Raw genomic sequence first — 202,879 nt, 5'->3', positions numbered from 1 at the left:
CCTCTTTGCTCATCTCCCATGGCTGTTTGATTATCCAATCCTTATAAATCCATTCTTTCCTCTCCATCTCTTCCTACTCTTTCTTCAGGAGGCTGCTATTTCTTGTCTCTCCAAGCATCTCTCCTTCTAAGTGAAATATATCAGATCATATATATCTTCAAGTTGATGGAGGGCAAACTGATGCTCACCCACACCCTGTGTTCAGGTGGGACAAGAGGGCAAGAATGTGGAGACCTAGGCAGAGGGGATCCAGAAGAATGGATGTAGACAGAAAGACCAGGAACAGTTGGCTATTTATTTTTCAGAGATGTGGATGGAGGCATCTTATATGACTGATCTCTCAGAGGAAGAATTTCAGCCAATGGGCTTTTTTGAAAACATCTATTTTCAGATGTTTCAAGATTGCTTTAATCTGGTTACTACTGAAAATGTAATTGTGATCCTGCTGTGATTCCTCAGGGTAGAGAGAGCTGTCATGCAGATGTGGCCAAGTAAAGATTACGTTTACACAGCACTCCCCCTGCACCCCCCACCACCAAGTCCATTGTGGACATGTGGAGAAGCTGCTGAACTAATTTAAGCCCTGAGATTGCTGGCCTGGTTGTGAGCTGGACCCACCCAGTTACTTGCTTGATGACTCTGGGTGGTTTCTAAGACTTCCACCTACACTTACACTTGCAGTCTTCATCGTTCTAGGCTGTTCTTGGGGATGGGAGGATGCCCAGGGCTTCTCCCAAGGAAGCTCACATGTCTATTCACTTAGGAAGTGATGAAATAGATGACATATGATGAAATAAGGCACACACACCAAGAAACTCAGTGAACTCCAAGGAAACACAGATAAACTATTAAATTCAAGAAGACAATATATGAACAAAATAAGATTAAAAAATATTTCTCATCATCATTATTGTTTTTAACTATTGTTGCACTGGGTCTTTGTTGCTGCACATGGGCTTTGTCTAGTTTCAGCAAGCAGGCCCTACTCTTCTCTGTGGACAGCAGGTTTGTCTATGCGCGGGTTTGTCTTATTGTGGAGAACAGGCTCTTGGCACCCAGGCTTCAGGGGTTGCAGCACGCCACCTCCTATTTGTGCTTTGCGGTTCCTAGAGCTCAGGCTCAGTAATTGTCGAGCTAGGGTGAGTTACTCCACAGAGTAAATTTTTTACAGGGATAGAAGGAATAAAAAAGGAAGTAAACAGGGAATTTATTGATGTTTTAGTGGTTAGGATTCGATGTATTTACTGCTGCGGTCTGGATTCAATCCCCGTCAGGGAACAGATCTCCTTCAAGCTTTGCAGTGAGGCAAAGAGAATAAGAGAAGGAACGAAACAGAAAAATGAACCAAACAGAAATTCAGCTGCTTAAGATTCAGTTCAGTTCAGTTCAGTGGCTCAGTTGGGTCCTACTCTTTGCGACCCCATGGACTGTTGCAGTCGGGCTTCCCTGTCCATCACCATCTCCCAGAGCTTGCTCCAACTGATGTCCATTGAATCATCCAACCATTTCATCGCCCGACGTCCCCTTCTCCTCCTGCCTTCAATCTGTCCCAGCATCAGGGTCTTTTCAAATGTGTCAGTTCTTGGCATCAGGTGGCCAAAGTACTGGAGTTTCAGCTTCAGCATCAGTCCTTCCAATGAATATTCGGGACTGATTTCCTTTAGGATTGACTGGTTGGATCAGTTGTTTAAGATTACAATGAATGAAATGCAACACAATTGAAAATGCTACAGAGAGCATCAACAACAGCAGAAGACTCTGTAACTTAGAAGGCAGGACCATTGAGGTTATCCCGCCAGGGGACAAAGAAAAAGAGGAATGAAAAAGTGTGAAAGATATTGTTTCCTTAATTTCTTTTTCTGTTTTTTCATTGTTAATATATAGGAATGCAAGGGATTTCTGTGTGTTAATTTTATATCCTGCAACTTTACTATATTCATTTATTAGCTCTAGTAATTTTCTGGTGGAGTCTTTAGGGTTTTCTATGTAGAGGATCATGTCATCTGCAAACAGTGAGAGTTTCACTTCTTCTTTTCCTATCTGGATTCCTTTTACTTCTTTTTCTGCTCTGATTGCTGTGGCCAAATAAACTCAAAATGGATTAAAGATCTAAATGTAAGACCAGAAACTATAAAACTCCTAGAGGAGAACATAGGCAAAACACTCTCCGACATAAATCACAGCAAGATCCTCTATGACCCACCTCCCAGAATATTGGAAATAAAAGCAAAACTAAACAAATGGGACCTAATGAAACTTAAAAGCTTTTGCACTACAAAGGAAACTATACATAAGGTGAAAAGACAGCCCTCAGATTGGGAGAAAATAATAGCAAATGAAGAAGCAGACAAAGGATTAATCTCAAAAATATACAAGCAACTCCTGCAGCTCAATTCCAGAAAAATAAACGATCCAGCCAAAAAATGGCCCAAAGAACTAAACAGACATTTCTCCAAAGAAGACATACAGATGGCTAACAAACACATGAAAAGATGCTCAACATCACTCATTATTAGAGAAATGCAAATCAACACCAAAATGAGGTACCATTACATGCCAGTCAGGATGGCTGCTATCCAAAAGTCTACAAGCAATAAATGCTGGAGAGGGTGTGGAGAAAAGGGAACCCTCTTACACTGTTGGTGGGAATGCAAACTAGTACAGCCACTATCGAGAACAGTGTGGAGATTTCTTAAAAACCTGGAAATAGAACTGCCATATGACCCAGCAATCCCACTTCTGGGCATACACACTGAGGAAACCAGATCTGAAAGAGACACTTGCACCCCAATGTTCATCGCAGCACTGTTTATAATAGACAGGACATGGAAGCAACCTAGATGCCCATCAGCAGATGAATGGATAAGGAAGCTGTGGTACATATACACCATGGAATATTACTCAGCCATTGAAAAGAATTCATTTGAATCAGTTCTAATGAGATGGATGAAACTGGAGCCCCTTATACAGAGTGAAGTAAGCCAGAAAGATAAAGAACATTACAGCATACTAACACATATATATGGAATTTAGAAAGATGGTAACGATAACCCTATATGCAAAACAGAAAAAGAGACACAGAAATACAGAACAGACTTTTGAACTCTGTGGGAGAATGTGAGGGTGGGATATTTCAAAAGAAGAGCATGTATACTATCTATGGTGAAACAGATCACCAGCCCCGGTGGGATGCATGAGACAAGTGCTCAGGCCTGGTGCACTGGGAAGACCCAGAGGAATCGGGTGGAGAGGGAGGTGGGAGGGGGGATCGGGATGGGGAATATGTGTAAATCTATGGCTGATTCATATCAATGTATGACAAAACCCACTGAAATGTTGTGAAGTAATTAGCCTCCAACTAATAAAAAAAAATAAGATAATAATAAAAAAATATAAAATAAAAAAAAAACACAAAACCTTAAACCTAAAAAAAAAAAAGAAGAAAGAAAAGATGCTCAACATCACTCATTATTAGAGAAATGCAAATCAACACCACAATGAGGTACCATTACATGCCAGTCAGGATGGCTGCTATCCAAAAGTCTACAAGCAATAAATGCTGGAGAGGGTGTGGTGGAAAGGGAACCCTCTTACCTTGTTGGTGGGAATGTAAACTAGTACAGCCACTATGGAAAACAGTGTGGAGATTTCTTAAAAAACTGAAAATAGAACTGCCATATGACCCAGCAATCCCACTTCTGGGCATACATACTGAGGAAACCAGATCTGAAAGAGACACTTGCACCCCAATGTTCATCGCAGCACTGTTTATAATAGCCAGGACATGGAAGCAACCTAGATGCCCATCAGCAGATGAATGGATAAGGAAGCTGTGGTACATATACACCATGGAATATTACTCAGCCATTGAAAAGAATTCATTTGAATCAGTTCTAATGAGATGGATGAAACTGGAGCCCCTTATACAGAGTGAAGTAAGCCAGAAAGATAAAGAACATTACAGCATACTAACACATATATATGGAATTTAGAAAGATGGTAACGATAACCCTATATGCAAAACAGAAAAAGAGACACAGAAATACAGAACAGACTTATGAACTCTGTGGGAGAATGTGAGGGTGGGATATTTCAAAAGAAGAGCATGTATACTATCTATGGTGAAACAGATCACCAGCCCAGGTGGGATGCATGAGACAAGTGCTCGGGCCTGGTGCACTGGGAAGACCCAGAGGAATCGGGTGGAGAGGGAGGTGGGAGGGGGGATTGGGATGGGGAATACGTGTAAATCTATGGCTGATTCATATCAATGTATGACAAAACCCACTGAAATGTTGTGAAGTAATTAGCCTCCAACTAATAAAAAAACTTAAAAAAAAAAAGTGTGAAAGAACCTGTGTGAAATATAGGATAACATTCATATAAACAACCTGTACATTATTGGAGTCCTGGAAGGAGAAGAGAAAGAGAAAGTGACGGAGATTGTACTTAAGGAAATAATACCAGATAAGTCCCAAATCTGATGAGATTTAGACTTCCAAGTCCATGTAGCTAATAGGTCGCTCTTCAGAGTTCATTCAAAATGATCATCCCCAAGACACATTGCTTGTAATCAAGAAAAAGAGAGAGTTTTATAAACAAGAGAAAAGTAAATGCTCACAAAAAAGAAATTCCCTTAAAAATATCAGTGGACTTCTCAGTAGAAACCTGAGAGTTCAGGAGAGAAAGGGTGATATATTCAAACTTATGAAAAGAAAAAAACTCTACCAACCAATAATAATTTTCTCAGGAAGGTTGTTTTTCATAAATGAAGACAATATAAAGACTTTCCCAAACAAACAAGAGTTGACGGAATTCACCAACATTAGGCTTGGCTTAGAAGATTGCTGAGGGGAGTTCTTCAAACTAAATGAAGGATACTAATTTTTATAGGAAAGAAGTGAAAACATGCAACAGACTTGTAAATGTAAATACTGAATCCAACTCAGCATACTCTAACACTGTAATATGGCAGTGTGCTAACCAGTTAGCTTTAGGCCAAAGAAAGTATTAAAACAGCTATAGAGAAAAATATTTTGTTAGTGGATATACAATATAGAGAGAGGTAAATTGTGACATCAAAAACAAAAAGTGTAGAAGGGGATAAAAAGGTAGAGCTTTTGTGTGTCATTGGAATTAATTTGTGATCAGTGTAGTATATACTGTTGTCCCTCTAAGATGTTTTACGTGAGCGATGTGGCAACAAAAACATAAAAACCTACAGTAGATTCACAAAAAGTAACAAGAAGGGACTCAAAGAGCAACATTATCCAAAATTATCTGTTCACAGTTATAACTATTTTGCAGAACAGTTGAACTGTCCTGGATTCCACATCATCTTTCACAATCAGCCCAAGAGGACTTTCCTTCGAAAAGTGAAAGACTAATTAAGCTGTCTGTTATTTTAAGCCAAAGAAATCGTTTGGCACCTCATCCCCTTCCTTATGTCATATCAATGGTACAGCTGTACCTTTTTAATTGCAGATTTTCTTCCTGTGATATTGCTCTGTGATTTTAATGAAAAAACTGCCAATGATATGAATCATATGAATACCCTGTCTCCTCAGTTGGGTTTGATTAAGACTTGTTAAGAAGCCACAAGTAGGTACTTTGTGGTTTGTCTTGTGTATCCTTAGAGATTTGCAGTGTTCACTGTGACATATTTGTTGGTGATAAACTGCTTGTTTTTGAAAATCAAATTTTGCCTTGCTAATTGCCAGAAACATTTGCCTTTAAATCAAAAATATTAGCTAAATGATGTTCTCAGAAACATTTCTTTATATTTAAGACAATTTCTCTTCAACATTTAGTACAATGCCATTCAGCCATTCAATAAACATTAGCTGAGAATCTGTTAAGTTATAGAGAGGGGAAATATAGAGCTTATACACAGGCACAGGCCTCACCCCAATCCGGGGCCCTGGCAAGGCCTCAGAAGATGCCTGCCGACTGCAGGACCTTGGTTAGCATGCCCAGATTGGGAAGCATTCGATGCCAAGGAAAAGAGATCTGTTCACAGAGTCTTTGATGTGAAAGGAGGAACACATTTTGCTGCATTTCCAGTGTTCTTAGGCTGGTCTGCAGGCAGGACTCAGCTGCACCAAAGCTCCGCATGCAATAGAGCCTCAGTTCATAGAGTTTGAGTCTGAGCTGAATCACTCAGGCTTTGAACTCTGAGTGCCACTCCAGAGGCACTAACGTTAGGTTGAAGTGGTTTAAGAATCACCACCCACAAGAACTCAATAGCTCTGCAGTTGGTAATTGCATCAGCTCTGAGCAGAGGTGGATTAATCATGAAGTTAATGAAGCTTGGTCTTCAGAGCCTCTCCTTGCACCAGCCCCTTCTAAGCCCCGAGGGGGTCCCTAGGGCTGTGGTTGAAACAGAGCAGGACTCTATGATCCTTGCCCGCTCACCGTGTCTTCTGCCTGCCTTTTGCCTGTGGAACCCTTAAGTCAAAGAATAAGTTTAATTGGAGAACTGAGAAACGTGGGAACAAAGGGAAACAGTCAGAGGAGACTAAATAATAATAACGTAGTCACTAAACACAGTCAAGGACCTTTAGTTCTTTCTCAAGATAATATTCTGAGCCATATCCTATGAGCTGTCTTATAGATACAAAACACCAGGTGGAGTAGTGAACTGCATGATGTCCATATTGTACCCAGGACTTGAGCATCCACATTCTGAGAACTGACCACAAAGAAATGGGAACAAGTACACCCAAGAACTAAAGATTAACTGTACCTAAAACAACCAATGGATGTTTTGGATGGCATCACCGACTCAATGGACATGAGTTTGAGCAAGTTCCAGGAGTTGGTGATGGACAGGGAAGGCTGGCGTGCTGTAGTCCATGGGGTAGCAAAGAGTCGGACACAACTCAGCAACTGAACTGAATTGAAAACAACCAAGATGATGCTAATCAAACCACCGATGACCAATGTGAAGATGACTGTACTATTTCTGCATGTAACCCCCATACCACTTTGTCTTAAACCTCTCACCCCCTGCTTGTCATGGGGGGTGAAAGTTGGCCTTTGGACATATCTGGCACTGTCCCTGCCAGTTGCCAGTGTATGAAATGAAGCAAACTTTCTTTTCCACCAACCTGACCTGTTTACTGGCTTTTAAGCAGTGAGCAGCCAGACCCCACACACATATGTTTTAGTAAGATGGTCACAAGGAGATAGGCGTTGAATGTGCCATTGTCTTCAGTTGAGGGAAAAAAGATTCAGCAAAATTATTTCTTATCCAAAGGTGAAGAAATTAATTAACTACATAGAACACTACATCCAGGAATCAGAATTGTTCAGGAAATCCAGAAGAAACTGAAGAGGTTTAGAAAGTACATGCTTCCTTTTCATTAGTACAGAACTGGTATAATGTAAAAATAAGTTCAAAGATGATGAACTGACTAACTCAGAGCAAAGGAGAGCTGTTTAAGGATGAAAGTCAAGATGCTCAGAGACGAAACTGGGGAAATGGAAGCACAGCTGTCAGCACAGACTGAAGGAGAGGGCAGAGGAGTTGCACCAGGGGCGGGTGCTCCCCAACAGAAGCTTAGATCGAGTTGTCGGTCAGTCAGAGATGGTGACTGGGAACCAGCCAAGCCCCAGAGAGGAAGCAAGGTGAGACCTGAGGGAGCAGCTTGGCATGAAGACACAGAAGGAAGAGGAGATCCAGGAAGGTGCCTGCTTCATGTGACAGAGTTTGTCTTCCTTTCAAGACTTCAGTATAGGCTCTGTTCTGATGCTGGAACAACTGACTCCCAAATCTCAGAAGGAACACACACATGCAGACACACATTCATTACCAACCTGCAAACCTACTGTGGTCAGTGAGGCTCCACTAGCTTACACGTGTACCACGTGGAACACGCAGCTTCTGGGGCAGCAAAGAGAGAAACTAGAGAGTCACAGGGGTTTTCATGCCTCTACTCAGAAGTGACACAGGTGACAACACCCACGTTTCATTGGCCAGAATGAGTCACTGGGAGATAGAAAAACAGCTATCTGATGAATATTACTATTGATGCCACATCCTTGGTAGCAATGCTGTCAGTATTTTTCTTGCTTTGGTGAAGTTTTTGAGGTACAACTTTGTGCAGAAATTAACTGTGATCAGACCCTCCCCAGAGTGAGATTTGAAGAAGGCCTTTTGTATCTGGTTCCTTCCTCTGGTGTGTCTCTGACTCCTTACTCCACTTCTGTCTGTGCCGAGTGGGAGTAGTCAGAGTCGTGTCTCCCCTCCCCCCACCTCCCTCCCCACTCGGTATCACTAACTGCAGGGTGATTTTCAGCATTTGTTCCTGCATTCATTTCCTTATTTATCCACTATTTGTTAAGCTCTCTATATGTGTCTTGACTTTAAAGAGATATTGAAGAGTAAGACACAATACTTGCTCTCAAGAATCCCCCACTTTAGAGACAGTGAGCAAGGTTTTACAGATTAAATAAACACACCAGTAATTTTGAGCTGGAGGAATTAGAATTCACAGAGGTGACAACTCTGTGCATTTAAAAACAAGAGAAGATTTATGAATTTTCTTTCTCAAATGGGCTTAAAACTGTGTCCTCTAGAATTCAAATATACATAAATGTAATATTGTCTGTTTTTATCACTGATTTCATCTTGTGTACTAGCAAGGGATGTTTGTGTGGATTGATAGTTCCATAATGTTAACACAGACTCTCCCATTTAAAATTTATCCCTCAACTTAGCTCAGGTTCAATGTAATAACTGTCTTGTCATTTCTAGTTCAAGCTCCCTGCTGAGTCTGATTTTCCTCTATTTAAGGAGGCATCTTCTTGTCTCTCCTCCCACAGATGGTGTCTGGGGTGGGAGGGCTTCTTCCTTTCCAACAGCAGCAGGGAAGGGCCCTTGGTCTGCATGCTCTCCACTTAGAATCTGCTTGTCTTTGATTTAACAGCTTTGATCTGCTCTGGTCTCTGGATATCTGATGTTGCACTATGGAGGAATGAATGAGGCCAATTCAGTGCCACACTCTTTGTTAGATGATTCTGGTTATAGACTGTGAAGGGCTGAACAGAGATGATGGGCTGGACCTCAGCCACCTCATGACTTTGCTCTTTCATTTATGCCCTTGTGATGAAGTGGTCTTTGGTAAAGGAGCCTTCACAAACCCCAGTCCCATCCGTGCAAGGAACACAGATGGTGAAGGGGGTCTCCAATGCTTTGGTGTAACAACTCAGTTAATAATTTTCCTATAGAGTGGTATACCTCTTTTTTAATTTAATAATATTTTCTATTTTAGTCACTCTGATTGGTCCTGAGGAAATTTTCCTCAAGCAAGCAGGTTTAGTTATTAACTTTTCTAGCAAAGAGATTACTGAACCTCTGACCACAATATTCTTATGGTGATTTGGGAACAATAATGCTACACATTTTATTGCTTTAGAATCCATAAGGACAAATAGTTAGCCTAAGTAAAAGAACAAGATTCTTTCTGCTCTTTACTTCTGCACTTCTAATTCAACATGGAAGATGTTTAAATTTTTTTATAACAAAATTTCTTCCTGTTACAGTTGTGTGTGGTTTGAATTGAAAATGTGCCAAATGATAAATACATAAACATCCTGACGACTTGGCCATATCTGATTAAGACCAGAACAGGAGGCTCCAGGGTCTTCACCTGTCAGTGTTCTGTGGTTTGTCTTTTTTATGTTCAGATATAGAAAGAAACTTGCAGCGTTTATACATGTTTAGAGCTGGCTCTCGCAGCACTGCTCTTGTACTGGGGCTAGGTTGTTTCTAGATATTGAAATTTACTGCATTCATTGCAGACAGGTGTTGAAGTGAACCATGTATAGCTCAGACCATTTAATGGTATTGAAATATCATTAAAACAAATGATGCAGCTTTCAATGTGCTGTTACATCCTCACAACAAGTTAAATAATTTCTCAAAAGATTTCTTTTTGATTGAAATGATTTGTGTAAACTCCCAGGCTGACATTCATTCATCCAGGTATACAAGAGACATCATTTATGATTTTTAGTTAGCCAAGCATCGGGGATATGGAGGTGAATTAGACACAAAATGTTTTACCAAGTACATCCATGTTTATAAAGTAAAATGAGCAAGTAAACAACTTAATTCACAAAAGCTCACCAATGGTAAGGCCGAGGTTCTTGAGCAGTTACATGGGGCACAGAGAGAAGGAGTGATGTGTGGGAGACTCAAAACTCTGGTTGGCACCAAGGACCATCACAGCATGTGGTTCCTGGGAGAGTTCTGACAGCCGCAGTCAAAGCTCCAGGTAACAGAACTGAATTCCTGTTCTTGAGTCCTGGGATTCCTGGGCTGAGACGGTGGGAGATGCCCTAATTCTGCTTCTCTAACACTGTGTGTGTGTGTGTGTGTGTGTGTGTGTGTGTGTGTGTTGCTCAGCTGTGACCAATTCATTGTGACTCCATAGACTGTAGCCCCTCCAGGCTCCTCTGTCCATGGGATTTCCCAGGCAAGAATACCGAAGTGGGTTGTCATTTCCTTCTCCAGAGGATCTTCCTGACCCAGGGATCGAACTCAGATCTCCTGCATTGCAGGCAGATTCTTTACCATCTGAGCCATCAGAAAAGCAAGTTAACAGTGGTAGATAATACTACTACTATGTGCTACTGTTCTTGCCTGGAAAATTCCATGGACAGCAGAACCTGGCATGGGCTCACAAGGTGTTGGCCACGGCTGATCACATCAGCATCAGGACATGTACTACTGTTAACTAGTGTTATAATATCACATACTAATGCCCAGTCACTTAATCTTCAGCAAAATCAGTCATCTTGGTAGGATCATAACCCTCCTTTTAGTAAGCAGAGAGTGTAAGAACCCTGTTCAGAGCCCACACTGGCATGGAGCTAAACTGTGAGTCAAGACCAGGCAGTCTGGCTCTCCAGTCTGTTCTCCTGACCCCTCTACTTCACTGTCTCATGTTCATTGTGGACACAGCTGGGTTAGTGTCCTCCCTAAAACTTTCCTCCTTCAAATCTTTGATAAGATTAGACACTAAGATTTCCTTATGTGTCAGAGAAGATGTAGCTTCATCCGAGGGTGAGTTGGTCCATGTAACCCTGCACCCCCAGCTCTGGGATAGAGGGTGCTGTGGGGACAGTCTGCCAGCCATGAGTTTGCCACTCCTTATAGCCCATCCCTTTCTAAAAAGGGTCTGGAGCCACTAACAGCATCTTACCTGTGAGATCTCCATCCCAAGGTGAGACCATGTGTACCTGGTTCACTAAACGCATCTGTGTGTCATCCTGTGGAAGGGATGCATGAACCCCAGGAAGCACGTCCTATGTTCTAGGTGTCTGTCCAGTGGTTTCTGGTGACGGTGTGGAGTCCATAACTGGGTAAGAAATGATGTCTCTGGGCCCAGAGGGAGTAGAGCATCAATTCTAAGTGGCTGAGCAGATCCTGGCCTTACTTCATCAAATGAGTTTAAAGTTTGGTTTTGATATTTATAACAAGTTTTTATCATTAATGTGTTAAAGGTCCAGATATAGAAGGAGACAGGGTCAGGTACAGTCATGGGGCTTGAGAGTGAGAGGACCTGATGACAAGGAAGTGATTCTTGCATAAGTAGTTGGTAAATATTAGCGTATTTAGAGGAAGAAAAGCATATGTTTAACTGTCTTTTCTCCCAAGTCAAGTAGGAAGGACGGGCATGGCGGGACAGAGAAGTTGTGTCTGCTGACTGGGATGAGGGGTCCCTCTGGTGGGGGATATGACAGGGCTGTGGACTAACCTGCAGCTGCCCTGGGTGTTGGCCAGGCTGAGACCTTAAGGTGGGCCATGGGTGGCTCAAGAAGCTGTCTCTGAACTCCGGTGGGGACTCCGGGGCCTGTGTGTCGCAGATGCTTCCTTCCACTTCTGTGCTGAAAAGAGGGAGTCAGGGTGAGGGGGCCTCAGGTTGGCTTGTTTGGACCACAGGGCTGCATCATGGGAATCTTGAGCCTGAGGGGGCATGAGGAAAGGGGGCAGCACATTAGTGACATTAGCGTATTTAGAGGAAGAAAAGCATATGTTTAACTGTCTTTTCTCCCAAGTCAAGTAGGAAGGACGGGCATGGCGGGACAGAGAAGTTGTGTCTGCTGACTGGGATGAGGGGTCCCTCTGGTGGGGGATATGACAGGGCTGTGGACTAACCTGCAGCTGCCCTGGGTGTTGGCCAGGCTGAGACCTTAAGGTGGGCCATGGGTGGCTCAAGAAGCTGTCTCTGAACTCCGGTGGGGACTCCGGGGCCTGTGTGTCGCAGATGCTTCCTTCCACTTCTGTGCTGAAAAGAGGGAGTCAGGGTGAGGGGGCCTCAGGTTGGCTTGTTTGGACCACAGGGCTGCATCATGGGAATCTTGAGCCTGAGGGGGCATGAGGAAAGGGGGCAGCACATTAGTGACATTGAATTTCAATTAGGGAGCTCTATCTTGCATCTCTTATGGCCCTTCTCAGTCTCTCTATTCATCCCAGGGGTACCTTCTGGGGGAGCATCTGGGAACTTCTCTGTTGAGTAGAAACAGAACAATTCAGCAATGGCTACACTGGACACCATCCCTTCTGCTTGGATCTGTCCCATCAACCCACCTAGGATTCCATTCTTGCCGCCACGTTTCCTCTTAAATGCAGAGCAGAGGAGGTGGGTTCATTGGTGGTTTCAGGCAGCATGAACCCCCTTCTCCTCTGCTTCCCTTAACCCTCTTTACCCCTGGCCTGCAGAGATCATGTAGCAGAAGAGTTTCTATTTCTTCATCTCTCTGGAGCTGTTCCCTTAAATTATTTTGCCTCTTTAGTTATAATTTATAATACAAATGTATTCTGAATCTTATCAAACCACACTCAGCATATAAAAGGGTGCATGAGAAGTTTAGAAAAGTTTAGTCTTTCTAAACTATAATTTTCTTTTTGTTTTCATTGTTTAGTCACTTAGTCGTGTCCAACTTATTTTGACACGATGAACTGTATCCAGCCAGGCCCTTCTGTCCACGGATTTTCTCCAGGCAAGAATACTGGAGTGGGTCGCCATTTCCTTCTCCAGGGGACCTTCCCAACCCAGGGATCGAATCCAAATCTCTTGTTTGGTGGGCAGACTTTTACTGCTGAGTTAGCAGTGAAGCCCCATGTTTTCTTCTAGAGATCCCTGCTCCTATTTTGGTGGGCTAGAGTTGAATGACGACTCCTCCTTTCTCTTTGTTTGCTTCAATAGCAATCTCTTTCTCTCTGTCAGCATCATTTAGGGACTAGCTGAAAGAGATACTTCACATAAAATGAAATACAATAAAGGGAAAGAGATTTAACATGTCTGAATGTCCCTATAGGGAACCCGCCTGCCAATGCAGGAGACGTGGGTTTGATCCTCGAGTCAGAAAGATCCCTTTAGAAGGAAATGACAACCCCCTCCAGTATTCTTGCCTGGGAAATCTATTGCACAGAGGAGGCTGGTAAGGTACAGTCCATGGGTTGCAAACAGTCAGACACGACTGAGCTTGTCGGCATGAGCTCCAGGACTCAGTCTCCAGATCATTCTGAGAGGCGGGAAAAGACATGCAATCTGATCCCCCCAACTTGATGGGTCTCACTTCTTGCCTTCACAGTCACCTGTGAATTCCTATACTCCTGGTCCTCATTTTCTGCTGACCTGATAAATACTCTTGTATTTCAAGACTTCTTGTAGTTCTCTGCTTCCACCCGGAGCTCAGTGCCAGGGAAGATCAATACTTGATTCTACAAAAGTTATTCTCCATGGATCAACAGATTCCACACCCAGACCCTGTGAGATCTCACAGTCTGCAGATATCGACCAGGGTGATCAGGGGAGAGAAAGGCACTCATGCTTTTTGATGAACTTTTCCTTCCCCAGTCCCAGTGGTGGGACCCAGCTCTCAGGACCACCGAAGCGGGAGGTGAAAGGACCGTGTTGCTCATATAAGGAGATGTTGAAGGTTCAGAAGCTCATTGGTGTCTGAGCTTCAGAAAGTGGCAGATGCAGCCTCCGATAGTGCCTAAAATGGTGAAAGGTGTTGCTATTGGCTTTCAGGAGGGAGGATGTAGGGGACGGTCTATATAGACCCTGGTCGGCACCCTGACGCCTCCTCATAGCCTGATCCTGCAGCTGGGACTGTGACCTTGAGGACTTGGGGTCAGGATGGCTCTGGGCAGACACCTCGCCCTCCAGGGACTCTGTGTCCTCCTCCTTGGCACTGTGGTGGGTGGTCAAGGTAAGTGCTGCCCCTCTGTCCTGGGTCCATAGCAGGGAGTGGAAGCCTTGGTGAAGGGAAAGATGTTTGGGGTTCTGGAGCCGAGCCTCAGTGTTTTTGACCAAAGAGGAACCTCACTGACTGTGAATACTGGTCCCTCTCCTGTGGGGGGTCCACTGGTCTTAGAGGCAGATTTTACAGAGCAGTGAGGTTTGGTCTGGACTGAGGTGGATCACCCTGAGTCCCTCCACTGTCTCCCTTTTCTCAGGGAGCTTCCAGGAGTCCCTGTGGCTCCCAGTGTGTGGAAATTCCAGTGACTGAGCTCAGCTGTGCTCTGGGCTGTTCCCACATGCTGCACATGCCTGGTGTGTGAGCACTGCCTGTGGGTCCCCGTGTTTCCTGTGTCTTCACTTCTGTAGGCTCTGTGCTTGTGTGTGTGTATGTGTGCAGGTGAGGAGTGTGTGAGGGTGTGTGTGTGTGAGGGTATGAAGAGTGTGTGTGTGTGTGAGGGTGTGTGTGTGTGTGTGAAGAAATTGTGTGTGTGAGGGTGGAAGAGTGTATGTGTTTGTGGAGTGTGTGAGGAGTGTGCAAGTGATGTATGAAGGTGTGTGAGGAGTATGTGTGGGTGAGTGAGGGTGTGTGAGGAGTGTGTGAGTAGTGTGTGAGGTTGTGTGAGGCTGTGTTTGTGAGAGAGAATATGTGTGTATGGGGGAGTGTGTGAACCTCTGTGTGTGTGTGTGTGTGTGTGTGTGAGGGGAGGTGGAGCCTGTCTGTGTGAGAGGAATGGAGCTGCTGAGCAGGTACTGAGTCTGTTGGTCTGTGAAGCACACAGGGTGTCCACAGGGCTGGTTGTCATGGCTGCTGCATGTAACTGGATCAGAGATAATCTTACACCTGCCTGCCTCTCTCTGGCTCCTCTCCCCCATCCCTGGCTCCCATCTGCTTGTTGCCGTGTCTGCCCAGCACTGGGCTCTGTGAGAGGCTCTGCCTGCTGCCCTCACCTGTTCCTACCAGGTGTCCATTAGGGAGCAAAGAAGCCCGAAGCCAGGAGAGGGGTCCTCTTGTCTGTTCAGTTCAGTTCAGTTCAGTTCAGTCTCTCAGTCGTGACTGACTCCTTGCAACCCGATTGACCGCAGCATGCCAGGCAGGCCTGCCTGTCCATCACCAACTCCCAGAGTTTACTCTAACTCATGTCCATTCAGTCGGTGATGTCATCCAACCAGCTCATCCTCTGTTGTCCCCTTCTCTTCCCGCCTTCACTCTTTCCCAGCATCAGGGTCTTTTCAAATGAGTCAGCTCTTCACATCAGGTGGCCAAAGTATTGGAGTTTCAGCTTCAGCATCGGTCCTTCCAATGAATGACTTGTCCCTCTTGTCTGTAAAGATCAGTTGATGTGCAGCCCCATGTGTGTAAGTTCCCAAGTCCCTGCCCCAGTCCCTGTGACCCGTTTCCTGTCATGCTGGGGGCCTGGGACAGTCCTTTCCCCTCCCAGGAGGTGCTGTGACTCTGTAGGGAGCTCTTTCTCTCATGCCCTCTCCTGTCCCTCCCCGGGAGCTGCTTCCCCCTGAGTGAGAGTGGAGTATGTCATCAATCCTTCTGTCGTGGTCTGCAAGATTTCTTTGGACAAATTCGCTGATCTCCTTAGGGGAGTTCTTTTGCGTGACAGAATTTTTTTCTTCTCTTTAGACCTTAGAATTCTCTCTCTGTCTTTGCATTTGGACAGTTTATTCTGTGAGTCTTGGAGAAGGTTGTTTTGGATTGAAGTTTTGGGGTGACTTATTAGCTTCTTGAACTTAGATCTCCAGATCTTTACCCAGGTTTGGAAATTCACTGGATTTCTTTCTTTCTTTTTCAATTATTTGTTTTTTGCTGTGCTAGCTCTCCCTGTTGCATGCAGGCTTTCTCGAGTGGCAGTAAGCAGGGGCTACTCTTCGCTGCAGTGCACAGGCTTCTCACTGCAGTGGCTTCTCTTGCTGCAGACCACAGGCTCCAGGTGCACAGGTTTCAGTAGCTGTGGCTCACTAGCTTAGTTGCTCTGCGGCATGTGGAATCTTCCTGGACCAGGGATTGAACTCATGTCCGCTGCATTGGCAGGTGGATTCTTAACCACTACACCATCAGGGAAATCCTCAGCCCTTAATTCTTTTCTCCTTCACTTCTTCAGCTATGATTCCAGTCCATACATTGTTTCTCTTTATGGTGTCCTTAGTTCTCACTGGCTTTCTATATTCCTTTCATTCTCTTTTGGTTCCTCTGTTCGGATTCAACTAATCTTTCTTCTAACACATTGGTTCTTTCTTCTTTTTCTTTCCGTTCATCAAGTCTGTTGTTGAATCTCTTTGTTGAATTCTTCAGTTTACTCATTGTATTGTCCATATTAAGTTGCCTCAGTCATGTCTAACTCTTTGTGATGCTATGGACTGTAACCCAGCAGGCTCCTCTGTCCATGGGATTCTCCAGGCAAGAATACTGAAGTGGGTTGCCATGCACTCCTCCAGGGGATCTTCCAGACCCAGGGGTCGAACCCGAGTCTCTTACATTTCCTGCACTTGCAGACAGGTTCTTTACCACTAGTGCCACCTGGGAAGCCCATCCATTTATTATTCAGCTTCAGAATATCTGGTTGAAGAATTGAAGAAGTGAAAGTCACTCAGTCATGTCTGACTCTTTGTGACCCCATGGATACACAGTCCATGGAATTCTCCAGGCCTGCCTTACTGGAGTGGGTAGTCTTTCCCTTCTCCAGGGGATCTTCCAAACTCAAGGATGGAACCCAGGTCTCCTGCATTGTAGACTGATTCTTTACCAGCTGAGCCACAAGAGGAGACCAAGATACTGGAGTGGGTAGCCTATTTCTTCTCCAGCAGATATTCCTGACCCAGGAATTGAAGCAGGGTATCCTGCCTTGCAGGTGGATTCTTTACCAACTGAGCTATCAGGAAATCACAAAATATCTGGTTAGTCTTTTTTACAAAAAAAAAAAATATTTTATATGTCTTTTTGCTCTTCTTATTTAATTTATATCTTTTTCCTGGTATCATTAAATATTTGAGGTCTCTTGTAACTCTCTGAGCATCATTTGAAGCATTATTTTGAATTCTTTGTCAGGCAATTCTTGGATCTCCATTACTTTGAGCATGTTACAGGAGGTTTACTGTATTCTTTTGGTGGGAATTTATTTCCCTGATTCTTCTTGATGTCTTATTCTCTTGTAGATGTCTGCACATTTAGAAAAGCAGTCACCTCTACCAGAATCTATGTCCTGATTTCAGTAGAGAAAGCCTTTCACTTCTGGGTAGCAGCACATTGGAATGTAACGCAGGGTGCCAAATGCAGAGGCATAAGGTGGCACTGAGTCTGGAAGGGCATGAGATCCGTTTGGCTCAGGCTGCTGACATTCACAGGATCGATAACTGTGTGGTGTTTGGCAAGTGTTGCAGGGTGTCTGCCATCACTGGAATGGTTGTTGGTGTCCTCAGCAGCACATCTGGTTCCAGAGCCTAGGAATCATGACCAGCAGTGGTGGTGGCCAGAGCTAATGGTGTGCACACATTTGGATTTGGGGGCCTGTTGTAGGTGCCTCTGTGGGGGAGATGATGGTTGCAGGTGCTCATGTTGTGGGAAGGCCTAGGAAGGCAGCAAAGGCCAAGACCAACAACGGCTCATTGCTCAAACTCATGTCCATTGAATTGGTGATGCTATCTAACCATCTCATCCTGTGCTTCCTTTTTCCTTTTCCTTCAGTCTTTCCTAGCATCAGGGTCTTTTCCAATGAGTCAGCACTTTGCACCAGGTGGTCAAAGTATTGCAGCTTCAGCTTCAGCATCAGTCATTTCAATCAATATTCAGGGTTGATTCCTTTTAGGATTGACTGGTTTGATTTCCTTGCTGTCGAAAGAACTCTCAAGAGTCTTCTCTAGCACCATAGTTCGAAAGTACCCTTTCTTCAGTGTTCAGCCTTCTTTGTGGTCCAACTCTCACTCCCATATATGACTACTGGAAAATCATCATCTGTGCTGGTTATTAATTCTTTCAGGGGTAAAATCTGCTGCATCTGTCTGCAGAGCAGGTCACTGTGAACTGTGATTTCTCCTGCCATGTGGTTGCTATTGGTCCTTTGCTCTTCTTTCTTATGCCTAGCCATCTCTATAAGACTGGGCCAGCTTTGCAGGTCTGCGTGAAGTGAACCTGAAGCAGGACTTTCATATGGTGCCCCCAAAGGCTAGGGACACTAGATACTCAGCCTCCTCTTACCCTCCTGGTGAGAGGAACTCTCCTGGTACCCTTGACACTGAGTGATGCTGGTTTGAAGGATGTAATGATGCCACCAAAATAACAGTGTCTTGGCATGGTCAAACTTCTTAGAGTACTCCAGATCTTTCTGGAGCTGTTTTTATTACTGATCACTGTCTAACTTTTGGTCTTTTTTTTTTTTAAGAGGATTGAGGCTGCTGTCTCATACATCAGCATTTTGATAATGACACATTTGAGATCTTTATTCTTTGAGAGAATATTTTTGAATGTAGAATTTTAGATTGGCATTTTTTCTCTCTCAGTAATCTAAGGCTTCAGTTTATTCTACCCTGGCATCTCTTTTTGGTCTTGGGGATTTAGATGTTAGTATAGATGTTTCTCAGTTTTATATACATTGTGTGTATCTTAGTATTTTTCTCTTTGTCAATTTTCTTCTGTTATTTTCCAGTTTAGTAAAAGTAACCTAGGTATGTTATAGTAACAAAAACCCAAAGTTTATCCTTATATGACATGCTTTGTTTACTTTGGCAGGACTTCTGATATCATAATTCTTCAACACTCAGGTTGTTGAATGCTCCACCATTTTATTATGCTCCCAGTGCAACAAAGGCTTCAGTATTTGCTGTGGTAAAAACATATTGGCTCTTAAATGTTTCTACATGGAAGTGACATCATTTGTTCTCCCACTTCGATGAATGAGCCAGATAACATGGTTATGCTTAACTTCAAACAGGCAAGGAAGTAGTACTATTTCCATGTGCTCATAAAAAGAGAATTTTAAATGTTGCTGAACCAATCCATCCTAAAGGAAATCAGTCCTGAATATTTATTGGAAGGACTGATGCTGAAGTGGAAACTCCAATACTTTTACCACCTGATGCAAAGAACTGACTCATTTGAAAAGACCCTGATGGTGGGAAAGTTTAAAGGTGGGAGGACAAGGGGATGACAGAGGATGAGATGCTTGGATGGCATTACTGACTGAATGGATATGAGTTTGAGTAAACTCCAGGAGTTGGTGATGGACAGGGAGGCCTGGCGTACTGCAGTCCATGGGGTCTCAACGAATCTGAAATGACTGAGTGATTGAACTGAACTGAACTAAACACTAGTAATGTCTCCATCTATGATGTTATTACAGGAACTCATTTTTATATGCAGAAACCAGAGTCGTTTTATAATTTAATCGCTAAAGTGACATGTGATCACTTTTGTCAAATTCCATTTGTTAGATGCATGTTGTTAGGTACATTCGAGTGTGGAATTACACAAGGACATGAACACTAGATGGCAGGAATAACCAGGACACTTTAGAGCCTGTTACCCCAGCCCTCTGTTCCTAAGCTGGATGAGGTGCTCCTTATGGAAAGGGAAGGATAAGGAGGATTCCTCCCTGGATCCCGGGACATGAGCTGTAACTGAGATGGGAAAGCTGGGCCTAGTAGCCTTGGGCACATCTACAGGGAGGGCAGCATCCAGAGTCTCTGATGGCCTGTCCTTGGTGGTGTCCCTGGAGCTGGTTCTACAGGCTCCTGAGAAATACCTGGTACCTCCCTTCCTGCTCCGTGTTCAGTGATAGCACATTGGGAGTTTAAAGTTGACCTTGGTGGGACTGTTTATACCACAGAGGTCAGGAAATACTATATCCCATGCACTTTTTTGCTCCTCAGAGAGCTAATATTTTAAATACTTATACCACTGCAAGTCTCCTAAAGTCTTTCCTGTGTCCTGTGTCTGTGTCTCTCTTGCAGATCTGGAGGTGAGGCTGAAGGATGGAGCCCACCGCTGTGAGGGGAGAGTGGAAGTAAAGCATCAAGGAGAATGGGGCACAATGGATGATTTCGACTGGAGCTTGAAGGATGCATCTGTAGTGTGCAGACAGCTGGGGTGTGGAGCTGCTGTTGGTATTCCTAAAGAGGCTTATTTTGGACCAGGACTTGGTCCCATTTGGCTTTCATATACTTCATGTGAAGGGGTAGAGTCAGCTGTCAGTGAGTGTAAGCATTCTAATATTAAAGACTATCGTAGTGATAGCTATTCCCACAACTGGGATGCTGGAGTAGTCTGCTCAGGTAAGTCCTGTCTGGTCTGTGTGGGGATCTCTAGCAGGAAGAGCCTCCATCTTATTACTAGAATGACTCGAGATTATGGATACAGCCTTTAGAACATACTTGGGTGAAGGGTCTTTGTGATGTGTCACAGGAGGCATAGGTACGGTAAAAAGTTTCATATAGATACAGCTTCTTGGTTCGACTTCTGTGACGTGGTCTCATCATGGTAATTGTTCTGTTTCCTTAGACTGGTCAGTAGGGTGTGGCTACACTGTTGCGGGCGGTTCATAGGAGACTTGTAGGCAACAAGGTTTATCATCCTCATAGGTCCTAAAAGTCAGAGTCACCATACTCCATCAAGTTGGTATGTGGGGGATGTGCCAATAGAACAGGCTCAACCAAGCAATGGTGACCCCAGAAGGTCCTGTGAAGACCCATGGACAAATGACAATACTGGATGTCATGGTGCACTTGCACAAGGAAAAGGTGTGAGAGAAATTCGATGGTTCATTTAAATGTCCTTAGGTAACAGTCAGAGGAGGCCAGAAGTGGGACTTGTGGCAGGGAAAATTCTCATCCCACTGGTGCACTTGATCAACCGAGTGGGGCGCTAACATCACATTTGCAGGGATGTTGAGGGAGCAGGAAAATGAAGTCTTGAAGTCTACAACACGGTAGCTGATGCACATCACGTATAAGAGGCAGTGAAGCTAAGAGTTCATGGGGTTCTCAAGGCAAGAATACTGAAGTGGTTTGCCTTTCCTTCTCCAGTGGACCACATCTTGTCAGAATTCTCCACTAAGACCCGTCTGTCTTGGGTGGCCTTACATGGCATGGCTCATAGTTTCATTGAGTTAGACAAGGCTGTGGTCCATGAACTATGAACTTCCAGATGTTTAAGCTGGATGTAGAAAAGGCAGAAGAACCAGAGATCAAATTGCCAACATTCGTTGGTTCATTGAAAAGGCAGGAGAGTTTGAGAAAAACATCTACTTCTACTTTATTGACTATGCCAAAGCCTTTAACTGTGTGGATCACAACAAACTGGAAAATTCTTCAAGCAATGGGAATGCCAAACCATCTGACCTTCCTCCTGAGAAATCTGTATTCAAGTCAAGAAGCAACAGTTAGAATCGGACATAGAACAGAAGACTGGTTCCAAATCGGGGAAGGAGTATGTCAAGGCTGTATACTGTCATCCTGTTTATTTAACTTATATGCAGAGTACATCATGAGAAATGTTGAACTGAATGAAGCACACATTGGAATCAAGATTGCCGGGAGAAATATCAATAACCTCAGATATGCAGATGACATCACACTTATGGCAGAAAGTGAAGAACTAAAGAGCCTCTTGACGATAGTGAGAGAGGAAAGTGAAAAAGTTAGCTTAAATCTCAACATTCAGAAACTAAGATCATAGCATCCGGCCCCATCTCTTCCTAGCAAATAGATTGGGTAACAGTGGAAATAGTGACAGACTTCTTTTTTAAACTGCAAAATCGCTGCAGATGGTGACTGCAGCCATGAAATTAAAAGACACTTGCTCCTTGGAAGAAAAGCTATGACCAACCTAGACAGCATATTAAAAAGCAGAGACATTTCTTTGTCAACAAAGACCCGTCTCGTCAAAGCTATGGTTTTTCCTGTAGTCCTGCATGGATGTGAGAGTTGGACTATAAAGAAAGCTGAACACCAAAGAACTGATGCTTTTGAACTGTGGTGTTGGAGAAGACTCTTGAGAGTCCCTTGGACAGCAAGGAGATCCAACCTGTCCATCCTAAAGGAAATCCATCCTGAACATTCATTGGAAGGACTGATGCTGAAGCTGAAACTCCAATCCTTTGGCCATCTTATGCGAAGAACTGACTCATTTGAAAAGACCCTGATGCTGGAAAGATTGAAGGCAGGAGAAGGGGAAACAGAGAATGAGATGGTGGATGGCATCACCAACTGAATGGACATGAGTTAAAGTAAACTCTGGGAGTTGCTGATGGACAGGGAGGCCTGGCATGCTGCAATCCATGGGGTTGCAAAGAGTCAGACATAACTGAGCGACTGAACTGAACTGAACTGAATTGAACCTAAGAGGACCTGAAGTGACTCCTAAGATGTGCTCAGTGCTATCTAAGTATATTTGACCTATGCCAAGGTGGATGCAGTAAAGACAGCAGTGAAACTAGTATGTGAATGGGTGCTCACAGTATTTGACAGTGATGCTTCTAGTTGTTATCACAATGGTGGATTTGATGTCCAGGTTATTAATCACATCAGAACACCTGGACTGGAGGAAGATATTGCTAGATATCACAGTGAATTCCCTAAGGTAGAAGGCTGCTCTTAAGATAGTATCATCCCATCTAATGAAATGGTGGGACAGGGGAGCCCTGAGGACACCTGCAGTAGGTCCTTAGCAGCCACAGCCAGTCAGCTCTTGGATGTTTATGTTGAGGAAGATCATTGGAAAAGTGATCTTTTCTAATTTCACCTTCAGCAGATCTTTGATGATTCTAGTTGAGGCCCTTAAGAAGACAATTCTTTTCCTTTTTAAAAAGTACTTTATTGAGGTATGACTGACATACAAGACTGCCTGATAAGTATGCTTTGTGAAACCATTACAGCACTTATGTCATAAATCTATCCATCTCTTCAGAACGTTTTCTTCCACTGTCTTTATTATTCTTATTAAAAATAATTATTTTCATTACCATCTTTCTAAATTCCATATATTTGTGTAACCCTATATGCAAAACAGAAAAAGAGACACAGATGTACAGAACAGACTTTTGGACTCTGTGGGAGAAGGCGAGGGTAGGATGTTTCAAGAGAACAGCACGTATATTATCTATAGTGAAACAGATCACCAGCCCAGGCTGGATGCATGAGACAAGTGCTTGGGGCTGGTACACTGGGAAGACCCAGAGGAATCGGGTGGAGAGGGAGGTGGGAGGGGGGTCGGGATGGGGAATACATGTAACTCCATGGCTGATTCATGTCAATGTATGACAAAACCCACTACAATATTGTAAAATAATTAGCCTCCAACTAATAAAAAAAGAATTATTTTCAAGGTGCATTTGAATTTTAGTTAGAAACTTTTATTTTAAGCAAACCTGTTTTCTGGCATCTCAAGTAACCTTCCTCATGGTCACAATGTCCTCATCATGGTTCCAACTGCAGATAAATTTGTGGAGACACTACAGGTGTCTCTACTTTATTTTGATAAATCAGCATCTGGATGAAAATGGAGTGCGTGATGTTTGAACTTTGGGTGAAATTAGAACTCCCAATGTTACCATCCTAAGAATACTGATGTCTTGATATTAATTCCAGTTAAGATACATTTAAAAGTAGAGAACTGGAGAGTGCTCTGATATTTAAACCTTGATTGTGGTTTGTACTCCCTGACTACCATTGCTCTAACTTCAGTCAGTTCAGTTCAATTCAGTCACTCAGTCGTGTCTGACTCTTTGCGACCCCATGAATCACAGCATTCCAGGCCTCCCTGTCAATCACAAACTCCCGGAATTTACTCAAACACATGTCCACCAAGTTGGTGATGCCATCCAGCCATCTCACCCTCTGTCATCCCCTTCTCCTCCTGCCCCCAATCCCTCGCATCATCAGGGTCTTTTCCAATGAGTCAACTCTTCGCATGAGGTGGCTCTTATTTAGGCTCTCACATTTTTATGACTGGTTCCAGTTTCCTTCTATTTCTCTTTTTGTCACTAGTTTCCTCCCCTTGGTCTGTCTTTTCCGTATTTTCAGACATGTTTTAATGATGCGAAGATAAGTCAAAGTGGTAGTGATGTAGCAGAGATAAGATTGGAATAGCATGTCTTTTCATTATCTTAATCAAAATTGAACTCTTGGAGTTTCTTCTGCTCAACCTTAGGAGTCAGGTATGGAAGAGAAATTTCAGCCTCAGTAGTGGATTGCTGGAAGTGAAGTACCATGTTTAGGAGAAATGTAGAATGGAAACAATGACTAGAGAAGAACGTAGAGAGGCTTGTTTGAAATAATGAGGAGATGTCATGGGGTTCAGGAGGAAGATTTGGAAGAGAACACACAAATTGTGAAGGACTGTGGTGCAAGTGTTCCACGTTGCTTCAGTCCTGTCCTACTCTTTGCGACCCCATGGACCATAGGATTCTCCAGGCAAGAATACTGGAGTGGGTTGCCATTTCTTTCTCTAGGGGATCTTCCTCATCCAGGGATCAAACCTGGGTCTCCTACATTGCAGGCAGAGTCTTGATTATCTTCTGAGCCACCAGGAACTACAGTATTGAAGTACAAAATGGTGAGGGGATGAAGATGCAAGGATTGCAGGAGGGGAGGGTTGGAAAGATGCAGGTCAATTTGTACTGTCACCACAGCCTCTGTGTGACACTTCCTTCCTGCCCTCATTCCTTCCCTCCCTCTCTTCCTTTATCTTGTTGTGGGAGTCATTTCTGAGCTCTGTGGAAGTGCTAGCATTTGTAGCTGGCAGTTTTCTTAGTGGAAAATTTTTATAATATGGATTCTGTTTATTTATCAAATATGTTTACTCATATTTTCTCCTTTTTTTTTTGGTATCAGATTTTGGTGAGTTGTGTTTCACATGTAATGTGTTTTCAAGGACTTGACTCATTTTACAAAAAAATTTCCAATTAGTAACACTGGTTCATATATCATATCCTTAGATGTTGGGAAGATCTACAATAATACTCCTCCTTTTGTTACTGGTGCCGTTAATGTGTTCCCTCTTTTTTCTTAATTGGTTTTGCTAGAAGATTATCAGTGTTAATGTTCTTTTTAAGAGAATCATTCATGGACTCTATTGATTTTCTTGATTGCATATTTGCTTTCTTCTTAATTGATTTCTATACTCAGTTTTCATTCCTCTTTTTCAGTTATGATTGCTGTTGCTTTTGTAGATTCTTGAGGTGGAGTCTTGGATGGTTTCCTTCTGTTTCTATTTTTATTCTAATATAATCATCAAGGAAACGTCAAGGTTCTAAATTTTCTTCTAAGCATCACTTTATTTTCAACCCACCAGTTTTGATACTATGTAATTTCTTTTGTATTTTATTATCATAAAATGTTTCTTTTTCTCTGAATGCATTCTTTGTCTTATAGTCTGACTTTGTATGATATTAATTTAGATATTATATACAGTTTTCTCTGATTTGTGTTTGCATTGTATGTAATTTTTACCTCTTTAATATGTTTCTGTGTTTATATTAAACATATCTATGTTTGTAGACAGTATGTTATTTTGTCTTACTTTATCTAGTCTGATTATTTTGTTTTTTATTTGGAGTACTTAAATGATTTAAATTTAATATAATTATTGATATAATTGAGTTTAAATGTACTTGCCTGCTACTTGTTATATCTTTGTTCTTATTTTAATCTTCGAGTATATTTTGTCATTTTAGTTTAAATACTCTATTGGTTTATTAATTGTATCAGATTTTTAGGTGATTATAATGTTTAACTGTTTTTAATTTTTAAAATAATTCTCATTTTTTGCTGTGCTGGGTCTTCATTGCTGCATGGGCTTTTCTCTAGCTGCGGAGATCAGAGGCTACTCTCTAGTTGCAGCGAGGAGCTTCTCACTGCGGTGGCCTCTCCTGTTTTGGAGCACAGGCTCTATGCCGCACAAGCTGCAGTAGTCGTGGCCCCTGGGCTCTAGAGCACAGGCTCACTAGTTATGGTGCACGGGCTTAGTTGCTCCGTGGTATGTGGGACCTTCCTAGACCACAGATCGATCCCACATCTTCTGCATTGGCAGGTGGAGTCTTCAGCACTGAACCACCTGGGAAGCCCAGTGTTGAATTATTAATCTTTAATTACATTTTACCTTGAAGTGATATTATATCACAACATGCAATGTCAGTCACTATGCTTTTCTTCCACTTTCCTGTTCTTGTCATTAGTGCTATCATTGTCATACATTCTACTTATAAATTTATTATGAATCTTATAGTTTGTTGCTAATACTTTTGGGTTAAATCTTCTAATAGAGAATCAGCATTTGGCACAGTCTCTATAGCTTTGAGAGGTCCCTGTTTTCATCTGCTGTCATCTCCCTTGAGCTTGAAGAACTTTCTGAGGCAGTTTTGTGTAGTGTGTGTCTGGTGGCCTCTAAGTCTATCATCTTTCGTTGACCTGAAATCATTTTAATTTTCACTCAGTTTTGAAAAGTATTTTCACAGGTATTAAATTCTAGGTTAACAAGTGCCCAACCCCAATACTTTACATATGTTTTTACATTGTTATCTGACTTTGATTGCCTCCAACAAAGTCAGTAAATAATACTTATCCTTTTGTTTCCTGTATATAATGTGTCAAACTTTCCTGGCTGTTCTTAAGATATTTTTGTTTAGTTTGTTGAATTTCAGTAATTACATTGTCAAGTTTTCTGAGAATGGTTTCATTATCTTGTTTGGGTTTTGTTTAGCTTTTTGGGTGAGTGGGTTTACAGTTTTCAATAACTTTAGGAAAATTTCATTCATTTTTTCTTAACATTTTCCTGCACATCCCTTATTCTGAATCTCCAAATACACATATTTTATATATTTTGATATTATCCCACATGCCATTGAGTTTCCATTCATATTTTTCTGCCTTTTTACTCTCTTTGGTTCAGTTTAGATAGTCTCTACTGCTGTGTTTCACTTCCCAATTCTTTTATTCTGCAATGTCTAGTCTCTTGTGTAATTAATCCAAATAATTGTTCATCCCAATACTATATTATTCAGTTTCAGAAATCTCATTTGTTTATTTTTCCTAGTTTTTTTCCATGTTTATTTTTATGCTTCATTAAGCAAATTGATATTAGGAGTTTAAGGAGCTCTTCAGCCGATTCAATCATTTCTGTAATTTCTGAACCTACTTCAAATGATTGCTTGTTAAAAATGTGTTATGGGTTAAATTTCTCTCTTTTGGAAATTCTAATAATTTTTTGGTTGGATGTTGGGCATCACTAAACAGTCCTTTACCAGGAAGAACTTTAGAAATAAACAATCAGAACACACCCAGAAATCAGGGAATTATCCTTGATGAATTAAATAAAGTTTTTTCATTGGGTTATCTTCATTCAGTTCAAAATGTGTTCCTTTGATGACCAAAAGATGAACTTTTCTTTTGGTTTTCCTCCTTTAATTTCAAAACTTCCTTGATCCCACCTTGCCTGCCATATGCCCCACCTACATCCTCCTCCTTCAGCAGTAGCTACCCTTTCTGATTTTCTTTTCCATCCATCTGTATCTTTTAAAATGGTGTTTGCTTGTCTAAAGTGGGAGAAATGAGAAAGGATAGCAGCTTAGCTAGTAGATGAGAGGAGCAGAGGGTGATGTAATATGCTAACAACCTATTCAACAAGTGTTTCCCACAAATATTTACACGTCTTATCCATATTGAGACTTTTTCAAATTGAGGCTCCAAATTATGGCTTGTTTGGTCACTTCTTCCTCCTCCTCCTTCTTCTTCCTCCTTTTTGGCAACATGCCATCTTCTTTGAGAATTGTAAAACATTCATGAAAGAAATTAAAGACAGTATGATCAATGGAAAGTCATTCTGTGTTTCTGGCCTGAAATAATCAATATTGTAAAAATGCCTGTACTTCTCAAAGTGATCTACAGATTTAATGCAATTCCTATCTAAATCCCAATAGCATTCTTTATAGAAATAGGAAAACAATCTTAAAATATGAGTGTGTGGTTTAATTTTTATATATTCATGAATTCCTGTTTTCTGATCATTATTGAATTTTAGTTCCATTCCATTATGGTCATGAAAGATGCTTGAAATTATTTTTAATATTTTTGAATTTGTTAAGACTTACTTGTAAGCTAGCCTGGAGAATATTCTATGTGTGCTTGAAAAGAATGCACATTTTTCTGTGGTTAGAATTAGTACAATGATAGTATTAAAATCATTTATTATCAGCCCTTAGCATTTTCTACGAGTCCTGTTTGAGAAGAAAAACCATTAATAGGAGACGATCTGGAAACTCAGCTGTCCGGTACACATCCACTGAGAGCACACCCTCCCCCAGCTTCTTTGACAAATCCTAGTATTTCAAGAGAGATGGCTGGGACTCTCTCTCTATGACTCTCTGGGTTTTCTTAACACATTTTCTTTCTGCTGAGGTCGCTGAAGGAATTTGTGGAATTTTTTGGCATGAAAAAGTATCAGAAAGACAAGATGTGATGACATAAACGTGAATTAGTGATAGTGTTCATATTTCTTCTCTGGAGCCGTCACCCGCCTACAAGTTGGCACGCCCTCATGGATCCAGCCTCAGGACTTTCCCTAACCTAAGTTACTTGAGGACTAGCTCCTGGGAGAGAAAACTGGTCAGAATATTAGCCCCACAAGTCCCACGAAAGCTTTCTAAGCTTGTCTGGATGCCAGGTCTCTAATCTCATAACCCATGTCCCTCTGGGTGGGTTCTGTTCTGCATATCTCTATGTTCAAGTTTAAGTGCCTGAATATTATACAGTGTCCTTGGATCTGTATATAGGCCCTAGGCTGCTAAATGAGAAATTCATTTCTCCAACCAATGCCAAAACATGGTTCCAGTATTCAGCCATTCCAGTGATCTGAATTGGGCTCTGTAGTTTCCAGGCTCCTAGACCAAAGAATTCACATTTCTAACCAGTCTCAAAGTGTATGTTCTTGGGATTCAACCATTCCAAACTGACCCTGTAATCCTTCTGGATTTCTCTTCAGAAACCTGCTCATGAAAATTCAATTATGACAATAACTGTCAAAGACTCTCTTCATGCTCCAATCCTAAAAAGAAAAACTTTCACACCACTGCCTGTGAGGTGCGGTTTCCAGTTGCCAAGTCAGTACCACGAACACTCACTGGTTTTGTTGTTGTTTCCTCTTAGGATTTGTGCGTCTGTCTGGAGGGGATGGACCCTGCTCAGGGCGAGTAGAAGTGCACTCTGGAGAAGCCTGGATTCCAGTGTCTGATGGGAACTTCACACTCCCCACTGCCCAGGTCATCTGTGCAGAGCTGGGGTGCGGCAAGGCTGTGTCTGTGCTGGGACACGTGCCCCTCAGAGAGTCCGATGGCCGGGTCTGGGCTGAAGAGTTCAGGTGTGAGGGGCAGGAGCCTGAGCTCCGGGTCTGCCCCAGAGTGCCCTGTCCAGGGGCCAGGTGTCACCACAGTGGAGCTGCTCAGGTTGTCTGTTCAGGTGAGATGCATGTCAGGCCTTTCATCTCTGTGACCACCCTGTTTATGTGATTTTGCTGAAACTCTGTCTTCTTCTACCAGCATACTCGGAAGTCCGGCTCATGATAAACGGCTCCTCTCAGTGTGAGGGGCAGGTGGAGATGAACATTTCTGGACGATGGAGAGCGCTCTGTGCCTCCCACTGGAGCCTGGCCAATGCCAATGTTGTCTGTCGTCAGCTCGGCTGTGGAGTCGCCATCTCCACTCCCAGAGGACCACACTTGGTGGAAGGAGGAGATCACATCTTAACATCCCGATTTCACTGCTTGGGGGCGGAGTCCTTCCTGTGGAGTTGTCCTGTGACTGTCCTGGGTGGGCCTGACTGTTCCCATGGCAACACGGCCTCTGTGATCTGCTCAGGTAAGAGAGAGGGAAGGGCTACTGGTACTCAGGATGCCCCTGGAGTGAAATGTCTCCAAGAACAGAGAGTGAGGTTAAACGGGCTTCAAAGTCAGATATTTTGTGGTGAAATATGGATCTTCTCATTGTTCATTCCTTTTTCAGCCCAGGGCAAGAAGTGTGAAGTTGAATAATATATTTTTAAGCAACATCCTGCTTACATAAAATCATAGAAAACAATGTAGGAGCAGTAAGTATAGACCTCAGTATGAACCCCAGTCCAGATCGACAAAGACATTGTCCCCAGCACCACAGTCACTATTGTCCCTAGTAACTGTGTCTTCCCTCCTCTAAAGGGAAAATCACCTAGCTAATTTCTGCTAACATAGAGAGTTTTATCAATGTTTGAACTTTATTAAAATGATGCAGTATATTTCATCTTTTGTATCTAATTTTGTAGACTCAAAATTATGTTTGGGATTCACACATCATGTTGTTTATTGTAGCACTTTATTTTTTTTTACTGTAGAGTATGCTTTGAATGATCACATTGCCATGTACTGATCCATTCTACTGACAGTATAAATCTGGGTTATTTATATGATACTACAACTTATCATGACAATGTCTTTGCATGCAAATATGTATTACTTATTTTCCATGTTTAACCCTTGGCCTTTTATTTTCATTTTCTTAATCAAATGGTGTCCTTTGATGAACTCATTTCTTACTCTTATACAAATACATTTACTAACTTTTTTCTGTACATTTAATGCTTCAAGAATTTTGCCTACTCCAAGATCATAAAAACATTCTCCATTCTCTAAGAGTATCTTACAAAAACATTATTATTTTTCTCTTGCATATTATTGTGCATTCCTTCTGGGATTGATGTCTGTGTAACATAAGGGTCAGGTTTCATATGGACATCCAATTGACTCAGAATCTTTTTCTGAAGACTCTTTTCCCCACTGCAGTGCTGCCTTCATCATAAGCAGAAGGGCAAGCATGTCTGTCTTTTTTGAGACTCTCTATTCTGTTCCATGTTATCATTTGTTTATCCTGGCATTAATACTGCATTTTCTTAACTATTATACCTTTGTAGTTGTTGTTGTTCAATGGCTAAGTCAAGTCTGACTCTTTGCGACCCCGTGGACTATAGCACACCAGGCTTCCCTGTCCTTCACCATCTCCCTGAGTTTCAAACTTTGTAGTAAGTCAGAATAATTTTAACTTCCAAGAGTTACTTTACATTCACTCTCCTAACATCCTTGCTTTTCTTACCAACTGTGTTGGTCATTCTTGGTTGCTTGTATTTTGTATGAATTTAGAAATCAGCTTGTCATTTTCATCAAAAGAAAAGCTTAAGGGTATTTTCATTGAGATTAGATTTAAAAATTTGAGAGTAGACATAGAAATTTGAGAATGATTGACACTGACAATGTTCAGTTTTCCAAATCATTGACATAATACATCCCTCCATTCGGTTAGATCCTGAATTTTTCTCAGAGATTTTGCCCATCTTTTACTAGGATTTCTCCTAGGTATTTTATTTTTGATGTCATGAGTATTTTTGTGAGTGTCCTGGCAATGAATTCTCTTTGACTTGTTTTCATCTTTTAACTCTTCAAAGTTTGATCTATGCTGAGACATAAAAATGTTTGGAATACAAGATAAAAATGCCTGTATAACATTTATTTGGGTTTCTAAATGTTAGTATCAATATTTTCCTTTAATCTCTGTGTGTGTGTGTGTGAGTGTCTTTCCTTCTCGATTCCCCTTCTGCCCCATTTATTCTTAAATATGTAAATTTTTTTTTAATTAAGTTGAAGACATGATGTTCCTTTACCCTTAGGACACTTCTGGGAATTTCCTTACAGAACCAGAGTTCAGTCAAGTCTTTAAATGACTTCAGCTCCAAGTGACATCTAATTGCAGCATTGAAAGACCCGACTGAAAGACTGCCTAATTGAGTTTCTTCCTGATTAATGACCCAAAGTCATAAGCAAAATGAAGTACATATTTTTTTCTTCAACTACTAAGTTTTGCCTTTTCATACCGATGAAATTGCCAACATCTGTTGGATCACAGAAAAAGCAAAAGAGTTCCAGAAAAACATCTACTTCTGCATTATTGACTACGCCAAACTTTGACTATGTGGGTCACAACAAACTGTGGAAAATTCTTCAAGAAATGGGAATACCAGATCACCTTACCTACCTCCTGATAAATCTGTATGTAGGTCAAGAAGCAATAGTTAGAATTGGACATGGAACAACAGACTGTTTCCAAATTGGGAAAGGAGTACATCAAGGATGTATATTGTCACTCTGCTTATTTAACTTATATGCAGAGTACATCATGCAAAATGCTGGGCTGGATGAAGCACAAGCTGGAATCAAGTTTGTCAGGAGAAATATCAATAACCTCAAACATGCGGATGATACCACCCTGATGGCAGAAAGCTAACAGGAAGTGAAGAGCCTCTTGATGAAAGTGAAAGAGGAGAGTGAAAACGCTGGCTTAAAACCCAACATTCAGAAAACTAAGATTGTGGCATCTGGCCCCATCACTCCATGGCAAATAGATGGGGAAACAATGGAAAGAGTGAGAGACTTTATTTTCTTGGGCTCCAAAATCACTGCAGATGGTGAGTGCAGCCATGAAATTAAATGATGCTTGCTCCTTGGAACAAAAGCTATGACCAATGTAGACAACATATTAAAAAAGAGAGAGATTACTTTGCTGACAAAGGTCCATCTGGTCAAAGCTGTGATTTTTCCAGTAGTTATGTATGGATGTAAGAGTTGGACCAAAAAGAAAGCTGAGCTCTGAAGATTTAATGCTTTTGAACTGTCATGGTGGAGAAGACTCTTGAGAGTCTCCTGGAATGCAAGGAGATCAAACCAGTGGATTCTAATGGAAATCAGTCCTGAATATTCATTGGAAGGACTGGTACTGAAGCTGAAGCTCCAGTACTCTGGCCGCCTGATGCCAAGAGCTGACTCATTGGAAAAGACTAGGAAAGACTGAGGGTGAGAGAAGAAGGGGATCACAGAGGATGAGATGGTCCAGCTCATCCATCACCGGCTTGTTGGACATGAGTTTGAGCAAACTCCAGGGGTTGGTGATGAACAGGGAAGCCTGGCAAGCTTCAGTTAATTGGGTCACAAAGAGTTGGACATGACTGAGCAACTGAACTGAACTGAACCAAGGATTTTTGGAAAAACTGCTATACAACAATATAACCAGACCTCTTGCTATGTGGCCTGAATTTCTAAGTTGAAGAATAGCCTCTCATTTTGCATTTTGATGTTTCTACTTTATGCTGAGCTAATGTGTGGCCACACTTATTGTTTAGTTCTTAATTGCAGCTAACAAGTTTTTCAGCTCTAGAAGTATTTGGTTTTTGTTATCATTTCTCTGCAAAGATACACATTTTGTCAATTAATTCCATAAGCACTTTAACTGTGGCTATTTATATTCTCTGTCAGGTAATTCTAGCAGCTGAAAACCCTGGGAATTCTTTCTAATGTCTCCTTTTTCCTTTCCGTTTTTAATGAGATCTATTTTACTCAAGTGTTTGTTTTAAAGATAGACATTGAAGAAGTCGTAGAACTCCTTCAGAAAGAATGTTATTTTGCTTTTACTGAGGGATAGATTTCAGCTTCCCTGTGGCTCAGATGGTAAAGAATCTGCCTGCAGTGTGGAAGACCTGGGTTTGACCCGTGGTTTGGGAAGATCCCCTGGAGGAGGGCATGGAAACGCACTCCAGTATTCTTGCCTGAAAAATCCTATGGTTAGAGGAGACTGGTGGGCTATAATCCAAGGTGTTGCAGAGAGCCGGACATGCCTGAGCAGCTAATCACAGCACAGGGATAAATTTAGGAATACAACAACTTAATTAAGTCATTCTTACAAGAACACTGGTGGTAAAACAGAAATTGTGGTACTCTCCAGGGAGAAGGTGAACACTAAGAGCATGATAACTTTACTGCTGGGTCACTGCTTTCATCTTAGGCTCCATCACGAGGTCATTATTTCCCTTAATTCAGTTTCCTGTTCTTCAACTCTTCCAGACTTCTGATCATTGTTGTTTCTTTAGGAAACCAGACTCAGGTGCTGCCTCAGTGCAACTACTCTATGTCAGAACCAGCCGGCTCTGCGGCCTCAGTGGAGAGCGGCCCTTATTGCTCAGGTGAGGGTCCCACAAGACAAAAGACCCTTCTCAACCCCTGGGATCACCGCGCCATTGTCCCATATCTCTCTCCTCAGACAGCAGACAGCTCCGCCTGGTGGACGGGGGCGGTCCCTGCGCCGGGAGAGTGGAGATCCTTGACCAGGGCTCCTGGGGCACCATCTGTGATGACGGCTGGGACCTGGACGATGCCCGCGTGGTGTGCAGGCAGCTGGGCTGTGGAGAAGCTTTCAATGCCACGGGGTCTGCTCACTTCGGGGCGGGATCAGGGCCCATCTGGCTGGACGACCTGAATTGCACAGGAAAGGAGTCCCAGGTGTGGAAGTGCCCTTCCCGAGGCTGGGGGCGGCATGACTGCAGACACAAGCAGGACGCGGGGGTCATCTGCTCAGGTCAGCACTCCACACTGCCCACAGGCTGGGGGAGGGGTGGGGCCCTGGAGGACAGGGGTCTGAGCCCCGATGGAGAGATGCCGAAAGGACCAGAGAAGGAGGCTTCCTCCCATGGAGCCTGTCTTTCCAGCAGACATGAAGACGAGGTGCTTTGACTTCCTCCTGCAACAGCTGACGATCTGGTCCTTTCTTCTCCCCTGTGTTTCCTGGCAGAGCCGTTTCTTACAGTTTTTCTTGAAAGCAGGGCTCTCTCTCCAGTTACATACAAAAATTTTAAACCCACGGTACTAGTTTCCATTTGCTTCCCTAACAATTTACCAATTAGTGGTTTAAATAACATATATTCATTTCCTTCCTCTTCTCAAGCTTAGATGTCCAGCAGGGATCTCACTGGGCTGGGATCAAGGCTTCAGCAGGGCAGCATCACTTTTGTGACTCTAGGGGAGAATCTGTTTCTTGCCTTTTCAAACTTCTTGAAACCACCTACATCCTTTCCTTCACAGGACCCTTCATCCATTGTCAGACCAGCAATGCTGCAGGCCTCCAACCATTATCCTAAGTCACATCTCTCTCTCTCTAACCAGAGCTAAGAAAAGTATTGCACGTTTAAGATAGTGGGTCTAAGGATGTGGTAGGAATCAGCTCACATTGTTAATACAATATTCTAGCTTAAACTCACCATCCCGAGGTCCTTACCTTATTCACATCTGTAAATCCCTCTTGTCAGGTACAGCAACATAGTCACAGGTTACAGAGATTGGGATATGGACATTTTTAGATTAATTATTATCCCTATCTCCCTAATATCCACATCACATCCCTTTAACATACTCTTCAAAGATATTGTCAGGAAGCAGCATTCAGCTGCCCCTCCTTGACTAGCGCCCACACAGTTTGGTCTTACTCTCAATTCATATCCACTACACCATTGTGGTAGAAATAGAAAGATAGACACAAATGGACAAAGTCAGTTAAAAGGGAGGTGATGTCAGTCTTGTCATCTAGTGGGTATCTCTTGAACAAGGTCAGAGATGAATGTTCACCATTTCTAGAAGAAAGGAAAACCTAGAACATCCTGCAAAGTTTTCACTGTGTCCTGTCTCCTCCCCTTTCAACCTTAGAGTTCCTGGCCCTCAGGATGGTGAGCGAGGTTCAGCAGTGTGCTGGGTGGCTGGAAGTTTTCTACAACGGGTCCTGGGGCAGTGTCTGCCGCAATCCCATGGAAGATATCACTGTGTCCATGATCTGCAGACAGCTTGGCTGTGGGGACAGTGGAACCCTCAACTCTTCTCTTGCTCTTAGAGAAGGTTCTAGACCCCGGTGGGTGGATGGAATCCACTGTCGGAAAACTGACACCTCTCTCTGGCAGTGTCCTTCTGACCCTTGGAATTACACTTCATGCTCTCCAAAGGAGGAAGCCTATATCTCGTGTGAAGGTGACTTACTGTCTGTTTCTGTGTGTCTGTCCCAACCCTGTAGGATGCAGTGAGATTTGGTATTTTAAAATCTAAGTGATGAGTTTAATTTGGGTCCACAAAATGACATTAAATGAAAATGTTAGTTGCTAAGTCGTTTCTGACTCTTTGAGACCACATGGACTGTAGCCTGCCAGGCTCCTCTGTCCTTGGAATTCTCCAGGCAAGAATACTGGAATGGGTTGCCATTCCCTTCTCCAGGGTATCATCCTGACCCAGGTATGAAAATTGGGTCTCCCACACTGCAGTCAGATTCTTTACTGTCTGAGCCACCAGAGAAGCCTAAATGAGGTAAGAATGAAACTAATTTAATCCACATATTCCAACCTTGTTTGTTAACATTTTTAATTAAGATGTAATTCTCGTAGCATTATATTAGTTCTAAGTGTACAACATAGTGTTTATGTATTTGTACATATTGGTAAATCATCACCACACATACAGTAATATCCATTACCACATGCAGTTACAATTTTTTTCTTATGATCCCACAAGTAAGAATTTGCATGCTGCAACTAAGACCCAGGCCAACCAAATAAATACTTACTTTTAAAAGAGAGTGTTATTTTCTTCATAGTCTTGATGTAAAAGAATGCATCATATTTTTTTGTCCACATGGGTGAACTCTGGAAGTTGGTGATGGACAGGGAGGCCTGGCATGCTGTGATTCATGGGGTCGCAAAGAGTCGGACACGACTGAGTGACTGAACTAACCTGAACTGAACAGCTTCCCTGGTAGGCCAACTGGTAAAGAATCCGCCTGCCATGCAGGAGACCCTGGTTTGATTCCTGAGTCTGGAAAATCCGCTGGAGAAGGATAGACTACTCACAACAGTGTTCTTGGGCTTCCCTTGTGACTCAGCTGGTAAAGAACCTGCCTGCAATGCGGGAGACCTCGGTTTGATCCCTGGGTTGGGAAGATCCCCTGGAGAAGGGAATGGCTACCCACTCCAGTATTTTCACCTGGAAAATTCCATGGGGTCACAAAGAGCTGGACGTGACTGAGCGACTATCACAAACACTGTATACAAAAATACTATCTTCTTTCCTATATTACTGTCTTAAGATATCTTTCATGACAATATTTTTCACTAGAATGTTTCAAAATTCCTTATTTATTCATAGGAACACTTTATAAACAAACATCACTTACTGTGTTTCTTAAATATTTTTGTAACATTTTCCCCATATTTTCCATATATGTTTAAGGTTGTATATGTGTATGGGGGGGTTATGTGATCAAATCTGTAATGTTTTACTTTTTTGACTTGTGCCTTTAATGCAATGTTTCAAACTCCATTCTTTATCTCTAAATAACATTGAATCAAGTTTTATTTTCTGCAAACAATTTTATAGTTCCACTAAAGTATATTCAAAACCTAATTAAAAATTTATTTATTTATCTGAATTTATTTTACTATGTGTGATTGTGTAACATGATCACCAGATAGGAATACTTTTTAGATATGTGATATCTTAGCTCCATAACAAAATAAAAGCACATTGTTTCATGAGTTCGTGGATATGACATCAAAAGTACAGGCAACAAAGCAAAAATAGACAAGTGGGAAGATATCAAACTTAAAAGCTTCCACAAACCAAATGAAAGATCAACAGAGTGAAAAAGAAAGCTAGCACAAATTATATAAGGTATTAATTTCCAAAAATAATAAGGAACTCCCACAACTTAAGAGAAAAAAAACCCAACAAACTTAAAACCTAATAACTCAATTAAAAAATTGATCAAGGGCTTGAATAGACATTTCTCTAACAAAGACATACAAATGGCAATAGGTATATGAAAAAACGCTTGACATTGTCAATCATCAAGGAAATGTAAATTAAAACCACAAAGAGATATCATTTTACACATGTCAGAATGACTGTTTTTGCTTTTTTTTTTTTTTAAAGACACGTAAGTGTTGGCAAGGCTGTGGAGCAATTGACACTTTATGTGTACTTATCCACATGAAATGTATAAATTGTATTAATAAAACTATGTAATCCAGGGGTTAAATCTCCGGGCTTTCACTGTCATGGGTCCAGGTTCAATCCCTGACCTGGGAACTCTGATCCCATGAGCAACAGCACAGCCAAAAAACAAACAATAGCACAGAACTATTACCAAAAATCTGTTTGATTTATAGTGATGTCCCTTTTCATTCTTGGTATTGTTAACTTCATTTTCTCTCTGCTCTTCTTAAGTATTGCTCAGTGTTAGTCAAGCTTCAATGAGCCACATTTAAAGGGTTTTCTTCTATATTTTCTACCTTATGCTTACCTTCTTTTCCATTAATTTTTGTTCCTTTTTAAATTAACCCCAACATTCGACATCCTTTAGACTCTCTTATCTAGTTTCTTAATTGGAAGTTTACTTTTTTTCACTTTCAGTCTTTCCTCTTCTCTAAATCTAGGGTATAAATTTCCCTTAGGCACTACTTGAGTTTCATTAGAAGAATTTATTAGCATATCATTATTTTGTGTTTATTATCATTATTATCATAATTTCACAATATTTAGTAAGTTTTAAGTTTATTCCCAGACTCAGGTGGTTTTTGGAAGGATCTTGCTGAATTTCCCCAAATAGAGGTGGCTAACAATATTTCTATTTAATTCTTAATTTTCTTCCACTGTGGTCAGAGTAAATACTCTGTATGAATTCAAAGAGTGAAAGATTTTGTCCTATTCTGTGGTCATTTTGATAAATGTTCCTAGTGCATTTATAATAATGTAAACTCTTGCATTGTCGGGTGCACTGCTCTATATGTCACTTAGTTAAACGCGCTGATTATGTTGTTGTACATCTGATGTATTCTTCTCTGTTTTTTGTATGTTTGGTCTGCATGCTATTGAAAAAGATATGGTAATAATCCCCCATTTTGATTGTGATTTTGTCTATTTCTTCTTTTCACTCTGTCAAGTATATTTCAAAGTTATGTTCTGTTACCTTTCTTGAATTTTGTTGTCTAAAATATCTTTATTAAGGGCGCATCTCATTATAATCTTGAAAATTCCCTCTTTAATTCAATTAGTGTATCTTGGCTTAAAGTCTGCTTTCTGGGACATTGATATAGCTACTCCAGTTTTGTTACAGTTGGTACATTTTCCCCATCATTTTGCTTTCAACTATTCTTTGCTTTCATAATATAAGGTGGGCATTTTGCAAGTAACATTTGTGTCAATTTTGTTTTATCTTAATCCATTTACTGTAAATGCAATTCCTGATATTGATGTGTTGGTATCTGCCGTTTGTTTTCAATTAATCCACCTGCTTTATGTTCCTTTTTGTCTCCTTTTTTTTCCTCCTTTAGTATTAAATAAATCTGTTATTATTCCAGATTTTCCTTTTCCCTTTGGATTTTCAGCAGCTTTACTAGGAGTGGGGGTTTTCATACTCCTCCGTTTATTTTTTTTAATTCTCTATTGTTATATCTTCAGATATTACTTCTGCAGTTCTGTCTCTCTGTCTCTGTATCTCTTCTCCCTCACCTCCTCCTCTTTCTTCTCTTTCTCATCTCTCATCTTTAGGACTCCTCTAAATCACTATCTTCTGAGTTCTATCTAAAATTCTTTTCACTTAATTATTCACTTTCTAAACCTAGATATTTTATTTTAGATTGGCAATGGTTCCTTAGATATTTTTATTTATTTATGATTATTTGTTATTTTTCATCTTTCTACCTGTTTATTCTCTTCTTCTCTCTTTTCCCCTAAATACATTGATTGTAGTTAAAATCCTTATCTGCTAAGTCCAGCATTTCTATCACAGGTGTCTCTTCATTCTCTTATCTTTTTTCACACTTTGGTCATTTGTCATGTTATCCTAACTTGTCAAATGTCATGTCATTTTTTATTGAATGCTATAAATTGTATATGAAAAAGTAAGATACTCCTGATACATTTTCTAACACCTGAAAGGATTTACCATTTGTTTTCCCAGGCAAGTAGGGGGGAGGGGTGTGTATCACTCAAACATCTAAATATAACCTAAAACTGAGCTGTAACAAGTGTGGGTTGAAGTTTCAGTAGCACTCAGTCCACCTTTGATTTCTCTGTCCCTATGACAGGGACTTTCAGATATTTCAGTTCAGGGCCTAGATTCCTTTGTAGCTACGTACCCAAATAATGAAAAGACTCTGATTCCCAAATCTTTTTATATAGTTCCAACTCTTTCTTTATATAGTCTTTTTATATAGTTCCTGCCCGTCACAGCTTATATACTGGGCGGATATTTGAGGAGAAAACCTGCTGTCTGAGAGAGGCTCTCAAGACTCTAATTTTGTCACTTCAGCACCAGGTAACTCCCAAGTTATGCTGACTTCCTGTCACAAGAGTAGTTCTCTGCTTGCCCAAGCCCAGACTCTGAATCATTAAATTATGCAATGAATCGACAAACTCCCACAGAGAGAAAGAAGCTATGGATCCTTGACTAACATTGAAATAATCTCCACTCTAGAATTTTAGCATATTTAGTCCATGTTGTGTTAACAAATGTTGAATACATTTACTGTTGCTTAAAAAACATTTTCCAGTTTTCTAAGTTGTATTCAGCAAGACCCAGCAAGACACATTGGCGTGCTGTGAACTCCTCCATTCTTCACAGAAGTGGAAAATTTTAGGTTTACTTCTCTACTTCACTATTTACTTAAAGGGCAGCACTGATAGACATCATTTAACCTTCCTTTACATCACTTTTATGTATTAAAGGAAAGAAGAATCCCGTGACTCTCTTAATGTTATTTGTTCAAGGGCTTTCAGAGCAGGAATATAACCCATTTCTGCTTTGTGATACAACTAGAAGGGCTTCGATGATGGCTTAGCGATAAAGAATCCACTTGCAATGCAGGAGATACAGGAGACACTGGTTAGATCACTGGGTCAGGATGATCCCCTGGAGAAGGGCATGGCAACCACTCCACTATTCTTGCCTGGAGAACTCCATGGACAGAGAAGCCTGGTGAGGTACAGTTCATAGGGTCTTAAAGAGTTGGACATGACTGAAGTGACTAAGCACACATATACAATATTTCCCCCTCAAGATCACACAACTCCAAAATTTGAAGAACAGAGATTCTTGACACAAAGTCCAAGGAAGGATTGTGTTTTTTTGGGAGAGGAAGCAACATTCTCTGATTCCCAGTGGAATCCGGCCAGTGTCACTGTTACCTGACATCATCTCTAATGCAAAGTTGTTCAATCTACTCAAAGAGATCACATTTTTTTGCAACTAAGTATCCAGATCTGAAGTCTGAAGCTTAGAACTATAAATGAAATATTCTGGGGTAAACCAAAACATCACAGAATCCATTTGTTTTTCAGTTCTGAATGACTGTACCAAGGAGAAGGATTCTAATGATAGAGGATTCATGACTGCTACCTGAAGCTTCTGATGAAGCCACTTCCTTTAATTAACCCCTTTAACTCTCAGGTCAAGGGCATCAAAATGTGTGTGATTTGTAAGGAATCCATCCAGCTGCCGGTTCATTCATGTGACCCTGAACTCACTTAAGTGATGCGGGAATAGAGACCAACGTTTCCTGTCAATCCTTCTCAGATGCTCTGCAGAACTTTACAGATGAGAATGTTACCTCTGATATGCCCTTGTAACACCTTCTGTCTCAGAGTACTCCCTACTGTGTTTTCAGCTTACTATTTCCTGTTTGGTTTTTCCCTCGTACTTTTCAACCTTATTAATTCTCCTGCTGCTGATGTAAGAAACCAGACCCAGCTGCTGCCCCAGTGCAATGCTGCTGCTGCTGTTAAGTCGCTTCCGTCGTGTCCGACTCTTAGCGACCCCATGGACTGCAGCCTACCAGGCCCCTCCGTCCATGGGATTGTCCAGGCAGGAGTACTGGAGTGGGTTGCCATTGCCTTCTGCACCAGTGCAAAGACTCCATATCAGAACCAGCAGGGTCTGCAGCCTCAGAGGAGAGCGCCTCCTACTGCTCAGGTGAGGGTCCCACAGGACAGAAGAACCTTCTCATTCTCCAAGTTAACGCCCTGTGTGTCCCATTTCTCTCTCCTCAGGTAGCAGACAGCTCCGCCTGGTGGACGGGGGCGGTCCTTGTGCCGGGAGAGTGGAGATCCTTGACCAGGGCTCCTGGGGCACCATCTGTGATGGTGGCTGGGACCTGGAAGATGCCCGCGTGGTGTGCAGACAGCTGGGCTGTGGAGAAGCCCTCGATGCCCCTGTCTCTTCTTACTTTGGGGCGGGATCAGGACCCATTTGGCTGGACAACGTGAAGTGCACAGGAAAGGAGTCCCATGTATGGAGGTGCCCTTCCAAAGGCTGGGGGAAGCACTACTGCGATCATAGCAAGGATGCAGGAGTCATCTGTTCAGGTATGGTCAGTTCATTGCCCATCAGCTGGGAGAATGGAAAGTTCCAAGAAAGCTGGTGTCTGATCAGAGGGACAATAGGGGACGTGTGGGCTAGAGTGGACTGAGACAACTACCCATCCTCCCTGAGTGCACTGTAGCTATGAGCTAGGAGCTTCATATGCTTTCCTCTTACAAGTCTCTGCTATTCTTTACTTCTCCAGTGGTCTTACCTGACACTAAAATAGCTTTATTTATTCTCCCAGTTAAAATAAATCCTCATGATTTTTTTTTTCATAATTCATGTTTTTTAAGAGTGAAACATTTGCTAACAGCCACATACACACTCCCTTTGCACAGGAAGGCTATGAGAGGGAGGGACAAAAATGAGGATGTACTTTCCTGGGTGGAGTTGTTTCTATACAAAAAGTGTGAGACATTATTTTGCACTAGGTTAGTATGAGTGGAGGCTACTCCAACTATAGGAGGACATCATTTACATATATAGAGGGTACCCCTACAGGGGTTATCATTTAACAGATCAGAGATTCTTATGGATTTTTGCCAGATTTCAAATTTCCTTTGCAAATTTAGACATAAATGTTCATAGTTCTTTGATGGTAGAGAATTGTTGATGAAATGCTCTGAGTCACATATTCTTCCATTGTTACTAGAAAAGTCTCTCCAATTTTTCCTTTAAAATATCTGTATAAATGCAAAGTTTGGAGGAACACTTAGCCATGCACTGACAAGTCAAAGGTGGAGGTAATAAAACTTGAATTTCTGTGTTTTATGTTAAGAGATTATATAGTTCATATTTGATGACTTCAATGATATAAGAGACTTGTGTTTGGGGGCTTATTTGGAGTTAGTGGACACATATAATTTTTGAAGAAGTTGGAAAATTTTTTATAGTAGCTGGGAGGAAAGAGAATGGCAATGGGAGCTGATGAAGGTAACTGTGAGGTTCTCTGAGCAGCACTGAGGGGCCAGGTGTGGTATGGAGGATGCTATGTGTGCCTAAGGACACAGGATGTGTCCTACACAGCAAGAGACCAGACAAGGATATGTCTTTACTATATTTAATATATTTACTCACATTGGCCTTCTATTTAATAATTTTCTTGGAATTTTCATGCACATATTCTTCCATATAAATTTTAAAATCAAGTAGAAAATAAAAAAGATATACTATATCTCAGAAGTCTCTATCTTGATATGTATAAGACTTTATTGATTATTCAGCATATATTTGAATATTTCACATGTGTCAGAGTATATAAAACAGATTACAAGAAATACTTTTTTCTTGTTCTTTCTAAATTTTTAATCTCATAGAATTAAAATAAGAATATCAATAACTTCAGATATGCAGGTGACACCACCCTAAAGGCAGAAAGTAAAGAGGAACAGAGGAGAGCCTCTTGATGAAAGTGAAAGAGAAGAGTGAAAAAGCTGGCTTGAAAGTCCACATTCAAAAATCTAACATCACTGCATCCAGTCCCATCACTTCATGGCAAAGAGATGGGGAAACTTTGGAAACAGCAACAGACTTTATTTCCTTGGGCTCCAAAAACACTGCAGACTGTGACTGCAGTCATGAAATTAAAAGACGCTTGCTCCTTGGAAGAAAAGCTATGACAAACCTAGACAGCATATTAAAAAGCAGAGACATTACTTTGTGCCAAATGTCCATATAGTCAAAGCTATGTTTTTTCCCAGTAGTTATGTATAGAAGTGAGAGCTGGATCATAAAGAAGGCTGAGCACTGAAGAATTGATGCTTTTGAACTGTGGTACTGGAGAAGACTCTGGAGAGTCCCTTGGACAGCAAGGAGATCAAATCAGTCAATCCTAAAGCAAATCTCAACCCTGAATAACTCATTGGAAGGATGTATGCTGAAGCTGAAGCTCCAATACTTTGGCCACATGATAAGAAGAAATGACTCATTGGAAAAGACCCTGAGGCTGGGAAAGATTGAAGACCTGAGGAGAAGGGGACGACAGAGGATGAGATGGTTGGATGGCATCACTGACTCAATGGACATGAGTTTGAGTAAACTCAGGGAGATAGTGAAGGACAGGCAAGCCTGGTGTGCTGCAGGCCGTAGGGTCACAAAGAGTTGAACACAACTGAGTGACTGAGCAACAAAAACAACCAGTTAAATAAAAATGCTTTAATTAGAATGTGTAGCCTGTGACCAAATTCCCAGCCAGAGGAAACTAGGGGTCCTAATCTGGACCTCTCTGGGAAGATGGAAATGGATAAATAATAAAAAGTAAGCAGATCATCCTCACTCTCATCATTCATTCCTATATCAGTGGTCAAGCTAATCCTTCAATTCTTTAATTTCTGTGGTGTCTTTTCTGTTCTCTCTTGCTCTCTGTAGTAGATTTTTATTCTTTTACATCATTCTTTCTGAGGCTTCAAAGTTCACATACTTATGCAATCAGAGTCCTTTACCAGGACAAATTCCACCATGTACGTAAATAATTGTGAGCACACTCAGAAACTAGGCAAATTATTTTTTTATTTTTTTAATTTAATTTTTTAATTTTTTAAATTTTTATTAGTTGGAGGCTAATTACTTTACAATATTTTTTAAAAATTGTTCTTTATGATTGCAGGGATTTTTTTTCCCATTGGATTACTTTTTTTCTGTCCAAATATGGTCCATGAAGGATGAAATCATGATCATGAGTCTTTTCTTTGGTCTCTCTCTCATACTCCATCCACTCCTTGTTTAACATACCACTCACCCCACCTCACTCCCTACAGAAGTTCTTCCCTTTTGGAGTGTCCTTTCCATCTATTTGTAGCTCTTAAGATCATTTCTTCTTTTCTGCACTGGGGGAATTGGGAAAGTGTAGCAGTGTTAGGTGGTAAATGGGAGAAGCACAGGGGATAAAAGGTGCTAAAATCTCGTTGAACAAGTGTTTGGTTTCCAAATCTATGTTACGTCCCTATTGAGTCTTTTGCAATTTAGAGTTCTCTAAAATATATATGGCTTGCTTGCTCTCTGCTCTCTTCCTCTCACTCTCCTTTTTCGTAGCTTGCTGGCTTCTTATCTCAGAAATCCAAATAGGAAAGGAATATGCACTCAGTATATAGATAGGGTTAGAATACATTAAATTATCATCACTCCTTCACATTTGCTAAGAATCTCATGTCTAGGATGAAGTAATCAACTAACTCAGTTGTCTTGCATAATCCCACTGCGACTTCACTTTCTCTCAGGTGTGTTCATAAACCTTAGGTTTTAAGAAAGATGGCTAGGATCATTCCCTGCCTCTCCTATGACTCTCTGAGCTTTTGTCATTTCCAAAGTTACCTGTGAACAACTTCTTTCTCAATTAGGTTACCTAATTGTGACCTAATGCCTGCACTCAGATCCAGCCCACATGATGTTCCCATCCTCAGTGACTTGAATATTGGCTCAGAGAAAACTGGCCAGAATTCTAGCCCAGAAATCTCAGGATGACCTTCTAAACCTCTCTGGCTCTTAGGCCTCTAACCTCTTGAATCCCATGGACCTTTTTCACTTTCAGTTCAGCTCTGTACCCACGTTTGAATGTCTATCACTGTGCAGTGTCTTTGGGTCTTGTAGTTTCCAGACCCCCAGATAAGAATTAACATTCCTAACCAAAATATATATTCTCAGGATTCAGCCATTCCAAACTGACCCTGCAGTCCTTCTGGATACCTCTTCAGAAACTTGCTCATGAAAATGCAATCTGACAATGACAGTCAAATTCTTCTTATCCCCTCTTATTTCACTGTTGGAAAGTAAAGCTTTCCCACCATTGCCTGTGAGATGTTGTTTCCAATTGTCAAGCCAGGTTCATGAACACTCACTGGGTTTGTTGTTCTTTGTTTGTCTTAGGATTTGTGCATCTGGCTGGAGGGGATGGACCCTGCTCAGGGCGAGTAGAAGTGCATTCTGGAGAAGCCTGGACCCCAGTGTCTGATGGGAACTTCACACTCCCCACTGCCCAGGTCATCTGTGCAGAGCTGGGGTGTGGCAAGGCTGTGTCTGTGCTGGGACATGTGCCCTTCAGAGAGTCAGAAGGCTGGGTCTGGGCTGAAGAGTTCAGGTGTGAGGGGGAGGAGCCTAAGCTCTGGTTCTGCCCCAGAGTGCCCTGTCCAGGGGGAACGTGTCACCACAGTGGAGCTGCTCAGGTTGTCTGTTCAGGTGAGATGCACGTCAGGACTTATCCTCTATGTACACTCAGTGCAAGCTAAACAAGAAATCAGATTTTGCTGAAATCCTCTTTTTCTGTCAGTGTACACAGAAGTCCGTCTCATGAAAAATGGCACCTCTCAGTGTGAGGGGCAGGTGGAGATGAATATTTCTGGACAATGGAGAGCTCTCTGTGCCTCCCACTGGAGTCTGGCCAATGCCAATGTTGTCTGTCGTCACCTCGGCTGTGGCGTTGCCATCTCCACCCCAAACGGAGCAGAAGGAAGTGATCGGCTCTGGAAAGCCCGATTTCACTGCTCAGGGGCTGAGTCCTTCCTGTGGCAATGCCCTGTGACTGCCCTGGGTGTTCCTGGCTGTTCCCATGGCAACACGGCCTCTGTGATCTGCTCAGGTAAGAAAGCGAAGGGCTACTGTACTTAGGATGCTCCTGGGGTGAAATGTCCCCAAAGCAGAGAGTAAGGGAAAACAGGCTTAAAAAGAAAGATATTCCGTAGTGAAAAATTTAGTCTTGTTACTGAACTCAGGTTTCAGCTGCTCATTACTCAAGAATCCAACACTGAGAGACGAGTGTGTGGTAAAATTAAGACAGCTTTATTGAGGAAACCAGCAGTTCTGGGGAGACAGAGGACTAATGTAACAGAGAACCAGCTCCTCCTTGCTGATCAGGCACGAGAGTTTTTAAATGGGAATTTCTGGAGTGCACAGGTGGAGGCAGGGGACAGGTTACCTGCAGAATAGCACAGCTTGCTTCGAGAATCATCTTGAAATAGGTCTGATCAGTGTCACCTTTATTGTTTGAATTACAATTAATCATCAGTTCTAGTGTCCTTGTGTTCCCATTTCCTTGAGGCCGATTCTTGGAATTGTGTAAGATGAAGATTATGGGTTTCCCTGTTGGCTCAGATGGTGAACAATCGGCCTGCAATGCAAGAGTCTTGGGTTTGATCCTTGGGTTGGGAAGATCCCCTGGAGAAGGAAATGGCAACCCACTAGTCTGGTCATCATGTAATTTTTTTTGCTGCCACCTGTTTGGGATTTCAGTATCTTCAAAATAGCTCAAAAGATATGGCTCAGAGTGTTATCTATAGCCCATGAGAAGGAACTAAAGGTCCTTGAGTTTGTTTAGGGCTAAACTATTATTATTTTGTCCTATTTGACTGTTTTCTTTTGTTTCTGAATTTTTTTCATTTCTGTGATTAAATTTATTCTTTAGCTAGGTTTTTCTACAAACAGGCAGGTGGAGGACATGAGGGTGGGCTGTCCTGAGAAGGCTCCGTTAGGTCCTGCTCCATAACATTCTCATTGTTCACTCATTTTTTCAGGGGAAAGAAGTGCTAAGAAATGCTAAGGAGTGCTATGTCAGGGAAAGAAACGCCTAGATGAATAATATTTTTTATGAAAGATTATTATTTAAGGATAATAATAGAGAACAAATACAAACAATAAGTGTATACCTAGGTCATGTTCCCCAACCTAGATCTACAAAGAGAACATTCATAGCACCATAGAATCACTATTGCCTCCCAATAGCTGTGTCCTCCTCCTCTCCAGGGAGGACTGCTTACCTAAGACTTGTACTTCCATAGAGTATTTTCTCAGGTTTTGAACTTTATGTAGAACCATACATCTGTTTTCTTTTGTGTCTAATTTCTTTGACTCCAAACTGTGTTTGAGATTCACTCATGATGTTGTTTATGGCAACATTGTATTCATTTTTATTATGATAGAGTATTCCTTTGAATGATCACATGACCATGCATTGAACCATTCAACTAATGGCAGAGGTTTGAGTTTATTTCCAGTTCTTGACCTTACAAATACAATGGTGCAAATTACCATGATGATGACTTTTGGAAGAAATATTTATTATGATTTTTGTGTGTTTAATTCTGTCTTATATTTTTATTTTCTTAATGGCATGCTGTACTTCAATGAGCCAAGTTACGCATCATAGGTTTGACTTATCGACTTTTTCTCTGTACATGTAGTGCTCCTTCAGTCAGTCAGTTCAGTGCAGTCGCTCAGTCATGTCCGACTCTTTGCAACCCCATGGACTGCAGCACGCCAAGCTTCCCTGTCCTTCACCATCTCCTGGAGCTTGCTCAAGCTCATATCTGTTGAGTTGGGGAAACCATCCAGTCATCTGATTCTCTGTCGTCTCCTTCTCCTCCTTCCTTCAGTGTTTCTCAGCTTCAGGGTCTTTTCCAATGAGTCAGTCCTTCCCACCATGTGGCCAAAGTATTGGAGCTTCAGCTTCAACATCAGTCCTTCCAATGAATATTCAGGACTGATTTCCTTTAGGATTGACTGGTTGGTCCTCCTTGCCATCCAAGGGACTGTCAAGAGTCTTCTCCAACACCACAGTTCAAAAGCATCAGTTCTTCAGCATTCAGCTTTCCTTCTGGTCCAACTCTCACATCCATATGTGATTACTGGAAAAATCATAGGTTTGACTAGATGGGCTTGGTCAGTAATGTCTCTGTTTTCAATATATTGTCTAGGTTGGTCACAGCTTTTCTTCCAAGCAGCAAGCATCTTTTAATTTCATGGCTGCAGTCATAATCTGCAGTGATTTTGGAGCCCAGGAAAATAAAGTCTGTCCCTGTTTCCCCATCTTTTTGCCATGAAGTGATGGGACCAGATGCCATGATATTAGTTTTTTGAATGTTGAGTTTTAAGTCAACATTTTCACTCTCCTCTTTCACTTTCATCAAGAGGCTCTTTAATTTCTCTTCACTTTCTGCCATAAAGGTGGTGTCATCTGCATATCTGAGGTTATTGATATTTCTCCCAGCAATCTTGACTCCAGTTTATGCTTCATCCAGCCCAGCATTTTGCATGAGGTACTCTGCATATAAGTTAAATAAGCAAAGTGACAATATACAGCTTTGATGTACTTCTGTCTCAGTTTTGAACCAGTCCATTATTCTAATCCACAGAGTTCCTTATATCCTTTGTCTAGTCCAAAATCACAAAAATGTTCTCTGAGAGTATCTCACAGAAGTGTAATTGTATTTTTTTTTTTTTTTGCATATAATTGTATTTTGCTTCTAGGATTGACATCTCTGTAGGATAAGGGGCAAGTGTCATGTTTTCATATGGGTATCCAGTTCACTCAAAATCTTTTTCTGAGAAGACTATTCCCCATTGCAGTGTCACCTTTGTGATAAGAAAAAGGGCACATATGTCTGAATACATTTTTTAGACTCTCTATTCTGTTCCACTGTATTCTTTGTCTCTCCTTGCACCTGCACCGCATTTTCTTAATTATTGTAACTTTACAGTAAGTCTTAAACCTTCCCTGGTGGCTCAGACAGTAAAGAATCTGCCTGCAAGGTGGGAGACCTGGGTTTGATCCCTAGGTTGGGAAGATCCCCTGGAGAAGGGCCTGGCAACCCACTCCAGTATTCTTTTTTTTTCCCACTTATTTTTATTAGTTGGAGGCTAATTACAATATTGTAGTGGTGTTTGCCATACATTGACATGAATCAGCCATGGATTTACATGTATTCCCCATCCCAATCCCCCCTCCCACCTCCCACTCCACCCGATCCCTCTGGGTCTTCCCAGTGCACCAGCTCTGAGCACTTGTCTCATACATCCAACCTGGGCTGGTGATCTGTCTCACCCTTGATAATATACATGTTTCAATGCTGTTCTCTCGAAACATCCCACCCTCGCCTTCTCCCACAGAGTCCAAAAGTCTGTTCTGTACATATGTGTCTCTTTTTCTGTTTTGCATATAGGGTTATCATTACCATCTTTCTAAATTCCATATATATGGATTAGTATACTGTATTGGTCTTTATCTTTCTGGCTTACTTCACTCTGTATAATGGGCTCCAGTTTCATCCATCTCATTAGAACTGATTCAAATGAATTCTTTTTAATGGCTGTGTAATATTCAATGGTGTATATGTACCACAGCTTCCTTATCCATTCTTCTGCTGATGGGCATCTAGGTTGCTTCCATGTCCTGGCAATTATAAACAGTGCTGCAATGAACATAGGAGTTCTCCTGTCTCTTTCAGATCTGGTTTCCTCAGTGTGTATGCCCAGAAGTGGGATTGCTGGGTCATATGGCAGTTCTATTTCCAGTTTTTTAAGAAATCTCCACACTGTTCTCCATAGTGGCAGTACTAGTTTGCATTCCCACCAACAGTGTAAGAGGGTTCCCTTTTCTCCACACCCTCTCCAGCATTTATTGCTTGTAGACATTTGGATGGCAGCCATCCAGACTGGCGTGTAATGGTACCTCATTGTGGTTTTGATTTGCATTTCTCTGATAATGCCCACTCCAGTATTCTTGCCTGGAGAATCCCCATGGACAGAGGAGCCTGGCAGGCTATACTCTATTGGGTCACAAAGAGTTGGACACGACTGACTGACTAAGCACACATAGTAAGTCTGGGTAACTTTAATTTAAAGAAGTTATGTTGTTGCTTTTCTTGCCTACTGCTTTGGTCATTCTTGGTTTTTGTATTTTGTATACATTTTTGAAGCTCCAGTACTTTGGCCACCTGATGCAAAGAGTTGACTCACTAGAAAAGACCCTGATGCTAGGAAAGACTAAAGGCAGGAGGAGAAGGGGATGACAGAGGATGAGACAGTTGGATGGCATCACTGACTCAAAGGACATGAGTTTGAGCAAGCTCTGGGAGTTGATGATGGACAGGGAAGCCTGGTGTGCTGCAGTCCTTGGGGTCACAAAGAGTCAGACACGATTGAGTGACTGAACAATAGCAACATAAAGTTTGAATCAGCTTGTCATGTTTCAGACACACACACACACAAGGGAATTTGATTGAGGTTAGATTTAATCTGTATAGAAATTTGAGAATGACTGACTTTGACAACATTGAGTTTCCCAATTCACTGACAAAATATATCCCTTCATTCAGTTAGGTCTTGAATTTCTCTCAGATGTTTTGCACATGTTTAACTAGGTTTTCTCCTAGGCATTTTATGGGTTTGATGTTATTAGTATTTCCTTCAGTGAAGGTTTTCTAGGAATGAATTCTCTCTGAACTTGACCTGGATTCCCCAAATGTTAGATTAGTATTTTGCTTTCATCCCTCTTTCTTTTCTCTCTCTCTCTTGTTCTAGCTTTCCCTTTCTCTCCTTATTTGTCCCTCTCCTGCCCTGTTTCTCCCTGAGTGTGTAAAATCTGTCTGGATTAGGTTGCAGACATGATGCTCCTTTATCCCTCCCTCCCAACAACAACAAAAATACTTCTGGGAATTTCCTTACAAAACCACAGTTCACTCAAAGCTTTAGAGATGTCAGCCCCAGATGACATCTAAGTGCAACCACATGAGAAACCCCAAAGATAGAACTGCCAAGTTGAGTCTTTCCCAAGTTACTGACCCAGGAAATCATGAGCAAAATTAAAAAATAAATTCCTTCAACTGCTAAGTTTGGGGGGAGATTTTGCTATATAGCATTATTAACTAGGCACTTACCATATGACAAGCATTTCTAAAGAGAGGAATATTTATCCTCTGATCTTCCATTTTACTATTTCTACTTTATGCTGATCAAATGTGCTGATACACTCATTCTCTTGTTCTTAATTTCAGCTGTTAACTTTTTCAGCTGTAGATTTTCATTTTTTTTTTTGTTATCATTTCTCTGCCAAGATACACATCGTGTTAATTAATTCTTTGTGCAGTTTAATCATGGCTATTTAAATTCTCTGTCGGACTATAAAACTCTTAGAGGAAAACATAGGCAGAACATTCTTTGACATAAATTGCAACAAGATCTTTTTTGATCAACCTCCTAAGGAAAATAAAAACAAAAAAAATTATTTTTAAAAAGGACCTAATTAAACTTAAAACCTTTTACATATCAAAGGAAACCATAAACAGAACAAAAAGACAACTCTCAAAATGGGAGAAAACATTTGCCAATGAAGCAACTAACAAGGGGTTAATCTTCAAAGACACAAACAGCTCAATATCAACAAACCAAACAGTCCAATGAAAAAATGGGAAAAAGACCTAAATAGACATTTTTCCAGACATACAGATGGCTAACAAATGCAACATCTCTAATTATTAGAGAGATGCAAGTTAAAACTACAGTCAGGTAATACTTCACACCAGTTAGAATGTCTATCATTTAAAAATCCACAAAGAATAAATGCTGGAGAGGATGTGCAGGAAAGGGAATCCTCCTACATATGAGCATGTAAATTGTTACAACTACTGTGGGTTGCCATGCCCTTTTTCAGGGGACATTCCAACCCAAGGATTAAAGCCAGGTCTCCCGCAATGCAGGCGGATTCTTTACTGTCTGAGCCACCAGACTCAGAAGCTCTACACAATTGATACTAAGTGTAAAATATATATTGCCTGGAGAATCCCATAGACATGGGCCTGACGGGCCACAATCCGTAGTGTCACAGAGTCAGACACGACTGAAGTGACTTAACATGCACGCACACATAAATAGATAAATAATAACCTATTTTATAGCACAGGGAACTCTACTCAGTGATCCATGGTGACCTAAATAGGAAGTGAATCCAAGAAAGAGGGGCTATATATATATATATAAATACACACACACACACATATATATGTGTATATATATATATATATATATATATATATAGTTGTTGTTGTTTAGTCACTGAGTTGTGCCTGACTCTTTTGTGACCTCATGGACTGCCATGCTCCTTTGTCCATAGGATTTCTCAGGCAAGAATACTGGAGTGGATTGCCATTTTTTTCTCCAAAGGCTCTTCCCAACCTAGTGATGCAACCGCAGTCTCCTGTTTGGCAGGCAGATTCTTTACCACTGGGTCACCTAGGAAGCCCATATGTATATATATATATATAACTTACTAAATTTGCTGTACTGCAGAAGCTACCACAACATTGTAAAGTGATTATACTCAAATAAAAATTAATAAAATTAAATAAAATAAATTCTCTGTCAGGTAACTTTAGGAGCCAAGTACCCTGGGAAATTTTTTAATGTTTCTTTTTCCTCCTGGTTTTCCATGAGATGTCTTTTATTTAAGTATTTTTAAAATCACAAACATTGTAGATAAAAAATTGTACAACTCCTTCAGAAAGGATTTTATTTTGCTTCTTCTATTTAAGGGATAGACTTAAGGATAGAACAAATTATTTAACTCATTCTTAGGGCAAAGTTTGACTTAAAAGAGGACTTGTGCCATTGTCAGGACCAGGGCTCTTCAGAGAGAAAGAGAACACTAAGATTATAACTTCACTGGTATCTTACAGCTTTCATCTCAGCTCCATCACTAGGTCACTATTAAAAAAATTTTTTTTTCTTTTGAACTTTTTACTTTCTATGGGGTATAGCCGATTAACAATGTTGTTATAATTTCAGGTAAACAGCCAGGGACTCGGCCATACATATACATGCATCCATTTTCCCCCAAACTCTCCTCCCCTCCTAAAAATTATTTAGTTTAACTGACTTTCCTGTTCTTTAACCCTCCCAACCCTCTAATCATCGCTGTTTCTTCAGGAAACCAGACCCAGGTGCTGCCCCGGTGCAACCGCTTTGTGTCTGAACCAACAGGCTCTGCATCCTCAGAGGAGAGCGCCCCCTACTGCTCAGGTGAGGGTCCCACAGGACAGAAGACCCTTCTCATTCCCCAGGTCACCGCCCCATTGTCCCATTTCTCTCTCCTCAGACAGCAGACAGCTCCGCCTGGTGGACGGGGGCGGTCCCTGCGCCGGGAGAGTGGAGATCCTTGAGCAGGGCTCCTGGGGCACCATCTGTGATGACGGCTGGGACCTGGATGATGCCCGCGTGGTGTGCAGGCAGCTGGGCTGTGGAGACGCCCTCAATGCCACGGGGTCTGCTCACTTCAGGGCAGGATCAGGGCCCATCTGGCTGGACGACCTGAACTGCACAGGAAAGGAGTCCCACGTGTGGAGGTGCCCTTCCCGAGGCTGGGGGCGGCACCACTGCAGACACAAGGAGGACGCGGGGGTCATCTGCTCAGGTCTGCGCCGCACACTGCCCACAGGCTGGGGGAGGGGTGGGGCTCTGAAGAACGGGGGTCTGAGCCCTGAGGGAGAGATGCTGAAAGGACCTGAGAAGGTGGCTTCCCCCCATGGAGCGCGTCTTTCCAGCAGACGTGAAGACAAGGTCCTTTCACTGCCTCCTGCAGCAACTGAGATTCTGGTCCTTTCTTCTCAGTAGTGTTTCCTGGCAGAGCCTTTTCTCACAGTTTTTCTTGAAATCAGGGCTCACCCTTCTGGCACATATGGTAGAGAAGTCTTAAAGCCACTGTGCTAGTTTTTGTTTGTTCTATGACAAATTGCCACATTGTTAATGGTTTAAAACAACATATTTATTTCCTTACACTTCTGTGCCTTAGATGTCCAGCAGGGATCCCACTGGACTGTGATAAATGTTTCAGCAGGGCCACATCACTTCTGAGCCTCTGGGAATGAATCTGTTTCCTGTCTTTTCAAGCTTCTGGAAACTGCCTGCCTTCCTTCACTCATAACCCCCTTCTGTTCATCATCAGAACAGCAATGCTCCACCTCTCTAACCATTATCCATATTCACATGTCCCTCTAGCCAGAACGAGGAAAAGGATTCCACTTTAAAGGATAGTGAGTCTAAGAATGTGATTAGACTGTGCTCAGGTGGTTAATCCACCATATTTCAGGTTAGTCTTACCATCCCAAGGTCCATACCTTAATCACATCTGTAACGTCCCCTTTGCCAGTAAGGAAATAGTCACAGGTCCATTATTCTATCTGCCTCCACACTTTCCACATCACATCCCTTTCATACACTCTTTAGATGTTTTGTCAGGAAGCAGGAGCCAGCTCCCTCTCCCTGCAGGTGTCCAGGTTGGTCTTCCTCACAGTTCTTATCCACCACATCAGGTTGGTAGAAATATTTAGAAAGACAGACACAAATGGACAAAGTCAAGTAAAAAGGAAACAAGTTTCACTCTGGTCATCTAGTGGATTTACTTCCTCAGCTGGGTCACAGATGAGTGTTCACAGTTTTGGGGAGACAGGAAAACCCGGAGCACTGAGTGCAGGGCTCACTGTGTCCTGTCTTCTCCATTTCGATCTTAGAGTTCCTGGCCCTCCGGATGGTGAGCGAGGACCAGCAGTGTCCTGGGTGGCTGGAAGTTTTCTACAACGGGACCTGGGGCAGTGTCTGCCACAGCCCCATGAATGGTGTCACTGTGTCCATGATCTGCAGACAGCTTGGCTGTGGGGACAGTGGAAGTGTCAACACCTCTGTTGGTCTCAGGGAAGGTTCTAGACCCCGGTGGGTAGATTTAATTCAGTGTCGGAAAACTGATACCTCTCTCTGGCAGTGTCCTTCCAGCCCATGGAAATTCAGTTCATGCTCTCCAAAGGAGGAAGCCTACATCTCATGTGCAGGTGACTTATGTCTCTTTCTGTTTCTGTCCCAACCCTGTAGGATGTTATTAGTGAGATTTAATATTTTAAAATCTAAGTGATGGGTTTAAGTTGAGATTATAAAATGAAGTTTGGATGGAGCAAATTTAATCAACATGTTCCAAACTTGCTTTATTAAAAATTTTTAATTGATATTATTGATACAACATTATATTTTTTGCTGTGTACAACATAATGCTTATATGTTTGTGTGTATTGATAAATGATCACTTCAGTAAGTCTAGTTATATCTATATATATATCCATATATATATATCCATATATATAGTTACATATTTTTCTTACCTGATGAGAATGTTTAAGATGTATTTTCTCGCCATTTTTCAAATAGACAATACAGTATTCACTATAGTCACCATGCTGTATGTTATATCTCTTCACCTATTAATTTTATAATTCAAATTTATACCTTTTGATTACCTTTGCCCACACCAAATCCCCCACCTCTGCAGTCACCATCTACTTAGCATCTCTGAACTTGCTTTTTGTTTTAAGTTTACACATATAAATGAGATTATATGGAATTTTTCTTTCTCTGTCTGATTTGTTTCACTTAGCATAATGCCCTCAAGGTCCATCCATGTTGCTGAAACTGGCAAGATTTTCTTCTTTTTTATGGGCAGATATATGTCTATATTACATTTTCTTTATTCATTTATTAGTGAAGAGTTACATTGTTTGACTCATATATATTGCTATAAAATACTAAAAGGTAATACTGTTAAAGTGCTTCAGTCAGTAGGTCAGCAAATTTGGAAGATTCATTAGTGGCCACAGGACTGGAGAAGGTCAGTTTTCATTTCAATCTCAAAGAAGGGCAATGGTCAAACTACCGCAAGTTTGGGCTCATTTCACATGCTAACAAGGTTATGCTTAGTCTTTGAAGCTAGGCTTCAGCAGTAAGTGAACTGAGAACTTCCAAGATGTACAAGCTGGGTTTAGAAAGGCAGAGAAACCAGAGATCAAATTGCCAACATTTGTTGGATCATAGAGTAAGCCAGAGAATTCCAGAAAAACATCTGCTTCATTGACTACATAAAGCCTTTGACCATGTTTATCACAATGAACTGTGGAAAATTTTTAAAGAGATGAGAATACCAGAGCACCTTACCTGCCTCCTGGGAAACCTGTATGCAGGTCAAAAAGCAGCAGTTGGAACTGGACATGAAACAACTGACCGGTTCCAAATTGGGAAAAGAGTTCATCAAGGCTGTATATTGCCACCCTGTTTATTTAACTTATATGCAGAGAACATCATAGGAAATGCCTGGCTGGAAGAATCACAAGCTGGAATCAAGATTGCTGTGAGAAATATCAACAACCTCAGATCCGCAGATGATACCACTCTAATGGCAGAAAACGAAGAGGAACTAAAGAGCCTTTTGTTGAGGGTGGAAGAGGAGAGTGAAAAAGCTGGCTTACAGCTCAACATTCAACATTCTGAAAACTAAGATCATCAGCCCTTCATGGCAAATAAAGGGGAGAAAATAGAAACAGTGACAGATTTTCTTCTCTTGGACTCCCAGATCACTGCCGACGGTGACTGCAGCCATGAGATTAAAAGAGGCTTGCTCCTCTGTGACAAATCTAGGCAGAGTGTTAAAAAGCAGAGACATCACTTTGCTGACAAAGGTCCATATAGTCAAAGCTATATTTTTTTCCAGTAGTCATCTCTGACCATGAGAGCTGGGTTGTAGAAGAAGCTAAATGCCAAAGAGTTGATTCTTTTGAATTGTGGTGCTTGGATGCCACAATTGAATTGAGAGTCATTTGGGCAGCAAGTAGATCAAAGCAATCAATCTTAAAGGAAATCAACCCTGACTGTTCACTGGAAGGACTGATGCTGAAGCTGAAGCTCCAATACTTTGGCCACCTGATGAGAAGCGCTGACTCATTGGAAAAGATCCTGATGCTGGGAAATACTGAAGGCAAAAGAAGAAGGGGGCCACAGAGGATGAGATAGTTAGATAGCATCACCAGTTCAGTGGACATGAATTTGAGCAAACTTTGGGAGATAGTGAAGGACAGAGGAGCTTGGCATGCTGCAGTCCGTGGGGTTGCAAAGAGTCAGACACAACCTAGCAACTGAACATATGTTGCTGCAGTGAACACTGGGATTTCAAGTTAGCGTGTTTGTTTCCTTCAGAGAAATACTACAAAGTGAAAATCCCAAATCATATGGCAGTTCTATTTTTAATTTTTGATGCACCTCAATACTGTTTCCATAGGGGCTGCGCCAACTTACATCCCCTCTAACTGTGCAAAAGCTTTCCTGTCACTTCATATTCTCCTCGACGCCTGTTATTTCTTCTTTTTGATAAAAGCCTTTCCAGAGGATATGAGGTGATATCTCATTATGCTTTTGATTTTTATTTTCTGATGATGAATATTGTTGAGCACGTTCTCATGTACCTATTGGCAAGTTGTATGTATTCTTTAAAAAAATGTCTATTCAGGTTCTCAGCCCATTTTTTAAAAATCAGATTTTTTTTTTTTTTTTTTTTGCAACTGAGTTGTATGACTTCCTTGTGTATTTTGGATAAGAATCCTTACCAGAAATATAATATGCAAATATTTTCTCCAATTCCATAGGTTGCTTTTTCATTTTGGTGACGGTTTCCTTAATTGGGCAGAAGATTTTTAGCCTTATGTCATCACAACTGCTTGTTTTTACTCTTGTTCCCTTTGCTTTTGGTGTCAAATCCAAAAAAATCATCACAAAGACTGGTGTCAAGGATTTTGCTTTCTGTTTTTTTCCTGTAGAAATTTTATGGCTTCATGACTTGTGATCAAGTCTTTAATCTGTTTTGAGTTAATATTTGTGACTAGTGTAAGATAGTGGTCCAGTTTCATTTTTTGCATGTGGCTGTCCAGTTTTCCCCATGCCATTTACTGAAAAAACTGTCCTTTTGCCACTGTATATTCTTGGCTTCTTTGTCAAAAATTAATTGACCATTGAAATGTGGGTTTATTTATGGGCTCTCTATTCTGTTCCATTGATCTCTGTGTCCATTTTTATACCAAGAACATACTGTTTTGATTAATATAGCTTTGTAATATAGTTTAAAATCAGGAAGCATGACACCTCTAGCTTTGTTATTCTTTCTCAAGATTGCTTTGTTCTATACAACTGTGTCTCTTTTTCTGTTTTGTATATAGGATTATCATTACCATCTTTCTAAATTCCATATATATGCGTTAGTATACTGTATTGGTGTTTTTTTTCTGGCTTACTTCACTCTGTATAATGGGCTCCAGTATCATCCACCTCAGGTAGGATGATCTGAGAGAACAGCATTGAAACATGCATATTATCAAGTGTGAAACAGATAGCCAGTCCAGGTTGGATGCATGAGACAAGTGCTCGGGGTTGGTGCACTGGGATGACCCAGAGGGATGGGATGGGGAGGGAGGTGGGCGGGGGGTTCAGGATGGGGAACACATGTAAATCCATGGCTGATTCATGTCAATGTATGGCAAAACCACTACAATATTGTAAAGTAATTATTTTCCAGCTAATAAAAATAATTGGGAAAAAAAGAAAAAAAAAAGATTGCTTTGGTATTTAGTATCTTTTGTGGTTCCATGCAAATTTTAGGATTGTTTCTTCTGTATCTGTGATAATTTCCAGTGGAATTTTGATAAGGATTGCAGTGAATCTATAGATTGCTTTGGGTAGATTGGGCATATTAATAATATTAGATCTTCCAATCCATGAGCACAGAATATCTTTCCATTTATTTGAGTCATCTTCAGTAGCTTTCATCAATGTCTTATAGTTTCAGTGTACAGTTCTTTCACCTGCTTGGTTAAATTTATTCTTAGATATTTTATTCATTTTCATGCAAATGTAAATAGAATTGTTTTCTCAGTTTCACTTATAACAGTTTGCTGTTAGTGTAAAGAAATGCATATTATTTTTGTATACAGATTTTTCTTTCTACAACTTTGCTGAGTGTATTAGTTCTCATACTTTTGGTGAAGTCTTTAGTGTTTTCTACATACAATATCATGTAAGGGGGTTTCTTTCCTCACTACTCTGATGGTAAAGAATCTGTCTGCAATGCAAGAGACCTGGGTTCAGTTCCTGGGTCAGGAAGATCCCTTGGAGGAGGGAATGGCAACCCACTCCAGATTTCTTGCCCGGAGAATTCCAATGGACAGAGAAGCCTGGCAGGCTGCAGGCCTTGGGGTCACAAAGAGTCAGACATGACTGAGTGACTAACACTTTCACTTTTCAATGTGCTAGAGTGTCAATTTTGCCTCTTCCTTTCAGATTTGGATGTCTTGATTTTCTTTTTATTGCCTGATGGATCTGGATAGGCCTACCAAAACTAAGTTGAATAAAAGTGGTGAGAGTAGACATTTTTGTCTTGTGTCTGATTTCAGAGGAAGAGCGTTTGGTTTTTTACAGTCAAGTATGATGTTAGCTATGTACTTTTCACATGGCCTTAATTATGTTGAGATGCAATCCTTCTATACCTACTTTGTAAAGGAATTTTTACCATAAGTGGATGTCGAATTTGTCAAACACTTTTTCTGCATCCTTTGAGGATATGATTTTTACCTTCATTTTGTTTATTTGGTGTGTCACATTGATTAATTTGTGAATGTTGAACTATCCTTGCATCCTTGGAAAAAATATCACTTGATCATGGTGTATGATTATTTTTTTTGTATGATTCTTTTAATGTATTGTCAAATTCAGTTTTCTGATATTTTGTTGATTATTTCTGCACCTATATTTATCAGAGTATTAGCCTGTAATTTTCTTTTCTCATGGTGTCCTTATCTGGCTTTGGTGTGAGATTAATGTTGGCCTCATAAAATGAATTTGGAAGTGTTCCTTTCTTCTGTTTTTGGAATAGTTTGAAAAGTCTCCACCACTAAATACTGTTACATTGGGAATTAAGATTTCAGCAATAAATTTTGAATGAAATAAATAAATGTTGGTGAGGGCGACAAATAGTTAAACCATAGCACCTTATTCCATCAACATTTCTCTCTCTGTTTCTCTCTCTCCTTCCCTCCCCCTCCACATACACAAACACACACACCCCATTCAGGTACACCTTGAATGGTATGCTGGATGTTGCCTGAAACCCATAGCTAAGAGAATGTGGGAACAGATATTTCAAAAGCAGAGGCTCACTCCCTTCCTTGTCTCTCTCTGCTCATCTCTTTGTCTTTTTCATTTGAAGGCCAAAGAGGCATTAAACTATGAGACCTTTTATTGATGATATTTTTCCTACAATGAAACCCCGTGAATTGAGAGGTGGTAAAATCTTTGACCATGAGAATGAGCAACCCGCTCATAGAGCTCCTGCCATCGTTTTCTCAGAGGTTCTCTGCATAGAGTGGGTAGGAGTTTTGATAGGATGATCTGGAAAGAATATATAAATATTGATACTTTATGACAGGTACTATTTACCCTTCTGATTTTTTGAATTTATATTTATTTCTCTCAGCTTCAATTCTTTTATATATATTTTCAGTCTTTTGTTTATTATTTCTGCATCTTCTCAATACAAATTTTTCTTGATAGGCTTTTTTTGACTATTGCAAAAATTTCTGGCTTACTCAGTGTGTACATTTATGTGTACATATATCTTCTCAGAATTCTACTAAGTCTTTCCTGTAATTACACAGGAAAGGAAATCTCTTTTTAAGAGATTCCTAACCATGGATTTACATGTATTCCCCATCCCAATCCCCCCTCCCACCTCCCTCTCTACCCGATCCCTCTGGGTCTTCCCAGTGCACCAGGCCCGAGCATTGTCTCATGCATCCCACCTGGGCTAGTGATCTGTTTCACCCTAGATAATATACATGTTTCGATGCTGTTCTCTCGAAATATCTTACCCTCGCCTTCTCCCACAGAGTCCAAAAGTCTGTTCTGTATCTCTGTGTCTCTTTTTTCTGTTTTGCATATAGGGTTATCGTTACCATCTTTCTAAATTCCATGTTAGTAATTAGCCTCCAACTAATAAAAATAAATGGAAAAAAAAATAAAAATAAATAAATAAAATAAAATCACATTACTCATTTAAAAAAAAAAAAAAAAAAAGATTCCTAACCAACACTACGGGCTTTTCTGGTGGCTCAGTGAGCAAGAAATTGCCTGTAGTGTGAGAGACCTGGGTTTGATCCCTGGGTAGGGAAGATCTAGTGGAGAAGGGAATAGCAATCCACTCCAGTATTCTTGTCTGGAAAATCCTATGGACAGAGGAGCCTGGTGGGCTGCAGTCCATGGGGTCACAAAGAGTTGGACATGACTGAGTAACTAACACACACACGCACATAAACAACACTACATTGTGGAGCAATTATCTTCCAATTAAAAGTAAATTTTAAAAAGAGAGTTTCCTTTTACAACAGTAGTCTTCACTTGCCCACTTGTCACATTGAATAATAGGTAAGAGTAGTTTATAATCTATCTAATAATTTTCCATTAAAATTATGTACATGAGATTTTAAATATAAATTGACTCTGTACTTCTGGACTGATTATTTTTAATATGAACTATTATCATAGACTGTTACCATGAATGTATATTTGGTTTACTATTTCACTGATTAGTATGAATTTAAGAAAAACAAATTTTATTTCACTGAATTTTATTTGTCTATTCATTCATTTAATAAATATTTATCCAGCCCCTATCTGGTATTTAGAAATGGTTTTCCATAGATATTTGGTGAATGAGTGCCTACAATGTGCAGGCACTGTCCTGACAGCAGAAACATGGCATATATAAGATATACAAGGTCCTTTCTCTAATGGAACTTTCATTCAGAACGGTGTGTGTACATTCGTAGATGTCTGTGTTTATATTTGCTGTGGGAATGTGAAGACTGATTAACAAGTAAATATTTAAAGTAATATCAGCTGGTGATCAGATGCAGTGAATGTTTCATTTCAGGAGATAATGAACCTGTGTTTTCATGTGTCCTTTGCACTGAGTCAGACCTTAGATAATCTTATTTGGGGCAAGACTACTTGCCCCCAACTGTCCCTGATCCACTGTTTCCCTGTTGTTTGCAGGAAGAAGACCCAAGAGCTGTCCAGCTGCTGCCCCCTGCACAGGTACGTCAGCCCCGCCCCTCCCCAGGGCTCCCAGGGGCTCCTTCCTCCCACCAGGGGAGTCACAGGAGGGGCTGCTGCCTTTTCAGACAGAGAGAAGCTCCGGCTCAGGGGAGGAGACAGCGAGTGCTCAGGGCGGGTGGAGGTCTGGCACAGCGGCTCCTGGGGCACCGTGTGCGATGACTCCTGGAGCCTGGCAGAGGCCGAGGTGGTGTGTCAGCAGCTGGGCTGTGGCCCGGCCCTGGAAGCCGTGCGGGCCGCGGCGTTTGGCCCTGGAAGCGGGAGCATCTGGCTGGACGAGGTGCGGTGCGGGGGCCGGGAGTCCTCCCTGTGGGACTGTGCTGCGGAGCCCTGGGGGCAGAGCGACTGCAAGCACGAGGAGGATGCTGGTGTGAGGTGCTCTGGTGAGTGAGGGGCAGGGGGTCCGTCCCTGGTGAGCTGGGGCAGCACAGGGGCAGAGGGCTGGACCGGGCGTGGTGGGGAGTTTGTGTTCAGAGAGTGTCCGGGTGCTGGGGCTCTGATCTAGGACGGGGGAGCTGGGAGGACTGGAGACTGGTGTTGTGGAAACTGAGGGGTGATTTCAGGCTCAGGAGGGAAAAATGGTTTGCCTTGCGTTCTGGCCAATTCCTCTTCCCCACGCTGCTGTTTTTCTCTTTAGGTGTAAGGGCAACATTGCCCGCGACTACAGCAGGTACGGGCAGGAGCGAATATTCAAAATACTGGCGACCTGTTCTGTGGGCTCCCTGACAACTCAAAAGAGGAAAGAGTTTGAGGAGCTGTGCCTGCTGGGGAGGAGCCAGGGCATTACACTGGGGAAATCCCCTGCCTTGATGCCCAGAGTCAAAGTTCTCATGCCCGGGGTCCAAAGAAGTCTGGTTCCCATGTTGTAAAATCTAAGGAACTCCCACCTGCCCTTGAGTGTTGCTCTTCATCAGTGAGGTGTGGGTCCCCGGACAGTTTGACGCTTTGTCTCCTGAAGCCCAAGGAGAAGGGATGAGCTGGGTCCTCAGAGGCTGTCTCGGCAGGGCAGCTCCCTGACAATCCCCAGCTCTGCCTCGGGGCCACACTGGCCAGAGTGGATTCGACTTGTCTCAGGACGAGACCCGGGGGAGCCCTGACACTGTCTGAGGCTGGGACCTGTTGTCTGGAGCTCCTGAAAATGCTGACACAGGGGATTTCTCTGTGCCCAAGACTATCTCCAGCCCTTTTTCCTATTCTCCTTAGGGACCAGAACAACCTCAAATCCTCTGCCTGGCATCTTCTCCCTGCCTGGGGTCCTCTGCCTCATCCTGGGAGCCCTTCTCTTCCTGGTCCTCGTCATCCTGGTGACTCAGCTGCTCAGATGGAGAGCAGAGCGCAGAGGTGGGCTGCAGGGGGAGCTGGGGACCAGGGAGCATGTGTGCAGGCAGGAGATGGGGCAGGTGTGAGGAGGGGAGCCTGGGCCAGGTCTCTGCTCTGAGTTGCAGACTCCATGTGCTCCGTGCTGAGCTCTCAGGGCTGAGTAGACAGAGGGCTGGGGCGTGAACTCTCATAAGTCATGGCCTCTCCTGTGAGACCAGACAGAGTTGGCGCTGAGCTGTATTCAGGGTCAGACGAGGGGAGAAGGTGCTGACATGGTGCACGTGGTGGGAGACGATGCTGAGGTCCTGGCAGCCCCCGTGTGAGCACCAGGGAGAGGAAGGGTGGGTCTGCTGGACCAGGGTGTCTGGGGCGGCTTCTCTTACCTGCTGGGGAATCTCTCAGCCTTATCCAGCTATGAAGATGCTCTTGCTGAAGCTGTGTATGAGGAGCTCAATTACCTTGTGACACCGAAGGAAGGTCTGGGCAGCCCAGGTGAGTGTCTCTGTCTGCCCTCCTGGGGCCTCTGGTTGTCACCACCCACTGGCTGTGCGCATCTTCTCAGCATGTGCAGACCTCATGTGTGCCCCAGTCTCACAGAGACTCCAAAGTGGCAGGATGGCCTCTCAGAGCCCCGTGATCTCCCAGCCTCTGTCTAAACTGCAGAAGCCAGGCCTGTCCCTTCTCATCCTTAACACAGGTCCCGTGGGTGTGGGGAGGGTCATTCTGTATGTTGTGTGATGTTTGTCTCCACATGAGGTTTCCTGTCAGATGACTCACTGACTAAACGGCCATATTACACCAGAGATGGTGAGGAAAACAGTGACTACAGACCCGCTCCAGGAAATAGAGGTGGACCTGCCTCGGCTGGGCTTTGGGGAGGAGAGTTTCCCTCATGGAGAGGAGATTTAAAGGGAATGGCTTTCCTCTGATGGACCAGAGGCATCCCTTGTGTCCAGATGGTGTTCTTCCTTCTCCTTCTCTGGCTGTTCTGTGATGTCTCACGTCGGGGCTGGTCTCTCTGTGTCTGGAATCACAATAGGCTCACAATGTGTAAAAGAAATAACATCTGTAAAGTGCAATTTGTCAAAGTACTTTAGCAATGCTCAGTGGTGGGAGAGTTGCTTTGAGATATATAGTTTCCACCAGAAAATATGAAGGTATGTAAAATCATGTTTTGGCTTATGGACACATCAAAATGAAACATGGTCTTAGAGAAAAAAGTCTTTTGAAACAAGGAGTGACTGGTGCCTCTATTCAGAATCTCAGAAACTCTGGGTCAGAAGGGATCTTAGGTATTCCCCAGACCAACCCACTTACTGTGGTTTCATACACTCCCTTGTCTGCTCTTGGAACCCCCAGATCAGAGGACTGATGTCCCTGCTGAAAATTACAATGATGTTGAAGAGGTACCAGTGCCTGGAAGTCCTCCTGCCTCTCAGGGGAGTGAGGAGGAAGTGCCCCCAGGGAAGGAGGATGGGGTGAGGTCCTCGCAGACAGGTGAGTGGGGTCAGGTGATCTCCTGCAATCTTTCTATCTGGAAAGAGTGAATGTGTGCTGCTCAATGCCCAGCCTCCCTGGAGATTCAAAATATAGGTAATCTCATACATTTGGTAGCATCATCTTGACCATATGCCATATTTAATGCTGTCACACTCCTTGCAGGGAATGAGGAATCACTCTGCTTTTGGCATTTATGTCTCCATAATGTGACATAAACTTCACTTTATATGTGATATACTTGCATTAAGATTTATAGATTATGGAATTTCCTTTCAGTCCAGAGGTTAGGATTCTGCACTTTCACTGCTAGGGCCCAGGTCCAACCCTGCTCAAGGAACTAAGATCCCTCATACATTGTGTCATTGCCAAGGAGAAACTTATTGATCAATTGAGCATATTTATAAAGAAAGCTAAGTGCCAAAGAATTGATGCTTGAACTGTAGTGTTGGAGAAGACTCTTCAAAGTCCCTTGGATTAGAAGGAGGTCAAACCAGTCAATTGAAAGGAAATCAATCCTGAATATTCATGGGAAGGCCTGAGCTGAAGTAGAAGCTCCAATACTTTGGCCACCTGATGTGAAGAACTGACCCCTTAGAAAAGACTCTGATCCTGGGAAAGATTGAAGGCAGGAAGAGAAGGGGATGACAGAGGATGAGATGGCTGGATGACATCACTGACTTGATGGATATGAGTTTGAGCAAGCTCTGGGAGTCGGTAATGGACAGAGAAGCCTGGTGTGCTGTGCTACATGGGGTCACAAAGAGTTAGACATGACTGAGTGACTGAACTGAAGTGAACCAAATTCAAAGGTGGAACAGTGTTTTAATAATATCTTTGCACTGTCTCACACATGAAGGCAAATCATTCAATATCACAGTAATCCAGGTCTATGCCAAATCAGTAATGCTGAAACAGCTGAAGCTGTGGTTCTATGAAGACCCATAAGAACTTTTAGAACTAACACCCAAAAAAAGATATCCTTTTCATTATAAGTGTCTGGAATGCAAAAGTGGGCACTCAAGAGATACCTGGAGTACTAGGCAAATTTGACTTTGAAGTCCACAATGAGGCAGGGCAAAAGCTAACAGAGTTTTGCCGAGAGAACGCACTGGTCATAGCAAACACCCTCTTCCAAAAACACAAGACAGGACTCTGCACATGGACATCACCAGATGGTCAACACGAAAATCAGATTGATTATATTCTTTTCAGCCAAAGATGGAAATGCTCTATACAGTCAGCAAAAACAAGACTGGGAGCTGACTGTGGCTCAGATCTTGAACTCCGTATTGCCAAATTCAGACTTAAATTGAAGAAAGTAGGGCAAACCACTAGACCATTCAGGTATGACCTAAATCAAATCCCTTACGATTATACAGTGGAAGTGACAAATAGATTCAAGGGATTCCGTCTGATAGGCAGAGTGCCTGATGAACTATGGACGGAGGTTCGTGACATTGTACAGGAGGCAGGGATCGAGACCATCCCCATGGAAAAGAAATGCAAAAAGGCAAAATGGTTGTCTGAAGAGGCCTTACAAATAGCTGAGAAAAGAAGAGAAGCAAAGGACAAAGGAGAAAAGGAAAGATAGATCCATTTTAATGCAGAGTTCCAACGAATAGCAAGGAGAGATATGGAAGCCTTCCTCAGTGATCAATGCAAAGAAACAGAAGAAAACAATGGAATGGGAAAGACTAGAGATCTCTTCAAGAAAATTAGTGATACCAAGGGAACATTTCATGCAAAGATGGGCTCAACAAAGGATAGAAATGTTACGGACCTAAAGGAAGCAGAAGATATTAAGAAGAGATGACAAGAATACACAGAAGAACTATAGAAAAAAGACCCTCATTACCCATATAACCACGATGCTGTGATCACTCACCTAGAGCCAGACACCCTGGAATGCAAAGTCAAGTGGGCCTTAGGAAGCATCACCATGAATAAAGCTAGTGGAGGTGATGGAATTCAGTTGAGCTATTTCAAATACTAAAAGATGATGCTGTGAAAGTGCTGCACTCAATATGCCAGCAAATTTGGCAATCCCAGCAGTGGCCACAGGACTGGAAAAGGTCAGTTCTCATTCCAATCCCAAAGAAAGGCAATGCCAAAGAACGTTCAAACTACCGCACAATTGCACTCATCTCAAACACTAGCACACTAATGCTCAAAATTCTCCAAGCCAGGCTTCAACAGTAATAAACCATGAACTTCTAGATGTTCAAACTGGACTTAGAAAAGAGAGAGGAACAAAAGATCAAATTGCCAAAATTTGCTGGATCATCAAAAAAGGAAGAGAGTTCCGGAAAAACATCTATTTCTGCTTTATTAACAATGCCAAAGCCCTTGACAATGTGGATCACAATGAACTGTGGAAAATTCTGAAAGAGATGGGAATACCTGGCCACCTTAACTGCCTCCTGAGAAATCTGAATGCAGGTCAAGAAACAACAGTCAAAACAGAATATGGAATAGCAGACTGGTTCCAAATTGGGAAAGGAGTATGTCAAGGCTGAATATAGTCACCCTGCTTATTTAACTTATATGCAGTGTACATCATGGAAAATGCTAGGCTGGATGAAGCACACGTGGGAATCAAGATTGCGGGAGAAATATCATAACCTCCAATATGCAGATGGTACAACCCTTATTTCAGAAAGTGAAGAAGAACTAAAGAGCCTCATGAAAGTGAAAGAGGATAGTGAAAAACTTTGCTTAAAGCTCAACATTCAGAAAACTAAGATCATGGCATCTTATCCCACCACTTCTCGGCTAATAGTCAGGGAAACAGTGGCAACAGTGAGAGACTTTATTTTTGGGGGCTCCAAAATCACTGCATATGATGACTGCAGCCATGAAATTAGAAGACACTTGCTCCTTGGAAGAAAAGCTATGATCAACCTAGAAAGCATATTCAAAAGCAGAGACATTACTTTGCTGACAAAGTTCTGTCTAGTCAAAGCTCTGTTTTTTTTCCAGTAGTCATGTATGGATCTGAGAGTTGGACCATAAAGAAGGCTGAGCACTGAATATTTGATGCTTTTGAACTGTGGTGTGGGAGAAGACTCTTGAGAGTCCCTTGGACAGCAAGGAGATCCAACCAGTCAGTGCTAAAGAAAATCAGTCCTGAATATTCATTGGAAGGACTGATGTTGAAGCTGAAATTCCAGTACTTTGTCCCCCTGATGCGAAGAACTGGCTCACTAGAAAACACCCTGATGCTGGGAAAGCTTGAAAGCAGGAGATGGGGATGACAGAGGATGAGATGTTTGAATGGCATCACCAATGCAATGGACATGAGTTTGAGCAAGCTCCAGGAGTTGGTGATGGACAGGGAAGCCTGACGTGCTGCAGTCCATGGTGTCACTAAGAGTCAGACACGACTGAGCAACTGAAGTGAACTGAATTTATACATAAAGGTAGAGATTTAAACAAACGTATTGAATTGTGTAAAGTATGTTTATATTTTAAGATGAACTCTGCTTATATGTTAACATTGATAAGTGCAAAGTCTATGATATACAGTGATCTTAACATTAAGCCATGGTGGTGGATCATAGACTCAGAATTTGTGATCAGCTAAGATCTAATTTGCTCCAGATGTTTCAGTAGCTGCGAGAAGACACTCATTCTCTAGAAAAGAGTATTCTCCATCTGAGGGGCCTGTGTGGTCTCTGGGGAGGGGCCATCTGTGGCTGCACCTGTGATATTATTTGTGGACATTTGGAGCAGGAGTCAAGTCAGCCAAGATCAGACTTAGCTTGTGAGTGAGGAATTCAGATTTTTCCTGTCTCCAGTCTCCCTCTTACTGAGAATTCACATCTATCACCTGTGAAAGGAGAACATTTAAATTCTTTTTTATGATTCTTACCATTGTGGGTTATCTCCTTGCTATTGTGTGGCCTGGAAGGAGGTCTTCCTGGAACTCCTGTGTGAGCACAGATCTCCTGTGATGCAGGGTTTCCACATGAGCTGAGGCCCCAGAGACCACATGGACTGGATCTGAGAGGACAGCTGGGATCCATCCTCACTGTAACTCAAGTGAAATACCCTGAACCTCCCTGCCCACACCTGGGTCCCAGGGATGCTTTGTCATCACCACTTGCTTGACTCCTTCCACCATAGGGCTCTCTCCCATCCCTGTGTCTCAGTTCTAATCAAACTTCTCTTTACCATTTCAGGCTCTTCTCTGAACTTCTCCAGAGAGGTGGCTGGTCCTGGGGAAGGAGGAGCGAGCCCTTGGCTGCTCCAGGGGCAGAAAGAGGACCCTGGGTATGATGATGTTGAATTCAGTGCCCTGGGAACATCCGCAGTGATTTTCCCATGATGCTTTATTAAATATGAGATGAAGCCTCAGATATTCTAATTGCCTGTATTTCAATAGAGTAGAGCTGACCTGTAATTGTGTTATGTGGAAATTTCTCAAAATTAGATATTCTGAATAAATTAACTTTTTGCTCTGATGCTACTTTAACAAACTTCATGTCAAATGATTTTAGAAGGTTGGTCCTCAAACACCATTTTCCTCAAAGGAAATACAAGAGGAGTGAGCTGCCCTGCTCTCTCACCTGTCTTAGAGGCTAATGAGGGCATGATTTTGCCCCAGCTCACAAATGCTCCAGGTCACTCTTATTAAGGAAAGGATATAAACTTGGTCCACATTCATACCCTCCTTCCTAACAAAATGAACTCATGGAAAAAAAAAACCAAAAACAATTCTGAACGTTCCTGGATGCTCTCCCTGAGATGTCACATCAACTGTTTGTAACTTGTTCCTTGACACCAGACTGAATGTGAGTTTCAAAGTGGAAGGTTGACTTGTGGGAGAGAATGGATACAGCTTTCCTTATCCTGCCTAAATGTTCATAGGCCAATTAAAAATCTAACTGTACATAACTACCTGTTCCTTTTTCATCTCTCATTTATTCCTTTAGTGGATACAGACACCTCTTTGCTCATCTCTCATGGCTGTTTGATTATCCAATCCTTATAAATCCATTCTTTCCTCTCCATTTCTTCCTACTATTTCTTCAGGAGGCTGCTATTTCTTGTCTCTCCAAGGATCTCTCCTTCTAACTAAATTATATCAGTTCATATATATCTTCAAGTTGATGGAGGGCAAACTGATGCTCACCCACACCCTGTGTTCAGGTGGGACAAGAGGGCAAAAATGTGGAGACCTAGGCAGAGGGGTCCAGAAGAATGGATGTAGACAGAAAGATCAGGAATAGTGGCTACTTATTTTTCAGAGATGTGGATGGAAGCATCTTATATGACTGATCTCTCAGAGGAAGAATTTCAGCCAATGGGCTTTTTTGAAAACATCTATTTTCAGATGTTTCAAGATTGCTTTCATCTGGTTACTACTGAAAATGTAATCGTGATCCTGCTGTGATTCCTCAGGGTAGAGAGAGCTGTCATGCAGAAGTGGCCAAGTAAAGATTACGTTTACACAGCACTCCCCCTGCACCCCCCACCACCAAGTCCATTGTGGACATGTGGAGAAGCTGCTGAACTAATTTAAGCCCTGAGATTGCTGGCCTGGTTGTGAGCTGGACCTACCCAGTTACTTGCTTGATGACTCTGGATGGTTTCTAAGGCTTCAACCTACACTCACACTTGCAGTCTTCATAGTTCTAGGCTGTGCTTGGGGATGGGAAGATGCCCAGGGCTTCTCCCAGGGAAGCTCACATGTCTATTCACTTGGGAAGTGATGAAATAGATGACATATGATGAAATAATGCACACATACCAAGAAACTCAGTGAACTCCAAGAAAACACAGATAAACTATTAAATTCAAGAAGACAATATATGAACAAAATAAGCTTAAAAATATTTCTCATTATCATTATTATTGTTTTTAACTATTGTTGCACTGGGTCTTTGTTGCTGCACATGGGCTTTGTCTAGTTTCAGCAAGCAGGCCCTACTCTTCTTTGTGGACAGCAGGTTTCTCTACGCATGGGTTTGTCTTATTGTGGAGAACAGGCTCTAGGCACCCAGGCTTCAGGGGTTGCAGCATGCCACCTCCTATTTGTGCTTTGCGGTTCCTAGAGCTCAGGCTCAGTAATTGTCGAGCTAGGGTGAGTTACTCCACAGAGTAAATTTTTTACAGGGATAGAAGGAATAAAAAAGGAAGTAAACAGGGAATTTATTGATGTTTTAGTGGTTAGGATTCGATGTATTTACTGCTGTGGTCTGGATTCAATCCCTGTCAGGGAACAGATATCCTGCAAGCTTTACAGTGAGGCAAAGAGAATAAGAGAAGGAACGAAACAGAAAAATGAACCAAACAGAAATTCAGCTGCTTAAGATTCAGTTCAGTTCAGTTGTGTCCTACTCTTTGCGACCCCATGGACTGTTGCAGTCGGGCTTCCCTGTCCATCACCATCTCCCAGAGCTTGCTCCAACTGATGTCCATTGAATCATCCAACCATTTCATCGCCCGACGTCCCCTTCTCCTCCTGCCTTCAATCTGTCCCAGCATCAGGGTCTTTTCAAATGTGTCAGTTCTTGGCATCAGGTGGCCAAAGTACTGGAGTTTCAGCTTCAGCATCAGTCCTTCCAATGAATATTTGGGACTGATTTCCTTTAGGATTGACTGGTTGGATCAGTTGCTTAAGATTACAATGAATGAAATGCAACACAGTGAAAAATGCTACAGAGAGCATCAACACCAGCAGAAGACTCTGTAACTTAGAAGGCAGGACCATTGAAGTTAACCCGCCAGGGGACAAAGAAAAAGAGGAATGAAAAAGTGTGAAAGAACCTGTGTGAAATATAGGGTAATATTCATATAAACAACCTGTACATTATTGGAGTCCTGGAAGGAGAAGAGAAAGAAACGGACGGAGAGTGTACTTAAAGAAATAATACCAGTTAAGTCCCAAATCTGATGAGATTTAGACATCCAAGTCCATGTAGCTAATAGGTCGCTCCTCAGAGTTCATTCAAAATGATCATCCCCAAGACACATTGCTTGTAATCAAGAAAAAGAGAGAGTTTTATAAACAACAAGAGAAAAGTAAATGCTCACAAAAAAGAAATTCCCTTAAAAATATCAGTGGACTTCTCAGTAGAAACCTAAGTGTCCAGGAGAGAAAGGGTGATATATTCAAACTTATGAAAAGAAAAGAACTCTACCAACCAATAATAATTTTCTCAGGAAGGTTGTTTTTCATAAATGAAGACGATATAAAGACTTTCCCAAACAAACAAGAGTTAACGGAATTCACCAACATTAGGCTTGTCTTACAAGATTGCTGAGGGGAGTTCTTCAAACTAAATGAAGGATACTAATTTTTATATAAAAGAAGTGAAAATATGCAAAAGACTTGTAAATGTAAATACTGAATCCAACTCAGCATACTCTAACACTGTAATATGGCAGTGTGCTAACCAGTTAGCTTTAGTCTAAAGAAAGAATTAAAACATTTATTGCTTGTAGACTTTTGGATAGCAGCCAGCTATAGAGAAAAATATTTTGTTAGTGGATATACAATATAGAGAGAGGTAAATTGTGAGTGACATCAAAAACAAAAAGTGTAGAAGGGGATAAAAAGGTAGAGCTTTTATATGTCATTGGAATTAATTTGTGATCAGTGTAGTATATAGTGTTGTCCCTCTAAGATGTTTTACGTGAGTGATGTGGCAAAAAAAAACATAAAAACTTAGAGTAGATTCACAAAAATAACAAGAAGGGACTCAAAGAGCAACATTATCCAAAATTATCTGTTCACAGTTACAACTATTTTGCAGAACAGTTGACCTGTCCTGGCCTCCACATCATCTTTCACGATCAGCCCAAGAGGACTCTCCTTCGAAAAGTGAAAGACTAATTAAGCTGTCTGTTATTTTAAGCCAAAGAAATCTTTTGGTACCTCATCTCCTTCCTTATGTCATATCAATGGTACAGCTGTACTTTTTTAGTTGCAGATTATCTTCCTGTGATATTGCTTTGTGCTTTTAATGAAAAAATTGCCAATGATATGAATCATATGAGTCTAAATCTAAATCATATGAATATCCTGTCTCCTCAGTTGGGTTTGATTAAGACTTGTTAAGAAGCCACATGTAGGTACTTTGTGGTTTGTCTTGTGTATCCTTAGAGATTTGCAGTGTTCATTGTGACATATTTGTTGGTGATAAGCTGCTTGTTTTTGAAAATCAAATTTTGCCTTGCTAATTGCCAGAAACATTTGCCTTTAAAACAAAAATATTAGCTAAATAATGTTCTGAGAAGCATCTCTTTATATTTAAGACATTTCTCTTCAACATTTAGTACAATGCCATTCAGCCATTCAATAAATGTTAGCTGAGAATCTAGTTATAGAGAGGGAAAATATAGAGCTAATACACAGTCACAGGCCTCACTCCAATCCTGGGCCCTGACAAGGCCTCAGACAATGCCTGCAGACTGCAGGAACCTTGGTTAGCATGCCCAGATTGGGAAGCATTCGATGCCAAGGAAAAGAGATCTGTGCACAGAGTCTTTGATGTTAAAGGAGGAACACATTTTGCTGTATTTCCAGTGCTCTGAGGATGATCCGCGGGCAGGACTCAGCTGCACCAAAGCTCCGCATGCAATAGAGCCTCACTTCATAGAGTTTGAGTCTGAACAATCACTCAGGCTTTGAACTCTGAGTGCCACTCCAGAGGCACTAACGTTAGGTTGAAGTGGTTTAAGAATCATCATCCACAAGAACTCAATAACCTGCAATTGGCAATTATATCAGCTCTGAGCAGAGGTGGATTAATCATGAAGTTAATGAAGCTTGTTCTTCAGAGCCTCTCCTTGCACCAGCCCCTTCTAAGCCCCGAGGGGGTCCCTAGGGCTGTGGTTGAAACAGAGCAGGACTCTATGATCCTTGCCCGCTCACCGTGTCTTCTGCCTGCCTTTTGCCTGTGGAACCCTTAAGTCAAAGAATAAGTTTAATTGGAGACGTGAGAAATGTGGAAACAAAGGAAAACAGTCAGAGGAGACTAAATAATAATAATGTAGTCATTAAACACAGTCAAGGACCTTTAGTTCTTTCTCAAGGGTTATAGATAATATTCTGAGCCATATCCTATGAGCTGTCTTATAGATACAAAACACCAGGTGGAGTAGTGAACTGCATGATGACCATACTGTACCCAGGACTTGAGCATCCACATTCTGAGAACTGACCACAAAGAAATGGGAACAAATACACCCAAGAACTAAAGATTAACTGTACCTAAAACAACCAATGGATGTTTTGGATGGCATCACCGACTCAATGGACATGAGTTTGAGCAAGTTCCAGGAGTTGGTGATGGACAGGGAAGGCTGGCATGCTGTAGTCCATGGGGTAGTAGAGTCGGACACAACTCAGCAACTGAACTGAATTGAAAACAACCAAGATGATGCTAATCAAACCACTGATGACCAATGTGAAGATGACTGTACTATTTCTGCATGTAACCCCCATACCACTTTGTCTTAAAACTCTCACCCCCTGCTTGTCATGGGGGGTGAAAGTTGGCCTTTGGACAGATATGTGGCACTGTCCATGCCAGTTACCAGCATATGAAATAAAGCAAACTTCCTTTTCCACCAACCTGACCTGTTTACTGGCTTTTAAGCAGTGAGCAGCCAGACCCCACACACATAACTTTCAGTAACATGGTCACAAGGAGTTAGGCTTTGAACGTGCCATTGTCTTCAGTTGAGGGAAAAAAAAAATTCAGCAAAATTATTTCTTACCCAAAGGTGAAGAAATTAATTAACTACATAGAACACTACATCCAGGAATCAGATTTGTTCAGGAAATCCAGAAGAAACTGAAGAGGTTTAGAAAGTACATGCTTCCTTTTCATTAGTACAGGATTGGTGTAATGTAAAAATAAGATCAAAGATGATGAACTGACTAATTCAGAGCCAAGGAGAGTTGTTTAAGGATGAAAGTCAAGATGCTCAGAGACGAAACTGGGGAAATGGAAGCACGACTGTCAGCACAGAGTGACGTAAAGGGAAGAGGAGCTGCACCAGGGGCGGGTGCTCTCCAACAGACGCTTAGATCGAGCTGTCGGTCAGTCAGAGATGGTGACTGGGAACCAGCCAAGCCCCAGAGAGGAAGCAAGGTGAGACCTGAGGGAGCAGCTTGGCATGAAGACACAGAAGGAAGAGGAGATCCAGGAAAGTACCTGCTCCACGTGACAGATTTTGTCTTACTTTCAAGACTTCAGAATAGGCTCTGTTCTGATGCTGGAACAACTGACTCCCAAATCTCAGAAGGAACACACACATGCATACACACATTCATTACCAACCTGCAAACCTACTGTGGTCAGTGAGGCTCCACTAGCTTACACGTGTACCACGTGGAACACGCAGCTTCTGGGGCAGGAAAGAGAGAAACTAGAGAGTCACAGGGGTTTTCATGCCTCTACTCGGAACTGACACAGGTGACAACACCCACGTTTCATTGGCCAGAATGAGTCACTGGGAGATAGAAAAACAGCTATCTGATGAATATTACTACTGACGCCACATCCTTGGTAGCAATGCTGTCAGTATTTTTCTTGCCTTGGTGAAGTTTCTGAGGTACAACTTTGTGCAGAAATTAACTGTGATCAGACCCTCCCCAGAGTGAGATTTGAAGAAGGCCTTTTGTATCTGGTTCCTTCCTCTGGTGTGTCTCTGACTCCTTACTCCACTTCTGTCTGTGCCGAGTGGGAGTAGTCAGAGTCGTGTCTCCCCTCCCCCCACCTCCCTCCCCACTCGGTATCACTAACTGCAGGGTGATTTTCAGCATTTGTTCCTGCATTCATTTCCTTATTTATCCACTATTTGTTAAGCTCTCTATATGTGTCTTTACTTAACTTTAAAGAGATATTGAAGAGTAAGACACAATACTCGTTCTCAAGAAGCCCCCACTTTAGAGACAGTGAGCAAGGTTTTACAGATTAAATAAACACACCAGTAATTTTGAGCTGGGGTAATTAGAATTCACAGAGGTGACAACTCTGTGCATTTAAAAACAGGAGAAGATTTATGAATTTTCTTTCTCAAATGGGCTTAAAAATGTGTCCTCTAGAATTCAAATATACATAAATGTAATACTGTCTGTTTTTATCACTATTTCATCTTGTGCACTAGCAAGGGATGTTTGTGTGGATTGATAGCTCCATAATGTTAACACAGACTCTCCCAGTTAAAATTTATCCCTCAACTTAGCTCAGGTTCAATGTAATAATTGTCTTCTCATTTCTAGTTCAAGCTCCCTGCTGAGTCTGATTTTCCTCTATTTAAGGAGGCATCTTCTTGTCTCTCCTCCCACAGATGGTGTCTGGGGTGGGAGGGCTTCTTCCTTTCCAACAGCAGCAGGGAAGGGCCCTTGGTCTGCATGCTCTCCACTTAGAATCTGCTTGTCTTTGATTTAGCAGCTTTGATCTGCTCTGGTCTCTGGATATCTGATGTTGCACTATGGAGGAATGAATGAGGCCATTTCAATGTCACACTCTTTGTTCGATGATTCTGGTTATAGACTGTGAAGGGCTGAACAGAGATGATGGGCTGGACCTCAGCCAGCTCATGACTTTGCTCTTTCCTTCATGCCCTTGTGATGAAGTGGTATTTGGTAAAGGAGCCTTCACGAACCCTGGTCCCATCCCGCAAGGAACACAGATGGTGAAGGGGGTCTCCAATGCTTTGGTGTAACAACTCAGTTAATAATTTTCCTATAGAGTGGTATACCTCTTTTTTAATTTAATAATGTTTTCTATTTTACTCACTCTGATTGGTCCTGAGGAAATTTTCCTCAAGCAAGCAGGTTTAGTTATTAACTTTTCTAGCAAAGAGATTACTGAACCTCTGACGACAATATTCTTATGGTGATTTGGGAACAATAATGCTACATGTTTTATTACTTTAGAATCCATAAGGACAAATATTTAGCCTAGTAAAAGAACAAGATCTTTCTGCTCTTTACTTCTGCACTTCTAATTCAACATGGAAGATGTTTAAATTTTTTTATAGCAAAATTTCTTCCTGTTACAGCTGTGTGTGGTTTGAATTGAAAATGTGCCAAAAGATAAATACATAAACATCCTGACCACTTGGCCATATCTGATTAAGACCAGAACAGGAGGCTCCAGGGTCTTCACCTGTCAGTGTTCTGTGGTTTGTCTTCTTTGTCTTCAGATATACAAAGAAACTTGCAGCGTGTATACATGTTTAGAGCTGTTTCTCTCAGCACTGCTCTTGTACTGGGGCTAGGTTGTTTCTAGATATTGAAATTTACTGCATTCATTGCAGACAGGTTTTGAAGTGAACCATGTATAGCTCAGACCATTTAACAGTATTGAAATATCATTAAAACAAATGATACAGCTTTCAATGTGCTGTTACATCCTCACGATAAGTTAAATTATTTCTCAAAAGATTTCTTTTTGATTGAAATGATTTGTGTAAACTACCAGGCTGACATTCATTCATTCAGGTATACAAGAGACATCATTTACGATTTTTAGTTAGCCAAGCATCGGGGATATGGAGGTGAATTAGACACAAAATGTTTTACCAAGTACATCCATGTTTATAAAGTAAAATAAGCAAGTAAACAACTTAATTCACAAAAGCTCACCAATGGTAAGGCCGAGGTTCTTGAGCAGTTACATGGGGCACAGAGAGAAGGAGTGATGTGTGGGAGACTCACAACTCTGGTTGGCACCAAGGACCATCACAGCACGTGGTTCCTGGGAGAGTTCTGACAGCCACAGTCAAAGCTCCAGGTAACAGAACTGAATTCCTGTTCTAGAGTCCTGGGATTCCTGGGCTGAGATGGTGGGAGATGCCCTAACTCTGCTTCTCTAACACTGTGTGTGTGTGTGTGTGTGTGTGTGTGTGTGTTAGTTGCTCAGCTGTGACCAACTCATTGTGACTCCATGGACTGTAGCCCCTCCAGGCTCCTCTGTCCATGGGATTTCCCAGGCAAGAATACCGAAGTGGGTTGTCATTTCCTTCTCCAGAGGATCTTCCTGACCCAGGGATTGAACTCAGATCTCCTGCATTGCAGGCAGATTCTTTACCATCTGAGCCATCAGGAAAGCAAGTTAACAGTAGCACATAATACTACTACTATGTGCTACTGTTCTTGCCTGGAAACTTCCATTGACAGCGGAACCTGGCATGGGCTCGCAAGGTGTTGGCCACGGCTGATCACATCAGCATCAGGACATGTACTACTGTTAACTAGTGTTATAATATCACATACTAATGCCCAGTCACTTAATCCTCAGCAAAATCAGTCATCTTGGTAGGATCATAACCCTCCTTTTACTAAGCAGAGAGTGTAAGAACCCTGTTCAAGGCCCACACTGGCATGGAGCTAAACTGTGAGTCAAGACCAGGCAGTCTGGCTCCCGAGTCTGTTCTCCTGACCCCTCTACTTCACTGTCTCATGTTCGTTGTGGACACAGCTGGGTTAGTGTCCTCCCTAAAACTTTCCTCCTTCAAATCTTTGATAAGATGAGACACTAAGATTTCCTTATGTCTCAGAGAAGATATAGCTTCATCAGAGGATGAGTTGGTCCATGTAACCCTGCACCCCCAGCTCTGGGATAGAGGGTGCTGTGGGGACAGTCTGCCAGCCCTGAATTTGCCACTCCTTATAGCTCATCCCTTTCTAAAAAGGGTCTGGAGCCGCTAACAGCATCTTACCTGTGAGATCTCCATCCCAAGGTGAGACCATGTGTACCTGGTTCACTAAACGAATACGTGTGTCATCCTGTGGGAGGGATGACTGAACCCCAGGAAGCAGGTACTGTGTTCCAGGTGTCTCTCTGGTGGTTTCTGGTGACGGTGTGGAGTCCATAACTGGGTAAGGAATGATGACTCTGGGTCCAGAGGGAGTAGAGCATCAATTCTAAGTGGCTGAGCAGGTCCTGGCCTTACTTCATCAACTGAGTTTAAAGTTTGGTTTTGATATTTATAATAATTTTTATCATTAATGTGTTAAAGTTCCAGATATAGAAGGAGACAGGGTCAGGTACAGTCATGGGGCTTGAGAGTGAGAGGACCAGATGACAAGGAGGTGATTCTTGCATAAATAATTGGTAAACATTAGCATGTTTAGAGGAAGAAAATCATGTGTCAACTGTCTTTTCTCCCAAGTCAAGGAGGAAGGACGGGCATGGCGGGACAGAGAAGTTGTGTCTGCTGACTGGGATGAGGGGTCCCTCTGGTGGGGGATATGACAGGGCTGTGGACTAACCTGCAGGTGCCCTGGGTGCTGGCCAGGCTGAGACCTTAAGGTGGGCCATGGGTGGCTCACGAAGCTGTCTCTGAACTCCGGTGGGGACTCTGGGGCCTGTGTGTCACAGATGCTTCCCTCCATTTCTGTGCTGAAAAGAGGGAGTCAGGGTGAGAGGGCCTCAGGTTGGCTTGTTTGGACCACAGGGCTGCATCATGGGAATCTTGAGCCTGAGGGGGCATGAGGAAAGGGGGCAGCACATTAGAGACATTGAATTTCAATGAGGGAGCTCTATCTTGCATCCCTTATGGCCCTACTCAGTCTCTCTATTCATCCCAGGGGTACCTTCTGGGGGAGCATCTGGGAACTTCTATGTTGAGTGGAACCAGAACAAGGCAGCAATGGCTACACTGGACACCATCTCTTCTGCTTGGATCTGTCCCATCATCCCAGCTGGGATTCCATTCTTGCCACCACCTTTCCTCTTAAATGCAGAGCAGAGGAAGTGGGTTCATTGGTGGTTTCAGGCAGCATGAACCCCCTTCTCTTCTCTGCTTCCCTTAACCCTTCTTTGCCCCTGGCCTGCAGAGATCATGTAACAGAAGACTTTCTATTTCTTCATCTCTCTGGAGCTGTTCCCTTAAATTATATTTTGCGTCTTCTTTAGTTATGGTTTATAATACAAATGTATTGTGAATCTTACCAAACCATACTCAGCATATAAAGGGGGTACATGAGAAGTTTAGAAAACTTTAGTCTTTCTAAGCTATAATTTTCTTTTTGTTTTCATTGTTTAGTCATTTAGTCATGTCCAACTTATTTCGACACGATGAACTGTACCCAGCCAGGCCCTTCTGTCCACGGATTTTCTCCAGGCAAGAATACTGGAGTGGGTCACCATTTCCTTCTCCAGGGGACCTTCCCGACCCAGGGATCGAATCCAAGTCTCTTGTTTGGTGGGCAGACTTTTACTGCTGAGTTAGTAGTGAAGCCCCATGTTTTCTTCTAGAGATCCCTGCTCCTATTTTGGTGGGCTAGAGTTGAATGACGACTCCTCCTTTCTCTTTGTTTCCTTTAATAGCAATCTCTTTCTCTCTGTCAGCATCATTTAGGGACTAGCTGAAAGAGATACTTCACATAAAATGAAATGCAATAAAGGGAAAGAGATTTAACATGTCTGAATGTCCCTATAGGGAACCCGCCTGCCAATGCAGGAGACGTGGGTTTGATCCTCGAGTCAGAAAGATCCCTTTAGAAGGAAATGACAACCCCCTCCAGTATTCTTGCCTGGGAAATCTATTGCACAGAGGAGGCTGGTAAGGTACAGTCCATGGGTTGCAAACAGTCAGACACGACTGAGCTTGTCGGCATGAGCTCCAGGACTCAGTCTCCAGATCATTCTGAGAGGCGGGAAAAGACATGCAATCTGATCCCCCCAACTTGATGGGTCTCACTTCTTGCCTTCACAGTCACCTGTGAATTCCTATACTCCTGGTCCTCATTTTCTGCTGACCTGATAAATACTCTTGTATTTCAAGACTTCTTGTAGTTCTCTGCTTCCAGCCTGAGCTCAGTGCCAGGGAAGATCAATACTTGATTCTACAAAAGTTATTCTCCATGGATCAACAGATTCCACACCCAGACCCTGTGAGATCTCACAGTCTGCAGATATTGACCAGGGTGATCAGGGGAGAGAAAGGCACTCATGCTTTTTGATGATCTTTTTCTCCCCCAGTCCCAGTGGTGGGACCCAGCTCTCAGGACCACCGAAGCGGGAGGTCAAAGGACCGTGTTGCTCATATAAGGAGATGTTGAAGATTCAGAAGCTCATTGGTGTCTGAGCTTCAGAAAGTGGCAGATGCAGCCTCCGATAGTGCCTAAAATGGTGAAAGGTGTTGCTATTGGCTCTCAGGAGGGAGGATGTAGGGGACGGTCTATATAGACCCCAGTCGGCACCCTGACGCCTCCTCATAGCCTGATCCTGCAGCTGGGACTGTGACCTTGAGGACGTGGGGTCAGGATGGCTCTAAGCCAACACCTCTCCCTCCAGGGACTCTGTGTCCTCCTCCTCGGCACTGTGGTGGGTGGTCAAGGTAAGAGCTGCCCCTCTGTCCTGGGTCCACAGCAGGGAGTGGAAGCCTTGGTGAAGGGAAAAGTGTCTGGGGTTCTGGAGCTGAGCCTCAGTGTTTTTGACCAAAAAGGAACCTCACTGACTGTGAATACTGGTCCCTCTCCTGCGGGGGGTCCACTGGTCATAGAGGCAGATTTTACAGAGCAGTGAAGTTTGGTCTGGACCGAGGTGGATCACCCTGAGTCCCTCCACTGTGTCCCTTTTCTCAGGGAGCTTCCAGGAGTCCCTGTGGCTCCCATTGTGTGGATGGTCCAGTGACTGAGCTCAGCTGGGCTCTGGGCTGTTCCCACATGCCGCCCATGCCTGGTGTGTGAGCACTGCCCCTGGGTCCTCGTGTTTCCTGTGTCTTCACTCCTGTAGGCTCTGTGCTTGTGTGTGTGTATGTGTGCAGGTGAGGAGTGTGTGAGGGTGTGTGTGTGTGTGTGTGAGGGTATGAAGAGTGTGTGTGTGTGTGTGTGAGGGTGTGTGAAGAAATTGTGTCTGTGAGGGTGTGAAGACTGTATGTGTTTGTGGAGTGTGTGAGGAGTGTGCAAGTGATGTATGAAGGTGTGTGATGAGTATGTGTGGGTGAGTGAGGGTGTGTGAGGAGTGTGTGAGTAGTGTGTGAGGGTGTGTGAGGTTGTGTGAGGCTCTGTGTATGTGAGAGAATATGTGTGTATGGGGGACTGTGTGAACCTATGTGTGTGTGTATGTGTGAGGGGAGGTGGAGCCTGTCTGTGTGAGAGGAATGGAGTTGCTGAGCAGGTACTGAGTCCGTTGGCCTGTGAAGCACACAGGGTGTCCACAGGGCTGGGTGTCATTGCCGCTCCATGTAACTGGATCAGAGATTATCGTGCACCTGCCTGCCTCTCTCTGCCTCCTCTCCCCCATCCCCGGCTCCCATCTGCTTGTTGCAGTGTCTGCCCAGCACTGGGCTCTGTGAGAGGCTCTGCCTGCTGGCCTCACCTGTTCCCACCAGGTGTCCATTAGGGAGCAAAGAAGCCCAAAGCCAGGAGAGGGGTCCTCTTGTCTGTCCAGTTCAGTTCAGTTCAGTCGCTCAGTCGTGACTGACTCCTTGCAACCCGATTGACCGCAGCACGCCAGGCAGGCCTGCCTGTCCATCACCAACTCCCAGAGTTTACTCTAACTCATGTCCATTCAGTCGGTGATGTCATCCAACCAGCTCATCCTCTGTTGTCCCCTTCTCTTCCCGCCTTCACTCTTTCCCAGCATCAGGGTCTTTTCAAATGAGTCAGCTCTTCGCATCAGGTGGCCAAAGTATTGGAGTTTCAGCTTCAGCATCGGTCCTTCCAATGAATGACTTGTCCCTCTTGTCTGTAAAGATCAGTTGATGTGCAGCCCCATGTGTGTAAGTTCCCAAGTCCCTGCCCCAGTCCCTGTGACCCGTTTCCTGTCGTGCTGGGGGCCTGGGACAGTCCTTTCCCCTCCCACGAGCTGCTGTGACTCTGTGGGGAGCTCTTTCTCTCATGCCCTCTCCTGTCCCTCCCCAGGAGCTGCTTCCCCCTGAGTGAGAGTGGAGTATGTCATCAATCCTACTGTCGTGGTCTGCAAGGTTTCTTTGGACGAATCCGCTGATCTCCTTAGGGGAGTTCTCTTGCATGATAGAATTTTTTTTCTCTTTAGACCTTAGTGAATTCTCTCTGTGTCTTTATATTTGGACAGTTTATTCTGTGAGTCTTGGAGAAGGTTGTTTTGGATTGAAGTTTTGGGGTGACTTATTAGCTTCTTGAACTTAGATGTTCAGATCTTTCCCCAGGTTTGGAAATTCACTGGCTTTCTTTCTTTCTTTTTTAATTATTTGTTTTTCACTGTGCTAGGTCTCCCTGTTGCATGCAGGCTTTCTCGAGTTGCAGTAAGCAGGGGCTACTCTTTGCTGCAGTGCGCAGGCTTCTCACTGCAGTGGCTTCTCCTGCTGCAGACCAGCAGGAGAGGACCCTTCTCCTGGCTTCGGGCTTCTTTGCTCCCTAATGGACACCTGGTGGGAACAGGTGAGGCCAGCAGGCAGAGCCTCTCACAGAGCCCAGTGCTGGACAGATAGGTGCACAGATTTCAGTAGCTGTGGCACACTAGCTTAGTTGCTCTGCGGCATGTGGAATCTTCCTGGACCAGGGTTTGAACTCATGTCCCCTGCATTGGCAGGTGGATTTTTAACCACTATATCACCAGGGAAATCCTCAGCCCTTAATTCTTTTCTCCTTCACTTCTTCAGCTGTGACTCCAGTCCATACGTTGTTTCTCTTTATGGTGTCCTTAGTTCTCACTGGCTTTCTATATTCCTTTCATTCTCTTTTGGTTCCTCTGTTCGGATTCAACTAATCTTTCTTCTAACACATTGGTTCTTTCTTCTTTTTCTTTCCCTTCATCAAGTCTGTTGTTGAATCTCTTTGTTGAATTCTTCAGTTTACTCATTGTATTGTCCATGTTAAGTCGCCTCAGTCATGGCTGACTCTTTGTGATGCTATGGACTGTAGCCCAGCAGGCTCCTCTGTCCATGGTATTCTCCAGGCAAGAATACTGAAGTGGGTTGTCATGCACTCCTCCAGGTGATCTTCTGGACCCAGGGATCGAACCCGAGTCTCTTACATTTCCTGCACTTGCAGACAGGTTCTTTACCACTAGTGCCACCTGGGAAGCCCATCCATTTATTATTCAGCTTCAGAATATCTGGTTGAAGAATTGAAGAAGTGAAAGTCACTCGGTCATGTCTGACTCTTTGTGACCCCATGGATACACAGTCTATGGAATTCTCCAGGCCTTACTGGAGTGGGTAGTCTTTCCCTTCTCCAGGGGATCTTCCAAACTCAAGGATGGAACCCAGGTCTCTCGCATTGCATACTGATTCTTTACCAGCCACAAGAGGAGACCAAGATACTGGAGTGGGTAGCCTATTCCTTCTCCAGCAGATATTCCTGACCCAGGAACTGAAGCAGGGTCTGTCTCCTGCATTGCAGGTGGATTCTTTACCAACTCAGCTATCAGGAAATCACAAAATATCTGGTTAGTCCTTTTTTAAAAAATATATTTTGTATATCTTTTGCTCTTCTTATTTAATTTGTATCCTTTTCCTGGTATTATTAAATATTTGAGTTCTCTTGGAACTCTCTGAGCATCATTTGAAGCATTATTTTGAATTCTTTGTCAGGCAATTCTTGGATCTCCATTACTTTGAACATGTTACAGGAGGTTTACTGTATTCTTTTGGTGGGAATTTGTTTCCCTGATTCTTCTTGATGTCTTATTCTCTTGTAGATGTCTGCACATTTAGAAAAGCAGTCACCTCTACCAGAATCTATGTCCTGATTTCAGTAGAGAAAACCTTTCACTTCTGGGTAGCAGTACATTGGAATGTAATGCAGGGTGCCAAATGCAGAGGCATAAGGTGGCACTGAGTCTGGGAGGGCATGAGATCCGTTTGGCTCAGGCTGCTGACATTCACAGGATTGATAACTGTGTGGTGTTTGGCAAGTGTTGCAGGGTGTCTGCCATCACTGGAATGGTTGTTGGTGTCCTCAGCAGCACATCTGGTTCCTGAGCCTCGGAATCATGACCAGCAGTGGTGGTGGCCAGAGCCAATGGTGTGCACACATTTGGATTTGGGGGCCTGTTGTAGGTGCCTCTGTGGGGGAGATGATGGTTGCAGGTGCTCATGTTGTGGGAAGGCCTAGGAAGGCAGCAAAGGCCAAGACCAACAATGGCTCATGGCTCAAACTCATGTCCATTGAGCTGGTGATGCTATCTAACCATCTCATCCTGTGCTGCCCTTCTCCTTTTCCTTCAGTCTTTCCCAGCATCAGGGTCTTTTCCAATGAGTCAGCACTTTGCATCAGGTGGTCAAAGTATTGCAGCTTCAGCTTCAGCATCAGTCATTTCAATCAATATTCAGGGTTGATTCCTATTAGGATTGACTGGTTTGATCTCCTTGCTGTCCAAAGAACTCTCAAGAGTCTTCTCTAGCACCACAGTTTGAAAGCATCCTTTCTTCAGTGCTCAGCCTTCTTTGTGGTCCAACTCTCACTCCCATATATGACTACTGGAAAACCATCATCTGTGCTGGTTATTAATTCTTTCAGGGGTAAAATCTGCTGCATCTGTCTGCAGAGCAGGTCACTGTGAACTGCAATTTCTCCTGCCATGTGGTTGCTATTGGTCCTTTGCTCTTCTTTCTTATGCCTAGCCATCTCTATAAGACTGGGTCAGCTTTGCAGGTCTGCGTGAAGTGAACCTGAAGCAGGACTTTCATATGGTGTCCCCAAAGGCTAGGGACACTGGTTATTCAGCCTGCTCTTACTCTCCTGGTAAGAGGAACTCTCCTGGTACCCTTGACACTGAGTGATGCTGGTTTGAAGGATGTAATGATGCCACCAAAATAACAGTGTCTTGGCGTGGTCAAACTTCTTAGAGTACTCCAGATCTTTCTGGAGCTGTTTTTATTACTGATCACTGTCTAACTTTTGGTCTTTTGTTAAGAGGATTGAGGCTGCTGTCTCATACATCAGCATTTTGATAATGACACGTTTGAGGTGTTTATTCTTTGAGAGAATATTTTTGAGTGTAGAATTTTAGATTGGCATTTTATCTCTCTCAGTAATTCTATGGCTTCAGTTTACTCTACCCTGACATCTCTTTTTTATCTTGGGGATTTAGATGTTAATATAGATGTTTCTCAATTTTATATACGTTGTGTGTATCTTAGTATTTTTCTCTTTGTCAATTTTCTTCTGTTATTTTCCATTTTAGTAAAAGTGAACTAGGTATGTTATAGTAACAAAAACCCAAAATTTATCCTTATATAACATGTTCTGTTTACTTTGGCAGGACTCTGCTATTATAATTCTTCAAGCACTCAGGTTGTTGAATGCTCCACCATTTTATTATGCTCCCACTGCAACACAAGGCTTCAGTATTTGCTGTGGTAAAAATATATTGGCTCTTAAATGTTTCTATGTGGAAGTGACATCATTTGTTCTCCCACTTCATTGAATGAGCCAGATAACATGGTTACGCTTAACTTCAAATAGGCAAGGAAGTAGTACTATTTCCATGTGCTCATAAAAAGAGAATTTTAAATGTTGCTGAACCAATCCATCCTAAAGGAAATTAGTCCTGAATATTCATTGGTAGGACTGATGCTGAAGTTGAAACTCCAATACTTTTACCACCTGATGCAAAGAACTGACTCATTTGAAAAGACCCTGATGGTGGGAAAGATTAAAGGTGGGAGGACAAGGGGATGACAGAGGATGAGATGCTTGGATGGCATCACTGACTGAATGGATATGAGTCTGAATAAACTCCAGGAGTTGGGGATGGACAGGGAGGCCTGGCATACTGCTGTCCATGGGGTCTCAAAGAATCTGAAATGACTGAGCGACTGAACTGAACTGAACTAAACACTAGTAATGTCTCCATCTATGATGTTCTTACAGGAACTCATTTTTATATGCAGAAACCAGAGTCATTTTATAATTTAATCGCTAAAGTGACATCTGATCACTTTTGTCAAATTCCATTTGTTAGATGCATGTTTTTAGGTACATTTGAGTGTGGAATTACACAAGGACATGAACACTAGATGGCAGGAATAACCAGGACATTTTAGAGCCTGTTACCCCAGCCCTCTGTTCCTAAGCTGGATGAGGTGCTCCTTATGTAAAGGGAAGGATAAGGAGGATTCCTCCCTGGATCCTGGGACATGAGCTGTAACTGAGATGGGAAAGCTGGGCCTAGTAGCCTTGGGCACTTCTACGAGAAGGGCAGCATCCAGAGTCTCTGACGGCCTGTCCTTGGTGGTGTCCCTGGAGCTGGTTCTACAGGCTCCTGAGAAATACCTGGTACCTCCCTTCCTGCTCCGTGTTCAGTGATAGCACATTGGGAGCTTAAAGTTGGCCTTGGAGGACTGTTTATACCACAGAGGTCAGGAAATACTATATCCCATGCACTTTTTTGCTCCTCAGAGAGCTAATATTTTAAATACTTATACCACTGCAAGTCTCCTAAAGTCTTTCCTGTGTCCTGTGTCTGTCTCTCTTGCAGATCTGGAGGTGAGGCTGAAGGATGGAGCCCACCGCTGTGAGGGGAGAGTGGAAGTAAAGCATCAAGGAGAATGGGGCACAGTGGTTGATTTCGACTGGAGCTTGAAGGATGCATCTGTAGTGTGCAGACAGCTGGGGTGTGGAGCTGCTGTTGGTATTCCTAAAGAAGCTTATTTTGGACCAGGGCTTGGCCCCATTTGGCTTTTGTATACTTCATGTAAAGGGGTAGAGTCAGCTGTCAGTGACTGTAAGCATTCTAATATTAAAGACTATCATAATGATAGCTATACCCATAAATGGGATGCTGGAGTAGTCTGCTCAGGTAAGTCCTGTCTGGTCTGTGCAGGGATCTCTAGCAGGAAAAGCCTCCGTCTTACCACCAGAATGACTCGAGATTATGGATACAGCCTTTTGAACATACTTGGGTGAAGGGTCGTTGTGATGTGTCACAGGAGGCAGCGGTGAGGTCAAAAGTTTCATATAGATACAGCTTCTGGGTTCGACTTCTGTGACGTGGTCTCATCATGGTAATTGTTCTGTTTTCTTTGACTCGTCAGTAGCGTGTGGCTACATTATTGGGGACGGTTCATAGGAGACTTGTAGGCAACAAGGTTTATCATCCTCATAGGTCCTAAAAGTCAGAGTCACCATACTCCATCAGGTTGGTATGTGGGGGATGTGCCAATAGAACAGGCTCAACCAAGCAATGGTGACCCCCGACGGGCCTGTGAATACCCATGGACAAATGATAATACCGGAAGTCATGGTGCACTTGCACAAGGAAAAGGTGTGAGAGAAATTCAATGGTGCATTTAAATGTCCTTAGGTCACAGTCAGAGGAGGCCAGAAGTGGGACTTGTGGCAGGGAAAATTCTCATCCCACTGGTGCACTTGACCAACCGAGTGGGGCACTAACATCACATTTGCAGGGATGTTGAGGGAGCAGGAAAATGAAGTCTTGAAATTTACAACACAGTAGCTGATGCACATCACGTATAAGAGGCAGCGAATCTAAGAGTTCATGGGGTTCTCAAGGCAAGAATACTGAAGTGGTTTGCCTTTCCTTCTCCAGTGGACCACATCTTGTCAGAACTCTCCACTAAGACCCGTCTATCTTGGGTGGCCCTACATGGCATGGCTCATAGTTTAATTGAATTAGACAAGGCTGTGGTCCATGAACTATGAACTTCCAGATGTTTAAGCTGGATTTAAAAAGGCAGAAGAACCAGAGATCAAATTGCCAACATCCATTAGTTCATTGAAAAGGCAGGAGAGTTTGAGAAAAACATCTACTTCTACTTTATTGACTATGCCAAAGCCTTTAACTGTGTGGATCACAACAAACTGGAAAATTCTTCAAGAGATGGGAATACCAAACCATCTGACCTGCCTCCTGAGAAATCTGTATGCAAGTCAAGAAGCAACAGTTAGAACTGGACATGGAACAGAAGACTGGTTCCAAATCGGGGAAGGAGTAAGTCAAGGCTGGATATTGTCATCCTGCTTATTTAACTTATATGCAGAGTACATCATGATAAATGTTGGACTGAATGAAGCACACATTGGAATCAAGATTGCCGGGAGAAATATCAATAACCTCAGATATGCAGATGACATCACACTTATGGCAGAAAGTGAAGAACTAAAGAGCCTCTTGAAAATAGTGAAAGAGGAAAGTGAAAAAGTTAGCTTAAAACTCAACATTCAGAAACTAAGATCATAGCATCTGGCCCCATCTCTTCCTAGCAAATAGATTGGGTAACAGTGGAAATAGTGACAGACTTTTTTTTTAAACTGCAAAATTGCTGCAGATGGTGACTGCAACCATGAAATTAAAAGACAGTTGCTCCTTGGAAGAAAAGCTATGACCAACCTAGACAGAATATTAAAAAGCAGAGACATTTCTTTGTCAATAAAGACCCATCTAGTCAAAGCTATGGATTTTCCAGTAATCCTGTATGGATGTGAGAGTTGGACTATAAAGAAAGCTGAACACCGAAGAATTGATGCTTTTGAACTGTAGTGTTGGAGAAGACTCTTGAGAGATTTTTGGATAGCAAGGAGCTCCAACCTGTCCATCCTAAAGGAAATCAGTCCTGAACATTCATTGGAAGGACTGATGCTGAAGCTGAAACTCCAGTCCTTTGGCCCTCCTATGCGAAGAACTGATTCATTTGAAAAGACCCTGATGTTGGAAAGATTGAAGGCAGGAGAAGGGGAAACAGAGGATGAGATGGTTGGATGGCATCACCAACTGAATGGACATGAGTTAAAGTAAACTCTGGGAGTTGGTGATGGACAGGGAGGCCCGGTGTGCTGCAATTCATGGGGTCAGACATAACTGAGCGACTGAACTGAACTGAACTGAATTGAAGCTAAGAGGACCTGAAGTGACTCCTAAGATGTGCTCAGTGCTATCTACATATATTTGACCTATACCGAGGTGGATGCAGTAAAGACAGCAGTGAAACTAGGGTGTGAGTGGGTGCTCACAGTATTTGACAGTGATGCTTCTAGTTGTGATCACAATGGTGGATTTGATGTCCAGGTTATTAATCACAGCAGAACACCTGGACTGGAGGAAGATATTGGTAGATATCACAGTGAATTCCCTAAGGTAGAAGGCTGCTCTTAGGATAATATCATCCCATCTAATGAGATGGTGGGACAGGGGAGCCCTGAGGACACCTGCAGTAGGTCCTTTGCAGCCACAACCAAATAGCTCTTGGGTGTTTATGTCGAGGAAGATCATTGGAAAAGTGATCTTTTCTAATCTCACCTTCAGCAGATCTTTGATGATTCTAGTTGAGGCCCTTAAGACAATTCTTTTACTTTTAAAAAAGTGCTTTATTGAGGTATGACTGACATACAAGACTGCCTGATAAGTAGGCATTTGTGAAACCGTTACAGCACTTATGTCATAAACCTATCCATCTCTTCAGAATGTTTTCTTCCATTGTCTTTATTATTCTTATTGAAAATAATTATTTTCAAGGTGCATTTGAATTTTAGTTAGAAACTTTTTTTTTTAAACAAACCTGTTTTCTGGCATCTCAAGTAACCTTCCTCATTGTCACAATGTCCTAATCATGGTTCCAATTGCAGATACATTTGTGGAGACACTACAGGTGTCTCTACCTTATTTTGATAAATCAGCATCTGGATGAAAATGGAGTGTGTGATGTTGGAACTTTGTGTGGAATTAGAACTCCCAATGTTACCTCCTAAGAATACTGATGTCTTGATATTAATTCCAGTTAGGATACACTTAAAAGTAGAGAATTGGAAAGTGCTCTGATATTTAAACACTGATTGTGGTTTGTACTCCCTGACTACCATTGCTCTAATTTCAGTCAGTTCAGTTCAGTTCAGCCACTCAGTCGTGTCTGACTCTTTGTGACCCCATGAATCGCAGCATGCCAGGCCTCCCTGTCAATCACAAACTCCCGGAGTTTACTCAAACACATGTCCAGTGAGTCAGTGATGCCATCCAGCCATCTCACCCTCTGTCGTCCCCTTCTCCTCCTGCCCCCAATCCCTCCCAGCATCAGGGTCTTTTCCAATGAGTCAACTCTTCGCATGAAGTGGCTCTTATTTAGGCTCTCACATTTTTATGACTGGTTCCAGGTTCCTTCTATTTCTCTTTTTGTCACTAGTTTCCTCCCCTTGGTCTGTCTTTTCTGTATTTTCAGGCATGTTTTAATGATGCGAAGATAAGTCAAAGTGGTAGTGATGTAGCAGAGATAAGGTTAGAATAGCATGTCTTTTCATTATCTTAATCAAAATTGAACTCTTGGAGTTTCTTCTGCTCAACCTTAGGAGTCAGATATGGAAGAGAAATTTCAGCCTCAGTAGTGGATTGTTGGAAGTGAAGTACCATGTTTAGGAGAAATCTAGAGTAGAAACAATGACCCAAGAAGAATGTAGAGAAGCTTGTTTCAAATAAGGAGGAGATTTCATGGGCTTCAGGAGGAAGATTGTGAAGGACCGTGGTGCAAGTGTTCCAAGTTGCTTCAGTCCTGTCCTACTCTTTGCAACCCCATGGGTCATAGGATTCTCCAGGCAAAAATACTGGAGTGGGTTGCCATTTCTTTCTCTAGGGGATCTTCCTCACCCAGGGATAAAACTTGGGTCTCCTGCATTGCAATCAGAGTCTTGATTATCTTCTGAGCCACCAAGGACTACAGTACTGAAGTGCAAAATGGTGAAAGGATGAAGACGCAAGGATTGCAGGAGGGGAGGGTTGGAAAGATGCAGGTTAATTCGTAGGTTCACCACAGCCTCTGTGTGACACTTCCTTCCTGCCCTCATTCCTTCCCTCCCTCTTTTCCTTTATCTTGTTGTGGGAGTCATTTCTAAGCTCTGTGGAAGAGCTAGCATTTGTAGCTGGCAGTTTTCTTAGTGGAAAATTTTTATAATATGGATTCTATTTAACAAATATGTTTACTCATATTTTTCTCTTTTTTTTGTATCAGATTTTGGTGAGTTGTGTTTCACATGTAATGTGTTTTCAAGGACTTGGCCCATTTTACAAAAATTTTGAAATTAGTAACACTGGTTCATATCTCGTATCTTTAGATGTTGGGAAAATCTACAATAATATTCCTCCTTTTGTTACTGGTGCCGTTAATGTGTTCCCTCTTTTTTCTTAATTGGTTTTGCTAGAAGATTATCAGTGTTAATGTTCTTTTTAAGAGAATCATTCATGGACTCTATTGATTTTCTTGATTACATATTTGCTTTCTTCTTAATTGATTTCTATACTCAGTTTTCATTCCTCTTTTTCAGTTATGATTGCTGTTGCTTTTGTAGATTCTTGAGGTGGAGTCTTGGATCATTTCCTTCTGTTTCTATTTTTATTCTAATATAATCATCAAGGAAATGTCAAGGTTCTAAATTTTCTTCTAAGCATCACTTTATTTTTAACCCACCAGTTTTGATACTATATAATTTATTTTGTATTTTATTATCATAAATGTTTCTTTCTCTGAATGCACTCTTTGTCTTATAGTCTGACTTTGTATGATATTAATTTAGATATTATATACAGTTTTCTCTGATTTGTGTTTTCATGGTATGTAATTTTTACCTCTTTAGTATGTTTCTGTGTTTATATTTAAACATATATATGTTTGTAGACAGTATGCTATGTTTTCTTATTTTATCTGGTCTGATTATTTTGTTTATTATTTGGAGTATTTAAATGATTTACATTTAATATAATTATTGATATAATTGAGTTTAAATGTACTTGCCTGCTATTTGTTATATCTTTGTTCTTATTTTAATCTTCTAGTATATTTTATCATTTTAGTTTAAATACTCGATTGGTTTATTAATCATATCAGATTTTTAGGTGATTATAATGTTTAACTGTTTTTAATTCTTAAAATAATTTTTATTTTTTGCTGTGCTGGGTCTTCATTGCTGCATGGGCTTTTCTCTAGCTGCGGAGATCAGAGGCTACTCTCTAGTTGAGCGAGGAGCTTCTCATTGTGGTGGCCTCTCTTGTTGTGGAAGACAGGCTCTAGGGCACACAAGCTTCAGTAGTCGTGGCCCCTGGGCTCTAGAGCACAGGCTCACTAATTGTGGTGCACGGGCTTAGTTGCTCCGTGGTATGTGGGACCTTCCTAGACCACAGATCGATCCCACGTCTTCTGCATTGGCAGGTGGAGTCTTCAGCACTGAACCACCTGAGAAGCCCAATGTTGAATTATTAATCTTTAGTTACATTTTACCTTGAAATGATATTATATCACAACATGCAATGTCAGTCACTATACTTTTCTTCCACTTTCCTGTTCTTGTCATTAGTGCTATCATTGTCATACATTCTACTTATAAATTTATTATGAATCTTATACTTTTTTGCTAATACTTTTGCCTTAAATCTTCTAATAGAGAATCAGCACTTAGGACAATCTCTACAGCTTTGAGAGGATCCCTGTTTTCTTCTGCTGTCATCTCCCTTTCGCTTGAAGAACTTTCTGAGATAGTTTTGTGTAGTGTGTGTCTGGTGGCCTCCAAATCTATCATCTTTCATTGACCTGAAATCATTTTTAATTTTCACTCAGTTTTGAAAAATATTTTCACAGGTTATTAAATTCTAGGTTAACAAATGCTCAGCCTCAATACTTTACATACATTTTTACATTGTTATCTGACTTTTATTGCCTCCAACAAAGTCAGTAAATAATACTTATCCTTTTGTTTCCTGTATATAATGTGTCAAACTTTCCTGGCTGTTCTTAAGATATTTTTGTTTAGTTTGTTGAATTTCAGTAATTACATTGTCAAGTTTTCTGAGAATGGTTTCATTATCTTGTTTGGGTTTTGTTTAGCTTTTTGGGTGAGTGGGTTTACAGCCTTCAATAACTTTAGGAAAATTTCATTCATCTTTTCTTAACATTTTCCTGCACATCCCTTATTCTGAATCTCCAAATACACATATTTTATATATTTTGATATTATCCCACATGCCATTGAGTTTCCATTCATATTTTTCTGCCTTTTTACTCTCTTTGGTTCAGTTTAGATAGTCGCTACTGCTGTGTTTCACTTCCCAATTCTTTTATTCTGCAATGTCTAGACTCTTGTGTAATTAATCCAAATAATTGTTCATCCCAATACTGTATTATTCAGTTTCAGAAATCTCATTTGTCTATTTTTCCTAGTTTTTCTCCCTGTTTATTTTTATTCTTCATTAAGCATATTGATATTAGGAGTTTAAGGAGCTCTTCAGCCAATTCAATCATTTCTGTAATTTCTGAACCTACTTTAAATGATTGCTTGTTAAAAATGTGTTATGGGTTAAATTTCTCTCTTTTGCAAATTCTAATAATTTTTTGGTTGGATGTTGGGCATCACTAAACAGTCCTTTATCAGGAAGAACTTTAGAAATAAACAATCAGAACACACCCAGAAATCAGGGAATTATCCATGATGAATCAAATAATGTCTTTTCATTGGGTTATCTTCATTCAGTTCAAAATGTGTTCCTTTGATGACCAAATGATGAACTTTTCTTTTGGTTTTCCTCCTTTAATGTCAAAACTTCCTTGATCCCACCTTGCCTGCCATATGCCCCACCTACATCCTCCTCCTTCAGCAGTAGCTACCCTTTCTGATTTTTTTTCCCATCCATCTGTATCTTTTAAAATGGTGTTTGCTTGTCTAAAGTGGGAGAAATGAGAAAGGATAGCATCTTAGGTAGTAAATGAGAGGAGCAGAGGGTGATGTAATATGCTAACAACCTATTCAACAAGTGTTTCCCACAAATATTTACATGTCTTATCCATATTGAGACTTTTTCAAATTGAGGCTCCAAATTATGGCTTGCTTGGTCACTTCTTCCTCCTCCTCCTTCTTCCTCCTTCTTTTTGGCAACATGCCATCTTCTTTGAGAATTATAAAACATTCATGAAAGAAATTAGACAGTATGATCAATGGAAAGTCATTCTGTGTTTCTGGCCTGAAATAATCAATGTTGTAAAAATGCCTGTACTTCTCAAAGTGATCTACAGATTTAATGCAATTCCTATCTAAATCCCAATAGCATTCTTTATAGAAATAGGAAAACAATCTTAAAATATGAGTGTGTGGTTTAATTTTTATATATTCATGAATTCCTGTTTTCTGATCATTATTGAATTTTAGTTCCATTCCATTATGGTCATGAAAGATGCTTGAAATTATTTTTAATATTTTTGAATTTGTTAAGACTTATTTGTAAGCTAGCCTGGAGAATATTCTACGTGTGCTTGAAAAGAATTTTTCTGTGGTTAGAATTAGTACAATGATAGTATTAACATCATTTATTATCAGCCCTTAGCATTTTCTACGATTCCTGTTTGAGAAGAAAAACCATTAATAGGAGACGATCTGGAAACTCAGCTGTCCGGTACACACCCACTGAGAGCACACTCTCCCCCAGATTCTTTGACAAATCCTAGTATTTCAAGAGAGATGGCTGAGACTCTCTCTCTATGACACTCTGGGTTTTCTTAACTCATTTTCTTTCCCGCTGAGGTCGCTGAAGGAATTCATGGAATATTTTGGCATGAAAAAGCATCAGAAAGACAAGATGTGATGACATATATGTGAATTAGTGATAGTGTCCATATTTCTTCTCTGGAGCCGTCACTTGCCTACAGGTTGGCATGCCCTCATGGATCCAGCCTCAGGACTTTCCCTAACCTAAGTCACATGAGGACTAGCTCCTGGGAGAGAAAACTGGTCAGAATATTAGCCCCACAAGTCCCATGAAAGCTTTCTAAGCTTGTCTGGATGCTAGGTCTCTAACCTCATAACCCATGTCCCTTTGGGTGGGTCTGTTCTGCATATCTCTACGTTCAAGTTTAAGTGCCTGAATATTATACAGTGTCCTTGGATCTGTATATAGGCCCTAGGCTGCTAAATGAGAAATTCATTTCTCCAACCAATGCCAAAACATGTTTCCAGTATTCAGCCATTCCAATGATATAAATTGGGCTCTGTAGTTTCCAGGCTCCTAGACCAAAGAATTCACATTTCTAACCAGTCTCAAAGTGTATGTTCTTGGGATTCAACCATTCCAAACTGACCTTGTAATCCTTCTGGATTTCTCTTCAGAAAGCTGCTCAGGAAAATTCAATTATGACAATAACTGTCAAAGACTCTCTTCATGCTCCAATCCTAAAAAGAAAAACTTTCACACCACTGCCTGTGAGGTGCGGTTTCCAGTTGCCAAGTCAGTACCACGAACACTCACTGGTTTTGTTGTTGTTTCCTCTTAGGATTTGTGCGTCTGGCTGGAGGGGATGGACCCTGCTCAGGGCGAGTAGAAGTGCATTCTGGAGAAGCCTGGACCCCAGTGTCTGATGGGAACTTCACACTCCCCACTGCCCAGGTCATCTGTGCAGAGCTGGGGTGCGGCAAGGCTGTGTCTGTCCTGGGACACGTGTCCTTCAGAGAGTCTGATGGCTGGGTATGGGCTGAAGAGTTCAGGTGTGAGGGGCAGGAGCCTGAGCTCCGGGTCTGCCCCAGAGTGCCCTGTCCAGGGGGCACGTGTCACCACCGTGGAGCTGCTCAGGTTGTCTGTTCAGGTGAGATGCAGGTCAGGACTAACCTCCCTGCACTCTCTGTTGGGGTAAGAAAAGTATGTGATTTTGCTGAAATCCTGTCTTCTTCTACCAGCATACTCAGAAGTCCGGCTCATGACAAACGGCTCCTCTCAGTGTGAGGGGCAAGTGGAGATAAACATTTCTGGACGATGGAGAGCGCCCTGTGCCTCCCACTGGAGTCTGGCCAATGCCAATGTTGTCTGTCGTCAGCTCGGCTGTGGAGTCGCCATCTCCACCACCAGAGGACCACACTTGGTGGAAGGAGGAGATCAGATCTTAACATCCGTATTTCACTGCTCAGGGGCAGAATTCTTCCTGTGGAGTTGCCCTGTGACTGCCCTGGGTGGACCTGACTGTTCCCATGGCAACACGGCCTCTGTGATCTGCTCAGGTAAGAGAGAGGGAAAGGCTACTGGTACTCACGATGCCCTTGGATTGAAATGTCTCCAAGAATATAGAGTGAGGTTAAACTGGCTTCAAAGTCACATATTTTGTGGTGAAATATGGATCTTCTCATTGTTCATTCCATTTTCAGCCCAGGGCAAGAAGTGTGAAGTTGAATAATATATTTTTAAGCAACATCCTGCTTACATAAAATCATAGAAAACAATGTAGGAGCAGTAAGTATAGACCTCAGTATGAACCCCAATCCAGAGCGACAAAGACATTGTCCCCAGCACCACAGTCACTATTGTCCCTAGTAACTGTGTCTTCCCTCCTCTAAAGGGAAAATCACCTAGCTAATTTCTGCTAACATAGAAAGTTTTATCAATGTTTGAACTTTATTTAAAATGATGCAGTATATTTCATCTTTTGTATCTAATTTCGTAGACTCAAAATTATGTTTGGGATTCACACATGATGCTGTTTATTGTAGCACTTTTTTTTTTTTTTTTTTACTGTAGAGTATGCTTTGAATGATCACATGGCCATGTACTGACCCATTCTACTGACAGTATAAATCTGGGTTATTTATATGATACTACAACTTATCATGACAATGTCTTTGTATGCATATATGTATTACTTATTTTCCATGTTTAACCCTTGGTCTTTTATTTTCATTTTCTTAATCAAATGGTGTCCTTTGATGAACTCATTTCTTAATCTTATATAAATACATTTACTGACTTTTTTCTGTACATTTAATGCTTCTTATATCCTTTAAAAAAGAATTTTGCCTACTCCAAGTTCATAAAAACACTCTCTAAGAGTATCTTACAAAAACATTATTATTTTTCTCTTGCATATTATTGTGCATTCCTTCTGGGATTGATATCTGTGTAAGATAAGGGTCAGATTTCATATGGACATCCAACTGACTCAGAATGTTTTTCTGAAGACTGTTTTACCCACTGCAGTACTGCCTTTATCATAAGCAGAAGGGCAAGCATGTCTGTCTTTTTTGAGACTCTCTATTCTGTTCCATGTTATCATTTGTTTATCCTGGCATCAATACTGCATTTTCTTAACTATTATAACTTTGTAGTTGTTGTTGTTCAATGGCTAAGTCAAGTCTGACTCTTTGCGACCCGGTGGACTATAGCACACCAGGCTTCCCTGTCCTTCACTATCTCCCTGAGTTTCAAACTTTGTAGTAAGTCTGAATAATTTTAACTTATAAGAGTTACTTTACATTCACTCTTCTAACATCATTACTTTTCTTACCAACTGTGTTGGTCATTCTTGGTTGCTTGTATTTTGTATGAATTTAGAAATCAGCTTGTCATTTTCATCAAAAGAAAAGCTTAAGGGTATTTTCATTGAGATTAGATTTAAAAATTTGAGAGTAGACATAGAAATTTGAGAATGATTGACACTGACAATGTTCAGTTTTCCAAATCATTGACATAATACATCCCTCCATTTGGTTAGATCCTGAATTTTTCTCAGAGATTTTGCCCATCTTTTACTAGGATTTCTCCTAGGTATTTTATTTTTGATGTTATGAGTATTTTTTTGAGTGTCTTGGCAATGAATTGTCTTTGACTTGTTTTCATCTTTTAACTCTTCAAATTGTGATGTATGCTGAGACATAAAAATGTTTGGAATACAAGATAAAAATGCCCTTATGACATTTATGTGGGTTTCTAAATGTTAGTATCAATATTTTCCTTTAATCTCTCTGTGTGTGTGTGTGTGTGTGAGTGCCTTTCCTTCTCAATTCCCCTTCTGCCCCATTTATTCTTAAATATGTAAATTCTTTTTGAATTAAGTTGAAGATATGATGTTCCTTTACCCTTAAAACAGTTCTGGGAATTTCCTTACAGAACCACAGTTCAGTCAAGTCTTTAAATGACTTCAGCTCCAAGTGACATCTAATTGCAGCACTGAAAGACCCCACTGAAAGACTACCAAACTGAGTTTCTTCCTGATTAATGACCCAAAGTCATAAGCAAAATGAAGTACATATGTTTTTCTTCAACTACTAAGTTTTGCCTTTTAGTACTGACGAAATTGCCAACATCTGTTGGATCACAGAAAAAGCAAAAGAGTTCCAGAAAAACATCTACTTCTGCATTATTGACTACACCAAACTTTGACTATGTGGGTCACAACAAACTGTGGAAAATTCTTCAAGAAATGGGAATACCAGACCACCTTACCTTCCTCCTGATAAATCTGTATGCAGGTCAAGAAGCAATAGTTAGAATTGGACATGGAACAACAGACTGTTTCCAAATTGGGAAAGGAGTACATCAAGGCTGTATATTGTCACTCTGCTTATTTAACTTATATGCAGAGTACATCATGCAAAATGCTGGGCTGGATGAAGCACAAGCTGGAATCAAGATTGTCAGGAGAAATATCAATAACCTCAAATATGCGGATGATACCACCCTGATGGCAGAAAGCTAACAGGAAGTGAAGAGCCTCTTGATGAAAGTGAAAGAGGAGAGTGAAAACGCTGGCTTAAAACCCAACATTCAGAAAACTAAGATCATGGCATCTGGTCCCATCACTTCATGGCAAATAGATGGGGAAACAATGGAAAGAGTGAGAGACTTTATTTTCTTGGGCTCCAAAATCACTGCAGATGGTGACTGCAGCCATGAAATTAAATGATGCTTGCTCCTTGGAGGAAAAGCTATGACCAATCTAGACAACATATTAAAAGAGAGAGAGATTACTTTGCTGACAAAGGTCCATCTGGTCAAAGCTGTGATTTTTCCAGTAGTTACATATGGATGTAAGAGTTGGACCATAAAGAAAGTTGAGCTCTGAAGACTTAATGCTTTTGAACTGTCATGGTGGAGAAGACTCTTGAGAGTCTCCTGGAATGCAAGGAGATCAAACCAGTGGATTCTAATGGAAATCAGTCCTGAATATTCATTGGAAGGACTGGTACTGAAGCTGAAGCTCCAGCACTCTGGCCGCCTGATGCCAAGAACTGACTCATTGGAGAAGACACTAGGAAAGACTGAGGGTGAGAGAAGAAGGGGATCACAGAGGATGAGATGGTCCAGCTCATCCATCACCGACTTGTTGGACATGAGTTTGCGCAAACTCCAGGGGTTGGTGATGAACAGGGAAGCCTGGCAAGCTTCAGTTAATTGGGTCACAAAGAGTTGGACATGACTGAGCAACTGAACTGAATTGAACCAAGGATTTTTGGAAAAACTGCTATACAACAATATAACCAGAACTCTTGCTATGTGGCCTGAATTTCTAAATTGAAGAATATCCTCTGATTTTGCATTTTGATGTTTCTACTTTATGCTGAGCTAATGTGTAGCTACACTTATTCTTTAGTTCTTAATTTCAGCTAACAAGTTTTTCAGCTCTAGAAGTATTTGGTTTTTGTTATCATTTCTCTGCAAAGGTACACATTTTGTCAAAGTGTAAAGTGTCACAGCACTTTAACTGTGGCTATTTATATTCTCTGTCAGGTAATTCTAGCAGCTGAAAACCCTGGGAATTCTTTCTAATGTCTCCTTTTTCCTTTCCGTTTTTAATGAGATCTATTTTACTCAAGTGTTTGTTTTAAAGATAGACATTGAAGAAGTTGTAGAACTCCTTCAGAAAGAATGTTATTTTGCTTTTATTTAGAAATAGATTTCAGCTTCTCTGTGGCTCAGATGGTAAAGAATCTGCCTGCAGTGTGGAAGACCTGGGTTTGATCCCTGGGTTGGGAAGATCCCCTGGAGGAGGGCATGGCAACGCACTCCAGTATTCTTGCCTGAAAAATCATATGGTTAGAGGAGACTGGTGGGCTATATAGTCCAAGGGGTTGCAGAGAGCCAGACATGCCTGAGCAGCTAATCCCAGCATAGGGATAAATTTAGGAATACAACAACTTACTTAACTCATTCTTACAAGAACAGTGGCGCTAAAGCAGAAATTGTGGTACTGTCAGAAGCAGAACTCTCCAGGAAGAAGGTGAACACTAAGAGCATGATAACTTTACTGCTGTGTCAGTGCTTTCAGCTTAGGCTCCATCACTAGGTCATTATTTCCCTTAATTCAGTTTCCTGTTCTTCAACCCTTCCAGACTTCTGATCATTGTTGTTTCTTTAGGAAACCAGACTCAGGTGCTGCCTCAGTGCAACCACTCTATGTCAGAACCAGCCGGCTCTGCGGCCTCAGTGGAGAGCGCCCCTTATTGCTCAGGTGAGGGTCCCACAAGACAAAAGACCCTTCTCAACCCCTGGGATCACCGCCCCATTGTCCCATATCTCTCTCCTCAGACAGCAGACAGCTCCGCCTGGTGGACGGGGGCGGTCCCTGCGCCGGGAGAGTGGAGATCCTTGACCAGGGCTCCTGGGGCACCATCTGTGATGACGGCTGGGACCTGGACGATGCCCGCGTGGTGTGCAGGCAGCTGGGCTGTGGAGACGCCCTCAATGCCACGAGGTCTGCTCACTTCGGGGCAGGGTCAGGGCCCATCTGGCTGGACGACCTGAACTGCACTGGAAAGGAGTCCCACGTGTGGAGGTGCCCTTCCCAGGGCTGGGGGCGGCATGACTGCAGACACAAGCAGGACGCGGGGGTCATCTGCTCAGGTCTGCGCTGCACACTGTCCACAGGCTGGGGGAGGCGGTGGGACTCTGGAGGACAGGGTCTGAGCTCTGAGGGAGAGATGCTGAAAGGACCAGAGAAGGAGGCTTCCTCCCATGGAGCCTGTCTTTCCAGCAGACGTGAAGACGAGGTCCTTTCACTTCCTCCTGCAGCAGCTGACGATCTGGTCCTTCTTTTCAGCAGTATTACTGGCAGAACCGTTTCTTACAGTTGTTCTTGAAAGCAAGGTTCTCTCTCCAGTTACATACAGAAATTTTAAACCCACAGTACTAGTTGCCATTTGCTTCTGTAACAATTTACCAATTAGTGGTTTAAAATAACATATATTTATTTCCTTACTCTTCTCAAGCTTAGATCCACAACTGGGATCTGACTGGGCTGTGATCAAGGCTTCAGCAGGGCAGCATCACTTTGTGGCTCTAGGGGAGAATCTGTTTCTTGCCTTTTCAAACTTCTTGAAACCACCTTCATTGCTTCCTTCACAGCACCCTTCATCCATTATCAGACCAGCAATGCTGCAGGCCTCCAACCATCATCCTGAGTCACATCTCTCTCTCTCTCTCTAACCAGAGCTAATAAAAGTATTGCACGTTTAAGGATAGTGGGTCTAAGGATGTGGTAGGAATCAGCTCACATTGTTAATACAATATTCTAGCTTAAACTCACCATCCCGAGGTCCTTACCTTATTCACATCTGTAAATCCCTCTTGTCAGGTACAGCAACATAGTCACAGGTTACAGAGATTGGGATATGGACATTTTTGGATTAATTATTATCCCTGTCTCCCTAATATCCACATCACATCCCTTTGACGTACTCTTCAGAGATATTGTCAGGAAGCAGAATTCAGCTGCCCCTGCCTGAATAGCGCCCACACAGTTTGGTCTTCCTCTCAATTCATATCCACTACACCATTGTGATAGAAATAGATGGACAGACACAAATGGACAAAGTCAGTTAAAAGGGAGGTGATGTCAGTCTTGTGATCTAGTGGGTATCTCTTGAACAAGGTCAGAGATGAATGTTCACCATTTCTAGAAGAAAGGAAAACCTAGAACATCCTGCAAAGTTTTCACTGTGTCCTGTCTCCTCCCCTTTCAACCTTAGAGTTCCTGGCCCTCAGGATGGTGAGCGAGGACCAGCAGTGTGCTGGGTGGCTGGAAGTTTTCTACAACGGGACCTGGGGCAGTGTCTGCCGCAACCCCATGGAAGATATCACTGTGTCCGTGATCTGCAGACAGCTTGGCTGTGGGGACAGTGGAACCCTCAACTCTTCTCTTGCTCTTAGAGAAGGTTCTAGACCCCAGTGGGTGGATGGAATCCACTGTCAGAAAACTGACACCTCTCTCTGGCAGTGTCCTTCTGACCCTTGGAATTACACTTCATGCTCTCCAGAGGAGGAAGCCTACATCTCGTGTGAAGGTGACTTACTGTCTATTTCTGTGTGTCTGTCCCAACCCTGTAGGATACAGTGAGATTTTTTTTTTCCATTTATTTTTATTAGTTGGAGGCTAACTACTTTAAAATATTGTAGTGGTTTTTGTCATATATTGACATGAATCAGCCATGGATTTACATGTATTCCCCATCCTGATCCCCCTCCAACATTTCTCTCCACCCGATCCCTCTGGGTCTTCCCAGTGCACCAGGCCCAAGCACTTGTCTCATGCACCCAACCTGGGCTGGTGATCTGTTTCACCCTAGATAATACACATGTTTCGATGCTGTTCTCTCGAAACATCCCACCCTTGCCTTCTCCCACACAGTCCAAAATTCTGTTCTGTACATCTGTGTCTCTTTTTCTGTTTTGCATATAGGGTTATCATTACCATCTTTCTAAATTCCATATATATGCATTAGTATACTGTATTGGTCTTTATCTTCCTGGCTTACTTCACTCTGTATAATGGGCTCCAGTTTCATCCATCTCATTAGAACTGGTTCAAATGAATTCTTTTTAACGGCTGAGTAATATTCCATGGTGTATATGTACCACAGCTTCCACACACAGTGCAAAGACTCCATATCAGAACCAGCAGGGTCTGCAGCCTCAGAGGAGAGCGCCTCCTACTGCTCAGGTGAGGGTCCCACAGGACAGAGGAGCCTTCTCATTTTCCAAGTCAACGCCTCGTGTGTCACATTTCTCTCTCCTCAGGTAGCAGACAGCTCCGCCTGGTGGACGGGGGCGGTCCTTGTGCCGGGAGAGTGGAGATCCTCGACCAGGGCTCCTGGGGCACCATCTGTGGTTACAGCTGGGACCTGGATGATGCCCGCGTGGTGTGCAGACAGCAGGGCTGTGGAGAAGCCCTCGATGCCCCTGTCTCTTCCTCCTTTGGGGCGGGATCAGGACCCATTTGGCTGGACAACGTGAAGTGCACAGGAAAGGAGTCCCACGTGTGGAGGTGCCCTTCCCAAGGCTGGGGGAAGCACTACTGCGATCATAGCGAGGATGCAGGAGTCATCTGCTCAGGTATGGTCAGTTCATTGCCCATCACCTGGGAGAATGGAAAGTTCCACGAAAGCTGGTGTCTGATCAGAGGGACAACAGGGAACGCATGGGCTAGAGAGGACTGAGACAACTACCCATCCTCCCTGAGTGCACTGTAACTGTGAGCAATGCGCTTCATATACTTTCCTCTTACAAGTCTCTGCTATTCTTTTCTTCTCCAGTGGTCTTACCTGACACTAAAATAGCTTCATTTATTCTCCCAGTTAAAGCCTCATGATTTTTTTTTTCATAATTCATGTTTTGTAAGAGTGAAACATTTGCTAACAGCCACATACACACTCTTCTTTGCACAGGAAGGCTATGAGAGTGAGGGACAAAAATGAGGATGTACTTTCCTGGGTGGAGTTGTTTCTATACAAAGAGTGTGAGACATTGTTTTGCACTAGGTTAGTATGAGTGAAAGCTACTCCTACTGTAGGAGGATATAATTTACATATATAGAGGGTACCCCTACAGGGGTTATCATTTAACAGATCACAGATTCTTATGGATTTTTTTTGCCAGATTTCAAATTTCCTTTGCAAATTTAGACATAAATGTTCATAGTTCTTTGATGGTAGAGAATTGTTGATGAAATGCTCTGAGTCACATATTCTTCCATTGTTACTAGAAAAGTCTCTCTCTCCAATTTTTCCTTTAGAATATCTGTATAAATGCAAACTTTGGAGGAACACTTAGCCATGCACTGACAAGTCAAAGGTGGAGGTAATAAAACTTGAATTTCTGTGTTTTATGTTAAGAATTATATAGTTTATATTTGATGACTTCAATGATATAAGAGACTTGAGTTTGGGGGCTTATTTGGAGTAAGGCGGACACATAATTTTTGAAGAAGGTGGAAAATGTTTTATAGTAGCTGGGAGGAAGGAGAATGGCAATGGGAGCTGATGAAGATAACTGTGAGGTTCTCTGAGCAGCACTGAGTGGCCAGGTGTGGTATGGAGGGTGCTATGTGTGCCTAAGGATACAGGATGTGTCCTACACAGCAAGAGACCAAACAAAGATATATCTTTACTATATTTAATATCTTTACTCACATCGGCCTTCTATTTAATAATTTTCTTGGAATTTTCACACACATATTCTTCCATATAAATTTTAAAATCAAGTAGAAAATAAAAAAGATATACTATATCTCAGCAGTCTCTATCCTGATATATATAAGACTTTGTTGATTATTCAGCACATATTTGAATATTTCACATGTATCAGGGTATATAAAACAGAATACAAGAAATACTTTTTTCTTGTTCTTTCTAAATTTTTAATCTCATAGAATTAAAATAACAATATCAATAACCTCAGATATGAGGATGACACCATCCTAATGGCAGAAAGTAAAGAGGAACAGAGGACAGCCTCTAGATGACTGTGATAGAGAAGACTGAGAAAGCTGGCTTGAAACTCCACAATCAAAAAACTAATATCATTCCAACCAGTCCCATCACTTCATGGCAAAGAGATGGGGAAACATTGGAAACAGCAACAGACTTTATTTTCTTGGGATCCAAAATCACTGCAGACTGTGACTGCAGTCATGAAATTAAAAGACACTTGCTCCTTGGAAGAAAAGCTATGACAAACCTAGACAGCATATTAAAAAGCAGAGACCTTACTTTGTGACAAAGGTCCATATAGTCAAAGCTATGTTTTTTTTCAGTAGTTATGTATGGAAGTGAGAGTTGGATCATAAAGAAGGCTGAGCACTGAAGAATTGATGCTTTTGAACTGTGGTGCTGGAGAAGACTCTGGAGAGTCCCTTGGACAGCAAGGAGATCAAATCAGTCAATCCTAGAGGAAATCAATCCTAAATAACTCATTGGAAGGATGTATGCTGAAGCTGAAGCTCCAATACTTTGGCCACATGATAAGAAGAAATGACTCATTGGAAAAGACCCTGAGGCTGGGAAAGATTGAAGACTGGAGAAGAAGGGGACGACAGAGGATGAGACGGTTGGATGGCATCACTGACTCAATGGACATGAGTTTGAGTAAACTCAGGGAGATAGTGAAGGACAGGGAAGCCTGGAGTGCTGCAGGCCATAGGGTCACAAAGAGTTGGACACGACTGAGTGACTGAGCAACAAAAACAACCAGTTAAATAAAAATACTTTAATTAGAATATGTAGCCTGTGACCAAATTCCCAGCCAGAGGAAACTAGGGGTCCTAATCTGGGCCTCTCTGGGAAGATGGAAATGGATAAATAATAAAAAGTAAGCAGATCATCCTCTCTCTCATCATTCATTCCTATATCAGAGGTGAAGCTAATCCTTCAATTCTTTAATTTCTGTGGTGTCTTCTCTGTTCTCTCTTGCTCTCTGTAGTAGATTTTTATTCTTTTACATCATTCTTTCTGAGGCTTCAAAGTTCACATACTTATGCAATCAGAGTCCTTTACCAGGACAAATTCCACCATGTACGTAAATAATCGTGAGCACACTCAGAAACTAGGCAAATTATTATTATTTTTATTTTTTTATTTAATTTTTTAATTTTTTAAATTTTTATTAGTTGGAGTCTAACTACTTTACAATATTTTTAAAAAATTGTTCTTTATGATTTGCAGGGTTTTTTTCCCATTGGATTACCTTTTCTCTGTCCAAATATGGTCAATGAAGGATGAAATCATGATCATGAGTCTTTTCTTTGGTCTCTCTCTCACACTCCATCCACTCCTTGGTTAACATACCACTCACCCCACCTCACTCCCTACAGAAGTTCTTCCCTTTTGGAGTGTCCTTTCCATCTATTTGTAGCTCTTAAGATCATTTCTTCTTTTCTGCACTGGGGGAATTGGGAAAGTGTAGCAGTGTTAGGTGGTAAATGGGAGAAGCACAGGGGATAAAAGGTGCTAAAATCTCGTTGAACAAGTGTTTGGTTTCCAAATCTATGTTACGTCCCTATTGAGTCTTTTGCAATTTAGAGTTCTCTAAAATATATATGGCTTGCTTGCTCTCTGCTCTCTTCCTCTCACTCTCCTTTTTCGTAGCTTGCTGGCTTCTTATCTCAGAAATCCAAATAGGAAAGGAATATGCACTCAGTATATAGATAGGGTTAGAATACATTAAATTATCATCACTCCTTCACATTTGCTAAGAATCTCATGTCTAGGATGAAGTAATCAACTAACTCAGTTGTCTTGCATAATCCTTCTGAGACTTCACTTTCTCTCAGGTGTGTTCATAAATCTTAGGTTTTTAAGAAAGGTGGCTAGGATCATTCCCTGCCTCTCCTATGACTCTCTGAGCTTTCGTCATTTCCAAACTTACCTGTGAACAACTTCTTTCTCAATTAGGTTACCTAATTGTGACCTAATGCCTGCACTCAGATCCAGCCCACATGATGTTCCCATCCTCAGTGACTTGAATACTGGCTCAGAGAAAACTGGCCAGAATTCTAGCCCCAGAAATCTCAGGATGACCTTCTAAACTTCTCTGGCTCTTAGGCCTCTAACCTATTGAATCCCATGGACATTTTTCACTTTCAGTTCAACTCTGTACCCATGTTTGAATGTCTATCACTGTGCAGTTTCTTTGGGTCTTGTAGTTTCCAGGCCCCCAGATAAGAATTAACATTCCTAACCAAAATATATATTCTCAGGATTCAGCCATTCCAAACTGACCCTGCAGTCCTTCTGGATACCTCTTCAGAAACTTGCTCATGAAAATGCAATCTGACAATGACAGTCAGATTCTCTCTTCTTATCCCCTCTTATTTCACTGTTAGAAAGTAAAGCTTTCCCACCATTGCCTGTGAGATGTTGTTTCCAATTGTCAAGCCAGGTTCATGAACACTCACTGGGTTTGTTGTTCTTTGTTTGTCTTAGGATTTGTGCGTCTGGCTGGAGGGGATGGACCCTGCTCAGGGCGAGTAGAAGTGCATTCTGGAGAAGCCTGGACCCCAGTGTCTGATGGGAACTTCACACTCCCCACTGCCCAGGTCATCTGTGCAGAGCTGGGGTGTGGCAAGGCTGTGTCTGTGCTGGGACATGTGCCGTTCAGAGAGTCTGATGGCCAGGTCTGGGCTGAAGAGTTCAGGTGTGAGGGGGAGGAGCCTGAGCTCTGGTCCTGCCCCAGAGTGCCCTGTCCAGGGGGCACGTGTCAGCACAGTGGAGCTGCTCAGGTTGTCTGTTCAGGTGAGATGCACGGCAGGACTTAACCTCTGTGTACACTCAGTTCAAGCTAAAAAAGAAATCAGATTTTGCTGAAATCCTCTTTTTCTGTCAGTGTACACAGAAGTCCGTCTCATGAAAAATGGCACCTCTCAGTGTGAGGGGCGGGTGGAGATGAATATTTCTGGACAATGGAGAGCTCTCTGTGCCTCCCACTGGAGTCTGGCCAATGCCAATGTTGTCTGTCGTCAGCTCGGCTGTGGCGTCGCCATCTCTACCCCAAACAGAGCAAAAGGAAGTGATCAACTCTGGAAAGCCCGATTTCACTGCTCAGGGGCTGAGTCCTTCCTGTGGCAATGCCCTGTGACTGCCCTGGGTGGTCCTGACTGTTCCCATGGCAACACAGCCTCTGTGATCTGCTCAGGTAAGACAGGGTAGGGCTACTGTACTTAGGATGCTCCTGGACTGTAATGTCCCCAAAGCAGAGAGTAAGAGAAAACAGGCTTAAAAAGAAAGATATTCTGTAGTGAAATGTTTAATCTTGTTACTGAACTCAGGTTTCAGCTGCTCATTACTCAAGAATCCAATACTGAGAGACAAGTGTGGGGTAAAATTAAGACAGCTTTATTGAGGAAACCAGCAGTTCTGGGGAGACAGAGGACTAATGTAACAAAGAACCAGCTTCCCCTTGCTGATCAGGCATGAGAGTTTTTAAATGGGAATTTCTGGGATGCACAGGTGGAGGTAGTGGACAGGTTACCTGCAGAATAGCACAGCTAGCTTTGACAATCATCTTGAAATAGATCTGATCAGTGTCACCTTGATTGTTTGAATTACAGTTAATCATCAATTCTAGTGTCAGTCTGTTCCCATTTCCTTGAGGCCGATTCTTGGAATTGTGTAAGATGAAGATTATGGGTTTCCCTGTTGGCTCAGATGGTGAACAATCGGCCTGCAATGCAAGAGTCTCGGGTTTGATCCCTGGGTTGGGAAGATCCCCTGGAGAAGGAAATGGCAACCCACTAGTCTGGTCATCATGTAATTTTTTTGCTGCCACCTGTTTTGGATTTCACTATCAGCAAAATAGTTCAAAAGATATGGCTCAGAATGTTATCTATAGCCCATGAGAAGGAACTAAAAGTCCTTGAATTTGTTTAGGGCTAAACCATTATTATTTTGTCCTATTTGACTGTTTTCTTTTGTTTCTGAATTTTTTTTCATTTCTGTGATTAAATTTATTCTTTAGCTAGGTTTTTCTACAAACAGGCAGGTGGAGGACATGAGGGTGGGCTGTCCTGAGAAGGCTCCGTTAGGTCCTGCTCCATAACATTCTCATTGTTCACTCATTTTTTCAGGGGAGAGAAGTGCTAAGAAATGCTAAGAAGTGCTATGTCAGGGAAAGAAACGCCTAGACGAGTAACATTTTTTATGAAACATTATTATTTAAGGATAATAACAGAGAAAAAAGTACAAACAATAAGTGTATACCTAGGTCATGTTCCCCAACCTAGATCTACAAAGAGAACATTCATAGCACCATAGAATCACTATTGCCTTCCAATAGCTGTGTCCTCCTCCTCTCCAGGGAGGACTGCTTACCTAATACTTGTAGTTCCATAGAGTATTTTCTCAGGTTTTGAACTTTATGTAAAACCATACATATGTTTTCTTTTGTGTCTAATTTCTTTGACTCCAAACTGTGTTTGAGATTCATTCATGATGTTGTTTATGGCAACACTGTATTCATTTTTATTATGATAGAGTATTCCTTTGAATGATCACATGACCATGCATTAAACCATTCACCTAATGGCAGAGATTTGAGTTTATTTCCAGCTTGACTATTACAAATATAATGGTGCAAATTACCATGATGATGACTTTTGGAAGAAATATTTATTATGATTTTTGTGTGTTTAATTCTGTCTTATATTTTTATTTTCTTAATGGCATGCTGTACTTAAATGAGTCAAGTTACGCATCATAGGTTTGACTTATCACCATTTTCTCTGTACATGTAGTGCTCCTTCAGTCAGTCAGTTCCGTTCAGTCACTCAGTCATGTCCGACTCATCGCAACCCCATGGACTGCAGCACGCCAAGCTTTCCTGTCCTTCACCATCTCCTGTAGCTTGCGCAAGCTCATATCCATTAAGTTGGTGAAACCATACAATCATGTGATTCTCTATTGTCCCTTTCTCCTCCTGCCTTCAATCTTTCTCAGCTTCAGGGTCTTTTCCAATGAGTCAGTTCTTCCCATCATGTGGCCAAAGTATTGGAGCTTCAGCTTCAACATCAGTCCTTCCAATGAATATTCAGGAATGATTTCCTTTAGGATTGACTGGTTGGACCTCCTTGCCATCCAAGGGACTGTCAAGAGTCTTCTTCAACACCACAGTTCTACAGCATCAGTTCTTCAGCATTCAGCTTTCCTTCTGGTCCAACTCTCACATCCATACGTGATTACTGGAAACATCATAGCTTTGACTAGATCAGCCTTTGTCAGTAATGTCTCTGCTTTTTAATATGTTGTCTAGGTTGGTCATAACTTTTCTTCCAAGCAGCAAGCATCTTTTGATTTCATGGCTGCAGTCATAATCTGCAGTGATTTTGGAGCCCAAGAAAATAAAGTCTGTCCCTGTTTCCCCATCTTTTTGCCATGAAGTGATGGGACCAGATGCCATGTTATTAGTTTTTTGAATGTTGAGTTTTAAGCCAACATTTTCACTCTCCTCTTTCACTTTCATCAAGAGGCTCTTTAATTTCTCTTCACTTTCTGCCATAAAGGTGGTGTCATCTGCATATCTGAGGTTATTGAGATTTCTCCCAGCAATCTTGACTCCAGTTTGTGCTTCATCCAGCCCAGCATTTTGCTGGGCATTTATGTACTCTGCATATAAGTTAAATAAGTAAAGTGACAATATACCGCCTTGATGTATTTCTGTCTCTGTTTTGAACCAGTCTATTGTTCCAATCCACAGAGCGCCTTATATCCTTCTAAAATGAACTTTGTCTACTCCAAAATCACAAAAATTTCTCTGAGAGTATATCACAGAAGTGTAATTACATTTTTTTTGCATATAATTGTACTTTGCTTCTAGGATTGACGTCTGTGTAGGATAAGGGTCAAGTGTCATGTTTTAATATGGGCATGCAGTAGACGCAAATCTTTTTCTGAAAAGACTATTCCCCACTGCAGTGTCACCTTTGTGATAAGCAAAAGGGCACATATGTCTGAATACATTTTTTAGACTCTCTATTCTGTTCCACTGTATCCTTTGTCTCTCCTTGCACCTGTACTGCATTTTTTAAATTCTTGTAACTTTATAGTAAGTCTTAAACCTTCCCTGGTGGCTCAGACAGTAAAGAATCTGACTGCAAGGCGAGAGACCTGGGTTTGATCCCTCGGTTGGGCAGATCCCCTGGAGAAGGGCATGGGAACCCACTCCAGTATTCTTGCCTGGAGAATCCCCATGGACAGAGGAGCCTGGCAGGCTATACTCTATTGGGTCACAAAGAGTTAGAAACGACTGACTGACTAAGCACACATAGTAAGTCTGGGTAACTTTAATTTAAAGAAGTTATGTTGTTGCTTTTCTTGCCAACTGCTTTGGTCATTCTTGGTTTTTGTATTATGTATATATTTTTGAAGCTCCAGTACTTTGGCCACCTGATGCGAAGAGCTGATTCACTAGAAAAGACCCTGATGCTAGGAAAGACTGAAGGCAGGAGGAGAAGGGGATGACAGAGGATGAGACGGTTGGATGGCATCACTGACTCAAAGGACATGAGTTTGAGCAAGCTCCGGGAGTTGATGATGGACAGGGAAGCCTGGTGTGCTGCAGTCCTTGGGGTCACAAAGAGTCGGACACAACTGAGTGACTGAACAATAGCAACATAAAGTTTGAATCAGCTTGTCATGTTTCAGACACACAAAGGCACAAGGGAATTTGATTGAGTTTAGATTTAATCTGTATATAAATTTGAGAATGACTGACTTTGACAACATTGAGTTTCCCAATTCACTGACAAAATATATCCCTTCATTGAGTTAGGTCTTGAATTTCTCTCAATGTTTTGCACATGTTTAACTAGGTTTTCTCCTAGGCATTTTATGGGTTTGATGTTATTAGTATTTCCTTTAGTGAAGGTTTTCTAGGAATGACTTCTCTCTGAACTTGACCTGGATTTCCCAGGTCAAGATTAGTACATCTATCTCATTTAAGTACAGCATAGATTATTATTTTGCTTTAACCTCTCTTTCTTTCTTCTCTCTCTCTTTCTCTTGTTCTAGCTTTCCCTTTCTCTCCTTATTTGTCCCTCTCCTGCCCTGTTTTTCCCTGAGTATGTAAAATCTGTCTGGATTAGATTGCAGACATGATGCTCCTTTATCCCTCCCTCCCAACAACAACAAAAATGCTTCTGGGAATTTCCTTACAAAACCACAGTTCACTCAAAGCTTTAGAGATGTCAGCCCCAGATGACATCTAAGTGCAACCACATGAGAAACCCCAAAGATAGAACTGCCAAGTCTATCTTGAGTCTTTCCCAAATTACTGACCCAGGAAATCATGAGCAAAATTAAAAAATAAATTCCTTCAACTGCTAAGTTTGTGGGGAGATTTTGTTATGTAGCATTATTAACTAGGCACTTACCATATGATCAGCATTTCTAAGGAGAGGAATATTTATCCTCTGATCTTCCATTTTACTGTTTCTACTTTATGTCAATCTAATGTGCTGATACACTCATTCTCTTGTCCTTAATTTCAGCGGTTAACTTTTTCAGCTGTAGAATTTTCATTTGTTTTTGTTATCATTTCTCTGCCAAGATGCACACCATGTTAATTAATACTTTGTGCACTTTAATCATGGCTATTTAAATTCTCTGTCAGACTATAAAACTCTTAGAGGAAAACATAGGCAGAACATTCTTTGACATAAATTGGAACAAGATCTTTTTTGATCAACCTCCTAAAGAAAATAAAAACAAAAAAAAATTATTTTTAAAAAGGACCTAATTAAACTTAAAAGCTTTTACATATCAAAGGAAACCATAAACAGAACAAAAAGACAACTCTCAGAATGGGAGAAAATATTTTCAAATGAAGCAACTAACAAGGGGTTAATCTTCAAAAGACACAAACAACTCAATATCAACAAACCAAACAGTCCAATGAAAAAATGGGATAAAGACCTAAATAGACATTTTCCAGACATACAGATAGCTAACAAATACATCATTAATTATTAGAGAGATGCAAGTCAAAACTACAGTCAGGTAATACTTCACACCAGTTAGAATGTCTATCATTTAAAAATCCACAAAGAATAAATGCTGGAGAGGATGTGCAGGAAAGGGAATCCTCCTACATATGAGCATGTAAATTGGTAGAACTACTGTGGGTTGCCATGCCCTTCTCCAGGGGACATGCCAACCCAAGGATCAAAGCCAGGTCTCCCGCATTGCAGGGGGATTCTTTACTGTCTGAGCCACCAGACTCAGAAGCCCTACACAATTGATACTAAGTATAAAATAGATATTGCCTGGAGAATCCCATAGAAATGGAGCCTGACGGGCCACAATCCGTAATGTCACAGAGTCAGACACGACTGAAGTGACTTAGCATGCACGCACACATAAATAGATAAGTAATAACCTATTTTATAGCACAGGGAACTCTACTCAGTGATCCATGGTGACCTAAATAGGAAGTAAATCCAAGAAAGAGGGGATATATATGTGTGTGTGTGTATATATATATATATAGTTGTTGTTGTTTAATCACTGAGTTGTGTCTGACTCTTCTATGACCTCATGGACTGCCATGCTCCTTTGTCCATAGGATTTCTCAGGCAAGAATACTGGAATGGATTGCCGTTTTTTTCTCCAAAGGCTCTTCCGAACCCAGTGATGCAACCGCAGTCTCCTGTTTGGCAGGCAGATTCTTTACCACTGGGTCACCTAGGAAGCCCATATATATAACTTATGAAATTTGCTGTACTGCAGAAGCTACCACAACATTGTAAAGTGATTATACTCCAATAAAAATTAATAAAATTAAATAAAATAAATTCTCTGTCAGGTAACGTTAAGAGCCAAATACCCTGGGAAATTTTTTAATGTTTCTTTTTCCTCTTGGTTTTCCATGAGATGTCTTTTATATAAGTATTTTTAAAATCACAAACATTGTAGATAAAAAACTGTACAACTCCTTCAGAAAAGATATTGTTTTGCTTCTTCTATTTAAGGGATAGACTTAAGGATAGAACAACTTATTTAACTCATTCTCAGGGCAAAGCTTGGCTTAAAACAGGAATTGTGCCATTGTCGGGACCAGGGCTCTTCATAGAGAAAGAGAACACTAAGATTATGATAACTTCACTGGTATGCTGCAGCTTTCATCTCAGCTCCATCACTAGGTCACTGTTTAAAGAAAATTTTTTTTTTCTTTTGAACTTTTTACTTTGTATGGGGTATAGCCGATTAACAATGTTGTTATAATCTCAGGTGAACAGCCAGGGACTCGGCCATACATATACATGCATCCATTTTCCCCCAAACTCTCCTCCCCTGCTAAAAATTATTTAGTTTAACTGACTTTCCTATTCTTTAACCCTCCCAACCCTCTAATCATCGCTGTTTCTTCAGGAAACCAGACCCAGGTGCTGCCCCGGTGCAACCGCTTTGTGTCTGAACCAACAGGTTCTGCATCCTCAGAGGAGAGCGCCCCCTACTGCTCAGGTGAGGGTCCTACAGGACAGAAGACCCTTCTCATTCCCTAGGTCACCGCCCCATTGTCCCATTTCTCTCTCCTCAGACAGCAGACAGCTCCGCCTGGTGGACGGGGGCGGTCCCTGCGCCGGGAGAGTGGAGATCCTTGACCAGGGCTCCTGGGGCACCATCTGTGATGACGGCTGGGACCTGGATGATGCCCGCGTGGTGTGCAGGCAGCTGGGCTGTGGAGACGCCCTCAATGCCACGGGGTCAGCTCACTTCGGGGCAGGATCAGGGCCCATCTGGCTGGACGACCTGAATTGCACAGGAAAGGAGTCCCATGTGTGGAGGTGCCCTTCCCGAGGCTGGGGGCGGCATGACTGCAGACACAAGGAGGATGCGGGGGTCGTCTGCTCAGGTCTGCGCTGCGCACTGTCCACAGGCTGGGGGAGGGGTGGGGCTCTGAAGAACGGGGGTCTGAGCCCTGAGGGAGAGATGTTGAAAGGATCAGAGAAGGCGGCTTCCCCCCATGGAGCGCGTCTTTCCAGCAGACGTGAAGACGAGGTCCTTTCACTGCGTCTTGCAGCAACTGAGATTCTGGTCCTTTCTTCTCAGTAGTGTTTCCTCGCAGAGCCTTTTCTCACAGTTTTTCTTGAAATCAGGGCTCACCCTTCTGGTACATATGGTAGAGAAGTCTTAAAGCCACTGTGCTAGTTTTCATTTGTTCTATAACAAATTGCCACATTGTTAATGGTTGAAAGCAATATATTTATTTCCTTACACTTCTGTAGCTTAGATGTCCAGCAGGGATCTCACTAGACTGTGATAAATGTTTCAGCAGGGCCACATCACTTTTGAGCCTCTGGGAAAGAATCTGTTTCCTGTCTTTTCAAGCTTCTAGAAACTGCCTGCCTTCCTTCACTAATAATCCCATTCTGTTCATCATCAGACCAACAGTGCTCCACCTCTCTAACCATTATCCATATTCACATCTTCCTCTAGCCAGAATGAGGAAAAAGATTCCACTTTAAAGGACAGTGAGTTTAAGAATGTGATTAGACTGTGCTCAGGTGGTTAATCCACCATATTTCAGGTTAATCTTACCATCCCAAGGTCCATACCTTAATCACATATATAAAGTCCCTTTTGCCAGATAAGGAAACATAGACACAGGTTCCATGTAGACATTTGTGGGTCCATTATTCTATCTGATTCCACACTGTCCACATCACATCCCTTTCATACTCTCTTTTAGATGTTTTGTCAGGAAGCAGGAGTCAGCTCCCTCTCCCTGCAGGTGTCTGGGTTGGTCTTCCGCTCAGTTCATATCCACCACATCAGGGTGGTAGAAATATTTAGAAAGACAGACACAAATGGACAAAGTCAAGTAAAAAGGAGACAAGTTTCACTCTGGTCATCTAGTGGATTTGCTTCCTCAGCTGGGTCACAGATGAGTGTTCACAATTTTGGGAGAGAGGAAATCCCAGAGCACTGAGTGCACAGTGCTCACTGTGTCCCATCTCCTCCCTTTCAATCTTAGAGTTCCTGGCCCTCAGGATGGTCAGCGAGGACCAGCAGTGTGCTGGGTGGTTGGAAGTTTTCTACAACGGGACCTGGGGCAGTCTCTGCCACAGCCCCATGGATGAGGTCACCGTGTCCATCATCTGCAGACAGCTTGGCTGTGGGGACAGTGGAAGTCTCAACACGTCTGTTGGTCTCAGGGAAGGTTCTAGACCCCGGTGGGTAGATTTGATTCAGTGTCGGAAAACGGATACATCTCTCTGGCAGTGTCCTTCTGGCCCATGGAAATACAGTTCATGCTCTCTAAAGGAGGAAGCCTACATCTCATGTGCAGGTGATTTCTGTCTGTTTCTGTGTTTGTCCCAATTCTGTAGGATGTTATTAGTGAGATTTGATATTTTAAAATCTAAGTGAATTAAGATGCATTTATAAAATGAAGTTTGGATGGAGCTGATTTAATCTACAAGTTCCAAACTTGTATTATTAAAAATTTTTAATTGATATAATTGATACAACATTGTATTTTTTGCTGTGTACAACATAATGCTTATATGTTTGTGTGTATTGATAAATGATCACTACAGTAAGTCTAGTTATATCTATATCTATAACCTTATATATAGATCCATACATCTATATCCATATATATAGTTAAATATTTTTCTTACATGATGAGAATGTTTAAGATGTATTTTCTCACCATCTTTCAAATAGACAGTACACTATTCACTGTAGTCAGCTTACTGTATGTTATATCTCTTCACCTATTAATTTTATAATTCAAATTTATACCTTTTGATTACCTTTGCCCACACCAAATCCCCCACCTCTGGCAGCCACCAACTACTCAGCATCTCTGAACTTGCTTTTTGTTTTAAGTTTACACATATAAATGAGATTATATGGAATTTTTCTTTCTCTGTCTGATTTGTTTCACTTTGCATAATGCCCTCAAGATCCATCCATGCTGTTGAAACTGGCAAGATTTTCTTCTTTTTTATGGGTGGATATATGTCTATATTGCATTTTCTTTATTCTTTCCTCAGTGAAGACTTACATTGTTTGACTCATATATATTGCTATAAAATACTGAAAGGTAATACTGTTAAAGTGCTGCAGTTAATATGTCAGCAAATTTGGAAGATTCATCAGCGTCCACAGGACTGAAGAAGGTCGGTTTTCATTTCAATCTCAAAGAAGGGCAATGCCAATGAGTGGTCAAACTACTCCACATTTGTGCACATTTTACATGCTAGCAAGGTTATGCTCAAAGTCTTTCAAGCTAGGCTTCAGCACTAAGTGAACTGAGAACTTCCAAGATTTACAAGCTGGGTTTAGAAAAGGCAGAGAAACCAGAGATCAAATTGCCAACATTTGTTGGATCATAGAGTAAGCAAGAGAATTTCAGAAAAACATCTGCTTCATTGACGACATAAACAATGAACTGTGGAAAATTCTTAAAGAGACAAGAATACCAGAGCACCTTACCTGCCTCCTGAGAAACCTGTATGCAGGTCAAAAAGCAGCAGTTGGAACTGGACATGAAACAACCGACCGGTTCCAAATTGGGAAAAGAGTTCGTCAAGATTGCATATTGCCATCCTGTTTATTTAACTTATACGCAGAGAACATCATAGGAAATGCCTGGCTGGAAGAATCACAAGCTGGAATCAAGATTGCTGTGAGAAATATCAACAACCTCAGATCCGCAGATGATACCACTCTAATGGCAGAAAGTGAAGAGGAATTGAAGAGCCTCTTGTTGAGGGTGAAAGAGGAGAGTGAAAAAGCTGGCTTACAGCTCAACATTCAACATTCTGAAAACTAAGATCATCAGCACTTCATGGGAAATAAAAGGGGAGAATGTGGAAACAGTGACAGATTTTCTTTTCTTGGACTCCCAAATCACTGCTGACGGTGTTTGCAGCCATGAGATTAAAAGAGGCTTGCTCCCCTGTGACAAAACTAGACAGAGTATTAAAGAGCAGAGGCATCACTTTGCTGACAAAGGTCCTTATAGTCAAAGCTATATTTTTTCCAGTAGTTGTATCTGGCCGTGAGAGCTGGGTTATAGAAGAAGCTAAATGCCAAAGAGTTGATTCTTTTGAATTGTGGTGCTTGGATGCCTCACTTGAACTGAGAGTCATTTGGGCAGCAAGGAGATCAAAGCAATCAATCCTAAAGGAAATCAACTCTGAATATTCATTGGAAGGACTGATGCTGAAGCTGAAGCTCCAATACTTTGGCCACCTGATGAGAAGAGCTGACTCATTGGAAAAGACCCTGATGCTGGGAAATACTGAAGGCAAAAGGAAAAGGGGGCCGCGGAGGATGAGATAGTTAGATAGCATTGCCAGTTCAGTGGACATGAATTTGAGCTAACTTCGGGAGACAGGAAGGACAGAGGAGCCTGATGTGCTGCAGTCCGTGGGGTTGCAAAGAGTCAGACACAACCTAGCAACTGAACATATGTTACTGCAGTGAACACTGGGTTTTCAAGTTAGTGTTTTTGTTTCCTTCAGAGAAATACTCCAAAGTGAAATTCCTAAATCATACGGCAGTTCTACTTTTAATTTTTGATGCACCTCAATACTGTTTCCATATGGGCTGCATTAACTTACATTCCCTCTAACAGGAAAGCAAGAGCTTTCCTGTCTCTTCATATTCTCCTCAACTCCTGTTATTTCGTCTTTTCGATAAAAGCCTTTCTAGAGCATATGAGGTGATATCTTCTTGTGGTTTTGATTTGTATTTTCTGATGATTAGTACTGTTGAGCACGTTTTCATGTACCTATTGGCAAGTTGTATGTATTCTTTAAAAAAAAATCTCTATTCAGGTTCTCTGCCCATTTGTAAAAAATCATATATCTACATATATATATACATATATACACAAGGACCTCATACAACTCAGTTGCTATATATATATATATATATATATATATGAGGTCCTTGTGTATTTTGGATAATAATCCTTACCAGAAATATAATATGCAAATATTTTCTCCAATTCCATAGGTTGCTTTTTCATTTTGGTGATGGTTTCCTTAATTGGGCAGAAGCTTTTTAGCCTTATGTCATCACAACTGCTTGTTTTCACTCTTGTTTCCTTTGTTTTTGGTGTCAAAGCCAAAAAATCATCACAAAGACTGGTGTCAAGGATTTTATTCTCTGGTTTTTTCCTGTAGAAATTTTATGGCTTCAGGACTTGTGATCAAGTCTTTAATCTATTTTGAGTTAATGCTTGTGAATGGTGTAAGATAGTGGTCCAGTTTCATTTTTTGCATGTGGCTGTCCAGTTTTCCCCATGCCATTTACTGAAAAAACCATCCTTTTCCCACTGTATATTCTTGGCTTCTTTGTCAAAAATTAATTGACCATTGAAATGTGGGTTTATTTACAGGCTCCCTATTCTGTTCCATTGATCTCTGTGTCCATTTTTATACCAAGAACATACTGTTTTGATTAATATAGCTTTGTAATACAGTTTGAAATCAGGAAGCATGACAACTCTAGCTTTGTTATTCTATCTCAAGATTGCTTTTGTATTCAGCATCTTTTGTGGTTCCATGCAAATTTTAGGTTTGTTTCTTCTGTATCTGTGAAAATTTCCAGTGGAATTTTGATAAGGATTGCAGTGAATCTGTAGATTGCTTTGGGTAGAATGGGCATGTTAACAATATTAGATCTTCCAATCCATGACCACAAAATATCTTTCCATTTATTTGAGTCATCTTCAGTATCTTTCATCAATGTCTTATGGTTTTCAGTGTACAGGTCTTTCACCTGCTTAGTTAAATTTATTCCTAGATATTTTATTCATTTTCATGCAAATGTAAATAGAATTGTTTTCTCAGTTTCTCTTATAACAGTTTGCTGTTAGTGTAAAGAAATGCATATGATTTTTGTATACAGATTTTTCTTTCTACAACTTTACTGAGTGTATTAGTTCTCATACTTTTGGTGAAGTCTTTAGTGTTTTCTACATACAATATCATGTAAGGGGGTTTCTTTCCTCACTACTCTGATGGTAAAGAATCTGTCTGCAATGCAAGAGACCTGGGTTCAGTCCCTGGGTCAGGAAGATCCCCTGAAGGAAAGAATGGCAACCCACTCCAGTATTCTTGCCTGGAGAATCCCATGGGCAGAGAGGCCTGGCAGGCTGCAGTTCTTGGGGTCGCAAAGAGTCAGACAGGACTGAGTGACTAGCACTTTCACTTTTCAATCTGCAAATAGTGTCAATTTTCCCTCTTCCTTTCAGATTTGGATGTCTTGATTTTGTTTTTATTGCCTGATGGATCTGGATAGGACCACCAAAACTAAGTTGAATAAAAGTGGTGAGAGTTGAATAAATGTTGAACTAAGTTGAATAAAAGTGGTGAGAGTAGACATTTTTGTCTTGTGTCTGGTTTCAGAGGAAAAGCTTTTGGTTTTTTACAGTCAAGTATTGTGTTAGCTGTGTACTTTTCATATGGCCTTAATTATGTTGAGATGCAATCCTTCTATACCTACTTTGTAAAAGAGTTCTTACTGTAAGTGGATGTTGAATCTGTCAAACACTTTTTCTGCATCCTTTGAGGATATGATTTTTACCTTCATTTTGTTTATTTGGTGTATCACATTGATTAATTTGTGAATGTTGAACTATCCTTGCACCCTTGGAACAAATATCAGTTGATCATGGTGTATGATTCTTTTAATGTATTGTCAAATTCAGTTTTCTGATATTTTGTTGAGGATTTTTGCCCCTATATTTATCAGAGTATTAGCCTGTAATTTTCTTTTCTCATGGTGCCCTTATCTGGCTTTGGTCTCAGACTAATGTTGCCTTCATAAAATGAATTTGGAAGTGTTCCTTTCTTCTCTTCTTGGAAAAGTTAGAGATGGCTCCACCACTAAATACTGTTACATTGAGAATTGAGATTTCAGCAATAACTTTTGAATGAAATAAATAAATGCTGTCGAGGCTGGCAAATAGTCAAACCATAGCACCTTATTCCTTCAACATTTCTCTCTCTGTTTCTCTCTCTGCTTCCCTCCCCCTCCACATACACAAACACACACACCCCATTCAGGTACACCTTGAATGGTTTGCTGGATGTTGCCTGAAACCCATAGCTAAGAGAATGTGGGAACAGATACTTCAAAAGCAGAGGCTCGCTCCCTTCCTTGCCTCTCTTTGCTCATGTCTTTGTCATTTTCATCTGAAGGCCAAAGAGGCATTTAACTATGAGACATTTTATTGATGATATTTTTTCCTACAATGAAACCCCGTGAATTGAGAGGTGGTAAAATCTTTGACCATGAAAATGAGCAACCCACTCACAGAGGTCCTGCCATCATTTTCTCAGAGATTCTCTGCATAGAGTGGGTAGGAGTTTTGATAGGATGATCTGGAAAGAATATGTAAATATTGATATTTTATGACAGGTACTATTTACCCTTCTGGTTTTTGAATTTATGTTTATTTCTCTCAGCTTCAATTCTTTTACATATATTTTCAGTCTTTTGTTTATTATTTCTGCATCTTCTCAATACAAATTTTTCTCAGTAGGCTTTTTTTGACTATTGCAAAAATTTCTGGCTTACTCAGTGTGTACATATGTGTGTACATATATCTTCTCAGAATTCTACTAAGTCTTTCCTGTAAGCATACAGGAAAGGAAATCTCTTTTTAAGAGATTCCCAACCAACACTACAGGCTTTTCTGGTGGCTCAGAGAGCAAAGAAACTGCCTGCAGTGTGAGAGACCTGGGCTTGATCCCTGGGTAAGGAAGATCCAGTGGAGAAGGGAATAGCAATCCACTCCAGTATTCTTGTCTGGAAAATCCTATGGACAGAGGAGCCTGGTGGGCTGCAGTCCATGGGGTCACAAAGAGTTGGACATGACTGAGCAACTAACACACACACGCACATAACCAACACTAAATTGTGGAGCAATTATCTTACAATTAAAAATAAATTAAAAAAAGAGGGTTTCCTTTTACAACAGTAATCTTCACTTGCCCACTTGTCACACTGGATAATAGGTAAGAGTAGTTTATAATCTATCTAATACTTTTCCATTAAAATTATGTACATGAGATTTTGAATATAAATTGACTCTGTACTTCTGGACTGATTATTTTTAATATGAACTATTATCATAGACTGTTACCATGAATGTATATTTGGTTTACTATTTCACTGATTAGTATGAGTTTAAGAAAAACAAATTTTATTTCACTGAATTTTATTTGTCTATTCATTCATTTAATAAATATTTATCAAGCCACTATCTGGTACTTAGAAATGGTTTTCCATAGATATTTGGTGAATGAGTGCATACAATGTGCAGGCACGGTCCTAACAGCAGAAACATGGCTTATATAAGATATACAAGGTCCTTCCTCTAGTGGAACTTTCATTCAGAAGGGTGTGTGTACATTGGTAGATGTCTGGATTTATATTTGCTGTGGGGTGTGAAGACTGATTAACAAGTAAATATTTAAAGTAATTTCAGCTGGTGATCAGATGCAGTGAATGTTTCAGCCCAGGAGATAATGAACCTGTGTTTTCATGTGTCCTTTGCACTGAGTCAGACCTTAGATAATCTTTTTTGGGGACAAGACCACGCCCAGCTGTCCCTGATCCACTGTTTCCCTGTTGTTTGCAGGAAGAAGACCCAAGAGCTGTTCAGTTGCTGCCCCCTGCACAGGTACGTCAGCCCCGCCCCCTCCCCAGGCCCCCAGGGGCTCCTTCCTCCCCCCAGGGGAGTCACAGGAGGGGCTGCTGCCTTTTCAGACAGAGAGAAGCTCCGGCTCAGGGGAGGAGACAGCGAGTGCTCAGGGCGGGTGGAGGTCTGGCACAGCGGCTCCTGGGGCACCGTGTGCGATGACTCCTGGAGCCTGGCAGAGGCCGAGGTGGTGTGTCAGCAGCTGGGCTGTGGCCCGGCCCTGGAAGCCGTGCGGGCCGCGGCGTTTGGCCCTGGAAACGGGAGCATCTGGCTGGACGAGGTGCGGTGCGGGGGCCGGGAGTCCTCCCTGTGGGACTGTGCTGCGGAGCCCTGGGGGCAGAGTGACTGCAAGCACGAGGAGGATGCTGGTGTGAGGTGCTCTGGTGAGTGAGGGGCAGGGGGTCCGTCCCTGGTGAGCTGGGGCAGCACAGGGGCAGAGGGCTGCACCGGGCGTGGTGGGGAGTTTGTGTTCAGAGAGTGTCCGGGTGCTGGGGCTCTGATCTAGGACGGGGGAGCTGGGAGGACTGGAGACTGCTGTTGTGGAAACTGAGGGGTGATTTCAGGCTCAGGAGGGAAAAATGGTTTGCCTTGCATTCTGGCCAATTCCTCTTCCTCACACTGCTGTTTTTCTCTTTAGGTGTAAGGACAACATTGCCTGCGACAAAAGCAGGTACTGTGATCCATGCATGGGCAGGAGAGAATACTCAGATACTGGCGACCTGTTCTGTGGGCTCCCTGACAACTCAAAAGAGGAAAGAATCTGAGGAGCTGTGGCTGTTGGGGAGGAGCCAGGGCATTACACTGGGGAAATCCCCTGCCTTGATGCCCAGGGTCAAAGGTTCTCATGCCTGGGGTCCAAGGAAGTCTGGTTCCCATGTTGTAAAATCTAAGGAACTCCCAACTGCCCTTGAGTGTTGCTCTTCATCAGTGAGGTGCGGGTCCCTGGACTGTTTGATGCTTTGTCTCCTGAAGCCAAGGAGAAGGAATGAGTTGAGTTCTCAGAGGCTGTCTCGGCAGGGCAGCTCCCTGACAATCCCCAGCTCTGCCTCGGGGCCACACTGGACAGAGTGGAGTTGACTTGTCTCAGGACGAGTCCCGGGGGAGCCCTGACACTGTCTGAGGCTGGGACCTGTTGTCTGGAGCTCCTGAAAGTGCTGAAACAGGGGATTTCTCTGTGCCCAAGACTATCTCCAGTCCTTTTTCCTGTTCTCCTTAGGGACCAGAACAACCTCACATCCTCTCCCTGGCATCTTCTCCCTGCCTGGGGTCCTCTGCCTCATCCTGGGAGCCGTTCTCTTCCTGGTCCTCATCATCCTGGTGACTCAGGTGCTCAGATGGAGAGCAGAGCGCAGAGGTGGGCTGCAGGGGGAGCTGGGGACCAGGGAGCGTGTGTGGAGGCAGGAGATGGGGCAGGTGTGAGGAGGGGAGCCTGGGCCAGGTCTCTGCTCTGAGTTGCAGACTCCATGTGCTCCGTGCTGAGCTCTCAGGGCTGAGTAGACAGAGGGCTGGGGCGTGAACTCTCATAAGTCATGGCCTCTCCTGTGAGACCAGACAGAGTTGGCGCTGAGCTGTATTCAGGGTCAGACGAGGGGAGAAGGTGCTGTCATGGTGCACGTGGTGGGAGATGATGCTGAGGTCCTGGCAGCCCCCGTGTGAGCACCAGGGAGAGGAAGGGTGGGTCTGCTGGACCAGGGTGTCTGGGGCGGCTTCTCTTACCTGCTGGGGAATCTCTCAGCCTTATCCACCTATGAAGATGCTCTTGCTGAAGCTGTGTATGAGGAGCTCAATTACCTTGTGACACCGAAGGAAGGTCTGGGCAGCCCAGGTGAGTGTCTCTGTCTGCCCTCCTGGGGCCTCTGGTTGTCACCACCCACTGGCTGTGCGCATCTTCTCAGCATGTGCAGACCTCATGTGTGCCCCAGTCTCACAGAGACTCCAAAGTGGCAGGATGGCCTCTCAGAGCCCCGTGATCTCCCAGGCTCTGTCTACACTGCAGAAGCCAGGCCTGTCCCTTCTCAGCTTTAACACAGGTCCCGTGGGTGTGGGGAGGGTCATTCTGTATGTTGTGTGATGTTTGTCTCCACATGAGGTTTCCTGTCAGATGACTCACTGATTAAACGGCCATATTACACCAGAGATGGTGAGGAAAACAGAGACTACAGATCCACTCGAGGAAATAGAGGTGGACCTGCCTCGGCTGGGCTTTGGGGAGGAGAGTTTCCCTCATAGAGAGGAGATTTAAAGGGAATGGCTTTCCTCTGATGGACCAGAGGCATCCCTTGTGTCCAGATGGTGTTCTTCCTTCTCCTTCTCTGGCTGTTCGGTGATGTCTCACGTCGGGGCTGGTCTCTCTGTGTCGGGAATCACAATAGGCACACAATGTTTAAAAGAAATAACATCTCTAAAGCGCAATTTGTCAAAGTCCTTTAGCAATGCTCAATGGTGGAAGAGTTGCTTTGAAATATGTAGTTTCCACCAGAAAATATGAAGATATGTAAAATCATGTTTTGGCTTATGGACACATCAAAATGAAACATGGTCTTAGAGAAAAAAGTCTTTTGAAACAAGGAGTGACTGGTGCCTCTCTTCAGAAACTCAGAAACTCTGGGTCAGAAGGGATCTTAGGTATTCCCCAGACCAACCCACTTACTGTGGTTTCATACACTCCCTTGTCTGCTCTTGGAACCCCCAGATCAGAGGACTGATGTCCCTGCTGAAAATTACGATGATGTTGAAGAGGTCCCAGTGCCTGGAACTCCTCCTGCCTCTCAGGGGAGTGAGGAGGAAGTGCCCCCAGAGAAGGAGGATGGGGTGAGGTCCTCGCAGACAGGTGAGTGGGGTCAGGTGATCTCCTGCAATCTTTCTATCTGGAAAGAGTGAATGTGTGCTCCTCAATGCCCAGCCTCCCTGGAGATTCAAAATAGAGGTAATCTCATACATTTGGTAGCATCATCTTGACCATATGCCATATTTAATGCTGTCACACTCCTTGCAGGGAGTGAGGAATCACTCTGCTTTTGGCATTTATGTCTCCGTAATGTGACATAAACTTCACTTTATATGTGATATACTTGCATTAAGATTTATAGATTATGGAATTTCCTTTCAGTCCAGAGGTTAGGATTCTGCACTTTCACTACTAGGGCCCAGGTCCAACCCTGCTCAAGGAACTAAGATCCCACATGCATTGTGTCATGCCCAAAGAGAAACTTATTGATTAATTGAGCATATTTATAAAGAAAGCTAAGTGCCAAAGAATTGATGCTTGAACTGTAGTGTTGGAGAAGACTCTTCAAAGTCCCTTGGATGGGAAGGAGGTCAAACCAGTCAATTCAAAGGAAATCAATCCTGAATATTCATTGGAAGGCCTGAGCTGAAGTAGAAGCTCCAATACCTTGGCAACCTGATGTGAAGAACTGACCCCTTAGAAAATACTCTGATCCTGGGAAAGGTTGAAGGCAGGAAGAGAAGAGGACAACAGAGGATGAGATGGCTGAAGGTATCACTGACTCAATGGATATGAGTTTGAGCAAGCTCTGGGAGTCGGTAATGGACAGGGAAGCCCGGTGTGCTGTGGTTCATGGGGTTGCAAAGAGTCAGACATGACTGAGTGACTGAACTGAAGTGAACCAAATTCAAAGGTGAACAAGTGTTTTAATAATATCTTTGCACTGTCTCATACATGAAGGACAATCATTCAATATCAGAGTAATCCAGGTCTATGCCAAATCAGTAATGCTGAAACAGCTGAAGCTGTGGTTTTCTGAAGACCCACAAGAGCTTTTAGAACTAACACCCAAAAAAAGATGTCCTTTTCATTATAAGGGACTGGAATGCAAAAGTGGGCAGTCAAGAGATACCTAGAGTAACAGGAAATTTGTCCTTGGAGTCCACAATGAGGCAGGGCAAAGGCTAACAGAGTTTTGCCGAGAGAACGCACTGGTCATAGCAAACACCCTCTTCCAAAAACACAAGACAGGACTCTGCACATGGACATCACCAGATGGTCAACACGAAAATCAGATTGATTATATTCTTTGCAGCCAAAGATGGAAATGCTCTATACAGTCAGCAAAAACAAGACTGGGAGCTGACTGTGGCTCAGATCTTGAACTCCATATTGCCAAATTCAGACTTAAATTGAAGAAAGTAGGGCAAACCACTAGACCATTCAGGTATGACCTAAATCAAATCCCTTACGATTATACAGTGGAAGTGACAAATAGATTCAAGGGATTCCGTCTGATAGGCAGAGTGCCTGATGAACTATGGACGGAGGTTCGTGACATTGTACAGGAGGCAGGGATCGAGACCATCCCCATGGAAAAGAAATGCAAAAAGGCAAAATGGTTGTCTGAGGAGGCCTTACAAATAGCTGAGAAAAGAAGAGAAGCAAAAGACAAAGGAGAAAAGGAAAGATAGATCCATTTTAATGCAGAGTTCCAAAGAATAGCAAGGAGAGATAAGGAAGCCTTCCTCAGTGATCAGTGCAAAGAAACAGAGGAAAACAATGGAATGGGAAAGACTAGAGATCTCTTCAAGAAAATTAGTGATAGCAAGGGAACATTTCATGCAAAGATGGGCTCAACAAAGGACAGAAACATTACGGACCTAATGGAAGCAGAAGATATTAAGAAGAGATGACAAGAATACACAGAAAACTATAGAAAAAAGACCCTCATTACCCATATAACCACGATCACTCACTGTGATCACTCACCTAGAGCCAGACATCCTGGAATGCAAAGTCAAGTGGGCCTTAGGAAGCATCACCATGAATAAAGCTAGTGGAGGTGATGGAATTCAGTTGAGCTATTTCAAATACTAAAAGATGATGCTGTGAAAGTGCTGCACTCAACATGCCAGCAAATTTGGCAAACCCAGCAGTGGCCACAGGACTGGAAAAGGTCAGTTTTCATTCCAATCCCAAAGAAAGGCAATGCCAAAGAACGTTCAAACTACCGCACAATTGCACCCATCTCAAACAGTAGCACACTAATGCTCAAAATTCTCCAATCCAGGCTTCAACAGTAATGAACCATGAACTTCTACATGTTCAAACTGGATTTAGAAAAGAGAGAGGAACGAAAGATCAAATTGCCAAAATTTGCTGGATCATCAAAAAAGCAAGAGAGTTCCGGAAAAACATCTATTTCTGCTCTATTAACAATGCCAAAGCCCTTGACAATGTGGATCACAATAAACTGTGGAAAATTCTGAAAGAGATGGGAATATCTGACCACCTTACCTGCCTCCTGAGAAATCTGTATGCAGGTCAAGAAACAACAGTTAAAACAGAATATGGAACAGCAGTCCGGTTCCAAATGGGGAAAGGAGTATGCCAAGGCTGAATATAGTCACCCTGCTTATTTAACTTATATGCAGAGTACATCATGCAAAATGCTGGGCTGGATGAAGCACAAGTGGGAATCAAGATTGCGGGAGAAATATCATAACCTCCAATATGCAGATGGTACCACCCTTATTTCAGAAAGTGAAGAAGAACTAAAGAGCCTCATGAAAGTGAAAGAGGATAGTGAAAAACTTTGCTTAAAGCTCAACATTCAGAAAACTTAGGTCATGGCATCTTATCCCACCACTTCTAGGCAAATAGTCAGGGAAACAGTGGCAACAGTGAGAGACTTTATTTTTTGGGGCTCCAATATCACTGCATATGATGACTGCAGCCATGAAATTAAAAGACACTTGCTCCTTGGAAGAAAAGCTATGACCAACCTATAAAACATATTCAAAAGCAGAGACATTACTTTGCTGACAAAGTTCTGTCTAGTCAAAGCTCTGTTTTTTTTCAGTAGTTATGTATGGATCTGAGAGTTGGACCATAAAGAAGGCTGAGCACTGAATATTTGATGCTTTTGAACTGTGGTGTGGGAGAAGACTCTTGAGAGTCCCTTGGACAGCAAGGAGATCCAACCAGTCAGTGCTAAAGAAAATCAGTCCTGAATAGTCACTGGAAGGACTGATGTTGAAGCTGAAATTCCAATATTTTGTCCACCTGATGCGAAGAACTGATTCACTGGAAAACACCCCGATGCTGGGAAAGCTTGAATGCAGGAGATGGGGATGACAGAGGATGAGATGTTTGAATGGCATCACCAATGCAATGGACATGAGTTTGAGCAAGCTCCAGGAGTTGGTGATGGACAGGGAAGTCTGGTGTGCTGCAGTCCATGACATCGCTAAAGAGTTAGACACGACTAAGCGACTGAAGTGAACTGAATTTATACATAAAGGTAGAGATTTAAACAAATGTATTGAATTGGGTAAAGTATGTTTATAATTTAAGATGAGCTCTGCTTATATGTTAACATTCATAAGTACAAAGTCTATGATATATGGTGACCTTAACATTAAGCCATGGTGGTGGATCATAGACTCAGAATTTGTGATCAGCTGAGATCTAATTTGCTCCAGATATTTCAGTAGCTGCGAGAAGACACTCATTCTCTACAAAAGAGTATTTCTCCATCTGATGGCCTGTGTGGTCTCTGGGGAGGGGCCATCTGTGGCTGCACCTGTGATAGTCTTTGTGGACATTTGGAACAGGAGTCAAGTCAGCCAAGATCAGATTTAGGTTTTGAGTGAGGAATTCAGATTTTTCCTGTCTCCAGTCTCCCTCTTATTGAGAATTCACATCTATCACCTGTGAAAGGAGAACATTTAAATTCTTTTTTATGATTCTTACCATTGGGCGTTATCTACTTGCTACTGTGTGGCCTGGAAGCAGGTCTTCCCAGAGCTCCTGTGTGAGCACAGATCTCCTGTGATGCAGGATTTCCACATGAACTGAGGCCCCAGAGACCACATGGACTGGATCTGAGAGGACAGCTGGGATCCATCCTCACTGTAACTCAAGTGAAACACCCTGAGCCTCCCTGCCCACACCTGGGTCCCAGGGATGCTTTGTCATCTCCACTTGCATGACTCCTTCCACCACAGGGCTCTCTCCCATCCCTGTGTCTCAGTTCTAATGAAACTTCTCTTTACTCTTTCAGGCTGTTCTCTGAACTTCTCCAGAGAGGTGGCTGATCCTGGGGAAGGAGGAGGGAGCCCTTGGCTGCTCCAGGGGCAGACAGGGGACCCTGGGTACGATGATGTTGAATTCAGTGCCCTGGGAACATCCCCAGTGTCTTTCTCATGATGCTTTAAATATGAGATGGAGCCTCAGGTATTCTAACTGCCTGTATTTCAATAGAGTAGAGCTGACCTGTAATTGTGTTATGTGGAAATTTCTCAAAATGAGATATTCTGAATAAATTAACTTTTTGCTGTGATGCTACTTTAACAAACTTCATGTCAAATTATTTTAGAAGGTTGGTCCTCAAACACCATTTTCCTCAAAGGAAATACAAGAGGAGTGAGCTGCCCTGCTCTCTCACCTGTCTTAGAGGCTAATGAGGGCATGATTTTGCCCCAGCTCACAAATGCTCCAGGTCACTCTTATTAAGAAAAGGATATAAACTTGGTCCACATTCATACCCTCCTTCCTAACAAGATGAACTCAGAAAAAAAACCCCAAACATCTGAACATTCTTGGATGCTCTCCCTGAGATGTCAGATCAACTGTTTGTAACTTGTTCCTTGACACCAGACTGAATGTGAGTTTCAAAGTGGAAGGTTGACTTGTGGGAGAGAATGGATACAGCTTTCCTTATCCTGCCTAAATGTTCATAGGCCAATTAAAAATCTAACTGTACATAACTACCTGTTCCTTTTTCATCTCTCATTTATTCCTTTAGTGGATACAGACACCTCTTTGCTCATCTCCCATGGCTGTTTGATTATCCAATCCTTATAAATCCATTCTTTCCTCTCCATCTCTTCCTACTCTTTCTTCAGGAGGCTGCTATTTCTTGTCTCTCCAAGCATCTCTCCTTCTAAGTGAAATATATCAGATCATATATATCTTCAAGTTGATGGAGGGCAAACTGATGCTCACCCACACCCTGTGTTCAGGTGGGACAAGAGGGCAAGAATGTGGAGACCTAGGCAGAGGGGATCCAGAAGAATGGATGTAGACAGAAAGACCAGGAACAGTTGGCTATTTATTTTTCAGAGATGTGGATGGAGGCATCTTATATGACTGATCTCTCAGAGGAAGAATTTCAGCCAATGGGCTTTTTTGAAAACATCTATTTTCAGATGTTTCAAGATTGCTTTAATCTGGTTACTACTGAAAATGTAATTGTGATCCTGCTGTGATTCCTCAGGGTAGAGAGAGCTGTCATGCAGATGTGGCCAAGTAAAGATTACGTTTACACAGCACTCCCCCTGCACCCCCCACCACCAAGTCCATTGTGGACATGTGGAGAAGCTGCTGAACTAATTTAAGCCCTGAGATTGCTGGCCTGGTTGTGAGCTGGACCCACCCAGTTACTTGCTTGATGACTCTGGGTGGTTTCTAAGACTTCCACCTACACTTACACTTGCAGTCTTCATCGTTCTAGGCTGTTCTTGGGGATGGGAGGATGCCCAGGGCTTCTCCCAAGGAAGCTCACATGTCTATTCACTTGGGAAGTGATGAAATAGATGACATATGATGAAATAAGGCACACACACCAAGAAACTCAGTGAACTCCAAGGAAACACAGATAAACTATTAAATTCAAGAAGACAATATATGAACAAAATAAGATTAAAAAATATTTCTCATCATCATTATTGTTTTTAACTATTGTTGCACTGGGTCTTTGTTGCTGCACATGGGCTTTGTCTAGTTTCAGCAAGCAGGCCCTACTCTTCTCTGTGGACAGCAGGTTTGTCTATGCGCGGGTTTGTCTTATTGTGGAGAACAGGCTCTTGGCACCCAGGCTTCAGGGGTTGCAGCACGCAACCTCCTATTTGTGCTTTGCGGTTCCTAGAGCTCAGGCTCAGTAATTGTCGAGCTAGGGTGAGTTACTCCACAGAGTAAATTTTTTACAGGGATAGAAGGAATAAAAAAGGAAGTAAACAGGGAATTTATTGATGTTTTAGTGGTTAGGATTCGATGTATTTACTGCTGCGGTCTGGATTCAATCCCCGTCAGGGAACAGATCTCCTTCAAGCTTTGCAGTGAGGCAAAGAGAATAAGAGAAGGAACGAAACAGAAAAATGAACCAAACAGAAATTCAGCTGCTTAAGATTCAGTTCAGTTCAGTTCAGTGGCTCAGTTGGGTCCTACTCTTTGCGACCCCATGGACTGTTGCAGTCGGGCTTCCCTGTCCATCACCATCTCCCAGAGCTTGCTCCAACTGATGTCCATTGAATCATCCAACCATTTCATCGCCCGACGTCCCCTTCTCCTCCTGCCTTCAATCTGTCCCAGCATCAGGGTCTTTTCAAATGTGTCAGTTCTTGGCATCAGGTGGCCAAAGTACTGGAGTTTCAGCTTCAGCATCAGTCCTTCCAATGAATATTCGGGACTGATTTCCTTTAGGATTGACTGGTTGGATCAGTTGTTTAAGATTACAATGAATGAAATGCAACACAATTGAAAATGCTACAGAGAGCATCAACAACAGCAGAAGACTCTGTAACTTAGAAGGCAGGACCATTGAGGTTATCCCGCCAGGGGACAAAGAAAAAGAGGAATGAAAAAGTGTGAAAGATATTGTTTCCTTAATTTCTTTTTCTGTTTTTTCATTGTTAATATATAGGAATGCAAGGGATTTCTGTGTGTTAATTTTATATCCTGCAACTTTACTATATTCATTTATTAGCTCTAGTAATTTTCTGGTGGAGTCTTTAGGGTTTTCTATGTAGAGGATCATGTCATCTGCAAACAGTGAGAGTTTCACTTCTTCTTTTCCTATCTGGATTCCTTTTACTTCTTTTTCTGCTCTGATTGCTGTGGCCAAATAAACTCAAAATGGATTAAAGATCTAAATGTAAGACCAGAAACTATAAAACTCCTAGAGGAGAACATAGGCAAAACACTCTCCGACATAAATCACAGCAAGATCCTCTATGACCCACCTCCCAGAATATTGGAAATAAAAGCAAAACTAAACAAATGGGACCTAATGAAACTTAAAAGCTTTTGCACTACAAAGGAAACTATACATAAGGTGAAAAGACAGCCCTCAGATTGGGAGAAAATAATAGCAAATGAAGAAGCAGACAAAGGATTAATCTCAAAAATATACAAGCAACTCCTGCAGCTCAATTCCAGAAAAATAAACGATCCAGCCAAAAAATGGCCCAAAGAACTAAACAGACATTTCTCCAAAGAAGACATACAGATGGCTAACAAACACATGAAAAGATGCTCAACATCACTCATTATTAGAGAAATGCAAATCAACACCAAAATGAGGTACCATTACATGCCAGTCAGGATGGCTGCTATCCAAAAGTCTACAAGCAATAAATGCTGGAGAGGGTGTGGAGAAAAGGGAACCCTCTTACACTGTTGGTGGGAATGCAAACTAGTACAGCCACTATCGAGAACAGTGTGGAGATTTCTTAAAAACCTGGAAATAGAACTGCCATATGACCCAGCAATCCCACTTCTGGGCATACACACTGAGGAAACCAGATCTGAAAGAGACACTTGCACCCCAATGTTCATCGCAGCACTGTTTATAATAGACAGGACATGGAAGCAACCTAGATGCCCATCAGCAGATGAATGGATAAGGAAGCTGTGGTACATATACACCATGGAATATTACTCAGCCATTGAAAAGAATTCATTTGAATCAGTTCTAATGAGATGGATGAAACTGGAGCCCCTTATACAGAGTGAAGTAAGCCAGAAAGATAAAGAACATTACAGCATACTAACACATATATATGGAATTTAGAAAGATGGTAACGATAACCCTATATGCAAAACAGAAAAAGAGACACAGAAATACAGAACAGACTTTTGAACTCTGTGGGAGAATGTGAGGGTGGGATATTTCAAAAGAAGAGCATGTATACTATCTATGGTGAAACAGATCACCAGCCCCGGTGGGATGCATGAGACAAGTGCTCAGGCCTGGTGCACTGGGAAGACCCAGAGGAATCGGGTGGAGAGGGAGGTGGGAGGGGGGATCGGGATGGGGAATATGTGTAAATCTATGGCTGATTCATATCAATGTATGACAAAACCCACTGAAATGTTGTGAAGTAATTAGCCTCCAACTAATAAAAAAAAATAAGATAATAATAAAAAAATATAAAATAAAAAAAAAACACAAAACCTTAAACCTAAAAAAAAAAAAGAAGAAAGAAAAGATGCTCAACATCACTCATTATTAGAGAAATGCAAATCAACACCACAATGAGGTACCATTACATGCCAGTCAGGATGGCTGCTATCCAAAAGTCTACAAGCAATAAATGCTGGAGAGGGTGTGGTGGAAAGGGAACCCTCTTACCTTGTTGGTGGGAATGTAAACTAGTACAGCCACTATGGAAAACAGTGTGGAGATTTCTTAAAAAACTGAAAATAGAACTGCCATATGACCCAGCAATCCCACTTCTGGGCATACATACTGAGGAAACCAGATCTGAAAGAGACACTTGCACCCCAATGTTCATCGCAGCACTGTTTATAATAGCCAGGACATGGAAGCAACCTAGATGCCCATCAGCAGATGAATGGATAAGGAAGCTGTGGTACATATACACCATGGAATATTACTCAGCCATTGAAAAGAATTCATTTGAATCAGTTCTAATGAGATGGATGAAACTGGAGCCCCTTATACAGAGTGAAGTAAGCCAGAAAGATAAAGAACATTACAGCATACTAACACATATATATGGAATTTAGAAAGATGGTAACGATAACCCTATATGCAAAACAGAAAAAGAGACACAGAAATACAGAACAGACTTATGAACTCTGTGGGAGAATGTGAGGGTGGGATATTTCAAAAGAAGAGCATGTATACTATCTATGGTGAAACAGATCACCAGCCCAGGTGGGATGCATGAGACAAGTGCTCGGGCCTGGTGCACTGGGAAGACCCAGAGGAATCGGGTGGAGAGGGAGGTGGGAGGGGGGATTGGGATGGGGAATACGTGTAAATCTATGGCTGATTCATATCAATGTATGACAAAACCCACTGAAATGTTGTGAAGTAATTAGCCTCCAACTAATAAAAAAACTTAAAAAAAAAAAGTGTGAAAGAACCTGTGTGAAATATAGGATAACATTCATATAAACAACCTGTACATTATTGGAGTCCTGGAAGGAGAAGAGAAAGAGAAAGTGACGGAGATTGTACTTAAGGAAATAATACCAGATAAGTCCCAAATCTGATGAGATTTAGACTTCCAAGTCCATGTAGCTAATAGGTCGCTCTTCAGAGTTCATTCAAAATGATCATCCCCAAGACACATTGCTTGTAATCAAGAAAAAGAGAGAGTTTTATAAACAAGAGAAAAGTAAATGCTCACAAAAAAGAAATTCCCTTAAAAATATCAGTGGACTTCTCAGTAGAAACCTGAGAGTTCAGGAGAGAAAGGGTGATATATTCAAACTTATGAAAAGAAAAAAACTCTACCAACCAATAATAATTTTCTCAGGAAGGTTGTTTTTCATAAATGAAGACAATATAAAGACTTTCCCAAACAAACAAGAGTTGACGGAATTCACCAACATTAGGCTTGGCTTAGAAGATTGCTGAGGGGAGTTCTTCAAACTAAATGAAGGATACTAATTTTTATAGGAAAGAAGTGAAAACATGCAACAGACTTGTAAATGTAAATACTGAATCCAACTCAGCATACTCTAACACTGTAATATGGCAGTGTGCTAACCAGTTAGCTTTAGGCCAAAGAAAGTATTAAAACAGCTATAGAGAAAAATATTTTGTTAGTGGATATACAATATAGAGAGAGGTAAATTGTGACATCAAAAACAAAAAGTGTAGAAGGGGATAAAAAGGTAGAGCTTTTGTGTGTCATTGGAATTAATTTGTGATCAGTGTAGTATATACTGTTGTCCCTCTAAGATGTTTTACGTGAGCGATGTGGCAACAAAAACATAAAAACCTACAGTAGATTCACAAAAAGTAACAAGAAGGGACTCAAAGAGCAACATTATCCAAAATTATCTGTTCACAGTTATAACTATTTTGCAGAACAGTTGAACTGTCCTGGATTCCACATCATCTTTCACAATCAGCCCAAGAGGACTTTCCTTCGAAAAGTGAAAGACTAATTAAGCTGTCTGTTATTTTAAGCCAAAGAAATCGTTTGGCACCTCATCCCCTTCCTTATGTCATATCAATGGTACAGCTGTACCTTTTTAATTGCAGATTTTCTTCCTGTGATATTGCTCTGTGATTTTAATGAAAAAACTGCCAATGATATGAATCATATGAATACCCTGTCTCCTCAGTTGGGTTTGATTAAGACTTGTTAAGAAGCCACAAGTAGGTACTTTGTGGTTTGTCTTGTGTATCCTTAGAGATTTGCAGTGTTCACTGTGACATATTTGTTGGTGATAAACTGCTTGTTTTTGAAAATCAAATTTTGCCTTGCTAATTGCCAGAAACATTTGCCTTTAAATCAAAAATATTAGCTAAATGATGTTCTCAGAAACATTTCTTTATATTTAAGACAATTTCTCTTCAACATTTAGTACAATGCCATTCAGCCATTCAATAAACATTAGCTGAGAATCTGTTAAGTTATAGAGAGGGGAAATATAGAGCTTATACACAGGCACAGGCCTCACCCCAATCCGGGGCCCTGGCAAGGCCTCAGAAGATGCCTGCCGACTGCAGGACCTTGGTTAGCATGCCCAGATTGGGAAGCATTCGATGCCAAGGAAAAGAGATCTGTTCACAGAGTCTTTGATGTGAAAGGAGGAACACATTTTGCTGCATTTCCAGTGTTCTTAGGCTGGTCTGCAGGCAGGACTCAGCTGCACCAAAGCTCCGCATGCAATAGAGCCTCAGTTCATAGAGTTTGAGTCTGAGCTGAATCACTCAGGCTTTGAACTCTGAGTGCCACTCCAGAGGCACTAACGTTAGGTTGAAGTGGTTTAAGAATCACCACCCACAAGAACTCAATAGCTCTGCAGTTGGTAATTGCATCAGCTCTGAGCAGAGGTGGATTAATCATGAAGTTAATGAAGCTTGGTCTTCAGAGCCTCTCCTTGCACCAGCCCCTTCTAAGCCCCGAGGGGGTCCCTAGGGCTGTGGTTGAAACAGAGCAGGACTCTATGATCCTTGCCCGCTCACCGTGTCTTCTGCCTGCCTTTTGCCTGTGGAACCCTTAAGTCAAAGAATAAGTTTAATTGGAGAACTGAGAAACGTGGGAACAAAGGGAAACAGTCAGAGGAGACTAAATAATAATAACGTAGTCACTAAACACAGTCAAGGACCTTTAGTTCTTTCTCAAGATAATATTCTGAGCCATATCCTATGAGCTGTCTTATAGATACAAAACACCAGGTGGAGTAGTGAACTGCATGATGTCCATATTGTACCCAGGACTTGAGCATCCACATTCTGAGAACTGACCACAAAGAAATGGGAACAAGTACACCCAAGAACTAAAGATTAACTGTACCTAAAACAACCAATGGATGTTTTGGATGGCATCACCGACTCAATGGACATGAGTTTGAGCAAGTTCCAGGAGTTGGTGATGGACAGGGAAGGCTGGCGTGCTGTAGTCCATGGGGTAGCAAAGAGTCGGACACAACTCAGCAACTGAACTGAATTGAAAACAACCAAGATGATGCTAATCAAACCACCGATGACCAATGTGAAGATGACTGTACTATTTCTGCATGTAACCCCCATACCACTTTGTCTTAAACCTCTCACCCCCTGCTTGTCATGGGGGGTGAAAGTTGGCCTTTGGACATATCTGGCACTGTCCCTGCCAGTTGCCAGTGTATGAAATGAAGCAAACTTTCTTTTCCACCAACCTGACCTGTTTACTGGCTTTTAAGCAGTGAGCAGCCAGACCCCACACACATATGTTTTAGTAAGATGGTCACAAGGAGATAGGCGTTGAATGTGCCATTGTCTTCAGTTGAGGGAAAAAAGATTCAGCAAAATTATTTCTTATCCAAAGGTGAAGAAATTAATTAACTACATAGAACACTACATCCAGGAATCAGAATTGTTCAGGAAATCCAGAAGAAACTGAAGAGGTTTAGAAAGTACATGCTTCCTTTTCATTAGTACAGAACTGGTATAATGTAAAAATAAGTTCAAAGATGATGAACTGACTAACTCAGAGCAAAGGAGAGCTGTTTAAGGATGAAAGTCAAGATGCTCAGAGACGAAACTGGGGAAATGGAAGCACAGCTGTCAGCACAGACTGAAGGAGAGGGCAGAGGAGTTGCACCAGGGGCGGGTGCTCCCCAACAGAAGCTTAGATCGAGTTGTCGGTCAGTCAGAGATGGTGACTGGGAACCAGCCAAGCCCCAGAGAGGAAGCAAGGTGAGACCTGAGGGAGCAGCTTGGCATGAAGACACAGAAGGAAGAGGAGATCCAGGAAGGTGCCTGCTTCATGTGACAGAGTTTGTCTTCCTTTCAAGACTTCAGTATAGGCTCTGTTCTGATGCTGGAACAACTGACTCCCAAATCTCAGAAGGAACACACACATGCAGACACACATTCATTACCAACCTGCAAACCTACTGTGGTCAGTGAGGCTCCACTAGCTTACACGTGTACCACGTGGAACACGCAGCTTCTGGGGCAGCAAAGAGAGAAACTAGAGAGTCACAGGGGTTTTCATGCCTCTACTCAGAAGTGACACAGGTGACAACACCCACGTTTCATTGGCCAGAATGAGTCACTGGGAGATAGAAAAACAGCTATCTGATGAATATTACTATTGATGCCACATCCTTGGTAGCAATGCTGTCAGTATTTTTCTTGCTTTGGTGAAGTTTTTGAGGTACAACTTTGTGCAGAAATTAACTGTGATCAGACCCTCCCCAGAGTGAGATTTGAAGAAGGCCTTTTGTATCTGGTTCCTTCCTCTGGTGTGTCTCTGACTCCTTACTCCACTTCTGTCTGTGCCGAGTGGGAGTAGTCAGAGTCGTGTCTCCCCTCCCCCCACCTCCCTCCCCACTCGGTATCACTAACTGCAGGGTGATTTTCAGCATTTGTTCCTGCATTCATTTCCTTATTTATCCACTATTTGTTAAGCTCTCTATATGTGTCTTGACTTTAAAGAGATATTGAAGAGTAAGACACAATACTTGCTCTCAAGAATCCCCCACTTTAGAGACAGTGAGCAAGGTTTTACAGATTAAATAAACACACCAGTAATTTTGAGCTGGAGGAATTAGAATTCACAGAGGTGACAACTCTGTGCATTTAAAAACAAGAGAAGATTTATGAATTTTCTTTCTCAAATGGGCTTAAAACTGTGTCCTCTAGAATTCAAATATACATAAATGTAATATTGTCTGTTTTTATCACTGATTTCATCTTGTGTACTAGCAAGGGATGTTTGTGTGGATTGATAGTTCCATAATGTTAACACAGACTCTCCCATTTAAAATTTATCCCTCAACTTAGCTCAGGTTCAATGTAATAACTGTCTTGTCATTTCTAGTTCAAGCTCCCTGCTGAGTCTGATTTTCCTCTATTTAAGGAGGCATCTTCTTGTCTCTCCTCCCACAGATGGTGTCTGGGGTGGGAGGGCTTCTTCCTTTCCAACAGCAGCAGGGAAGGGCCCTTGGTCTGCATGCTCTCCACTTAGAATCTGCTTGTCTTTGATTTAACAGCTTTGATCTGCTCTGGTCTCTGGATATCTGATGTTGCACTATGGAGGAATGAATGAGGCCAATTCAGTGCCACACTCTTTGTTCGATGATTCTGGTTATAGACTGTGAAGGGCTGAACAGAGATGATGGGCTGGACCTCAGCCACCTCATGACTTTGCTCTTTCATTTATGCCCTTGTGATGAAGTGGTCTTTGGTAAAGGAGCCTTCACAAACCCCAGTCCCATCCGTGCAAGGAACACAGATGGTGAAGGGGGTCTCCAATGCTTTGGTGTAACAACTCAGTTAATAATTTTCCTATAGAGTGGTATACCTCTTTTTTAATTTAATAATATTTTCTATTTTAGTCACTCTGATTGGTCCTGAGGAAATTTTCCTCAAGCAAGCAGGTTTAGTTATTAACTTTTCTAGCAAAGAGATTACTGAACCTCTGACCACAATATTCTTATGGTGATTTGGGAACAATAATGCTACACATTTTATTGCTTTAGAATCCATAAGGACAAATAGTTAGCCTAAGTAAAAGAACAAGATTCTTTCTGCTCTTTACTTCTGCACTTCTAATTCAACATGGAAGATGTTTAAATTTTTTTATAACAAAATTTCTTCCTGTTACAGTTGTGTGTGGTTTGAATTGAAAATGTGCCAAATGATAAATACATAAACATCCTGACGACTTGGCCATATCTGATTAAGACCAGAACAGGAGGCTCCAGGGTCTTCACCTGTCAGTGTTCTGTGGTTTGTCTTTTTTATGTTCAGATATAGAAAGAAACTTGCAGCGTTTATACATGTTTAGAGCTGGCTCTCGCAGCACTGCTCTTGTACTGGGGCTAGGTTGTTTCTAGATATTGTAATTTACTGCATTCATTGCAGACAGGTGTTGAAGTGAACCATGTATAGCTCAGACCATTTAATGGTATTGAAATATCATTAAAACAAATGATGCAGCTTTCAATGTGCTGTTACATCCTCACAACAAGTTAAATAATTTCTCAAAAGATTTCTTTTTGATTGAAATGATTTGTGTAAACTCCCAGGCTGACATTCATTCATCCAGGTATACAAGAGACATCATTTATGATTTTTAGTTAGCCAAGCATCGGGGATATGGAGGTGAATTAGACACAAAATGTTTTACCAAGTACATCCATGTTTATAAAGTAAAATGAGCAAGTAAACAACTTAATTCACAAAAGCTCACCAATGGTAAGGCCGAGGTTCTTGAGCAGTTACATGGGGCACAGAGAGAAGGAGTGATGTGTGGGAGACTCAAAACTCTGGTTGGCACCAAGGACCATCACAGCATGTGGTTCCTGGGAGAGTTCTGACAGCCGCAGTCAAAGCTCCAGGTAACAGAACTGAATTCCTGTTCTTGAGTCCTGGGATTCCTGGGCTGAGATGGTGGGAGATGCCCTAATTCTGCTTCTCTAACACTGTGTGTGTGTGTGTGTGTGTGTGTGTGTGTGTGTGTGTTGCTCAGCTGTGACCAATTCATTGTGACTCCATAGACTGTAGCCCCTCCAGGCTCCTCTGTCCATGGGATTTCCCAGGCAAGAATACCGAAGTGGGTTGTCATTTCCTTCTCCAGAGGATCTTCCTGACCCAGGGATCGAACTCAGATCTCCTGCATTGCAGGCAGATTCTTTACCATCTGAGCCATCAGAAAAGCAAGTTAACAGTGGTAGATAATACTACTACTATGTGCTACTGTTCTTGCCTGGAAAATTCCATGGACAGCAGAACCTGGCATGGGCTCACAAGGTGTTGGCCACGGCTGATCACATCAGCATCAGGACATGTACTACTGTTAACTAGTGTTATAATATCACATACTAATGCCCAGTCACTTAATCTTCAGCAAAATCAGTCATCTTGGTAGGATCATAACCCTCCTTTTAGTAAGCAGAGAGTGTAAGAACCCTGTTCAGAGCCCACACTGGCATGGAGCTAAACTGTGAGTCAAGACCAGGCAGTCTGGCTCTCCAGTCTGTTCTCCTGACCCCTCTACTTCACTGTCTCATGTTCATTGTGGACACAGCTGGGTTAGTGTCCTCCCTAAAACTTTCCTCCTTCAAAGCTTTGATAAGATTAGACACTAAGATTTCCTTATGTGTCAGAGAAGATGTAGCTTCATCCGAGGGTGAGTTGGTCCATGTAACCCTGCACCCCCAGCTCTGGGATAGAGGGTGCTGTGGGGACAGTCTGCCAGCCATGAGTTTGCCACTCCTTATAGCCCATCCCTTTCTAAAAAGGGTCTGGAGCCACTAACAGCATCTTACCTGTGAGATCTCCATCCCAAGGTGAGACCATGTGTACCTGGTTCACTAAACGCATCTGTGTGTCATCCTGTGGAAGGGATGCATGAACCCCAGGAAGCACGTCCTATGTTCTAGGTGTCTGTCCAGTGGTTTCTGGTGACGGTGTGGAGTCCATAACTGGGTAAGGAATGATGACTCTGGGTCCAGAGGGAGTAGAGCATCAATTCTAAGTGGCTGAGCAGATCCTGGCCTTACTTCATCAAATGAGTTTAAAGTTTGGTTTTGATATTTATAACAAGTTTTTATCATTAATGTGTTAAAGGTCCAGATATAGAAGGAGACAGGGTCAGGTACAGTCATGGGGCTTGAGAGTGAGAGGACCTGATGACAAGGAAGTGATTCTTGCATAAGTAGTTGGTAAATATTAGCGTATTTAGAGGAAGAAAAGCATATGTTTAACTGTCTTTTCTCCCAAGTCAAGTAGGAAGGACGGGCATGGCGGGACAGAGAAGTTGTGTCTGCTGACTGGGATGAGGGGTCCCTCTGGTGGGGGATATGACAGGGCTGTGGACTAACCTGCAGCTGCCCTGGGTGTTGGCCAGGCTGAGACCTTAAGGTGGGCCATGGGTGGCTCAAGAAGCTGTCTCTGAACTCCGGTGGGGACTCCGGGGCCTGTGTGTCGCAGATGCTTCCTTCCACTTCTGTGCTGAAAAGAGGGAGTCAGGGTGAGGGGGCCTCAGGTTGGCTTGTTTGGACCACAGGGCTGCATCATGGGAATCTTGAGCCTGAGGGGGCATGAGGAAAGGGGGCAGCACATTAGTGACATTGAATTTCAATTAGGGAGCTCTATCTTGCATCTCTTATGGCCCTTCTCAGTCTCTCTATTCATCCCAGGGGTACCTTCTGGGGGAGCATCTGGGAACTTCTCTGTTGAGTAGAAACAGAACAATTCAGCAATGGCTACACTGGACACCATCCCTTCTGCTTGGATCTGTCCCATCAACCCACCTAGGATTCCATTCTTGCCGCCACGTTTCCTCTTAAATGCAGAGCAGAGGAGGTGGGTTCATTGGTGGTTTCAGGCAGCATGAACCCCCTTCTCCTCTGCTTCCCTTAACCCTCTTTACCCCTGGCCTGCAGAGATCATGTAGCAGAAGAGTTTCTATTTCTTCATCTCTCTGGAGCTGTTCCCTTAAATTATTTTGCCTCTTTAGTTATAATTTATAATACAAATGTATTCTGAATCTTATCAAACCACACTCAGCATATAAAAGGGTGCATGAGAAGTTTAGAAAAGTTTAGTCTTTCTAAACTATAATTTTCTTTTTGTTTTCATTGTTTAGTCACTTAGTCGTGTCCAACTTATTTTGACACGATGAACTGTATCCAGCCAGGCCCTTCTGTCCACGGATTTTCTCCAGGCAAGAATACTGGAGTGGGTCGCCATTTCCTTCTCCAGGGGACCTTCCCAACCCAGGGATCGAATCCAAATCTCTTGTTTGGTGGGCAGACTTTTACTGCTGAGTTAGCAGTGAAGCCCCATGTTTTCTTCTAGAGATCCCTGCTCCTATTTTGGTGGGCTAGAGTTGAATGACGACTCCTCCTTTCTCTTTGTTTGCTTCAATAGCAATCTCTTTCTCTCTGTCAGCATCATTTAGGGACTAGCTGAAAGAGATACTTCACATAAAATGAAATACAATAAAGGGAAAGAGATTTAACATGTCTGAATGTCCCTATAGGGAACCCGCCTGCCAATGCAGGAGACGTGGGTTTGATCCTCGAGTCAGAAAGATCCCTTTAGAAGGAAATGACAACCCCCTCCAGTATTCTTGCCTGGGAAATCTATTGCACAGAGGAGGCTGGTAAGGTACAGTCCATGGGTTGCAAACAGTCAGACACGACTGAGCTTGTCGGCATGAGCTCCAGGACTCAGTCTCCAGATCATTCTGAGAGGCGGGAAAAGACATGCAATCTGATCCCCCCAACTTGATGGGTCTCACTTCTTGCCTTCACAGTCACCTGTGAATTCCTATACTCCTGGTCCTCATTTTCTGCTGACCTGATAAATACTCTTGTATTTCAAGACTTCTTGTAGTTCTCTGCTTCCACCCGGAGCTCAGTGCCAGGGAAGATCAATACTTGATTCTACAAAAGTTATTCTCCATGGATCAACAGATTCCACACCCAGACCCTGTGAGATCTCACAGTCTGCAGATATCGACCAGGGTGATCAGGGGAGAGAAAGGCACTCATGCTTTTTGATGAACTTTTCCTTCCCCAGTCCCAGTGGTGGGACCCAGCTCTCAGGACCACCGAAGCGGGAGGTGAAAGGACCGTGTTGCTCATATAAGGAGATGTTGAAGGTTCAGAAGCTCATTGGTGTCTGAGCTTCAGAAAGTGGCAGATGCAGCCTCCGATAGTGCCTAAAATGGTGAAAGGTGTTGCTATTGGCTCTCAGGAGGGAGGATGTAGGGGACGGTCTATATAGACCCTGGTCGGCACCCTGACGCCTCCTCATAGCCTGATCCTGCAGCTGGGACTGTGACCTTGAGGACTTGGGGTCAGGATGGCTCTGGGCAGACACCTCGCCCTCCAGGGACTCTGTGTCCTCCTCCTTGGCACTGTGGTGGGTGGTCAAGGTAAGAGCTGCCCCTCTGTCCTGGGTCCATAGCAGGGAGTGGAAGCCTTGGTGAAGGGAAAGATGTTTGGGGTTCTGGAGCCGAGCCTCAGTGTTTTTGACCAAAGAGGAACCTCACTGACTGTGAATACTGGTCCCTCTCCTGTGGGGGGTCCACTGGTCTTAGAGGCAGATTTTACAGAGCAGTGAGGTTTGGTCTGGACTGAGGTGGATCACCCTGAGTCCCTCCACTGTCTCCCTTTTCTCAGGGAGCTTCCAGGAGTCCCTGTGGCTCCCAGTGTGTGGAAATTCCAGTGACTGAGCTCAGCTGTGCTCTGGGCTGTTCCCACATGCTGCACATGCCTGGTGTGTGAGCACTGCCTGTGGGTCCCCGTGTTTCCTGTGTCTTCACTTCTGTAGGCTCTGTGCTTGTGTGTGTGTATGTGTGCAGGTGAGGAGGGTGTGAGGGTGTGTGTGTGTGAGGGTATGAAGAGTGTGTGTGTGTGTGTGAAGAAATTGTGTGTGTGAGGGTGGAAGAGTGTATGTGTTTGTGGAGTGTGTGAGGAGTGTGCAAGTGATGTATGAAGGTGTGTGAGGAGTATGTGTGGGTGAGTGAGGGTGTGTGAGGAGTGTGTGAGTAGTGTGTGAGGTTGTGTGAGGCTGTGTTTGTGAGAGAGAATATGTGTGTATGGGGGAGTGTGTGAACCTGTGTGTGTGTGTGTGTGTGTGTGTGAGGGGAGGTGGAGCCTGTCTGTGTGAGAGGAATGGAGCTGCTGAGCAGGTACTGAGTCTGTTGGTCTGTGAAGCACACAGGGTGTCCACAGGGCTGGTTGTCATGGCTGCTGCATGTAACTGGATCAGAGATAATCTTACACCTGCCTGCCTCTCTCTGGCTCCTCTCCCCCATCCCTGGCTCCCATCTGCTTGTTGCCGTGTCTGCCCAGCACTGGGCTCTGTGAGAGGCTCTGCCTGCTGCCCTCACCTGTTCCTACCAGGTGTCCATTAGGGAGCAAAGAAGCCCGAAGCCAGGAGAGGGGTCCTCTTGTCTGTTCAGTTCAGTTCAGTTCAGTTCAGTCTCTCAGTCGTGACTGACTCCTTGCAACCCGATTGACCGCAGCATGCCAGGCAGGCCTGCCTGTCCATCACCAACTCCCAGAGTTTACTCTAACTCATGTCCATTCAGTCGGTGATGTCATCCAACCAGCTCATCCTCTGTTGTCCCCTTCTCTTCCCGCCTTCACTCTTTCCCAGCATCAGGGTCTTTTCAAATGAGTCAGCTCTTCACATCAGGTGGCCAAAGTATTGGAGTTTCAGCTTCAGCATCGGTCCTTCCAATGAATGACTTGTCCCTCTTGTCTGTAAAGATCAGTTGATGTGCAGCCCCATGTGTGTAAGTTCCCAAGTCCCTGCCCCAGTCCCTGTGACCCGTTTCCTGTCATGCTGGGGGCCTGGGACAGTCCTTTCCCCTCCCAGGAGGTGCTGTGACTCTGTAGGGAGCTCTTTCTCTCATGCCCTCTCCTGTCCCTCCCCGGGAGCTGCTTCCCCCTGAGTGAGAGTGGAGTATGTCATCAATCCTTCTGTCGTGGTCTGCAAGATTTCTTTGGACAAATTCGCTGATCTCCTTAGGGGAGTTCTTTTGCGTGACAGAATTTTTTTCTTCTCTTTAGACCTTAGAATTCTCTCTCTGTCTTTGCATTTGGACAGTTTATTCTGTGAGTCTTGGAGAAGGTTGTTTTGGATTGAAGTTTTGGGGTGACTTATTAGCTTCTTGAACTTAGATCTCCAGATCTTTACCCAGGTTTGGAAATTCACTGGATTTCTTTCTTTCTTTTTCAATTATTTGTTTTTTGCTGTGCTAGCTCTCCCTGTTGCATGCAGGCTTTCTCGAGTGGCAGTAAGCAGGGGCTACTCTTCGCTGCAGTGCACAGGCTTCTCACTGCAGTGGCTTCTCTTGCTGCAGACCACAGGCTCCAGGTGCACAGGTTTCAGTAGCTGTGGCACACTAGCTTAGTTGCTCTGCGGCATGTGGAATCTTCCTGGACCAGGGATTGAACTCATGTCCGCTGCATTGGCAGGTGGATTCTTAACCACTACACCATCAGGGAAATCCTCAGCCCTTAATTCTTTTCTCCTTCACTTCTTCAGCTATGATTCCAGTCCATACATTGTTTCTCTTTATGGTGTCCTTAGTTCTCACTGGCTTTCTATATTCCTTTCATTCTCTTTTGGTTCCTCTGTTCGGATTCAACTAATCTTTCTTCTAACACATTGGTTCTTTCTTCTTTTTCTTTCCGTTCATCAAGTCTGTTGTTGAATCTCTTTGTTGAATTCTTCAGTTTACTCATTGTATTGTCCATATTAAGTTGCCTCAGTCATGTCTAACTCTTTGTGATGCTATGGACTGTAACCCAGCAGGCTCCTCTGTCCATGGGATTCTCCAGGCAAGAATACTGAAGTGGGTTGCCATGCACTCCTCCAGGGGATCTTCCAGACCCAGGGGTCGAACCCGAGTCTCTTACATTTCCTGCACTTGCAGACAGGTTCTTTACCACTAGTGCCACCTGGGAAGCCCATCCATTTATTATTCAGCTTCAGAATATCTGGTTGAAGAATTGAAGAAGTGAAAGTCACTCAGTCATGTCTGACTCTTTGTGACCCCATGGATACACAGTCCATGGAATTCTCCAGGCCTGCCTTACTGGAGTGGGTAGTCTTTCCCTTCTCCAGGGGATCTTCCAAACTCAAGGATGGAACCCAGGTCTCCTGCATTGTAGACTGATTCTTTACCAGCTGAGCCACAAGAGGAGACCAAGATACTGGAGTGGGTAGCCTATTTCTTCTCCAGCAGATATTCCTGACCCAGGAATTGAAGCAGGGTATCCTGCCTTGCAGGTGGATTCTTTACCAACTGAGCTATCAGGAAATCACAAAATATCTGGTTAGTCTTTTTTACAAAAAAAAAAAATATTTTATATGTCTTTTTGCTCTTCTTATTTAATTTATATCTTTTTCCTGGTATCATTAAATATTTGAGGTCTCTTGTAACTCTCTGAGCATCATTTGAAGCATTATTTTGAATTCTTTGTCAGGCAATTCTTGGATCTCCATTACTTTGAGCATGTTACAGGAGGTTTACTGTATTCTTTTGGTGGGAATTTATTTCCCTGATTCTTCTTGATGTCTTATTCTCTTGTAGATGTCTGCACATTTAGAAAAGCAGTCACCTCTACCAGAATCTATGTCCTGATTTCAGTAGAGAAAGCCTTTCACTTCTGGGTAGCAGCACATTGGAATGTAACGCAGGGTGCCAAATGCAGAGGCATAAGGTGGCACTGAGTCTGGAAGGGCATGAGATCCGTTTGGCTCAGGCTGCTGACATTCACAGGATTGATAACTGTGTGGTGTTTGGCAAGTGTTGCAGGGTGTCTGCCATCACTGGAATGGTTGTTGGTGTCCTCAGCAGCACATCTTGTTCCAGAGCCTAGGAATCATGACCAGCAGTGGTGGTGGCCAGAGCTAATGGTGTGCACACATTTGGATTTGGGGGCCTGTTGTAGGTGCCTCTGTGGGGGAGATGATGGTTGCAGGTGCTCATGTTGTGGGAAGGCCTAGGAAGGCAGCAAAGGCCAAGACCAACAACGGCTCATTGCTCAAACTCATGTCCATTGAATTGGTGATGCTATCTAACCATCTCATCCTGTGCTTCCTTTTTCCTTTTCCTTCAGTCTTTCCTAGCATCAGGGTCTTTTCCAATGAGTCAGCACTTTGCACCAGGTGGTCAAAGTATTGCAGCTTCAGCTTCAGCATCAGTCATTTCAATCAATATTCAGGGTTGATTCCTTTTAGGATTGACTGGTTTGATTTCCTTGCTGTCGAAAGAACTCTCAAGAGTCTTCTCTAGCACCATAGTTCGAAAGTACCCTTTCTTCAGTGTTCAGCCTTCTTTGTGGTCCAACTCTCACTCCCATATATGACTACTGGAAAATCATCATCTGTGCTGGTTATTAATTCTTTCAGGGGTAAAATCTGCTGCATCTGTCTGCAGAGCAGGTCACTGTGAACTGTGATTTCTCCTGCCATGTGGTTGCTATTGGTCCTTTGCTCTTCTTTCTTATGCCTAGCCATCTCTATAAGACTGGGCCAGCTTTGCAGGTCTGCGTGAAGTGAACCTGAAGCAGGACTTTCATATGGTGCCCCCAAAGGCTAGGGACACTAGATACTCAGCCTGCTCTTACCCTCCTGGTGAGAGGAACTCTCCTGGTACCCTTGACACTGAGTGATGCTGGTTTGAAGGATGTAATGATGCCACCAAAATAACAGTGTCTTGGCATGGTCAAACTTCTTAGAGTACTCCAGATCTTTCTGGAGCTGTTTTTATTACTGATCACTGTCTAACTTTTGGTCTTTTTTTTTTTTAAGAGGATTGAGGCTGCTGTCTCGTACATCAGCATTTTGATAATGACACATTTGAGATCTTTATTCTTTGAGAGAATATTTTTGAATGTAGAATTTTAGATTGGCATTTTTTCTCTCTCAGTAATCTAAGGCTTCAGTTTATTCTACCCTGGCATCTCTTTTTGGTCTTGGGGATTTAGATGTTAGTATAGATGTTTCTCAGTTTTATATACATTGTGTGTATCTTAGTATTTTTCTCTTTGTCAATTTTCTTCTGTTATTTTCCAGTTTAGTAAAAGTAACCTAGGTATGTTATAGTAACAAAAACCCAAAGTTTATCCTTATATGACATGCTTTGTTTACTTTGGCAGGACTTCTGATATCATAATTCTTCAACACTCAGGTTGTTGAATGCTCCACCATTTTATTATGCTCCCAGTGCAACAAAGGCTTCAGTATTTGCTGTGGTAAAAACATATTGGCTCTTAAATGTTTCTACATGGAAGTGACATCATTTGTTCTCCCACTTCGATGAATGAGCCAGATAACATGGTTATGCTTAACTTCAAACAGGCAAGGAAGTAGTACTATTTCCATGTGCTCATAAAAAGAGAATTTTAAATGTTGCTGAACCAATCCATCCTAAAGGAAATCAGTCCTGAATATTTATTGGAAGGACTGATGCTGAAGTGGAAACTCCAATACTTTTACCACCTGATGCAAAGAACTGACTCATTTGAAAAGACCCTGATGGTGGGAAAGTTTAAAGGTGGGAGGACAAGGGGATGACAGAGGATGAGATGCTTGGATGGCATTACTGACTGAATGGATATGAGTTTGAGTAAACTCCAGGAGTTGGTGATGGACAGGGAGGCCTGGCGTACTGCAGTCCATGGGGTCTCAACGAATCTGAAATGACTGAGTGATTGAACTGAACTGAACTAAACACTAGTAATGTCTCCATCTATGATGTTATTACAGGAACTCATTTTTATATGCAGAAACCAGAGTAGTTTTATAATTTAATCGCTAAAGTGACATGTGATCACTTTTGTCAAATTCCATTTGTTAGATGCATGTTGTTAGGTACATTCGAGTGTGGAATTACACAAGGACATGAACACTAGATGGCAGGAATAACCAGGACATTTTAGAGCCTGTTACCCCAGCCCTCTGTTCCTAAGCTGGATGAGGTGCTCCTTATGGAAAGGGAAGGATAAGGAGGATTCCTCCCTGGATCCCGGGACATGAGCTGTAACTGAGATGGGAAAGCTGGGCCTAGTAGCCTTGGGCACATCTACAGGGAGGGCAGCATCCAGAGTCTCTGATGGCCTGTCCTTGGTGGTGTCCCTGGAGCTGGTTCTACAGGCTCCTGAGAAATACCTGGTACCTCCCTTCCTGCTCCGTGTTCAGTGATAGCACATTGGGAGTTTAAAGTTGACCTTGGTGGGACTGTTTATACCACAGAGGTCAGGAAATACTATATCCCATGCACTTTTTTGCTCCTCAGAGAGCTAATATTTTAAATACTTATACCACTGCAAGTCTCCTAAAGTCTTTCCTGTGTCCTGTGTCTGTGTCTCTCTTGCAGATCTGGAGGTGAGGCTGAAGGATGGAGCCCACCGCTGTGAGGGGAGAGTGGAAGTAAAGCATCAAGGAGAATGGGGCACAATGGATGATTTCTACTGGAGCTTGAAGGATGCATCTGTAGTGTGCAGACAGCTGGGGTGTGGAGCTGCTGTTGGTATTCCTAAAGAGGCTTATTTTGGACCAGGACTTGGTCCCATTTGGCTTTCATATACTTCATGTGAAGGGGTAGAGTCAGCTGTCAGTGAGTGTAAGCATTCTAATATTAAAGACTATCGTAGTGATAGCTATTCCCACAACTGGGATGCTGGAGTAGTCTGCTCAGGTAAGTCCTGTCTGGTCTGTGTGGGGATCTCTAGCAGGAAGAGCCTCCATCTTATTACTAGAATGACTCGAGATTATGGATACAGCCTTTAGAACATACTTGGGTGAAGGGTCTGTGTGATGTGTCACAGGAGGCATAGGTACGGTAAAAAGTTTCATATAGATACAGCTTCTTGGTTCGACTTCTGTGACGTGGTCTCATCATGGTAATTGTTCTGTTTCCTTAGACTGGTCAGTAGGGTGTGGCTACACTGTTGCGGGCGGTTCATAGGAGACTTGTAGGCAACAAGGTTTATCATCCTCATAGGTCCTAAAAGTCAGAGTCACCATACTCCATCAAGTTGGTATGTGGGGGATGTGCCAATAGAACAGGCTCAACCAAGCAATGGTGACCCCAGAAGGTCCTGTGAAGACCCATGGACAAATGACAATACTGGATGTCATGGTGCACTTGCACAAGGAAAAGGTGTGAGAGAAATTCGATGGTTCATTTAAATGTCCTTAGGTAACAGTCAGAGGAGGCCAGAAGTGGGACTTGTGGCAGGGAAAATTCTCATCCCACTGGTGCACTTGATCAACCGAGTGGGGCGCTAACATCACATTTGCAGGGATGTTGAGGGAGCAGGAAAATGAAGTCTTGAAGTCTACAACACGGTAGCTGATGCACATCACGTATAAGAGGCAGTGAAGCTAAGAGTTCATGGGGTTCTCAAGGCAAGAATACTGAAGTGGTTTGCCTTTCCTTCTCCAGTGGACCACATCTTGTCAGAATTCTCCACTAAGACCCGTCTGTCTTGGGTGGCCTTACATGGCATGGCTCATAGTTTCATTGAGTTAGACAAGGCTGTGGTCCATGAACTATGAACTTCCAGATGTTTAAGCTGGATGTAGAAAAGGCAGAAGAACCAGAGATCAAATTGCCAACATTCGTTGGTTCATTGAAAAGGCAGGAGAGTTTGAGAAAAACATCTACTTCTACTTTATTGACTATGCCAAAGCCTTTAACTGTGTGGATCACAACAAACTGGAAAATTCTTCAAGCAATGGGAATGCCAAACCATCTGACCTTCCTCCTGAGAAATCTGTATTCAAGTCAAGAAGCAACAGTTAGAATCGGACATAGAACAGAAGACTGGTTCCAAATCGGGGAAGGAGTATGTCAAGGCTGTATACTGTCATCCTGTTTATTTAACTTATATGCAGAGTACATCATGAGAAATGTTGAACTGAATGAAGCACACGTTGGAATCTAGATTGCCGGGAGAAATATCAATAACCTCAGATATGCAGATGACATCACACTTATGGCAGAAAGTGAAGAACTAAAGAGCCTCTTGACGATAGTGAGAGAGGAAAGTGAAAAAGTTAGCTTAAATCTCAACATTCAGAAACTAAGATCATAGCATCCGGCCCCATCTCTTCCTAGCAAATAGATTGGGTAACAGTGGAAATAGTGACAGACTTCTTTTTTAAACTGCAAAATCGCTGCAGATGGTGACTGCAGCCATGAAATTAAAAGACACTTGCTCCTTGGAAGAAAAGCTATGACCAACCTAGACAGCATATTAAAAAGCAGAGACATTTCTTTGTCAACAAAGACCCGTCTCGTCAAAGCTATGGTTTTTCCTGTAGTCCTGCATGGATGTGAGAGTTGGACTATAAAGAAAGCTGAACACCAAAGAACTGATGCTTTTGAACTGTGGTGTTGGAGAAGACTCTTGAGAGTCCCTTGGACAGCAAGGAGATCCAACCTGTCCATCCTAAAGGAAATCCATCCTGAACATTCATTGGAAGGACTGATGCTGAAGCTGAAACTCCAATCCTTTGGCCATCTTATGCGAAGAACTGACTCATTTGAAAAGACCCTGATGCTGGAAAGATTGAAGGCAGGAGAAGGGGAAACAGAGAATGAGATGGTGGATGGCATCACCAACTGAATGGACATGAGTTAAAGTAAACTCTGGGAGTTGCTGATGGACAGGGAGGCCTGGCGTGCTGCAATCCATGGGGTTGCAAAGAGTCAGACATAACTGAGCGACTGAACTGAACTGAACTGAATTGAACCTAAGAGGACCTGAAGTGACTCCTAAGATGTGCTCAGTGCTATCTAAGTATATTTGACCTATGCCAAGGTGGATGCAGTAAAGACAGCAGTGAAACTAGTATGTGAATGGGTGCTCACAGTATTTGACAGTGATGCTTCTAGTTGTTATCACAATGGTGGATTTGATGTCCAGGTTATTAATCACATCAGAACACCTGGACTGGAGGAAGATATTGCTAGATATCACAGTGAATTCCCTAAGGTAGAAGGCTGCTCTTAAGATAGTATCATCCCATCTAATGAAATGGTGGGACAGGGGAGCCCTGAGGACACCTGCAGTAGGTCCTTAGCAGCCACAGCCAGTCAGCTCTTGGATGTTTATGTTGAGGAAGATCATTGGAAAAGTGATCTTTTCTAATTTCACCTTCAGCAGATCTTTGATGATTCTAGTTGAGGCCCTTAAGAAGACAATTCTTTTCCTTTTTAAAAAGTACTTTATTGAGGTATGACTGACATACAAGACTGCCTGATAAGTATGCTTTGTGAAACCATTACAGCACTTATGTCATAAATCTATCCATCTCTTCAGAACGTTTTCTTCCACTGTCTTTATTATTCTTATTAAAAATAATTATTTTCATTACCATCTTTCTAAATTCCATATATTTGTGTAACCCTATATGCAAAACAGAAAAAGAGACACAGATGTACAGAACAGACTTTTGGACTCTGTGGGAGAAGGCGAGGGTAGGATGTTTCAAGAGAACAGCACGTATATTATCTATAGTGAAACAGATCACCAGCCCAGGCTGGATGCATGAGACAAGTGCTTGGGGCTGGTACACTGGGAAGACCCAGAGGAATCGGGTGGAGAGGGAGGTGGGAGGGGGGTCGGGATGGGGAATACATGTAACTCCATGGCTGATTCATGTCAATGTATGACAAAACCCACTACAATATTGTAAAATAATTAGCCTCCAACTAATAAAAAAAGAATTATTTTCAAGGTGCATTTGAATTTTAGTTAGAAACTTTTATTTTAAGCAAACCTGTTTTCTGGCATCTCAAGTAACCTTCCTCATGGTCACAATGTCCTCATCATGGTTCCAACTGCAGATAAATTTGTGGAGACACTACAGGTGTCTCTACTTTATTTTGATAAATCAGCATCTGGATGAAAATGGAGTGCGTGATGTTTGAACTTTGGGTGAAATTAGAACTCCCAATGTTACCATCCTAAGAATACTGATGTCTTGATATTAATTCCAGTTAAGATACATTTAAAAGTAGAGAACTGGAGAGTGCTCTGATATTTAAACCTTGATTGTGGTTTGTACTCCCTGACTACCATTGCTCTAACTTCAGTCAGTTCAGTTCAATTCAGTCACTCAGTCGTGTCTGACTCTTTGCGACCCCATGAATCACAGCATTCCAGGCCTCCCTGTCAATCACAAACTCCCGGAATTTACTCAAACACATGTCCACCAAGTTGGTGATGCCATCCAGCCATCTCACCCTCTGTCATCCCCTTCTCCTCCTGCCCCCAATCCCTCGCATCATCAGGGTCTTTTCCAATGAGTCAACTCTTCGCATGAGGTGGCTCTTATTTAGGCTCTCACATTTTTATGACTGGTTCCAGTTTCCTTCTATTTCTCTTTTTGTCACTAGTTTCCTCCCCTTGGTCTGTCTTTTCCGTATTTTCAGACATGTTTTAATGATGCGAAGATAAGTCAAAGTGGTAGTGATGTAGCAGAGATAAGATTGGAATAGCATGTCTTTTCATTATCTTAATCAAAATTGAACTCTTGGAGTTTCTTCTGCTCAACCTTAGGAGTCAGGTATGGAAGAGAAATTTCAGCCTCAGTAGTGGATTGTTGGAAGTGAAGTACCATGTTTAGGAGAAATGTAGAATGGAAACAATGACTAGAGAAGAACGTAGAGAGGCTTGTTTGAAATAATGAGGAGATGTCATGGGGTTCAGGAGGAAGATTTGGAAGAGAACACACAAATTGTGAAGGACTGTGGTGCAAGTGTTCCACGTTGCTTCAGTCCTGTCCTACTCTTTGCGACCCCATGGACCATAGGATTCTCCAGGCAAGAATACTGGAGTGGGTTGCCATTTCTTTCTCTAGGGGATCTTCCTCATCCAGGGATCAAACCTGGGTCTCCTACATTGCAGGCAGAGTCTTGATTATCTTCTGAGCCACCAGGAACTACAGTATTGAAGTACAAAATGGTGAGGGGATGAAGATGCAAGGATTGCAGGAGGGGAGGGTTGGAAAGATGCAGGTCAATTTGTACTGTCACCACAGCCTCTGTGTGACACTTCCTTCCTGCCCTCGTTCCTTCCCTCCCTCTCTTCCTTTATCTTGTTGTGGGAGTCATTTCTGAGCTCTGTGGAAGTGCTAGCATTTGTAGCTGGCAGTTTTCTTAGTGGAAAATTTTTATAATATGGATTCTGTTTATTTATCAAATATGTTTACTCATATTTTCTCCTTTTTTTTTTGGTATCAGATTTTGGTGAGTTGTGTTTCACATGTAATGTGTTTTCAAGGACTTGACTCATTTTACAAAAAAATCTCCAATTAGTAACACTGGTTCATATATCATATCCTTAGATGTTGGGAAGATCTACAATAATACTCCTCCTTTTGTTACTGGTGCCGTTAATGTGTTCCCTCTTTTTTCTTAATTGGTTTTGCTAGAAGATTATCAGTGTTAATGTTCTTTTTAAGAGAATCATTCATGGACTCTATTGATTTTCTTGATTGCATATTTGCTTTCTTCTTAATTGATTTCTATACTCAGTTTTCATTCCTCTTTTTCAGTTATGATTGCTGTTGCTTTTGTAGATTCTTGAGGTGGAGTCTTGGATGGTTTCCTTCTGTTTCTATTTTTATTCTAATATAATCATCAAGGAAACGTCAAGGTTCTAAATTTTCTTCTAAGCATCACTTTATTTTCAACCCACCAGTTTTGATACTATGTAATTTCTTTTGTATTTTATTATCATAAAATGTTTCTTTTTCTCTGAATGCATTCTTTGTCTTATAGTCTGACTTTGTATGATATTAATTTAGATATTATATACAGTTTTCTCTGATTTGTGTTTGCATTGTATGTAATTTTTACCTCTTTAATATGTTTCTGTGTTTATATTAAACATATCTATGTTTGTAGACAGTATGTTATTTTGTCTTACTTTATCTAGTCTGATTATTTTGTTTTTTATTTGGAGTACTTAAATGATTTAAATTTAATATAATTATTGATATAATTGAGTTTAAATGTACTTGCCTGCTACTTGTTATATCTTTGTTCTTATTTTAATCTTCGAGTATATTTTGTCATTTTAGTTTAAATACTCTATTGGTTTATTAATTGTATCAGATTTTTAGGTGATTATAATGTTTAACTGTTTTTAATTTTTAAAATAATTCTCATTTTTTGCTGTGCTGGGTCTTCATTGCTACATGGGCTTTTCTCTAGCTGCGGAGATCAGAGGCTACTCTCTAGTTGCAGCGAGGAGCTTCTCACTGCGGTGGCCTCTCCTGTTTTGGAGCACAGGCTCTATGCCGCACAAGCTGCAGTAGTCGTGGCCCCTGGGCTCTAGAGCACAGGCTCACTAGTTGTGGTGCACGGGCTTAGTTGCTCCGTGGTATGTGGGACCTTCCTAGACCACAGATCGATCCCACATCTTCTGCATTGGCAGGTGGAGTCTTCAGCACTGAACCACCTGGGAAGCCCAGTGTTGAATTATTAATCTTTAATTACATTTTACCTTGAAGTGATATTATATCACAACATGCAATGTCAGTCACTATGCTTTTCTTCCACTTTCCTGTTCTTGTCATTAGTGCTATCATTGTCATACATTCTACTTATAAATTTATTATGAATCTTATAGTTTGTTGCTAATACTTTTGGGTTAAATCTTCTAATAGAGAATCAGCATTTGGCACAGTCTCTATAGCTTTGAGAGGTCCCTGTTTTCATCTGCTGTCATCTCCCTTGAGCTTGAAGAACTTTCTGAGGCAGTTTTGTGTAGTGTGTGTCTGGTGGCCTCTAAGTCTATCATCTTTCGTTGACCTGAAATCATTTTAATTTTCACTCAGTTTTGAAAAGTATTTTCACAGGTATTAAATTCTAGGTTAACAAGTGCCCAACCCCAATACTTTACATATGTTTTTACATTGTTATCTGACTTTCATTGCCTCCAACAAAGTCAGTAAATAATACTTATCCTTTTGTTTCCTGTATATAATGTGTCAAACTTTCCTGGCTGTTCTTAAGATATTTTTGTTTAGTTTGTTGAATTTCAGTAATTACATTGTCAAGTTTTCTGAGAATGGTTTCATTATCTTGTTTGGGTTTTGTTTAGCTTTTTGGGTGAGTGGGTTTACAGTTTTCAATAACTTTAGGAAAATTTCATTCATTTTTTCTTAACATTTTCCTGCACATCCCTTATTCTGAATCTCGAAATACACATATTTTATATATTTTGATATTATCCCACATGCCATTGAGTTTCCATTCATATTTTTCTGCCTTTTTACTCTCTTTGGTTCAGTTTAGATAGTCTCTACTGCTGTGTTTCACTTCCCAATTCTTTTATTCTGCAATGTCTAGTCTCTTGTGTAATTAATCCAAATAATTGTTCATCCCAATACTATATTATTCAGTTTCAGAAATCTCATTTGTTTATTTTTCCTAGTTTTTTTCCATGTTTATTTTTATGCTTCATTAAGCGAATTGATATTAGGAGTTTAAGGAGCTCTTCAGCCGATTCAATCATTTCTGTAATTTCTGAACCTACTTCAAATGATTGCTTGTTAAAAATGTGTTATGGGATAAATTTCTCTCTTTTGGAAATTCTAATAATTTTTTGGTTGGATGTTGGGCATCACTAAACAGTCCTTTACCAGGAAGAACTTTAGAAATAAACAATCAGAACACACCCAGAAATCAGGGAATTATCCTTGATGAATTAAATAAAGTTTTTTCATTGGGTTATCTTCATTCAGTTCAAAATGTGTTCCTTTGATGACCAAAAGATGAACTTTTCTTTTGGTTTTCCTCCTTTAATTTCAAAACTTCCTTGATCCCACCTTGCCTGCCATATGCCCCACCTACATCCTCCTCCTTCAGCAGTAGCTACCCTTTCTGATTTTCTTTTCCATCCATCTGTATCTTTTAAAATGGTGTTTGCTTGTCTAAAGTGGGAGAAATGAGAAAGGATAGCAGCTTAGCTAGTAGATGAGAGGAGCAGAGGGTGATGTAATATGCTAACAACCTATTCAACAAGTGTTTCCCACAAATATTTACACGTCTTATCCATATTGAGACTTTTTCAAATTGAGGCTCCAAATTATGGCTTGTTTGGTCACTTCTTCCTCCTCCTCCTTCTTCCTCCTTTTTGGCAACATGCCATCTTCTTTGAGAATTGTAAAACATTCATGAAAGAAATTAAAGACAGTATGATCAATGGAAAGTCATTCTGTGTTTCTGGCCTGAAATAATCAATATTGTAAAAATGCCTGTACTTCTCAAAGTGATCTACAGATTTAATGCAATTCCTATCTAAATCCCAATAGCATTCTTTATAGAAATAGGAAAACAATCTTAAAATATGAGTGTGTGGTTTAATTTTTATATATTCATGAATTCCTGTTTTCTGATCATTATTGAATTTTAGTTCCATTCCATTATGGTCATGAAAGATGCTTGAAATTATTTTTAATATTTTTGAATTTGTTAAGACTTACTTGTAAGCTAGCCTGGAGAATATTCTATGTGTGCTTGAAAAGAATGCACATTTTTCTGTGGTTAGAATTAGTACAATGATAGTATTAAAATCATTTATTATCAGCCCTTAGCATTTTCTACGAGTCCTGTTTGAGAAGAAAAACCATTAATAGGAGACGATCTGGAAACTCAGCTGTCCGGTACACATCCACTGAGAGCACACCCTCCCCCAGCTTCTTTGACAAATCCTAGTATTTCAAGAGAGATGGCTGGGACTCTCTCTCTATGACTCTCTGGGTTTTCTTAACACATTTTCTTTCTGCTGAGGTCGCTGAAGGAATTTGTGGAATTTTTTGGCATGAAAAAGTATCAGAAAGACAAGATGTGATGACATAAACGTGAATTAGTGATAGTGTTCATATTTCTTCTCTGGAGCCGTCACCCGCCTACAAGTTGGCACGCCCTCATGGATCCAGCCTCAGGACTTTCCCTAACCTAAGTTACTTGAGGACTAGCTCCTGGGAGAGAAAACTGGTCAGAATATTAGCCCCACAAGTCCCACGAAAGCTTTCTAAGCTTGTCTGGATGCCAGGTCTCTAATCTCATAACCCATGTCCCTCTGGGTGGGTTCTGTTCTGCATATCTCTATGTTCAAGTTTAAGTGCCTGAATATTATACAGTGTCCTTGGATCTGTATATAGGCCCTAGGCTGCTAAATGAGAAATTCATTTCTCCAACCAATGCCAAAACATGGTTCCAGTATTCAGCCATTCCAGTGATCTGAATTGGGCTCTGTAGTTTCCAGGCTCCTAGACCAAAGAATTCACATTTCTAACCAGTCTCAAAGTGTATGTTCTTGGGATTCAACCATTCCAAACTGACCCTGTAATCCTTCTGGATTTCTCTTCAGAAACCTGCTCATGAAAATTCAATTATGACAATAACTGTCAAAGACTCTCTTCATGCTCCAATCCTAAAAAGAAAAACTTTCACACCACTGCCTGTGAGGTGCGGTTTCCAGTTGCCAAGTCAGTACCACGAACACTCACTGGTTTTGTTGTTGTTTCCTCTTAGGATTTGTGCGTCTGTCTGGAGGGGATGGACCCTGCTCAGGGCGAGTAGAAGTGCACTCTGGAGAAGCCTGGATTCCAGTGTCTGATGGGAACTTCACACTCCCCACTGCCCAGGTCATCTGTGCAGAGCTGGGGTGCGGCAAGGCTGTGTCTGTGCTGGGACACGTGCCCCTCAGAGAGTCCGATGGCCGGGTCTGGGCTGAAGAGTTCAGGTGTGAGGGGCAGGAGCCTGAGCTCCGGGTCTGCCCCAGAGTGCCCTGTCCAGGGGCCAGGTGTCACCACAGTGGAGCTGCTCAGGTTGTCTGTTCAGGTGAGATGCATGTCAGGCCTTTCATCTCTGTGACCACCCTGTTTATGTGATTTTGCTGAAACTCTGTCTTCTTCTACCAGCATACTCGGAAGTCCGGCTCATGATAAACGGCTCCTCTCAGTGTGAGGGGCAGGTGGAGATGAACATTTCTGGACGATGGAGAGCGCTCTGTGCCTCCCACTGGAGCCTGGCCAATGCCAATGTTGTCTGTCGTCAGCTCGGCTGTGGAGTCGCCATCTCCACTCCCAGAGGACCACACTTGGTGGAAGGAGGAGATCACATCTTAACATCCCGATTTCACTGCTTGGGGGCGGAGTCCTTCCTGTGGAGTTGTCCTGTGACTGTCCTGGGTGGGCCTGACTGTTCCCATGGCAACACGGCCTCTGTGATCTGCTCAGGTAAGAGAGAGGGAAGGGCTACTGGTACTCAGGATGCCCCTGGAGTGAAATGTCTCCAAGAACAGAGAGTGAGGTTAAACGGGCTTCAAAGTCAGATATTTTGTGGTGAAATATGGATCTTCTCATTGTTCATTCCTTTTTCAGCCCAGGGCAAGAAGTGTGAAGTTGAATAATATATTTTTAAGCAACATCCTGCTTACATAAAATCATAGAAAACAATGTAGGAGCAGTAAGTATAGACCTCAGTATGAACCCCAGTCCAGATCGACAAAGACATTGTCCCCAGCACCACAGTCACTATTGTCCCTAGTAACTGTGTCTTCCCTCCTCTAAAGGGAAAATCACCTAGCTAATTTCTGCTAACATAGAGAGTTTTATCAATGTTTGAACTTTATTAAAATGATGCAGTATATTTCATCTTTTGTATCTAATTTTGTAGACTCAAAATTATGTTTGGGATTCACACATCATGTTGTTTATTGTAGCACTTTATTTTTTTTTACTGTAGAGTATGCTTTGAATGATCACATTGCCATGTACTGATCCATTCTACTGACAGTATAAATCTGGGTTATTTATATGATACTACAACTTATCATGACAATGTCTTTGCATGCAAATATGTATTACTTATTTTCCATGTTTAACCCTTGGCCTTTTATTTTCATTTTCTTAATCAAATGGTGTCCTTTGATGAACTCATTTCTTACTCTTATACAAATACATTTACTAAATTTTCTGTACATTTAATGCTTCAAGAATTTTGCCTACTCCAAGATCATAAAAACATTCTCCATTCTCTAAGAGTATCTTACAAAAACATTATTATTTTTCTCTTGCATATTATTGTGCATTCCTTCTGGGATTGATGTCTGTGTAACATAAGGGTCAGGTTTCATATGGACATCCAATTGACTCAGAATCTTTTTCTGAAGACTCTTTTCCCCACTGCAGTGCTGCCTTCATCATAAGCAGAAGGGCAAGCATGTCTGTCTTTTTTGAGACTCTCTATTCTGTTCCATGTTGTCATTTGTTTATCCTGGCATTAATACTGCATTTTCTTAACTATTATACCTTTGTAGTTGTTGTTGTTCAATGGCTAAGTCAAGTTTGACTCTTTGCGACCCCGTGGACTATAGCACACCAGGCTTCCCTGTCCTTCACCATCTCCCTGAGTTTCAAACTTTGTAGTAAGTCAGAATAATTTTAACTTCCAAGAGTTACTTTACATTCACTCTCCTAACATCCTTGCTTTTCTTACCAACTGTGTTGGTCATTCTTGGTTGCTTGTATTTTGTATGAATTTAGAAATCAGCTTGTCATTTTCATCAAAAGAAAAGCTTAAGGGTATTTTCATTGAGATTAGATTTAAAAATTTGAGAGTAGACATAGAAATTTGAGAATGATTGACACTGACAATGTTCAGTTTTCCAAATCATTGACATAATACATCCCTCCATTCGGTTAGATCCTGAATTTTTCTCAGAGATTTTGCCCATCTTTTACTAGGATTTCTCCTAGGTATTTTATTTTTGATGTCATGAGTATTTTTGTGAGTGTCCTGGCAATGAATTCTCTTTGACTTGTTTTCATCTTTTAACTCTTCAAAGTTTGATCTATGCTGAGACATAAAAATGTTTGGAATACAATATAAAAATGCCCTTATGACATTTATGTGGGTTTCTAAATGTTAGTATCAATATTTTCCTTTAATCTCTGTGTGTGTGTGTGTGAGTGTCTTTCCTTCTCGATTCCCCTTCTGCCCCATTTATTCTTAAATATGTAAATTTTTTTTTAATTAAGTTGAAGACATGATGTTCCTTTACCCTTAGGACACTTCTGGGAATTTCCTTACAGAACCAGAGTTCAGTCAAGTCTTTAAATGACTTCAGCTCCAAGTGACATCTAATTGCAGCATTGAAAGACCTGACTGAAAGACTGCCTAATTGAGTTTCTTCCTGATTAATGACCCAAAGTCATAAGCAAAATGAAGTACATATTTTTTTCTTCAACTACTAAGTTTTGCCTTTTCATACCGATGAAATTGCCAACATCTGTTGGATCACAGAAAAAGCAAAAGAGTTCCAGAAAAACATCTACTTCTGCATTATTGACTACGCCAAACTTTGACTATGTGGGTCACAACAAACTGTGGAAAATTCTTCAAGAAATGGGAATACCAGATCACCTTACCTACCTCCTGATAAATCTGTATGTAGGTCAAGAAGCAATAGTTAGAATTGGACATGGAACAACAGACTGTTTCCAAATTGGGAAAGGAGTACATCAAGGATGTATATTGTCACTCTGCTTATTTAACTTATATGCAGAGTACATCATGCAAAATGCTGGGCTGGATGAAGCACAAGCTGGAATCAAGTTTGTCAGGAGAAATATCAATAACCTCAAACATGCGGATGATACCACCCTGATGGCAGAAAGCTAACAGGAAGTGAAGAGCCTCTTGATGAAAGTGAAAGAGGAGAGTGAAAACGCTGGCTTAAAACCCAACATTCAGAAAACTAAGATTGTGGCATCTGGCCCCATCACTCCATGGCAAATAGATGGGGAAACAATGGAAAGAGTGAGAGACTTTATTTTCTTGGGCTCCAAAATCACTGCAGATGGTGAGTGCAGCCATGAAATTAAATGATGCTTGCTCCTTGGAACAAAAGCTATGACCAATGTAGACAACATATTAAAAAAGAGAGAGATTACTTTGCTGACAAAGGTCCATCTGGTCAAAGCTGTGATTTTTCCAGTAGTTATGTATGGATGTAAGAGTTGGACCAAAAAGAAAGCTGAGCTCTGAAGATTTAATGCTTTTGAACTGTCATGGTGGAGAAGACTCTTGAGAGTCTCCTGGAATGCAAGGAGATCAAACCAGTGGATTCTAATGGAAATCAGTCCTGAATATTCATTGGAAGGACTGGTACTGAAGCTGAAGCTCCAGTACTCTGGCCGCCTGATGCCAAGAGCTGACTCATTGGAAAAGACTAGGAAAGACTGAGGGTGAGAGAAGAAGGGGATCACAGAGGATGAGATGGTCCAGCTCATCCATCACCGGCTTGTTGGACATGAGTTTGAGCAAACTCCAGGGGTTGGTGATGAACAGGGAAGCCTGGCAAGCTTCAGTTAATTGGGTCACAAAGAGTTGGACATGACTGAGCAACTGAACTGAACTGAACCAAGGATTTTTGGAAAAACTGCTATACAACAATATAACCAGACCTCTTGCTATGTGGCCTGAATTTCTAAGTTGAAGAATAGCCTCTCATTTTGCATTTTGATGTTTCTACTTTATGCTGAGCTAATGTGTGGCCACACTTATTGTTTAGTTCTTAATTGCAGCTAACAAGTTTTTCAGCTCTAGAAGTATTTGGTTTTTGTTATCATTTCTCTGCAAAGATACACATTTTGTCAATTAATTCCATAAGCACTTTAACTGTGGCTATTTATATTCTCTGTCAGGTAATTCTAGCAGCTGAAAACCCTGGGAATTCTTTCTAATGTCTCCTTTTTCCTTTCCGTTTTTAATGAGATCTATTTTACTCAAGTGTTTGTTTTAAAGATAGACATTGAAGAAGTCGTAGAACTCCTTCAGAAAGAATGTTATTTTGCTTTTACTGAGGGATAGATTTCAGCTTCCCTGTGGCTCAGATGGTAAAGAATCTGCCTGCAGTGTGGAAGACCTGGGTTTGACCCGTGGTTTGGGAAGATCCCCTGGAGGAGGGCATGGAAACGCACTCCAGTATTCTTGCCTGAAAAATCCTATGGTTAGAGGAGACTGGTGGGCTATAATCCAAGGTGTTGCAGAGAGCCGGACATGCCTGAGCAGCTAATCACAGCACAGGGATAAATTTAGGAATACAACAACTTAAGTCAGTCATTCTTACAAGAACACTGGTGGTAAAACAGAAATTGTGGTACTCTCCAGGGAGAAGGTGAACACTAAGAGCATGGTAACTTTACTGCTGGGTCACTGCTTTCATCTTAGGCTCCATCACGAGGTCATTATTTCCCTTAATTCAGTTTCCTGTTCTTCAACTCTTCCAGACTTCTGATCATTGTTGTTTCTTTAGGAAACCAGACTCAGGTGCTGCCTCAGTGCAACTACTCTATGTCAGAACCAGCCGGCTCTGCGGCCTCAGTGGAGAGCGGCGCTTATTGCTCAGGTGAGGGTCCCACAAGACAAAAGACTCTTCTCAACCCCTGGGATCACCGCGCCATTGTCCCATATCTCTCTCCTCAGACAGCAGACAGCTCCGCCTGGTGGACGGGGGCGGTCCCTGCGCCGGGAGAGTGGAGATCCTTGAGCAGGGCTCCTGGGGCACCATCTGTGATGACGGCTGGGACCTGGACGATGCCCGCGTGGTGTGCAGGCAGCTGGGCTGTGGAGAAGCTTTCAATGCCACGGGGTCTGCTCACTTCGGGGCGGGATCAGGGCCCATCTGGCTGGACGACCTGAATTGCACAGGAAAGGAGTCCCAGGTGTGGAAGTGCCCTTCCCGAGGCTGGGGGCGGCACCACTGCAGACACAAGCAGGACGCGGGGGTCATCTGCTCAGGTCAGCACTCCACACTGCCCACAGGCTGGGGGAGGGGTGGGGCCCTGGAGGACAGGGGTCTGAGCCCCGATGGAGAGATGCCGAAAGGAGCAGAGAAGGAGGCTTCCTCCCATGGAGCCTGTCTTTCCAGCAGACATGAAGACGAGGTGCTTTGACTTCCTCCTGCAACAGCTGACGATCTGGTCCTTTCTTCTCCCCAGTGTTTCCTGGCAGAGCCGTTTCTTACAGTTTTTCTTGAAAGCAGGGCTCTCTCTCCAGTTACATACAAAAATTTTAAACCCACGGTACTAGTTTCCGTTTGCTTCCCTAACAATTTACCAATTAGTGGTTTAAATAACATATATTCATTTCCTTCCTCTTCTCAAGCTTACATGTCCAGCAGGGATCTCACTGGGCTGGGATCAAGGCTTCAGCAGGGCAGCATCACTTTTGTGACTCTAGGGGAGAATCTGTTTCTTGCCTTTTCAAACTTCTTGAAACCACCTACATCCTTTCCTTCACAGGACCCTTCATCCATTGTCAGACCAGCAATGCTGCAGGCCTCCAACCATTATCCTAAGTCACATCTCTCTCTCTCTAACCAGAGCTAAGAAAAGTATTGCACGTTTAAGATAGTGGGTCTAAGGATGTGGTAGGAATCAGCTCACATTGTTAATACAATATTCTAGCTTAAACTCACCATCCCGAGGTCCTTACCTTATTCACATCTGTAAATCCCTCTTGTCAGGTACAGCAACATAGTCACAGGTTACAGAGATTGGGATATGGACATTTTTAGATTAATTATTATCCCTATCTCCCTAATATCCACATCACATCCCTTTAACATACTCTTCAAAGATATTGTCAGGAAGCAGCATTCAGCTGCCCCTCCTTGACTAGCGCCCACACAGTTTGGTCTTACTCTCAATTCATATCCACTACACCATTGTGGTAGAAATAGAAAGATAGACACAAATGGACAAAGTCAGTTAAAAGGGAGGTGATGTCAGTCTTGTCATCTAGTGGGTATCTCTTGAACAAGGTCAGAGATGAATGTTCACCATTTCTAGAAGAAAGGAAAACCTAGAACATCCTGCAAAGTTTTCACTGTGTCCTGTCTCCTCCCCTTTCAACCTTAGAGTTCCTGGCCCTCAGGATGGTGAGCGAGGTTCAGCAGTGTGCTGGGTGGCTGGAAGTTTTCTACAACGGGTCCTGGGGCAGTGTCTGCCGCAATCCCATGGAAGATATCACTGTGTCCATGATCTGCAGACAGCTTGGCTGTGGGGACAGTGGAACCCTCAACTCTTCTCTTGCTCTTAGAGAAGGTTCTAGACCCCGGTGGGTGGATGGAATCCACTGTCGGAAAACTGACACCTCTCTCTGGCAGTGTCCTTCTGACCCTTGGAATTACACTTCATGCTCTCCAAAGGAGGAAGCCTATATCTCGTGTGAAGGTGACTTACTGTCTGTTTCTGTGTGTCTGTCCCAACCCTGTAGGATGCAGTGAGATTTGGTATTTTAAAATCTAAGTGATGAGTTTAATTTGGGTCCACAAAATGACATTAAATGAAAATGTTAGTTGCTAAGTCGTTTCTGACTCTTTGAGACCACTTGGACTGTAGCCTGCCAGGCTCCTCTGTCCTTGGAATTCTCCAGGCAAGAATACTGGAATGGGTTGCCATTCCCTTCTCCAGGGTATCATCCTGACCCAGGTATGAAAATTGGGTCTCCCACACTGCAGTCAGATTCTTTACTGTCTGAGCCACCAGAGAAGCCTAAATGAGGTAAGAATGAAACTAATTTAATCCACATATTCCAACCTTGTTTGTTAACATTTTTAATTAAGATGTAATTCTCGTAGCATTATATTAGTTCTAAGTGTACAACATAGTGTTTATGTATTTGTACATATTGGTAAATCATCACCACACATACAGTAATATCCATTACCACATGCAGTTACAATTTTTTTCTTATGATCCCACAAGTAAGAATTTGCATGCTGCAACTAAGACCCAGGCCAACCAAATAAATACTTACTTTTAAAAGAGAGTGTTATTTTCTTCATAGTCTTGATGTAAAAGAATGCATCATATTTTTTTGTCCACATGGGTGAACTCTGGAAGTTGGTGATGGACAGGGAGGCCTGGCATGCTGTGATTCATGGGGTCGCAAAGAGTCGGACACGACTGAGTGACTGAACTAACCTGAACTGAACAGCTTCCCTGGTAGGCCAACTGGTAAAGAATCCGCCTGCCATGCAGGAGACCCTGGTTTGATTCCTGAGTCTGGAAAATCCGCTGGAGAAGGATAGACTACTCACAACAGTGTTCTTGGGCTTCCCTTGTGACTCAGCTGGTAAAGAACCTGCCTGCAATGCGGGAGACCTCGGTTTGATCCCTGGGTTGGGAAGATCCCCTGGAGAAGGGAATGGCTACCCACTCCAGTATTTTCACCTGGAAAATTCCATGGGGTCACAAAGAGCTGGACGTGACTGAGCGACTATCACAAACACTGTATACAAAAATACTATCTTCTTTCCTATATTACTGTCTTAAGATATCTTTCATGACAATATTTTTCACTAGAATGTTTCAAAATTCCTTATTTATTCATAGGAACACTTTATAAACAAACATCACTTACTGTGTTTCTTAAATATTTTTGTAACATTTTCCCCATATTTTCCATATATTTTTAAGGTTGTATATGTGTATGGGGGGGTTATGTGATCAAATCTGTAATGTTTTACTTTTTTGACTTGTGCCTTTAATGCAATGTTTCAAACTCCATTCTTTATCTCTAAATAACATTGAATCAAGTTTTATTTTCTGCAAACAATTTTATAGTTCCACTAAAGTATATTCAAAACCTAATTAAAAATTTATTTATTTATCTGAATTTATTTTACTATGTGTGATTGTGTAACATGATCACCAGATAGGAATACTTTTTAGATATGTGATATCTTAGCTCCATAACAAAATATTAAAGCACATTGTTTCATGAGTTCGTGGATATGACATCAAAAGTACAGGCAACAAAGCAAAAATAGACAAGTGGGAAGATATCAAACTTAAAAGCTTCCACAAACCAAATGAAAGATCAACAGAGTGAAAAAGAAAGCTAGCACAAATTATATAAGGTATTAATTTCCAAAAATAATAAGGAACTCCCACAACTTAAGAGAAAAAAAACCCAACAAACTTAAAACCTAATAACTCAATTAAAAAATTGATCAAGGGCTTGAATAGACATTTCTCTAACAAAGACATACAAATGGCAATAGGTATATGAAAAAACGCTTGACATTGTCAATCATCAAGGAAATGTAAATTAAAACCACAAAGAGATATCATTTTACACATGTCAGAATGACTGTTTTTGCTTTTTTTTTTTTTTAAAGACACGTAAGTGTTGGCAAGGCTGTGGAGAAATTGACACTTTATGTGTACTTATCCACATGAAATGTATAAATTGTATTAATAAAACTATGTAATCCAGGGGTTAAATCTCCGGGCTTTCACTGTCATGGGTCCAGGTTCAATCCCTGACCTGGGAACTCTGATCCCACGAGCAACAGCACAGCCAAAAAACAAACAATAGCACAGAACTATTACCAAAAATCTGTTTGATTTATAGTGATGTCCCTTTTCATTCTTGGTATTGTTAACTTCATTTTCTCTCTGCTCTTCTTAAGTATTGCTCAGTGTTAGTCAAGCTTCAATGAGCCACATTTAAAGGGTTTTCTTCTATATTTTCTACCTTATGCTTACCTTCTTTTCCATTAATTTTTGTTCCTTTTTAAATTAACCCCAACATTCGACATCCTTTAGACTCTCTCATCTAGTTTCTTAATTGGAAGTTTACTTTTTTTCACTTTCAGTCTTTCCTCTTCTCTAAATCTAGGGTATAAATTTCCCTTAGGCACTACTTGAGTTTCATTAGAAGAATTTATTATCATATCATTATTTTGTGTTTATTATCATTATTATCATAATTTCACAATATTTAGTAAGTTTTAAGTTTATTCCCAGACTCAGGTGGTTTTTGGAAGGATCTTGCTGAATTTCCCCAAATAGAGGTGGCTAACAATATTTCTATTTAATTCTTAATTTTCTTCCACTGTGGTCAGAGTAAATACTCTGTATGAATTCAAAGAGTGAAAGATTTTGTCCTATTCTGTGGTCATTTTGATAAATGTTCCTAGTGCATTTATAATAATGTAAACTCTTGCATTGTCGGGTGCACTGCTCTATATGTCACTTAGTTAAACGCGCTGATTATGTTGTTGTACATCTGATGTATTCTTCTCTGTTTTTTGTATGTTTGGTCTGCATGCTATTGAAAAAGATATGGTAATAATCCCCCATTTTGATTGTGATTTTGTCTATTTCTTCTTTTCACTCTGTCAAGTATATTTCAAAGTTATGTTCTGTTACCTTTCTTGAATTTTGTTGTCTAAAATATCTTTATTAAGGGCGCATCTCATTATAATCTTGAAAATTCCCTCTTTAATTCAATTAGTGTATCTTGGCTTAAAGTCTGCTTTCTGGGACATTGATATAGCTACTCCAGTTTTGTTACAGTTGGTACATTTTTCCCATCATTTTGCTTTCAACTATTCTTTGCTTTCATAATATAAGGTGGGCATTTTGCAAGTAACATTTGTGTCAATTTTGTTTTATCTTAATCCATTTACTGTAAATGCAATTCCTGATATTGATGTGTTGGTATCTGCCGTTTGTTTTCAATTAATCCACCTGCTTTATGTTCCTTTTTGTCTCCTTTTTTTTCCTCCTTTAGTATTAAATAAATCTGTTATTATTCCAGATTTTCCTTTTCCCTTTGGATTTTCAGCAGCTTTACTAGGAGTGGGGGTTTTCATACTCCTCCGTTTATTTTTTTTAATTCTCTATTGTTATATCTTCAGATATTACTTCTGCAGTTCTGTCTCTCTGTCTCTGTATCTCTTCTCCCTCACCTCCTCCTCTTTCTTCTCTTTCTCATCTCTCATCTTTAGGACTCCTCTAAATCACTATCTTCTGAGTTCTATCTAAAATTCTTTTCACTTAATTATTCACTTTCTAAACCTAGATATTTTATTTTAGATTGGCAATGGTTCCTTAGATATTTTTATTTATTTATGATTATTTGTTATTTTTCATCTTTCTACTTGTTTATTCTCTTCTTCTCTCTTTTCCCCTAAATACATTGATTGTAGTTAAAATCCTTATCTGCTAAGTCCAGCATTTCTATCACAGGTGTCTCTTCATTCTCTTATCTTTTTTCACACTTTGGTCATTTGTCATGTTATCCTAACTTGTCAAATGTCATGTCATTTTTTATTGAATGCTATAAATTGTATATGAAAAAGTAAGATACTCCTGATACATTTTCTAACACCTGAAAGGATTTACCATTTGTTTTCCCAGGCAAGTAGGGGGGAGGGGTGTGTATCACTCAAACATCTAAATATAACCTAAAACTGAGCTGTAACAAGTGTGGGTTGAAGTTTCAGTAGCACTCAGTCCACCTTTGATTTCTCTGTCCCTATGACAGGGACTTTCAGATATTTCAGTTCAGGGCCTAGATTCCTTTGTAGCTACGTACCCAAATAATGAAAAGACTCTGATTCCCAAATCTTTTTATATAGTTCCAACTCTTTCTTTATATAGTCTTTTTATATAGTTCCTGCCCGTCACAGCTTATATACTGGGCGGATATTTGAGGAGAAAACCTGCTGTCTGAGAGAGGCTCTCAAGACTCTAATTTTGTCACTTCAGCACCAGGTAACTCCCAAGTTATGCTGACTTCCTGTCACAAGAGTAGTTCTCTGCTTGCCCAAGCCCAGACTCTGAATCATTAAATTATGCAATGAATCGACAAACTCCCACAGAGAGAAAGAAGCTATGGATCCTTGACTAACATTGAAATAATCTCCACTCTAGAATTTTAGCATATTTAGTCCATGTTGTGTTAACAAATGTTGAATACATTTACTGTTGCTTAAAAAACATTTTCCAGTTTTCTAAGTTGTATTCAGCAAGACCCAGCAAGACACATTGGCGTGCTGTGAACTCCTCCATTCTTCACAGAAGTGGAAAATTTTAGGTTTACTTCTCTACTTCACTATTTACTTAAAGGGCAGCACTGATAGACATCATTTAACCTTCCTTTACATCACTTTTATGTATTAAAGGAAAGAAGAATCCAGTGACTCTCTTAATGTTATTTGTTCAAGGGCTTTCAGAGCAGGAATATAACCCATTTCTGCTTTGTGATACAACTAGAAGGGCTTCGATGATGGCTTAGCGATAAAGAATCCACTTGCAATGCAGGAGATACAGGAGACACTGGTTAGATCACTGGGTCAGGATGATCCCCTGGAGAAGGGCATGGCAACCACTCCACTATTCTTGCCTGGAGAACTCCATGGACAGAGAAGCCTGGTGAGGTACAGTTCATAGGGTCTTAAAGAGTTGGACATGACTGAAGTGACTAAGCACACATATACAATATTTCCCCCTCAAGATCACACAACTCCAAAATTTGAAGAACAGAGATTCTTGACACAAAGTCCAAGGAAGGATTGTGTTTTTTTGGGAGAGGAAGCAACATTCTCTGATTCCCAGTGGAATCCGGCCAGTGTCACTGTTACCTGACATCATCTCTAATGCAAAGTTGTTCAATCTACTCAAAGAGATCACATTTTTTTGCAACTAAGTATCCAGATCTGAAGTCTGAAGCTTAGAACTATAAATGAAATATTCTGGGGTAAACCAAAACATCACAGAATCCATTTGTTTTTCAGTTCTGAATGACTGTACCAAGGAGAAGGATTCTAATGATAGAGGATTCATGACTGCTACCTGAAGCTTCTGATGAAGCCACTTCCTTTAATTAACCCCTTTAACTCTCAGGTCAAGGGCATCAAAGTGTGTGTGATTTGTAAGGAATCCATCCAGCTGCCGGTTCATTCATGTGACCCTGAACTCACTTAAGTGATGCGGGAATAGAGACCAACGTTTCCTGTCAATCCTTCTCAGATGCTCTGCAGAACTTTACAGATGAGAATGTTACCTCTGATATGCCCTTGTAACACCTTCTGTCTCAGAGTACTCCCTACTGTGTTTTCAGCTTACTATTTCCTGTTTGGTTTTTCCCTCCTACTTTTCAACCTTATTAATTCTCCTGCTGCTGATGTAAGAAACCAGACCCAGCTGCTGCCCCAGTGCAATGCTGCTGCTGCTGTTAAGTCGCTTCCGTCGTGTCCGACTCTTAGCGACCCCATGGACTGCAGCCTACCAGGCCCCTCCGTCCATGGGATTGTCCAGGCAGGAGTACTGGAGTGGGTTGCCATTGCCTTCTGCACCAGTGCAAAGACTCCATATCAGAACCAGCAGGGTCTGCAGCCTCAGAGGAGAGCGCCTCCTACTGCTCAGGTGAGGGTCCCACAGGACAGAAGAACCTTCTCATTCTCCAAGTTAACGCCCTGTGTGTCCCATTTCTCTCTCCTCAGGTAGCAGACAGCTCCGCCTGGTGGACGGGGGCGGTCCTTGTGCCGGGAGAGTGGAGATCCTTGACCAGGGCTCCTGGGGCACCATCTGTGATGGTGGCTGGGACCTGGAAGATGCCCGCGTGGTGTGCAGACAGCTGGGCTGTGGAGAAGCCCTCGATGCCCCTGTCTCTTCTTACTTTGGGGCGGGATCAGGACCCATTTGGCTGGACAACGTGAAGTGCACAGGAAAGGAGTCCCATGTATGGAGGTGCCCTTCCAAAGGCTGGGGGAAGCACTACTGCGATCATAGCAAGGATGCAGGAGTCATCTGTTCAGGTATGGTCAGTTCATTGCCCATCAGCTGGGAGAATGGAAAGTTCCAAGAAAGCTGGTGTCTGATCAGAGGGACAATAGGGGACGTGTGGGCTAGAGTGGACTGAGACAACTACCCATCCTCCCTGAGTGCACTGTAGCTATGAGCTAGGAGCTTCATATGCTTTCCTCTTACAAGTCTCTGCTATTCTTTACTTCTCCAGTGGTCTTACCTGACACTAAAATAGCTTTATTTATTCTCCCAGTTAAAATAAATCCTCATGATTTTTTTTTTTCATAATTCATGTTTTTTAAGAGTGAAACATTTGCTAACAGCCACATACACACTCCCTTTGCACAGGAAGGCTATGAGAGGGAGGGACAAAAATGAGGATGTACTTTCCTGGGTGGAGTTGTTTCTATACAAAAAGTGTGAGACATTATTTTGCACTAGGTTAGTATGAGTGGAGGCTACTCCAACTATAGGAGGACATCATTTACATATATAGAGGGTACCCCTACAGGGGTTATCATTTAACAGATCAGAGATTCTTATGGATTTTTGCCAGATTTCAAATTTCCTTTGCAAATTTAGACATAAATGTTCATAGTTCTTTGATGGTAGAGAATTGTTGATGAAATGCTCTGAGTCACATATTCTTCCATTGTTACTAGAAAAGTCTCTCCAATTTTTCCTTTAAAATATCTGTATAAATGCAAAGTTTGGAGGAACACTTAGCCATGCACTGACAAGTCAAAGGTGGAGGTAATAAAACTTGAATTTCTGTGTTTTATGTTAAGAGATTATATAGTTCATATTTGATGACTTCAATGATATAAGAGACTTGTGTTTGGGGGATTATTTGGAGTTAGTGGACACATATAATTTTTGAAGAAGTTGGAAAATTTTTTATAGTAGCTGGGAGGAAAGAGAATGGCAATGGGAGCTGATGAAGGTAACTGTGAGGTTCTCTGAGCAGCACTGAGGGGCCAGGTGTGGTATGGAGGATGCTATGTGTGCCTAAGGACACAGGATGTGTCCTACACAGCAAGAGACCAGACAAGGATATGTCTTTACTATATTTAATATATTTACTCACATTGGCCTTCTATTTAATAATTTTCTTGGAATTTTCATGCACATATTCTTCCATATAAATTTTAAAATCAAGTAGAAAATAAAAAAGATATACTATATCTCAGAAGTCTCTATCTTGATATGTATAAGACTTTATTGATTATTCAGCATATATTTGAATATTTCACATGTGTCAGAGTATATAAAACAGATTACAAGAAATACTTTTTTCTTGTTCTTTCTAAATTTTTAATCTCATAGAATTAAAATAAGAATATCAATAACTTCAGATATGCAGGTGACACCACCCTAAAGGCAGAAAGTAAAGAGGAACAGAGGAGAGCCTCTTGATGAAAGTGAAAGAGAAGAGTGAAAAAGCTGGCTTGAAAGTCCACATTCAAAAATCTAACATCACTGCATCCAGTCCCATCACTTCATGGCAAAGAGATGGGGAAACTTTGGAAACAGCAACAGACTTTATTTCCTTGGGCTCCAAAAACACTGCAGACTGTGACTGCAGTCATGAAATTAAAAGACGCTTGCTCCTTGGAAGAAAAGCTATGACAAACCTAGACAGCATATTAAAAAGCAGAGACATTACTTTGTGCCAAATATCCATATAGTCAAAGCTATGTTTTTTCCCAGTAGTTATGTATAGAAGTGAGAGCTGGATCATAAAGAAGGCTGAGCACTGAAGAACTGATGCTTTTGAACTGTGGTACTGGAGAAGACTCTGGAGAGTCCCTTGGACAGCAAGGAGATCAAATCAGTCAATCCTAAAGCAAATCTCAACCCTGAATAACTCATTGGAAGGATGTATGCTGAAGCTGAAGCTCCAATACTTTGGCCACATGATAAGAAGAAATGACTCATTGGAAAAGACCCTGAGGCTGGGAAAGATTGAAGACCTGAGGAGAAGGGGACGACAGAGGATGAGATGGTTGGATGGCATCACTGACTCAATGGACATGAGTTTGAGTAAACTCAGGGAGATAGTGAAGGACAGGCAAGCCTGGTGTGCTGCAGGCCGTAGGGTCACAAAGAGTTGAACACAACTGAGTGACTGAGCAACAAAAACAACCAGTTAAATAAAAATGCTTTAATTAGAATGTGTAGCCTGTGACCAAATTCCCAGCCAGAGGAAACTAGGGGTCCTAATCTGGACCTCTCTGGGAAGATGGAAATGGATAAATAATAAAAAGTAAGCAGATCATCCTCACTCTCATCATTCATTCCTATATCAGTGGTCAAGCTAATCCTTCAATTCTTTAATTTCTGTGGTGTCTTTTCTGTTCTCTCTTGCTCTCTGTAGTAGATTTTTATTCTTTTACATCATTCTTTCTGAGGCTTCAAAGTTCACATACTTATGCAATCAGAGTCCTTTACCAGGACAAATTCCACCATGTACGTAAATAATTGTGAGCACACTCAGAAACTAGGCAAATTATTTTTTTATTTTTTTAATTTAATTTTTTAATTTTTTAAATTTTTATTAGTTGGAGGCTAATTACTTTACAATATTTTTTAAAAATTGTTCTTTATGATTGCAGGGATTTTTTTTCCCATTGGATTACTTTTTTTCTGTCCAAATATGGTCCATGAAGGATGAAATCATGATCATGAGTCTTTTCTTTGGTCTCTCTCTCATACTCCATCCACTCCTTGTTTAACATACCACTCACCCCACCTCACTCCCTACAGAAGTTCTTCCCTTTTGGAGTGTCCTTTCCATCTATTTGTAGCTCTTAAGATCATTTCTTCTTTTCTGCACTGGGGGAATTGGGAAAGTGTAGCAGTGTTAGGTGGTAAATGGGAGAAGCACAGGGGATAAAAGGTGCTAAAATCTCGTTGAACAAGTGTTTGGTTTCCAAATCTATGTTACGTCCCTATTGAGTCTTTTGCAATTTAGAGTTCTCTAAAATATATATGGCTTGCTTGCTCTCTGCTCTCTTCCTCTCACTCTCCTTTTTCGTAGCTTGCTGGCTTCTTATCTCAGAAATCCAAATAGGAAAGGAATATGCACTCAGTATATAGATAGGGTTAGAATACATTAAATTATCATCACTCCTTCACATTTGCTAAGAATCTCATGTCTAGGATGAAGTAATCAACTAACTCAGTTGTCTTGCATAATCCCACTGCGACTTCACTTTCTCTCAGGTGTGTTCATAAACCTTAGGTTTTAAGAAAGATGGCTAGGATCATTCCCTGCCTCTCCTATGACTCTCTGAGCTTTTGTCATTTCCAAAGTTACCTGTGAACAACTTCTTTCTCAATTAGGTTACCTAATTGTGACCTAATGCCTGCACTCAGATCCAGCCCACATGATGTTCCCATCCTCAGTGACTTGAATATTGGCTCAGAGAAAACTGGCCAGAATTCTAGCCCAGAAATCTCAGGATGACCTTCTAAACCTCTCTGGCTCTTAGGCCTCTAACCTCTTGAATCCCATGGACCTTTTTCACTTTCAGTTCAGCTCTGTACCCACGTTTGAATGTCTATCACTGTGCAGTGTCTTTGGGTCTTGTAGTTTCCAGACCCCCAGATAAGAATTAACATTCCTAACCAAAATATATATTCTCAGGTTTCAGCCATTCCAAACTGACCCTGCAGTCCTTCTGGATACCTCTTCAGAAACTTGCTCATGAAAATGGAATCTGACAATGACAGTCAAATTCTTCTTATCCCCTCTTATTTCACTGTTGGAAAGTAAAGCTTTCCCACCATTGCCTGTGAGATGTTGTTTCCAATTGTCAAGCCAGGTTCATGAACACTCACTGGGTTTGTTGTTCTTTGTTTGTCTTAGGATTTGTGCATCTGGCTGGAGGGGATGGACCCTGCTCAGGGCGAGTAGAAGTGCATTCTGGAGAAGCCTGGACCCCAGTGTCTGATGGGAACTTCACACTCCCCACTGCCCAGGTCATCTGTGCAGAGCTGGGGTGTGGCAAGGCTGTATCTGTCCTGGGACATGTGCCGTTCAGAGAATCTGATGACCGAGTCTGGGCTGAAGAGTTCAGGTGTGAGGGGGAGGAGCCTAAGCTCTGGTCCTGCCCCAGAGTGCCCTGTCCAGGGGGCACGTGTCAGCACAGTGGAGCTGCTCAGGTTGTCTGTTCAGGTGAGATGCACGTCAGGACTTATCCTCTATGTACACTCAGTGCAAGCTAAACAAGAAATCAGATTTTGCTGAAATCCTCTTTTTCTGTCAGTGTACACAGAAGTCCGTCTCATGAAAAATGGCACCTCTCAGTGTGAGGGGCAGGTGGAGATGAATATTTCTGGACAATGGAGAGCTCTCTGTGCCTCCCACTGGAGTCTGGCCAATGCCAATGTTGTCTGTCGTCACCTCGGCTGTGGCGTTGCCATCTCCACCCCAAACGGAGCAGAAGGAAGTGATCGGCTCTGGAAAGCCCGATTTCACTGCTCAGGGGCTGAGTCCTTCCTGTGGCAATGCCCTGTGACTGCCCTGGGTGTTCCTGGCTGTTCCCATGGCAACACGGCCTCTGTGATCTGCTCAGGTAAGAAAGGGAAGGGCTACTGTACTTAGGATGCTCCTGGGGTGAAATGTCCCCAAAGCAGAGAGTAAGGGAAAACAGGCTTAAAAAGAAAGATATTCCGTAGTGAAAAATTTAGTCTTGTTACTGAACTCAGGTTTCAGCTGCTCATTACTCAAGAATCCAACACTGAGAGACGAGTGTGTGGTAAAATTAAGACAGCTTTATTGAGGAAACCAGCAGTTCTGGGGAGACAGAGGACTAATGTAACAAAGAACCAGCTCCTCCTTGCTGATCAGGCATGAGAGTTTTTAAATGGGAATTTCTGGAGTGCACAGGTGGAGGCAGGGGACAGGTTACCTGCAGAATAGCACAGCTTGCTTCGAGAATCATCTTGAAATAGGTCTGATCAGTGTCACCTTTATTGTTTGAATTACAATTAATCATCAGTTCTAGTGTCCTTGTGTTCCCATTTCCTTGAGGCCGATTCTTGGAATTGTGTAAGATGAAGATTATGGGTTTCCCTGTTGGCTCAGATGGTGAACAATCGGCCTGCAATGCAAGAGTCTTGGGTTTGATCCTTGGGTTGGGAAGATCCCCTGGAGAAGGAAATGGCAACCCACTAGTCTGGTCATCATGTAATTTTTTTTGCTGCCACCTGTTTGGGATTTCAGTATCTTCAAAATAGCTCAAAAGATATGGCTCAGAGTGTTATCTATAGCCCATGAGAAGGAACTAAAGGTCCTTGAGTTTGTTTAGGGCTAAACTATTATTATTTTGTCCTATTGGACTGTTTTCTTTTGTTTCTGAATTTTTTTCATTTCTGTGATTAAATTTATTCTTTAGCTAGGTTTTTCTACAAACAGGCAGGTGGAGGACATGAGGGTGGGCTGTCCTGAGAAGGCTCCGTTAGGTCCTGCTCCATAACATTCTCATTGTTCACTCATTTTTTCAGGGGAAAGAAGTGCTAAGAAATGCTAAGGAGTGCTATGTCAGGGAAAGAAACGCCTAGATGAATAATATTTTTTATGAAAGATTATTATTTAAGGATAATAATAGAGAACAAATACAAACAATAAGTGTATACCTAGGTCATGTTCCCCAACCTAGATCTACAAAGAGAACATTCATAGCACCATAGAATCACTATTGCCTCCCAATAGCTGTGTCCTCCTCCTCTCCAGGGAGGACTGCTTACCTAAGACTTGTACTTCCATAGAGTATTTTCTCAGGTTTTGAACTTTATGTAGAACCATACATCTGTTTTCTTTTGTGTCTAATTTCTTTGACTCCAAACTGTGTTTGAGATTCACTCATGATGTTGTTTATGGCAACATTGTATTCATTTTTATTATGATAGAGTATTCCTTTGAATGATCACATGACCATGCATTGAACCATTCAACTAATGGCAGAGATTTGAGTTTATTTCCAGTTCTTGACCTTACAAATACAATGGTGCAAATTACCATGATGATGACTTTTGGAAGAAATATTTATTATGATTTTTGTGTGTTTAATTCTGTCTTATATTTTTATTTTCTTAATGGCATGCTGTACTTCAATGAGCCAAGTTACGCATCATAGGTTTGACTTATCGACTTTTTCTCTGTACATGTAGTGCTCCTTCAGTCAGTCAGTTCCGTTCAGTCGCTCAGTCATGTCCGACTCTTTGCAACCCCATGGACTGCAGCACGCCAAGCTTCCCTGTCCTTCACCATCTCCTGGAGCTTGCTCAAGCTCATATCTGTTGAGTTGGGGAAACCATCCAGTCATCTGATTCTCTGTCGTCTCCTTCTCCTCCTTCCTTCAGTCTTTCTCAGCTTCAGGGTCTTTTCCAATGAGTCAGTCCTTCCCACCATGTGGCCAAAGTATTGGAGCTTCAGCTTCAACATCAGTCCTTCCAATGAATATTCAGGACTGATTTCCTTTAGGATTGACTGGTTGGTCCTCCTTGCCATCCAAGGGACTGTCAAGAGTCTTCTCCAACACCACAGTTCAAAAGCATCAGTTCTTCAGCATTCAGCTTTCCTTCTGGTCCAACTCTCACATCCATATGTGATTACTGGAAAAATCATAGGTTTGACTAGATGGGCTTGGTCAGTAATGTCTCTGTTTTCAATATATTGTCTAGGTTGGTCACAGCTTTTCTTCCAAGCAGCAAGCATCTTTTAATTTCATGGCTGCAGTCATAATCTGCAGTGATTTTGGAGCCCAGGAAAATAAAGTCTGTCCCTGTTTCCCCATCTTTTTGCCATGAAGTGATGGGACCAGATGCCATGATATTAGTTTTTTGAATGTTGAGTTTTAAGTCAACATTTTCACTCTCCTCTTTCACTTTCATCAAGAGGCTCTTTAATTTCTCTTCACTTTCTGCCATAAAGGTGGTGTCATCTGCATATCTGAGGTTATTGATATTTCTCCCAGCAATCTTGACTCCAGTTTATGCTTCATCCAGCCCAGCATTTTGCATGAGGTACTCTGCATATAAGTTAAATAAGCAAAGTGACAATATACAGCTTTGATGTACTTCTGTCTCAGTTTTGAACCAGTCCATTATTCTAATCCACAGAGTTCCTTATATCCTTTGTCTAGTCCAAAATCACAAAAATGTTCTCTGAGAGTATCTCACAGAAGTGTAATTGTATTTTTTTTTTTTTGCATATAATTGTATTTTGCTTCTAGGATTGACATCTCTGTAGGATAAGGGGCAAGTGTCATGTTTTCATATGGGTATCCAGTTCACTCAAAATCTTTTTCTGAGAAGACTATTCCCCACTGCAGTGTCACCTTTGTGATAAGAAAAAGGGCACATATGTCTGAATACATTTTTTAGACTCTCTATTCTGTTCCACTGTATTCTTTGTCTCTCCTTGCACCTGCACCGCATTTTCTTAATTATTGTAACTTTACAGTAAGTCTTAAACCTTCCCTGGTGGCTCAGACAGTAAAGAATCTGCCTGCAAGGTGGGAGACCTGGGTTTGATCCCTAGGTTGGGAAGATCCCCTGGAGAAGGGCCTGGCAACCCACTCCAGTATTCTTTTTTTTTCCCACTTATTTTTATTAGTTGGAGGCTAATTACAATATTGTAGTGGTGTTTGCCATACATTGACATGAATCAGCCATGGATTTACATGTATTCCCCATCCCAATCCCCCCTCCCACCTCCCACTCCACCCGATCCCTCTGGGTCTTCCCAGTGCACCAGCTCTGAGCACTTGTCTCATGCATCCAACCTGGGCTGGTGATCTGTCTCACCCTTGATAATATACATGTTTCAATGCTGTTCTCTCGAAACATCCCACCCTCGCCTTCTCCCACAGAGTCCAAAAGTCTGTTCTGTACATATGTGTCTCTTTTTCTGTTTTGCATATAGGGTTATCGTTACCATCTTTCTAAATTCCATATATATGGATTAGTATACTGTATTGGTCTTTATCTTTCTGGCTTACTTCACTCTGTATAATGGGCTCCAGTTTCATCCATCTCATTAGAACTGATTCAAATGAATTCTTTTTAATGGCTGTGTAATATTCAATGGTGTATATGTACCACAGCTTCCTTATCCATTCTTCTGCTGATGGGCATCTAGGTTGCTTCCATGTCCTGGCAATTATAAACAGTGCTGCAATGAACATAGGAGTTCTCCTGTCTCTTTCAGATCTGGTTTCCTCAGTGTGTATGCCCAGAAGTGGGATTGCTGGGTCATATGGCAGTTCTATTTCCAGTTTTTTAAGAAATCTCCACACTGTTCTCCATAGTGGCAGTACTAGTTTGCATTCCCACCAACAGTGTAAGAGGGTTCCCTTTTCTCCACACCCTCTCCAGCATTTATTGCTTGTAGACATTTGGATGGCAGCCATCCAGACTGGCGTGTAATGGTACCTCATTGTGGTTTTGATTTGCATTTCTCTGATAATGCCCACTCCAGTATTCTTGCCTGGAGAATCCCCATGGACAGAGGAGCCTGGCAGGCTATACTCTATTGGGTCACAAAGAGTTGGACACGACTGACTGACTAAGCACACATAGTAAGTCTGGGTAACTTTAATTTAAAGAAGTTATGTTGTTGCTTTTCTTGCCTACTGCTTTGGTCATTCTTGGTTTTTGTATTTTGTATACATTTTTGAAGCTCCAGTACTTTGGCCACCTGATGCAAAGAGTTGACTCACTAGAAAAGACCCTGATGCTAGGAAAGACTAAAGGCAGGAGGAGAAGGGGATGACAGAGGATGAGACAGTTGGATGGCATCACTGACTCAAAGGACATGAGTTTGAGCAAGCTCTGGGAGTTGATGATGGACAGGGAAGCCTGGTGTGCTGCAGTCCTTGGGGTCACAAAGAGTCAGACACGATTGAGTGACTGAACAATAGCAACATAAAGTTTGAATCAGCTTGTCATGTTTCAGACACACACACACACAAGGGAATTTGATTGAGGTTAGATTTAATCTGTATAGAAATTTGAGAATGACTGACTTTGACAACATTGAGTTTCCCAATTCACTGACAAAATATATCCCTTCATTCAGTTAGGTCTTGAATTTCTCTCAGATGTTTTGCACATGTTTAACTAGGTTTTCTCCTAGGCATTTTATGGGTTTGATGTTATTAGTATTTCCTTCAGTGAAGGTTTTCTAGGAATGAATTCTCTCTGAACTTGACCTGGATTCCCCAAATGTTAGATTAGTATTTTGCTTTCATCCCTCTTTCTTTTCTCTCTCTCTCTTGTTCTAGCTTTCCCTTTCTCTCCTTATTTGTCCCTCTCCTGCCCTGTTTCTCCCTGAGTGTGTAAAATCTGTCTGGATTAGGTTGCAGACATGATGCTCCTTTATCCCTCCCTCCCAACAACAACAAAAATACTTCTGGGAATTTCCTTACAAAACCACAGTTCACTCAAAGCTTTAGAGATGTCAGCCCCAGATGACATCTAAGTGCAACCACATGAGAAACCCCAAAGATAGAACTGCCAAGTTGAGTCTTTCCCAAGTTACTGACCCAGGAAATCATGAGCAAAATTAAAAAATAAATTCCTTCAACTGCTAAGTTTGGGGGGAGATTTTGCTATATAGCATTATTAACTAGGCACTTACCATATGACAAGCATTTCTAAAGAGAGGAATATTTATCCTCTGATCTTCCATTTTACTATTTCTACTTTATGCTGATCAAATGTGCTGATACACTCATTCTCTTGTTCTTAATTTCAGCTGTTAACTTTTTCAGCTGTAGATTTTCATTTTTTTTTTGTTATCATTTCTCTGCCAAGATACACATCGTGTTAATTAATTCTTTGTGCAGTTTAATCATGGCTATTTAAATTCTCTGTCGGACTATAAAACTCTTAGAGGAAAACATAGGCAGAACATTCTTTGACATAAATTGCAACAAGATCTTTTTTGATCAACCTCCTAAGGAAAATAAAAACAAAAAAAATTATTTTTAAAAAGGACCTAATTAAACTTAAAACCTTTTACATATCAAAGGAAACCATAAACAGAACAAAAAGACAACTCTCAAAATGGGAGAAAACATTTGCCAATGAAGCAACTAACAAGGGGTTAATCTTCAAAGACACAAACAGCTCAATATCAACAAACCAAACAGTCCAATGAAAAAATGGGAAAAAGACCTAAATAGACATTTTTCCAGACATACAGATGGCTAACAAATGCAACATCTCTAATTATTAGAGAGATGCAAGTTAAAACTACAGTCAGGTAATACTTCACACCAGTTAGAATGTCTATCATTTAAAAATCCACAAAGAATAAATGCTGGAGAGGATGTGCAGGAAAGGGAATCCTCCTACATATGAGCATGTAAATTGTTACAACTACTGTGGGTTGCCATGCCCTTTTTCAGGGGACATTCCAACCCAAGGATTAAAGCCAGGTCTCCCGCAATGCAGGCGGATTCTTTACTGTCTGAGCCACCAGACTCAGAAGCTCTACACAATTGATACTAAGTGTAAAATATATATTGCCTGGAGAATCCCATAGACATGGGCCTGACGGGCCACAATCCGTAGTGTCACAGAGTCAGACACGACTGAAGTGACTTAACATGCACGCACACATAAATAGATAAATAATAACCTATTTTATAGCACAGGGAACTCTACTCAGTGATCCATGGTGACCTAAATAGGAAGTGAATCCAAGAAAGAGGGGCTATATATATATATAAATACACACACACACACATATATATGTGTATATATATATATATATATATATATATATATATATATAGTTGTTGTTGTTTAGTCACTGAGTTGTGCCTGACTCTTTTGTGACCTCATGGACTGCCATGCTCCTTTGTCCATAGGATTTCTCAGGCAAGAATACTGGAGTGGATTGCCATTTTTTTCTCCAAAGGCTCTTCCCAACCTAGTGATGCAACCGCAGTCTCCTGTTTGGCAGGCAGATTCTTTACCACTGGGTCACCTAGGAAGCCCATATGTATATATATATATATATAACTTACTAAATTTGCTGTACTGCAGAAGCTACCACAACATTGTAAAGTGATTATACTCAAATAAAAATTAATAAAATTAAATAAAATAAATTCTCTGTCAGGTAACTTTAGGAGCCAAGTACCCTGGGAAATTTTTTAATGTTTCTTTTTCCTCCTGGTTTTCCATGAGATGTCTTTTATTTAAGTATTTTTAAAATCACAAACATTGTAGATAAAAAATTGTACAACTCCTTCAGAAAGGATTTTATTTTGCTTCTTCTATTTAAGGGATAGACTTAAGGATAGAACAAATTATTTAACTCATTCTTAGGGCAAAGTTTGACTTAAAAGAGGACTTGTGCCATTGTCAGGACCAGGGCTCTTCAGAGAGAAAGAGAACACTAAGATTATAACTTCACTGGTATCTTACAGCTTTCATCTCAGCTCCATCACTAGGTCACTATTAAAAAAATTTTTTTTTCTTTTGAACTTTTTACTTTCTATGGGGTATAGCCGATTAACAATGTTGTTATAATTTCAGGTAAACAGCCAGGGACTCGGCCATACATATACATGCATCCATTTTCCCCCAAACTCTCCTCCCCTCCTAAAAATTATTTAGTTTAACTGACTTTCCTGTTCTTTAACCCTCCCAACCCTCTAATCATCGCTGTTTCTTCAGGAAACCAGACCCAGGTGCTGCCCCGGTGCAACCGCTTTGTGTCTGAACCAACAGGCTCTGCATCCTCAGAGGAGAGCGCCCCCTACTGCTCAGGTGAGGGTCCCACAGGACAGAAGACCCTTCTCATTCCCCAGGTCACCGCCCCATTGTCCCATTTCTCTCTCCTCAGACAGCAGACAGCTCCGCCTGGTGGACGGGGGCGGTCCCTGCGCCGGGAGAGTGGAGATCCTTGAGCAGGGCTCCTGGGGCACCATCTGTGATGACGGCTGGGACCTGGATGATGCCCGCGTGGTGTGCAGGCAGCTGGGCTGTGGAGACGCCCTCAATGCCACGGGGTCTGCTCACTTCAGGGCAGGATCAGGGCCCATCTGGCTGGACGACCTGAACTGCACAGGAAAGGAGTCCCATGTGTGGAGGTGCCCTTCCCGAGGCTGGGGGCGGCACCACTGCAGACACAAGGAGGACGCGGGGGTCATCTGCTCAGGTCTGCGCCGCACACTGCCCACAGGCTGGGGGAGGGGTGGGGCTCTGAAGAACGGGGGTCTGAGCCCTGAGGGAGAGATGCTGAAAGGACCTGAGAAGGCGGCTTCCCCCCATGGAGCGCGTCTTTCCAGCAGACGTGAAGACAAGGTCCTTTCACTGCCTCCTGCAGCAACTGAGATTCTGGTCCTTTCTTCTCAGTAGTGTTTCCTGGCAGAGCCTTTTCTCACAGTTTTTCTTGAAATCAGGGCTCACCCTTCTGGCACATATGGTAGAGAAGTCTTAAAGCCACTGTGCTAGTTTTTGTTTGTTCTATGACAAATTGCCACATTGTTAATGGTTTAAAACAACATATTTATTTCCTTACACTTCTGTGCCTTAGATGTCCAGCAGGGATCCCACTGGACTGTGATAAATGTTTCAGCAGGGCCACATCACTTCTGAGCCTCTGGGAATGAATCTGTTTCCTGTCTTTTCAAGCTTCTGGAAACTGCCTGCCTTCCTTCACTCATAACCCCCTTCTGTTCATCATCAGAACAGCAATGCTCCACCTCTCTAACCATTATCCATATTCACATGTCCCTCTAGCCAGAACGAGGAAAAGGATTCCACTTTAAAGGATAGTGAGTCTAAGAATGTGATTAGACTGTGCTCAGGTGGTTAATCCACCATATTTCAGGTTAGTCTTACCATCCCAAGGTCCATACCTTAATCACACCTGTAAAGTCCCCTTTGCCAGTAAGGAAATAGTCACAGGTCCATTATTCTATCTGCCTCCACACTTTCCACATCACATCCCTTTCATACACTCTTTAGATGTTTTGTCAGGAAGCAGGAGCCAGCTCCCTCTCCCTGCAGGTGTCCAGGTTGGTCTTCCTCACAGTTCTTATCCACCACATCAGGTTGGTAGAAATATTTAGAAAGACAGACACAAATGGACAAAGTCAAGTAAAAAGGAAACAAGTTTCACTCTGGTCATCTAGTGGATTTACTTCCTCAGCTGGGTCACAGATGAGTGTTCACAGTTTTGGGGAGACAGGAAAACCCGGAGCACTGAGTGCAGGGCTCACTGTGTCCTGTCTTCTCCATTTCGATCTTAGAGTTCCTGGCCCTCCGGATGGTGAGCGAGGACCAGCAGTGTGCTGGGTGGCTGGAAGTTTTCTACAACGGGACCTGGGGCAGTGTCTGCCACAGCCCCATGGATGGTGTCACTGTGTCCATGATCTGCAGACAGCTTGGCTGTGGGGACAGTGGAAGTGTCAACACCTCTGTTGGTCTCAGGGAAGGTTCTAGACCCCGGTGGGTAGATTTAATTCAGTGTCGGAAAACTGATACCTCTCTCTGGCAGTGTCCTTCCAGCCCATGGAAATTCAGTTCATGCTCTCCAAAGGAGGAAGCCTACATCTCATGTGCAGGTGACTTATGTCTCTTTCTGTTTCTGTCCCAACCCTGTAGGATGTTATTAGTGAGATTTAATATTTTAAAATCTAAGTGATGGGTTTAAGTTGAGATTATAAAATGAAGTTTGGATGGAGCAAATTTAATCAACATGTTCCAAACTTGCTTTATTAAAAATTTTTAATTGATATTATTGATACAACATTATATTTTTTGCTGTGTACAACATAATGCTTATATGTTTGTGTGTATTGATAAATGATCACTTCAGTAAGTCTAGTTATATCTATATATATATCCATATATATATATCCATATATATAGTTACATATTTTTCTTACCTGATGAGAATGTTTAAGATGTATTTTCTCGCCATTTTTCAAATAGACAATACAGTATTCACTATAGTCACCATGCTGTATGTTATATCTCTTCACCTATTAATTTTATAATTCAAATTTATACCTTTTGATTACCTTTGCCCACACCAAATCCCCCACCTCTGCAGTCACCATCTACTTAGCATCTCTGAACTTGCTTTTTGTTTTAAGATTACAAATATAAATGAGATTATATGGTATTTTTCTTTCTTTGTCTGATTTGTTTCACTTAGCATAATGCCCTCAAGGTCCATCCATGTTGCTGAAACTGGCAAGATTTTCTTCTTTTTTATGGGCAGATATATGTCTATATTACATTTTCTTTATTCATTTATTAGTGAAGAGTTACATTGTTTGACTCATATATATTGCTATAAAATACTAAAAGGTAATACTGTTAAAGTGCTTCAGTCAGTAGGTCAGCAAATTTGGAAGATTCATTAGTGGCCACAGGACTGGAGAAGGTCAGTTTTCATTTCAATCTCAAAGAAGGGCAATGGTCAAACTACCGCAAGTTTGGGCTCATTTCACATGCTAACAAGGTTATGCTTAGTCTTTGAAGCTAGGCTTCAGCAGTAAGTGAACTGAGAACTTCCAAGATGTACAAGCTGGGTTTAGAAAGGCAGAGAAACCAGAGATCAAATTGCCAACATTTGTTGGATCATAGAGTAAGCCAGAGAATTCCAGAAAAACATCTGCTTCATTGACTACATAAAGCCTTTGACCATGTTTATCACAATGAACTGTGGAAAATTTTTAAAGAGATGAGAATACCAGAGCACCTTACCTGCCTCCTGGGAAACCTGTATGCAGGTCAAAAAGCAGCAGTTGGAACTGGACATGAAACAACTGACCGGTTCCAAATTGGGAAAAGAGTTCATCAAGGCTGTATATTGCCACCCTGTTTATTTAACTTATATGCAGAGAACATCATAGGAAATGCCTGGCTGGAAGAATCACAAGCTGGAATCAAGATTGCTGTGAGAAATATCAACAACCTCAGATCCGCAGATGATACCACTCTAATGGCAGAAAACGAAGAGGAACTAAAGAGCCTTTTGTTGAGGGTGGAAGAGGAGAGTGAAAAAGCTGGCTTACAGCTCAACATTCAACATTCTGAAAACTAAGATCATCAGCCCTTCATGGCAAATAAAGGGGAGAAAATAGAAACAGTGACAGATTTTCTTCTCTTGGACTCCCAGATCACTGCCGACGGTGACTGCAGCCATGAGATTAAAAGAGGCTTGCTCCTCTGTGACAAATCTAGGCAGAGTGTTAAAAAGCAGAGACATCACTTTGCTGACAAAGGTCCATATAGTCAAAGCTATATTTTTTTCCAGTAGTCATCTCTGACCATGAGAGCTGGGTTGTAGAAGAAGCTAAATGCCAAAGAGTTGATTCTTTTGAATTGTGGTGCTTGGATGCCACAATTGAATTGAGAGTCATTTGGGCAGCAAGTAGATCAAAGCAATCAATCTTAAAGGAAATCAACCCTGACTGTTCACTGGAAGGACTGATGCTGAAGCTGAAGCTCCAATACTTTGGCCACCTGATGAGAAGCGCTGACTCATTGGAAAAGATCCTGATGCTGGGAAATACTGAAGGCAAAAGAAGAAGGGGGCCACAGAGGATGAGATAGTTAGATAGCATCACCAGTTCAGTGGACATGAATTTGAGCAAACTTTGGGAGATAGTGAAGGACAGAGGAGCTTGGCATGCTGCAGTCCGTGGGGTTGCAAAGAGTCAGACACAACCTAGCAACTGAACATATGTTGCTGCAGTGAACACTGGGATTTCAAGTTAGTGTGTTTGTTTCCTTCAGAGAAATACTACAAAGTGAAAATCCCAAATCATATGGCAGTTCTATTTTTAATTTTTGATGCACCTCAATACTGTTTCCATAGGGGCTGCGCCAACTTACATCCCCTCTAACTGTGCAAAAGCTTTCCTGTCACTTCATATTCTCCTCGACGCCTGTTATTTCTTCTTTTTGATAAAAGCCTTTCCAGAGGATATGAGGTGATATCTCATTATGCTTTTGATTTTTATTTTCTGATGATGAATATTGTTGAGCACGTTCTCATGTACCTATTGGCAAGTTGTATGTATTCTTTAAAAAAATGTCTATTCAGGTTCTCAGCCCATTTTTTAAAAATCAGATTTTTTTTTTTTTTTTTTTTTTGCAACTGAGTTGTATGACTTCCTTGTGTATTTTGGATAAGAATCCTTACCAGAAATATAATATGCAAATATTTTCTCCAATTCCATAGGTTGCTTTTTCATTTTGGTGACGGTTTCCTTAATTGGGCAGAAGATTTTTAGCCTTATGTCATCACAACTGCTTGTTTTTACTCTTGTTCCCTTTGCTTTTGGTGTCAAATCCAAAAAAATCATCACAAAGACTGGTGTCAAGGATTTTGCTTTCTGTTTTTTTCCTGTAGAAATTTTATGGCTTCATGACTTGTGATCAAGTCTTTAATCTGTTTTGAGTTAATATTTGTGACTAGTGTAAGATAGTGGTCCAGTTTCATTTTTTGCATGTGGCTGTCCAGTTTTCCCCATGCCATTTACTGAAAAAACTGTCCTTTTGCCACTGTATATTCTTGGCTTCTTTGTCAAAAATTAATTGACCATTGAAATGTGGGTTTATTTATGGGCTTTCTATTCTGTTCCATTGATCTCTGTGTCCATTTTTATACCAAGAACATACTGTTTTGATTAATATAGCTTTGTAATATAGTTTAAAATCAGGAAGCATGACACCTCTAGCTTTGTTATTCTTTCTCAAGATTGCTTTGTTCTATACAACTGTGTCTCTTTTTCTGTTTTGTATATAGGATTATCATTACCATCTTTCTAAATTCCATATATATGCGTTAGTATACTGTATTGGTGTTTTTTTTCTGGCTTACTTCACTCTGTATAATGGGCTCCAGTATCATCCACCTCAGGTAGGATGATCTGAGAGAACAGCATTGAAACATGCATATTATCAAGTGTGAAACAGATAGCCAGTCCAGGTTGGATGCATGAGACAAGTGCTCGGGGTTGGTGCACTGGGATGACCCAGAGGGATGGGATGGGGAGGGAGGTGGGCGGGGGGTTCAGGATGGGGAACACATGTAAATCCATGGCTGATTCATGTCAATGTATGGCAAAACCACTACAATATTGTAAAGTAATTATTTTCCAGCTAATAAAAATAATTGGGAAAAAAAGAAAAAAAAAAGATTGCTTTGGTATTTAGTATCTTTTGTGGTTCCATGCAAATTTTAGGATTGTTTCTTCTGTATCTGTGATAATTTCCAGTGGAATTTTGATAAGGATTGCAGTGAATCTATAGATTGCTTTGGGTAGATTGGGCATATTAATAATATTAGATCTTCCAATCCGTGAGCACAGAATATCTTTCCATTTATTTGAGTCATCTTCAGTAGCTTTCATCAATGTCTTATAGTTTCAGTGTACAGTTCTTTCACCTCCTTGGTTAAATTTATTCTTAGATATTTTATTCATTTTCATGCAAATGTAAATAGAATTGTTTTCTCAGTTTCACTTATAACAGTTTGTTGTTAGTATAAAGAAATGCATATTATTTTTGTATACAGATTTTTCTTTCTACAACTTTGCTGAGTGTATTAGTTCTCATATTTTTGGTGACGTCTTTAGTGTTTTCTACATACAATATCATGTAAGGGGGTTTCTTTCCTCACTACTCTGATGGTAAAGAATCTGTCTGCAATGCAAGAGACCTGGGTTCAGTTCCTGGGTCAGGAAGATCCCTTGGAGGAGGGAATGGCAACCCACTCCAGATTTCTTGCCCGGAGAATCCCAATGGACAGAGAAGCCTGGCAGGCTGCAGGCCTTGGGGTCACAAAGAGTCAGACATGACTGAGTGACTAACACTTTCAGTTTTCAATGTGCTAGAGTGTCAATTTTGCCTCTTCCTTTCAGATTTGGATGTCTTGATTTTCTTTTTATTGCCTGATGGATCTGGATAGGCCTACCAAAACTAAGTTGAATAAAAGTGGTGAGAGTAGACATTTTTGTCTTGTGTCTGATTTCAGAGGAAGAGCGTTTGGTTTTTTACAGTCAAGTATGATGTTAGCTATGTACTTTTCACATGGCCTTAATTATGTTGAGATGCAATCCTTCTATACCTACTTTGTAAAGGAATTTTTACCATAAGTGGATGTCGAATTTGTCAAACACTTTTTCTGCATCCTTTGAGGATATGATTTTTACCTTCATTTTGTTTATTTGGTGTGTCACATTGATTAATTTGTGAATGTTGAACTATCCTTGCATCCTTGGAAAAAATATCACTTGATCATGGTGTATGATTATTTTTTTTTTGTATGATTCTTTTAATGTATTGTCAAATTCAGTTTTCTGATATTTTGTTGATTATTTCTGCACCTATATTTATCAGAGTATTAGCCTATAATTTTCTTTTCTCATGGTGTCCTTATCTGGCTTTGGTGTGAGATTAATGTTGGCCTCATAAAATGAATTTGGAAGTGTTCCTTTCTTCTGTTTTTGGAATAGTTTGAGAAGTCTCCACCACTAAATACTGTTACATTGGGAATTAAGATTTCAGCAATAAATTTTGAATGAAATAAATAAATGTTGGTGAGGGCGACAAATAGTTAAACCATAGCACCTTATTCCATCAACATTTCTCTCTCTGTTTCTCTCTCTCCTTCCCTCCCCCTCCACATACACAAACACACACACCCCATTCAGGTACACCTTGAATGGTATGCTGGATGTTGCCTGAAACCCATAGCTAAGAGAATGTGGGAACAGATACTTCAAAAGCAGAGGCTCACTCCCTTCCTTGTCTCTCTTTGCTCATCTCTTTGTCTTTATCATTTGAAGGCCAAAGAGGCATTAAACTATGAGACCTTTGATTGATGATATTTTTCCTACAATGAAACCCCGTGAATTGAGAGGTGGTAAAATCTTTGACCATGAGAATGAGCAACCCGCTCATAGAGCTCCTGCCATCGTTTTCTCAGAGGTTCTCTGCATAAAGCGGGTAGGAGTTTTGATAGGATGATCTGGAAAGAATATATAAATATTGATACTTTAAGACAGGTACTATTTACCCTTCTGATTTTTTGAATTTATATTTATTTCTCTCAGCTTCAATTGTTTTATATATATTTTCAGTCTTTTGTTTATTATTTCTGCATCTACTCAATACAAATTTTTCTTGATAGGCTTTTTTTGACTATTGCAAAAATTTCTGGCTTACTCAGTGTGTACATTTATGTGTACATATATCTTCTCAGAATTCTACTAAGTCTTTCCTGTAATTACACAGGAAAGGAAATCTCTTTTTAAGAGATTCCTAACCATGGATTTACATGTATTCCCCATCCCAATCCCCCCTCCCACCTCCCTCTCTACCCGATCCCTCTGGGTCTTCCCAGTGCACCAGGCCCGAGCACTTGTCTCATCCATCCAACCTGGGCTAGAGACCTGTTTCACCCTAGATAATATACATGTTTCGATGCTGTTCTCTCGAAATATCTTACCCTCGCCTTCTGCCACAGAGTCCAAAAGTCTGTTCTGTATCTCTGTGTCTCTTTTTTCTGTTTTGCATATAGGGTTATCATTACCATCTTTCTAAATTCCATGTTAGTAATTAGCCTCCAACTAATAAAAATAAATGGAAAAAAATAATAAAAATAAATAAATAAAATAAAATCACATTACTCATTAAAAAAAAAAAAAAAAGATTCCTAACCAACACTACGGGCTTTTCTGGTGGCTCAGTGATCAAGAAATTGCCTGTAGTGTGACAGACCTGGGTTTGATCCCTGGGTAGGGCAGATCTAGTGGAGAAGGGAATAGCAATCCACTCCAGTATTCTTGTCTGGAAAATCCTATGGACAGAGGAGCCTGGTGGGCTGCAGTCCATGGGGTCACAAAGAGTTGGACATGACTGAGTAACTAACACACACACACACATAAACAACACTACATTGTGGAGCAATTATCTTCCAATTAAAAATAAATTTTAAAAAGAGAGTTTCCTTTTACAACAGTAGTCTTCACTTGCCCACTTGTCACATTGAATAATAGGTAAGAGTAGTTTATAATCTATCTAATAATTTTCCATTAAAATTATGTACATGAGATTTTGAATATAAATTGACTCTGTACTTCTGGACTGATTATTTTTAATATGAACTATTATCATAGACTGTTACCATTAATGTATATTTGGTTTACTATTTCACTGATTAGTATGAATTTAAGAAAAACAAATTTTATTTCACTGAATTTTATTTGTCTATTCATTCATTTAATAAATATTTATCCAGCCCCTATCTGGTATTTAGAAATGGTTTTCCATAGATATTTGGTGAATGAGTGCCTACAATGTGCAGGCACTGTCCTGACAGCAGAAACATGGCATATATAAGATATACAAGGTCCTTTCTCTAATGGAATTTTCATTCAGAACGGTGTGTGTACATTCGTAGATGTCTGTGTTTATATTTGCTGTGGGAATGTGAAGACTGATTAACAAGTAAATATTTAAAGTAATATCAGCTGGTGATCAGATGCAGTGAATGTTTCATCCCAGGAGATAATGAACCTGTGTTTTCATGTGTCCTTTGCACTGAGTCAGACCTTAGATAATCTTATTTGGGGCAAGACTACTTGCCCCCAACTGTCCCTGATCCACTGTTTCCCTGTTGTTTGCAGGAAGAAGACCCAAGAGCTGTCCAGCTGCTGCCCCCTGCACAGGTACGTCAGCCCCGCCCCTCCCCAGGGCTCCAGGGGCTCCTTCCTCCCACCAGGGGAGTCACAGGAGGGGCTGCTGCCTTTTCAGACAGAGAGAAGCTCCGGCTCAGGGGAGGAGACAGCGAGTGCTCAGGGCGGGTGGAGGTCTGGCACAGCGGCTCCTGGGGCACCGTGTGCGATGACTCCTGGAGCCTGGCAGAGGCCGAGGTGGTGTGTCAGCAGCTGGGCTGTGGCCCGGCCCTGGAAGCCGTGCGGGCCGCGGCGTTTGGCCCTGGAAACGGGAGCATCTGGCTGGACGAGGTGCGGTGCGGGGGCCGGGAGTCCTCCCTGTGGGACTGTGCTGCGGATCCCTGGGGGCAGAGTGACTGCAAGCACGAGGAGGATGCTGGTGTGAGGTGCTCTGGTGAGTGAGGGGCGCGGGGTCCGTCCCTGGTGAGCTGGGGCAGCGCGGGGACAGTGGGCTGGACCGGGCGTGGTGGGGAGTTTGTGTTCAGAGAGTGTCCGGGTGCTGGGGCTCTGATCTAGGACGGGGGAGCTGGGAGGACTGGAGACTGGTGTTGTGGAAACTGAGGGGTGATTTCAGGCTCAGGAGGGAAAAATGGTTTGCCTTGCATTCTGGCCAATTCCTCTTCCTCACACTGCTGTTTTTCTCTTTAGGTGTAAGGACAACATTGCCCGCGACTACAGCAGGTACGGGCAGGAGCGAATACTCAAAATACTGGCGACCTGTTCTGTGGGCTCCCTGACAACTCAAAAGAGGAAAGAGTTTGAGGAGCTGTGCCTGCTGGGGAGGAGCCAGGGCATTACACTGGGGAAATCCCCTGCCTTGATGCCCAGAGTCAAAGTTCTCATGCCCGGCATCCAAGGAAGTCTGGTTCCCATGTTGTAAAATCTAAGGAATTCCCACCTGCCCTTGAGTGTTGCTCCTCATCAGTGAGGTGCGGGTCCCTGGGCTGTTTGATGCTCTGTCTCCTGAAGCCCAAGGAGAAGGGATGAGCTGGGTCCTCAGAGGCTGTCTTGGCAGGGCAGCTCCCTGACAATCCCCAGCTCTGCCTCTGGGCCACACTGGCCAGAGTGGAGTTGACTTGTCTCAGGACGAGACCCGGGGGAGCACTGACACTGTCTGAGGCTGGGACACTGTTGTCTGGAGCTCCTGAAAATGCTGAAACAGGGGATTTCTCTGTGCCCAAGACTATCTCCAGCCCTTTTTCCTATTCTCCTTAGGTACCAGAACAACCTCAAATCCTCTCCCTGGCATCTTCTCCCTGCCTGGGGTCCTCTGCCTCATCCTGGGAGCCCTTCTCTTCCTGGTCCTCATCATCCTGGTGACTCAGCTGCTCAGATGGAGAGCAGAGCGCAGAGGTGGGCTGCAAGGGGAACTGGGGATCAGGGAGTGTGTGTGGAGGCAGGAGATGGGGCATGTGTGAGGAGGGGAGCCTGGGCTAGGTCTCTGCTCTGAGTTGCAGACTCCATGTGCTCCGTGCTGAGCTCTCAGGGCTGAGTAGACAGAGGGCTGGGGCGTGAACTCTCATAAGTCATGGCCTCTCCTGTGAGACCAGACAGAGTTGGCGCTGAGCTGTATTCAGGGTCAGACGAGGGGAGAAGGTGCTGACATGGTGCACGTGGTGGGAGACGATGCTGAGGTCCTGGCAGCCCCCGTGTGAGCACCAGGGAGAGGAAGGGTGGGTCTGCTGGACCAGGGTGTCTGGGGCGGCTTCTCTTACCTGCTGGGGAATCTCTCAGCCTTATCCAGCTATGAAGATGCTCTTGCTGAAGCTGTGTATGAGGAGCTCAATTACCTTGTGACACCGAAGGAAGGTCTGGGCAGCCCAGGTGAGTGTCTCTGTCTGCCCTCCTGGGGCCTCTGGTTGTCACCACCCACTGGCTGTGCGCATCTTCTCAGCATGTGCAGACCTCATGTGTGCCCCAGTCTCACAGAGACTCCAAAGTGGCAGGATGGCCTCTCAGAGCCCCGTGATCTCCCAGCCACTGTCTACACTGCAGAAGCCAGGCCTGTCCCTTCTCAGCCTTAACACAAGTACCGTGGGTGTGGGGAGGGTCATTCTGTGTGTTGTGTGATGTTTGTCTCCACTCGAGGTTTCCTGTCAGATGACTCACTGACTAAACGGCCGTATTACACCAGAGATGGTGATGAAAACAGTGACTACAGACCCGCTCCAGGAAATAGAGGTGGACCTGCCTCGGCTGGGCTTTGGGGAGGAGAGTTTCCCTCATGGAGAGGAGATTTAAAGGGAATGGCTTTCCTCTGATGGACCAGAGGCATCCCTTGTGTCCAGATGGTGTTCTTCCTTCTCCTTCTCTGGCTGTTCTGTGATGTCTCACGTCGGGGCTGGTCTCTCTGTGTCGGGAATCACAATAGGCACACAATGTTTAAAAGAAATAACATCTGTAAAGTGCAATTTGTCAAAGTCCTTTAGCAATGCTCAATGGTGGAAGAGTTGCTTTGAGATACGTAGTTTATACAAGAAAATATGAAGGTATGTAAAATCATGTTTTGGCTTATGGACACATCAAAATGAAACATGGTCTTAGAGAAAAAAGTCTTTTGAAACAAGGAGTGACTGGTGCCTCTCTTCAGAAACTCAGAAACTCTGGGTCAGAAGGGATCTTAGGTATTCCCCAGACCAACCCACTTACTGTGGTTTCATACACTCCCTTGTCTGCTCTTGGAATCCCCAGATCTGAGGACTGATGTCCCTGCTGAAAATTACGATGATGTTGAAGAGGTCCCAGTGCCTGGAACTCCTCCTGCCTCTCAGGGGAGTGAGGAGGAAGTGCCCCCAGAGAAGCAGGATGGGGTGAAGTCCTCGCAGACAGGTGAGTGGGGTCAGGTGATCTCCTGCACTCTTTCTATCTGGAAAGAGTGAATGTGTGCTCCTCAATGCCCAGCCTCCCTGGAGATTCAAAATAGAGGTAATCTCATACATTTGGTAGCATCATCTTGACCATATGCCATATTTAATGCTGTCACACTCCTTGCAGGGAGTGAGGAATCACTCTGCTTTTGACATTTATGTCTCCATAATGTGACATAAACTTCACTTTATATGTGATATACTTGCATTAAGATTTATAGATTATGGAATTTCCTTTCAGTCCAGAGGTTAGGATTCTGCACTTTCACTGCTAGGGCCCAGGTCCAACCCTGCTCAAGGAACTAAGATCCCTCATGCATTGTGTCATGACCAAAGAGAAACTTATTGATTAATTGAGCATACTTATAAAGAAAGCTAAGTGCCAAAGAATTGATGCTTGAACTGTAGTGTTGGAGAAGACTCTTCAAAGTCCCTTGGATGAGAAGGAGGTCAAACCAGTCAATTGAAAGGAAATCAATCCTGAATATTCATGGGAAGGCCTGAGCTGAAGTAGAAGCTCCAATACCTTGGCCACCTGATGTGAAGAACTGACCCCTTAGAAAAGACTCTGATCCTGGGAAAGATTGAAGGCAGGAAGAGAAGGGGATGACAGAGGATGAGATGGCTGGATGACATCACTGACTCGATGGATATGAGTTTGAGCAAGCTCTGGGAGTCTGTAATGGACAGGGAAGCCTGGTATGCTGTGCTACATGGGGTCACAAAGAGTTAGACATGACTGAGTGACTGAACTGAAGTGAACCAAATTCAAAGGTGGAACAAGTGTTTTAATAATATCTTTCCACTGTCTCACACATGAAGGCCAATCATTCAATATCACAGTAATCCAGGTCTATGCCAAATCAGTAATGCTGAAACAGCTGAAGCTGTGGTTCTATGAAGACCCATAAGAACTTTTAGAACTAACACCCAAAAAAAAGATGTCCTTTTCATTATAAGGGACTGGAATGCAAAAGTGGGCACTCAAGAGATCCCTGGAGTAATAGGCAAATTTGACCTTGGAGTCCACAATGAGGCAGGGCAAAAGCTAACAGAGTTTTGCCGAGAGAACGCACTGGTCATAGCAAACACCCTCTTCCAAAAACACAAGACAGGACTCTGCACATGGACATCACCAGATGGTCAACACGAAAATCAGATTAATTATATTCTTTGCAGCCAAAGATGGAAATGCTCCATACAGTCAGCAAAAACAAGACTGGGAGCTGACTGTGGCTCAGATCTTGAACTCCGTATTGCCAAATTCAGACTTAAATTGAAGAAACTAGGGCAAACCACTAGACCATTCAGGTATGACCTAAATCAAATCCCTTACGATTATACAGTGGAAGTAACAAATAGATTCAAGGGATTCCGTCTGATAGGCAGAGTGCCTGATGAACTATGGAGGGAGGTTCGTGACATTGTACAGGAGGCAGGGATCAAGACCATCCCCATGGAAAAGAAATGCAAAAAGGAGAAATGGTTGTCTGAGGAGGCCTTACAAATAGCTGAGAAAAGAAGAGAAGCAAAAGACAAAGGAGAAAAGGAAAGATAGATCCATTTTAATGCAGAGTTCCAAAGAATAGCAAGGAGAGATATGGAAGCCTTCCTCAGTGATCAATGCAAAGAAACAGAAGAAAACAATGGAATGGGAAAGACTAGAGATCTCTTCAAGAAAATTAGTGATACCAAGGGAACATTTCATGCAAAGATGGGCTCAACAAAGGAAAGAATTATTACGGACCTAATGGAAGCAGAAGTTATTAAGAAGAGATGACAAGAATACACAGAAGAACTATAGAAAAAAGACGCTCATTACCCATATAACCACGATGCTGTGATCACTCACCTAGAGCCAGACACCCTGGAATGCAAAGTCAAGTGGGCCTTAGGAAGCATCACCATGAATAAAGCTAGTGGAGGTGATGGAATTCAGTTGAGCTATTTCAAATACTAAAAGATGATGCTGTGAAAGTGCTGCACTCAATATGCCAGCAAATTTGGCAAACCCAGCAGTGGCCACAGGACTGGAAAAGGTCAGTTCTCATTCCAATCCCAAAGAAAGGCAATGCCAAAGAACATTCAAACTACTGCACAATTGCACTCATCTCAAACACTAGCACACTAATGCTCAAAATTCTCCAAGCCAGGCTTCAACAGTAATGAACCGTGAACTTCTAGATGTTCAAACTGGACTTAGAAAAGAGAGAGGAACAAAAGATCAAATTGCCAAAATTTGCTGGATCATCAAAAAAGCAAGAGAGTTCCGGAAAAACATCTATTTCTGCTTTATTAACAATGCCAAAGCCCTTGACAATGTGGATCACAATGAACTGTGGAAAATTCTGAAAGAGATGGGAATACCTGGCCACCTTAACTGCCTCCTGAGAAATCTGAATGCAGGTCAAGAAACAACAGTCAAAACAGAATATGGAATAGCAGACTGGTTCCAAATTGGGAAAGGAGTATGTCAAGGCTGAATATAGTCACCCTGCTTATTTAACTTATATGCAGTGTACATCATGGTAAATGCTAGGCTGGATGAAGCACACGTGGGAATCAAGATTGCGGGAGAAATATCATAACCTCCAATATGCAGATGGTACCACCCTTATTTCAGAAAGTGAAGAAGAACTAAAGAGCCTCATGAAAGTGAAAGAGGATAGTGAAAAACTGCTTAAAGCTCAACATTCAGAAAACTAAGATCATGGCATCTTATCCCACCACTTCTAGGCTAATAGTCAGGGAAACAGTGGGAACAGTGAGAGACTTTATTTTTGGGGGCTCCAAAATCACTGCATATGATGACTGCAGCCATGAAATTCAAAGACACTTGCTCCTTGGAAGAAAAGCTATGACCAACCTATAAAGCATATTCAAAAGCAGAGACATTACTTTGCTGACAAAGTTCTGTCTAGTCAAAGCTCTGTTTTTTTCCAGTAGTCATGTATGGATCTGAGAGTTGGACCATAAAGAAGGCTGAGCACTGAATATTTGATGCTTTTGAACTGTGGTGTGGGAGAAGACTCTTGAGAGTCCCTTGGACAGCAAGGAGATCCAACCAGTCAGTGCTAAAGAAAATCAGTCCTGAATATTCATTGGAAGGACTGATGTTGAAGCTGAAATTCCAGTACTTTGTCCCCCTGATGCGAAGAACTGGCTCACTAGAAAACACCCTGATGCTGGGAAAGCTTGAAAGCAGGAGATGGGGATGACAGAGGATGAGATGTTTGAATGGCATCACCAATGCAATGGACATGAGTTTGAGCAAGCTCCAGGAGTTGGTGATGGACAGGGAAGCCTGACGTGCTGCAGTCCATGGTGTCACTAAGAGTCAGACACGACTGAGCAACTGAAGTGAACTGAATTTATACATAAAGGTAGAGATTTAAACAAACGTATTGAATTGTGTAAAGTATGTTTATATTTTAAGATGAACTCTGCTTATATGTTAACATTGATAAATGCAAAGTCTGTGATATACAGTGACCTTAACATTAAGCCATGGTGGTGGATCATAGACTCAGAATTTGTGATCAGCTAAGATCTAATTTGCTCCAGATGTTTCAGTAGCTGCGAGAAGACACTCATTCTCTAGAAAAGAGTATTCTCCATCTGATGGCCTGTGTGGTCTCTGGGGAGGGGCCATCTGTGGCTGCACCTGTGATAGTATTTATGGACATTTGGAGCAGGAGTCAAGTCAGCCAAGATCAGACTTAGGTTGTGAGTGAGGAATTCAGATTTTTCCTGTCTCCAGTCTCCCTCTTACTGAGAATTCACATCTATCACCTGTGAAAGGAGAACATTTAAATTCTTTTTTATGATTCTTACCATTGTGAGTTATCTCCTTGCTATTGTGTGGCCTGGAAGCAGGTCTTCCTGGAGCTCCTGTGTGAGCACAGATCTCCTGTGATGCAGGGTTTCCACATGAACTGAGGCCCCAGAGACCACATGGACTGGATCTGAGAGGACAGCTGGGATCCATCCTCACTGTAACTCAAGTGAAATACCCTGAGCCTCCCTGCCCACACCTGGGTCCCAGGGATGCTTTGTCATCACCACTTGCTTGACCCCTTCCACCATAGGGCTCTCTCCCATCCCTGTGTCTCAGTTCTAATCAAACTTCTCTTTACTATTTCAGGCTGTTCTCTGAACTTCTCCAGAGAGGTGGCTGATCCTGGGGAAGGAGGAGAGAGCCCTTGGCTGCTCCAGGGGCAGAAAGAGGACCCTGGGTACGATGATGTTGAATTCAGTGCCCTGGGAACATCCCCAGTGATTTTCCCATGATGCTTTATTAAATATGAGATGAAGCCTCAGATATTCTAATTGCCTGTATTTCAATAGAGTAGAGCTGACCTGTAATTGTGTTATGTGGAAATTTCTCAAAATTAGATATTCTGAATAAATTAACTTTTTGCTGTGATGCTACTTTAACAAACTTCATGTCAAATTATTTTAGAAGGTTGGTCCTCAAACACCATTTTCCACAAAGGAAATACAAGATGAGTGAGCTGCCCTGCTCTCTCACCTGTCTTAGAGGCTAATGAGGGCATGATTTTGCCCCAGCTCACAAATGCTCCAGGTCACTCTTATTAAGGAAAGGATATAAACTTGGTCCACATTCATACCCTCCTTCCTAACAAAATGAACTCATGGGAAAAAAAAACCAAAAACATTTCTGAACGTTCCTGGATGCTCTCCCTGAGATGTCACATCAACTGTTTGTAACTTGTTCCTTGACACCAGACTGAATGTGAGTTTCAAAGTGGAAGGTTGACTTGTGGGAGAGAATGGATACAGCTTTCCTTATCCTGCCTAAATGTTCATAGGCCAATTAAAAATCTAACTGTACATAACTACCTGTTCCTTTCTCATCTCTCATTTATTCCTTTAGTGGATACAAACATCTCTTTGCTCATCTCCCATGGCTGTTTGATTATCCAATCCTTATCAATCCATTCTTTCCTCTCCATTTCTTCCTACTGTTTCTTCAGGAGGCTGCTATTTCTTGTCTCTCCAAGGATCTCTCCTTCTAAGTAAATTATATCAGTTCATATATATCTCCAAGTTGATGGAGGGCAAACTGATGCTCACCCACACCCTGTGTTCAGGTGGGACAAGAGGGCAAGAATGTGGAGACCTAGGCAGAGGGGATCCAGAAGAATGGATGTAGACAGAAAGATCAGGAACAGTTGGCTATTTATTTTTCGGAGATGTGGATGGAGACATCTTATATGACTGATCGCTTAGAGGAAGAATTTCAGCCAACGGGCCTTTTTGAAAACATCTATTTTCAGATGTTTCAAGATTGCTTTAATCTGGTTACTACTGAAAATGTAAT

At 42.0% G+C, this 202,879-nt stretch overlaps 1 protein-coding gene across 1 annotated transcript; it reads left to right on the top strand.

The window, feature by feature from the left end:
• The first annotated feature begins 14,124 nt into the window (after window positions 1-14,124).
• LOC133043052 (uncharacterized) lies at window positions 14,125-201,956 on the top strand. The gene is made up of 54 exons (XM_061123942.1): window positions 14,125-14,229; window positions 20,214-20,534; window positions 29,400-29,708; window positions 29,789-30,106; window positions 34,191-34,283; window positions 34,361-34,675; window positions 35,797-36,160; window positions 42,182-42,492; window positions 46,352-46,660; window positions 46,752-47,060; window positions 54,176-54,268; window positions 54,345-54,659; window positions 55,756-56,070; window positions 63,155-63,196; window positions 63,283-63,597; window positions 63,852-63,884; window positions 64,418-64,555; window positions 64,937-65,026; window positions 65,894-66,031; window positions 70,216-70,346; window positions 81,988-82,030; window positions 82,259-82,345; window positions 88,417-88,737; window positions 97,190-97,498; window positions 97,590-97,907; window positions 102,035-102,127; window positions 102,205-102,519; window positions 103,644-104,007; window positions 104,696-105,006; window positions 108,873-109,181; window positions 109,273-109,581; window positions 115,809-115,901; window positions 115,978-116,292; window positions 117,415-117,729; window positions 124,179-124,493; window positions 160,858-161,166; window positions 161,247-161,564; window positions 165,647-165,739; window positions 165,817-166,131; window positions 167,253-167,567; window positions 173,636-173,950; window positions 177,811-178,119; window positions 178,211-178,519; window positions 185,640-185,732; window positions 185,809-186,123; window positions 187,220-187,534; window positions 194,621-194,662; window positions 194,748-195,062; window positions 195,317-195,349; window positions 195,884-196,021; window positions 196,403-196,492; window positions 196,757-196,849; window positions 197,360-197,497; window positions 201,680-201,956. Exons 1-54 carry the CDS (start codon window positions 14,157-14,159, stop codon window positions 201,823-201,825), a joined length of 12,150 nt encoding a protein of 4,049 aa, XP_060979925.1. The 5' UTR covers window positions 14,125-14,156; the 3' UTR covers window positions 201,826-201,956.
• The last annotated feature ends 923 nt before the right edge of the window (window positions 201,957-202,879 follow it).

Source organism: Dama dama, chromosome 22 (assembly GCF_033118175.1).
Source record: "Dama dama isolate Ldn47 chromosome 22, ASM3311817v1, whole genome shotgun sequence".
NCBI classification, from domain to species: Eukaryota; Metazoa; Chordata; class Mammalia; order Artiodactyla; family Cervidae; genus Dama; species Dama dama.
The sequence above is the reverse complement of the archived record's forward strand: the minus strand, read 5'-3'. Positions and strand labels throughout refer to the sequence as shown.

Excerpts from the sequence above, each read along its gene's own strand:
- LOC133043052 (XM_061123942.1), top strand. The coding sequence starts at position 14,157 with ATGGCTCTGGGCAGACACCTCGCCCTCCAGGGACTCTGTGTCCTCCTC. Across the intron at positions 109,582-115,808 it reads AGCCTCTGTGATCTGCTCAG|GAAACCAGACCCAGGTGCTG; the intron begins GTAAGACAGGGT and ends CTGTTTCTTCAG. Across the intron at positions 195,350-195,883 it reads ATTGCCCGCGACTACAGCAG|GTACCAGAACAACCTCAAAT; the intron begins GTACGGGCAGGA and ends TATTCTCCTTAG.